Genomic DNA, 271,827 nt, shown 5'->3' on the forward strand with positions numbered 1-271,827 from the left:
AACGCTGTAAATGAATTGAATACAATGCGGTAAATGTGTTCAAACGCTGAGGATGATGAGTTACGGCTCTCTCTGCCGCGGCATTCAATAAGCTAATTTGAATTGAAACTAGACGTATGTGGACGTACACTTTCATTATATTTCTCTCTTTTGTTCTTTCCCTGAAGGTGGTGACATATCATCTTCACATTTGGCTACATATACACCTACATTTTAGGTAGAGATGGAGGGGGGATGTGGGTCAGTGCCACGTGGCATCAACCCAATGTGGGACGCATACAAATTGGGGTGGTGCTTTAAAGTTTTGGAGAGAGAAAAGGGTGGGAAAAAAAAGAAAGAGAGAAACCTCGAGCAGCTGGGAAGGGAAGAGAAATGAGAGGAGGGAAGAGAAAGTTTTAGAGAGAGAGAGAGAGAGTATTAATGGCAAAGTATATGGTGGCAGATAAACACAATGAAGGAGTGCGATAAAAGAGGGTTGGGCTGTTGAATGAATTGGGGTAGGTTTGAGTTTTTATAATGCCTCTTCTGATCTCTCTTGGAAACCCCAAAAAAGAACTTTCAACTCCCTCTATCAATTTTCTTTCTTTTGGGTCTTGGGGGTGCAACTCCATACCAAATGCACCCAAGAACACAGGTGATTGAGCACAACACACACATACTAAATATTGAATCAGGCACTGCAGCAGAGAGGCAATGATGGCCTTCTTTGGTTTAGCTGCATATCTTCATTTAATCTCAGCCACCACCTTTCCTTCTCACCATTTACTCTCTCTCTCTCTCTCTCTCTCTCTCTCTCTCACACACACATACACACACACAAAGTGTGTTGGGTTGGGGTCATTTTCTTGGTATATATCCTTTTTATGGGTCTGCATGGGTATTTGGAGTTGGTAGAAACAAAGGTGAATTTGGGTTTTTGCAGCAACCTGGTTTTGCTAGTAATGGCGGGATAGTTCTTGCGTTTCCTTTTCCCTTCATTGTCTCTCTCACTCTCGGTGTTGTTTTCTGCCTCTTGGCACTGAATGAGATAAACAAGGACAATGGATGTTTTTCAAAGAAGGAAGACACGTCTCCTTCCTCCTCGTCGTCTTCTTCTTCTTCTTCTTGCGGGCCTCTATTTTTCCGTCTTTCTCGAGAGATCTTCCGCTCTAAAATTACGCTGACTACGGACAAGTTAGTAGCTTGAGATTAAAGAGGATCCAGAGGCACTAGGACAAGATTAACAAGCCGCCTGTTATGACAATTGAGGTATGTACTTCCATTTTCCCTTCTTTTTTCTTCTTTTATGAGCTCATTTGCTGATCAGCATTTGCATTTGGCAATACACATCTGACTTGGTTTTTCTCTCTCCTTTTTTCATGCATTTATCTTTTGATGGTTGGCTAAATTTGTTGTAATTTGCAGAGCCTAGATGGAGATATCGTAGACTGTATCCACAAAAGAAGACAGCCAGCTTTGGATCACTCCCTTCTAAAGAATCACGAGATCCAGGTGCACCAGCAAAAAAAGTTATTTCCTCTCTTCTTCTTTTTTTGGTTTATTTATTTATTTTTACTTTTATGGATACACATTCTGCTTGAAACACTGGGCAAAAAGGGAGAGATATATAGAGAAATGCAAGCTCATATTATATTGCATCTTGCAGAGAAATGCAAGTATATATCATTTGGCATGTTTAATTTTTTCATTTGTTTTTAGCTCTTAATCCTACGTCAAGCTCCCGAAATGCAATTTGTTTTAGTGCAGCAAAATGTGAAAAACAATGAAAAATCTTGAGTAGTAAATCATCAGTAATTCGAAGCTGCATATGTCAATATATATAAAATACCCTTTGAAAAGAACAACGGAAAATCTTCTAACTTATAGTTTGATATGCAAAATGAACAAAGAGGTAAAAAGAAAGACCATATGATTCTTTTCCATGTCAGTTGTAGCATTTACGTGAAGAAGAATAGTGACTGAACAATAATTTTGGGGAACAGAAAGCGCCACCAGAAATGCCCCAGAGGAGATCAATCATGGGCAAACTGCACGCTGCTTTGGCCTCGAGCAACAGCAGCGAAGCGGCGAAGGGCATGTGGCAAACGTCGCACCGGAATGGCGTGCGATGCCGGAGGGGCACGGCCCAGTGCGGCGGAGCACAGTGCGCGATGTGCTGAAGGCCAACTCCTTGTTCGACTTCGGCAAGAAGCAGCGCCCGCAGCCCGACGCGCCGGACGTAGTCAGCAGGAACGGCCACGAGGTACACCACACCCCTCCCTCCCTCTCCCTCTCCCTCTCCCTCTCTCTCACTTTCTCTGTGCTCGATGTGCGGCGACTTTTCCTTTTCGCAACTTAGTATTAGGACATTAATTTATCCAATTCAATCGGAGATAGATTAACTCCATATGGGCATATCACATACAATTTCTGATTTTTCAAGGAATTTTTCCAACAGAATAGGATCTTGGTTGGGTTTGAGCTGTGAGAGCAACGTGACGACATGAACTTGTCTACCATATTTGAGCAAATGAGTCTTGTCCTAGTCCAAAGCTTGGTGGTAAAACTGATTTTTTTTTAAAACAAGAATATGTAATTAGAAATAGAAACATATCGTTGAATATTTGTAGTAATAATTACGTAAGTGGAAGTGACCATATCACGTTTATTTCAGTGTATCCCAATCGATTTAGGTGACCTTTCTTAACTCCAAATTTAAGACTACTGTGTCATAATACGACAACATGGTATCGTGTCCTTTTCATTTGTTTTTCTCAACACGCACCAAAGATATAATTTTCCTAGTTTTAAGTAAAATCTCGTGACATAATATCAACCGAGCCGAATCGATCGTCGCTATCGATAACCCGAACCTTACTCGCTATCTTAATCTGATTCGGAGCTGGTGTAATTGAAAGCTTATAAATTTAATTTCTTTCGCAGGATTCCATTGGGTTTAATTGCCTCCATTTTATTTATTTATATTTTCTTGATATGTGATGGGCTCGGTCAGGCCCTCGTAACGATCGAGCTGCTTGTCTGATTTGGTTTGGGTTGCACGACTGGGTAGCATGCAATCGCTTACACGGGATTGTCGCAGGAGGTGTATGGGGCGAGGGGGACGAGAAAATATTAGGTGGTCCCGGCGCTTCACATCAGCGTGGTCCCTGATCACTCATGAAGCGCCATGTGCATCCACGTGGTGCTGTGGGGCCGGCGAAATTTTTGCCACAAAAAATAATACTCTTTCTCTCTCATTAGCCCTGCACGCTAGGCTAGCGCTGCCCCTCTCTCTCTCTCTCTCCACATTTATCTCCTCTCTCTATCTCTTCTTTTACGTTCTTTCCTTTAAAGAAGAAAACCCAACGCACTTCCCTCTCTCGCTCTCAAATTATTTTGAGTCAATGATTGCGCTCAGTGTTCCTAGTTTCTCCTGCGCACGCTCCGTCACCATGTTGCTGCTTCCGCTTTCCTTGCTCCCCACTGTCGCCGATGAAGCACACCGCCCCGCTCTGACGAAGCAAAGCCCTTGTCATCGACTCTCTCCTCTTAGGAATGTGATTCAAATCACTAACGGCTAGTAGGAAGTGGTCTTGGTGATCTTTTTAGTAAATCCCATAATTGTAGGAACTGTCATTAGTGATCCTTATTTAGTGGGAACATGATCCCACATTATCACGTTTTGTTCTATTTTCTAGGAGTTGAGTTATTTGAATTTAGCTATTTACTAGCTTGTTCCTCTGTTATGTTTAAGGTGTGTGCTTTCGAATTCTTGAAAATAAAGAAGGATCCCTTTGTTCTTGCATTGTGTTATCTTTTTCATATCTTCTATAGCCTTTAAAGCTCTTTTACTTTAACATTTTGGTATCAGAGCCAGGTTCTTCTTTCTGACTTGAACAGCAATGGCATCATTAGGATCCAACTCAATGCAGTCAATGATTCCAGTCTTCAAGGGTGAGAATTTCGATTTCTAGAGGATCAAGATGAGGACACTTTTCAAGTCTCAGGAGCTTTGGGAGGTGGTTGAAGATGGGTATAGTGAGATTAATGATGAAGCAAAGTTGAGGGAGAATAGAAAGAAAGATGCAAAAGCACTTTTTTTCATTCAGCAAGGACTTCATGAAAGTGTTTTCTCAAGAATTTCAGCAGCAGAAAGTGCAAAGGAGGCGTGGGAGATTCTGAAAACTGAATTCCAGGGATCATCCAAAGTCATTACGGTCAAGCTCCAATCATTGAGAAGGGAGTTTGAGACACTGTCAATGCAATCCAACGAATCTGTTCAGGACTTTCTATCGAGAACAAAAGCAGTTGTCAATCACATGAAGTCGTATGGAGAGAATATCACGGATGGGACTGTTGTTGCAAAGATCTTAAGAAGTCTCACTCCAAGGTTTGATCACGTGGTTGCAGCAATTGAGGAGTCAAAGGATCTGTTAGTCTTCACTGTGGATGAACTCATGGGGTCACTGCAGGCACATGAGGATCGATTGAACAATCACAAGAGAAGAGTGAAGAAAAAGCCTTTGCCGTGAGAGATTCTACTCAAGATGAAGGGAGAAACAACAGTAGCAACAGAGGAAGAGGACGTGGCGGTTCAAGAGGAAGAGGCAGAGGCAGAGGTTGGGTGGAACAAAGGAAATGTTACACGTGCGGCAAACAAGGTCATCTTGCAAGAGACTGCAGAAGCAGTCAAGCTGAATTTGCTGCTGAGGATACTGAAGCAACAGAAGAAGACTTTCTGTTCATGGCATTAATGGAGCATGGAAAGGAAGAAAAAGCTGTATGGTTCATAGATAGTGGTTGCTCTAACCACATGACTGGGATGAAGGAGATGTTTAGAGAGCTTGATAAAACTCAAAGAAGGGTGATTCGTTTGGGGAACAACAAGCAAATCCAAGTAGAGGGAAAGGGTATAGTTGAGGTAAAGTCTATTTCTGGGAAAAGTAAACTCATTTCTAATGTTCTATATGCTCCAGAGTTGGCCCACAATCTCTTGAGTGTGGGACAGCTTTTACTCAGTGGTTTTACTATTTTATTTGATGAAACATGCTGCACTATTATTGAGAAAGCAACAGGTCATGTTTTGGCCAAAGTAAATATGGCTGAAAACCACATGTTCCCCTTAGTTTTCAGCAAACTGGAAAGTCACATAATGGTCACTATGTCTAAGAATGCCTCTCAACTTTGGCATCTTCGATATGGTCACCTAAACACAGCTGGATTGAGGTTGCTAACTCAAAAGGAGATGGTAAATGGTCTTCCACGAATTGAAACGGCTGAGGCAGTATGTGAGGGATGCATGTATGGGAAGCAAAGCAAGAGGCCGTTCCCTGTTGGTTAATCCTGGAGAGCAACTAAGCCATTGGAGCTTGTACATGTTGATTTGTGTGGCCCCATGAGGACAGAGTCATTAGGTGGCAGTAAATATTTTCTACTGTTTGTCGATGATTACAGTAGGATGAGCTAGGTGTATTTTCTCAAATTCAAGTCAAAAGCCTTTGAGCAATTCGTCAAGTTCAAGGCTCTTATGAAAAAGCAGAAGGGGAGCAACCTGAAGACATTGCGCATTGACAGAGGAGGAGAGTTCACTTCTGGAGAGTTCAATCAATACTGTGAGAAGCATGGAATACACAGAGAGCTTACTGCACCCTACACTCCAGAGCAAAACGGAGTAGCGGAGAGGAAGAACAGAACAATTGTTGAAATGGCAAGATGTAACAGCCTGAATTTCGATGTAATTCCGAGATCAATAAAACTGACAATATTTCGCTTTTCATTTTAGCAAGTCTCACGCAGAGCTGATCATTCTAGGGATACTAACCAAAAGGGTATGGCTAATTAGGAAAATGGTACGTGAACCAGGGACCCGATCACGAATCGGATACTGATCGCGGGAAATGAAGAGGGAATATTTTGGGTCAATGTGGGCCGATCTTAGGGAAAAGTGACGGATTTGGTTTGGCCAAGGCCAACGATGTACAATCGGATCGCGGGTGATTCCGCAAGTCCGAGAGTGCACGTGGCCAACCAGTCCCGAACTTGAGCCGAACGATCGCGACCTCCGAAACTAGCGATAATTCCTCTCTTTCTCATAGTGATCGAGGCCATTTCGACTCGAGTACTCCTAGGTCGATACGCATAAACCCTAAACAGCCGCCTGTTAGTCAGAGGCTTTAAAATTTGAAATTTGGCGAGTTTTGATCACGAAATTGGACCCGGATTTCGGCGTCGATTTTCGAAGGCTTAAAGGACCATTTTCACGATTCTGACGTCATATTATGCTGGCCACGCATGTTTGGGGATAGTACGGTCGAAAAATGAAATTTCGACCCGGAACTCAGAAATTACGGTTTTGCCCCTGTGGGCACCGAGGCTGGATACGGAGGCCGTTTGAGGTTATTTTTCCCTGCCAAGGTCATTTTGGGGTGGCCACGAGCATTTGGAGCGGTTATGGTAAAAAATTGGAATTTCGACAAAAATTGAAAAAATAATAATATTTTATTCCCGAAACTTCGCAGTCGATTTCCGAGAGCTTAAAAGGCTATTTTTGCGAATCCAACGCCATATTATGTTGGCCACGCACATATGGAACACGTATGTGCGAAAATTGGAATTTCGCCCCGGGACCGGAAAAATGACAGTTTTGCCCCTGGGCTATTTTCGGGTCCGAATTTTTGGAAAAATTTTGGGGTAATTAAATATGGATTATCAGCTGTATTATTGGACCAAAAGACCATTTTGCCCCTCAATTATTGGATAGGATTTGTTTAGAACCGTTAGATTAGAGGCATTTTGGTCCGAACCGTTGGATTGGCGACACGTGGCACTTGTGGGCTCACTTATTTGACCAGCTGACCACTCTTTCTCTCTCCTCTCCCCCTCATTCGGCAGAAACACCACAGATCAGCCCCCACCAGCAGCTTCTCCCTCTTTTTCTCTCATTTTTCTCTCTTGTTTGGCCTTGCCGGAGCAAGCCGCCGGCCACCGGAGCGCCGCCGCCGGCCACCGTGCCTTCCCGTCGACCACCACAGCCCCCAGCCTCAGTCTTGCCCCTGTCCGACCTCTTTCTCTCTCCCTTTCCCTCTCTTTTTCTCTCTTTTTCTCTCCCGGGTTAGCACCGCCGCCGCATCGGAGCCTCGCCGCCGCCGCGCCGGAGCTCGGATCGCCGTCCGTACGCCGTCGCCGGGAATTCCGCCGCTAGTTTCACTGTTCACCAGCGATCGGCCGTCGTTCCCTGTCGTCATGACCTTGGATTAGGTGAGTAAAATTCCTAAACCTGGATTAGGACTGATAGTGCATTTTTCTGGACTGGCTTAGGTATTATCGGTGTAAAATTCGGACTGGATTGAGGACTGATTGGTGGAAATAAAATCCGAGGAATTTAGTGGGATTATCATAGATAAGTATTGGGCCCGAATTGAGGAAATAGCGGCTGTCCATATTTTTGGAGGAATGTACCTGATTATATTGGACAGCAAGAGTTATTAGCTGAATGGCCGGGATTACTCAGAATGATTGACTGTTGATTGATTGGTGATCAATTGTGTTTAATTATGAAATGCCATGTTGCGTGCTTGTGTGACTGAATCGTGCGGAGTGTGATTGGCCAATTGATGGCTTGAATTGTGTATTTGGAATTGGGCCGCACGGTATTAATAGGCCAAGTAAGCACGTGGCTTGTGAATTAGGCACTGTGGAATGACTTTGATTGAACTGTGTGCCTGTGCCTATGTTATGTGGATGCTCATGTTGCATTTCATGGCACGCATTATGAATGCCGAGAATGAGGCTTGTGGTGAAATTGTGCGAGAATGCGTGCCTGCCATGAGTGTGTGATCACCTAAAATACCCTGAAGCGTTTTACGCTGGGTTTAGATAATAATGGGTTGTGTGATCACTTAAGGGCCTTCGGGTCGTGACCTTCGGGTCGATACCATCCTCATGCACTTTGAAGCAGGACGATGCCCGATATGTCCGAAAGACGACCATCCTCATGCACTTTGAAGCAGGCTCTGGTTCGTAAGGAGATCAGTGTTGCGTCTCATGCACTTTGAAGCAGGCTAGAGACACTGGGCCAGATCGGTTGCTACGCCTCATGCACTTTGAAGCAGGCTAGACGCACCGGGCCGTGAATGTTGTTGACTCGAGTCGTAATAAATAATAAATTGGGCAATTGCCAGTGTGCCAGTGTGGGCCAGTGGGCCGGGAAATGCACGTGACATGTCAACGACATTTGCATACATGGACTGGCATGCGAAAGTGTGAGAATCGGTGCATGAGCATGCGATTGGCATACGTGTCATTATGCATGCCACGTATGTCCCGTGACTATTATATGTTGATCTGTCTAACCTGCAGGGTCAGAGAATTGTTTGATTGTTATTGTATTACGGTTTGGAATGTTTGTTTCCGGTAAGGAGATTGCATGCTAGCCTAGCCTAGGTTTAGGGGTTGAACTTATTGAGATTCGTCTCACGGTTGTGTAAATCGAAACATTTCAGACCCCCAGCCGTAGAATGCCGAGGTCACCACTTCTTGTTGGGATACTGCATCGCATTCAGTGGTCGTTGAGCGTACACCCCTGTGGAGACGGAGCAGCAGATATGGAGTCAGAGGAGTAGTCGGATGAATCCTTGGAATCCTCAGATCCTGACTGGAATCCCTAAGAGCACCCTGAGCCATAGCTAGCAGTGGAGGGCATGTGACTTTTTGACTGTAGTCCTCCTTGAGTAGTTGACCTCACCCTAGCCACTTACCCTTTTGACCCAGTGGCTGTTGACTGTTTGTACTGCTCGCTTTTGTTGTTTGATGGGTATTGTAAAAAGGTTTTCTATAGTAATGTAAGTATGTACCTATTTTCTGCTGTGATCGTGTTTATTGCTTGGCTATCCTTGGCTCGTATTTTATAACTGTCAGGGTTTATTATTTATTCTTCCGCTTGTGCTTTACTCTCTGTTTGGGGCGTTGGGTCGGCGACGCTTCCTGGGACGTCGCAATCAAATTCGACCTCTTCGTGGGATGCTCGTGCTTCGCGGGGTACGGGGCGTGACATCCCCGTTTGATTTGGTATCAGAGCAAGGTCAGCTCGATTCCATTAGGTCGAAGTTGGAGTGATAAGGAGCGATGAGACCATGGGTAGCCAGTAGAGTGACCTCATGTGCTACATGCATCTCCTGACAGTTGTGTATTAATTGCATGTTTATCGGTGTGACCCTTACGGTGCAGGTGCGGCAGGACCCGAGGTGAGTATGCAAATTCCTTGGGTGATGTGTTGGATAATGGTTAGGCCACATGCCGATTGATGATTGTTGTTTGATACCTACCTAAGACCTTAGACCGGTTAGATTGGTTTAAGTCTCTAATCCCTTAAGGGGTGTTATAGCAGGTAGTGGGGTAGCTGAGTGGTGAGAATGAATAGAAGAAAGGGTAAGAAACCCCAGGGTCAGCCTAGTTCAGGAGGCCAGGAGGCCCAAGACCGTCGACTAGAGGACATTTTTCAAACCCCAAGTAGGAGAAGGGGGAAGGAGCCCCAACCCCAGACTAGCGAGGGAGCCCGTGAGGCTAGAAACCCAAGGTTTGACGATGTGATGAATACCCTACGGGAGATAGGGCGTGTTATGGGATTGCAAGCTCGGGAAAGGGGCCGCTGTTATTGCTCAGGTTGCTGAGGTTGCAGTGATTACTGCTATGAATGGGAATGATGCCAGTTAGGCCAAGTGCAAGTAGTAGCTAATAGACAAGTGCACCGATTGGTGGAATAATTTTTCGAGTTGAACTCTCTTAAGTTCAATGGTAAGGGTGACCCCGAGGCTACACCGAGATTAATAGCAGAATTTGAGAAAGCCTTTGAAACATCGGAGTGCACCGAGATTGAGAAAGTAAATTTGGCGGTGTATCAGTTAGAGAATTATGCCAGTTATAGATGGCCTTCCACCAGGGATAAGATATCCCCAATGAGTATAGCCCAAATTTGGGCCATGATTGTTAAGAGTTCATATGGGAAAATATTTCCCGGAGAGTGCCAAGAAAAGGGAACTGATGGAGTTTATGTGACTTCGCCGAGAGCAGATGACTTTGGAATGATATGAAATGGAGTCTGCTTGGCTGGTTGAGAATCCACATTACAAGATTCGGAAAATCAGGAATGATGGGGAAGTGTATGATTGAGCTCAAGTAATAGAGCGAGATCAGTTGGAAAGTGCAACTACTTCTGGATAGTGGTTTGCTCAAATTAAGGATAATCGCCGCTTCGGGAAGAGGCAGATGGCGGGGAAACAGGTGATTCGTCCCATTGATTAGGAAGGATATCATAAAGCCGAACCGTCAAACGAGCCGTTTTGAGGCTTGCATCGAAAGTAAGAGTCGGAACAACTAGTTAAACTGGATGGGATTGAGTCTGTTGTGCTTGAGTCACGTTTGGTGTGACGATTCCTCGAATGATAAGGTGATGGTGTCGTTGAGGTGTCTTAACTGTGAGACAGTAATTGATAGTAGAGAAAGGAGTGTCGACTTGGCAGTATTGGTCATTTACGATTTTGTCGTGGAAATTGATACAGAGTGATTTGTAAGGCAGAAAGCTGTAATGAATTCTGACAATAGGGTAATCCAGTTTTGTCTGAATGGGTGTCCTAGGTTTGGATTTCAGGAAAGTCGAGGAGGAATATCGATTCCTTGGATGCCTTTGCTTGAGGTGATTAGATGTCAGATGAAGGTTGTGAAGGACGCTTAGTGGGCATGGTTAACCCGATCGTGACGGAACTAAAGTCGGAAAAATTAACGAGGTGTGTAACCTTTCGAGGTCTTTCCTTAGAAATTTTGGAATTGCCACTAGAACGGGAAGTGGAATCGTGGCAGATTTGCCCAGGAGTTGAACTGATTTCGAGGGCGTTGTATTGAGTGTCCTTGCTGGAAATCAAAATAATTGAAAGTTCAGACGTAAGAACTCATGGACAAAAATTTTATTCGCCCTAGTATATTTCTATGGGGAGCTCCTGTATTTGGTATGAGGAAAAAGGACAGAACTTTGAGATGGTACGTAAATTACCGACAATTAAACCAGGTGACAAAAAGGAATGAGTACCCATTACCGAGGATCGATAGCCTGTTCGATCAATTGCAAGGAACTTTAGTGTCCTTTGAGGTTGAATTATGGACGGATGTCACCGGCAAAGAATTCATAACGAGAATGTTCCTCAGATTGTGTTACGGACCGGAAATTTTCCGTTAAGGATATGAAAAAGAGGATGTAATTACGACTGCTTAACAGACGAGGTATGGGCATTATGCATTCATAGTAACGCCCATTGGTCTAAGGGATGCCTCGCTGCTTTTATGGACCTAATGAACTGAGTGTTCCAAGAATTATGAGATTAGTTCGTAACGGTTTTCGTTGACGATGTATTGGGAGACTCGAGGAGCCTGAAAGCAAGAAGCAAGTCTGACTGAGGAGTTGCGAACCTTGAGAGAACACGCACTCCACGCCAAGTATGGCAAGTGCGAATTTTGGCTCAATAGAATAACGTTCCTTGGACACATAATGTAAGGGAAATGGAATTACAGTGAACCCAACTAAGGTCGAGGTGATGACTAAGTGGCCAAGACTGATGCCAATAACGGAGGTTAGCAGTGTCTTAGATTTGGCTGACGATTATCGACGTTTTGTGGAAGATTCTCATCGATAGCCGTGCTACGGGCACGACTAATTGGGGAGGAAATCCGTTTGAATGGAATGATTACTGTGAATGGGGTTCCCAAGAGCTGAAGCGTAGGCTGATAATTGCCCCGATATTGAATATTCAACCCGGATCAGGAGGATTCGAGGTCTATAGTGACGCTTCATTAAGAAGACTTGAGTGTGTGTTGATGCAACACGGTAGAGTTGTAGCATATGCGTCGCGTCATTTGAGGTCGTACGAGATGATTTATCTGATGCACGACGGAGAATTGATTGCGATGACTGGTGTCGCCATGGAAGGGCTAGACGAGTAATTGATGTGTTAAGTCGTGAGCCAGTGATGGCGTGTATGATGGTTAGAGAGTGAGCCTTGTCGGACAGGCTCAGAGACTTGGAAGTTAAATTTAAGGTGAACCGAATGTTGAATCTGTTGACCGCCTTGAGGATTAGTTTGGAAATCTAGGCCCAGAACAAGGAATGGCAATCTATGGATCACGAGATTCAAAAAAGTTGTTGAGATGGATACCGATAAGCGGAAGTCGGATTTCCCTATATTCGGGGATAGAAATCTTGAGGTTCTAGGAATGATTGTGTGTACCTGATGAGGCGAAACTCGAGGAGAAAAAAATTTGAATGGAAATTTCCGCAGTAAGTATAGTGTCCACCCGAGTAGCACTAAGGTGTGTCAGGACTTGCGGCAATATTACCGGTGAAATAGAATGAGGGTAAATGTGGCCAAATGTGTGGGCAGGTGTTTGACGTGCCTATAAGTGAGGACACAGCACGGTAAGCCTAGAGGGCTATTATGACCGTTTCTGAATGGAAATGTGACATGATCCCAAGGATGTTGTAACGGGATTAACGTGAAGCCAGAGAAGACCCGATTCCATCGGAATAATAGTTGATAAACTGACAAAGTCAGTGCACTTCTTGACAATACGAACGGACTTTGAGTCGGATAGATAAGTAGAGTCATCAGAAAAGTTATGCCAATCGAAGACGTCAACCTTTAGAGTTTCAGATTGGAGATCACGTGTTTCTTAAGGTGTCGCCTATGAAGGGATTATCTAGATTCAGCAAGAAGGGAAAACTGAGTCCTAGGTATGTCGGGCCATTTGAGATTTTGGAAAAGATTGGAGATATGGCTTACCGACTTGCCTTGCCGCCCAATTTGTCCCAAGTACATAGTGTTTTCCACGTGTCGATATTAAGAAAGTATGAACCAGACCAGACTCATGTCTTAAGGTATGAGGAGATAGAAGTGAACGATAAAGTGTCGTACGTGGAAAGACCAGTCAGGATTGAAAATAGAAAAGAGCGTGTGTTGAGAAACAAAACGATTCCGATGGTCAAAGTTGTCTGGGAGCACCACGGAACAGAAGGTGCCACGTGGGAAAGTGAAGAGGCCATGAGACGTCAGCACCCCCACCTGTTTGAGGAGTAAGTGTAAACTACAAATTTCGAGGACGAAATTTTTGTAAGGGGGGAAGAATTGTAACAGCCTGAATTTCGATGTAATTCCGGGATCAATAAAACTGACAATATTTCGCTTTTCATTTTAGCAAGTCTCACCCAGAGCTGATCATTCTAGGGATACTAACCAAAAGGGTATGGCTAATTAGGAAAATGGTACGTGGACCAGGGACCCGATCACGAATCGGATACCGATCGCGGGAAATGAAGAGGGAATATTTTGGGCCAATGTGGGCCGATCTTAGGGAAAAGTGACGGATTTGGTTTGGCCAAGGCCAACGATGTACAATCGGATCGCGGGTGATTCCGCAAGTCCGAGAGTGCACGTGGCCAACCAGTCCCGAACTTGAGCCGAATGATCGCGACCTCCGGAACTAGCAATAATTCCTCTCTTTCTCTTAGCGATCGAGGCCATTTCGACTAGAGTACTCCTAGGTCGATACGCGTAACCCTAAACAGCCGCCTGTTAGTCAGAGGCTTTAAAATTTGAAATTTGGCAAATTTTGATCACGAAATTAGACCCGGATTTCGGCGTCGATTTTCGAAGGCTTAAAGGACCATTTTCAAGATTCTGACGTCATATTATGCTGGCCACGCATGTTTGGGGATAGTACGGTCGAAAAATGAAATTTCGACCCGGAACTCAGAAATTACGGTTTTAACCCTGTGGGCACCGAGGCTGGATTCGGAGGCCGTTTGAGGTTATATTTCGCGGCCAAGGTCATTTTGGGGTGGCCATGCGCATTTGGAGCGGTTATGGCAAAAAATTGGAATTTCAACAAAAATTGAAAAAATAATATTATTTTATTCCCGAAACTTCGCAGTCGATTTCCGAGAGTTTAAAAGGCTATTTTTGCGAATCCGACACCATATTATGTTGGCCACGCAAATATGGAACACGTATGTGCGAAAATTGGAATTTCGCCCCGGAACCGGAAAAATGACGGTTTTGCCCCTGGGCTATTTTCGGGTCCGAATTTTTGGAAAAATTTTGGGGTAGTTAAATATGGATTATCAGCTGTATTATTGGACCAAAAGACCATTTTGCTCCTCAATTATTGGATAGGATTTGTTTAGAACCGTTAGATTATGGGCATTTTGGTTCGAACCGTTGGATTGGCGACACGTGGCACTTGTGGGCTGACTTATTTGACCAGCTGACCACTCTTTCTCTCTCCTTTCCCCCTCATTCGGCAGAAACACCACAGATCAGCCCCCACCAGCAGCTTCTCCCTCTTTTTCTCTCATTTTTCTCTCTTGTTTGGCCTTGCCAGAGCAAGCCGCCGGCCACCGGAGCACCGCCGCCGGCCACCGTGCCTTCCCATCGACCACCACAGCCCCCAGCCTCAGTCTTGCTCCTGTCCGACCTCTTTCTCTCTCCCTTTCCCTCTCTTTTTCTCTCTTTTTCTCTCCCGGGTTAGCACCGCCGCCGCGCCGGAGCTCGGATCGCCGTCCGTAAGCCGTCGCCGGGAATTCCGCCGCTGGTTTCACTATTCACCAGTGATCGGCCGCCGTTCCCTGTCGTCATGACCTTGGATTAGGTGAGTAAAATTCCTAAACCCGGATTAGGACTGATAGTGCATTTTTCTGGACTGGTTTAGGTATTATCGGTGTATAATTCGGACTGGATTGAGGACTGATTGGTGGAAATAAAATCCGAGGAATTTAGTGGGATTATCATAAATAAGTATTGGGCCCGAATTGAGGAAATAGCGGCTGTCCATATTTTTGGAGGAATGTACCTGATTATATTGGACAGCAAGAGTTATTAGCTGAATGGCCGGGATTACTCAGAATGATTGACTGTTGATTGATTGGTGATCAATTGTGTTTAATTATGAAATGCCATGTTGCGTGCTTGTGTGACTGAATCGTGCGGAGTGTGATTGGCCAATTGATGGCTTGAATTGTGTATTTGGAATTGGGCCGCACGGTATTAATAGGCCAAGTAAGCACGTGGCTTGTGAATTAGGCACTGTGGAATGACTTTGATTGAACTGTGTGCCTGTGCCTATGTTATGTGGATGCTCATGTTGCATTTCATGGCACGCATTATGAATGCCGAGAATGAGGCTTGTGGTGAAATTGTGCGAGAATGCGTGCTTGCCATGAGTGTATGATCACCTAAAATACCCTGAAGCGTTTTACGCTGGGTTTAGATAATAATGGGTTGTGTGATCACCTAACGGCCTTCGGGTCGATACCGTCCTCATGCACTTTGAAGCAGGACGATGCCCGGTACGTCCGGAAGACGACCATCCCCATGCACTTTGAAGCAGGCTCTGGTTCGTAAGGAGATCAGTGTTGCGTCTCATGCACTTTGAAGCAGGCTAGAGACACTGGGCCAGATCGGTTGCTACGCCTCATGCACTTTGAAGCAGGCTAGACGCACCGGGCCGTGAATGTTGTTGACTCGAGTCGTAATAAATAATAAATTGGGCAATTGCCAGTGTGCCAGTGTGGGCCAGTGGGCCGGGAAATGCACGTGACATGTCAACGACATTTGCATGCATGGACTGGCATGCGAAAGTGTGAGAATCGGTGCATGAGCATGCGATTGGCATACGTGTCATTATGCGTGCCACGTATGTCCCGTGACTATTATATGTTGATCTGTCTAACCTGCAGGGTCAGAGAATTGTTTGATTGTTATTGTATTACGGTTTGGAATGTTTGTTTCCGGTAAGGAGATTGCATGCTAGCCTAGCCTAGGTTTAGGGGTTGAACTTATTGAGATTCGTCTCACGGTTGTGTAAATCGAAACATTTCAGACCCCCAGCCGTAGAATGCCGAGGTCACCACTTCTTGTTGGGATACTGCATCGCATTCAGTGGTCGTTGAGCGTACACCCCTGTGGAGACGGAGCAGCAGATATGGAGTCAGAGGAGCAGTAGGATGAATCCTTGGAATCCTCAGATCCTGACTGGAATCCCTAAGAGCACCCTGAGCCATAGCTAGCAGTGGAGGGCATGTGACTTTTTGACTGTAGTGCTCCTTGAGTAGTTGACCTCACCCTAGCCACTTACCCTTTTGACCCAGTGGCTGTTGACTGTTTGTATTGCTCGCTTTTTTTGTTTGATGGGTATTGTAAAAAGGTTTTCTATAGTAATGTAAGTATGTACCTATTTTCTGCTGTGATCGTGTTTATTGCTTGGCTATCCTTGGTTCGTATTTTATAACTGTCAGGGTTTATTATTTATTCTTCCGCTTGTGCTTTACTCTCTGTTTGGGAAGTTGGGTCGGCGACGCTTCCTGGGACGTCGCAATCAAATTCGACCTCTTCGTGGGATGCTCGCGCTTCGCGGGGTACGGGGCGTGACACAAGAAGTATGCTAAAGAGTAAGGGGCTACCTGATAGATTTTGGGCGGAGGTAGTGACTATTGCCATCTATTTGATCAATATCTCACCAACAAAAGCTGTTCTTAACAAAACTCCCTATGAGGCCTGGTCAAGTAAAAAGCCTTCAATTGAGCATCTTAAAATTTTTGGGTGCATTGTGTATGTAATGATTAATGCACATGAAAGACATAAGCTAGAAGGAAAATCAATTAAGTGCATTTTAATTGATTATTGCTCACAAACTAAGGCTTATAGGGTCTATAATCCAGCAACTGGTAAAGTGATTATAAGCAGGAACACGGTGTTCAATGAGGAAGACTGTTGGCAATGGGAAGACAAAGGAAAAGCTCCTGTATTTCAGATCAAAGATGGTGTAGAAGTACATAGCAGGGAGACTAGAAGCATGACCACGTCAGAATCAAACTCAGTTGCGAGTCTAGATGGCTCGAACTCAGTGGGCAGATCAATTCGCACGACCTTAACTCATCAGGGCAGTAGCTCAAATACGTCTAACAATGGTGCAGGTTCCACAGATGGAGATATAGACAATGATGATGATGATAGTGAGACACCACCTATGAAGTTCAAGTCACTTAGAGAGATCAATGAGTCATGCACATTTGCTCTCTATGTAGCTGAACCCTCCTCATATGAAGAAGCAGCAGAAAAGTCAGAGTGGAGACTAGCAATAGAGGAGGAAATGTCAGCAATTGAGAAGAATGAAACCTGGAGTTTGGTTGATCTACCAAAGCATAAGAAAGCCATAGGTTTGAAATGGGTATTCAAAACCAAATATAATCTAGATGGAACTTTACTAAAGCATAAGGCAAGGCTAGTGGTGAAGGCTACTCACAAAGGAAATGGATAGATTTTGAAGAAACCTTTTCTCCTGTGGCAAGGTTTGAAACAATTCGAGTGGTACTATCAATAGCAACATTTCTCAAGCTTTGTGTTTATCAATTTGATGTCAAGTCTGCCTTTCTTAATGGAGAACTAAGTGAGGAAGTTTATGTAGCTCAGCCTAATGGGTTTGTTAATCAAGAGAGTCCAGATAAGGTCTATAAACTTAAGAAAGCCTTATATGGACTTAAGTAAGCTCGTAGGGCATGGTACATGAAAATAGATACATATTTTCTGCAATTTGGCTTTAAAAGAAGTGAAAATGAGCCAACGATGTACATTAAGAGCTATGGGGAGTATGATTTTTTATTAGTATGTTTGTATGTTGATGATATGATATATGTGGGGTCTAACAGCTCTTTAATTACAGAATTTAAAAGCCAAATTATGCAGAAGTTTAACATGACAGATCTGGGCAAGCTTCACTACTTCTTGGGAATGGACCTAAGGCAATGTAAGGAGGGGATTTTCGTAGCTCAAAAGAAGTATGCAATGGATCTTCTGAAGAAATTCAACCTGAACGGGTGCAAAGCAGTAGAGACACCCATGAATGTGAATAAGAAACTTCAGGAGGATGATGGGTCTGGAGCTGCTGATGTGCAAAAATTCAGAAGTTTAGTTGGCGGTTTACTTTATCTCACGCATACAAGACCGGATATCATGTTTGCAGTGAGTTTGGTATCAAAGTTTATGCACAAACCAACAAAACACCATTATGGAGCAGCTAAGAGAGTGTTAAAGTATGTTGCAGGAACTCTAGAATTGGGCATTTGGTATTGTCAAACTAAATCTCTGAAACTGGAGGGTTATTTGTGACAGTGATTGGGCGGGTTCATCAGTTGATAGAAAGAGTACAACAGGTTTTTGCTTTACACTTGGATCAGGAGTAATCACATGGAGATCAAAGAAACAATCTATGGTTGCCTTATCATCGTGCGAGGCAGAATATATAGCTGGAGGAGCAGCAGCGTGCGAAGCCGTTTGGATGAGAAAACTCTTGCTTGACCTGGGTATGAAGCAAGAGGGGGCAACTGAGATTCACAGTGACAGTAGTTCAGCTATAGCTATGACAAAAAACCCCGTCTTTTATGGTCGAGCTAAGCATATAGAAATAAAGCATCATTTTATAAGGGAGCTAGTAGCTAAGGAGGAAATCAGCTTGAAATTCTGTAATTCAGATGATTAAGTTGCTGACATCTTCACAAAGGCGCTATCACATTCCAAGTTTAGTTACTTAAGAAGCAAGCTTGGGATGGGGGAGTTTGAATCAAGAGGGGGTGTTAGGAATGTGATTCAAATCACTAACGGCTAGTAGGAAGTGGTCTTGGTGATCTTTTTAGTAAATCCCATGATTGTAGGAACTATCATTAGTGATCCTTATTTAGTGGGAACATGATCCCACGTTATCACGTTTTGTTCTGTTTTCTAGGAGTTCAGTTATTTGAATTTAGCTATTTGTTAGCTTGTTCCTCTGTTATGTTTAAGGTGTGTGTTTTCGAATTCTTGAAAATAAAGAAGGATCACTTTGTTCTTGCATTGTGTTATCTATTTCATATCTTCTATCGCCTTTAAAGCTCTTTTACTTTAACATCTCCCTCCAGCGCTCGCCCGCTCTATGCTCGGGCGCTTGCTCCGTCTCTGCTCTGGTGCAGCTTTCTTCACTGGGTCGCCGAGATCTGGGGATCCCATTTTGACTTCATTCAGGCAGTGATGACGAAACTTGAATTACTCTATTTGTTTTCTTGAATCTATATCTCTACCATGCCCAATCAAACACTGAGATATGTTTGGAGCCAAAACTCGCACTCTGCTTCGGCACACGTTCCGGCGCTCTCTCCGTTGTGCAGGGGTTCTTTCTAGTTACAAATGAAAAGAAGAAACAACTTTTAAGTCAACGCGAGGGAAGAACAACTCGGGACTCGACACCTCCTCCTCAGTTTCCGATCAACTCTAGTATAGTCTTCACGTAGGACTTGCAGTGAAACCACATAGAACTCGACACGTGGCAATCCGGGCCCACGTTTCGCAATAAAAGGTTTCGTCTCTCTCCTCCCTCTCTCTCTCTCACACGCGCTCTGCTCTCCGTCTCTACAAATCCACGCTCAACCCTCTCTCTCTCTCTCTCTCTCTCTCTCTAAAACCTTTGCTCATGTTCTGACAAGCCTCCTTCGAACTTGAGAGCTCGACCCCAGAGTTTGGTTTCGGCAAGGACAATGGATTTTACGTTGTGTGCAACAAGTTCGGCGGGCTGACCACAATTCCGGAGTCCCTGGAGGTTGAATATCTCGGGAAGTTGTCGCCAGAGATGGACCGGAGGCGATGGCGACTAGAAAGAGCAGAGCTACTCGTGAGTCGGGCATGAGCGAAGGTTAGAGAGAGAGGGGGGGTTGAGCGTGGGGTTGCAAAGAAGGAGAACAGAGCGCATGAGAGAGAGAGAGAGAGAGAGAGAGAGAGAGAGAGACAAAAAAATTTCTTTGACGTGTGGGGATGGATTGCTGCAAAAAATGCAAGGCAGCAGGAGGTTTGGTAGTCCAAGCAGTCGATGGGGTGTTTATGGCCGACGTTGCTTTGTGCTTTTCACTGTACCTCTCTTTCCTTCTCTTGGAAAACGATAAATATTTAAAACGTAGGATGCTAAGCCCTGTCTTCACTCCATCGTGTTGGTGTAACTTGCCAGCCAGACCTCTCTCTTTTCAAACGCATATATACGTGCGCGTAAAGCTTTTAGTTCTGAAGAGATGGCAGGAGGGAGATGGTTTGAGTCCCGGACTCCACATTTCTTCAAGATTGTTATGTCTAATGCCCTTCAAGATGGAAGACTCGTAATCTCTCTCTCTTAGAGTCTTTGCATAGAATGATCTTTCTTTATTCAACCATCATACATTTTTTAAGTATGCAACATGGCTTAGTCATCCAACTTTAGTAAAAGTGTTTGTCTTTCAAGACTAGCACTTATCACATAATTTTTGTGCTTCCATGTTCATCGTGCAACAGGGAATTCCAAAGAAATTCGTGAGAAAATATGGGAGCAACCAGCCGGTACAATGAGGTCTGGGGATATCTGAATTGAGGAGCTCGAATATGCAGATATCTCCCACTCGAAGAGCATTGTCCCTTGCGAAATTGAACAACCCTGCGGAGATTTTTCCCCTGAAGCTATCGGAGGTGGCTGGGGATAAACAAAAAACTTGATAGGCCATGTTTTGTGGCCAACTCTTAGAGTTCCTTTTATGTGGCTGTGTTCTAAGTATTTCCTGACGACGCTGGCCGGTACAATCTATGAGCAGACCATCTGTGTGTTAGATAAATTGAAATCCACGAACAGCTGTGAGATCGGCTTAGTTTGGTCTATTTAGAAAAAAAATATATACTGGAGTACATCCGTACAAGAGTTTCGGGGCAAATGACTATTCGATTTTCGGAAGGGTGGACAGTTGGTGCAAAACTTGCTTGCAGTTTCAAAATAGTTTGTTCTCCATATGCATGGCATATGTTTACTAATTGGAAACTTGTACTTGTATTGTCACTGACCGGAGTAGATCTACGCAAGTGTTTCGGGCAAATGACTACTCGGAAGGATGGTCGGTTCATGCGAAACTTGCTTGCAGCTTCCATAGATATCATACCGATTGGAGAAACTGTTCCATCGATGCTTTCCTCATCGCCATCACTGCATGCTTTGGGGAGCGTGAACATTTCCATGGCTGAATATTAGACCGAGGCATCATTGTGGAGATATTGTCTACATAATGTTTTCTTCTAATGTTAATCTTCTACATTTGGATCTCAAGCTTTTTTACCTTGTTCAACCTTAAAACTTTTGCCTGCAGATTCATCATGTTCACCCGAGCTTGTTTGGAGCTTGAGTTGAGAAGCTTCTTTTGTTCGAACCAATCTCGCCCATAGAGGCAAAAAGAAAAACAAGGGTTGCACATCAAGATCCAAAATCATAAAGACCACAATGGATCGTGCCCAATTGGAGCTGAAGAGTGTTTGATTAAAAAGTTATGCAAGCTCAAGGGTTGGACTAAACTAATAGTTCAACAACTTGGTTGGAAAAAAATGGTCAAAGTTTTATAATTATACATAGAACCAAGTCGTACCTAACTTAAACTTTTGAATAGCTTTACAAAATAATGACCTACCAACAAAAGTAAGATGGAATAAAAATCCAATACCAAATGCGTTGTATCCAAACAGAAGATACCGAGTGAAGTAGATAATCGCATAAACAACCTCTAAATCGTTAGACAACGAATAAAACAAATTTAATGTGCAAATTACTTGTCACCTACCGAGTTCGATTGCGTCTTGGTTGACTCTGAATATGACGACTTTGAATGAAACTTTGTCAACCCTCCTTGTCAGTTCAGAGACACAAACATCACCATCTTTAGATTATTGTCTTGCCCAAAAAGTTTCCAGCTACCGTTGATTTTGACTTGTAATTTTCGACTGTATATCCCAAACTTATACCTGGTTGACCAAAATCTCTCATTGGATACATATAGATCTATGTCTCCGCCACTTCTTTAACTGGGAATATACTCCATCAAAACTTAGCCGGTGCATTCTGCAACATGGCATGTAGATGAAATACTTCTATGAAGGATAAGGTAATGGAAAATTTTTGTACATTTTAAAGTAATGCTAGATATGTTAAGGCTAATTTAAAAAAAAAATTGGTATAAGAAATAGTATGAGTGTTTAAATAAGCGAGACCATTTTCAACACTCAATAGCAATATCATGTAGCAAACGGATGATCCATATAGACTTGATTGTTCTTAAGACCACTCAAGAATTTTAACCCCAGAGCATCTCACTGACAATTTTTGTACGGCGAGTAACATAATAGCAGTAGAGAAAGACTCTAGTTGCCTAAACTCATTTATGCCGGCAAGACCACATCGTATTGTTAACCAAACTAACCATGATTTTACTTTCCATCAGCATTTATCGAATCGTTTATTAGCTAATAAGTATTAGTAAAGAATCTCAATACCAATGTTGTTACCGATAAGATCAAATGGTGATCCAAATATCACTCCTGATTCTTTGGCATTAGCTGGAGCTTACTAATTTTATTCCCCTTACCAAAGAGTGGTGAATGAGGAACGGTTGCATTAAAGTCAACAAGAATGGATTTGGAGATTGGAAAGAAGCAGCTTTTTTTAAGGCCTCAGATTTTGCACTGCCTTTGAAAGGACAGTATCTTCCCCAGTAGCTAGATTTGAGGCCTGCATTGACCTCACATACAATATTGCTTGCACCACCTGCAATTTCAAATATATGAAACAACATATTAAAGATCGGGCAGATATGATTAAGACATAGCACCTTTTGGTTTGCGGGAAAAGCATTGTTGCTCCGACATCCTGTTATAACTAAAACTATGGTAGCTATGGCGTAGCTTTGTGTCAACATTTGCTACATTACCTACCTCCTAAAATGGGTCTAATCAACATTCGAAAAATGCTTGATTTATTGAAATTGTTTTGACAGACTTCTATAAGATAACATATGTGTATGGTCCACTTTTCTTAAACGCTCAATATAATCTAGCACATCATTAGTGAACTAATCTTGTGCATTGAGATATAACTAACGTTCCTCCAAAAATGTTTTAGTTGCTTCATAATGTTCCAATAAAGAGTGCAAATTCAAGAGTTACCTCCAACTCCTTGCTTATTCAAGTGCTCATTCGTCTTCTTCTTCTTCTTCTTCAAAGGTGGAGATAATAATGTTGATGAAGGCAGCTCTCGCCTTTGGTTTCGGCATGATTGATCGGACTGATCCTCAAATGCTTTAGCTAACATGTCCCCTTCATTTTCTTCCCTTTTTGGCAAATCAGAAATGACGGGGTATTCAATCTCCGAAGCACTCTTGTCGAATATGACCGCACGAAACGCAGAGCCTCCTTCATATCTGAACACTAGGAAGTGACCTAGTTCGATGGCTTAGTGCTTTGCGAAGTCTGGCCATCCTCTTCGGAGCCAAACCCCGCCGTCATTTCCCCTCACCAGCTCCACTTCCCTAGCGTCACCGCTGGCTACCTTGAGGAAGACCAAGTCCGGCAGTTTGCTCCCATATTTTCTCACGAATTTCTTTGGAATTCCTTGTTGCACGATGAACATGGAAGCACAAAAATTATGTGATAAGTGCTAGTCTCGAAAGACAAACACTTTTACTAAAGTTGGATGACTAACCCATGTTGCATACTTAAAAAATGCATGATTGTTGAATAAAGAAAGATCATTCAATGCAAAGACCCTAAGAGAAAGAGAGATTACAAGTCTTCCATCTTGAAGGGCATTAGACAAAATTACAATCTTGAAGAAATGTGGAGTCCAGGACTCAAACCATCTCCCTCCCGCCATCTCTTTAGAACTAGAAATTTTACGCGCGCGTGTGTATGCGTTTGAAAAGAGAGAGGGCTGGCGAGTTACACTAACATGATGGAGTGAAGATAGGGCTTTGCATCCTACGTTTTAAGTATTCGTCATTTTCCAAGAGAAGGAAAGAGAGGTATAGCGAAAAGCGCAAAACAACATCGGCCATAAACACCCTGTTGACCGCTTGGACTACCAAACCTCCTGTTGCCCTACATTTTTTGCAGCAATCCAACCCCATACATCAAAGAAAATTTTTGTCTCTCTCCTCTTTCTCTCTCTCATGTGCTCTGCTCTCCATCTTCGCAACCCCACGCTCAACCCCCCCTCTCTCTCTCTAACCTTCGCTCATGTCCAACTCACGAGTAGCTCTACTCTTTCTAGTCGCCATCACCTCCGGTCCATCTCTGGCGACAACTTCCCGAGATATTTAGCCTCCAGGGACTCTGAAATCGTGGTCAACCCGCCAGACTTGTCGCACACAACGTAAAATCCATTGTCCTCGCCGAAACCGAACGCCGGGGTCGAGCTCTCGAGTTCGAAGGAGGCTTGTCAAAACATGAGCGAAGGTTTTAGAGAGAGAGAGAGAGAGGGTTGAGCTTGGATTTGCAAAGACGAAGAGCAGAGCGCGCGCGTGAGAGAGAGAGAGAGAGAGAGAGAGAGAGAGAGAGAGAGAGAGAGAGAGAGAGAGAGAGAGAGAGGGAGGAGAGAGACGAAACCTTTTCCCGTGAAACGTGGGCTTGGATTGCCACGTGTCGAGTTCTGGATGGTTTCACTACAAATCCTACGTACTGGAAGACTGGACTAGAGTTGATCGGAAACTAAGGAGGAGGTGTCGAGTCCCGAGTTGTTCTTCCTCTTGCGTTGACTTAAAAGTTGTTTCTTCTTTTCATTGGTAACTAGAAAAAACCCCTGCGCGACAGAGCGAGCGCCGGAACGAGTGCTGGAGCAGAGTGCGAGTTTTGGCTCCAAACATATCTCAGTGTTTGATTGGGCATGGCAGAGATGTAGATTCAAGAAAACAAATAGAGTAATGCAAGTTTCATCATCCCCACCTGAATGAAGTCAAAATGGGATCCCCAGATCTCGGCAACCCAGTGAAGAAAGCTGCGCCAGAGTAGAGACGGAGCGAGCGCCGGAGGGAGAGAGTCAAGGACAAGGGCTTTGCTTCGTCGGAGCGGGGCGGTGTGCTTCGTCGGCGATGGCGGGGAGCAAGGAAAGCGGAAGCAGCAACATGGCGACGGAGCAATTAGGAACACCGAGCGAAATTTGAGAGAGAAATCACAGAATCAAAATAATTTGAAAGCGAGCGAGGGTAGTGTGTTGGGTTTTCTTCTTCAAAGGAAAGAATGTTGAAAAAGAGAGAGAAGAGATAAATGCAGAGAGCGAGAGCGAGGGACGTAGGAATAGCCTAGCGTGCAGAGCTAATGAGAGAGAAATAGTATTATTTTTTGTGGCAAAAAATTCGTCAGCCCCACAGCGCCACATGGATCCACGTGGCGCTTCATGAGTGATCGAGGATCATGCCGACGTGGAGAGTCAGGACCACCTAATATTTTCTCGGACGATAAACGTGTGGGTATCGTCGATCGAGGAGGTCAACGAGTTTCAGCCTCTCCCCGATCTGGATCCTCTCGGGAGCATTCGACGGCATTGATCTTAACAGCATCGAAGCCGGATGGCAGGTTCTCCTTCCATCTCCTGCATTCGCCCGCACCCAACCTCCCCTTCCCACTATTCGATTTTTTTATTTTATTAGTGTTTCCCCTCCATTTAATATTAATAGAAGGAAAAAAAAAAAAAAAAGAAGGAAGAGAAGAAGAATCTTATTCATTCCGAGAATATCATCTTCCAAAGTTGAAAAAAATATATTAACCCCCGTTTCCCTCACATACCTTGGATTTTTAATTAAAAAAATAAAATGAATTATTGCTTACTTAATTATGGTGGCGTTAATTTTTTCAAGGGTGCATTTGTTTTCGCAGGAAATGAATGAAATGATCGTTTATATCACTTGAAATAATTAGTCAATGAGCAATGTTTTGATTGTCGATCTCAATTGATGTCTGGATATTTTCGTGGACAACGAAAATATTTTTCGTTCATTCATTTTCTGTAAGCGATATATGCAATCATGTTTGGAAAAATATTTTCCAAATTATTCATTTTTTGCAAAACAAAAGGAGTTTAAGGCTCCGTTCGTTTCGCAAAAAACATTTTCCCGACGTTCGGTTTGCTTAGGAAAACGAGATAACGGAAAAGTTATGCCTAAATTTAGTAAAATGATTTCCTCTTTGAAAAAATTGGACAACATTTTCCAAAAAATGATTAAATATTGGCGCTTAAACCCAAAACTCTACGTTTGAATACGAAAACCCCAACGCTGGCTTCGGAGTCTCCAACGCCCGGGTCGGGTCAATCAAGGGCGCGCCCGGGTCCATCGGGGCCGGGACCAGGTCTTTGACGCCCTGGCACGAGTCCATCGAGTCTAGACCTGGGTCCATTGAGGCTGGGTTCGGGACCACAGTGCCCATACCCGAGCCCTCGGTGCTTATATCCGGGTCCATCGAGGCCGAGCCTGAACTCTTGGTGCTCGTGCCCTGTGCCTCGGCACTCGAGCCCTCATCCTTAAAGGCCGGGCTCTGGTCTACAACGCTCAAGCTCTAGTCCCTAACACTCAAGCTTGGATCCACAAAAGCCGTGCACGAGTCGTCAATGATTGGGTTTGAGTCATTGATTAATGAAATGTTCGTTCTTACAAAAAACATTTTTTTTACGTGGAATTTTTAATTATATATTTTTTTAATTATTTTTTTCTTTTTCTTCTTCCTTGGTCGGTTGCTAGCCACGGGGATGGCTGGGGACTGACCAAAGGTGAGGCTCGAGCCTCGCCGGCCGGCGATTGGCCAAAGAAGAAGAAGAAAAAAGAAAAAGAAAGAAAAGGAAAAAAAAAAAAATAAAAATTCGATTTTAAAAAAGTAAAAGAAAAAAGAAAAAAAAGAAAAAAATTTATTAAAAAGAGTGCACAAAGGAAAATCAACTTAGATTTTATATACCGAATGACGGAAAATATTTTCTAGCTCATTTTTCGGGTTTTAACTGAACAACGGAAAATATTGTCATTTTTTTTTTGGAAAATGGCTTCCAAAATTGTCATATTTTCCGCGAAACGAACGGAGTCTAAAACTTTGATTGTTTTACTAGTCAGGTCAGTCCGAAGCTCTACAGTGACAACCGGCCTAGATTATTCACGTACTGGACAGTCAGCTCTCTCTCTCTCTCTATTGTGGAGCGTGCATTTAATTCATTTTTTCAAAATGAGCTAGAATAACCACATTTTTTTAATAAAAATTTAAAATTCATATTGATTCCAAGGTAGTTGATCATATCCATACATTACACCTATAGTTCAGCCTACAAGTGCGCCCCACTGATGGGATCTCTTATAGTCGAAAGTCAAACTTCAACCCAGGTTTTCATTTCATTGGTCGATGAGATAATTTAAAAACTATGGTATTTTTAATTAATTTAAAATCTCCTGCCCTCATAAATTAGAAACAATCTATAAAGCAAAAATTAAATATGACGAGCAACGTGGCCATGTTAGGAATTAGGGCATAAGAGAACCCCACGTGCCACACACACTACTTCAATCCATTCCAAAAATCTCTTTCAAGTGCAAAGATTTTTGCGTGCCAAACACTGCGTGATTTTTCATTTACTACGTCATTAGCCCAAGAACCTTTTATTTATTTTTGTGGCGAAGCTAATTTATTTTCCATTATAAGGGTCCAACTCGGTTGACTTTTTTCTTAAAATCATTAAAATAGACAATATATATAGGTGGTGATGATTTGAGTTTCAGATTTCCGAAGAAAGTGACAGAATCACTACCATTTGCTTTCATGCATGACAAGATTTATGTCGTCTTTCATCTTTCTCATTTTTCAATTTCAATGATGATAAAAATAATGAAGAATGAATTATTGTAAGGGAGCGATTTTTAATTTATATTATATGATCGGATTTCATTTAACAGAGCGACTCATATCAAGTGATGAGGTGTTACAACTTGCTGTGCCCCCGGATTCATGCATACGAATAGCAGAATTGCGATCAGAGTGGCGATCTCTCCGGCAACCAATATGACATCACCATCCTCATTTGGAAGGTTCGATTTCATCTCATTTTCCCCATTTAGATCTTTATATTATATATTCGGCCTAATTTGTTTATTGTTGCGCTTGCTTAGGATCCGAAGTTGGGGAACTGGTGGATGGGCTTCGGGGACAACATGCTGGTGGGGTACTGGCCGGCAGAGCTGTTCACGCACCTGGCCGACCACGCGACGATGGTGGAGTTGGGCGGCGAGGTGGTGAACTCACAGCCCGACGGCGGGCACACCACCACCCAGATGGGGTCGGGCCGGTTCGCCAAGGACGGGTTCGGCACGGCCGGGTACTTCCGCAACCTCGAGGTCGTCAATGCTGACAACAGCCTCAGCTTGGTCCAGGGCATCTACACCCTGGCCGAGAACACCAACTGCTGCAACATCAAGGGCTGTTACAGCAACGAGTGGGGCACTACTTCGGTGGGCCCAGGAAAAACCCTAAATGCCCATGACTCGACCCATGTAAATATTTTGCGATCATCGTGATCCGTCGGGCTTGGATCGAAATTTTATCATGGGTCGGATTAATTAGTAGTAAAAGCGAAATGATTAGTCTCTCCCAGCTTCCTTGTCTGACATAATTCTTTGATTATGTAATTAATTAAGCAAATTCGTACTATAGCCCCTCTAAGGTTTTTCGGCTCGCCCCTAGTTTTACAACTTTACTCGAGTTATATGCTGTCCGAGCGATGGCGCAATGACAAAACATCAAGTAGGATTATTCGAGTGAAGATTAGGGTGGTTTTGGAGTGATAACTAGGGTAGTTTACTAGTTTATCTCAAGAATATGCTCAATTAACTTAATCTCGAAGTCTAATGGGCTTGTACTTGATTTTGTACGGCCCCGACCCACTTCCACTTGGTTTCAAATCATCCAATCAATTTTCATGGAATTCCTATTTATCTGTTCAAACGATTAAATGAATCTTCTAACCCCACTTGATTAATCAATTATGGGACAAATTCGTACCCAAACTTGTCAGCTTAATTAAAAGCATCATTTCCTTGATTTCGCTACGTCTACGTCGGCGATTCCCAGCGGCAACTGGCCGAAATGACTCAGTTAAAATTTCGAACAAAGATTTGAGGTTACATTAGCAAAATCAGAACGTTATGACTGGATTGGCTCTTCGTAACAATAGGTTTATGACCGAATTGGTAATTTTTTTGGGTACTAATATTTTCGTTTGGGGGTCGAGATTAATCCCTAATTTTTCTATGCAATACGACGACTGACATTATTTATCTTAAGAATTTAGTTGATTAACTTAATCTCGAATAGCTAATGGGCTTGTGCTCGTTCTAAACATTAAAGCAAATAAAATTAAAGTGCCATGCTCAAATTTTATTTTTGTCGCAAATATAAAGAAGCTTATGGTACAAGATTAGACCCTCTTTCCATATAGCTTCCAAGTCCTAACTCATACAAAGAGCACACTAACTATAAAAAAAAATAAAAAAAAATAAAATCCGACTAAATTCTGTGTTTCTTTAGGTCTTTATTCCTCCATCGTCACCTCACCGCCTTCATCTTCATTGCATTTGATTTCGCACCGATTTGATCTTTGCCTCCAACTTCTTCTCGGCATCGCCGTCCTCGACCTCCTTTGCTTCAGACCTTCGACATCGCCTCTGTGATTACATCGCCGTCATCGTCGATCTTCACTTTGAGCTTCGAAGCCGCCACTTTGATCTCGTCCGACGGCCTGACCTCCGCCTCATCTCCGATCTTGCATGTTGGGCGGTGGAATGGCCTCAGCAGCTCCATCATCTTCGCCACTGCCGCCACGTCGTCCACCTTCTTCATCACCACGATCGACAACGGATCCCCTCTGTAGCGATCCCTCTCGAAGTTGGCCTCCTTCACGGCCTTGGCCTTGAGCTTCTTGCGCTTCTCAAACGTGCGGTCGCTGACCCTCTCCAGCTTCCTTATCTGCCCCCGGGTCCTCTCCAGCAGCTGCTCCAGCCAGTCAATCGTCGTCCTCTTGTCGGCCTTCCGGAGCTTCCGCTGGCATTTCTTGGGATTGTCGATCGAGATCGTCCCGCACTTGCCTGAGCTTCTCCTTGATGCTCCGCCTCGACTCCTTCAGCGCCGCGACCTCCTTCGAGGCCTCGAGGCAGCCAGATTGGAGCTTGTTGATCTTGTTCATGCTGTTGAAGAATCGCGAAATGTTTCTCTTCAACTCCATTATTCTTTTCTCTTTTTGTGAATGAGTTCGTGACTTTTAACGATGAACAGTGAATGACTTCTGCATGCGGCATGCAAGCCGCTTTATGTAGAGAAGCATGAGGCGGCTAATCGGGTTGAGGCGGTCACGGAGAATCTCGTCACAGCCACTCACGAGATTACACATGGCGGGTATGTCGGTGGGCCTATGTGTAACTCGGGGCTGATTACGTGACGTAACAGTTACCACCTGGATTTTATCAATTTCTTCTTATTTTTCTCCGCTCCGAAAAAGGACCGTACCTATAAGCTGAATATTGTTCTCCAAGTAAATACCCATTCAGCCTCTTCGGAGGTTATTACGTGGAAATTTCGACAGTTTATATGGGCAAAAACAAATGATAATTCTATTTTTCTAAATTATGGAAGTTTTCGTGACTTGAAATACCTATATTGTATGTTTATATATTTCCAAAATTTTTGTGGTTGGTGTGTATGTTGAAATGGCAAACGTTCATTATTAATACTGACAGTGCAAAATAAAAGTTAAACAGCAAATTACCAAAATAGAAAAGGATTCCTTTCTGGTTATGAAAAGGCCAAAGGGACCTGTTTGATTTGCTCTTTTTTTTTTTCTAAGAAAAAAAGTTATTGATTTTCTTGCATAAATTATAAATATCATTGAAAGCCTAGAAATCTACGAAAAATAATAAATGAATTTCTATATAAATAAAATAAAAGTTATTTAAGGTATACCATGTCATTGTAAGTTCTGTCAACACAAAAGGAAAACAATGCGATTCCTTGTTTAATTACTCTTCTTAACACAAAGAAGATTCAGTCATGTTTGTCACACTAAGAAGATTCAATCAAGATCCATGGCCATGCGTTCCGTGGATGATCATCCGCGGGGGCAATTCATTAACGGTGCTGCGGCGATTTTTGGATTGGATCGCTTAGCAAAGCAAAGAAGATCGTCGTTCTTAAATGCTCAGATTTGGAAAGAGATCAATCCACGAACAAAGAAACAATTTCAGACTCCTTCACAAGAATGTATATATACACACTGTTTCGCCGGAAATCGTTCCCGCGGTGAAATATAATTCACCGAAAGTCGTTCTTCGATTTTTACTAGAGGAGACCGGGTTCTGGGACTAATTCCGGATAGGAGTTATCCAGGCGGGAGCAAGAAATCCGATTATCTTGACTGATAACTCAAAATTCGTACATGTGACGAAGTTCGGCTTGTGTTTATAAATAACTCGAGATGAAACCGTCCGGTGGTGGCGGCATCCGAAGTTCATTGATACAATATTACGAAGCTACGGGCTTGGAAAAGTAAACAACTACAGTTACGGAAAGATAAAGTGCGATACTGGAAAGTAAAGATAAAAAGACAGCATTTTGGTTTTTATGTCCGGGGAGGGGGAGGGGGGTTGTTGGCAGCCGAGTGCTATTTATAATGTGAGCCTGGTAACCGTCTTTTGCCTTGTGTTCAACATACACCATTGGTCTTATCTTCACCGTTCATCGAATGACACCTGTCCACCAACTGCTATTGATCTCATCCTTTATCTGAGTTGATAACTGTTGTTGGACTCTTCTCACATTGCCACCTGTCCTTTCCGAAGGAAATAACCGTCGTTGAGCTCTTCCCTACGTGACACCTGTCCTCTCTGGAGGAAATAACCGTCGTCGAGCTCTTCCCTACATGACACCTGTCCTCCTCCGGAGGAAATAACTGTCATTGATCTCCTCTTTTTCGTGACACCTGTCCTTCCCGGAGGAAATAACCGTCATCGATCCCCTCTTTGCGTGATGCCTGTCCTTGGGAAATAGGGACCTTCATCGAGCTCTTTGAGGCCTGCCACCTATCTTTCCATAATAGATACGCTTGTCGAGCTCTTCCTGGCTTGACACTTGTCTCTCTATATCAGAGACCTTCATCGAACTCTTCCTGGCTTGACACCTATCTCTTTGTAGCAGAGACCTTCGTTGAGCTCTTCCTGACTTGACACCTGTCTCTCTATACCAGAGACCTTCGTCGAGCTCTTCCTGGCTTGACACCTGTCTCTCTGTAGCAGAGACCTTCGTCGAGCTTTTCCTGGCTTGACACCTGTCTCTCCTTGTCGATGGACTCGATGAGAACTTTTCGGCACTTGTTTGCTTCTTCTGAATTTTAAATTTCCCTCGGTGACGCCAAGATTACTGCTCTGTTTTGCTTACGTGAGCCATCTCGTACAGGCTACGTCATCTTTTGACATATATTATTTTATTTATTCCATTTATCGACATCCTAATTAATTATGGGTGTCAACATATGCCCCCTTTTAAAAGAATTAAATCGAAAAGAATTAATTCTTTTAAAGAGATGTGTTTGGCTCGACTGATTTCAACTTTGACGCCTCGTAACTTGCGTCTGCTGAAACTTTCCGTGATTTCTCATTTTATTCTGATACGTCACCTCAATCATTTTATAACTTTGGTTTATAAGGCACTGGTGACACCTGAGTTATATGGATTTGGTTAACCTGTCTCTATAACTCATGCATCTTCTTTTTCCTCTGCAATCTCCTCTTTTGAGTCCTTGTCATATTGCCCCTGGACCTTGAATTTCTCTTGATTCAAACCATTCGTCCTCAGGTGGATCGATTGGTACTTTCAAAGTCCTTGTATGGCTAGGTGTCACAGATAACTCATCTTCTCCTTCGTGTAGGTCATCAAATTCTTCACCCCATCTAGTTGCAACTACCTCCTCCGAATATTTGAGGGGTGGACCATAGTCAACATAGTAATCAAATTTACCACTAGGTTCTCCTAATGTTCCTATTCTCGGGTCACCCTCCTCATACCTCTGCTTGAAAGATTTCCACTTTGTTGGGCGTTGCCTCGAATTATGGATAATTCGGGTGTTTCGACTCTGATCCCAATGTCTACAACATATCGAATATTTCGAGACCGATTCCGATATCCAATCACTCTATTATGACTTTGGTGTTCGAATCGATCCCAGAAAGGTTTCTCTTGTGGCAAAATCTGTGTCGAAGGAGATCCTCTTGAGTCATAATTGATCTCTTCTTTACATCGAGCATATAGATGTGACTGCGTCATTTTTGCTTTAGACTTTAAAGACACCATTCCAGTCATCACAGAAAATGGGTCGACATCAACGTCCATAGGAGTTCTTTCCTTATCATCTGCAAATCTAATTTTCCCTTGTCGAATTGCTTCTTGAATGTTTTTCGTTATCACAATGCAATCGACTGTAATATGACTTCATTAGTGATGTCATTTACAATATTTCTTTCCTATAAGATCTTCCTTGCTCGGTATCACTTGACCCTTAGTGAGTTTGATTTGCCCATTAGGCAAAAGCAAATCGAATACCTCATCAACTTTATTTATATTGAAAGAGTAGTATTGCACATCCTTCGATTTCACCATAAACTTCCTTTCTCTTTTGCGCTAGCCGGCTTTAACGCAGGGCACGTATATGGCTTCTCTATTATCATCTTTGCCACTGCTACCTCAGCATATTCCGATTCATCTTCGTCGACCAGTGTTTCGTCAACAAAATTCATCTCATGTCTAACATGCTTTCGAACCTTCTCTTTTAGAAAGTTTTCACGTTTCACAGCAATGGAATTTAATGAAAATAGATCATGATATGCATGTCCCACCATTCTTTCTCTAATGGCAAATTTTAAGCCGTTAAATGCAAACTCAGCAAACGTCTTCTCTGGTAATGGAACGAGACATCTATTCCTTGCCTTTCTAAATCGAAGCATGTACTGATCAACGGACTCATTATTATATTGTTTCATAGCCGACAAATCCGCAACAGACATATCCGGCACAGCTATTTGAAACTGACTATGAAACATCTTTTCCATTTGATCCCAAGTAAATACAGAGTGAGGTGGTAGAGATATGTACCAGGTAAAAACAGTCTTGGATAATGACAGTGGAAATAGTCACAATTTCCAATGGTCTCCATATGTAGCATCTCCACACAAAGCAGTGAATCGATTGATATGTTCCTATGTCGACTGATCATCGTCACCAGTAAACAGATTAAACTCTAGCATCTTAAATCCTCTTAGGTATGGAACTGCATCCATCAATTCCAGATATGGTTTTCTGTACACCTGCCTAAAACCTCCCGTATAAGCACCATATTGCCGTAACGTCTGATCAACCACGTATTGATTCTGCCCAGCTGGGATAACGACTTGTGGTGCAATTGCTTGAGCCGCCTGCATAACTTGAGGCATCACATGAGGCGCATTGGGTTGTAGAAATTGATGCATTTGGTATTGTGGCACTGGTGATTGTGGTATTAGCTGTGGTAATGGGTATTGTGGTGCTAGTTGTGGATATTGCGAAACAGGATTTTGTGCTAATGGTTGTGGCGGTTGTACAACTGGGTTTTGTGGCAATGGTTATGGCGGTGGAAATTGGTACTGCGGTAGTGGGTGCGGTGGTGTTAAAACTCTCCCTTAAACCTGTACATTAGTATTTGGCCTAAACAGAGTCTGGGGAAGACTAGATTGGGCAGCAAAATCACTTGACAGCACATTATCGATTGGTTGATACATGGCAGTATACTGAGGTATCAAATTTGTGTTAACTGCATTAGCTTGAACTTCATTTGTCGTCATTTGGCCATACGTTTGGCCTATCAACGCGTTCTCTCCCCTCGAAGAATTCTCACTAGTGTAAGAGGCATAGCTCGCCTTGTGATCCCAACACTAGGGAGTGTGGCAACGGACTGCCCGAGACTTGCCGCTACGCGGGAGGAAGCAGGGGTAGTTGATGGCTGGGTAGAATTTATCGATGGGCTTTGCCTGCAAGTAATTTCCTGAACCGTGTTGATAAACAATGACCTAACAATATCAGCTACCCTAGTGACCAAATTAGCTAGATCATTGCGCTGTTCTTCCATGATTCTTCTCATAGTGGCAAGTGTAACCAGATTCGGCTCCAATTGCCTTCTCTGTTCTTCAGTAATATTCCTGGGAATATCTATTTCCTCTGCTTGTCCTTGTTTTGCCACTGATCCGTCCATTTGATGATTCCGCATGTGTCATCCTCCTTACAACAGGATTCATGGGTGCACTGCTCCCTGCTACGTTGTCATTCTGGTCCAATTGGCTCTGACTTCTTGTCCATGCCATCGTGACTCCTCCAATTGACCACGTAGGTCCCACTGGGCGTGCCAAATTTATGTTTAACTGTAAATCGCTCCTGTGGCAAAATATAATTCATCGAAAGTCGTTCTTCAGTTTTTACTAAAAGAGATCAGGTTTTGGGTCTAATTCCGAATAGGAGTTATCCAGGCGGGAATAAGAAATCCGATTATCCTGACTGATAACTCAAAATTCGCACAGTGACAAAGTTTGGCTTATGTTTATAGATAAATCAGACGAATCTGTCTAGTGGTTGGCGGCGTCTGAAGTTCGTCGATACAATATTAAGAAGCTACTGGGCTTGGAAAAGTAAACAACTATAGCTAAGGAAAGATAAAGTGCGATACTGGAAAGTAAAGATAAAAAGACAGCATTTTGGTTTTTATGTGCAGGGGGGCTTGTTGGCAGTCGAGTACTATTTATAATGTGAGCCTAGTAACTGTCTTTTGCCTTGTGTTCAACATCCACCATTGGTCTCATCTTCGCCGTTCATCGAATGACACCTGTCCACCAATTGCTATTGATCTCATCCTTTATCTAAGTTGATAACCATTGTCGAACTCTTCTCACAGTGCCACCTGTCCTTTTCGAAGGAAATAACCGTCGTCGAGCTCTTCCCTACGTGACACCTGTCCTCTCCGGAGGAATAACCGTCGTTGAGCTCTTCCCTATGTGACACATGTCCTCCTCCGAAGGAAATAACTGTCATCGACCTCCTCTTTTTCGTGACACCTGTCCTTCCTAGAGGAAATAATCGTCATCGATCTCCTCTTTGCGTAATACCTATCCTTTCCGAAGGAAATAACCGTCATCGATCTCCTCTTTGCGTGACACCTGTTCTTTCCGGAGGAAATAACCGTCATCGATCCCCTCTTTGCGTGACGCCTGTCCTTGGGAAATAGGGACCTTTATCGAGCTCTTTGAGGCTTGCCACCTGTCTTTCCGTAACAGATACCCTTGTCGAGCTCTTCCAGGCTTGACACTTGTCTCTCTGTATCAGAGACCTTCATCAAACTCTTCCTAGCTTGACACCTGTCTCTTTGTAGCAGAGACCTTCGTCGAGCTCTTTCTAGCTTGACACCTGTCTCTTTGTAGCAGAGACCTTCGTCGAGCTCTTCCTGGCTTGACACCTGTCTCTCCTTGTCGATGGACTCGATGAGAACTTTCTGGCACTTGTTTGCTTCTTCTGAATTTTAAATTTCCCGCCGGTGACTGCCAGTACTTGCCAGCTGTTTTGCTTACGTGAGCCATCTCGTACAGGCTACGTCATCTTTTGACATTTATTATTTTATTTATTCCATTTGTCGATATCCTAAGTTATTATGGGTGTCAACACACACAGGCCACGAAGTAGGGAGATGAGAAAAAGAAGAGGGGAGAAGAGAAAAAAAGAACGAGACTTTCACTTTCATTTTTATTTTGCTGGAAAAAGTCTAATAAAGGTAGGCTTCTCTGCATCTTGATGTTCTTGAGGTAGGATAAGTGAGTCTTTGTTTCCGGCGGTTCAGGACTGGTTGAGTTTGAGAATGAGCATTCCAAGGACCTCTATTTCACTTCGCCGTGCTCATGCTTACCTTATTGTCAGTGTCTTTTTGGTGGGTTTGTTTACCCTCCAATAAACTGGAGAAATAACCTTTAGTTTTTATCTACGTGCGTTTAGTAGTTCTCGCGTTCATTTTTATGCCCCTAAATTCGTTGTTTACTGTTGTCTGTTCACCTGTTCGCTTCGAAGGCTTGCTGGTCATGATGTATTGGGCTTCAAATATGGAGATTCTAGCTTTATTACTATGTTACTTTGATCATCCATGGTGACGCATAACTTCTGTGTGAATTCCGCGACGATTTAATATCGTTTTGTCATGTCTATGTGACGCATGGTGACGTTGATCCTTGCTGTCCGTGCTCATTCCATGCTCAAACTATCAACGGTTGACTGCATTTACATTTTTTTATAACTTGACATGTCGATTCATGTAGAAGAATGTCGTAATGGTACCCGTGTTTGTTTCTAGTCAAATCGTCACATTTCAAGCCTGTAAACATGTTGAAAATGATAGACAGGCTTGCTGTCCAGATTTGACTGTTGATCTTAATGAGAAATATTCAGCTTGGTTTGTATGTCATCTAGGAACAAACTGCGTTTGATCCAGTTCTTGTATGTATGTGTCCTATATTTGCTGGGATATAGACAAGTAGCATGCTGTCTAGGTTTGATGTGAACTGAGTTGAAGGTTCTTTGGTGTCATCTACACGTCATTTGGGTTACATTAGTAGATACATTCATGCAGGAAAGCATCACATTGAATCCATGTTCACCTCTCGTTAAATTGATGAGTCTTCACGCCGTGGTATACATGGAACCCAATCTGTTACTTTCTGGTCATCCCTTTTTGAGTTCGAATTGTCATGATTCCAATCCTGTTCAAGCATTATTTTGATTGTTCATGATAAAGAATTAAGGCGTAAATGAGTCCATAGCCATAGCCCGCATGCTTTGTGTCACGTGAGTGCCTAATCATGTTCTCCTAGGATAGAAAGGAGGAAAAGCAAAAAAATTAGCATCCTAGTAATAGGGTTTTATTTAATGTGGTTCAAGTTCATGCTCAGTTTACCATATAGTTTGTATGCTTAGGTTAGCACTAATGTTGATCCATGTTATTTAAATTATGAATGGAAAATGACAAATAAATAAAAAAGGATTTACATTTAGCGTGAAACCATGCTCTTAAGCATGTACATTTCACAATTAGTGATATCTCCTGTTAGGATTGCATTTGATGTTAATTTAGAAAATACGAAAAAGATTAGTGGTCTTTTGTACTAGTGAGTTGCATGTGTATGGTTGGATTAGTCGACCGCTTTAGCATAACACACATGTCATGGTTGCCATTTATTTATTTTAAAAATATGCATAGTTAAATTTAAAAATAAGTTTAATTTTGAGCATTTCTTACGGGGTCCTGTCCCAGGGCGTAATAACAAGGCCATGTAATATTCTTTGCCCGACTAGTATCGGGTTTTCCTTTCCCGCGTTTACTTTCAAGACATTTCAATTTCTTGTTTGTTTACTTACCACACCACTTCTCAATAAATTGACACTACATTTGGTCGTCCGGATTTCTAGTCAGGATAGGACAGGATAGGATAGGATAAGAAATCCACGAATTTTGTTGTATCCTATTTACTGTTTGGTGAACTACGGATTTAAAGTCAAATATTTTTTGGCAAAATGACACATTAAGTGCCATAAGTTGTGTATGGAGATCACTTTGGTGCCATAACTTTTTTTCGGATCACTTTGGTGCCAACTTTTTTTAAAAACGATTGCTTTAGTGCCAATGCTGACATGGCCGTTGGAAATTTGATGTGGCTCTTTTTTTATTAATTTCCAATACTGACATGGCTCGTCGGAAATCTGACGTGGCTCTTTTTTTGGCCGGAATTTTCGCCGGAGTCACTAAAGTGATCTCTTTTCCTCCGACTTGGCACCAAAGTGATCCAAAAAAAAGTTATGGCACCAAAGTAATCTCCTTACATAACTTATGGTATTTATAGTGTCCTTTTGCCGATATTTTTATATCACATCCTATCTATTGTTTGGTAGAAATTGGATATCAATATAAAAATATCATGAACATAAATCCAGCAAATTTAAGTCACAAATAGCATATTAAAAACATACACAGCATTCTTAGCCAAGAATCCAGCATATTCTGACTTATACAACATTCATAACAAGAAATCAACATCTTTTTGAACATGTACAGCAAGAACAATAATGAATCCAGTAAATTTGAGCCATATACAGTCATATTCCGCGAGCATACAATGCAGCGGGTGCACAAATTGAACAAGTAGCACATCCTGAAATGAATATTTTGCAAGCTAATAGTGATAACTGAAATAAACCACCATGTACTTGCACGTACATTGTGAGCACAATACAAACGATACTCGAACATGTCCATCGCATGTGAAGTGGATTCTCAATCCGAATTAGAGCTGCAATTAGTATTCGAAAAAAAAAAGTTACAACTCCACATGTGAACAATTTGCGATTATAAAAGATTTCTCTACATCAACACCAAAACAATTGTGATACGGGCAATTTGAACACCTCAAGCTCAAAAATATATTCAGAGGCTCTCGGTTTAGACCACAATTCAGTCACATAACCAAATGAGTATTTAATTCACTGAGAACAAAGTAAACCGAAGCATTGAGGGAAAGAGAATTCTCATGAACATTTCATCAAATAGGTTATGTGACTATCTCAAATTCAATTCGCAACCTGAATCTATCTAGATTAGTACACAACGTTTGCAATCAAAGCAATGAACTCAAACATAACATCATCACCGAGTCACAGCAATCTCATTCAAAGCCTATATATTGATTGAATCTTTCCTTTGGATTGCTTAGATCGATACCTTACTTCCCTCGTTATAAATCCAATCGAATCCTTTGCCGATCATCGCGTGTCGCAGAGAGGAAGACTATGAGAACAGGAAAGTCCTTAAGTGGTGGAAGACTGCGGCAAAATTGGCATTGGCAAGAAGTGGAGGAGATCGGACTTCATAGATGATGGACACCTAGGAGGAAGAGGAAGACAATGAGGATGATGATTTCAGTGGCGGCGACCGGGGAAGAGGCAGCGTGCGAAGAGGAGATTGGGGCTAGAGTTCTTCGATCTTGAGCCTCAGGTTGACAACGATGAGGAAGAGGATGAGGACGATGTTGAGGTCGATATGTGAAAGAGCGTTTCTTCATGAGAAATTCTATCCGGGTCTAGCCCACCTCCCCCCTAGGATTTTTTTATTCGGGCTATATCCCCTTTATATCCCTCTTTATCCTATCCTGAACAGCCACCAAACACAGGATAAGATGAAACATATTCTATCCCGACTTCTATCCGGATGACCAAACGCAGCCTGAGTGTTGATTTCTTTCCTAGATTAGGTTAGGACTAGTCTAGATATTGGAGAAAACATCCCTTACAAAAACATTTGCATGATCACTCGGTGGCTTTGGATACCTTTTAGGTTTATAATTATGCATGATCACTTAGATAATCAATCTTCCAAGTTAGTGGTACCGAAAGGGCATTGTCGCGACCTCCCTGCGGCGCGGCCCCGCCTTTTCTAATGCCGGGCTGCCAAGGTTCAGGGGGTAAAAGGCTAATGGATTGCTAATTCTAAACTTAGGGACTTAACTCGGACTCTCCTAAGCCCCTACCAACTCGCGACTTACGGTTTGAGTTATTAACATGTAAATTGATTTTATCTAGGAGTCACTAGTAATCAGTTTGGGGTGGGTTGATTAGAAACCCAACTAAGGTGACGGGAGAATCATCTTACTCCTACGAACCAGAGATTAAATGAGTTCCGAAACTTGGTTATACTAGTCGAGTGACTAGTGCCTTTTCGGTACATTTCATCCTGTTCATTTTAGAAAATATTTATCAGTCAATTTGGATTGACCTTAAGACTTATCTCCTGACACGTGAGATGATCAAGTGAGCGCACAATCATTAATGATGAACAGTCAAGATAGATATGCAACTTAGATTTCTAATCCTAACTAGAGCGACAATATTCAACACATGACAATTTATGCAATTATATACTAACTAGAAATAAAATATGAAATCCTACAGTAGAGTCCTATAGGATTATCTGATTTAGACATAATTATTAATCAAATAATTCACATAATTTAGAAAATTATTGAAAATACTAATTTCTAAACTATCTCCTAATTAAAAAAAAGTAAGTTTTCTTTATTTTTTTATTTTTTTAAAAGTAATGTTATTAAATAAAAAAATATAATATTAATATAATATTAAATCGGGTCTATTTGGCTGATCCAGATCGGGTTAGAACTAACTCAGGTCAACGAACTTGACCCAAATTGGTTGACCTAGGTCTGATCTTTAGATCCGAATCGGGTCGGAGGTCAGCCTGAGTTTGGGACCAGGGTCTTAAATCAAATTGGGCTTGGTCTGGTAGTAAATGACAAAACAAGGCCGAAACTCATGTGCACAGCCACACGAGAATGCAGATTGAGCAAGATCTGGCTATTGGCCGGCCATCTCACCCGACCACTGGCCTTACTTGCCTTGGCACCTGGGGTCAAGGCGGCGTCCGTTTGGCTGGCCAAGGTGGTCGGCCACAATGGCCGTCGTCCAAGCTCCGGCCGGGGTTTTTTTAGCCCAAACGTCGGTTGGAGCTTGGCTGGCGGACCTAGGGTAATTTTTGGCCTTCCTTGGTCTCACCTAGCCACCACATGGCCAGGAACGGCTTCTCGACTCGTCGACCAACCTAGAGATCGCCGGCCGAGACTCAATCAAATGGGACTTCACTCAGGCATTTTGATAAAAAAGTTGGTGTGCACGACTAGAATAAGGGGTTTCAGGCCTCTCTCGAGGCTCAAACCTGCTCTGGCGACCATGACTCGCCTCCGACGGTGACGTATGGACTATGGGGAGAATCGGTATGCATAGATTCGCATGAAACGGCCGGCGCGAGTCTCGGCCAACTGATGAACCATAACAGGGAAAATAGGGGCTAAAGATAGCTTATTGGTTGGGGCTATTTATGGGGGATCGTTAGTCGGTCTACGGACAATGGCGAGGGTGGCTGCTTTCCTTTGCAACCTGCAAACGCTCAAAACTCGCTCTTTTCTCTCTAGAATTTGGCCGAACCTCTTGGGATAAAATGGCCGACCCCTTGGAATTTTTGGGTGACCTTTCTCCCTCTGTTATCATGGCTTTATAGCTAAGGCAGCTACTTGCTCCCTCCCCTCTCCACCACTCAATCTCTGCTCTCTCTAAACTTTCGTGGCGTGTCCTTGCTTGGGCACCACGGTCCGCCTCCTGTCCGGCCAAGACATGCAATGCATGGGGGGGGGGAAGTGTCGTGGAAGGCGGAGGAAGAGAGGAAAAGAGAGAGAGGGTTGGTGGGTTGGGTTGGCCTAGCTCACGGGGGGAAAAGAAGAAGGAAAAAAGAAAAATGGGCCGGGCCTGAGGCGAAAGAAAACCTGACCGTCGCTCGACCCGATTCGAGTTTTTTTTTTCTTTTTAATTTTCTTATATTAAAGAAAATGCATTCTAATAATGCAAAATGCAGTTAACATTTACATGTCATGCAATTTAATGAAAATATTTTTGTTTAGAGGTTAAAAATTTAATATCTAATTTTTGCATAATAAATTTTAATTGGGTGAGAAAAATTTAGGTGTCAAAAGGCGTTAATATAAATATTAGCGTAATCAAGTTCCCGAATCTAGAAATTCTGGTTGCGTAGAAATCAAGACAACACTCCCACGTCTTAATTGGGTTGTAGCCGACCCCCAACAATGACTAGTGTAACGCCCCCACCTCGGGGTCATAAACGTGACGTCCCGTTTAATATTATCTTTCGTTACATACAAACGGAAGCATATCTCGGGACAATCACAATCAATACACACAGCGGAAATAAGACACGAAGCATCATGAGCAAATCTTAGGCAAAAGGACACTATAAGTGCCATAACTTGTGTACGGCGCTCACTTTGGTGCCATAACTTTTTTTCGGATCACTTTGGTGCCAAGTCGGAGGAAAAACAATCACTTAAGTGTCATAACTTTTTTTTGGATCACTTCAGTGCTAAAATTTTTGAAAAATGATCACTTAAGTGCTAAAATTTTTGAAAAACGATCATTTAAGTGTTAAAATTTTTGAAAAACGATCACTTAAGTGCCAATCTCCGGCGAGCCACGTCAGCTTCAGAAATTAATAAAAAAAATGCCACGTCAGATTTCCGGCGAAAAATTATGTACGGTACCGGAGTTGGCACTTAAGTGATCGTTTTTCAAAAATTTTAGCACTTAAGTGATCGTTTTTCAAAAATTTTAGCACTAAAGTGATCCAAAAAAAAGTTATGGCACTAAAGTGAGCGCCGTACACAAGTTATGGCACTTGTAGTGTACTTTTGCCGCAAATCTTATGTTTACAGTGCATGCAAACATATTTTAACAAGCCCTTCGGGCCATGGCAAGCAACACATATTTTTATAGCCGACTATGAATAGCAAAACTTGACTTGGGTTATCCTATACCTACTACGACTTTTTGCTCCTCGCTTCTTCACCTCCACCCCGGTCCCATCTGCCTGGCCATCTCACATCCCACTCGTGGCTTTATCCCGGAGCTGGCCTGCCCACATCGCCAAAGCACCATTGAACCTACATAGGAATCCAACCCATTCTCCGTTCGCATAGCGATACCACGCCATAGACGGATGAGGCACCAAGTCCGTTAGGCACTCATTGAACATCACAAGCGTCGTGATTCTGCGATAGGCGTGGTCTTCTTTGACATCTATCACGGTGAGCACTTCGACTCTCTACTCCATGGGATTGCCAATGCGGGCTGAGGGAGATGCCATCCTATGGACTTGAAAAAGGGAAACAACGGGGAATGAGTCGGGGAGATTTAGCAAGTGAAAACACTAATATGAAGTGAGGATATATCGATTGTCGTTAACATAAGTTGGCCCTCACCGCACCCGCATTGATGACAGATCAATAGCAAAGTTCAAACAAGAGAACATCACGCATGGCCACATCATGTACACTTTACCAACCAAGGCTCGGTTCTATCTCAAAACAACATCAAACATGAAACATGATTAAACTCAGAAAATGAACCAACTACAACCAACCAAACGATCAAGAAACGGTCCAAGCAAACCACATCACAACGCATCTCAACATCCTTTCCCGATATTAGGGAATTCACTTACACAACAACTAACAAAATTAGAGAACGGGCTAGAAACGGGTGAGCTCGGGAAATTTCGAGCTTTCTCCTTGCTTTCTTCTTGCTTGGCTGAGCAAACCTAGGCCTACAAAGGCCTAACCGTGAGCTCTTGGGTGGAAACGAGGAGAAACATGGGCCGGTTTGGGACTTCTAGGGCGTGAGCTTCTCGTCCAAAATGTGAGAAAACTAGAAACAAAAGGAGAGGAAGATGGTGGATGGTGTTAGCGTGAGATGTTGGCGTGAGAATGAAGAGAAGGGGAGGGAGGGGGGGGGGGGGTTAAGGGTGTCTTGCTATTTATAGGACTCTTAGAACTTCCTAGAAACCCTAGACTAAACCAATAAGAGAGGTGCTATAAGTCAAGTTTCATGATGGCATACATTTAATGCCATTAAAAGCTATTAATGGACTAAAATGATGAAGAGACCAACCTTATCTTCACCTCATTGGCTCTCTCTCTCTCTCTCTCTCTCTCTCTCTCTCTCTCCCCTTGGCCGAATGGCCTTGGTTATCAAGATTCCATTATAGAATCATTCCAGAAGAAAACATTTCAGCTTCTGCCACTATATGTAAAGCCTCATTTTCCCTTTCATATGACCTCCAATAAAAGTGTAACATATCTCATTTGAAATATCATAACGTGTAAATTAAATCACCAGAAGACATCAAGTCGAAATTCTAACGTTCTCGGATAGAAAATGCTGAATCTTTGAAATTTGACAAAACCGGACAGCTTTGCACTATTCACGAAATCGGACTTGAAAATATAGTAAATGAACTCGGAAAATTCTCAAATTTGAATATGTCATAAACAAGGTCTTAACAAACATTTCTCGTGAGAACACAAAATCGGAATCTTTTTGTAAACACCATTTTTAGCAGCTCAAAGACAGACTAAAAATAGTTCACTAGAATAGAATTCTTATTTCTCAAAGTAAGCTCTGTCTAGAATCCAAATTATCTCAAAAAATTTCCAAATTTATATACGTTATAGAAAAGAAGTTCTCAACAACTTTTGTGAATGAAACTTTACCAAAATCGGCCCAGAAAAGCTTGTAGAAAATTAAGAAAGTGGGAACATCACTGAAATACCCATTCTGGGCAGTTTTACACGGTCCGAAAATCAGGCCATCGTACCACTCATATCAACTCCAAAAATTCTGAAATTAAAGTATGTAAAACTTCAAGATGTTTGGAGAAACTTTCAAGAAGGAAATGTTTGGAAATTCGGATCACAAAAGTTTCCATAAAAATAACAAAACGAAGGGGTACAAAGGATCCGAAATAGGATTTTCCAAAACAAGAGTAAAAATATTAGTTCCGATTAGAAAACCACCAAACTTAAACCATGGACATTTTTCAGGGACTAAAATTGAGGATGTTACAACTAGTGGCGATTCCTAGAAAATGATTAGATTGCTAAGAACTTAAAAACAAAACCCAATGTCCCACTGGGTATGATCTTGAGAGAGACTGCACCTAAATCGATGGGCCATTGGCCCGCATTTTGGGCAATATCCCCAAAAAAGTTCCTTGTTCCCCAAACGAAAAAAGAGGGTCGTGACAAAAGGGTCTTGAGAATTAGGAAATGTCAACGTATTCGTCCAATGAAGATCCCCTTGACGATGAGAACGTAATCCTATGTTTGGAATCTCTTCGACAGTCCCTATCGAGATTTGTGTGTCTGTGCACGGAGGTGCTGCTGATCTTTAATGGGCCGTAAGGTAGGGCGAAAATTTCAACCACGATGGTTGTTTTTGAAACATTTAAAGAAAAGCTGCTAGGAACACAAATCAAGTATACAAAGGAATATGGCCAAAAAGAGAAAGTCGACATCTCTCTTCTTCATACAATTTGAGCACAGCCCTTCTTTCACATCCACAAAATTCCAAGAAATAAAGTAAGATAAATCGCACAACAAGAATCATCGCATTCTACTCTTAATACTATTTCAACCCCCTTCCCCCCGAATAAAAATAAAAATAAAAATAAAGAGTAGACAGCACTTATTTTCGATATAATTTACCCATTAAAATTACAATCGAATTCGCATAAATAGCTTATCCTCCCCATTTTTTTTTATTTTATTGATTTGAGGATTAGTCCAAAGAAAAAGAAAAGGATAAGAGAGAGAGAGAGAGAGAGAGAGAGAGAGAGAGAGAGAGAGAGAGAGAGAGAGAGAGAGAGAGAGAGAGAGAGAGAGAGAGAGAGAGAGAGAGAGAGAGAGAGAGTACACAAGACCCCCTCGTTTGGACACACCCCGAGTATCTTGAAAGCGAATCACAGCCGTCCAAATCCTACACATGCGGGCCCCCACACAAGAAAGGATCAGATGGATCGCATGTCGTTCTGATCATCAACATTTGGGGCGGGGCTCCGATTTGTGGGCTCCACGCTCCTTATGCTGGGAAGGATGATCAGCTGGATGTCCTCATTGCGGTAAACGTAGGCGAGCCCACCGTGCCTTGTCAGATCCATGCCGTCTTTCTCATCATCGCCATATGCTCAGCAGCTTCAACTTATGGAGCCCATAAACAGCAGGCCCATCGTGGCCATGACTTGCCCCGTGATCACCAGGATCTCTACGATTTGGGCCACCACGATATGTCATAAAAAAAGGCCTTAAAAAACATTTCCTGTGAAGAACACAAAATCTAAATCTTTTTGTAAACATAACTTTTAGTAACTAAAAGACAGACTAAAAACAGTTCGTTGGAAAAAAAATCCTTGCTTCTCACAGTAAGCTCTTTTCGAACCCAAATCATCTCAAAAAATTCCCAAATTTATATATGTTATAGAGAAAAAAATTCTCAACAACTTTTGTCAGGAAGTTTGTTCAAACTCAGCGCAAAAAGTTTGTAGAAAATCGAGAAAGTATAAACATCACAGAAATATCCATTCTGGGCAGTTTTACACGGTCCGAAAATAAGGTGATCGTCCAACCCAAATCAAGTCCAAAATTTCCAAAATTAAAGTATGTAAAACTTTAAGATGTTTAGAAAATTTTTTAAGAAAGAAGTGTTCGGAAATTCGAATCATCAAAATCTCCAAAAAAATAACAAAACGAGGTAGCACCAGGGACCCGAAACTTGATTTTCCAGAACAAGAGTAAAAATTAGCTCCGAATGGGAAAACCACCAAATTTGATTCAATAAAACTCAATTCTAGCAAAATCAAGGGTGTAGGAAGATTGGAAGGCTTAGAAATGAGTCTTATCTCCTTGCTCACAGGTACAAGTAGAGTACGTGTCGCGTTCAAGATTGATCCCTGATCCCTTGGCAAACCGATCTACAACTATTTCCCGAGGACTGAATTTGAGGATGTAACAAAACAGGCCCAAGCGCCAGGATCTTGGCCCTACCTTGATGGACCCGGGCTTGCCCTTGGTGGACCTCGGTAAACCCGACCTCATTGCGAAGGGCCTGGGAACGAGCATTGGGATTCTCATGTCCAAGTACAGAGTTTCTGGTTCAAATGTCGATATCTAGTCATATTTTGAAAAATGATTTCCGATTCTTTAAAGAGGAAATCATTTTCTTGAATTTAACTATATGTTTTCCATTAACTCATTTTCCTAACCAATCCAAACACCGGAAAATGAAGAAAATCGTTTTCCAAAAAATATGTTCCGTGAAACAAACAGAGCCTAAGGTTTTGGATGAGCCGCCAAGATAGCAATTGATTTGCAATCTGTAGTATATCATGTCACGCCCCGAACCCCAACGGGCTTGCGACACCCCTTCCACGGTCGTATTGAACGCGACGTCCCAGGACGCGTCGCCGACCCAAACGAACTACGCAAGCGGAAGGGAAATAAAACAACCCAGACAACTAACAAGATGACAAAAGGATAGCACGAAACAATAATTTCATAAAGCAGTCATTAATACAAAACAGTAATCCAGGCTACCAATTTAAAAACCACAATTTTCAAAAGGGGGCGGTGGTTTACAAGCCTATCTCCTCTACAAAAATATACTCAAAAGACAGGGTAAATTGATCTATCCTTCAATCCCTGTAGTACTCTGGCGGCATCTTCAAGTCGATCACGGTCGCGGATCTGAAAGTGGTTATATAATAACCGTGAGAATATTTCTCAATAAGCAACCCCCTATACCCCACGTAGGCCAATGCGTACCCAGACAAGTCGTACATGCAATCTACCCCATAATATATAAAATTCGCATCATTGTACTTACCTCGTCATCAAGCCCATGCCAACTCTACACGTTAGTCACAACGTGATAATACAATAATAGTAATTAAATAGCACATCACAACCGCTCAAACACTAACCACACTTGCACTCAATCAATCCAACTAATTCAACCAGCCAATTCAATCACACGCTCAACCAGCCAATTCAATCACACTCAATTCGCATGCGTGGCCGAACATCTTTCTCACGACTCGCGCCACTGCGCCTCAGGTCCATTCTCACTGCCCGCGCCACTGCGCCTCAGGCCCACTTGGCACACCGGCCATTTATGCTTTCACACGGACCGCCGTCAACACGTCCCAAGTCCGTAGCCCTCCGATCAATCCGGGCTCAATTTCCAATGACCGACGTAAATACGTCCCGGTCCAACACACCTCTAACGGGCCACCGTCAACACGTCTCAAGCCCGCATCCATTTGGCACACCGGCCATTCATGCCTTCACACGGACCGCCGTCAACACGTCCCAAGTCCGTAGCCCTCCGATCAATCCGGGCTTATAATCGACAGGCATGCACACGCCATTCAATTCAATCAATTTCACGCCAATTGCATTAAACCATCCATATTCACAACTCACCACGTCAATCCACAAACCCGACGTTCAAGTCAGCCACGTACGATCACCCAAATCATGCACATCATTTTATCCAATCCAATTAGCACAATTATATCATAATATAATTAAATTAAATCACGCTCTAACCGTTCTAAACCCAAGACAAGTCATAAAATACCCAAAGTACTAGGTAGGGTTTAGGAAGTCACTTACTTCAATTTGGCTCGGGAAAAACCCGCACGAGCTCAAAAACGGGCCGGATGAACAAGGCCGAATGAACAAGGACGGCCCCGGATGAACAAGTGTTCGGAATGAACAAGACGGGCCCCGGATGAACAAGTACCCGGAATGAACAAGATAACGGGCCCGGATGAACAGCACCCGGAATGAACAAAGAACGGGCCCCGGATGAACAAAGTGACGCCCTCCCCCCCTCTTCGGCCGAACCGTACGAGCAAGGGCGCGGGCTCGGCCACGGCTCGGGGCACTCTCGGGCTGGCTGGGCAGGGTCGCCGGGGCTAGGTGGTGGTAGACGGGGCAGCGACGGCGGCCGGTACGGCGGCGCGCGGCTGCTGGTCGAGGCGGCGCCGGGGAGAGCCCAAAACAGGGGAGGCGTCGGGGAGGAAGAAAAACAGAGGAAGAAAGGTGGTGGCGGCCAAGGGGGGAAGCGGCAGGTCGGCGGAGGTGGCTGAGGGGAGAGACTGGGTGGCGGAGGCCGAGCGGCGGCGGCCGGAACGACGGCACGTGGCGGCGGCGAAGCTGGGAGCCGAAACTGGGGAAGGCGTCGGGGAAGAGAGAAACAGGGGGAGAGGGGGTCGCGCGGCGGCCGGAGGTGGCACGTCGGCGTCTCGGGTGGCCGGGCGACGGAGGACAGGCCGGCGGACGGCTGGGCAACGCCGGACCACGGCGGACGCAGCGGCAAGCTGCTGCTCGCGTGCAGCGTGGACAGGGCCGGCGACAGGCGGACAAGGCCGACGAGCGGCGGTCGCGGGCGACGAGCGGCGGCACAGCTCGGTCGGGCGACGGCAGCGACGGGCGACGGCGACGGGGCTGGAGGCAAGCTCGGTCGGCGTCGGCTGGTGCGAGTAGAAGCAAAAACGATCGAGCGACGAAGGAGGAGGAAGAAGAAGAAGAAAGAAGGAAGAAGAAAAAGAAAAAGGAAGAGAGAGAAGGAGAAGGGATGGGTCTGACACAGGGGAGAAGGGATAGACGTGCGCAGGGGGAGGTGACCGGGGAGAGAGAGAGAGAGAGAGAGAGAGAGAGAAAACAATAAAAAAATTTAACTTCAATCAAATATTAAATGCGATCCGATGACCCAAATTCAAAATCGAAAGCGATCTACCGGTCCAAAATAAGCCTCGCATATAAAAAGGGACAAAGGCCGAATTAATTAAATCAAACTATATCGAGGGAGGTCTACTAGTCCAAATTCGCACCCGGTCAAAAACTCCCCTTTTTTCCATTATTCCTGACAATCTCAACGCTGGCTACGATAATATTGACACCGTCCAATTTATTTCGTCTTGAAACTCCCGAAAATCGACTGTCAAGTTCGGGGTCTAAATAACGGCCAAATTCGATCGAGCGCGATTCTAGCGAAATCTCAATTTTAAAACAATAACCGAGAGTGATCAGTTCCCGGGCGAGATTTTACTATAAGCACACTGGCGAATTACACGTTTTATAAATCCCAACTATGGGCCAAAATTCGGAATGTCACAACTCTTCCCCCCTTATAAAAATTTCGTCCTCGAAATTTACAATCCAACCCAACTATTCAAACAAATGGGGGTACTGGTGTCGCATCAACTCTTCACTTTCCCACGTCGCACCTTCGGTTCCATGGTGTTCCCAAATCACTTTAACCATCGGAATTGTCTTGTTCCTCAACACTCGCTCCATTCTGTCCTCGATCCGAACTGGCTTTTCCACGTACGACACTCTGTCGTCCACGTCTATTTCCTCGTAGTTCAGCACGTGGGTCGGGTCCGGTTCATACTTTCTTAACATTGACACGTGGAAGACGTTATGAACTTGCGACAAATTCGGCGGCAAGGCGAGACGATATGCCAACATCCCAATCTTTTCCAAAATCTCGAATGGGCCTATATACCTTGGACTTAGTTTCCCTTTCTTGCCAAACCGAGATAGTCCTCTCATCGGCGAGACCTTAAGAAACACATGGTCGCCAACTCGAAACTCCAACGGTCTACGCCTTCGGTCTCGCGTAACTTTCTCGACGGCTCGAGCTGTTCTTAGCCTTTCCCGGATAATCTTTACTGTTTCTACCGACTGTTGAACCAACTCTGGACCCGTTATACTTCTTTCCCCCACTTCATCCCAACACAACGGTGTTCTACACGCTCTGCCATAAAGTGCTTCAAACGGCGCCATCCCAATACTCTGCTGAAAGCTGTTATTGTAGGCGAATTCGACCAAATGCAGCTGTTCCTCCCAACCACCTTTAAAATCCAAAACACATGCTCGCAGCATGTCTTCCAATGTCTGAATCGTCCTTTCAGACTGGCCGTCCGTCTGAGGATGATAGGCCGTACTGAATTGCAACTTAGTCCCCATGGCCAATTGCAGACTTTTCCAAAAATTCGCAGTAAACCGGGGATCACGGTCCGAAGTAATCGATACCGGTACTCCATGCAATCGGACTACCTGCCGTACATATAAATCTGCGTATTTTTCTAGCTCAAAATCCTTTCGCACTGCCAGGAAGTGCGCTGACTTGGTCAATCTGTCCACTATCACCCAAATAGAGTCGTGTCCCCTCTGGCTTCTTGGCAATCCCGTTACAAAATCCATCGTAATATGCTCCCATTTCCATTCTGGGATTTCCAACGGTTGCAACATCCCACCAGGTTTAAAATGCTGTGCCTTCACTTGTTGGCACGTCAAACACTTGGCCACATACTTGGCTACATCCACCTTCATTCTATTCCACCAATAATGCTGTCGAAGGTTCTGGTACATCTTCGTGCTGCCCGGATGAATGCTATAATTGCTCCTATGAGCTTCCGATAAAATCTCTTCCTTAAGCTCCAAATCATCTGGCACGCACAACCGTCCTCGAAACTTAAGAATTCCGTCCTCGGACGCTTGGAAGTCCGGTTTCCTCTTAGTGCCATCCATCTCCAGAATTTTCTGAATCTCAGGGTCCGTAGACTGTAACGCCTTAATCTTGGTTTGCACTTCCGGTTCAATCCTTAACGTTGCCACCAAACTGGAGAGGCGTCCTACCTCGAACTTAAACTCTGAGTCTCGCGCTTCTTCCAATAAAATCCACTCTTTGACTATTAATTGTGCGATGCTCGATTTCCGGCTTAAGGCATCCGCTACCCGATTGGCTTTTCCGGGATTATACAAAATATCACAGTCATAGTCCTTCAAAAGCTCCATCCAACGTCTTTGCCTCATATTCAATTCCTTCTGCGAAAACAAATACTTGAGGCTCTGATGGTCCGTATAAATTTGGAACCTTTCTCCATATAAATAGTGCCTCCAAATCTTAAGTGCGAAAACAATTGCTGCCAATTCCAAGTCGTGAGTTGGGTAGTTCATCTCATGAGGCCTTAACTGACGCGATGCATAAGCAACCACCCTTCCATGTTGCATTAGCACGCATCCCAATCCCTTGAGCGAAGCATCGCTATAAATCTCATATCCTCCCGGCCCTGAAGGGATCGTTAGACGCGAGCGTCAATCTCTCGCTTCAACTCCCGAAAGCTCACTTCGCACTTCTCCGTCCATTCAAACTTAGTCTCCTTCTTAAGCAACCTTGTCAATGGAGTGGCTATTCCGAGAATCTTTCCACAAATCGTCTATAGTAACTCCGCCGGTCCTAAGAAGCTTCGAACCTCAGTAACCGTCGTCGGTCTCGGCCAATCCATCACTGCTTCAATCTTTGCCGGATCCACGGAGATTCCTTCTCCGGAAATTACATGCCCAAGAAATGCTACTCGGTTCAGCCAAAACTCGCACTTGCTAAACTTAGCGTACAGTGCATGCTCTCTTAACGTTCGTAGAACCTTTTCCAAGTGTACCTCATGTTCCTCGGGGCTCTTTGAATACACCAAAATATCATCTATGAAGACGATGACGAACTGATCCAAAAACTCTTTGAATACCCGATTCATTAAGTCCATAAAAGCAGCAGGGGCATTAGTTAGTCCAAACGGCATTACCGTGAATTCATAGTGCCCATACCTCGTCCTGAATGCCGTCTTTGGGATATCCTCCTTTTTAATCCTCAGTTGATGGTACCCCGTCCTCAAGTCGATCTTTGAAAACATCGATGCTCCTTGCAACTGATCAAATAGGTCATCTATCCTTGGTAGTGGGTACTTATTCTTAATGGTCACCTGATTTAACTGTCTGTAGTCTATGCACAACCTCAAAGATCCATCTTTCTTTCTCACGAATAACACCGGTGCTCCCCATGGAGACGCACTCGGACGGATAAAGCCTCTATCTAGCAACTCCTGCATTTGGACCTTCAATTCCTTTAATTCAGACAGTGACATCCTATAGGGCGCTTTCGAGATTGGTTCCGTCCCTGGGGCTAACTCAATCACGAACTCCACTTCTCTATCAGGTGGCAGTCCCGGCAATTCCTGAGGAAAGACATCGGGAAAATTGCACACCACGGCTATATCTTCTAGCCTCGGCTCTCCAGCCGTCGAATCAACTACATTTGCCAGAAATCCTTGGCACCCTTCATTCAGAAGCTTGGCTACCTCGAGCGACGAAATCCAAGGGATCGAGGTTCCTCCTCGGTTTCCCACAAACTCAAATCTAGGATGTCCAACTGGATTAAATTGGATCACCCTGCTACTACAGTCCATAACAGCTCTCTGTTTGACTAGCCAGTCCATACCGACAATCACATCAAAGTCATGCATAGATAAAACCGCCAAATCTATCCTTTCTTCCCTATCACCGATCACTATCTTACAATCGGGACATCCAAACGCAATCAGCACTTTATCATTCAGTGGAGTAGTAACACACAGCATAACATCAAGCGATTTCGGCTCAATCCCAGATAATTTAACGAATCGCTCGAGATATAAATGAATGCGACGCCCGGATCAAACAAGGCATATGCGCAAGCATGATCACGAGAGAGAGACAGCACTGTGACCACGCCGGCGCGTCCGAGCCTCCCTCCTTGCCATTGCATACACCGGCCTTGGGCGGCGGCCTATTCTCGATTGGCACTGGATAGCTCTAGTTTGATTTCCATTCCGGGCGGCGGCGGCAGAGTGCGAGCGACCCACCGCCTATTGTTGGGCGTCCTTCATCTGATGGCCCCTTCCGCCACATACAAAACAGACTCCGCTCCTATTTGGGCACGGTCCATTCCAGTGCCTTCCTCCACATAGCCTACATGGGGCGTTCTGATAACGGTTTGGCTTCCCAATATTCCTCCGAACGGGAGGGACAAAGCGACTATTTCCTGCCATGGGCCTTTTCCCAAGTTGACGGTCATCCCTAGTCGGGGCATACCGCGATCCAGAAGCGGCGGCCCGATCCGTTTGATCTCGCTCAATTGCCTGGGCCCTTTCATATATCTCGTTATAGCCCCTCAAGTTCAATGAGATCATCTGACTGCGAAGGTCCGGTTTCAGCCCATCCCGGAACCTCCTAGCTTTGTCCATTGGGTCCTCCACCATTCTGGGGGCAAATTTGGACAGCCTTGCAAACTCGGCTTCATACTGATCTACTGACCTCTGACCTTGGCGGAGTCTCATGAATTCGGCCAATTTCTGTTCTCGGGCACTTTCCGAGAAATACTTGCCGTTGAAGGTCTCGGTAAAAACGGTCCAATTTGGGGCAGTACCAGCGGGGAACACTTGACCTCTCGGTGGCTCTCCACCAATCGCCGGCATTTTCCCGAAGCCGGTAGACCGCTAAGGTTACTTTCTCTTCCTCGCACACCCCAAAGACCTCAAAAGCTTTCTCTAGCTCTTCTACCCATCTCGGTGCAGCCTCGGGGTCACCTCTCCCATCAAACTTTGGGGGTTTCAACCTCAGAAACTGTTCGACCAGCTTGGACATTGGCCTGATCGCATTTACTCGCACTGAACCAGGATTTCCACCAATCACATTATTCCCCTGACCTCCATTATCCCCAATAATCTCACTAGCAGCTGCAGCGGCAACAGTAGCACTTCTTTCCCCCGTCTGTCTACCTGATAATATTCCCGCATCCTCTAGCGCCCTCCACATTTCATCTACCCTGGGGTCCCCCATAACTCCAGCTAACGGGGCTACGCGACCTCGACCTCTACCTCGACCTCTACCTCGACCTCGACCTCGACTGCTCATCTTACCGATTCTCACAAACGCTCACCTGCTAAGTTCCACGCAGGAATTAAAAACCTAGGCCAACTATACCAGTCTAAGCCCTAGGCAGTGAATCACAACACAATTCACTAAGCAGGCAGCCAATCACAACCGACAACCAATCACAACCAACATAGTTCGTGCACTTACCTCAAGTCCCGACGCCCGCACCTCACACATTATTGCATAAAAATCACTTATCAAATCATAATCACACGACCGGGGTACGCATGGCACACAAATCTCCCTAACTGGCTACCCCAAAGTCATCGCTCCTTATCACTCCAGGTTTCGACCACTGGGATCGAGCTGACCTTGCTCTGATACCAAATCAACGGGGATGTCACGCCCCGAACCCCAACGGGCTTGCGACACCCCTTCCACGGTCGTATTGAACGCGACGTCCCAGGACGCGTCGCCGACCCAAACGAACTACGCAAGCGGAAGGGAAATAAAACAACCCAGACAACTAACAAGATGACAAAAGGATAGCACGAAACAATAATTTCATAAAGCAGTCATTAATACAAAACAAGTAATCCAGGCTACCAATTTAAAAACCACAATTTTCAAAAGGGGCGGTGGTTTACAAGCCTATCTCCTCTACAAAAATATACTCAAAAGACAGGGTAAATTGATCTATCCTTCAATCCCCGTAGTACTGGCGGCATCTTCAAGTCGATCACGGTCGCGGATCCGAAAGTGGTTATATAATAACCGTGAGAATATTTCTCAATAAGCAACCCCCTATACCCCACGTAGGCCAATGCGTACCCAGACAAGTCGTACATGCAATCTACCCCATAATATATAAAATTCGCATCATTGTACTTACCTCGTCATCAAGCCCATGCCAACTCTACACGTTAGTCACAACGTGATAATACAATAATAGTAATTAAATAGCACATCACAACCGCTCAAACACTAACCACACTTGCACTCAATCAATCCAACTAATTCAACCAGCCAATTCAATCACACGCTCAACCAGCCAATTCAATCACACTCAATTCGCATGCGTGGCCGAACATCTTTCTCACGACTCGCGCCATCGCGCCTCGGTCCATTCTCACTTGCCGCGCCACTTGCGCCTCGGGCCCACTTGGCACACCGGCCATTTATGCTTTCACACGGACCGCCGTCAACACGTCCCAAGTCCGTAGCCCTCCGATCAATCCGGGCTCAATTTCCAATGACCGACGTAAATACGTCCCGGTCCAACACACCTCTAACGGGCCACCGTCAACACGTCTCAAGCCCGCATCCATTTGGCACACCGGCCATTCATGCCTTCACACGGACCGCCGTCAACACGTCCCAAGTCCGTAGCCCTCCGATCAATCCGGGCTTATAATCGACAGGCATGCACACGCCATTCAATTCAATCAATTTCACGCCAATTGCATTAAACCATCCATATTCACAACTCACCACGTCAATCCACAAACCCGACGTTCAAGTCGGCCACGTACGATCACCCAAATCATGCACATCATTTTATCCAATCCAATTAGCACAATTATATCATAATATAATTAAATTAAATCACGCTCTAACCGTTCTAAACCCAAGACAAGTCATAAAATACCCAAAGTACTAGGTAGGGTTTAGGAAGTCACTTACTTCAATTTGGCTCGGGAAAACCCGCACGAGCTCAAAAACGGGCCGGATGAACAAAGGCCGAATGAACAGTGACGGGCCCCTGATGAACAAAGGTTCGGAATGAACAAGAACGGGCCCTGATGAACAAGACTCGGAATGAAAAGAAACGGGCCCGGATGAACAAGTACATCGGAATGAACAAAGAACGGGCCCCGGATGAACAAGTGACGCCCTCCCCTCTTCTGGCCGAACCGCACGAGCAAGGGCGCGGGCTCGGCCACGGCTCGGGGCACTCTCGGGCTGGCTGGGCAGGGTCGCCGGGGCTAGGTGGTGGTAGACGGGGCAGCGACGGCGGCCGGTACGGCGGCGCGCGGCTGCTGGTCGAGGCGGCGCCGGGGAGAGCCCAAAACAGGGGAGGCGTCGGGGAGGAAGAAAAACAGAGGAAGAAAGGTGGTGGCGGCCAAGGGGGGAAGCGGCAGGTCGGCGGAGGTGGCTGAGGGGAGAGACTGGGTGGCGGAGGCCGAGCGGCGGCGGCCGGAACGACGGCACGTGGCGGCGGCGAAGCTGGGAGCCGAAACTGGGGAAGGCGTCGGGAAGAGAGAAACAGGGGGAGAGGGGGTCGCGCGGCGGCCGGAGGTGGCACGTCGGCGTCTCGGGTGGCGGGCGACGGAGGACAGGGCCGGCGGACGGGTGGGCAACGCCGGACCACGGCGGACGCGCGGCAAGCAGTTGCTCGCGTGCGGCGTGGACGGGGCCGGCGACAGGCGGACAAGGCCGACAGCGGCGGTCGCGGGCGACGAGCGGCGGCACGGCTCGGTCGGGCGGCGGCGGCGGCGACGGCGGCGGCAAGGCTTGGGAGGCAAGCTCGGTCGGCGTCGGGCTGGTGCGAGCGAAGCAAAAACGATCGAGCGACGAAGGAGGAGGAAGAAGAAGAAGAAAGAAGGAAGAAGAAAAAGAAAAAGGAAGAGAGAGAAGGAGAAGGGATGGGTCTGACACAGGGGAGAAGGGATAGACGTGCGCAGGGGGAGGTGACCGGGGAGAGAGAGAGAGAGAGAGAGAGAGAGAGAAAACAATAAAAAAATTTAACTTCAATCAAATATTAAATGCGATCCGATGACCCAAATTCAAAATCGAAAGCGATCTACCGGTCCAAAATAAGCCTCGCATATAAAAAGGGACAAAGGCCGAATTAATTAAATCAAACTATATCGAGGGAGGTCTACTAGTCCAAATTCGCACCCGGTCAAAAACTCCCCTTTTTTCCATTATTCCTGACAATCTCAACGCTGGCTACGATAATATTGACACCGTCCAATTTATTTCGTCTTGAAACTCCCGAAAATCGACTGTCAAGTTCGGGGTCTAAATAACGGCCAAATTCGATCGAGCGCGATTCTAGCGAAATCTCAATTTTAAAACAATAACCGAGAGTGATCAGTTCCCGGGCGAGATTTTACTATAAGCACACTGGCGAATTACACGTTTTATAAATCCCAACTATGGGCCAAAATTCGGAATGTCACATATCATGTCTATTTTACTGCGTGCTCTAACTGGATTGCTTCACTGGATTCAGTTGATTTTTGCACATACGTCTTCCAAGAGTAATGAAAAAAGCCATTACGTTCAACCCTACAAAAGAGCACAGGCCATTCTCACCACAAGTTGCTAGCTTATGTATGTTCTTGAATAACTTCAGAACATTTGCTAATCGATTTGATGGGCCCTATATGGTTTCAGTAAAGAGAGTTCTAATCATGTCCACGACCACTCTCTCCTGCTATAGATCTCGAATTACGGTAGGTATGCTGAGACTACTTAACAAAATTAGCCACGATGCGATGGACTCGAATATCGGGTGTTCAATATGGCACTTACGATTCGACACTCGACTTTGACACTCAATCTGAATCTTGGAATATCTATATATAATCACAATCCACAATTGTGATTGAAAGTCATTGTTGTTTCAGGTGATACAGTTAGAATTTGAAAGTGGGAAAGAAAAGAGAAGAGAAAGAAACCTGGGTAACAATATGTGGCTTGCGTGTTCTTAAGCATTTGTTCTACCTGTATCTATTTTTAATTCGAGTTATTAAAAAAAATTATGACGAAGACTAAATCACATCCCTTTTGTTATAGTTAATACAACTAATTAAAGCTCTATATTGTTGTTTGATTATCGAATTATTAATATTTGAAGTGGTAGACAACCTAGTGATGCTGCGAAAAGCTAGTGTTTTGGGGCAGCTGTCGGAGGACAGATGATGTATGTATCAACAAGAAGGGAAATGGTCTTATTCGATAGGGTTTACCCTTTTGTATTTAGCTTTGGTTCTTTCTTTTCTTGGCTTCTTGTCTCCTCACAGATATAACTTGCATAATTTGTCTGCCAGAAGAGAAAAGAGGGGGGAACAGGAAGAAAACAGGATCGCGAGGTAACAGACTAATACTGAACAGCCAAAAATGGACTAAACTCACATCGATGAAGAATTACCATCTTCTGAAACTCTACGACTAAAGCAGTGCGCGGTATTGATACATGTGATGGCTGATGGGAGTGTTCTTTATTTCCCACTCGCCGAGATAGATATTGAATTGCAATATGCAAACAAGAAGGAAAAGTGATTTCTTGCTTGCGGCATTTTAAGACAGTAAGACCAGTTCCAACCATGGTTTGCTTTGGAGACTCGGAATCATAGATCATTCATGAATCTTGAAGATGCAGCTGTCAGCAGAAAAATTCGACTGGCGGGGATTCTGAAACACCAAGCTTGCACCAAAACCTGAAACCACAAAACCTCGAGTTGGATGACCGCAAGAGGGCGAAAAGGCAACAGGACTAAATGGCCTGTGACAGTATAATGAACTTAGAAAACCCCAAAGAATCTTTGACCAGTTTATAGCATTGGTGGAATCTTGTAACCATTCATGAATTCCATTCTCATAAGTCAAAATGGTAGAGAAAACCAGCATTATATAACGTATGCACAGCTCACGCCAGATATTCCCAGTGTCTATGTCGAAGAAACATGGAGCGGAACAGAAACACAATCACTTCTTGAATGGAATCAGACAAGCAAAATGCAAGTACAAAGAGTCAGCAAAAGACCACAGAAAACTTTAGCCTAAAGAATTTTTCCAGATTAATATTGATGAGCTCATCATCGCACGTATCAGCCAAAAAGAAAGAAAGAAAAGGAAATTGGACTTGGGTTGCAGACAATGCATTTGTCAACTCTAATTTTTCAAGCCTACTTAATCAGGTAAGCAAAGACCATTTTATTAGTACGATAGCACAAAGGTCGGAAAAAAAAGAAAAAAACCGAAAGGGTGAATTCCCAAGGAAGCTGCAGTCGCTAATGCCAAATTTATATCATGGGTCTAGTGTTTGCTCCATTGAATATTATGCAAGAGGGCTAGAAACGACCACGATTTTGAGCAAAGAACACACCAAACACCTGCCCTATCAGATGGCAACAACATCCCTACTCGTAAACTTTATTCAATTGGAAGATTGATCATCAGGAAAATCCATTAAATTAAATCCCCTATCCAATGACAGCAACAAAGGTTTTAGCGAACGCGAAGCTTGTTGCTTCGAACTAAGTTGTGTGAGAGGAAATAGATTGCTAGGTGTTGGATGGTCTCAATTATAGCTGAACCTCGAAAATCATAGGCCGCATTTTAAGAGTGGAAGTTTTTGGATAATTTCAATTACCGAAGAGGAAATTTATCGCCATGTTCTGGAAAATGTGTTTCGTGATGCTAAGAGGTGCATTTGTATAAGCAATAGACTCATTTATTTGTTTTCTTGTGGAAAGTTTGAAATTATTAACTTCTATGTAATGAAATTCCGGTTTCCATTATCTGTTCATTAGTTACGAATTAGCAGAAGAGTGTACCGAGGATGACGAAGCAAACATTGCAATATCTAAACTAAGGAAGGATGTATTGGAGGAGCCGAGAGTATGCACGATTCATTTGCGCTGGTCAGTAAGGAGGAACTTTATGTGTTCCTTTGAACATGGTTGATACCAAATGGATGAGCACAAGAAAGGAGGAAATTAGTGTCCGTCATTGTCATTGATACAATGATAAGAAAATGGCCGTTAAGTTTAACATAACAGCCAAGAGTCCTTTGGTGTTACCTTATAGGAGTCTTTCTTTGAGCGCTTAATTACGAGAAAATAAGAAAAGGTACTTTCTTCATCTCTGACATGCTATTATCGACCACATGAGTCCGTACTTTTGGTGTCCACTGCCTTTCACCCACATCCTAGCTATGCTTAAGTCTGGCCAGGATGAAGCTGGCCAGAGAGATAATGCCAGGAAGATGTAGAAGGAAACCTATTAAGATTGAGCAACTGATTGAGAAACCAAAGGCCCTACTTCTTCTATTAGTGTTACAGAAGAATCAACTCATAAATCCTACTTGTAGATGAGAAACTTTAACTAACTTACGAATGGTTCAAAGCTTTATTCTTGATCTATTCATACTCTGGATCTATGTGAGAACAGTTCTATGTTGCAGTGATATAAAGGAGGCTAACATAACAATCTATCTAATGGATCTATTATAAGTATGCTTGTTACTAAAAGGATCGATGTATATACTTCTCCTATCCGTTGGCGAGACAGTATAAATAACTTTATTCATTGTGCCCACAGCCCAGGCACTGTTCTTCAGGTACTAGGGAGTCTGTCTTGTCCTTCCCATTCCTTTTTCAGCCAGGAGTTTATAGGCTGTCCCCTTGAAATGGATATAGTTGGGCCAAGGAGTTTCAAACCTAATCAGGCATCTTTTTGTTATTGCTACTTGATGCGGCAGCTCCTGGGTTTTGTTTTAACATGCTGCATGTCATGTTATATTGAGACATCGGATTTGGTAATTGAGCTTGATGGACCTCTATAAGGAACGGTAAAAATAGAAAGAAGCTTTTCACCTTTTTCTCGCGAGGACAGAGGATTTAGATTATTTGAGAGTAAAAGCACCTGCAAATGTAGAAAGTCATCAGGTTTGTCATTAGAATATCCTGTTGCATCAGCTGATCTTGTGAAGGTAGCATTTGTCTTAGACTTATATATAAATTATTTTCCATGTAAGGTAACTTATGGCATGAAAGTGAGTCACCTGTCGTGATTAGAAAATGTAAATTTTTTTTTGACAGTGAGAAAAGGACAGTACCAACATTCTCCCAAGATATTACTCAACTTCATGTAATGGCTGAGCTGATTATTGTGTTGAGTTAGTATGATTAACATTAACGGCTTGACTACTCTCTATTCGAAATCTTAACATTCATGCAAGTCCTTTCTTGGTCTAATTGTATGAGTTATGCAGGAGTGGGGATCGGAGGTTACCAAAGGAGAGCACTCCCAACTCTGCAACTGTTGAGTATACTGATTTTTTGTTGGCCACAGCCTCAGGGAAGGTTGAAGGAGTCAAGGATCCTGGAAAACTTGCTACTCTCTTTGAGAGAACAAAAGTGGCAGCTTACCCTATTGGTGCCATGACACCATGCATGAGATTATATGCGTTTCTGGGTAAAGAGTTCCAGACACTCTTAGATGCCAACCAAGACAGTCACCCATACAAAAAGTGGATCGACAGTTACTCGTCTGAGGGTTTCCAGGTTGGTCATACACTTCAGCTGTGACCTTTTCTCCTTTCTCGTACTTGGAAGATGATGTGGTTTTCAGTTTGCTATTTCAGCTCTGGTGTGAAATACATTACTGGAAGGTCCTCTTACTTCAATAGCTCAGAATTTTTATTCTCTTAATTTAGGCAGAAGCTCTGCAAATTGAAGACTTGCTGGATAAACTGTCTCTTTGACAGGCGAGAAGCTTGACGTCATTGAAAATCTTTATCACCAAGCCATGAAACTTGAAATAGAGTTCTTTCTTGCCCAACCACTTGCCCAGCCTACCATTGTCCCCATGATTAGAGAGCCCAGTTTGGCAGCGAATCGTCTTATGTTATTTTCTGATTTTGATCTGACTTGTACAGTCGTTGATTCTTCTGCCATTGTGGCTGAGATTGCCATAGTTACTGCTCCGAGAACTGATACAAGTCAGTCTGAAAGTCAACTTGCTAGGATGTCATCAGCTGAACTGAGGAAGACATGGGACATCCTTTCGAGACAGTACACAGAGGAGTATGAGCAATGCATAGAAAGAATTATGCCGGCCGAAAAAGGTATAGTTTGTGGCATTTATTGTTCAACACCTTGAAACATTCTCCTCCCGGCACTGTCTAGAATGTTCTTTACATTTTTTGTTTAATATTTGCAGCTGAGGCATTTGATTATAAAGCACTTGACCAGCTGTCCGATTTTGAGAAACAGGCAAATTCCAAAGTGAACGAGTCCGGGGTCCTAAAGGGTCTGAAACTTGAAGACATAAAGAAAGCAGGTGAGAGGATGATTCTTCAGGATGGTTGCACCAGTTTCTTCAAGAAACTCATCAAGGATGAGATGGTGGATGTCAATGTCCATGTACTATCGTACTGTTAGTGTGGTGATTTAATCAGATCAGCATTTTCTTCAGGTAAACTCCTTTCCTTTTGGGGGCTACCCATCTTTAGCATAAGACTTTCTACTTGCATGTATACCAAAATACATAGAAAGCACCTGGGAGTGCTACTACCATCTTTTGATTGCTCAAGTCCATCTACAGTCTGTGCATTTGAGAACTTAAGAGATCGATATCTGGCTAGGGCATGTAATTTACTCACGACATTCACGGCACAGGGGACTTACAGCTTCTGAATGTACGTACAAATGAGTTGACTTTTGACGAGTCTTTTTCTACTGGTGAAATTGTCAAGAAGATGGAATCTCTCATTGAAAGGCCAAAGCATTTGATGAAATTTTGAAGAACAGGGAGGACAATAAGAGGAACTTGACCATCTACATTGGAGATTCGATAGGAGACATACTTTGCCTCCTTAAGGCAGATATTGGAATTGTGATTGGGTCAAGTTCAAGCTTACGGCAGGTGGGAAGTCAGTTTGGAGTATCTTTCTTCGAACTTTACCCTGAGTTAGTCAAGAAGCAGAAAGAGTACAGCGAAGAGAGCTCTGCTGATTGGAAGGGATCATCTGGCATTCTTTATATCGTCTCTTATTGGGCCGAAATACATGCATTTATTTTGGGGTGGTAGCTGAAAATTTCCTTTCGCGTATCCTCATTCTCTCACTAAAAGGACAAACAAAACCTACCTCAATGAACTTTGTGCAATATCGAGGAAGACTGCGTTTGAACCACAAAAGAGAAATTACATCACCCGCACCAAGTCCCTGTTCAACAATGGAAGACATTGGTACACCAGCGTAGCACGGCTCTTCCCCTGCAAAAGACGAATGCATTAATTTAGTACAACAGAATTCTTCCACCATCAACATCTAAAAAACTTCTTTCAATTTTACATTTCTGCAAGATTACCTCTATCATCGGAGATGGTTGAAATAATGTGAGTTGGAGCCCGAACTTTCCCGCTCTTAATTGCCGTGTTAAGATCCTCAGGGATCTGTGGAGGCGCGACTTCCTTAACTGGTGAAATCTTTCCTTCTTCAACCTAAGAAAGGATCATAAAATATGCATCAAGACTCGATCTTTGGGTAGGGCCCAAGTGGGAGTAGAACCACGTGCCCTGCTCTTTGCACGTGTTAAAGAGTCAACAACATGCATTTGATGACACCGTCTCATGTTCTACCAGTGGCCTCATCCCTGCAAACTGAAAACAATGCTTGACGGTTTCTCAAAGGTTTCCTTGATTGCGGTCTCCAAAGCTTCATATGAAGTAGGAACAACCGCCCCTGCTTCCCTGAGTGCTTGATTCTTTGCTTGTGCCGATTCCATTTCATCACCGCTTTTTGCACCCTAAGATGGTATTAAGAAGGAAGAACCACTTAAATCTTTTATGATTTAGTTATTGGGCTTGAAAAATTATGAAAAGCAATGAAGGCAGTCACTTACAGCATGACCAAATTGCACTTCTGACTTGAAGAGTCGTGCACAAGTCCCACTAACCCAAGCCACCACTGGTTTGGTCACTTTCCCCTGCTTTAGAGCTTCGACTAGGGAGTACTCGTCTCGTCCACCAAGTTCTCCAAGTACAACTATCATTTTGACCTGAGACAGATTAAAGAGCAGATCAGAGAACACGCTCTTGAATGACAAGATTGCTTAACTAGTAATGGAACTTTAAATTGGCATCTTAAAGCCAAAGAACACTAGATGCCCTATCATCTGTTATAAGTATTTACGAAAAAAACAAAATGACTCAAACTGCTTTATGATTCAGACTACACAAACAGTTCACAGTAAGCAAGCAAAACAACTCTATATTGCTATACCTGAGGGATATTGTTAAACCTCAGTATATGGTCAGAGAGAGTAGAACCCGGGACGACATCACCTCCGATGGCAATACCTACAGAAAAGAAAAGAGATAAATCGACTGTAAACTTGGCACTCTTCCACATTGTTAAGTGCCACATAAATTAGAGGCATATCTGCATACCTTCGTAGATTCCATCAGTGACACGGGGCAACAGTGTTGTAAAGTTCATTAGACATGCCTCCCTGCAATAAAGAGTCAATAAATTACTGCAAATCGACAACAGTGTTCAAACTAGCTGCCCAGATGAACAATCAAGAAACAAATTTAATGTAGCTTTGTCTGTGCATCTCAAAATGTTCTTCAAGAGAGCAATCCAAACTTTTGTTTTAAAGCTCTTTTCCAGTTGTCGGGCCAAACGTCGCAACAACATGTGTCGAAGCATAGGAACTTCAAGAATACGTACAGACTTAGAGACAAAACCAACGGATCCAGTTGTCAATAGTCCCAGCAGTGTCACCGATCTTCAATGCACCAGCTTGAATGCCTCCAACAGTTGCTGCGCCAATTACAACTCGCAATACCAGCAGGGTAAGAAGCTAACTTGACCGACTATTTGCAAAATTATGGTGCATAGCAAAATAAAGTCTCGCAATGCTTTCGGATTCTACTTCATCTATAGCTAGAGTTCTTCTCACCTTATTGTTTGCACGAGCATATGCAATTAACTGTTTGGTGTCCGACTCTGGAACACCTTCAGCAATAATGGCTACAACTCTTATAGTTTGCTGTTTTAGAGCAGCCAGTGATGAAGCAGCAGCACTGGAAAAGAAAAAAAATTGAATTCCACGGCAAGTACTTTAGCAATCAAAGTTAATGTCAATTAGTACCTAGTACTTACCTTCTGAATGAAGCAAAGTTGATGGACCCATCAGCAGTAGGATGTACCGCACATGCTGCTTCAGTGCTGCAAGAGTAATAACATGCTTGTAAGATACAGACTCCACAATGTGCAATCGCCCCTTAAACTGCAGGTTGCTCCAAGAGTCCCAAACTGGGGAAAACATCGATAGAACTCGACCATACTAAACTGCTATAGTTGTGCTAGTGTACAATGAAACAGGAAGTTACTGTTGCACTATCTGCAGCATACTAAGCGTAGATGTAGAACTTCCACATCACCTGGCCACTAGGCTAATGAAAATCAACGATGCTGTCAATAGATCACAGGGCATGGGATTCCTTTATATTCCCTGTTTTCTTTTTTTTTGCGAGTAATCAAGTGGGCATTTCAAGTCTTAATAATAGTAGTTACTGCTGTTGTCTCCTATCCTTCTAAAAAATGTATTCATGGGTTAATTTTATCGCAAAAGCAAGCCACCGCAAGAGATTTAAAGAAAATAGAAGAAAAGAAAGGTAATTTCTCTCCATCATTTATGATGGGTATAATCAACAGAGCACTTTGTAGCAAGTTAGCCACCAATCAGAAGCAAAATTCAGCTCACTGTTTGGTTAGCTTTACAATCTAAGAATGATGGGGAAGAAAAAGTAAGATGTGAATGACGTACGTCGAATGAACTGGGATAGCAATTTCCTCCTGGCCAAAGGAGAGTTTCTGAAATCCCTCAGAACCAGGGTTGATAATACCTGCAACCGATGGTGTTTCCCCCGCCCTACACAAAACAGGAAAGTTCGAGTAACATTAATGACTTCCATTGAAAAGAAGATCCCAGCAAGCATATTAAGGAAAGAAACACATAGATTGCAGTGGCCCGACTTGTCCTACACACTACAAAGGAAGTCAAAATCAAGCATCCGCTGGATTGGGAGTTGCTTGTAGTTATAGAATAGAGCTTGCGTGGTGCGGGAGAATAGATGTCCAGTGGCCATGATGAAGAAGTACCAAAAACCTGCATGAATGAAGGAACAAGTCTCAATAATAAATCTAGATGCCGCATCGTAAGCTCCAGCGGCGTAACACTACTTGAAAGAACAAAGCACACGGAAGCCCAAAGATCTTGAAATCCCTCATTTGGAAAACCGAGTACGATGTGTTTACGTGGAAGCATGTAAACAGCCATTCACAACATCAGCTGTATGGTGTAACTCAGAATTTGCGCCATTTTGCAAACTTTTGTACAAAGATGAGCCTCGTATAGGCTGGCCTGACTTGGAAATTCAGCCCTGGGTCCCACCCCTCCCCCATATTTAATTTTATTTATTTATTGCGTTTTCATGATCGAGATCCGAAGCGTGAGATATGAAGATCAGCTTTCGAATTTGGAGATATGGAGACCATCAAACAACACACCGTTGCATCTTTTTTGTCCAATCTCCGACGCCCCTTTTCAAATTTCAGTGGCTTAACGCTTTCCTCCGAGGCTCTTCAGTGACAGGACATCACCATACTCCGATTCTTCCACGAACTCGCAATATGCATATTTTATATTTGTGCTGCTCCACTCAGCTTTCAACTCACCAGATTCCACCAATTCTTAGTGCAACTCCAAGCACTGTTGACCAGGTGACTCTCTTCAAAGCATTTGAGTCAGGGATGAAGGTGTGCGACAACGAAGAGGAGGAAGAAGAAATTGGAGGTAAGATAGCGAAATGAGGAGCGGCCATGGTTTTCTTTCGTCAGTTGAGCTAAAGATGCATTGTACAGTGATAGTACGAGTTTCCAGTTTCATTTCTCGGGAAAAGACGGGACTCCTTTTTTAGAGAAAAATGACAAGTTGGAAGGAAGCGTGGTTTTGTTTGGTTTCTCTGTTGAATAAGATAGTAGCTCCGAGTCATTAGGCTTGTTCTCATCACTGGGACTGATTGGTTCGAACTAAAACAGGGTTTGGTGATTTAGACTTTCATATAGAATGCCATAGGCAAGCCTGCACGATACGATCGGGTAGGGGACAGTTTGATCTTCTCGTTATTGAAAACCGGTCGTAGCAAAAAAACAAACAAATTATATAGGATCAGCGACAGGGTTGTAGTTGCGGATCACCGATGAGCCCTTTTTCCTTTTTGCAGGGAGGCTAAATGGATTGAGAAAACAAGCAGCTATCTTATCATGACAAAAAGGACCGCGCAAATTCGTTGGAGCGTTGGACCCCCTCCAACGTATGTATCGAGTACTGTCCATCCTATATCCCAATCAAGAGATTCAGGGAAAGCACAAACGATCTGAGATCGGAGTAAAACAATCATGAAAACAAAGTGCCACTGGGGTGAATGTCCAAGAACAAGGACTGAATGCAAGAACAGGGAGTTTTTGCAAGGACCCTAAGCAAGCAAGTTCAGAAATCCTGGGAATACTACCTTCTTACAATATTTCCGTATAGAGAGCCCTCAAATCAAAATGCTCTCCCACTTTCTCCGTGTAAACTGCCTAACTCTCATATCAACAGAAGGAAACTAAGCCTAACTCTCATATCAACAGAAGGAAACCAAGCTTAACTCTCATATACCAAGCCTAACTCTCATATCAACAGAACGAAACCAAGCCTAACTCTCATATCAACAGAAGGAAACAAGCAATAGCAATCTGACATTCCTGTCACGCAGCGCTTCCCTCCCTCGCCGCTGCTCGGTGGTTACTCGAACAACGCCGGCGGCGGCGGCGGCCCCACGACACCCGACCGGAAGACAGAGGACTCGATCAGCGGTGGAGCTCGTGAAAAATCCACAATAAAGGTCTACCAAACACAGCTTGTCTGTGTCACACATCTGTCTAAGGGAAAACGCCAAAAAAAGAGAGAGGATACATGAAAATTACCTCCACGAACCTCCGGTCTTCTCCATCAGGCAAAAATCGGAAGTCTCCGACGAAAACAACCGCATATCGTCCGCCAATGTATCCGAAAACGTTCATCGTGTCCACGCGATGAATGCAGGGATCCACCATCGCGTGTAACCCAGATATCTCCTCTAAGTCGTCGGCAGTAATGCTGTCGAAGTCGACATGGGAATTGGGGCCAAAGAATTGAACAATGAGATCGCGGCAGTGGTCGAACAGGGTATAGTATACCCCGCCGAAGAATGCTGCCGTTTGATTCGGATCCATGGAGGGATCGAGATCGAGATCGAGATCGAGAGGGAGAACAGGGAGAGGGAGAACAGGGAGAGGGAGAGCGGCGAGAGGAGCGAGAGGTCGGGCGTTTAGAGTGTTGCGCAGGAAGTTTAGGGTTTTATAACCCCGACCCGAAAAGAAAAACCCCGTTTTCTTCTTCTTTTTCTTTTTTTCTTTTCTTTTCTGTTTTCCGGTTCTTGTCGAAGCGTGGTCATCTTTAGCAACTTCGGAAACCATACCCGCGGATTATGTTGTGAATGTTGGGTCTGGTTCGACCGTGTATTTGTCTTCGTATCCTCTTGTGACCCCTATGCCTAGACCAAACCGTACGTTTTGATTAATGTCTTTTCCAGTTTTGTGTTTTCCCTTTTTGGTAATTTGTTGATATATATTGCGAAAGTCTTTTGTTTTTTGCTATTTTCTTTTGGGATCGCAGCTATACGAAGATTGATATGCGAATTTGGTATACTTAACAGTGCGACAGACAATAAGTAGTCAATCAAATTCAACACCCAATAAGAGTCTATACATCGCTTAATGTTCCAGCAATTTAGTATGTTTAACATTATCTTTTCCTTAATCAAATCCAGTTCAATTCTTGTGAAGTTGATTGAGCAATGTGATTCATTGCAATGTTCTCAAGAAGCATCAGTCTTGAGTACGAGGGACAGGGGACCAATATTCAATGTCGGGTAAATGTATGAGAAAAAAATAAATCAGCTATACACCGATTAAGTATTGCGATGACGTGGATAGAATTCTTGTGTCCCCCATCCTTTCGTCCTCTCACTGGATTAAACACTCATAAATTCGCGGAAGAGCGTCGTTTCAAGGTTCGCATTTTTTTTGTCTTTTAAAAATGGAAATCAAACGCCTATGAATTTCCCTTCATACCATTCCATCACTTTATTGAAACCGATTGACTCACTTCTCCACGCCGGCAGTAGAACGGATGCATGATATGCTTTCTCCTATGTTGCCGTAATAACCAGTCTTGTGCCAATTGGTCAATATAATCTTGTTCAACGAGTAATATTCAGCGCCTTCCCCTAGGCCCTCCAAAAAAATAAATAAATAAATAAAAAGACTAGGAGCTAGTTCTCGTTCTCCATGACTTCACAATAGCGGCAACATGATTAGAAGCCTGGGTACTTTGTGATTAACGACGTACAATCCAGCCTATGCAGTTGTACATGCGAAGGTCTTAACTTGTCGTGCTTCATTCGAGCCGGACTATGCAACGAATAGTTAGTTTTTGCTCGCATATCAGAGATTCACTTCAAATATGGGATTGAGTTTTCACTTAATTTAATGAGTGGCATGCCCTTGTGTTCTCTCCACGTTTCTTTGACAAAGACACTGGGAATATCTGGCGTGAGTTGTGCATACGTTATATAAGGCTGGGTTTATCTACCATTTTGACTTATGAGAATGGAATTCATAAATGGTTACAAGATTCCACCAATGCTATAAACTGGTCAAAGATTCTTTGGGGTTTTCTAAGTTCATTATACTATCACAGGCCATTTAGTCCTGTTGCCTTTTCGCCGCCCTCTTGCGGTCATCCAACTCGAGGTTTTGCGATTTCAGGTTTTGGTGGAAGCTTGCTGTTTCAAAATCCCCGCCAGTTGAATGTTTCTACTGCCAGCTGCATCTTCAAGATTCGTGAATGATCCATGATTCCGAGTCTCCCAAGCAAACCATGGTTGGAACTGGTCTTACGGTCTTAAAATGCCGCGAGCAAGAAATCGCTTTTCCTTCTTGTTTGCATATTGCAATTCAATATCTATCTCGGCGAGCGGGAAATAAAGAACACTCCCATCAGCCGTCGCATGTATAGATACCACGCACTACTTTAGTCGTAGAGTTTCAGAAGATGGTAATTCTTCATCGATGTGAGTTTAGTCCATTTTTGGCTGTTCAGGATTAGTCTGTTACCTCGCGATCGTGTTTTCTTCCTGTTTTCCCCCTCTTTGTTCTTCTAGCAGACAAATTATGCAAGTTATATCTGTGAGGAGACAAGAAGCCAAGAAAAGAAAGAACCAAAGCTAAATACAAAAGAGCAAACCCTGTCGAATAAGACCATTTCCCTTCTTGTTGCTACTTACATCATCTGTCCTCCGAGAGCTGCCCCAAAACACTAGCTTTTCGCAGCATCACAAGGTTGTCTACCACTTCAAATATTAATAATTCGATAATCAAACAATTATATAGAGCTTTTAATTAGCTGTATTAACTATAACAAAAGGGATGTGAATTAGTCTTCGTCATAATATTTTTTAATAACTCGAATTAAAAATAGATACAGGTAGAACAAATGCTTAAGAACACGCAAGCCACGGATTGCTACTCATGTTTCTTTCTCTTCTCTTTTCTTTCTCGCTTGCAAATTCTAACTGTGTCACCTGAAACAATAATGATTTTTCATCACAATTGTGGATTGTGATTATATATGGATATTCCAAGATTCGGGTTGAGTGTCAAAGTCGAGAGTCGGATCGTAAGTGCCATATTGAACACCCGATAGTCGAGTCTATCGCATCGCGGCTAATTTTGTTGACTAGTCTCCACATACCTACCGTAATTTGAGATCTATAGCCGGAGAGAGTGGCCGTGGATATGATTTGAACTCTCTTTACTGAAACCATGTAGGGCCATCAAATCGATTAGCAAATGTTCTGAAGTTATTCAAGAACATAAGCTAGCAACTTGTGGTGAGAATGGCCTGTGCTCTTTTGTAGGGTTGAATGTAATGGCTTTTCTCATTACTCTTGGAAGACGTACGTGCAAAAATCAACTGAATCCAGTGAAGCAATCCAGTTAGAGCAGTAAAATAGACATGATATACTACAGATTGCAAATCGATTGCTATCTTGGCGGCTCATCCAAAACCCTAGGCTCCGTTTGTTTCACGGAACATATTTTTCGGAAAAAAATTTTCTTCATTTTCCGGCGTTTGAATTGGTTAGGAAAATGAGTTAATGAAAAACATATAGTTAAATTCAGGAAAATGAGTTAATGAAAAACATATAGTTAAAGAATCGGAAATCATTTTCCAAAATATGACTAGATATTGACATTTAAACCTTAAACTTTGCACTTGGACATGAGAATCCCAATGCTCGTTCCCGGGCCCTTGGCAATGAGGCTAGGTCTACCGAGGTCCACCAAGGGCAAGCTCGGGTCCATCGAGGCTGGGCCAAGATCTCAGCGCCCGGGCCCATTCCCATCGAGGCCGGGCCTGGGACTCTTGTGCCCTAGTCCATTGAAGCCAGGCCTAAGACCCTAGTGCCCGAGATCGAGTCCTCAGGGCTAGTACCCAAGTCCTTGGCACCCTTACGCGGGTCCCCGGCGCCCATGTCCATCAAGGCTGGGCCCGGGTTCCTAGTGCCCACACCCAGGTTCATCGAGATTAGGCCCGGAACCCCGGTGCTTGTGCCCAATTTCCTAGCGCCCCAACTCGGGTACATCAAGGCTAGGCCCGAGTACATCAAGGCTAAGCTTGGGACCCTAGTGCTCGTGTCCGAGTCCCTAGTGCTTGTGCCCAGGTCCATCAAGACCGGGCTCGAGACTCCAACACCCGTGCCCGGGGCCATCAAGGCCGGGCCTGGGACCTTGGCACTCGAGCTCGGGACCCTAGTGCTCGTGCCCGAGTCCATTGAGACTAGTTCCGGAACCCTGACGCACTTGTGTCCCGATCCATTGAGGATTGAGGCGGGGCCCGAGACCTCAGGTCCTTGTCCATCGCAATCGCGACCATTGATGCTAGGTCAGGTCCATTGAGGCCAGGCCCGGGTCCATAGAGGCCAGGCCGAGGACCCCAGTGCCCAGGCATTATATTAGATCTTCAGTCACATAACAAGGACAAGAGAATTTCGACCACGATCCACAAGCAAAAGTATACAACATCATGCGTATATTCCGCATCATGATTTTTGTCCGGTTTATCCACGCCATCGGTACAAAACAAGAATGGGCAATGAAAAGTCTTCTCTCTCTGTCTTCAACACCACTCCGTCCTTGCCCTATATGACCAACACAACCACAACCAGATAGACTCTCTCTCTCTCTCTCTCTCTCTCTCTCAAACACCACCATCTTCATCTTCACTTCCAAAGTGCTCCATCATCAAAACCACCTTTACCCATGGAGATCAAATGCTCAGCCTCGGACCTAGCCTCGCTCACCAACTCCACCGCCTCCAACTCCAACAATGCCCTCATGTCCACCTTCCTCTGCAGCCGCCTCGACGCGCATCTCCAACAAGTTCGCCGACACTGCCCACGCGGTCGACAACACCTACCTCCTCTTCTCCGCCTACCTCGTCTTCTCCATGCAGCTCGGCTTTTCCATGCTCTACGCCGGCTCCGTCTGCGCCAAGAACACCATGAACATCATGCTCACCAACGTCCTCGATGCAGCCCGTGGCGTCTCCGCTACTACCTCTTCGGCTCCTCCAAGGGCTTCGTCGGCCTCCACTTCTTCGGCCTCAAGAAGATCCCCTCCGACCCCTTCGATTACAGCTTCTTCCTTTACCAATGGGCCTTTGCTATCGCCGCTGCCGGCATCACCAGCAGGTCCATCGCCGAGAGGACCCACTTCATGGCCTACCTCATATACTCCACCTTCTTGACGGGCTCTGTCTACACGATAACCTCTCATTGGTTTTCGTCCGCCGACGATTGGCCCAGCCCATTCCGGCCTGACGGCAAGCTCTTCTTCGGGTCTGGCGCCATCGACTTTGCCAGGTCGGGCGTGGTCCACATGGTGGGAGGGATAGATGGCTTGTGGAAAGCCTTCATTGAGGGCCCGCGCATCAGCCGGTTTGACCAGGCTGGGCGGGTCGTGGCCTTGCGGAGTCACAGCGCGTCCCTCGTTGTCCTTGGGTCATTCATGTTGTGGTTCGGGTGGTACAGGTTCAACCTGGGCTCGTTCCTCACCATCTTAAAGACGTACAACACCATCAGCGGGTTCTACAGCCGATGTAGGACCGTGGGGCGGACAGCCGTCATGACCACGCTGGCCGACTCCACCGCCGCCCTCACCATGCTGTTCAGCAAGCGATTGTTGGCGGGCCATAGGAACATCATCGACGTGTGCAACAGCCTACTTGGCGGGTTCGCAGCCATCACGTCCGGGTGCTCCGTGGTGGAGCCGTGGGCCGCGGTCGTGTGCGGGTTCGTGTCCGCGTGGGTCCTCATCGGTTTCAACAAGCTCGCGGAGCTGGCCAAGTTCAACGACCTGCTCGAGGCGGCCCAGCTTCACGGGGGCTAATCTTCACGAGCCTATTCGCAAAGCAGCGGTATGTGGACGAGGTGTACGGCGGGTCGGGCCGTAAGTACGGGTGGTTCACAGGCGGCGTGGGCAGCTGCTGGTGGCCCAAATCGTGGAGATCCTGGAGATCATGGGGCAGGTCACAGCCACAATGGGCCTGCTGTTTATGGGCTCCACAAGTTGAAGTGGCTGAGCGTCCGGCGATGATGAGAAGGACAGCATGGATCTAATGAGGCACGGCGGACTCGCCTACATTTACCGTGATTAGGACGACCAGCTGATCATCCCTCCCATCACGAGGAGGGTAGAGCCCACGAATCGGAGCCCCGCCCCAAACGTTGATGATCAGAATGACACACGATCCGTCTGATCCTTTCTTGCATGGGAGTGGGCCCGCATGCGTAGGATTTGGATGGCTGGGATTCTCTTTCAAGATACTCGGGGTGTGTCCAAACCAGGGGGTCCTGTGTATTTACAGCATTTTGTCGCCATCTCTCTCGTGTCCTTTTTTCTTTGGACTAATCCTTAAATCGAAAAAATAAAAGAAAAATGAAGAGGATAAGCTATTTATTCGAATTTTATTGTAATTTTAATGCGTAAATTATATCGAAAATAAGTGTTGTCTACTCTTTATTAAACCAGCAATAGCAATAGAAGGGAAAAAACTAGACTTGAATATCGAAACTCACTCGACAACGATTCATTTGCAATACCGATCCGCCTTCTTCTTCATTCAGTCATCGAGCGCGTCCTCAACGAGCGAGCAAAAGGTGGGAGGCTGACCTTCAAGGGCGAAGCCCTAGCGTCCCGCAGCAAGTCCATCGACAAGAAGCAAAAGAAGAAGCGCAAGCAGAAGCTCAAGGATGCCGCCGCCGCTGAGGACAGCGAGATCGAGCAGCAGCGGGTGGAGGACGGCGACGGCGACGCTGCGGCGGCGGCGGCGGGCCAGGACATTTACCCCATCGACGCGGCAAAGAAGATGAAGTACGAGGAGCTGTTCCCCGTGGAGGCGAGGTAGTTCCGCTACGACCCCAAGTTCAAGGCCAAGACCGTCGAGGACGCACTTGATGACCGAGTGAAGAAGAAGGCGGATCGGTACTGCAAATGAATCACTGTCGAGTGAGTTTCGAAAATAAGTGCTGTCTACTTAAATTAACTATCGAAAATAGAAGAATGGAATCGGCCTATTACCTCTCTGAGGTTAAGATGCTTGCTCTGCTTATCCTTGTCAATGTTATCATAACACAAATGCACAGCCAGTGACTAAATGGTGTGAACCTTCTGCATGTTAAATGTAACAATGGCATGATATTCCGAAAAATCGGAAGCAAATCACCAACAAGGCAAGTCCTTTAATGGTGAAGACGTGTTAGGAGCACCTATTACTGGATTTTATTTCTTTTTCCACACAATAATATCATGCTCGGTCAAGGCACGGGAACTTATTAAAAAATAAAAGAGAAAGCAAGGGAACTCTTTTTTTTTTTTGCTAGAAAAGAAAGCAAGGGAACTTGCACCGTCTCTTTTACGACAGTTTTGGTTGCACGCATCTGTTGACAGCAGTCTTGGTGTGTGTGTCCATGATGTCTTTTTGAGGTTTTCACAATGTTGTCCGTTCCGTGTCCTACTCACCGCATGCTTTATGTGAGGCACCGCTACAGGTTATCTAACTCATGCTAATATTAAGACTTACCTCAAGACTTACAAACAACTCTCGAGGTTTTACGATCAATAGAGCATTTGAAAGTACTGAAGCTCATTTTTGGCTCCAAGGATATTGAAATAAATATTATCGATGTGTTTCATCAGCTCCTGTTTTTTTTTTTAGCCAAAATATGTCAAATTTGATTAAGCAGCACGTCCCTACGGGTTCTAATGAGTGGATCTGCCGAATTAAGAGAACAGGCAGCGCTAGGTCTTGGAGAGCTGATTGAAGTGACAAGTGAGAAGGCTCTGAAGGAGTGTGTAATCCAAATAACACGGTATTGGTTTCTTGCATTTCTTGCTCTGAATGATCCCCAACATCTGAGATTTAGTTGAATGGACTTCATTTAAAAAAAAGAAGTTGACTGGAACTTGTAAATTGGGAGTCGGTACTTATTGAGAACTACATTCCTAGTACTTACAGTCTACATTTTTGCTTCTTGTTTTTAGAAACTATTAAGACATGCTGCTAAAACATCTGGAAAATTTGGAAAGTTGAATTGAAATTTGCTTTTGCGTAGTCATTTTGCGAAACTAGAGAATGCTCTTTAAGTCTGATAATCCTTTTAGTTTGTCATTCTTTAGTTCTTGATCGTGACTTTGGCAGCTCAAGTAACTCTTTTCCCCCCTTAAATCTTGTTGTCTTGTGCTTAGCTAACCAAACGTAGCTTGGACCCTATTTCTTCTTTGATCAGATTATTAATTCGGTGATTGATGCATTTCGTCTTTGTATGGTTAATGTCTTCATTTGCGTGTGCTACCAATGGTTCAACTTTTTCCTTCCCTAACATTTAGACTGCATGTGGATGCAGACCACTTATCCGGATAATAGGTGATCGGTTTCCTTGGCAAGTGACGAGTGCAATATTATCCACTCTAAGCATCATACGAAGAAAGGGAGGATTGGCTCTGAAGCCTTTTCTTCCTCAGCTGCAGACGACTTTTGTCAAATGTCTCCCCGACAATACAAGGAAGGGGCAATACATTGTACGTTATTCTTGCAGGGAATGCCTTTGTTTTGGAGGAACGTTCCTCTCCCTCTTGTTGTGGATCTTGCTTTTGCATTTTTTACTTGTCAATGCTCTCCATGTTGAGGCATGTTGACATCTAAATTTCGATCGACCATTTAATAATAATTTGCATAGAAAATTAGGGATTAAATTTTAACCCCTAAACAAAAATATTAAAATTGCATAGCGTATAGTTTAAGTTCATATAGGTTAGTTGCATTCCGCATCGGATTGACAGTGGCGAGAAAGTTGAAAATCCATTGCGTAAATCGAGCTCGGGCACCGAACAAAACTCGGCTCACTCAAGGGATAAGGGCCGAAAATTACAAGACATGACAGGCTCAATTGAACTTAATTTGATCATAATTCAGCCCATTAAAGTTTAATCGCAAGTTGACTTTAGGGTATTAGAGCCCATCACATTGAAAAAGGGGCCTAAATTAAGCCCGCAATAGCAAGATAAACCTAGGTCATACTATAAATACATGTTATGCCCTTCAATGAGAGGGAGACTCTTATAATTTTTGAAGAACACAATTTCGAAGAGCAGAGGAGGCCACACAATTTCATACACGGCCACCATTGAGAGAATAAGGAGAGCACGTCCGTGAGAAAGTTCTCTTTCCGCAATAGGCATTACTCACGAGGACCTCTTCATCACAACAGACCCAAGAGAGAGGAGTTTTTGGCTTTTTCCTGCAGGTGGGACACAAGACGCGTTCAACACATTGAAGAAGATGCCCAGAGGGGTCTCCACCAAACAGAGAAAGAGCTAAGCAGGAGGAAAAAACAAAAATTCTCTCTACTTGCTTGCATAGCAACGGTTCTGACATTGCTCCATCGTTGGAGAAGTTCCAACGAGCGACGATCCTTTTGCGACATTGCGTTCAGCCACATCAAGTCTTGGCTCCCCTGGCGTGACCTGCACTGGGACTCTTGCACCGCCTCAATTCCTGCTGAGTCTTCGTCGGACTCCCACCAAGCTGAGGCGTTGGGTTTTCTGTTTTACAGGCTGGTCGGAATATTCGAGTCATGATCTACGAGTTCCGCGAACCATTAGCCATAGATTCGAGCCTGAACCCATGGACCGCCTGCCGCCGTCGGTCACCGTCCCGATCCGCAAGCCCGAGTCCGATCCAAGTTCGAATTGGAAATATCCACAAATTAGGTAAGATTCTCATCTATAGTCTTAGAATATTCAGTTTCCTAATCTTTCAAGTGTTTGAATATTTCGTGAATAGTACGTGGATTGCTAGATACCTTAGGATGATGTGTGCTATATCCGCAATATTTGAAAATACCCAAAATTAGGAATCATTCCTAATTTGGCAACGTATCTGGACGACTATCCGACTTTATCTCTAAGGTACGATATGCGGTGATACGGAAAATCGTTATCTTATTCATAATCACTTGGATACGATAATAAATTTTATTTTCTTTCCAAATTTGAACAATCAGCTTTCCGTCGATATCTATAACCCTATAGATATGACCGTTAGTTTGATTTCTTTGCCTAATTTGAATTTAATATAACAAATCTTGCGGATCGCGTGGATTGGTTTTGATAGTTGTCACGCCCCGTACCCTACGAAGCGCGAGCATCCCACCTCCGGTCGTTTGTGATGCAATGCTCCCAGGATACATCGCCGGCCCAACGCCCAATCAGAGATAAGGCACATGCGAAAACAACGTGTATATATATATATATATATATATATACACACTCGTACAAAACAACACACGTGAGACCAAGGTAGAAAAGCCATCAAACAAGAATATACACTTGTACTAATATAGTAAAAACCTTTTTACACTATCCTTTTGTACAACTCCAAAAACCTCAACATCAGCAGTCAACTGTCACTATATCAAAAAGGGTAAGTGGCACCGGTGGTTAGGCTAACTAGGGTAGGAACGCCATTCAAAAGAGACAGTCTTCGCTTCCCAGGGTACCGGCCTGCTCTAGGGTTCCCAGTCAGGGTCCGAGGACTCTGATGAATCGCCCGACGGTTCCTCTGAAGACTCCTCCGAGGGCTCCGACTCCTCCGACTCCGTATCCTCGGCTACGATCCTCTCGTCCTCCGAATCTAGCTCTAGCTCTGGGTCCAGATAAAGACCTAACTCGTCATCTTCCTCAGCTCCTATCTCTGCATCGGACCCTACCTCGGCGACCTCTCCAATTTCTTCCTTGTCATCTATGTCCGTGTCTTCAAGTTCCTCTTCTTCATCATCGAGCTGATCAGGATCTTCGGCGACTACTTGAGGCTCCCCATGCATGGGCTCATCCATGCCGTCTACGTCATACACATCCCGAGGATTGATTATCTCACCATCAGCCATCCGTGGAATCATCAATCCATCTTGGTCGACCGGCACATCAAAAGTTCTAAGGGGTTGTCCGAGGTTTCCGTCCGCATCTCGTAAGCACCAGGCCACGTACTCCTGAGTCTGATGAAAATACTCTCCCACATTTACAAACACCACGGATCGATATCTCACATAAGATTCCCCATTTCCTGCGGGGTATGTACTGGTATAGTGGCGTATCTGTACAGGTATTCCAAAAAGCGGCGGATTCGACATCTTTACGGCTGGGGGTCTGAAAATGTGGGTTATTACAACCGTGAGACGAATCTCAGCGAGTATAACCCCTAGACCTAGGCTAAGCTAACATGCATTCTCCTGACAGGCAAAACAACATAATACACAGACAATGGTTTGGCCTTTGGCCCAAACATAACATAAGAATTACCCTGCAGGTTAGGCAGTTCATTAAATTCCTCAAGGCACGTGCATAAATACGCTGATCACACGTGCGCTACGCGCATGCTCATATTCACAATGTTCATCTCGCATGCCGGGTCGTGCATTTTATGCATACAATGTCAATGTCATGCGATGTTCCCATTTCGGTTTACCCAATACACTGTCTTAATTATTAATTACGACTCGAGCCCACACAATTCCCGGCCCGGTGCGTCTAGCCTGCTACAAAGTGCATGAGGCGCAACACTGATCTCCCTACGAACTAGAGCCCGCGTAAAACGCATCAGGTTGGTCGTCTTCCGGACATACCGGGCATCGTCCTGCTACAAAGTGCATGAGGACGGCATCGACCCGAAGGCCCTTAAGTGATCACACGGCACCTTGCCAATTTTATCTGGGCCCCGCGTAAAACGCATCAGGGCATAATTAGGTGATCACATGCTCATGTCAGACACGCATTCTCGCACAATTTCGTCACACGCTTCATTCTCGGCACACCCAATGCGTGTCCATGAAATGCAACATAATGCAACATGAGCATCAATAAACCACAGGTACTCAGTCAAATCGAAATCACCACACAGTGCCCAATTCATAAATAGCGTGCTCACTTGGCCAGTTAATACCGAGCGGCCCGATTTCAAATACACAATTTAAGCCATCAATTGGCCAATCACACGAGCACTCAACATATCATTTCACAATTAAGCACCAATCGGTCAACAACCAATCACCTCGGATAATCCCGGTCATTCAGCTAACAATTCTCGTTGCCCGCCATAATCCGGTATATTCCTCAAAAATACGAATAGCCACTATTTCCCCAATCTGGGTCCAATAATTATCCATAATAATCCCATTAATTTCCTCGGATTATATTTCAACCAAACCATCCTCAATCCAGTCCGAATTATACACTGATACTACCCAAGCCAGTCCAAAATACACCGATAATACCTAAGCCAGTCCAGAAAATCGCATTATCAGTCCTAATCCGGGTTTAGGAGGTATACTCACTTAATTTTGGACCACGACGACGAGGAACGGCGGCCGATCACCGATAAACAGTGGAACCGGCGGCGGCGTTCCCGGCGGACGGCATACGGTTCACGGCGGCCGGCGTACAGACGACTGTACGGATGTCGTACGAAACACCGTACGGACGGGCGGGGGACGGTGGCCGGCGAGGCGGCGGTGGCTGGCGCAGCGGCCGTACGGACACCGTACGGACTGTACGGACGTGGAGAGGGAGAGAGAGAGAGAGAGAGAGAGGATGGTGGGGATGAGGGTGAGGCTGAGGAGACGGCACAGCGGCGCGACTGGACAGGCGGTGGCGCGTGCGGCGGCGAGGAGCTCCGGCGGCCGGCGAGGAAAACCGGCGGAGGAGGAAAACGGAGGAGGAGGGGCTGTTCTGGGGTGTTCTGGCCGAAAATGAGGGAGGAGAGAGAGAGGCTGGTCAGATCTGGTCAAATATAGCAGCCCAATTGCGTCACGTGTTGCCGATCCGGGAGTTTTGACCAAAATACCTCTAATCCTACGGCCCTAATTCATCCTAATCTAATAATGGATGGGCAAAAAGGTCAATAGCCTCAATAATTCAGCTGATAAGCACTCTTAAATATCCCAAATAATTTCCCAAAAATTCGGACCCGAAAATAGCCTTGGGGCAAAATGGTCATTTTTCCGGTCCCCGGGGCGAAATTCCAATTTTTGCACGTATCAACCCCAGACGTGTGTGGCCAACATAATATGGCGTCGGAATCGTGAAAGCAGCCCTTTAGGCCCTCGAAAATCGACTGCGAAATCCTGAGAATAAAATAATATTATTTTTCACTTCAAAGCCAAAATTCCAATTTTTTACCGTAACACTTCCAAATGTGTGTGGCCACCATAAAATGACATCGGCCTCGAAAAATAACCTCATACGGGCACAAAAACCAACATCGGCCTCCAGAGGGACAAAATCGTAATTTTTGACTTCCGGGTCGAAATTCCATTTTTCGACCGGACTAACTCCAAACGTGTGTGGCTAGTATAATATGACGTCAGAGTCGTGAAAATAGTCGTATAAGTCCTCGAAAATCGACATCAAACTCCGGGTCTAATTTCGCGATCAAAACTCGCTAAACTTTCAATTTCAGGGTCTCTCACTAACAGGCGGCTGTTTAGAGGTTACGCGTATCAACCTAGGGCTATCCAAGTCATGACGGTCCCGATCATTGAGAGAATGAGAAATTATCACTAGTCCCAGAGGTCGCGATCGTTCGGTTTAGGTCTAGGACTAGTTGGCCATGTGCACTGTCGGACGGGCAGAATCACCTGCGGTCCAATTGTACATCATTGGCCTTGGCCAAACCAATTCCATCACCTTTCCTAAGATCGGCCCACATTGGCCCAAAATATTCTCTCATCGTTTCTCGTGATCGGTGTCCGATTCAAAATCGGGTCCCTGGTCCACGTACCATTTTCCCAGTTAGCCATACCCCATTGATTAGTATCCTGAGAGTGATCAGCTCTGGGTGAGACTTACTAAAATCAAATGCGAAATATTGTCAATTTTATTGATCCCGGAATTACATCGAAATTCGGGCTGTTACAACTCTTCCCCCCTTAAAAAATTTCGTTCTCGAAATTTGAAATCTATCCTTAACTACTCAAACAACTGGGGATGCTGACGTCTCATAGATTCTTCGCTTTCCCAAGTGGCACCTTTCGTTCCGTGGTGCTCCTAGACAACTTTGACCATCGGAATCGTCTTGTTCCTCAGCACACGATTTTTTCTGTCTTCGATCCTAACTGGCCTTTCCACGTACGACACTCTGTCGTCCACTTCTATTTCCTCATACTTCAGAATGTGGGTCGGGTCTGGCTCGTACTTCCTCAACATCGACACGTGGAAAACATTGTGTACTTGGGACAGATTAGGCGGCAAGGCAAGTCGGTAAGCCATATCACCAATCTTTTCCAATATCTCGAATGGCCCGACGTACCTGGGACTGAGCTTCCCTTTCTTGCCAAATCGAGATAACCCCTTCATAGGCGATACCTTGAGAAATATGTGATCTCCAACCTGAAATTCAAAGGGTCGTCGTCTCTGATCGGCGTAACTCTTTTGGTGACTCTGTGCTGTCCTCAGTCTATCTCGGATAATCTCAACAGCTTCCACTGACTGCTGTACTAACTCTGGGCCTGTGATATTCCGTTCACCTACTTCGTCCCAACATAAAGGCGTCCTACACGCCCTACCATATAAGGCCTCAAACGGTGCCATCTGAATACTTTGCTAATAGCTATTATTGTAGGCAAACTCTATTAAATGTAACTGTTCCTCCCATTTGCCTTGAAAATCCAATACGCAAGCCCTTAGCATGTCCTCTAAAGTCTGAATTGTCCTTTTAGATTGGCCATCTGTCTGCGGATGATAAGCTGTACTAAACTGTAACCTGGTTCCCATGGCCATTTGCAAACTTTTCCAAAAACTCGCTGTAAACCGCGGATCTCTATCCGATGTGATTGTCACTGGTACTCCATGAAGACGTACAATGTGCCGCACATATAACTCTGCATACCTTTCCAACTCAAAATCCTTCAGAACTGCTAGGAAATGGGCTGATTTAGTCAGTCGGTCTACTATTACCCAAATCGAATCATGACCTCTCTGACTTCGGGGTAAACATTATACGAAATCCATCGTGATATGTTTCCATTTCCACTCGGGAATCTCCAACGGTCTCAGTAGTCCTTCAGGCTTACAGTGCTGTGCCTTCACTTGTTGGCAGGTTAAGCAGTTGGCCACATGCTTGGCCACATCTTTCTTCAGTCCATTCCACCAATAATGTTGCCTCAAATTCTGGTACATCTTCGTACTACCTGGGTGGATACTGTAATTACTGCGATGTGCTTCACTTAAAATTTCTTCCTTAAGCTCAATCTCATCGGGCACACACAATCGTCCTTGAAACTTTAGAATTCCATCCTCACTCACTTGGAATTCCGGTTTCCTTAAAGTGGCATCCATTCCAATAATCTTTTGTATCTCTAGGTCCGTAGACTGAAGTGCCTTGATCCTTGCCTGAATTTCTGGTTCAATCCTCAAAGCAGCCATAAGGCTAGACATCTGACTCACCTCAAACTTAAACTCCGAGTCCCTAAACTTCTCCAGCAAAGTCCACTCTTTCACCAACATATGCGCCATACTTGACTTACGACTTAGTGCATCCGCTACTCGATTTGCTTTCCCTGGGTGGTACATGATATCGCAATCATAATCCTTTAAAAGTTCTATCCATCGACGTTGCCTCATATTCAATTCTTTCTGCGAAAACAAGTACTTGAGGCTTTGATGATCCGTATAAATCTGAAACTTCTCTCCACACAAGTAGTGCCTCCAGATCTTAAGGGCAAAAACAATTGCTGCCAGCTCCAAATCATGCGTCAGATAATTCATCTCATGTGACCTCAACTGGCGCGACGCATAAGCAACTACCTTTTCATGTTGCATTAGCACACAACCAAGTTCTCTTAATGAAGCATCACTATAGACTTCGAATCCTCCTGGCCCCGATGGAATGGTCAACATTGGGGTAGTTGTAAGCCTATGCTTCAACTCTTGAAAACTTTGCTCACATTTATCGTTCCACTCAAACTTAGATTCTTTCTTCAACAATCGCGTCAACGGCATGGCTATCGACGAGAATCCTTCTACAAAACGTCGATAATAGCCAGCCAATCCTAAGAAGCTTCGAATCTCTGTTACGGAAGTTGGTCTAGGCCATTTCATCACTGCCTCAATCTTCATCGGGTCCACAGAGATTCCGTCTCCCGAAACTATATGTCTAAGGAACGCCACTCTGCTTAACCAAAACTCACACTTACTGAACTTGGCAAAGAGTGCGTATTCTCTTAATGTCCGCAATACCTCGGTCAAATGTACCTCATGCTCCTCCGGGCTTTTCGAATACACCAAAATGTCATCGATAAACACTATGACGAATCTGTCTAGAAACTCCTTAAACACCCTATTCATTAAATCCATAAAAGCAGCCGGGGTATTGGTTAATCCGAAGGGCATCACTATAAACTCGTAGTGCCCATACCGCGTCCTAAAAGCGGTCTTAGGTATGTCCTCCTTTCGGATCCTTAGCTGGTGGTATCCGGTTCGCAAATCAATATTAGAAAACATTGATACTCCTTGCAACTGATCAAATAGATCATCGATCCTCGGCAAAGGGTACTTGTTCTTAATCGTCACCTGATGCAACTGCCGATAATCAATACACAACCTCAAGGTTCCGTCCTTCTTCCTTACAAACAGTACTGGTACTCCCCATGGAGATACACTAGGTGGAATGAAGCCTTTATCCAACAACTCTTGTATCTGCACCTTCAGTTCCTTCAATTTGGATAACGACATCTGATATGGTGCCTTAGAGATCAGTTCAGTTCCTAGTGCCAACTCTATCACAAATTCCACTTCTCGCTCGGGCGGTAAACCAGGTAATTCCTCAGGAAAGACTTCGGGGAAGTTACTTACCACTGGTAACTCTTCCAACTTGGTTTCCGCCATTGTTGGATCCATAACATTCACTAGATATCCTTCACACCCATCATCCAACAGTTTTGTTACTTTGAGCGAAGAAATCCAAGGGATCGAGGTTCCTCCTCGGTTCCCCTCAAACTCAAACCTTGGATGTCCTATCGGATTAAACAGGATCGTCCTACTACCGCAATCCATAACGGCCTTCTGGCTCACTAGCCAATCCATTCCGATTATCACATCGAAGTCGAACATAGCTAACACTGCCAAGTCAATACTTTCTTCACTACTCCCAATCACAATCTTACAGTTAGGACACCCAAAAGAAACTAACATTTTATCATTCACAGGCGTCGACACACTCAGCATAGTCTCAAGCAACACTGGTTCCAAACCCACTAACTTAACAAATTGCTCCGAAATAAAAGAGTGGGTTGCCCCCGGATCAAACAACGCGTAAGCAGGATGATCACAAAGAGAAATGGTACCTGTGACCACGTTCGGCGCATTCTCAGCTTCTCTGCGCGCCATGGCATAGACCCTTCCTTGCGCCGGTGGTCGTCCTTGATTGGCCGGTGGGGGAGGTCCGGCTTGGTTTCCAGTTCGCGACGGTGGCAACCTGGGTGGTCCTGAAGGTTGCATCTGCGGGCAATCGCGGATCTGATGTCCCATGCTCCTACATTTAAAACATGCCCCAAATCTACTCGGCTGGGGATTCGGCTTTCCTATTGTCCGTCTAGCGGGTGGAACAAACCGCCTATTTCCTGTCATAGGTCTCTTCCCCATACGACGGTTGTCTCTGATCTAAGCGAATCGCGATCTAGAAGCGGCTGCTCTTTCCTGCTGATCTCGCTTTATAATCTGTGCCCGCTCATAAATTTCTCCAAAGTCCTTAATATTGTGCGACAAAATCTGGCTCCGGAGATCCGGCTTCAAACCATCTCGGAATCTCTGAGCTTTGTCCCGTGGGTTCTCAACCATAGTCGGTGCGAACTTGGCCAATCTTGCAAATTCTCTTTCATACTGATCAACGGTCATCTGACCTTGGCGCAGTCGCATGAATTCCATCAACTTCCTCTCTTGGGTGACTTCCGAAAAGTACTTTTCATAAAAACTTTCAACAAACACTGCCCAATTTAATTCTGTACCTTCAAGGAATACTCTACCTCTGGTGGCTTTCCACCAATCATTCGCACTACTCTACAACTGATACGCCGCCAGCGTCACTTTCTCTGTATCGGTGCACCCCAATACCTCAAATGCTTTCTCTAATTCCTCTACCCAATCTGGGGCAGCTTCGGGGTCACCTTTGCCATTAAACTTTGGCGGCTTCATTTTCAGAAATTGCTCCACCAATTGGGGCATCTGTCTGGCTATCGCTGGCTGGGCCTGCCCTTGCTGGGCTTGATTACCTCCATTGCCAGCAATCGGTGCAGCCTCAGCAGCCTGCGCGTAAACTGCAACCCTTTCTTGCGCTTGCAATCCCATAACGCGTCCTATCTCTCGCAGGGTGTTCATCACATCGTCAAACCTTGGATCTCTAGCCTCACGGGCTCCCTCGCTAGTCTGGGCTTGGGGCTCCTTCCCCCTTCTCCTACTTGGAGTTTGAATAATGTCCTATAGTCGGCGGTCTCGGGCCTCTTGGCCTCCTGAACTTGACTTACCTTGGGGTTCATTTCCCTTTCTTCTATTCATCCTCACCACTCAGCTACTCCACTACCTGCTATAATTCCACGAAGGAATTAAAGACTTAAACCAATCTATCCCAGTCTAAGCCCTAAGCAGGTATAAAAACAATAATCAAGTAATCAGCATACGGCTTACTAGGAATTAATCAACTCATCACCCAAGGGTTTTGCATACTCACCTCAGGTCCTGCCGCACCTGCACTTTACGGGTCAAACAGCCAAACAATTCAAACACAATCACAAGCTGTCAAGAGAAACATGTAGCACACGAGGTTACCCTACTGGCTACCCATGGTCCCATCGCTCCTTATCACTCCAGACGTCGACCAGATTGGACCGAGCTGACGTTGCTCTGATACCAAATCAAACGGGGATGTCACGCCCCGTACCACACGAAGCGCGAGCATCCCACCTCCGGTCATTTGTGATGCAACGCTCCCAGGATGCGTCGCCGACCCAACGCCCAATCAGAGATAAGGCACATGCGGAAACAACGTATATAAATATATATATACACCCGTACAAAACAACACACGTGAGACCAAGGTAGAACAGCCATCAAACAAGAATATACAATTGTACTAATATAGTAAAAACCTTTTTACACTATCCTTTTGTACAACTCCAAAAACCTCAACATCAGCAGTCAACTGCCACTATATCAAAAAGGGTAAGTGGCACCGGTGGTTAGGCTAACTAGGGTAGGAACGCCATTCAAAAGAGACAGTCTTCGCTTCCCAGGGTACCGGCCTGCTCTAGGGTTCCCAGTCAGGGTTCGAGGACTCCGATGAATCGCCCGACGGTTCCTCTGAAGACTCCTCCGAGGGCTCCGACTCCTCTGACTCCGTATCCTCGGCTACGATCCTCTCGTCCTCTGAATCTAGCTCTAGCTCTGGGTCCAGATAAAGACCTAACTCGTCATCTTCCTCAGCTCCTATCTCTACATCGGACCCTACCTCGGCGACCTCTCCAATTTCTTCCTTATCATCTATGTCCGTGTCTTCGAATTCCTCTACTTCGTCATCGAGCTGATCAGGATCTTCGGCGACTACTTGAGGCTCCCCATGCATGGGCTCATCCATGCCGTCTATGTCATACACATCCTGAGGATTGATTATCTCACCATCAGCCATCCGTGGAATCATCAATCCATCTTGGTCGACCGGCACATCAAAAGTTCTAAGGGGTTGTCCGAGGTTTCCGTCCGCATCTCGCAAGCACCAGGCCACGTACTCCTGAGTCTGATGAAAATACTCTCCCACGTTTATAAACACCACGGATCGATATCTCACATAAGATTCCCCATTTCCTGCGAGGTATGTACTGTTATACTGGCGTATCTGTACAGGTATTCCAAAAAGCGGCAGATTCGGCATCTTTACGGCTGTGGGTCTGAAAATGTGGGTTATTACAACCGTGAGACGAATCTCAGCGAGTATAACCCCTAGACCTAGGCTAGACTAACATGCATTCTCCTGACAGGCAAAACAACATAATACACAGACAATGGTTTGGCCTTTGGCCCAAACAGAACATAAGAATTGCCCTGTAGGTTAGGCAGTTCATTAAATTCCGCAAGGTACGTGCACAAATATGCTGATCACACGTGCATTACGCGCATGCTCATATTCACAATGGCCATCTCGCATGCCGGGTCGTGCATTTTATGCATGCAATGTCAATGTCATGCGATGTTCCCATTTCGGTTTACCCAGTACACTGTCTCAATTATTAATTACGACTCGAGCCCACACAATTCCCGGCCCGGTGCGTCTAGCCTGCTACAAAGTGCATGAGGCGCAACACCGATCTGGCCCAGTGTCTCTAGCCTGCTACAAAGTGCATGAGGCGCAACACTGATCTCCCTACGAACTAGAGTCAGCGTAAAATGCATCAGGTTGGTCGTCTTCCGGACGTATCGGGCATCGTCCTGCTACAAAGTGCATGAGGACGGCATCGACCCGAAGGCCCTTAAGTGATCACACGGCACCTTGCCAATTTTATCTGGGCCCCGCGTAAAACGCATCAGGGCATAATTAGATGATCACATGCTCATGTCAGACACGCATTCTCGCATAATTTTGTCACACACCTCATTCTCGGCACACCCAATGCGTGTCCATGAAATGCAACATAATGCAACATGAGCATCAATAAACCACAGGCACTCAGTCAAATCGAAATCACCACACAGTGCCCAATTCATAAATAGCGTGCTCACTTGGCCAGTTAATACAGGACGGCCCAATTTCAAATACACAATTTAAGCCATCAATTGGCCAATCACACTTCGCACGATTCAGTCACACGAGCACACAACATATCATTTCACAATTAAGCACCAATCGATCAACAACCAATCACCTCGGGTAATCCCGGTCATTCAGCTAACAATTCTCGTTGCCCGACATAATCCGGTATATTCCTCAAAAATACGGACAGCCACTATTTCCCCAATCCGGGTCCAATAATTATCCATAATAATCCCACTAATTTCCTCGGATTTTATTTCCACCAAACCATCCCCAATCCAGTCCGAATTATACACTGATACTACCCAAGCTAGTCCAAAATACACCGATAATACCTAAGCTAGTCCAGAAAATCGCACTATCAGTCCTAATCCGGGTTTAGGAGGTATACTCACTTAATTTTGGACCACGACGACGAGGAACGGCGGCCGATCACCGACGAACAGTGGAACTGGCGGCGGCGTTCCTAGCGGACGGCGTATGGTTCACGGCGACCAGCGTACGGACGACTGTACGGACGTCGTACGGACACCGTACGGACGGCGCGGGGGACGGTGGCCAGCGAGGCGGCGGTGGCTGGCGCGGCGGCCGTACGGACTGTACGGATGTCGGAGAGGGAGAGAGAGAGAGAAAGGATGGTGGGGATGAGGGTGAGGCTGAGGCGACGGCACGGCGGCGCGTGCGGCGGCGACGAGCTCCGGCGACCGGCGAGGAAAACCGGCGGAGGAGGAAAACGGAGGAGGAGGGGCTGTTCTGGGGTGTTCTGGCCGAAAATGAGGGAGGAGAGAGAGAGGCTGGTCAGATCTGGTCAAATATAGCAGCCCAATTGCACCACATGTCGCCGATCCGGGAGTTTTGACCAAAATACCCCTAATCCTACGGCCCTAATTCATCCGAATCTAATAATGGATGGGCAAAAAGGTCAATAGCCCCAATAATTCAGCTGATAATCACTCTTAAATATCCCAAATAATTTTCCAAAAATTCGGACCCGAAAATAGCCCAGGGGCAAAATGGTCATTTTTCCGGTCCCGGGGCGAAATTCCAATTTTTGCACGTATCAACCCCAGATGTGTGTGGCCAACATAATATGGCGTCGAAATCGCGAAAACAGCCCTTTAAGCCCTCGAAAATCGACTGCGAAGTCCTGAGAATAAAATAATATTATTTTTCATTTCCAAGCCAAAATTCCAATTTTTGACCGTAACACTTCCAAATGTGTGTGGCCACCATAAAATAACATCGGCCTCGAAAAATAACCTCATACGGGCACAAAAACCAACCTCGGCCTCCAGAGGGACAAAATCGTAATTTTTGACTTCCGGGTCGAAATTCCATTCTTCGACTGGACTAACTCCAAACGTGTGTGGCCAGTATAATATGACGTCAGAGTCGTGAAAATAGTCGTATAAGTCCTCGAAAATCGACATCAAACTTCGGGTCTAATTTTGTGATCAAAACTCGCTAAACTTTCAATTTCAGGGTCTCTCACTAAGAGGCAGCTGTTTAGAGGTTACGCGTATCGACCTAGGGTTATCCAAGTCATGACGGTCCCGATCATTGAGAGAATGAGAAATTATCACTAGTCCTAGAGGTCCCGATCGTTCGATTTAGGTCCAGGACTGGTTGGCCATGTGCACTGTCGGACAGGCAGTATCACCTGCGATCCAATTGTACATTATTGGCCTTGGCCAAACCAATTCCGTCACCTTTCCTAAGATCGGCCCACATTGACCCAAAATATTCTCTCATCGTTTCTCGTGATCGGTGTCCGATTCAAAATCGAGTCCCTGGTCCACGTACCATTTTCCTAGTTAGCCATACCCCATTGGTTAGTATCCCGAGAGTGATCAGCTCTGGGCGAGACTTACTAAAATGAAATGTGAAATATTGTCAATTTTATTGATCCCGGAATTACATCGAAATTCGGGCTGTTACAATAGTGGTGGTTATCTGTCTGTTTGATTTATTTCCTTTAAAAAGAAAATTCCAAAAAAAGATTAGTTAGGACTTGAATTGATCATATTAGAAGATAATGATGCATGTTTAGGATAGGTTTAGAATAACTTTCTTTGAATAAGTTGATAGGATAACTTTTTAATTTAAATTAGGAATTAGAGTAATTTATTTCCTAGTTTAATTTAGATATTATCCTGATCTCGATGGTTCATTTTAGGGTAATTCTTAATTTCGAATTTTCATAAAAAATACCAAAAAGAAGTCACTTTAGGATAGATTAAATTATCATTTTCTCTAGGATAGATTGCATGTTAATTTGAGTAATTTTTAATTCCGAATTTCATTTGAAATTACCAAAAACAAATCATTTGTCCGTCATTAGAATTATGTCACGTCGTCGCATGACATATAGTTTGCATGTTAGGTTGCATTAATCGCATGTTAATTTTTGCACGTCATTACATATAGATTAGCTTTCATTTAAATAAGTGAAAATCAAAAAAATATTGAGTGAACTGCTTGTTAATTAGAAATCATATTAGGATTGTTGATGTGATTTTCTAGCTAACAATGCAGATGCTTACGTTGCTTCGAGCTAAGTAATTCTCCCAATCTTGCAATTTATTTAATGTTTTGATTATTGGGTGTTATTTTGGTGATTTGCGCACCCGTATGATCACCTCACGTGCTAGTGACTAAGTTAAAATGAATCCAAACTGTCTGCCAAAACATTTTAAAAAAAAAAAAGAAAAAGAAAAGGTACTGAAAGGGCGTTAGACTAGCTCTAGCGTAACCAAGTCCCCGAGCTTAGAATCTCTAGTTCGTAGTAATAAAACATATATCCCTATGTTTTATTTAGATTTCTAATCGACCTACCACAAATAGATTAGTGGCGACTCCAAGCATGAAAATATTTGCACGTTAAGAACTTAAGTCCTAAGTTGCGAATTGGTAGGGCTCGAGAGGGCTCGAGTTAAGCTTAGTCTTAATAATCCATTAACCTGAGAAAATTTAGATAGCGACAAGGCACATTCAAATTAATCAGGAGTGTCCGCTCAAGTGCTGCCCTTGCCCTTGGAAAGCTCAGTGCACTTAGTCCCAGGAGTGACCCCTTGGTAGGTGTCCTTTGTCCAACTTGCAGGTAATGCTTGTTATCTTTCTTGATGCACGATGTCCTGGAAAGACTGTTATGTAACAAAGTGAATCTGGACTGCCCTCAGGCTTCGGGTGCTGGAATTAGGGAGGCCAATTTGACTGCTTTAAAAGGTGTGGCGGGGTATGCTGGAATGAATGTGAGCAGTGCTGTCAAAACTCGGGTGTACATGCTCCTAAAAGATATGATTCATCACGATGATGATCAAGTTCGAATATCTGCTGCAGACGTATTGGGCGTCATATCTCAGGTCTGTCATAAGTACACCAGGCTCTCTGTTTTTGCTTTTATGTCCTCCATGCTGTGTCTTGTTATCTTTAAGAATGATACAAACTGCGAAACTTGCCCATGGAGTTGTTCTTGGGATATCTGTTCATATTTGGTTAATCACATTACTGCTTTTCAGAGTCAACATTTTTATAATGCATGGATGGACTTGCCTTGGTTTTATAGTCATATTTGGTGACAACCGCCCATTCATCCCTTTGATGTTGATAATGTAGTACATCGAAGATGCCCAGCTGAATGATCTTATTGAAGAACTCCTGACATTGGGTTCTTCTTCAAGCTGGTCCACAAGGCATGGATCGGTGCTTACGATAGCATCAATGCTCCGGCATAATCCTTCGACTGGCTGTGGATTGCCTCATTCCTGTCCACTGTTGACTTAAAGGCGGTTTAACTGATGAGAATGTGGTTTCATTCTGCAGAACCTAAACTTACCTTTCTGATAATTCACTTGTACAAGTCTCCAACATACTGTCTCTCTCTTAGTCTCCTATTCGTGAAACCTCAACCAAAGCCTTGGGAAGACTACTCCTCCATCAAAGTCAAACTGATCATAGTAACACCAGTGCGCATTCAGATATTATGTTGCTCATTGTATCTGCTCTGCACGATGATTCCAGTGAAGTTCGAAGAAGGGCATTATCCTCTCTAAATATGTTGCAAGGGTACGTACAGTTTTCCATTGAGTACCTATCTCTTGTTTACTGCAAAGTTATATGTGCTCTCAGGACTTATCTTTCTTGTAGGTAAATCCCACAATATTATTGGCCAATCTTTCAATCGTTGGCCCTGCGCTTGCGGAATGTTTAAAGGATGCCAGTACTCCAGTGAAAGTTGATGCAAAGAGATGTTGTCTGCACACCTTCCAATTGACGAAGAGTGCTTTCTGTTACCTCTCTTTACTGTTTGACATAATCTTTAATGATGCGCATTAGTTCAATTTGTCCTCCCTTTTTATTTTTGAAAAATTGAACTAGCACCACTTCTTCTAACGCGGCACTCTTCCATACAGGTGCTGAAAATATTCAAGCGGCACAAAAATACATCACTGGTCGAGATGCTCGAAGAATATCCGAGTAATCTTAACAGAAATATGTCTTTTTTTAAGAGTGGTACGTCATTGCTATCTCTTTTATCACTTCAACTGGATTAAAATATTTTGTTGCTATTGTTTCCTTCAGTGGTTTCGTAGAGATCTATGAAAATGGCCGCTCTTGAATGTGTACATTATCAATAGTCTATTCTAATTAACCATATTGCATTCGTCCCATGAGGTACGGCTTTTTGATGTAACAGGCACATCCAGAACTTGCTTCACTATGCTACAAGTGATCATGACAGTCATGTCTATGTGTTCCATTGACACCATTTGCATTTATGGCCTTTTCCTTCTCATCGAATTCCTCTTTTTATTGACTTTTGTATTAGTGGCAAAGGGAAGTAAACACTGCATCCATGTATTTTACAGATGAAATGTCGCAGGTTTTTCCTTTTCTTGGCAACTTACAAGTGTATCATCATTATGTTGCATTATTTAATCATAGCTTCGCTCGCTACTGCTCGAGTGAAACTCTTTATTACATAGGTACGCTTTCACAATTGTTTTGGTCTCTTGTTTAGTTCATATGAAGTACAATATGATTATCCATGTATCACGTTGTTTCTTTTTTACGACGATGTGACTCACCTAAGTTGGTTGCCTCAACTTTTTGATGGTTCTGAATATTTGATATGCAGCGATGATAGTGAAGGCAGCGATGATGAGGGGACGAGTGACTAAAATTTTGTTTGCTGCTCCTCTTTATTCTATGATCCTGTTTATACAAGGTTGGCAAGATTTATACAAGGGAGGGTATCGCAGCCAAATTCTGCAACACATTGACATCCCAAGGCTGTGGACTGACCGCGCGAGAGATGTCCTCCCAGTGTTTTGCTCTTATCAGGGTCAGTTTGCCTCAAAGACTCGATGGTCGATCAAATACTCGATCAACAAGTGGCGTGCATGCGATACCCATTTTTTGGTACCTTCTTGAATAGTTATTGCCAATTAAGGAGTACATTTTTTTCCTTGGATTATGTGCACCGATGTTTTCCGAGGTGTTCGGTTTTGATTCCACATCAAGAATTTTTCAGCCATTCTTCACGGCTATTACTGGTCATTGTACCAACACAGTTCTGATAGCAACAGTGTGTAAACGTGGAAACTACTGGCTAGCACCTTTTACAATTTCATAGTTTCTGCTTTGCCCGATGATTTTTATGCGGCACTCGAGGTTGCTTTCCCAGTCGTTGGGTAGCCGAAAGACTAAGACATTGCTTCATCGTGATGTTTTTTTTCCTTTTGGGTTGGTACCAACTGGGAGATCTATACACGTTCGCATCTTGCCTTTAAAGCGAGCTCCTTTTTGAGTGGCTGGTACGTGCTTTGTTTCATCACGAACGCTATCCAACGCTTTAATCTCGTTTGCCAATAGTTGGGTACGAAGCATGCTTCAACCAACATAACATCTCGCAGTCATGCTGGGTTGCCGAGTTGCAAGAGTAATTTCTCATGAATTTCGACGACGAAGCAATGGCGGTCAACTGTCGATTTTGATGCTCGACATTGTCGGGTCGAACTTTCAAAGTTCTAGGTGACAAAGTCTAAGCTGACGACCAAATTTCCCTTCAATGAGAGGAGAAGAATCGTTCGAGATTCGAGAATGGAAGCTCACCACATTTGCTATAACCCTCACACTCAGAATATTTTGTTCTTGATGGATCATTTTACTATTGCATGAATTTAATGACTCAAAGTTCCCTAAGATGGACACCCACATAGAGATGAGTGCATGGTTTCTCAGATCAAGGATTTTCACCCACAGAAAATACAAAAGTAATAATAATATTCAAAGTGAAAACAGCCAGCATAGAAGCCTCCCCAATACGTTGAAATTTCAATCACAAACAGCTGATTTCTCTTCCTTGGGTTTCGTCAACCTCAAAAGTCCAAACCCTAGATGCTTGTTTCACTCCTAATAGAAAAAAACACGTAGTTTAATAGCTACAAAACAAGGTCTCGTTCATTAGTAGGGTACGATACTAAATTGTTGTGCATCATGCATGGTCAAAGGGCTTAGGCTAGCGCATTTCCAGATAAGTGGAAAAATACGAGCAACTCTAATCGGATTATAACTAACTCGATGCGAGACCCTCAATACAAACGTATCGATGTTAATATTCACCTCTTGTCTTAAGTTCAAATCACAAGATGAGTACCTGGATTGCACTTGGACTAAAATCTTAAAAAGTTTCGACTTATGACTCGGTAAATATATAGTTCAATACCTGATAAATTTATTTTCGCTCATCTTTTGTTTTTACGTACTACTGTGTGTGCTTTCTTAATAGGACAAAAAATAAAAATACATGTTATGATCGTATTTATTACAAATCAGGTCACTTGTCAAATGACACTTATTCCAAGAAATATCTTATGATTATTTTGTCCTGTGTTTTTTCAATCTGTACCAACGCTGTAAATGAATTGAATACAATGCGGTAAATGTGTTCAAACGCTGAGGATGATGAGTTACGGCTCTCTCTGCCGCGGCATTCAATAAGCTAATTTGAACTGAAACTAGACGTATGTGGACGTACACTTTCATTATATTTCTCTCTTTTGTTCTTTCCCTGAAGGTGGTGACATATCATCTTCACATTTGGCTACATATACACCTACATTTTAGGTAGAGATGGAGGGGGGATGTGGGTAAGTGCCACGTGGCATCAACCCAATGTGGGACGCATACAAATTGGGGTGGTGCTTTAAAGTTTTGGAGAGAGAAAAGGGTGGGAAAAAAAAGAGAGGGAGAAACCTCGAGCAGCTGGGAAGGGAAGAGAAATGAGAGGAGGGAAGAGAAAGTTTTAGAGAGAGAGAGAGAGAGTATTAATGGCAAAGTATATGGTGGCAGATGAACACAATGAAGGAGTGCGATAAAAGAGGGTTGGGCTGTTGAATGAATTGGGGTAGGTTTGAGTTTTTATAATGCCTCTTCTGATCTCTCTTGGAAACCCCAAAAAAGAACTTTCAACTCCCTCTATCAATTTTCTTTCTTTTGGGTCTTGGGGGTGCAACTCCATACCAAATGCACCCAAGAACACAGGTGATTGAGCACAACACACACATACTAAATATTGAATCAGGCACTGCAGCAGAGAGGCAATGATGGCCTTCTTTGGTTTAGCTGCATATCTTCATTTAATCTCAGCCACCACCTTTCCTTCTCACCATTAACTCTCTCTCTCTCTCTCTCTCACACACACACACACACACACACACACACACACACACAAAAAGTGTGTTGGGTTGGGGTCATTTTCTTGGTATATATCCTTTTTATGGGTCTGCATGGGTATTTGGAGTTGGTAGAAACAAAGGTGAATTTGGGTTTCTGCAGCAACCTGGTTTTGCTAGTAATGGCGGGATAGTTCTTGCGTTTCCTTTTCCCTTCATTGTCTCTCTCACTCTCGGTGTTGTTTTCTGCCTCTTGGCACTGAATGAGATAAACAAGGACAATGGATGTTTTTCAAAGAAGGAAGACACGTCTCCTTCCTCCTCCTCGTCTTCTTCTTCTTCTTCTTGCGGGCCTCTATTTTTCCGTCTTTCTCGAGAGATCTTCCGCTCTAAAATTACGCTGACTACGGACAAGTTAGTAGCTTGAGATTAAAGAGGATCCAGAGGCACTAGGACAAGATTAACAAGCCGCCTGTTATGACAATTGAGGTATGTACTTCCATTTTCCCTTCTTTTTTCTTCTTTTATGAGCTCATTTGCTGATCAGCATTTGCATTTGGCAATACACATCTGACTTGGTTTTTCTCTCTCCTTTTTTCATGCATTTATCTTTTGATGGTTGGCTAAATTTGTTGTAATTTGCAGAGCCTAGATGGAGATATCGTAGACTGTATCCACAAAAGAAGACAGCCAGCTTTGGATCACTCCCTTCTAAAGAATCACGAGATCCAGGTGCACCAGCAAAAAAAGTTATTTCCTCTCTTCTTCTTTTTTTGGTTTATTTATTTATTTTTACTTTTATGGATACACATTCTGCTTGAAACACTGGGCAAAAAGGGAGAGATATATAGAGAAATGCAAGCTCATATTATATTGCATCTTGCAGAGAAATGCAAGTATATATCATTTGGCATGTTTAATTTTTTCATTTGTTTTTAGCTCTTAATCCTACGTCAAGCTCCCGAAATGCAATTTGTTTTAGTGCAGCAAAATGTGAAAAACAATGAAAAATCTTGAGTAGTAAATCATCAGTAATTCGAAGCTGCATATGTCAATATATATAAAATACCCTTTGAAAAGAACAACGGAAAATCTTCTAACTTATAGTTTGATATGCAAAATGAACAAAGAGGTAAAAAGAAAGGCCATATGATTCTTTTCCATGTCAGTTGTAGCATTTACGTGAAGAAGAATAGTGACTGAACAATAATTTTGGGGAACAGAAAGCGCCACCAGAAATGCCCCAGAGGAGATCAATCATGGGCAAACTGCACGCTGCTTTGGCCTCGACCAACAGCAGCGAAGCGGCGAAGGGCATGTGGCAAACGTCGCACCGGAATGGCGTGCGATGCCGGAGGGGCACGGCCCAGTGCGGCGGAGCACAGTGCGCGATGTGCTGAGGGCCAACTCCTTGTTCGACTTCGGCAAGAAGCAGCGCCCGCAGCCCGACGCGCCGGACGTAGTCAGCAGGAACGGCCACGAGGTACACCACACCCCTCCCTCCCTCTCCCTCTCCCTCTCTCTCACTTTCTCTGTGCTCGATGTGCGGCGACTTTTCCTTTTCGCAACTTAGTATTAGGACATTAATTTATCCAATTCAATCGGAGATAGATTAACTCCATATGGGCATATCACATACAATTTCTGATTTTTCAAGGAATTTTTCCAACAGAATAGGATCTTGGTTGGGTTTGAGCTGTGAGAGCAACGTGACGACATGAACTTGTCTACCATATTTGAGCAAATGAGTCTTGTCCTAGTCCAAAGCTTGGTGGTAAAACTGATTTTTTTTTAAAACAAGAATATGTACTTAGAAATAGAAACATATCGTTGAATATTTGTAGTAATAATTACGTAAGTGGAAGTGACCATATCACGTTTATTTCAGTGTATCCCTCGATTTAGGTGACCTTTCTTAACTCCAAATTTAAGACTACTGTGTCATAATACGACAACATGGTATCGTGTCCTTTTCATTTGTTTTTCTCAACACGCACCAAAGATATAATTTTCCTAGTTTTAAGTAAAATCTCGTGACATAATATCAACCGAGCCGAATCGATCGTCGCTATCAATAACCCGAACCTTACTCGCTATCTTAATCTGATTCGGAGCTGGTGTAATTGAAAGCTTATAAATTTAATTTCTTTCGCAGGATTCCATTGGGTTTAATTGCCTCCATTTTATTTATTTATATTTTCTTGATATGTGATGGGCTCGGTCAGGCCCTCGTAACGATCGAGCTGCTTGTCTGATTTGGTTTGGGTTGCACGACTGGGTAGCATGCGATCGCTTACACCGGATTGTCGCAGGAGGTGTATGGGGCGAGGGGGACGAGAAAATATTAGGTGGTCCCGGCGCTCCACATCAGCGTGGTCCCTGATCACTCATGAAGTGCCATGTGCATCCACGTGGTGCTGTGGGGCCGGCGAAATTTTTGCCACAAAAAATAATACTCTTTCTCTCTCATTAGCCCTGCACGCTAGGCTAGCGCTGCCCCTCTCTCTCTCTCTCTCTCTCCACATTTATCTCTTCTCTCTATCTCTTCTTTTACATTCTTTCCTTTAAAGAAGAAAACCCAACGCACTTCCCTCTCTCGCTCTCAAATTATTTTGAGTCAATGATTGCGCTCAGTGTTCCTAGTTTCTCCTGCGCACGCTCCGTCACCATGTTGCTGCTTCCGCTTTCCTTGCTCCCCACTGTCGCCGATGAAGCACACCGCCCCGCTCCGACGAAGCAAAGCCCTTGTCATCGACTCTCTCCTCTTAGGAATGTGATTCAAATCACTAACGGCTAGTAGGAAGTGGTCTTGGTGATCTTTTTAGTAAATCCCATAATTGTAGGAACTGTCATTAGTGATCCTTATTTAGTGGGAACATGATCCCACATTATCACGTTTTGTTCTATTTTCTAGGAGTTCAGTTATTTGAATTTAGCTATTTACTAGCTTGTTCCTCTATTATGTTTAAGTTGTGTGTTTTCGAATTCTTGAAAATAAAGAAGGATCCCTTTGTTCTTGCATTGTGTTATCTTTTTCATATCTTCTATCGCCTTTAAAGCTCTTTTACTTTAACATTTTGGTATCAGAGCCAGGTTCTTCTTTTTGACTTGAACAGCAATGGCGTCATTAGGATCCAACTCAATGCAGTCAATGATTCCAGTCTTCAAGGGTGAGAATTTCGATTTCTGGAGGATCAAGATGAGGACACTTTTCAAGTCTCAGGAGCTTTGGGAGGTGGTTGAAGATGGGTATAGTGAGATTAATGATGAAGCAAAGTTGAGGGAGAATAGAAAGAAAGATGCAAAAGCACTTTTTTTCATTCAGCAAGGACTTCATGAAAGTGTTTTATCAAGAATTTCAGCAGCAGAAAGTGCAAAGGAGGCGTGGGAGATTCTGAAAACTGAATTCCAGGGATCATCCAAAGTCATTACGGTCAAGCTCCAATCATTGAGAAGGGAGTTTGAGACACTGTCAATGCAATCCAACGAATCTATTCAGGATTTTCTATCGAGAACAAAAGCAGTTGTCAATCACATGAAGTCGTATGGAGAGAATATCACGGATGGGACTGTTGTTGCAAAGATCTTGAGAAGTCTCACTCCAAGATTTGATCACGTGGTTGCAGCAATTGAGGAGTCAAAGGATCTGTTAGTCTTCACTGTGGATGAACTCATGCGGTCACTGCAGGCACATGAGGATCGATTGAACAATCACAAGAGAAGAGTGAAGAAAATGCCTTTGCCGTGAGAGATTCTACTCAAGATGAAGGGAGAAACAACAATAGCAACAGAGGAAGAGGATGTGGCGGTTCAAGAGGAAGAGGCAGAGGCAGAGGTTGGGTGGAGCAAAGGAAATGTTACACGTGCGGCAAACAAGGTCATCTTGCAAGAGACTGCAGAAGCAGTCAAGCTGAATTTGTTGCTGAGGAAACTGAAGCAACAGAAGAAGATTTTCTGTTCATGGCGTTAATGGAGCATGGAAAGGAAGAAAAAGCTGTATGGTTCATAGATAGTGGTTGCTCTAACCACATGACTGGGATGAAGGAGATGTTTAGAGAGCTTGATAAAACTCAAAGAAGGGTGATTCGTTTGGGGAACAACAAGCAAATCCAAGTAGAGGGAAAGGGTATAGTTGAGGTAAAGTCTACTTCTGGGAAAAGTAAACTCATTTCTAATGTTCTATATGCTCCAGAGTTGGCCCACAATCTCTTGAGTGTGGGACAGCTTTTACTCAGTGGTTTTACTATTTTATTTGATGAAACATGCTGCACTATTACTGAGAAAGCAACAGGTCATGTTTTGGCCAAAGTAAATATGGCTGAAAACCACATGTTCCCCTTAGTTTTCAGCAAACTGGAAAGTCACATAATGGTCACTATGTCTAAGAATGCCTCTCAACTTTGGCATCTTCGATATGGTCACCTAAACGCAGCTGGATTGAGGTTGTTAACTCAAAAGGAGATGGTAAATGGTCTTCCACGAATTGAAACGGCTGAGGCAGTATGTGAGGGATGCATGTATGGGAAGCAAAGCAAGAGGCCGTTCCCTGTTGGTTAATCCTGGAGAGCAACTAAGCCATTGGAGCTTGTACATGTTGATTTGTGTGGCCCCATGAGGACAGAGTCATTAGGTGGCAGTAAATGTTTTCTACTATTTGTCGATGATTACAGTAGGATGAGCTGGGTGTATTTTCTCAAATTCAAGTCAAAAGCCTTTGAGCAATTCGTCAAGTTCAAGGCTCTTATGAAAAAGCAGAAGGGGAGCAACCTGAAGACATTGCGCATTGACAAAGGAGGAGAGTTCACTTCTGGAGAGTTCAATCAATACTGTGAGAAGCATGGAATACACGGAGAGCTTACTGCACCCTACACTCCAGAGCAAAACGGAGTAGCGGAGAGGAAAAACAGAACAATTGTTGAAATGGGAAGATGTAACAGCCTGAATTTCGATGTAATTCCGGGATCAATAAAACTGACAATATTTCGCTTTTCATTTTAGCAAGTCTCACCCAGAGCTGATCATTCTAGGGATACTAACCAAAAGGGCATGGCTAATTAGGAAAATGGTACATGGACCAGGGACCCGATCACGAATCGGATACCGATCGCGGGAAATGAAGAGGGAATATTTTGGGCCAATGTGGGCCGATCTTAGGGAAAAGTGACGGATTTGGTTTGGCCAAGGCCAACGATGTACAATCGGATCGCGGGTGATTCCGCAAGTCCGAGAGTGCACGTGGCCAACTAGTCCCGAACTTGAGCCGAACGATCGCGACCTCCGGAACTAGCGATAATTCCTCTCTTTCTCTTAGTGATCGAGGCCATTTCGACTCGAGTACTCCTAGGTCGATACGCGTAAACCCTAAACAGCCGCCTGTTAGTCAGAGGCTTTAAAATTTGAAATTTGGCGAATTTTGATCACGAAATTGGACCCGGATTTCGGCGTCGATTTTCGAAGGCTTAAAGGACCATTTTCACGATTCTGACGACATATTATGCTGGCCACGCATGTTTGGGGACAGTACGGTCGAAAAATGAAATTTCGACCCGGAACTCAGAAATTACGGTTTTGCCCCTGTGGGCACCGAGGCTGGATTCGGAGGCCGTTTGAGGTTATTTTTCGCGGCCAAGGTCATTTTGGGGTGTCCACGTGCATTTGGAGCGGTTATGGCAAAAAATTGGAATTTCGACAAAAATTGGAAAAATAATATTATTTTATTCCCGAAACTTCGCAGTCGATTTCCGAGGGCTTAAAAGGCTATTTTTGCGAATCCGACACCATATTATGTTGGCCACGCACATATGGAACACGTATGTGCGAAAATTGGAATTTCGCCCCGGGACCGGAAAAATGACGGTTTTGCCCCTGGGCTATTTTCGGGTCCGAATTTTTGGAAAAATTTTGGGGTAATTAAATATGGATTATCAGCTGTATTATTGGACCAAAAGACCATTTTGCCCCTCAATTATTGGATAGGATTTGTTTAGAACCGTTAGATTAGGGGCATTTTGGTCCGAACCGTTCGATTGGCGACACGTGGCACTTGTGAGCTGACTTATTTGACCAGCTGACCACTCTTTCTCTCTCCTCTCCCCCTCATTCGGCAGAAACACCACAGATCAGCCCCCATCAGCAGCTTCTCCCTCTTTTTCTCTCTTGTTTGGCCTTGCCGGAGCAAGCCGCCGGCCACCGGAGCGCCGCCGCCGGCCACCGTGCCTTCCCGTCGACCACCACAGCCCCCAGCCTCAGTCTTGCCCCTGTCCGACCTCTTTCTCTCTCCCTTTCCCTCTCTTTTTCTCTCTTTTTCTCTCCCGGGTTAGCACCGCCGCGTCGGAGCCTCGCCGCCGCCGCGTCGGAGCCTCGCCGCCGCCGCGCCGGAGCTCGGATCGCCGTCCGTACGCCGTCGCCGGGAATTCCGCCGCTGGTTTCACTGTTCACCAGTGATCGGCTGCCGTTCCCTGTCATCATGACCTTGGATTAGGTGAGTAAAATTCCTAAACCCGGATTAGGACTGATAGTGCGTTTTTCTGGACTGGTTTAGGTATTATCGGTGTATAATTCGGACTGGATTGAGGACTGATTGGTGGAAATAAAATCCGAGGAATTTAGTGGGATTATCATAGATAAGTATTGGGCCCGGATTGAGGAAATAGCGGCTGTCCATATTTTTGGAGGAATGTACCTGATTATATTGGACAGCAAGAGTTATTAGCTGAATGGCCGGGATTACTCAGAATGATTGACTGTTGATTGATTGGTGATCAATTGTGTTTAATTATGAAATGCCATGTTGCGTGCTTGTGTGACTGAATCATGCGGAGTGTGATTGGCCAATTGATGGCTTCAATTGTGCATTTGGAATTGGGCCGCATGGTATTAATAGGCTAAGTAAGCACGTGGCTTGTGAATTAGGCACTGTAGAATGACTTTGATTGAACTGTGTACCTGTGCCTATGTTATGTGGATGCTCATGTTGCATTTCATGGCACGCATTATGAATGTCGAGAATGAGGCTTGTAGTGAAATTGTGCGAGAATGCGTGCCTGCCATGAGTGTGTGATCACCTAAAATACCCTGAAGCGTTTTACGCTGGGTTTAGATAATAATGGATTGTGTGATCACTTAAGGGTCTTCGGGTCGTGACCTTCGGGTCGATACCGTCCTCATGCACTTTGAAGCAGGACGATGCCCGATACGTCTGGAAGACGACTATCCTCATGCACTTTGAAGCAGGCTCTGGTTCGTAAGGAGATCAGTGTTGTGCCTCATGCATTTTGAAGCAGGCTAGAGACACTGGGCCAGATCGGTTGCTGCGCCTCATGCACTTTGAAGCAGGCTAGATGCACCGGGCCGTGAATGTTGTTGACTCGAGTCGTAATAAATAATAAATTGGCAATTGCCAGTGTGCCAGTATGGGCCAGTGGGCCGGGAAATGCACGTGACATGTCAACGACATTTGCATGCATGAACATGCATAGACTGGCATGCGAAAGTGTGAGAATCGGTGCATGAGCATGCGATTGGCATACGTGTGATTATACGTGCCACGTATGTCCCGTGACTATTATATGTTGATCTGTCTAACCTGCAGGGTCAGAGAATTGTTTGATTATTATTGTATTACGGTTTGGAATGTTTGTTTCCGGTCAGGAGATTGCATGCTAGCCTAGCCTAAGTTTAGGGGTTGAACTTACTGAGATTCATCTCACGGTTGTATAAACCGAAACATTTCAGACCCCCAGCCGTAGAATGCCGAGGTCACCACTTCTTGTTGGGATACCGCATCGCATTCAGTGGTCGTTGAGCGTACACCCCTGTGGAGACGAAGCAGCAGATATGGAGTCAGAGGAGCAGTCGGATGAATCCTTGGAATCCTCAGATCCTGACTGGAATCCCTAAGAGCACCCTGAGCCATAGCTAGCAGTGGAGGGCATGTGACTTTTTGACTGTAGTCCTCCTTGAGTAGTTGACCTCACCCTAGCCACTTACCCTTTTGACCCAGTGGCTGTTGACTGTTTGTACTGCTCGCTTTTGTTGTTTGATGGGTATTGTAAAAAGGTTTTCTATAGTAATGTAAGTATGTACCTATTTTCTGCTGTGATCGTGTTTATTGTTTGGCTATCCTTGGCTTGTATTTTATAACTGTCAGGGTTTATTATTTATTCTTCCGCTTGTGCTTTACTCTCTGTTTGGGGCGTTGGGTCGGCGACGCTTCCTGGGACGTCGCAATCAAATTCGACCTCTTCGTGGGATGCTCGCGCTTCGCGGGGTACGGGGCGTGACATCCCCGTTTGATTTGGTATCAGAGTAAGGTCAGCTCGATTCCATTAGGTCGAAGTTGGAGTGATAAGGAGCGATGAGACCATGGGTAGCCAGTAGGGTGACCTCGTGTGCTACATGCATCTCCTGACAGTTGTGTATTGATTGCGTGTTTATCGGTGTGACCCTTACGGTGCAGGTGCGGCAGGACCCGAGGTGAGTATGCGAATTCCTTGGGTGATGTGTTGGATAATGGTTAGGCCGCATGCTGATTGATGATTGTTGTTTGATACCTGCCTAGGACCTTAGATCGGTTAGATTGGTTTAAGTCTCTAATCCCTTAAGGGGTGTTATAGCAGGTAGTGGGGTAGCTGAGTGGTGAGAATGAATAGAATAAAGGGTAAGAAACCCCAGGGTCAGCCTAGTTCAGGAGGCCAGGAGGCCCAAGACCGTCGACTAGAGGACATTATTCAAACCCCAAGTAGGAGAAGGGGGAAGGAGCCCCAAGCCCAGACTAGCGAGGGAGCCCGTGAGGCTAGAGACCCAAGGTTTGACTATGTGATGAATACCCTACGGGAGATAGGGCGTGTTATGGGATTACAAGCTCGGGAAAGGGGCCGCTGTTATTGCTCAGGTTGCTGAGGTTGCAGTGATTACTGCTATGAATGGGAATGATGCCAGTTAGGCCAAATGCAAGTAGTGGCCAATAGACAAGTGCACCGATTGGTGGAATAATTTTTCGAGTTGAACTCTCTTAAGTTCAATGGTAAGGGTGACCCCGAGGCTACACCGAGATTGATAGCAGAATTTGAGAAAGCCTTTGAAACATCGGAGTGCACCGAGATTGAGAAAGTAAATTTGGCGGTGTATCAGTTACATAATCATGCCAGTTATAGATGGCCTTCCACCAGGGATAAGATATCCCCAATGAGTATAGCCCAAATTTGGGCCATGATTGTTAAGAGTTCCTATGGGAAAATATTTCCCGGAGAGTGCCAAGAAAAGGGAACTGATGGAGTTTATGTGACTTCGCCGAGGGCAGATGACTGTGGAATGATATGAAATGGAGTTTGCTTGGCTGGTTGAGAATCCACAGGACAAGGTTCGGAAAATCAGGAATGATGGGGAAGTGTATGAATGAGCTCAAGTAATAGAGCGAGATCAGTTGGAAAGTGCAACTACTTCTGGATAGTGGTTTGCTCAAATTAAGGATAATCGCCGCTTCGGGAAGAGGCAGATGGCGGGGAAACAGGTGATTCGTCCCATTGATTAGGAAGGATATCATAAAGCCGAACCGTCAAACGAGCCGTTTTGAGGCTTGCATCGAAAGTGAGAGTCGGAACAACTAGTTAAACTGGATGGGATTGAGTCTGTTGTGCTTGAGTCACGTTTGGTGTGACGATTCCTCGAATGATAAGGTGATGGTGTCGTTGAGGTGTCTTAACTGTGAGACAGTAATTGATAGTAGAGAAAGGAGTGTCGACTTGGCAGTATTGGTCATTTACGATTTTGTCGTGGAAATTGATACGGAGTGATTTGTAAGGCAGAAAGCTGTAATGAATTCTGACAATAGGGTAATCCAGTTTTGTCTGAATGGACGTCCTAGGTTTGGATTTCAGGAAAGTCGAGGAGGAATATCGATTCCTTGGATGCCCTTGCTTGAGGTGATTAGATGTCAGATGAAGGTTGTGAAGGACGCTTAGTGGGCGTGGTTAACCCGATCGTGACGGAACTAAAGTCGGAAAAATTAACGAGGTGTGTAACCTTTCGAGGTCTTTCCTTAGAAATTTTGGGATTGCCACTAGAACGGGAAGTGGAATCGTGGCAGATTTGCCCAGGAGTTGAACTGATTTCGAGGGCGTTGTATTGAGTGTCCTTGCTGGAAATCAAAAGAATTGAAAGTTCAGATGTAAGAACTCATGGACAAAAATTTTATTCGCCCTAGTATATTTCTATGGGGAGTTCCTGTATTTGGTATGAGGAAAAAGGACAGAACATTGAGATGGTACGTAAATTACCGACAATTAAACCAGGTGACAAAAAGGAATGAGTACCCATTACCGAGGATCGATAGCCTGTTCGATCAATTGCAAGGAACTTTAGTGTCCTTTGAGGTGGAATTATGGACGGATGTCACCGGCAAAGAATTCATAACGAGAATGTTCCTCAGATTGTGTTACGGACCGGAAATTTTCCGTTAAGGATATGAAAAAGAGGATGTAATTACGACTGCTTAACAGACGAGGTATGGGCATTATGCATTCATAGTAACACCCATTGGTCTAAGGGATGCCTCGCTGCTTTTATGGACCTAATGAACTGAGTGTTCCAAGAATTATGGGATTAGTTCGTAACGGTTTTCGTTGACGATGTATTGGGAGACTCGAGGAGCCTGAAAGCAAGAAGCAAGTCTGACTGAGGAGTTGCGAACCTTGAGAGAACACGCACTCCACGCCAAGTATGGCAAGTGCGAATTTTGGCTCAATAGAATAACATTCCTTGGACACATAATGTAAGGGAAATGGAATTACAGTGAACCCAACTAAGGTCGAGGTGATGACTAAGTGGCCAAGACTGATGCCAATAACGGAGGTTAGCAGTGTCTTAGATTTGGCTGACGATTATCGACGTTTTGTGGAAGATTCTCGTCGATAGCCGTGCTACGGGCACGACTGATTGGGGAGGAAATCCGTTTGAATGGAATGATTACTGTGAATGGGGTTCCCAAGAGCTGAAGCGTAGGCTGATAATTGCCCCGGTATTGAATATTCAACCCGGATCAGGAGGATTCGAGGTCTATAGTGACGCTTCATTAAGAAAACTTGAGTGTGTGTTGATGCAACACGGTAGAGTTGTAGCATATGCGTCGCGCCATTTGAGGTCGTACGAGATAATTTATTTGATGCACGACGGAGAATTGATTGCGATGACTGGTGTCGCCATGGAAGGGCTAGACGAGTAATTGATGTGTTAAGACGTGAGCCAGTGATGGCGTGTATGATGGTTAGAGAGTGAGCCTTGTCGGACAGGCTCAGAGACTTGGAAGTTAAATTTAAGGTGAACCGAAAGTTGAATCTGTTGACCGCCTTGAGGATTAGTTTGGAAATCTAGGCCCAGAACAAGGAATGGCAATCTATGGATCACGAGATTCAAAAAAATCGTTGAGATGGATACCGATAAGCGGAAGTCGGATTTCCCTATATTCGGGGATAGAAATCTTGAGGTTCTAGGAATGATTGTGTGTACCTGATGAGGCGAAACTCGAGGAGGAAAAATTTGAATGGAAATTTCCGCAGTAAGTATAGTGTCCACCCGAGTAGCACTAAGGTGTGTCAGGACTTGCGGCAATATTACCGGTGAAATATAATGAGGGTAAATGTGCCCAAGTGTGTGGGCAGGTGTTTGACGTGCCTATAAGTGAGGACACAGCACGGTAAGCCTAGAGGGCTATTATGACCGTTTCTGAATGGAAATGTGACATGATCCCAAGGATGTTGTAACGGGATTAACGTGAAGCCAGAGAAGACCCGATTCCATCGGAATAATAGTTGATAGACTGACAAAGTCAGTGCACTTCTTGACAATACGAACGGACTTTGAGTCGGATAGATAAGTAGAGTCATCAGAAAAGTTATGCCGATCGAAGACGTCGACCTTTAGAGTTTCAGATTGGAGATCACGTGTTTCTTAAGGTGTCGCCTATGAAGGGATTATCTAGATTCGGCAAGAAGGGAAAACTGAGTCCTAGGTATGTCGGGCCATTTGAGATTTTGGAAAAGATTGGAGATATGGCTTACCGACTTGCCTTGCCGCCCAATTTGTCCCAAGTACACAGTGTTTTCCACGTGTCGATGTTAAGAAAGTATGAACCAGACCAGACTCATGTCTTAAGGTATGAGGAGATAGAAGTGGACGATAAAGTGTCGTACGTGGAAAGACCAGTCAGGATTGAAAATAGAAAAGAGCGTGTGTTGAGAAACAAAATGATTCCGATGGTCAAAGTTATCTGGGAGCACCATGGAACAGAAGGTGCCACATGGGAAAGTGAAGAGGCCATGAGACGTCAGTACCCCCACCTGTTTGAGGAGTAAGTGTAAACTACAAATTTCGAGGACGAAATTTTTGTAAGGGGGGAAGAATTGTAACAGCCTGAATTTCGATGTAATTCCGGGATCAATAAAACTGACAATATTTCGCTTTTCATTTTAGCAAGTCTCACCCAGAGCTGATCATTCTAGGGATACTAACCAAAAGGGCATGGCTAATTAGGAAAATGGTACGTGGACCAGGGACCCGATAACGAATCGGATACCAATCGCGGGAAATGAAGAGGGAATATTTTGGCCAATGTGGGCCGATCTTAGGGAAAAGTGACGGATTTGGTTTGGCCAAGACCAACGATGTACAATCGGATCGCGGGTGATTCCGCAAGTCCGAGAGTGCACGTGGCCAACCAGTCCCGAACTTGAGCCGAACGATCGCGACCTCCGGAACTAGCGATAATTCCTCTCTTTCTCTTAGTGATCGAGGTCATTTCGACTCGAGTACTCCTAGGTCGATACGCGTAAACCCTAAACAGCCGCCTGTTAGTCAGAGGCTTTAAAATTTGAAATTTGGCGAATTTTGATCACGAAATTGGACTCGGATTTCGGCATCGATTTTCGAAGGCTTAAAGGACCATTTTCACGATTCTGACGTCATATTATGCTGGCCACGCATGTTTGGGGATAGTACGGTCGAAAAATGAAATTTCGACCCGGAACTCAGAAATTACGGTTTTGCCCCTGTGGGCACCGAGGCTGGATTCGGAGGCCGTTTGAGGTTATTTTTCGCGGCCAAGGTCATTTTGGGGTGTCCACGTGCATTTGGAGCGGTTATGGCAAAAAATTGGAATTTCGACAAAAATTGGAAAAATAATATTATTTTATTCCCGAAACTTCGCAGTCGATTTCCGAGGGCTTAAAAGGCTATTTTTGCGAATCCGACGCCATATTATGTTGGCCACGCACATATGGAACACGTATGTGCGAAAATTGGAATTTCGCCCCGGGACCGGAAAAATGACGGTTTTGCCCCTGGGCTATTTTCGGGTCCGAATTTTTGGAAAAATTTTGGGGTAATTAAATATGGATTATCAGCTGTATTATTGGACCAAAAGACCATTTTGCCCCTCAATTATTGGATAGGATTTCTTTAGAACCGTTAGATTAGGGGCATTTTGGTCCGAACCGTTCGATTGGCGACACGTGGCACTTGTGGGCTGACTTATTTGACCAGCTGACCACTCTTTCTCTCTCCTCTCCCCCTCATTCGGCAGAAACACCGCAGATCAGCCCCCACCAGCAGCTTCTCCCTCTTTTTCTCTCTTGTTTGGCCTTGCCGGAGCAAGCCGCCGGCCACCGGAGCGCCGCCGCCGGCCACCGTGCCTTCCCGTCGACCACCACAGCCCCCAGCCTCAGTCTTGCCCCTGTCCGACCTCTTTCTCTCTCCCTTTCCCTCTCTTTTTCTCTCTTTTTCTCTCCCGGGTTAGCACCGCCGCCGCGTCGGAGCCTCGCCGCCGCCGCGCCGGAGCTCGGATCGCCGTCCGTACGCTGTCGCCGGGAATTCCGCCGCTGGTTTCACTGTTCACCAGTGATCGACCATCGTTCCCTGTCGTCATGGCCTTGGATTAGGTGAGTAAAATTCCTAAACCCGGATTAGGACTGATAGTGCATTTTTCTGGACTGGTTTAGGTATTATCGGTGTATAATTCGGACTGGATTGAGGACTGATTGGTGGAAATAAAATCCGAGGAATTTAGTGGGATTATCATAGATAAGTATTGGGCCCAGATTGAGGAAATAGCGGCTGTCCATATTTTTGGAGGAATGTACCTGATTATATTGGACAGCAAGAGTTATTAGCTGAATGGCCGGGATTACTCAGAATGATTGACTGTTGATTGATTGGTGATCAATTGTGTTTAATTATGAAATGCCATGATGCGTGCTTGTGTGACTGAATCGTGCGGAGTGTGATTGGCCAATTGATGGCTTCAATTGTATATTTGGAATTGGGCCGCACGGTATTAATAGGCCAAGTAAGCACGTGGCTTGTGAATTAGGCACTGTGGAATGACTTTGATTGAACTGTGTGCCTATGCCTATGTTATGTGGATGCTCATGTTGCATTTCATGGCACGCATTATGAATGCCGAGAATGAGGCTTGTGGTGAAATTGTGCGAGAATGCGTGCCTGCCATGAGTGGGTGATCACCTAAAATAACCTGAAGCGTTTTACGCGGGGTTTAGATAATAATGGGTTGTGTGATCACCTAACGGCCTTCGGGTCGTGACCTTCGGGTCGATACCGTCCTCATGCACTTTGAAGCAGGACGATGCCCGGTACGTCCGGAAGACGACCATCCTCATGCACTTTGAAGTAGGCTCTGGTTCGTAAGGAGATCAGTGTTGCGCCTCATGCACTTTGAAGCAGGCTAGAGACACTGGGCCAGATCGGTTGCTGCGCTTCATGCACTTTGAAGCAGGCTAGACGCACCGGGCCGTGAATGTTGTTGACTCGAGTCGTAATAAATAATAAATTGGGCAATTGCCAGTGTGCCAGTGTGGGCCAGTGGGCCTGAAAATGCACGTGACATGTCAACGACATTTGCATGCATGAACATGCATGGACTGGCATGCGAAAGTGTGAGAATCGGTGCATGAGCATGCGATTGGCATACGTGTGATTATGCGTGCCACGTATGTCCCGTGACTATTATATGTTGATCTGTTTAACCTGCAGGGTCAGAGAATTGTTTGATTGTTATTGTATTACGGTTTGGAATGTTTGTTTCCGGTCAGGAGATTGCATGCTAGCCTAGCCTAGGTTTAGGGGTTGAACTTACTGAGATTCGTCTCACGGTTGTGTAAACCGAAACATTTCAGAACCCCAGCCGTAGAATGCCGAGATCACCACTTTTTGTTGGGATACCGCATCGCATTCAGTGGTCGTTGAGCGTACACCCCTGTGGAGACGGAGCAGCAGATATGGAGTCAGAGGAGCAGTCGGATGAATCCTTGGAATCCTTAGATCCTGACTGGAATCCCTAAGAGCACCCTGAGCCATAGCTAGCAGTGGAGGGCATGTGACTTTTTGACTGTAGTCCTCCTTGAGTAGTTGACCTCACCCTAGCCACTTACCCTTTTGACCCAGTGGCTGTTGACTGTTTGTACTGCTCGCTTTTGTTGTTTGATGGGTATTGTAAAAAGGTTTTCTATAGTAATGTAAGTATGTACCTATTTTTTGCTGTGATCGTGTTTATTGCTTGGCCATCCTTGGCTCGTATTTTATAACCGTCAGGGTTTATTATTTATTCTTCCGCTTGTGCTTTACTCTCTGTTTGGGGCGTTGGGTCGGCGACGCTACCTGGGACGTCGCAATCAAATTCGACCTCTTCGTGGGATGCTCGCGCTTTGCGGGGTACGGGGCGTGACACAAGAAGTATGCTAAAGAGTAAGGGGCTACCTGATAGATTTTGGGCGGAGGTAGTGACTATTGCCATCTATTTGATCAATATCTCACCAACAAAAGCTGTTCTTAACAAAACTCCCTATGAGGCCTGGTCAAGTAAAAAGCCTTCAATTGAGCATCTTAAAATTTTTGGGTGCATTGTGTATGTAATGATTAATGCACATGAAAGACATAAGCTAGAAGGAAAATCAATTAAGTGCATTTTTATTGATTATTGCTCACAAACTAAGGCTTATAGGGTCTATAATCCAGCAACTGGTAAAGTGATTATAAGCAGGAACACAGTGTTCAATGAGGAAGACTGTTGGCAATGGGAAGACAAAGGAAAAGCTCCTGTATTTCAGATCAAAGATGGTGAAGAAGTACATAGCAGGGAGACTAGAAGCATGACCACGTCAGAATCAAACTCAGTTGCGAGTCTAGATGGCTCGAACTCAGTGGGTAGATCAATTCGCACGACCTCAACTCATCAGGGCAGTAGCTCAAATACGTCTAACAATGGTGCAGGTTCCACGGATGGAGATATAGACAATGATGATGATGATAGTGAGACACCACCTATGAAGTTCAAGTCACTTAGAGAGATCAATGAGTCATGCACATTTGCTCTCTATGTAGCTGAACCGTCTTCATATGAAGAAGCAGCAGAAAAGTCAGAGTGGAGACTAGCAATAGAGGAGGAAATGTCAGCAATTGAGAAGAATGAAACCTGGAGTTTGGTTGATCTACCAAAGCATAAGAAAGCCATAGGTTTGAAATGGGTATTCAAAACCAAATATAATCCAGATGGAACTTTACTAAAGCAAAAGGCAAGGCTAGTGGTGAAGGGCTACTCACAAAGGAAAGGGATAGATTTTGAAGAAACCTTTTCTCCTGTGGCAAGGTTTGAAATAATTCGAGTGGTACTATCAATAGCAACATTTCTCAAGCTTTGTGTTTATCAATTTGATGTCAAGTCTGCCTTTCTTAATGGAGAACTAAGTGAGGAAGTTTATGTAGCTCAGCCTAATGGGTTTGTTAATCAAGAGAGTCCATATAAGGTCTATAAACTTAAGAAAGCCTTATATGGACTTAAGTAAGCTCGTAGGGCATGGTACATGAAAATAGATACATATTTTCTGCAATTTGGCTTTAAAAGAAGTGAAAATGAGCCAACGATGTACATTAAGAGCTATGGGGAGTATGATTTTTTATTAGTATGTTTGTATGTTGATGATATGATATATGTGGGGTCTAACAGCTCTTTAATTACAGAATTTAAAAGCCAAATTATGCAGAAGTTTAACATGACAGATCTGGGCAAGCTTCACTACTTCTTGGGAATGGACGTAAAGCAATGTAAGGAGGGGATTTTCGTAGCTCAAAAGAAGTATGCAATGGATCTTCTGAAGAAATTCAACCTGAACTGGTGCAAAGCAGTAGAGACACCCATGAATGTGAATAAGAAACTTCAGGAGGATGATGGGTCTGGAGCTGCTGATGCGCAGAAATTCAGAAGTTTAGTTGGCGGTTTACTTTATCTCACGCATACAAGACCGGATATCATGTTTGCAGTGAGTTTGGTATCAAAGTTTATGCACAAACCAACAAAACACCATTATGGAGCAGCTAAGAGAGTGTTAAAGTATGTTGCAGGAACTCTAGAATTGGGCATTTGGTATTGTCAAACTAAATCTCTGAAACTGGAGGATTATTTGTGACAGTGATTGGGCGGGTTCATCAGTTGATAGAAAGAGTACAACATGTTTTTGCTTTACACTTGGATCAGGAGTAATCACATGGAGATCAAAGAAACAATCTATGGTTGCCTTATCATCATGCAAGGCAGAATATATAGCTGGAGGAGCAGCAGCGTGCGAAGCCGTTTGGATGAGAAAACTCTTGCTTGACCTGGGTATGAAGCAAGAGGGGGCAACTGAGATTCACAGTGACAGTAGTTCAGCTATAGCTATGACAAAAAACCCCGTCTTTCATGGTCGAGCTAAGCATATAAAAATAAAGCATCATTTTATAAGGGAGCTAGTAGCTAAGGAGGAAATCAGCTTGAAATTCAGTAATTCAGATGATCAAGTTGCTGACATCTTCACAAAGGCGCTATCACATTCCAAGTTTAGTTACTTAAGAAGCAAGCTTGGGATGGGGGAGTTTGAATCAAGAGGGGGTGTTAGGAATGTGATTCAAATCACTAACGGCTAGTAGGAAGTGGTCTTGGTGATCTTTTTAGTAAATCCCATGATTGTAGGAACTGTCATTAGTGATCCTTATTTAGTGGGAACATGATCCCACGTTATCACGTTTTGTTCTATTTTCTAGGAGTTCAGTTATTTGAATTTAGCTATTTGTTAGCTTGTTCCTCTGTTATGTTTAAGGTGTGTGTTTTCGAATTCTTGAAAATAAATAAGGATCACTTTGTTCTTGCATTGTGTTATCTATTTCATATCTTCTATCGCCTTTAAAGCTCTTTTACTTTAACATCTCCCTCCAGCGCTCGCCCGCTCTATGCTCGGGTGCTTGCTCCGTCTCTGCTCCGGCGCAGCTTTCTTCACTGGGTCGCCGAGATCTGGGGATCCCATTTTGACTTCATTCGGGCAGTGATGACGAAACTTGAATTACTCTATTTGTTTTCTTGAATCTATATCTCTACCATGCCCAATCAAACACTGAGATACGTTTGGAGCCAAAACTCGCACTCTGCTTCGGCACACGTTCCGGCGCTCTCTCCGTTGTGCAGGGGTTCTTTCTAGTTACCAATGAAAAGAAGAAACAACTTTTAAGTCAACGCGAGGGAAGAACAACTCGGGACTCGACACCTCCTCCTCAGTTTCCGATCAACTCTAGTATAGTCTTCACGTAGGACTTGCAGTGAAACCACATAGAACTCGACACGTGGCAATCCGGGCCCACGTTTCGCAATAAAAGGTTTCGTCTCTCTCCTCCCTCTCTCTCTCTCTCACACGCGCTCTGCTCTCCGTCTCTACAAATCCACGCTCAACCCTCTCTCTCTCTCTCTCTCTCTCTCTCTCTCTCTCTCTCTCTCTCTCTAAAACCTTTGCTCATGTTCTGACAAGCCTCCTTCGAACTTGAGAGCTCGACCCCAGAGTTTGGTTTCGGCAAGGACAATGGATTTTACGTTGTGTGCAACAAGTTCGGCGGGCTGACCACAATTCCGGAGTCCCTGGAGGTTGAATATCTCGGGAAGTTGTCGCCAGAGATGGACCGGAGGCGATGGCGACTAGAAAGAGCAGAGCTACTCGTGAGTCGGGCATGAGCGAAGGTTAGAGAGAGAGGGGGGGTTGAGCGTGGGGTTGCAAAGAAGGAGAACAGAGCGCATAAGAGAGAGAGAGAGAGAGAGAGAGAGACAAAAAAATTTCTTTGACGTGTGGGGATGGATTGCTGCAAAAAATGCAAGGCAGCAGGAGGTTTGGTAGTCCAAGCAGTCGATGGGGTGTTTATGGCCGACGTTGCTTTGTGCTTTTCACTGTACCTCTCTTTCCTTCTCTTGGAAAACGATAAATATTTAAAACGTAGGATGCTAAGCCCTGTCTTCACTCCATCGTGTTGGTGTAACTTGCCAGCCAGACCTCTCTCTTTTCAAACGCATACATACGTGCGCGTAAAGCTTTTAGTTCTGAAGAGATGGCAGGAGGGAGATGGTTTGAGTCCCGGACTCCACATTTCTTCAAGATTGTTATGTCTAATGCCCTTCAAGATGGAAGACTCGTAATCTCTCTCTCTTAGAGTCTTTGCATAGAATGATCTTTCTTTATTCAACCATCATACATTTTTTAAGTATGCAACATGGCTTAGTCATCCAACTTTAGTAAAAGTGTTTGTCTTTCAAGACTAGCACTTATCACATAATTTTTGTGCTTCCATGTTCATCGTGCAACAGGGAATTCCAAAGAAATTCGTGAGAAAATATGGGAGCAACCAGCCGGTACAATGAGGTCTGGGGATATCTGAATTGAGGAGCTCGAATATGCAGATATCTCCCACTCGAAGAGCATTGTCCCTTGCGAAATTGAACAACCCTGCGGAGATTTTTCCCCTGAAGCTATCGGAGGTGGCTGGGGATAAACAAAAAACTTGATAGGCCATGTTTTGTGGCCAACTCTTAGAGTTCCTTTTATGTGGCTGTGTTCTAAGTACCTCCTGATGAAGCTGGCCGGTACAATCTATGAGCAGACCATCTGTGTGTTAGATAAATTGAAATCCACGAACAGCTGTGAGATCGGCTTAGTTTGGTCTATTTAGGAAAAAAATATATACTGGAGTACATCCGTACAAGAGTTTCGGGGCAAATGACTATTCGATTTTCGGAAGGGTGGACAGTTGGTGCAAAACTTGCTTGCAGTTTCAAAATAGTTTGTTCTCCATATGCATGGCATATGTTTACTAATTGGAAACTTGTACTTGTATTGTCACTGACCGGAGTAGATCTACGCAAGTGTTTCGGGCAAATGACTACTCGGAAGGATGGTCGGTTCATGCGAAACTTGCTTGCAGCTTCCATAGATATCATACCGATTGGAGAAACTGTTCCATCGATGCTTTCCTCATCGCCATCACTGCATGCTTTGGGGAGCGTGAACATTTCCATGGCTGCATATTAGACCGAGGCATCATTGTGGAGATATTGTCTACATAATGTTTTCTTCTAATGTTAATCTTCTACATTTGAATCTCAAGCTTTTTTACATTGTTCAACCTTAAAACTTTTGCCTGCAGATTCATCATGTTCACCCGAGCTTGTTTGGAGCTTGAGTTGAGAAGCTTCTTTTGTTCGAACCAATCTCGCCCATAGAGGCAAAAAGAAAAACAAGGGTTGCACATCAAGATCCAAAATCATAAAGACCACAATGGATCGTGCCCAATTGGAGCTGAAGAGTGTTTGATTAAAAAGTTATGCAAGCTCAAGGGTTGGACTAAACTAATAGTTCAACAACTTGGTTGGAAAAAAATGGTCAAAGTTTTATAATTATACATAGAACCAAGTCGTACCTAACTTAAACTTTTGAATAGCTTTACAAAATAATGACCTACCAACAAAAGTAAGATGGAATAAAAATCCAATACCAAATGCGTTGTATCCAAACAGAAGATACCGAGTGAAGTAGATAATCGCATAAACAACCTCTAAATCGTTAGACAACGAATAAAACAAATTTAATGTGCAAATTACTTGTCACCTACCGAGTTCGATTGCGTCTTGGTTGACTCTGAATATGACGACTTTGAATGAAACTTTGTCAACCCTCCTTGTCAGTTCAGAGACACAAACATCACCATCTTTAGATTATTGTCTTGCCCAAAAAGTTTCCAGCTACCGTTGATTTTGACTTGTAATTTTCGACTGTATATCCCAAACTTATACCTGGTTGACCAAAATCTCTCATTGGATACATATAGATCTATGTCTCCGCCACTTCTTTAACTGGGAATATACTCCATCAAAACTTAGCCGGTGCATTCTGCAACATGGCATGTAGATGAAATACTTCTATGAAGGATAAGGTAATGGAAAATTTTTGTACATTTTAAAGTAATGCTAGATATGTTAAGGCTAATTTAAAAAAAAAATTGGTATAAGAAATAGTATGAGTGTTTAAATAAGCGAGACCATTTTCAACACTCAATAGCAATATCATGTAGCAAACGGATGATCCATATAGACTTGATTGTTCTTAAGACCACTCAAGAATTTTAACCCCAGAGCATCTCACTGACAATTTTTGTACGGCGAGTAACATAATAGCAGTAGAGAAAGACTCTAGTTGCCTAAACTCATTTATGCCGGCAAGACCACATCGTATTGTTAACCAAACTAACCATGATTTTACTTTCCATCAGCATTTATCGAATCGTTTATTAGCTAATAAGTATTAGTAAAGAATCTCAATACCAATGTTGTTACCGATAAGATCAAATGGTGATCCAAATATCACTCCTGATTCTTTGGCATTAGCTGGAGCTTACTAATTTTATTCCCCTTACCAAAGAGTGGTGAATGAGGAACGGTTGCATTAAAGTCAACAAGAATGGATTTGGAGATTGGAAAGAAGCAGCTTTTTTTAAGGCCTCAGATTTTGCACTGCCTTTGAAAGGACAGTATCTTCCCCAGTAGCTAGATTTGAGGCCTGCATTGACCTCACATACAATATTGCTTGCACCACCTGCAATTTCAAATATATGAAACAACATATTAAAGATCGGGCAGATATGATTAAGACATAGCACCTTTTGGTTTGCGGGAAAAGCATTGTTGCTCCGACATCCTGTTATAACTAAAACTATGGTAGCTATGGCGTAGCTTGTAGAAGAAACTCTTCTTTTTCTATTCAATGAATATGTTTTCTGTACATTTAAAATGCTCAATCCTATTATATATATAGGACATATGACAACCCTAATTAGGAGATATACAATAGGAAGGATTCTATACTAGGAAGAAATCTATACAATAAAAATGCCTAACAAATAGGCTAAAATAGCTCACGACCACACTCCCCCTCAAGTAGGTGCAAAGATGTCTTTGATACCCAACTTGATAAGTGAGCAATGAAATTCTCTACTTGACAGAGCCTTTGTCAATATATCAGCTAACTGGTCTTCAGACTTGACAAATGGTAACTGGATCACTTTTGCCTCCAAATTCTCTTTGATGAAATGTCTGTCAATCTCCACATGTTTGGTTCTATCATGCTGAACTGGATTATGAGCAATATTTATGGCTGCTTTATTATCACAAAACAATTTGATTTCCAAACCTGGTGGATACCCGAGCTCAGTTAGCAGCTTTCGAAGCCATAGAAGTTCGCATAACCCCTTTGCTACACCTCTGAATTCAGCTTCTGCACTAGACCGAGCTACAACCTTTTGTTTCTTGCTTCTCCATGTAACAAGGTTGCCTCCCACAAATGTAAGATACCCTGATGTAGACCTCCTGTCTGTCACACTTCCAGCCCAATCTGCATCTGTGTAACCTTCTATTTCAAGGTGGCCATTCTTTGCAAATAGCAACCCCTTTCCTGGGGCTGACTTCAAATATCGAATGATGCGCCACACAGCACTCATATGATCCTCACTAGGTGCATGCATGAACTGACTCACCACACTTACTGCATGAGCAATATCAGGACGTGTATGTGATAAGTAAATCAATCGACCTACTAACCTTTGGTATTTCTCTTTATTAGTAGGTGTCTGATCAGGGTACTCTCCAAGCTTACAGTTTTGTACCATAGGAGTGTCTGCAGGCTTGCAATCTAGCATGCCAACTTCGGTCAAAAGATCAAGAACATACTTCCGCTGAGACAAGTAAATCCCTTCCTTCGACCTAGCAACCTCGATTCCCAGGAAATATTTCAAACCTCCCAAGTTCTTCATCTCAAACTCCCTTGATAATAATTCCTGCAGTCTCATAATCTCTGCACTATCATTACCTGTAATAATCATGTCGTCTACATATATGATAAGAGCTGTCATTCTTCCTTGAGCACCTTTTAAGAACAAAGTATGATCTGAGTTACTTTGGGAGTATCCATACCCTTTCATAGCTGAGCTAAAGCGACCAAACCATGCACGAGGGGACTGCTTCAACCCATACAATGATCTTTCCAGCTTACAGACCATGTTCGGCTTATCTGCGCATCTGTATCCAGGTGGAAGCTCCATATAGATCTCCTCCTCTAAATCTCCATGAAGAAATGCATTCTTCACATCAAATTGATGCAAAGGCCAGTCCAAGTTTGCAGCCAGAGATAACAACACTCTTATAGTGTCTAACTTTGCAACTGGAGAGAATGTTTCCTGATAATCCACCCCATAAGTCTGTGTATACCCTTTAGCTACCAGTCGCGCCTTATACCTCTCAATAGTGCCGTCTGCCTTATGTTTGATTGTGAACACCCACCTACATCCAACCGGCTTTTTATCCTTTGGTAGTTCCACAAGTTTCCAAGTTCGATTTTTCTCCAACGCCTCCATCTCTGCCTCCATCGCTTGAAGCCATTTCGGATCCTTCATGGCTTCTTCAACCCTGTTTGGAACTTGAACTGAGGAAATCGTAAACACAAAGGCTTGTAGTGGTGTGGACAGCCTCTTGGCAGACACATAGTCTGCAATAGGGTATCGAGACCGGCGGTCCTCTACATCTGGAGAATATCGATTCGGTGGTTTACCTCTATTATGCCTATCGGGTAGCTTATAACCAGTAAGCATATCAGTATCTTCAAAAGAATCAAGTACAGTAGAAGTACTTACCTCAGGTACATTCTCAGGAGCTTGGAGTGGTACTAAAGAGGGCGAAGAGGGCGAAGACAAGGAGGGTTGTTGCAGTTGTGCATCTGTTGACAGTTGCAGCTGTGCATCTGTTGACACCTGTTCGGACCCATGCCGTAATTCAGTGTTGTCTAGTCGTGCATCCTCAGAATCATGCGGCAGTAGCTCAAAAACTTCAGCCTCAGCAACCTCAGAATCACGTGCAACCTCAAAATCACGTGGCCGTGCGCACCCATCCGTCGCTCCTGCAATTCCTACCTCCCACCAATGTCTGGTTCTACAACTAGTCTCCCCCTGAACAGGACACTGGGGGGAAGGAAAATAGGACTCCGTCTCAATAAATGTTACATCCATGGTGACATACATGCGCTTCTCGGCAAGATCATAACACCGATACCCTTTCTGAGAAGGGCCATAACCAAGAAACACACATTTGACTGCACAAGGGTCAAGTTTGGTCCGCTAATTTTTGTGAAGATGGACATAAGCGACACACCCAAACACCTTAGGAGACAATGTAAGAACCGAAGGAAGAGACACATGGGCAGCAAGTGCTTGCATTGGCGTGCGATAGCTCAGAATGCGGGAAGGCATGCGATTCAACAAATAAGCAGCTGTGACTACGGCAGAATCCCAAAAACGATTGGGAACATGGCTACCCTCCAAGAGTGCTCGAGTGGTTTCAAGAAGATGGCGATTCTTGCGCTCAGCAACACCATTCTGCTGAGGAGTCTGAGGGCAAGAAGTTTCATGTATCAAACCATGTTCTTGAAAATAAGCTGCAAGAGGTTTACTTAAGTATTCGCCACCATTATCAGACCTGAGAACCTGAAGTTTGGCCCCAAACTGAGTCTGAATCATACGGTGAAAAGTCCGAAAGATAGCTTCAGCCTCATTCTTATGTTTCATCAAATATAGCCAAGTCATACGTGTGCAATCATCAACAAAGATGATAAACCATCTAAACCCAGATACAGTAGTAATAGGAGACGCACCCCATACATCAGAATGAATTAAGGAAAAAGGAGCAGAACTTATATTCAAACTGGGAGGAAAACAAGTGCGATGGCTCTTTGCCAAAATACATGTATCACACTAAAAACTAGAGTTCGATAGACCATGAAATAACTTGGGAAACAAATGCCGTAAATACCCAAAAGATGGGTGACCTAACCGACGGTGCCATAACCAAAGTTCCTTCTCTTGAGCTAACTGTCCACGAGAATGATAGGTCCGTCCAGAAGTAATTTCATCCACGAAATACAGCCCCTCCCTCTTAGTACCACGCCCAATAATCTCCTTCGTGAGAATGTCCTGAAACAGGCAAAAATCAGGGTACATAAGCACAACACAGTTCAACTCACTAGCAAGCTGTCCAACTGATAACAGACGATTAGACAATGAAGGAACAAGCAAGGTATGAGATAGAGAGAGAGAAGGCGTGACAGACACACGCCCAGCAGCCGTCACAGGAAAGCTATATCCATTAGCATTGTAAATATGATCTCGACGTGGTGTAGTAGATGTAAGAAGATCACCAGATTCCGGAGTCATATGATCTGTAGCGCCAGAATCAATTATCCACCCATGATGACCATCACCATGTCCATTAGCAAAGACAAACCCACAATTACCTTCAAGAGATTCGGCATTAGCAGATTCAGGCTCCATGGGAATTAATGACAAGCCGCTAGTCACTAAGGAGGCTTGCCCTCCATTCCGCCCCTTTTGGGAGCCCTGTTTCTTCTTCTTGGTCTGAAAATCATCCCACCAATCCGGATAACCATGCAGTTTAAAACAAGATGCTGCTATATGTTTAGGATTCCCACAGTGAGAGCATCCCTCGGATTGAATTGGCATACCAGGTTTAGGGCGAGGTCCCCGGGCAGAAAGCACTAACTGATCACCCTTGCCCCGCTGTGCCACCATGGCGGAACCAGAGGTGACCTCGACAGGAGTGGAGAGCATGACAGATTGGCGCATATCCTCTCGCCTGACTCGGGCATAAGCTTGCTCGATAGTGGGAAATGGATCCATCTTCATAACATCAGCACGAACATTATCCAGGTGGTCATCGAGACCATCCAAAAAAGTATAAACTCGATCTTCATGAACAATGGCATTGTACCTCAGAATATCGGCCGGACATTGCATAGGATTAGGACGGCGGAAATCAATCTCACGCCAGAGCCCTTGAAGATCATTGTAATATTTCTCGATGGGTCCACCGCCTTGCTTCAATCGAGAAACCTGCCTCTTAATATCATAGATTTGGGAGGTGTCAGATCCATCAAAAAAGGTCGTTGCCACAGCATCCCATACGGCTCTGGCAATAGGAAACCGAATAAAGTTTGGTATCAAGGCTGGGTCTATAGAATTGATAAGCCAACCTTTCACCGTAGAATCGTCGGTCTTCCATTGTCTAAAAGATGGATCTGTAGGAGGGGGCTCAGGAGAATCACCATTCAAATAACCCAGTTTGTCCTTGCCCGAGACATACATCTCAACAACCTGGGACCATACGCCATAATTTTTGCCATCAAGCTTGACAGCAATCGGTGCAACAGGAGGTTCAACGCGCGGCGGCGCGGCTTTGTGCTGGGTCAAGAGCCGCTTCATCGCAGCGGTCGGGCCCGCTGAGAATGGCAGAGTGAGGCGCTAGCATCTCGCTTGGTCGGGCTTGTAACACTCGACTGTTCGTCGGCCATGAGATTAGATTCGCAAACTGAATTGCGCTGAAGAAGATCGGGAAAGACGCACGTCGGACGGCGCAATAGAGAGAAAGAGCGGGACCGCCGTAGTCGATGATTGACGTACAGTACCCCAAGGATCAAACCCTAGGGCTCTGATACCATGTAGAAGAAACTCTTCTTTTTCTATTCAATGAATATGTTTTCTGTACATTTAAAATGCTCAATCCTATTATATATATAGGACATATGACAACCCTAATTAGGAGATATACAATAGGAAGGATTCTATACTAGGAAGAAATCTATACAATAAAAATGCCTAACAAATAGGCTAAAATAGCTCACGACCACATATCTTTGTGTCAACATTTGCTACATTACCTACCTCCTAAAATGGGTCTAATCAACATTCGAAAAACGCTTGATTTATTGAAATTGTTTTGACAGACTTCTATAAGATAACATATGTGTATGGTCCACTTTTCTTAAACGCTCAATATAATCTAGCACATCATTAGTGAACTAATCTTGTGCATTGAGATATAACTAACGTTCCTCCAAAAATGTTTTAGTTGCTTCATAATGTTCCAATAAAGAGTGCAAATTCAAGAGTTACCTCCAACTCCTTGCTTATTCAAGTGCTCATTCGGCTTCTTCTTCTTCTTCTTCTTCAAAGGTGGAGATAATAATGTTGATGAAGGCAGCTCTCGCCTTTGGTTTCGGCATGATTGATCGGACTGATCCTCAAATGCTTTAGCTAACATGTCCCCTTCATTTTCTTCCCTTTTTGGCAAATCAGAAATGACGGGGTATTCAATCTCCGAAGCACTCTTGTCGAATATGACCGCACGAAACGCAGAGCCTCCTTCATATCTGAACACTAGGAAGTGACCTAGTTCGATGGCGTAGTGCTTTGCGAAGTCTGGCCATCCTCTTCGGAGCCAAACCCCGCCGTCATTTCCCCTCACCAGCTCCACTTCCCTAGCGTCACCGCTGGCTACCTTGAGGAAGACCAAGTCCGGCAGTTTGCTCCCATATTTTCTCACGAATTTCTTTGGAATTCCTTGTTGCACGATGAACATGGAAGCACAAAAATTATGTGATAAGTGCTAGTCTCGAAAGACAAACACTTTTACTAAAGTTGGATGACTAACCCATGTTGCATACTTAAAAAATGCATGATTGTTGAATAAAGAAAGATCATTCAATGCAAAGACCTAAGAGAAAGAGAGATTACAAGTCTTCCATCTTGAAGGGCATTAGACAAAATTACAATCTTGAAGAAATGTAGAGTCCAGGACTCAAACCATCTCCCTCCCGCCATCTCTTTAGAACTAGAAATTTTACGTGCGCGTATGTATGCGTTTGAAAAGAGAGAGGGCTGGCGAGTTACACTAACATGATGGAGTGAAGATAGGGCTTTGCATCCTACGTTTTAAGTATTCGTCATTTTCCAAGAGAAGGAAAGAGAGGTATAGCGAAAAGCGCAAAACAACGCAAAACAACATAGGCCATAAACACCCTGTTGACCGCTTGGACTACCAAACCTCCTGTTGCCCTACATTTTTTGCAGCAATCCAACCCCATACATCAAAGAAAATTTTTGTCTCTCTCCTCTTTCTCTCTCTCATGTGCTCTGCTCTCCATCTTCGCAACCCCACGCTCAACCCCCCCTCTCTCTCTCTAACCTTCGCTCATGTCCAACTCACGAGTAGCTCTACTCTTTCTAGTCGCCATCACCTCCGGTCCATCTCTGGCGACAACTTCCCGAGATATTTAGCCTCCAGGGACTCTGAAATCGTGGTCAACCCGCCAGACTTGTCGCACACAACGTAAAATCCATTGTCCTCGCCGAAACCGAACGCCGGGGTCGAGCTCTCGAGTTCGAAGGAGGCTTGTCAAAACATGAGCGAAGGTTTTAGAGAGAGAGAGAGAGAGGGTTGAGCTTGGATTTGCAAAGACGAAGAGCAGAGCGCGCGCGTGAGAGAGAGAGAGAGAGAGAGAGAGAGAGAGAGAGAGAGAGAGAGAGAGAGAGGGAGGAGAGAGACGAAACCTTTTCCCGTGAAACGTGGGCTTGGATTGCCACGTGTCGAGTTCTGGATGGTTTCACTACAAATCCTACGTACTGGAAGACTGGACTAGAGTTGATCGGAAACTAAGGAGGAGGTGTCGAGTCCCGAGTTGTTCTTCCTCTTGCGTTGACTTAAAAGTTGTTTCTTCTTTTCATTGGTAACTAGAAAAAACCCCTGCGCGACAGAGCGAGCGCCGGAACGAGTGCTGGAGCAGAGTGCGAGTTTTGGCTCCAAACATATCTCAGTGTTTGATTGGGCATGGCAGAGATGTAGATTCAAGAAAACAAATAGAGTAATGCAAGTTTCATCATCCCCACCTGAATGAAGTCAAAATGGGATCCCCAGATCTCGGCAATCCAGCGAAGAAAGCTGCGCCAGAGTAGAGACGGAGCGAGCGCCGGAGGGAGAGAGTCAAGGACAAGGGCTTTGCTTCGTCGGAGCGGGGCGGTGTGCTTCGTCGGCGATGGCGGGGAGCAAGGAAAGCGGAAGCAGCAACATGGCGACGGAGCAATTAGGAACACCGAGCGAAATTTGAGAGAGAAATCACAGAATCAAAATAATTTGAAAGCGAGCGAGGGTAGTGTGTTGGGTTTTCTTCTTCAAAGGAAAGAATGTTGAAAAAGAGAGAGAAGAGATAAATGCAGAGAGCGAGAGCGAGGGACGTAGGAATAGCCTAGCGTGCAGAGCTAATGAGAGAGAAATAGTATTATTTTTTGTGGCAAAAAATTCGTCAGCCCCACAGCGCCACATGGATCCACGTGGCGCTTCATGAGTGATCGAGGATCATGCCGACGTGGAGAGTCAGGACCACCTAATATTTTCTCGGACGATAAACGTGTGGGTATCGTCGATCGAGGAGGTCAACGAGTTTCAGCCTCTCCCCGATCTGGATCCTCTCGGGAGCATTCGACGGCATTGATCTTAACAGCATCGAAGCCGGATGGCAGGTTCTCCTTCCATCTCCTGCATTCGCCCGCACCCAACCTCCCCTTCCCACTATTCGATTTTTTTATTTTATTAGTGTTTCCCCTCCATTTAATATTAATAGAAGGAAAAAAAAAAAAAAAAAGAAGGAAGAGAAGAAGAATCTTATTCATTCCGAGAATATCATCTTCCAAAGTTGAAAAAAATATATTAACCCCCGTTTCCCTCACATACCTTGGATTTTTAATTAAAAAAATAAAATGAATTATTGCTTACTTAATTATGGTGGCGTTAATTTTTTCAAGGGTGCATTTGTTTTCGCAGGAAATGAATGAAATGATCGTTTATATCACTTGAAATAATTAGTCAATGAGCAATGTTTTGATTGTCGATCTCAATTGATGTCTAGATATTTTCGTGGACAACGAAAATATTTTTCGTTCATTCATTTTCTGTAAGCGATATATGCAATCATGTTTAGAAAAATATTTTCCAAATTATTCATTTTTTGCAAAACAAAAGGAGTTTAAGGCTCCGTTCGTTTCGCAAAAAACATTTTCCCGACGTTCGGTTTGCTTAGGAAAACGAGATAACGGAAAACTTATGTCTAAATTTAGTAAAATGATTTCCTCTTTGAAAAAATTGGACAACATTTTCCAAAAAATGATTAAATATTGGCGCTTAAACCCAAAACTCTACGTTTGAATACGAAAACCCCAACGCTGGCTTCGGAGTCTCCAACGCCCGGGTCGGGTCAATCAAGGGCACGCCCGGGTCCATCGGGGCCGGGACCAGGTCTTTGACGCCCTGGCACGAGTCCATCGAGTCTAGACCTGGGTCCATTGAGGCTGGGTTCGGGACCACAGTGCCCATACCCGAGCCCTCGGTGCTTATATCCGGGTCCATCGAGGTCGTGCCTAAACTCTTGGTGCTCGTGCCCTGTGCCTCGGCACTCGAGCCCTCATCCTTAAAGGCCCGGCTCTGGTCTACAACGCTCAAGCTCTAGTCCCTAACACTCAAGCTTGGATCCACAAAAGCCGTGCACGAGTCGTCAATGCTTGGGTTTGAGTCATTGATTAATGAAATGTTCGTTCTTACAAAAAACAGTTTTTTTACGTGGAATTTTTAATTATATATTTTTTTAAAATTTTTTTAATTATTTTTTCTTTTTTTCCTTTTTCTTTTTCTTCTTCCTTGGTCGGTTGCTAGCCACGGGGATGGCTGGGGACTGACCAAAGGTGAGGCTCGAGCCTCGCCGGCCGGCGATTGGCCAAAGAAGAAGAAGAAAAAAGAAAGAAAAGGAAAAAAAAGAAAATAAAAATTCGATTTTAAAAAAGTAAAAAAAAAAGAAAAAAAAGAAAAAATTTTATTAAAAAGAGTGCACAAAGGAAAATCAACTTAGATTTTATATACCGAATGACGGAAAATATTTTCTAGCTCATTTTTCGGGTTTTAACTGAACAACGGAAAATATTGTCATTTTTTTTTTGGAAAATGGTTTCCAAAATTGTCATATTTTCCGCGAAACGAACGGAGTCTAAAACTTTGATTGTTTTACTAGTCAGGTCAGTCCGAAGCTCTATGGTGACAACCGGTCTAGATTATTCACGTACTGGACAGTCAGCTCTCTCTCTCTCTCTATTGTGGAGCGTGCATTTAATTCATTTTTTCAAAATGAGCTAGAATAACCACATTTTTTTAATAAAAATTTAAAATTCATATTGATTCCAAGGTAGTTGATCATATCCATACATTACACCTATAGTTCAGCCTACAAGTGCGCCCCACTGATGGGATCTCTTATAGTCGAAAGTCAAACTTCAACCCAGGTTTTCATTTCATTGGTCGATGAGATAATTTAAAAACTATGGTATTTTTAATTAATTTAAAATCTCCTGCCCTCATAAATTAGAAACAATCTATAAAGCAAAAATTAAATATGACGAGCAACGTGGCCATGTTAGGAATTAGGGCATAAGAGAACCCCACGTGCCACACACACTACTTCAATCCATTCCAAAAATCTCTTTCAAGTGCAAAGATTTTTGCGTGCCAAACACTGCGTGATTTTTCATTTACTACGTCATTAGCCCAAGAACCTTTTATTTATTTTTGTGGCGAAGCTAATTTATTTTCCATTATAAGGGTCCAACTCGGTTGACTTTTTTCTTAAAATCATTAAAATAGACAATATATATAGGTGGTGATGATTTGAGTTTCAGATTTCCGAAGAAAGTGACAGAATCACTACCATTTGCTTTCATGCATGACAAGATTTATGTCGTCTTTCATCTTTCTCATTTTTCAATTTCAATGATGATAAAAATAATGAAGAATGAATTATTGTAAGGGAGCGATTTTTAATTTATATTATATGATCGGATTTCATTTAACAGAGCGACTCATATCAAGTGATGAGGTGTTACAACTTGCTGTGCCCCCGGATTCATGCATACGAATAGCAGAATTGCGATCAGAGTGGCGATCTCTCCGGCAACCAATATGACATCACCATCCTCATTTGGAAGGTTCGATTTCATCTCATTTTCCCCATTTAGATCTTTATATTATATATTCGGCCTAATTTGTTTATTGTTGCGCTTGCTTAGGATCCGAAGTTGGGGAACTGGTGGATGGGCTTCGGGGACAACATGCTGGTGGGGTACTGGCCGGCAGAGCTGTTCACGCACCTGGCCGACCACGCGACGATGGTGGAGTTGGGCGGCGAGGTGGTGAACTCACAGCCCGACGGCGGGCACACCACCACCCAGATGGGGTCGGGCCGGTTCGCCAAGGACGGGTTCGGCACGGCCGGGTACTTCCGCAACCTCGAGGTCGTCAATGCTGACAACAGCCTCAGCTTGGTCCAGGGCATCTACACCCTGGCCGAGAACACCAACTGCTGCAACATCAAGGGCTGTTACAGCAACGAGTGGGGCACTACTTCGGTGGGCCCAGGAAAAACCCTAAATGCCCATGACTCGACCCATGTAAATATTTTGCGATCATCGTGATCCGTCGGGCTTGGATCGAAATTTTATCATGGGTCGGATTAATTAGTAGTAAAAGCGAAATGATTAGTCTCTCCCAGCTTCCTTGTCTGACATAATTCTTTGATTATGTAATTAATTAAGCAAATTCGTACTATAGCCCCTCTAAGGTTTTTCGGCTCGCCCCTAGTTTTACAACTTTACTTGAGTTATATGCTGTCCGAGCGATGGCGCAATGACAAAACATCAAGTAGGATTATTCGAGTGAAGATTAGGGTGGTTTTGGAGTGATAACTAGGGTAGTTTACTAGTTTATCTCAAGAATATGCTCAATTAACTTAATCTCGAAGTCTAATGGGCTTGTACTTGATTTTGTACGGCCCCGACCCACTTCCACTTGGTTTCAAATCATCCAATCAATTTTCATGGAATTCCTATTTATCTGTTCAAACGATTAAATGAATCTTCTAACCCCACTTGATTAATCAATTATGGGACAAATTCGTACCCAAACTTGTCAGCTTAATTAAAAGCATCATTTCCTTGATTTCGCTACGTCTACGTCGGCGATTCCCAGCGGCAACTGGCCGAAATGACTCAGTTAAAATTTCGAACAAAGATTTGAGGTTACATTAGCAAAATCAGAACGTTATGACTGGATTGGCTCTTCGTAACAATAGGTTTATGACCGAATTGGTAATTTTTTTGGGTACTAATATTTTCGTTTGGGGGTCGAGATTAATCCCTAATTTTTCTATGCAATACGACGACTGACATTATTTATCTTAAGAATTTAGTTGATTAACTTAATCTCGAATAGCTAATGGGCTTGTGCTCGTTCTAAACATTAAAGCAAATAAAATTAAAGTGCCATGCTCAAATTTTATTTTTGTCGCAAATATAAAGAAGCTTATGGTACAAGATTAGACCCTCTTTCCATATAGCTTCCAAGTCCTAACTCATACAAAGAGCACACTAACTATAAAAAAAATAAAAAAAATAAAATCCGACTAAATTCTGTGTTTCTTTAGGTCTTTATTCCTCCATCGTCACCTCACCGCCTTCATCTTCATTGCATTTGATTTCGCACCGATTTGATCTTTGCCTCCAATTTCTTCTCGGCATCGCCGTCCTCGACCTCCTTTGCTTCAGACCTTCGACATCGCCTCTGTGATTACATCGCCGTCATCGTCGATCTTCACTTTGAGCTTCGAAGCCGCCACTTTGATCTCGTCCGACGGCCTGACCTCCGCCTCATCTCCGATCTTGCATGTTGGGCGGCGGAATGGCCTCAGCAGCTCCATCATCTTCGCCACCGCCGCCACGTCGTCCACCTTCTTCGTCACCACGATCGACAACGGATCCCCTCTGTAGCGATCCCTCTCGAAGTCGGCCTCCTTCACGGCCTTGGCCTTGAGCTTCTTGCGCTTCTCAAACGTGCGGTCGCTGACCCTCTCCAGCTTCCTTATCTGCCCCCGGGTCCTCTCCAGCAGCTGCTCCAGCCAGTCAATCGTCGTCCTCTTGTCGGCCTTCCGGAGCTTCCGCTGGCATTTCTTGGGATTGTCGATCGAGCTCGTCCCGCACTTGCCTGAGCTTCTCCTTGATGCTCCGCCTCGACTCCTTCAGCGCCGCGACCTCCTTCGAGGCCTCAAGGCAGCCAGATTGGAGCTTGTTGATCTTGTTCATGCTGTTGAAGAATCGCGAAATGTTTCTCTTCAACTCCATTATTCTTTTCTCTTTTTGTGAATGAGCTCGTGACTTTTAACGATGAACAGTGAATGACTTCTGCATGCGGCATGCAAGCCGCTTTATGTAGAGAAGCATGAGGCGGCTAATCGGGTTGAGGCGGTCACGGAGAATCTCGTCACAGCCACTCACGAGATTACACATGGCGGGTATGTCGGTGGGCCTATGTGTAACTCGGGGCTGATTACGTGACGTAACAGTTACCACCTGGATTTTATCAATTTCTTCTTATTTTTCTCCGCTCCGAAAAAGGACCGTACCTATAAGCTGAATATTGTTCTCCAAGTAAATACCCATTCAGCCTCTTCGGAGGTTATTACGTGGAAATTTCGACAGTTTATATGGGCAAAAACAAATGATAATTCTATTTTTCTAAATTATGGAAGTTTTCGTGACTTGAAATACCTATATTGTATGTTTATATATTTCCAAAATTTTTGTGGTTGGTGTGTATGGCAAACGTTCATAATTAATACTGACAGTGCAAAATAAAAGTTAAACAGCAAATTACCAAAATAGAAAAGGATTCCTTTCTGGTTATGAAAAGGCCAAAGGGACCTGTTTGATTTGCTCTTTTTTTTTTCTAAGAAAAAAAGTTATTGATTTTCTTGCATAAATTATGAATATCATTGAAAGCCTAGAAATCTACGAAAAATAATAAATGAATTTCTATATAAATAAAATAAAAGTTATTTAAGGTATACCATGTCATTGTAAGTTCTGTCAACACAAAAGGAAAACAATGCGATTCCTTGTTTAATTACTCTTCTTAACACAAAGAAGATTCAGTCATGTTTGTCACACTAAGAAGATTCAATCAAGATCCATGGCCATGCGTTCCGTGGATGATCATCCGCGCGGGCAATTCATTAACGGTGCTGCGGCGATTTTTGGATTGGATCGCTTAGCAAAGCAAAGAAGATCGTCGTTCTTAAATGCTCAGATTTGGAAAGAGATCCATCCACGAACAAAGAAACAATTTCAGACTCCTTCACAAGAATGTATATATACACACTGTTTCGCCGGAAATCGTTCCCGCGGTGAAATACAATTCACCAAAAGTCGTTCTTCGATTTTTACTAGAGGAGACCGGGTTCTGGGTCTAATTCCGGATAGGAGTTATCCAGGCGGGAGCAAGAAATCCGATTATCTTGACTGATAACTCAAAATTCGTACAGTGACGAAGTTCGGCTTGTGTTTATAAATAACTCAGATGAAACCGTCCAGTGGCTGGCGGCATCCGAAGTTCGTTGATACAATATTACGAAGCTACGGGCTTGGAAAAGTAAACAACTACAGCTACAGAAAGATAAAGTGCGATACTGGAAAGTAAAGATAAAAAGACAGCATTTTGGTTTTTATGTCCGGGGAGGGGGAGGGGGGTTGTTGGCAGCCGAGTGCTATTTATAATGTGAGCCTGGTAACCGTCTTTTGCCTTGTGTTCAACATCCACCATTGGTCTTATCTTCACCGTTCATCGAATGACACCTGTCCACCAACTGCTATTGATCTCATCCTTTATCTGAGTTGATAACTGTTGTTGGACTCTTCTCACATTGCCACCTGTCCTTTCCGAAGGAAATAACCGTCGTCGAGCTCTTCCCTACGTGACACCTGTCCTCTCCGGAGGAAATAACCGTCGTCGAGCTCTTCCCTACATGACACCTGTCCTCCTCCGGTGGAAATAACTGTCATTGATCTCCTCTTTTTCGTGACACCTGTCCTTCCCGGAGGAAATAACCGTCATCGATCTCCTCTTTGCGTGACACTTGTTCTTTCCGGAGGAAATAACCGTCATCGATCCCCTCTTTGCGTGATGCCTGTCCTTGGGAAATAGGGACCTTCATCGAGCTCTTTGAGGCTTGCCACCTGTCTTTCCATAACAGATACGCTTGTCGAGTTCTTCCTGGCTTGACACTTGTCTCTCTATATCAGAGACCTTCATCGGACTCTTCCTGGCTTGACACCTATCTCTTTGTAGCAGAGACCTTCGTTGAGCTCTTCCTGACTTGACACCTGTCTCTCTATACCAGAGACCTTCGTCGAGCTCTTCCTGGCTTGACACCTGTCTCTCTGTAGCAGAGACCTTCGTCGAGCTTTTCCTGGCTTGACACCTGTCTCTCCTTGTCGATGGACTTGATGAGAACTTTCTGGCACTTGTTTGCTTCTTCTGAATTTTAAATTTCCCGCCGGTGACTGCCAGTACTTGCCAGCTGTTTTGCTTACGTGAGCCATCTCGTACAGGCTACGTCATCTTTTGACATATATTATTTTATTTATTCCATTTATCGACATCCTAATTAATTATGGGTGTCAACATATGCCCCATTTTAAAAGAATTAAATCGAAAAGAATTAATTCTTTTAAAGAGATGTGTTTGGCTCGACTGATTTCAACTTTGACGCCTCGTAACTTGCGTCTGCTAAAACTTTCCGTGATTTCTCATTTTATTCTGATACGTCGCCTCAATCATTTTATAACTTTGGTTTATAAGGCACTGGTGACACCTGAGTTATATGGATTTGGTTAACCTGTCTCTATAACTCATGCATCTTCTTTTTCCTCTGCAATCTCCTCTTTTGAGTCCTTGTCATATTGCCCCTGGACCTTGAATTTCTCTTGATTCAAACCATTCGTCCTCAGGTGGATCGACTGGTACTTTCAAAGTCCTTGTATGGCTAGGTGTCACAGATAACTCATCTTCTCCTTCGTGTAGGTCATCAAATTCTTCACCCCATCTAGTTGCAACTACCTCCTCCGAATATTTGAGGGGTGGACCATAGTCAACATAGTAATCAAATTTACCACTAGGTTCTCCTAATGTTCCTATTCTCGGGTCACCCTCCTCATACCTCTGCTTGAAAGATTTTCACTTTGTTGGGCGTTGCCTCGAATTATGGATAATTCGGGTATTTCGACTCTGATCCCAATGTCTACAACATATCGAATATTTCGAGACCGATTCCGATATCCAATCACTCTATTATGACTTTGGTGTTCGAATCGATCCCAGAAAGGTTTCTATTGTGGCAAAATCTGTGTCGAAGGAGATCCTCTTGAGTCATAATTGATCTCTTCTTTACACCGAGCATATAGATGTGACTGCGTCATTTTTGCTTTAGACTTTAAAGACACCATTCCAGTCATCACAGAAAATGGGTCGACATCAACGTCTATAGGAGTTCTTTCCTTATCATCTGCAAATCTAATTTTCCCTTGTCGAATTGCTTCTTGAATGTTTTTCGTTATCACAATGCAATCGACTGTAATATGACTTCATTAGTGATGTCATTTACAATATTTCTTTCCTATAAGATCTTCCTTGCTCGGTATCACTTGACCCTTAGTGAGTTTGATTTGCCCATTAGGCAAAAGCAAATCGAATATCTCATCAACTTTATTTATATTGAAAGAGTAGTATTGCACATCCTTCGATTTCACCATAAACTTCCTTTCTCTTTTGCGCTAGCCGGCTTTAACGCAGGGCACGTATATGGCTTCTCTATTATCATCTTTGCCACTGCTACCTCAGCATATTCCGATTCATCTTCGTCGACCAGTGTTTCGTCAACAAAATTCATCTCATGTCTAACATGCTTTCCAACCTTCTCTTTTAGAAAGTTTTCACGTTTCACAGCAATGGAATTTAATGAAAATAGATCATGATATGCATGTCCCACCATTCTTTCTCTAATGGCAAATTTTAAGCCGTTAAATGCAAACTCAGCAAACGTCTTCTCTGGTAATGGAACGAGACATCTATTCCATGCCTTTCTAAATCGAAGCATGTACTGATCAACGGACTCATTATTATATTGTTTCATAGCCGACAAATCCGCAACAGACATATCCGGCACAGCTATTTGAAACTGACTATGAAACATCGTTTCCATTTGATCCCAAGTAAATACAGAGTGAGGTGGTAGAGATATGTACCAGGTAAAAACAGTCTTGGATAATGACAGTGGAAATAGTCACAATTTCCAATGGTCTCCATATGTAGCATCTCCACACAAAGCAGTGAATCGATTGATATGTTCCTATGTCGACTGATCATCTTCACCAGTAAACAGACTAAACTCTAGCATCTTAAATCCTCTTAGGTATGGAACTGCATCCATCAATTCCAGATATGGTTTTCTGTACACCTGCCTAAAACCTCCCGTATAAGCACCATATTACCGTAACGTCTGATCAACCGCGTATTGATTCTGCCCAGCTGGAATAACGACTTGTGGTGCAATTGCTTGAGCCGCCTGCATAACCTGAGGCATCACTTGAGGCGCATTGGGTTGTAGAAATTGATGCATTTGGTATTGTGGCACTGGTGATTATGGTATTAGCTGTGGTAATGGGTATTGTGGTGCTAGTTGTGGATATTGCGGAACAGGATTTTGTGCTAATGGTTGTGGCGGTTGTACAACTGGGTTTTGTGGCAATGGTTATGGTGGTGGAAATTGGTACTGCGGTAGTGGCTACGGTGGTGTTAAAACTCTCCCTTAAACCTTTACATTAGTATTTGGCCTAAACAGAGTCTGGGGAAGACTAGATTGGGTAGCAAAATCACTTGCCAGCACATTATCGATTGGTTGATACATGGCAGTATACTGAGGTATCAAATTTGTGTTAACTGCATTAGCTTGAACTTCATTTGTCGTCATTTGGCCATACATTTGGCCTATCAACGCGTTCTCTCCCCTCTGAAGAATTCTCACTAGTGTAAGAGGCATAGCCTGCCCTGTGATCCCAACACTAGGGAGTGTGGCAACGGACTGCCCGAGACTTGCCGCTACGCCGGGAGGAGCAGCAGGGGTAGTTGATGGCTGGGTAGAATTTATCGATGGGCTCTGCCTGCAAGTAATTTCCTGAACCGTGTTGATAAACAATGGCCTAACAATATCAGCCACACACCTAGTGACCAAATTAGCTAGATCATTGCGCTGTTCTTCCATGATTCTTCTCATAGTGGCAAGTGTAACCAGATTCGGCTCCAATTGCCTTCTCTGTTCTTCAGTAATATTCCTGGGAATATCTATTTCCTCTGCTTGTCCTTGTTTTGCCACGATCCGTCCATTTGATGATTCCGCACGTGTTATCCTCCTTACAACAGGATTCATGGGTGCACTGCTCCCTGCTACGTTGTCATTCTCGTCCAATTGGCTCTGACTTCTTGTCCATGCCATCGTGACTCCTCCAATTGACCACGTAGGTCCCACTGGGCGTGCCAAAATTATGTTTAACTGTAAATCGCTTCTGTGGCAAAATATAATTCATCGAAAGTTGTTCTTCAGTTTTTACTAAAAGAGATCAAGTTTTGGGTCTAATTCCGGATAGGAGTTATCCAGGCGGGAATAAGAAATCCGATTATCCTGACTGATAACTCAAAATTCGCATAGTGACAAAGTTTGGCTTATGTTTATAGATAAATCAGACGAATCTGTCCAGTGGTTGGCGGCGTTGAAGTTCGTCGATACAATATTACGAAGCTACTGGGCTTGGAAAAGTAAACAGCTATAGCTAAGGAAAGATAAAGTGCAATACTGGAAAGTAAAGATAAAAAGACAGCATTTTGGTTTTTATGTGCAGGGGGGCTTGTTGGCAGTCGAGTGCTATTTATAATGTGAGCCTGGTAACCGTCTTTTGCCTTGTGTTCAACATCCACCATTGGTCTCATCTTCACCGTTCATCGAATGACACCTGTCCACCAATTGCTATTGATCTCATCCTTTATCTGAGTTGATAACCATTGTCGAACTCTTCTCACAGTGCCACCTGTCCTTTTCGAAGGAAATAACCGTCGTCGAGCTCTTCCCTACGTGACACCTGTCCTCTCCGGAGGAATAACCGTCGTTGAGCTCTTCCCTATGTGACACCTGTCCTCCTCCGAAGGAAATAACTGTCATCGATCTCCTCTTTTTCGTGACACCTGTCCTTCCTAGAGGAAATAATCGTCATCGATCTCCTCTTTGCGTAACACCTATCCTTTTCGAAGGAAATAATCGTCATCGATCTCCTCTTTGCATGACATCTGTTCTTTCCGGAGGAAATAACCGTCATCGATCCCCTCTTTGCGTGACGCCTGTCCTTGGGAAATAGGGACCTTTATCGAGCTCTTTGAGGCTTGCCACTTGTCTTTCCGTAACAGATACCCTTGTCGAGCTCTTCCAGGCTTGACACTTGTCTCTCTGTATCAGAAACCTTCATCGAACTCTTCCTGGCTTGACACCTGTCTCTTTGTAGCAGAGACCTTCGTCGAGCTCTTTCTAGCTTGACACCTGTCTCTCTGTAGCAGAGATCTTCGTTGAGCTCTTCCTGGCTTGACACCTGTCTCTCCTTGTCGATGGACTCGATGAGAACTTTCTAGCGCTTGTTTCCTTCTTCTGAATTTTAAATTTCCCGCCGGTGACTGCCAGTACTTGCCAGCTATTTTGCTTACATGAGCCATCTCGTACAGGCTACGTCATCTTTTGACATTTATTATTTTATTTATTCCATTTGTCGATATCCTAAGTTATTATGGGTGTCAACACACACAGGCCACGAAGTAGGGAGATGAGAAAAAGAAGAGGGGAGAAGAGAAAAAAAGAACGAGACTTTCACTTTCATTTTTATTTTGCTGGAAAAAGTCTAATAAAGGTAGGCTTCTCTGCATCTTGATGTTCTTGAGGTAGGATAAGTGAGTCTTTGTTTCCGGCGGTTCAGGACTGGTTGAGTTTGAGAATGAGCATTCCAAGGACCTCTATTTCACTTCGCCGTGCTCATGCTTACCTTATTGTCAGTGTCTTTTTGGTGGGTTTGTTTACCCTCCAATAAACTGGAGAAATAACCTTTAGTTTTTATCTACGTGCGTTTAGTAGTTCTCGCGTTCATTTTTATGCCCCTAAATTCGTTGTTTACTGTTGTCTGTTCACCGGTTCGCTTCGAAGGCTTGCTGGTCATGATGTATTGGGCTTCAAATATGGAGATTCTAGCTTTATTACTATGTTACTTTGATCATCCATGGTGACGCATAACTTCTGTGTGAATTCCGCGACGATTTAATATCGTTTTGTCATGTCTATGTGACGCATGGTGACGTTGATCCTTGCTGTCCGTGCTCATTCCATGCTCAAACTATCAACGTTTGACTGCATTTACATTTTTTTATAACTTGACATGTAGATTCATGTAGAAGAATGTCGTAATGGTACCCGTGTTTGTTTCTAGTCAAATCGTCACATTTCAAGCCTGTAAACATGTTGAAAATGATAGACAGGCTTGCTGTCCAGATTTGACTGTTGATCTTAATGAGAAATATTCAGCTTGGTTTGTATGTCATCTAGGAACAAACTGCGTTTGATCCAGTTCTTGTATGTATGTGTCCTATATTTGCTGGGATATGGACAAGTAGCATGCTGTCTAGGTTTGATGTGAACTGAGTTGAAGGTTCTTTGGTGTCATCTACACGTCATTTGGGTTACATTAGTAGATACATTCATGCAGGAAAGCATCACATTGAATCCATGTTCACCTCTCGTTAAATTGATGAGTCTTCACGCCGTGGTATACATGGAACCCAATCTGTTACTTTCTGGTCATCCCTTTTTGAGTTCGAATTGTCATGATTCCAATCCTGTTCAAGCATTATTTTGATTGTTCATGATAAAGAATTAAGGCGTAAATGAGTCCATAGCCATAGCCCGCATGCTTTGTGTCACGTGAGTGCCTAATCATGTTCTCCTAGGATAGAAAGGAGGAAAAGCAAAAAAATTAGCATCCTAGTAATAGGGTCTTATTTAATGTGGTTCAAGTTCATGCTCAGTTTACCATATAGTTTGTATGCTTAGGTTAGCACTAATGTTGATCCATGTTATTTAAATTATGAATGGAAAATGACAAATAAATAAAAAAGGATTTACATTTAGCGTGAAACCATGCTCTTAAGCATGTACATTTCACAATTAGTGATATCTCCTGTTAGGATTGCATTTGATGTTAATTTAGAAAATACATAAAAGATTAGTGGTCTTTTGTACTAGTGAGTTGCATGTGTATGGTTGGATTAGTCGACCGCTTTAGCATAACACACATGTCATGGTTGCCATTTATTTATTTTAAAAATATGCATAGTTAAATTTAAAAATAAGTTTAATTTTGAGCATTTCTTACGGGGTCCTGTCCCAGGGCGTAATAACAAGGCCATGTAATATTCTTTGCCCGACTAGTATCGGGTTTTCGTTTCCCGCGTTTACTTTCAAGACATTTCAATTTCTTCTTTGTTTACTTACCACACCATTTCTCAACAAATTGAGACTACATTTGGTCGTCCGGATTTCTAGTCAGGATAGGACTGGATAGGATAGGAGAAGAAATCCATGGATTTTATTTTATCCTATTTACTGTTTGGTGAACTACGGATTTAAAGTCAGATATTTTTAGGCAAAATGACACATTAAGTGCCATAAGTTGTGTATGGAGATCACTTTGGTGCCATAACTTTTTTTCGGATCACTTTTTTTTTGGTAAGATTTTTCGGATCACTTTGGTGCCAACTTTTTTGAAAAACGATTGCTTTAGTGCCAATGCTGACATGGCAGTCGGAAATTTGACGTGGCTCTTTTTTTATTAATTTCCGATACTGACATGGCTCGTCGGAAATCTGACGTGGCTCTTTTTTTGGCCGGAATTTTCGCCGGAGTCACTAAAGTGATCTCTTTTCCTCCGATTTGGCACCAAAGTGATCCAAAAAAAAGTTATGGCACCAAAGTGATCTCCTTACATAACTTATGGTACTTATAGTGTCCTTTTGCCGATATTTTTATATCACATCCTATCTATTGTTTGGTAGAAACTGGATATCAATATAAAAATATCATGAACATAAATCCAGCAAATTTAAGTCACAAACAGCATATTAAAAACATACACAGCATTCTTAGCCAAGAATCCAGCATATTCTGACTTATACAACATTCATAACAAGAAATCAACATCTTTTTGAACATGTACAGCAAGAACAATAATGAATCCAGTAAATTTGAGCCATATACAGTCATATTCCGCGAGCATACAATGCAGCGGGTGCACAAATTGAACAAGTAGCACATCCTGAAATGAATATTTTGCAAGCTAATAGTGATAACTGAAATAAACCACCATGTACTTGCACGTACATTGTGAGCACAATACAAACGATACTCGAACATGTCCATCGCATGTGAAGTGGATTCTCAATCCGAATTAGAGCTGCAATTAGTATTCGAAAAAAAAAAGCTACAACTCCACATGTGAACAATTTGCGATTATAAAAGATTTCTCTACATCAACACCAAAACAATTGTGATACGGGCAATTTGAACACCTCAAGCTCAAAAATATATTCAGAGGCTCTCGGTTTAGACCACAATTCAGTCACATAACCAAATGAGTATTTAATTCATTGAGAACAAAGTAAACCGAAGCATTGAGGGAAAGAGAATTCTCATGAACATTTCATCAAATAGGTTATGTGACTATCTCAAATTCAATTTGCAACCTGAATCTATCTAGATTAGTACACAACGTTTGCAATCGAAGCAATGAACTCAAACATAACATCATCACCGAGTCGCAGCAATCTCATTCAAAGCCTATATATTGATTGAATCTTTCCTTTGGATTGCTTTGATCGATACCTTACTTCCTTCGTTATAAATCCAATCGAATCCTTCGCCGATCATCGCGTGTCGCAGAGAGGAAGACTATGAGAACAGGAAAGTCCTTAAGTGGAGGAAGACTGCGGCAAAATTGGCATTGGCAAGAAGTGGAGGAGATCGGACTTCATAGATGATGGACACCTAGGAGGAAGAGGAAGACAATGAGGATGATGATTTCAGTGGCGGCGACCGGGGAAGAGGCAGCGTGCGAAGAGGAGATTGGGGCTAGAGTTCTTCGATCTTGAGCCTCAGGTTGACAACGATGAGGAAGAGGATGAGGACGATGTTGAGGTCGATATGTAAAAGAGCGTTTCTTCATGAGAAATTCTATCCGGGTCTAGCCCACCTCCCCCCTAGGATTTTTTTATTCAGGCTATATCCCCTTTATATCCCTCTTCATCCTATCCTGAACAGCCACCAAACACAGGATAAGATAAAACATATTCTATCCCGACTTCTATCCGGATGACCAAACGCAGCCTGAGTGTTGATTTCTTTCCTAGATTAGGTTAGGACTAGTCTAGATATTGGAGAAAACATCCCTTACAAAAACATTTGCATGATCACTCGGTGGCATTGGATACCTTTTAGGTTTATAATTATGCATGATCACTTAGATAATCAATCTTCCAAGTTAGTGGTACCGAAAGGGCATTGTCGCGACCTCCCTGCGGCGCGGCCCCGCCTTTTCTAATGCCGGGCTGCCAAGGTTCAGGGGGTAAAAGGCTAATGGATTGCTAATTCTAAACTTAAGGACTTAACTCGGACTCTCCTAAGCCCCTACCAACTCGCGACTTACGGTTTGAGTTATTAACATGTAAATTGATTTTATCTAGGAGTCACTAGTAATCAGTTTGGGGTGGGTTGATTAGAAACCCAACTAAGGTGACGGGAGAATCATCTTACTCCTACGAACCAGAGATTAAATGAGTTCCAAAACTTGGTTACACTAGTCGAGTGACTAGTGCCTTTTCGGTACATTTCATCCTGTTCATTTTAGAAAATATTTATCAGCCAATTTGGATTGACCTTAAGACTTATCTCCTGACACGTGAGATGATCAAGTGAGCGCACAATCATTAATGATGAACAGTCAAGATAGATATGCAACTTAAATTTCTAATCCTAACTAGAGCGACAATATTCAACACATGACAATTTATGCAATTATATACTAACTAGAAATAAAATATGAAATCCTACAGTATAGTCCTATAGGATTATCTGATTTAGACATAATTATTAATCAAATAATTCACATAATTTAGAAAATTATTGAAAATGCTAATTTCTAAACTATCTCCTAATTAAAAAAATTAAGTTTTCTTTATTTTTTTATTTTTTTAAAAGTAATGTTATTAAATAAAAAAAATATAATATTAATATAATATTAAGTCGGGTCTATTTGGCTGATCCAGATCGGGTTAGAACTAACTCAGGTCAACGGACTTTACCCAAATTGGTTGACCTAGGTCTGATCTTTAGATCCGAATCGGGTCGGAGGTCAGCCTGAGTTTGGGACCAGGGTTTTAAATCAAATTGGGCTTGGTCTGGTAGTAAATGACAAAACAAGGCCGAAACTCATGTGCACAGCCACACGAGAATGCAGATTGAGCAAGATCTGGCTATTGGCCGGCCATCTCACCCGACCACTGGCCTTACTTGCCTTGGCACCTGGGGTCAAGGCGGCGTCCGTTTGGCTGGCCAAGGTGGTCGGCCACAATGGCCGTCGTCCAAGCTCCGGCCGGGGTTTTTTGAGCCCAAACGTCGGTTGGAGCTTGGCTGGCGGACCTAGGCTAATTTTTGGCCTTCCTTGGTCTCACCTAGCCACCACATGGCCAGGAACGGCTTCTCGACTCCTCGACCAACCTAGAGATCGCCGGCCGAGACTCAATCAAATGGGACTTCACTCAGGCATTTTGATAAAAAAGTTGGTGTGCGCGATTAGAATAAGGGGTTTCAGGCCTCTCTCGAGGCTCAAACCTGCTCTGGCGACCATGACTCGCCTCCGACGGTGACGTATGGACTATGGGGAGAATCGGTATGCATAGATTCGCATGAAACGGCCGGCGCGAGTCTCGGCCAACTGATGAACCATAACAGGGAAAACAGGGGCTAAAGATAGCTTATTGGTTCGGGCTATTTATGGGGGATCGTTAGTCGGTCTACGGACAATGGCGAGGGTGGCTGCTTTCCTTTGCAACCTGCAAACGCTCAAAACTCGCTCTTTTCTCTCTAGAATTTGGCCGAACCTCTTGGGATAAAATGGCCGACCCTTTGGAATTTTTGGGCGACCTTTCTCCCTCTGTTTTCATGGCTTTATAGCTAAGGCAGCTACTTGCTCCCTCCCCTCTCCACCACTCAATCTCTGCTCTCTCTAAACTTTCATGGCGTGTCCTTGCTTGGGCACCACGGTCCGCCTCCTGTCCGGCCAAGACATGCAATGCATGGGGGGGGGGGGGGGGGGAAGTGTCGTGGAAGGAGGAGGAAGAGAGGAAAAGAGAGAGAGGGTTGGTGGGTTGGGTTGGCCTAGCTCACGGGGGGAAAAGAAGAAGGAAAAAAGAAAAATGGGCCGGGCTCGAGGCGAAAGAAAACCCGACCGTCGCTCGGCCCGATTCGAGTTTTTTTTTTCTTTTTAATTTTCTTAAATTAAAGAAAATGCATTCTAATAATGCAAAATGCAGTTAACATTTACATGTCATGTAATTTAATGAAAATATTTTTGTTTAGAGGTTAAAAATTTAATATCTAATTTTTGCATAATAAATTTTAATTGGGTGAGAAAAATTTAGGTGTCAAAAGGCGTTAATATAAATATTAGCGTAATCAAGTTCCCGAATCTAGAAATTCTGGTTGCGTAGAAATCAAGACAACACTCCCACGTCTTAATTGGGTTGTAGCCGACCCCCAACAATGACTAGTGTAACGCCCCCACCTCGGGGTCATAAACGTGACGTCCCGTTTAATATTATCTTTCGTTACATACAAACGGAAGCATATCTCGGGACAATCACAATTAACACACACAGCGGAAATAAGACACGAAGCATCATGAGCAAATCTTAAGCAAAAGGAAACTATAAGTGCCATAACTTGTGTACGGCGCTCACTTTGGTGCCATAACTTTTTTTCGGATCACTTTGGTGCCAAGTCGGAGGAAAAACAATCACTTAAGTGTCATAACTTTTTTTTGGATCACTTCAGTGCTAAAATTTTTGAAAAACGATCACTTAAGTGCTAAAATTTTTGAAAAACGATCACTTAAGTGTTAAAATTTTTGAAAAACGATCACTTAAGTGCCAATCTCCGGCGAGACTCCGGCGAGCCACGTCAGCTTCAGAAATTAATAAAAAAAATGCCACGTCAGATTTCCGGCGAAAAATTGTGTACGGTACCGGAGTTGGCACTTAAGTGATCGTTTTTCAAAAATTTTAGCACTAAAGTGATCCAAAAAAAAGTTATGGCACTAAAGTGAGCGCCGTACACAAGTTAAGGCACTTGTAGTGTACTTTTGCCGCAAATCTTATGTTTACAGTGCATGCAAACATATTTTAACAAGCCCTTCGGGCCATGGCAAGCAACACATATTTTTATAGCCGACTATGAATAGCAAAACTTGACTTGGGTTATCCTATACCTACTATGGCTTTTTGCTCCTCGCTTCTTCACCTCCACCCCGATCCCGTCTGCCTGGCCATCTCACATCCCACTCGTGGCTTTATCCCGGAGCTGGCCTGCCCGTACCGCCAAAGCACCATTGAACCCACATAGGAATCCAACCCATTCTCCGTTCGCATAGCGATACCACGCCATAGACGGATGAGGCACCAAGTCCGTTAGGCACTCATTGAACATCACAAGCGTCGTGATTCTGCGATAGGCGCGGTCTTCTTTGACATCTATCACGGTGAGCACTTCGACTCTCTACTCCATGGGATTGCCAATGCGGGCTGAGGGAGATGCCATCCTATGGACTTGAAAAAGGGAAACAACGGGGAATGAGTCGGGGAGATTTAGCAAGTGAAAACACTAATATGAAGTGAGGATATATCGATTGTCGTTAACATAAGTTGGCCCTCACCGCACCCGCATTGATGACAGATCAATAGCAAAGTTCAAACAAGAGAACATCACGCATGGCCACATCATGTACACTTTACCAACCAAGGCTCGGTTCTATCTCAAAACAACATCAAACATGAAACATGATTAAACTCAGAAAATGAACCAACTACAACCAACCAAACGATCGAGAAACGGTCCAAGCAAACCACATCACAACGCATCTCAACATCCTTTCCCGATATTAGGGAATTCACTTACACAACAACTAACAAAATTAGAGAACGGGCTAGAAACGGGTGAGCTCGGGAAATTTCGAGCTTTCTCCTTGCTTTCTTCTTGCTTGGCTGAGCAAACCTAGGCCTACAAAGGCCTAACCGTGAGCTGTTGGGTGGAAACGAGGAGAAACATGGGCCGGTTTGGGACTTCTAGGGCGTGAGCTTCTCATCCAAAACGTGAGAAAACTAGAAACAAAAGGAGAGGAAGATGGTGGATGGTGTTAGCGTGAGATGTTGGCGTGAGAATGAAGAGAAGGGGAGGGGGGGTTAAGGGTGTCTTGCTATTTATAGGACTCTTAGAACTTCCTAGAAACCTAGACTAAACCAATAAGAGAGGTTCTATAAGTCAAGTTTCATGATGGCATACATTTAATGCCATTAAAAGCTATTAATGGACTAAAATGATGAAGAGACCAACCTTATCTTCACCTCATTGGCTCTCTCTCTCTCTCTCTCTCTCTCTCTCTCTCTCTCTCTCTCTCTCTCTCTCTCTCCGTTTCTCTCTCGCCTTGGCCGAATGGCCTTGGTTATCAAGATTCCATTATAGAATCATTCCAGAAGAAAACATTTCAGCTTCTGCCACTATATGTAAAGCCTCATTTTCCCTTTCATATGACCTCCAATAAAAGTGTAACATATCTCATTTGAAATATCATAACATGTAAATTAAATCACTAGAAGACATCAAGTCGAAATTCTAACGTTCTCGGATAGAAAATGCTGAATCTTTGAAATCTGACAAAACCGGATAGCTTTGCATTGTTCACGAAATCGAACTTGAAAATATAGTAAATGAACTCCGAAAATTCTCAAATTTGAATATGTCATAAACAAGGTCTTAACAAACATTTCTCGTGAGAACACAAAATCGGAATCTTTTTGTAAACACCATTTTTAGCAGCTCAAAGACAGACTAAAAATAGTTCACTAGAATAGAATTTTTATTTCTCAAAGTAAGCTCTGTCTAGAATCCAAATTATCTCAAAAAATTTCCAAATTTATATACGTTATAGAAAAGAAGTTCTCAACAACTTTTGTGAATGAAACTTTTCCAAAATCGGCCCAAAAAAGCTTGTAGAAAATTAAGAAAGTGGGAACATCATCGAAATACCCATTCTGGGCATTTTACACGGTCCGAAAATCAGGCCATCGTACCACTCATATTAACTCCAAAAATTCTAAAATTAAAGTATGTAAAACTTCAAGATGTTTGGAGAAACTTTCAAGAAGGAAATGTTTGGAAATTCGGATCACAAAAGTTTCCATAAAAATAACAAAACGAAGGGGTACAAAGGATCCGAAATAGGATTTTCCAAAACAAGAGTAAAAATATTAGTTCCGATTAGAAAACTACCAAACTTAAACCACAGCCATTTTTCAGGGACTAAAATTGAGGATGTTACAACTAGTGGCGATTCCTAGAAAATGATTAGATTGCTAAGAACTTAAAAACAAAACCCAATGTCCCGCTGGGTATGATCTTGAGAGAGACTGCACCTAAATCGATGGGCCATTGGCCCGCATTTTGGGCAATATCCCCAAAAAAGTTCCTTGTTCCCCAAACGAAAAAAGAGGGTCGTGACAAAAGGGTCTTGAGATTTAGGAAATGTCAACATATTCGTCCAATGAAGATCCCCTTGACGATGAGAACGTAATCCTATGTTTGGAATCTCTTCGACAGTCCCTATCGAGATTTGTGTGTCTGTGCACGGAGGTGCTGCTGATCTTTAATGGGCCGTAAGGTAGGGCGAAAATTTCAACCACGATGGTTGTTTTTGAAACATTTAAAGAAAAGCTGCTAGGAACACAAATAAAGTATACAAAGGAATATGGCCAAAAAGAGAAAGTCGACATCTCTCTTCTTCATACAATTTGAGCACAGCCCTTCTTTCACATCCACAAAATTCCAAGAAATAAAGTAAGATAAATCGCACAACAAGAATCATCGCATTCTACTCTTAATACTATTTCAACCCCCTTCCCCCCGAATAAAAATAAAAATAAAAATAAAGAGTAGACAGCACTTATTTTCGATATAATTTACCCATTAAAATTACAATCGAATTCGCATAAATAGCTTATCCTCCCCATTTTTATTTTATTTTATTGATTTGAGGATTAGTCCAAAGAAAAAGAAAAGGACGAGAGAGAGAGAGAGAGAGAGAGAGAGAGAGAGAGAGAGAGAGAGAGAGTACACAAGACCCCCTCGTTTGGACACACCCCGAGTATCTTGAAAGCGAATCACAGCCGTCCAAATCCTACACATGCGGGCCCCCACACAAGAAAGGATCAGATGGATCGCATGTCGTTCTGATCATCAACATTTGGGGCGGGGCTCCGATTCGTGGGCTCCACGCTCCTTGGAGACAATACACAAGACCCCCTCATTTGGACACAACCCGAGTATCTTGAAAACGAATCACAGCCGTCCAAATCCTACACATGCGGGCCCCCACACAAGAAAGGATTAGATGGATCGCATGTCGTTCTGATCATCAACATTTGGGGCGGGGCTCCGATTTGTGGGCTCCACGCTCCTTATGCTGGGAAGGATGATCAGCTGGATGTCCTCATTGCGGTAAACGTAGGCGAGCCCACCGTGCCTTGTCAGATCCATGCCGTCTTTCTCGTCATCGCCATATGCTCAGCAGCTTCAACTTATGGAGCCCATAAACAGCAGGCCCATCGTGGCCATGACTTGCCCCGTGATCACCAGGATCTCTACGATTTGGGCCACCACGATATGTCATAAAAAAAGGCCTTAAAAAACATTTCCTGTGAAGAACACAAAATCTAAATCTTTTTGTAAACATAACTTTTAGTAACTAAAAGACAGACTAAAAACAGTTCGTTGGAAAAAAATCCTTGCTTCTCACAATAAGCTCTTTTCGAACCCAAATCATCTCAAAAAATTCCCAAATTTATATATGTTATAGAGAAAAAAGTTCTCAACAACTTTTGTCAGGAAGTTTGTTCAAACTCAGCGCAAAAAGTTTGTAGAAAATCGAGAAAGTATAAACATCACAGAAATATCCATTCTGGGCAGTTTTACACGGTCCGAAAATAAGGTGATCGTCCAACCCAAATCAAGTCCAAAATTTCCAAAATTAAAGTATGTAAAACTTTAAGATGTTTAGAAAATTTTTTAAGAAAGAAGTGTTCGGAAATTCAAATCATCAAAATCTCCAAAAAAATAACAAAACGAGGTAGCACCAGGGACCCGAAACTTGATTTTCCAGAACAAGAGTAAAAATTAGCTCCGAATGGGAAAATCACCAAATTTGATTCAATAAAACTCAATTCTAGCAAAATCAAGGGTGTAGGAAGATTGGAAGGCTTAGAAATGAGTCTTATCTGCTTGCTCACAGGTACAAGTAGAGTACGTGTCGCGTTCAAGATTGATCCCTGATCCCTTGGCAAACCGATCTACAACTATTTCCTGAGGACTGAATTTGAGGATGTAACAAAACAGGCCCGAGCGCCGGGATCTTGGCCCTACCTTGATGGACCCGGGCTTGCCCTTGGTGGACCTCGGTAAACCCGACCTCACTGCGAAGGGCCCGGGAACGAGCATTGGGATTCTCATGTCCAAGTACAGAGTTTCTGGTTCAAATGTCGATATCTAGTCATATTTTGAAAAATGATTTCCGATTCTTTAAAGAGGAAATCATTTTCCTGAATTTAACTATATGTTTTCCATTAACTCATTTTCCTAACCAATCCAAACGCCGGAAAATGAAGAAAATCGTTTTAAAAAAAAAAATGTTCCGTGAAACAAACAGAGCCTAAGGTTTTGGATGAGCCGCCAAGATAGCAATTGATTTGCAATCTGTAGTATATCATGTCTATTTTACTGCGTGCTCTAACTGGATTGCTTCACTGGATTCAGTTGATTTTTGCACGTACGTCTTCCAAGAGTAATGAAAAAAGCCATTACATTCAACCCTACAAAAGAGCACAGGCCATTCTCACCACAAGTTGCTAGCTTATGTATGTTCTTGAATAACTTCATAACATTTGCTAATCGATTTGACGGGCCCTATATGGTTTCAGTAAAGAGAGTTCTAATCATGTCCACGACCACTCTCTCCTGCTATAGATCTCGAATTACGGTAGGTATGCTGAGACTAGTTAACAAAATTAGCCACGATGCGATGGACTCGAATATCGGGTGTTCAATATGGCACTTACGATTCGACACTCGACTTTGACACTCAATCTGAATCTTGGAATATCTATATATAATCACAATCCACAATTGTGATTGAAAATCATTGTTGTTTCAGGTGATACAGTTAGAATTTGAAAGTGGGAAAGAAAAGAGAAGAGAAAGAAACCTGGGTAACAATCTGTGGCTTGCGTGTTCTTAAGCATTTGTTCTACCTATATCTATTTTTAATTCGAGTTATTAAAAAAAATTATGACGAAGACTAAATCACATCCCTTTTGTTATAGTTAATACAACTAATTAAAGCTCTATATTGTTGTTTGATTATCGAATTATTAATATTTGAAGTGGTAGACAACCTAGTGATGCTGCGAAAAGCTAGTGTTTTGGGGCAGCTGTCGGAGGACAGATGATGTATGTATCAACAAGAAGGGAAATGGTCTTATTCGATAGGGTTTACCCTTTTGTATTTAGCTTTGGTTCTTTCTTTTCTTGGCTTCTTGTCTCATCACAGATATAACTTGCATAATTTGTCTGCCAGAAGAGAAAAGAGGGGGGAACAGGAAGAAAACAGGATCGTGAGGTAACAGACTAATATTGAACAGCCAAAAATGGACTAAACTCACATCGATGAAGAATTACCATCTTCTGAAACTCTACGACTAAAGCAGTGCGCGGTATTGATACATGTGATGGCTGATGGGAGTGTTCTTTATTTCCCACTCGCCGAGATAGATATTGAATTGCAATATGCAAACAAGAAGGAAAAGTGATTTCTTGCTTGCGGCATTTTAAGACAGTAAGACCAGTTCCAACCATGGTTTGCTTTGGAGACTCGGAATCATAGATCATTCATGAATCTTGAAGATGCAGCTGTCAGCAGAAAAATTCAACTGGCGGGGATTCTGAAACACCAAGCTTGCACCAAAACCTGAAACCACAAAACCTCGAGTTGGATGACCGCAAGAGGGCAAAAAGGCAACAGGACTAAATGGTCTGTGACAGTATAATGAACTTAGAAAACCCCAAAGAATCTTTGACCAGTTTATAGCATTGGTGGAATCTTGTAACCATTCATGAATTCCATTCTCATAAGTCAAAATGGTAGAGAAAACCAGCATTATATAACGTATGCACAGCTCACGCCAGATATTCCCAGTGTCTATGTCAAAGAAACATGGAGCGGAACAGAAACACAATCACTTCTTGAATGGAATCAGACAAGCAAAATGCAAGTACAAAGAGTCAGCAAAAGACCACAGAAAACTTTAGCCTAAAGAATTTTTCCAGATTAATATTGATGAGCTCATCATCGCACGTATCAGCCAAAAAGAAAGAAAGAAAAGGAAATTGGACTTGGGTTGCAGACAATGCATTTGTCAACTCTAATTTTTCAAGCCTACTTAATCAGGTAAGCAAAGACCATTTTATTAGTACGATAGCACAAAGGTCGGAAAAAAAAGAAAAAAACCGAAAGGGTGAATTCCCAAGGAAGCTGCAGTCGCTAATGCCAAATTTATATCATGGGTCTAGTGTTTGCTCCATTGAATATTATGCAAGAGGGCTAGAAACGACCACGATTTTGAGCAAATAACACACCAAACACCTGCCCTATCAGATGGCAACAACATCCCTACTCGTAAACTTTATTCAATTGGAAGATTGATCATCAGGAGAATCCATTAAATTAAATCCCCTATCCAATGACAGCAACAAAGGTTTTAGCGAACGCGAAGCTTGTTGCTTCGAACTAAGTTGTGTGAGAGGAAATAGATTGCTAGGTGTTGGATGGTCTCAATTATAGCTGAACCTCGAAAATCATAGGCCGCATTTTAAGAGTGGAAGTTTTTGGATAATTTCAATTACCGAAGAGGAAATTTATCGCCATGTTCTGGAAAATGTGTTTCGTGATGCTAAGAGGTGCATTTGTATAAGCAATAGACTCATTTATTTGTTTTCTTGTGGAAAGTTTGAAATTATTAACTTCTATGTAATGAAATTCCGGTTTCCATTATCTGTTCATTAGTTACGAATTAGCAGAAGAGTGTACCGAGGATGACGAAGCAAACATTGCAATATCTAAACTAAGGAAGGATGTATTGGAGGAGCCGAGAGTATGCACGATTCATTTGCGCTGGTCAGTAAGGAGGAACTTTATGTGTTCCTTTGAACATGGTTGATACCAAATGGATGAGCACAAGAAAGGAGGAAATTAGTGTCCGTCATTGTCATTGATACAATGATAAGAAAATGGCCGTCAAGTTTAACATAACAGCCAAGAGTCCTTTGGTGTTACCTTATAGGAGTCTTTCTTTGAGCGCTTAATTACGAGAAAATAAGAAAAGATACTTTCTTCATCTCTGACATGCTATTATCGACCACATGAGTCCGTACTTTTGGTGTCCACTGCCTTTCACCCACATCCTAGCTATGCTTAAGTCTGGCCAGGATGAAGCTGGCCAGAGAGATAATGCCAGGAAGATGTAGAAGGAAACCTATTAAGATTGAGCAACTGATTGAGAAACCAAAGGCCCTACTTCTTCTATTAGTGTTACAGAAGAATCAACTCATAAATCCTACTTGTAGATGAGAAACTTTAACTAACTTACGAATGGTTCAAAGCTTTATTCTTGATCTATTCATACTCTGGATCTATGTGAGAACAGTTCTATGTTGCAGTGATATAAAGGAGGCTAACATAACAATCTATCTAATGGATCTATTATAAGTATGCTTGTTACTAAAAGGATCGATGTATATACTTCTCGTATCCGTTGGCGAGACAGTATAAATAACTTTATTCATTGTGCCCACAGCCCAGGCACTGTTCTTCAGGTACTAGGGAGTCTGTCTTGTCCTTCCCATTCCTTTTTCAGCCAGGAGTTTATAGGCTGTCCCCCTTGAAATGGATATAGTTGGGCCAAGGAGTTTCAAACCTAATCAGGCATCTTTTTGTTATTGCTACTTGATGCGGCAGCTCCTGGGTTTTGTTTTAACATGCTGCATGTCATGTTATATTGAGACATCGGATTTGGTAATTGAGCTTGATGGACCTCTATGAGGAACGGTAAAAATAGAAAGAAGCTTTTCACCTTTTTCTCGCGAGGACAGAGGATTTAGATTATTTGAGAGTAAAAGCACCTGCAAATGTAGAAAGTCATCAGGTTTGTCATTAGAATATCCTGTTGCATCAGCTGATCTTGTGAAGGTAGCATTTGTCTTAGACTTATATATAAATTATTTTCCATGTAAGGTAACTTATGGCATGAAAGTGAGTCACCTGTCGTGATTAGAAAATGTAAATTTTTTTTTGACAGTGAGAAAAGGACAGTACCAACATTCTCCCAAGATATTACTCAACTTCATGTAATGGCTGAGCTGATTATTGTGTTGAGTTAGTATGATTAACATTAACGGCTTGACTACTCTCTATTCCAAATCTTCTAATATTCCTGTCAACATTCATGCAAGTCCTTTCTTGGTCTAATTGTATGAGTTATGCAGGAGTGGGGATCGGAGGTTACCAAAGGAGAGCACTCCCAACTCTGCAACTGTTGAGTATACTGATTTTTTGTTGGCCACAGCCTCAGGGAAGGTTGAAGGAGTCAAGGGTCCTGGAAAACTTGCTACTCTCTTTGAGAGAACAAAAGTGGCAGCTTACCCTATTGGTGCCATGACACCATGCATGAGATTATATGCGTTTCTGGGTAAAGAGTTCCAGACACTCTTAGATGCCAACCAAGACAGTCACCCATACAAAAAGTGGATCGACAGTTACTCGTCTGAGGGTTTCCAGGTTGGTCATACACTTCAGCTGTGACCTTTTCTCCTTTCTCGTACTTGGAAGATGATGTGGTTTTCAGTTTGCTATTTCAGCTCTGGTGTGAAATACATTACTGGAAGGTCCTCTTACTTCAATAGCTCAGAATTTTTATTCTCTTAATTTAGGCAGAAGCTCTGCAAATTGAAGACTTGCTGGATAAACTGTCTCTTTGACAGGCGAGAAGCTTGACGTCATTGAAAATCTTTATCACCAAGCCATGAAACTTGAAATAGAGTTCTTTCTTGCCCAACCACTTGCCCAGCCTACCATTGTCCCCATGATTAGAGAGCCCAGTTTGGCAGCGAATCGTCTTATGTTATTTTCTGATTTTGATCTGACTTGTACAGTCGTTGATTCTTCTGCCATTGTGGCTGAGATTGCCATAGTTACTGCTCCGAGAACTGATACAAGTCAGTCTGAAAGTCAACTTGCTAGGATGTCATCAGCTGAACTGAGGAAGACATGGGACATCCTTTCGAGACAGTACACAGAGGAGTATGAGCAATGCATAGAAAGAATTATGCCGGCCGAAAAAGGTATAGTTTGTGGCATTTATTGTTCAACACCTTGAAACATTCTCCTCCCAGCACTGTCTAGAATGTTCTTTACATTTTTTGTTTAATATTTGCAGCTGAGGCATTTGATTATAAAGCACTTGACCAGCTGTCCGATTTTGAGAAACAGGCAAATTCCAAAGTGAACGAGTCCGGGGTCCTAAAGGGTCTGAAACTTGAAGACATAAAGAAAGCAGGTGAGAGGATGATTCTTCAGGATGGTTGCACCAGTTTCTTCAAGAAACTCATCAAGGATGAGATGGTGGATGTCAATGTCCATGTACTCTCGTACTGTTAGTGTGGTGATTTAATCAGATCAGCATTTTCTTCAGGTAAACTCCTTTCCTTTTGGGGGCTACCCATCTTTAGCATAAGACTTTCTACTTGCATGTATACCAAAATACATAGAAAGCACCTGGGAGTGCTACTACCATCTTTTGATTGCTCAAGTCCATCTACAGTCTGTGCATTTGAGAACTTAAGAGATCGATATCTGGCTAGGGCATGTAATTTACTCACGACATTCACGGCACAGGGGACTTACAGCTTCTGAATGTACGTACAAATGAGTTGACTTTTGACGAGTCTTTTTCTACTGGTGAAATTGTCAAGAAGATGGAATCTCTCATTGAAAGGCCAAAGCATTTGATGAAATTTTGAAGAACAGGGAGGACAATAAGAGGAACTTGACCATCTACATTGGAGATTCGATAGGAGACATACTTTGCCTCCTTAAGGCAGATATTGGAATTGTGATTGGGTCAAGTTCAAGCTTACGGCAGGTGGGAAGTCAGTTTGGAGTATCTTTCTTCGAACTTTACCCTGAGTTAGTCAAGAAGCAGAAAGAGTACAGCGAAGAGAGCTCTGCTGATTGGAAGGGATCATCTGGCATTCTTTATATCGTCTCTTATTGGGCCGAAATACATGCATTTATTTTGGGGTGGTAGCTGAAAATTTCCTTTCGCGTATCCTCATTCTCTCACTAAAAGGACAAACAAAACCTACCTCAATGAACTTTGTGCAATATCGAGGAAGACTGCGTTTGAACCACAAAAGAGAAATTACATCACCCGCACCAAGTCCCTGTTCAACAATGGAAGACATTGGTACACCAGCGTAGCACGGCTCTTCCCCTGCAAAAGACGAATGCATTAATTTAGTACAACAGAATTCTTCCACCATCAACATCTAAAAAACTTCTTTCAATTTTACATTTCTGCAAGATTACCTCTATCATCGGAGATGGTTGAAATAATGTGAGTTGGAGCCCGAACTTTCCCGCTCTTAATTGCCGTGTTAAGATCCTCAGGGATCTGTGGAGGCGCGACTTCCTTAACTGGTGAAATCTTTCCTTCTTCAACCTAAGAAAGGATCATAAAATATGCATCAAGACTCGATCTTTGGGTAGGGCCCAAGTGGGAGTAGAACCACGTGCCCTGCTCTTTGCACGTGTTAAAGAGTCAACAACATGCATTTGATGACACCGTCTCATGTTCTACCAGTGGCCTCATCCCTGCAAACTGAAAACAATGCTTGCCGGTTTCTCAAAGGTTTCCTTGATTGCGGTCTCCAAAGCTTCATATGAAGTAGGAACAACCGCCCCTGCTTCCCTGAGTGCTTGATTCTTTGCTTGTGCCGATTCCATTTCACCACCGCTTTTTGCACCCTAAGATGGTATTAAGAAGGAAGAACCACTTAAATCTTTTATGATTTAGTTATTGGGCTTGAAAAATTATGAAAAGCAATGAAGGCAGTCACTTACAGCATGACCAAATTGCACTTCTGACTTGAAGAGTCGTGCACAAGTCCCACTAACCCAAGCCACCACTGGTTTGGTCACTTTCCCCTGCTTTAGAGCTTCGACTAGGGAGTACTCGTCTCGTCCACCAAGTTCTCCAAGTACAACTATCATTTTGACCTGAGACAGATTAAAGAGCAGATCAGAGAACACGCTCTTGAATGACAAGATTGCTTAACTAGTAATGGAACTTTAAATTGGCATCTTAAAGCCAAAGAACACTAGATGCCCTATCATCTGTTATAAGTATTTACGAAAAAAACAAAATGACTCAAACTGCTTTATGATTCAGACTACACAAACAGTTCACAGTAAGCAAGCAAAACAACTCTATATTGCTATACCTGAGGGATATTGTTAAACCTCAGTATATGGTCAGAGAGAGTAGAACCCGGGACGACATCACCTCCGATGGCAATACCTACAGAAAAGAAAAGAGATAAATCGACTGTAAACTTGGCACTCTTCCACATTGTTAAGTGCCACATAAATTAGAGGCATATCTGCATACCTTCGTAGATTCCATCAGTGACACGGGGCAACAGTGTTGTAAAGTTCATTAGACATGCCTCCCTGCAATAAAGAGTCAATAAATTACTGCAAATCGACAACAGTGTTCAAACTAGCTGCCCAGATGAACAATCAAGAAACAAATTTAATGTAGCTTTGTCTGTGCATCTCAAAATGTTCTTCAAGAGAGCAATCCAAACTTTTGTTTTAAAGCTCTTTTCCAGTTGTCGGGCCAAACGTCGCAACAACATGTGTCGAAGCATAGGAACTTCAAGAATACGTACAGACTCAGAGACAAAACCAACGGATCCAGTTGTCAATAGTCCCAGCAGTGTCACCGATCTTCAATGCACCAGCTTGAATGCCTCCAACAGTTGCTGCGCCAATTACAACCCGCAATACCAGCAGGGTAAGAAGCTAACTTGACCGACTATTTGCAAAATTATGGTGAATAGCAAAATAAAGTCTCGCAATGCTTTCGGATTCTACTTCATCTATAGCTAGCGTTCTTCTCACCTTATTGTTTGCACGAGCATATGCAATTAACTGTTTGGTGTCTTACTCTGGAACACCTTCAGCAATAATGGCTACAACTCTTATAGTTTGCTGTTTTAGAGCAGCCAGTGATGAAGCAGCAGCACTGGAAAGGAAAAAAAATTGAATTCCACGGCAAGTACTTTAGCAATCAAAGTTAATGTCAATTAGTACCTAGTACTTACCTTCTGAATGAAGCAAAGTTGATGGACCCATCAGCAGTAGGATGTACCGCACATGCTGCTTCAGTGCTGCAAGAGTAATAACATGCTTGTAAGATACAGACTCCACAATGTGCAATCGCCCCTTAAACTGCAGGTTGCTCCAAGAGTCCCAAACTGGGGAAAACATCGATAGAACTCGACCATACTAAACTGCTATAGTTGTGCTAGTGTACAATGAAACAGGAAGTTACTGTTGCACTATCTGCAGCATACTAAGCGTAGATGTAGAACTTCCACATCACCTGGCCACTAGGCTAATGAAAATCAACGATGCTGTCAATAGATCACAGGGCATGGGATTCCTTTATATTCCCTGTTTTCTTTTTTTTTGCGAGTAATCAAGTGGGCATTTCAAGTCTTAATAATAGTAGTTACTGCTGTTGTCTCCTATCCTTCTAAAAAATGTATTCATGGGTTAATTTTATCGCAAAAGCAAGCCACCGCAAGAGATTTAAAGAAAATAGAAGAAAAGAAAGGTAATTTCTCTCCATCATTTATGATGGGTATAATCAACAGAGCACTTTGTAGCAAGTTAGCCACCAATCAGAAGCAAAATTCAGCTCACTGTTTGGTTAGCTTTACAATCTAAGAATGATGGGGAAGAAAAAGTAAGACGTGAATGACGTACGTCGAATGAACTGGGATAGCAATTTCCTCCTGGCCAAAGGAGAGTTTCTGAAATCCCTCAGAACCAGGGTTGATAATACCTGCAACCGATGGTGTTTCCCCCGCCCTACACAAAACAGGAAAGTTCGAGTAACATTAATGACTTCCATTGAAAAGAAGATCCCAGCAAGCATATTAAGGAAAGAAACACATAGATTGCAGTGGCCCGACTTGTCCTACACACTACAAAGGAAGTCAAAATCAAGCATCCGCTGGATTGGGAGTTGCTTGTAGTTATAGAATAGAGCTTGCGTGGTGCGGGAGAATAGATGTCCAGTGGCCATGATGAAGAAGTACCAAAAACCTGCATGAATGAAGGAACAAGTCTCAATAATAAATCTAGATGCCGCATCGTAAGCTCCAGCGGCGTAACACTACTTGAAAGAACAAAGCACACGGAAGCCCAAAGATCTTGAAATCCCTCATTTGGAAAACCGAGTACGATGTGTTTACGTGGAAGCATGTAAACAGCCATTCACAACATCAGCTGTATGGTGTAACTCAGAATTTGCGCCATTTTGCAAACTTTTGTACAAAGATGAGCCTCGTATAGGCTGGCCTGACTTGGAAATTCAGCCCTGGGTCCCACCCCTCCCCCATATTTAATTTTATTTATTTATTGCGTTTTCATGATCGAGATCCGAAGCGTGAGATATGAAGATCAGCTTTCGAATTTGGAGATATGGAGACCATCAAACAACACACCGTTGCATCTTTTTTGTCCAATCTCCGACGCCCCTTTTCAAATTTCAGTGGCTTAACGCTTTCCTCCGAGGCTCTTCAGTGACAGGACATCACCATACTCCGATTCTTCCACGAACTCGCAATATGCATATTTTATATTTGTGCTGCTCCACTCAGCTTTCAACTCACCAGATTCCACCAATTCTTAGTGCAACTCCAAGCACTGTTGACCAGGTGACTCTCTTCAAAGCATTTGAGTCAGGGATGAAGGTGTGCGACAACGAAGAGGAGGAAGAAGAAATTGGAGGTAAGATAGCGAAATGAGGAGCGGCCATGGTTTTCTTTCGTCAGTTGAGCTAAAGATGCATTGTACAGTGATAGTACGAGTTTCCAGTTTCATTTCTCGGGAAAAGACGGGACTCCTTTTTTAGAGAAAAATGACAAGTTGGAAGGAAGCGTGGTTTTGTTTGGTTTCTCTGTTGAATAAGATAGTAGCTCCGAGTCATTAGGCTTGTTCTCATCACTGGGACTGATTGGTTCGAACTAAAACAGGGTTTGGTGATTTAGACTTTCATATAGAATGCCATAGGCAAGCCTGCACGATACGATCGGGTAGGGGACAGTTTGATCTTCTCGTTATTGAAAACCGGTCGTAGCAAAAAAACAAACAAATTATATAGGATCAGCGACAGGGTTGTAGTTGCGGATCACCGATGAGCCCTTTTTCCTTTTTGCAGGGAGGCTAAATGGATTGAGAAAACAAGCAGCTATCTTATCATGACAAAAAGGACCGCGCAAATTCGTTGGAGCGTTGGACCCCCTCCAACGTATGTATCGAGTACTGTCCATCCTATATCCCAATCAAGAGATTCAGGGAAAGCACAAACGATCTGAGATCGGAGTAAAACAATCATGAAAACAAAGTGCCACTGGGGTGAATGTCCAAGAACAAGGACTGAATGCAAGAACAGGGAGTTTTTGCAAGGACCCTAAGCAAGCAAGTTCAGAAATCCTGGGAATACTACCTTCTTACAATATTTCCGTATAGAGAGCCCTCAAATCAAAATGCTCTCCCACTTTCTCCGTGTAAACTGCCTAACTCTCATATCAACAGAAGGAAACTAAGCCTAACTCTCATATCAACAGAAGGAAACCAAGCTTAACTCTCATATACCAAGCCTAACTCTCATATCAACAGAACGAAACCAAGCCTAACTCTCATATCAACAGAAGGAAACAAGCAATAGCAATCTGACATTCCTGTCACGCAGCGCTTCCCTCCCTCGCCGCTGCTCGGTGGTTACTCGAACAACGCCGGCGGCGGCGGCGGCCCCACGACACCCGACCGGAAGACAGAGGACTCGATCAGCGGTGGAGCTCGTGAAAAATCCACAATAAAGGTCTACCAAACACAGCTTGTCTGTGTCACACATCTGTCTAAGGGAAAACGCCAAAAAAAGAGAGAGGATACATGAAAATTACCTCCACGAACCTCCGGTCTTCTCCATCAGGCAAAAATCGGAAGTCTCCGACGAAAACAACCGCATATCGTCCGCCAATGTATCCGAAAACGTTCATCGTGTCCACGCGATGAATGCAGGGATCCACCATCGCGTGTAACCCAGATATCTCCTCTAAGTCGTCGGCAGTAATGCTGTCGAAGTCGACATGGGAATTGGGGCCAAAGAATTGAACAATGAGATCGCGGCAGTGGTCGAACAGGGTATAGTATACCCCGCCGAAGAATGCTGCCGTTTGATTCGGATCCATGGAGGGATCGAGATCGAGATCGAGATCGAGAGGGAGAACAGGGAGAGGGAGAACAGGGAGAGGGAGAGCGGCGAGAGGAGCGAGAGGTCGGGCGTTTAGAGTGTTGCGCAGGAAGTTTAGGGTTTTATAACCCCGACCCGAAAAGAAAAACCCCGTTTTCTTCTTCTTTTTCTTTTTTTCTTTTCTTTTCTGTTTTCCGGTTCTTGTCGAAGCGTGGTCATCTTTAGCAACTTCGGAAACCATACCCGCGGATTATGTTGTGAATGTTGGGTCTGGTTCGACCGTGTATTTGTCTTCGTATCCTCTTGTGACCCCTATGCCTAGACCAAACCGTACGTTTTGATTAATGTCTTTTCCAGTTTTGTGTTTTCCCTTTTTGGTAATTTGTTGATATATATTGCGAAAGTCTTTTGTTTTTTGCTATTTTCTTTTGGGATCGCAGCTATACGAAGATTGATATGCGAATTTGGTATACTTAACAGTGCGACAGACAATAAGTAGTCAATCAAATTCAACACCCAATAAGAGTCTATACATCGCTTAATGTTCCAGCAATTTAGTATGTTTAACATTATCTTTTCCTTAATCAAATCCAGTTCAATTCTTGTGAAGTTGATTGAGCAATGTGATTCATTGCAATGTTCTCAAGAAGCATCAGTCTTGAGTACGAGGGACAGGGGACCAATATTCAATGTCGGGTAAATGTATGAGAAAAAAATAAATCAGCTATACACCGATTAAGTATTGCGATGACGTGGATAGAATTCTTGTGTCCCCCATCCTTTCGTCCTCTCACTGGATTAAACACTCATAAATTCGCGGAAGAGCGTCGTTTCAAGGTTCGCATTTTTTTTGTCTTTTAAAAATGGAAATCAAACGCCTATGAATTTCCCTTCATACCATTCCATCACTTTATTGAAACCGATTGACTCACTTCTCCACGCCGGCAGTAGAACGGATGCATGATATGCTTTCTCCTATGTTGCCGTAATAACCAGTCTTGTGCCAATTGGTCAATATAATCTTGTTCAACGAGTAATATTCAGCGCCTTCCCCTAGGCCCTCCAAAAAAAAAATTAAATAAATAAAAACACTAGGAGCTAGTTCTCGTTCTCCATGACTTCACAACAGCGGCAACATGATTAGAAGCCTAGGTACTTTGTGATTAACGACGTACAATCCAGCCTATGCAGTTGTACATGCGAAGGTCTTAACTTGTCGTGCTTCATTCGAGCCGGACTATGCAATGAATAGTTAGTTTTTGCTCGCATATCAGAGATTCACTTCAAATGTGGGATTGAGTTTTCACTTAATTTAATGGGTGGCATGCCCTTGTGTTCTCTCCACGTTTCTTTGACATAGACACTGGGAATATCTGGCGTGAGCTGTGCATACGTTATATAATGCTGGGTTTCTCTACCATTTTGACTTATGAGAATGGAATTCATAAATGGTTACAAGATTCCACCAATGCTATAAACTGGTCAAAGATTCTTTGGGGTTTTCTAAGTTCATTATACTGTCACAGGCCATTTAGTCCTGTTGCCTTTTCGCCGCCCTCTTGCGGTCATCCAACTCGAGGTTTTGCGGTTTCAGGTTTTGGCGGAAGCTTGCTGTTTCAGAATCCCCGTCGGTTGAATGTTTCTACTGCCAGCTGCATCTTCAAGATTCGTGAATGATCCATGATTCCGAGTCTCCCAAGCAAACCATGGTTGGAACTGGTCTTACGGTCTTAAAATGCCGCAAGCAAGAAATCGCTTTTCCTTCTTGTTTGCATATTGCAATTCAATATCTATCTCGGCGAGTGGGAAATAAAGAACACTCCCATCAGCCGTCGCATGTATAGATACCACGCACTACTTTAGTCGTAGAGTTTCAGAAGATGGTAATTCTTCATCGATGTGAGTTTAGTCCATTTTTGGCTGTTCAGGATTAGTCTGTTACCTCGCGATCGTGTTTTCTTCCTGTTTTCCCCCTCTTTGTTCTTCTAGCAGACAAATTATGCAAGTTATATCTGTGAGGAGACAAGAAGCCAAGAAAAGAAAGAACCAAAGCTAAATACAAAAGAGCAAACCCTGTCGAATAAGACCATTTCCCTTCTTGTTGCTACTTACATCATCTGTCCTCCGAGAGCTGCCCCAAAACACTAGCTTTTCGCAGCATCACAAGGTTGTCTACCACTTCAAATATTAATAATTCGATAATCAAACAATTATATAGAGCTTTTAATTAGCTGTATTAACTATAACAAAAGGGATGTGAATTAGTCTTCGTCATAATTTTTTTTAATAACTCGAATTAAAAATAGATACAGGTAGAACAAATGCTTAAGAACACGCAAGCCACGGATTGCTACTCATGTTTCTTTCTCTTCTCTTTTCTTTCTCGCTTGCAAATTCTAACTGTGTCACCTGAAACAATAATGATTTTTCATCACAATTGTGGATTGTGATTATATATGGATATTCCAAGATTCGGGTTGAGTTTCAAAGTCGAGAGTCGGATCGTAAGTGCCATATTGAACACCCGATAGTCGAGTCTATCGCATCGCGGCTAATTTTGTTAACTAGTCTCCACATACCTACCGTAATTTGAGATCTATAGCCGGAGAGAGTGGCCGTGGATATGATTTGAACTCTCTTTACTGAAACCATATAGGGCCATCAAATCGATTAGCAAATGTTCTGAAGTTATTCAAGAACATAAGCTAGCAACTTGTGGTGAGAATGGCCTGTGCTCTTTTGTAGGGTTGAATGTAATGGCTTTTCTCATTACTCTTGGAAGACGTACGTGCAAAAATCAACTGAATCCAGTGAAGCAATCCAGTTAGAGCAGTAAAATAGATATGATATACTACAGATTGCAAATCGATTGCTATCTTGGCGGCTCATCCAAAACCCTAGGCTCCGTTTGTTTCACGGAACATATTTTTCGGAAAAAAATTTTCTTCATTTTCCGGCGTTTGAATTGGTTAGGAAAATGAGTTAATGAAAAACATATAGTTAAATTCAGGAAAATGATTTCCTCTTTAAAGAATCGGAAATCATTTTCCAAAATATGACTAGATATTGACATTTAAATCGGCAAAAGAACACTACAAGTGCCATAACTTGTGTACGGCGCTCACTTTAGTGCCATAACTTTTTTTTAGATCACTTTAGTGCTAAAATTTTTGAAAAACGATAATTTAAGTGCTAAAATTTTTGAAAAACGATCACTTAAGTGCCAACTCCGGTGCCGTACACAATTTTTCGCCGGAAATCGACGTGGCATTTTTTTATTAATTTCGAAGGCGACGTGGCTCGCCGGAGTCTCGCCGGAGATTGGCACTTAAGTGATCGTTTTTCAAAAATTTTAGCACTTAAATGTTCGTTTTTCAAAAATTTTAGCACCTAAGTGATCGTTTTTCAAAAATTTTAGCACTAAAGTGATCCAAAAAAAAGTTATAACACTTAAGTGATCGTTTTTCCTCCGACTTGGCACCAAAGTGATCCGAAAAAAAGTTATGACACCAAAGTGAGCGCCGTACACAAGTTATGGCACTTATAGTGTCCTTTTGCCCATTTAAATCTTAAACTTTGCACTTGGACATGAGAATCCCAATGCTCGTTCCCGGGCCCTTGGCAATGAGGCCAGGTCTACCGAGGTCCACCAAGGGCAAGCTCGGGTCCATCGAGGCTGGGCCAAGATCTCAGAGCCCGGGCCCATTCCCATCGAGGCCGGGCCTGGGACTCTTGTGCCCTAGTCCATTGAAGCCAGGCCTAAGACCCTAGTGCCCGAGATCGAGTCCTCAGGGCTAGTACCCGAGTCCTTGGAACCCTTACGCGGGTCCCCGGCGCCCATGTCCATCAAGGCCGGGACCGGGTTCCTAGTGCCCACACCCAGGTCCATCGAGATTAGGCTCGGAACCCCGGTGCTTGTGCCCAATTTCCTAGTGCCCCAACTCGGGTACATCAAGGCTAGGCCCGAGTACATCAAGGCTAAGCTTGGGACCCTAGTGCTCGTGTCCGAGTCCCTAGTGCTTGTGCCTAGGTCCATCAAGACCGGGCTCGAGACTCCAACACCCGTGCCCGGGGCCATCAAGGCCGGGCCTGGGACCTTGGCACTCGAGCTCGGGACCCTAGTGCTCGGGCCCGAGTCCATTGAGACTAGTTCCGGAACCCTGACGCACTTGTGTCCCGATCCATTGAGGATTGAGGCGGGGCCCGAGACCTCAGGTCCCCGTCCATCGCAACCGCGACCATTGATGCCAGGTCGGGTCCATAGAGGCCAGGCCCGGGTCCATAGAGGCCAGGCCGAGGACCCAGTGCCCAGGCATTATATTAGATCTTCAGTCACATAACAAGGACAAGAGAATTTCGACCACGATCCACAAGCAAAAGTATACAACATCATGCGTATATTCCGCATCATGATTTTTGTCCGGTTTATCCACGCCATCGGTACAAAACAAGAATGGGCAATGAAAAGTCTTCTCTCTCTGTCTTCAACTTCACTCCGTCCTTGCCCTATATGACCAACACAACCACAACCAGATAGTCCTCTCTCTCTCTCTCTCTCTCTCTCTCTCTCTCTCAAACACCACCATCTTCATCTTCACTTCCAAAGTGCTCCATCATCAAAACCACCTTCACCCATGGAGATCAAATGCTCAGCCTCGGACCTAGCCTCGCTCACCAACTCCACCGCCTCCAACTCCAACAATGCCCTCATGTCCACCTTCCTCTGCAGCCGCCTCGACGCGCATCTCCAACAAGTTCGCCGACACTGCCCACGCGGTCGACAACACCTACCTCCTCTTCTCCGCCTACCTCGTCTTCTCCATGCAGCTCGGCTTTTCCATGCTCTACGCCGGCTCCGTCTGCGCCAAGAACACCATGAACATCATGCTCACCAACGTCCTCGATGCAGCCGCCGGCAGTCTCCGCTACTACCTCTTCGGCTCCCCCTCCAAGGGCTTCGTCGGCCTCCACTTCTTCGGCCTCAAGAAGATCCCCTCCGACCCCTTCGATTACAGCTTCTTCCTCTACCAATGGGCCTTTGCTATCGCCGCTGCCGGCATCACCAGCAGGTCCATCGCCGAGAGGACCCACTTCATGGCCTACCTCATATACTCCACCTTCTTGACGGGCTCTGTCTACACGATAACCTCTCATTGGTTTTCGTCCGCCGACGATTGGCCCAGCCCATTCCGGCCTGACGGCAAGCTCTTCTTCGGGTCTGGCGCCATCGACTTTGCCAGGTCGGGCGTGGTCCACATGGTGGGAGGGATAGATGGCTTGTGGAAAGCCTTCATTGAGGGCCCGCGCATCAGCCGGTTTGACCAGGCTGGGCGGGTCGTGGCCTTGCGGAGTCACAGCGCGTCCCTCGTTGTCCTTGGGTCATTCATGTTGTGGTTCGGGTGGTACGGGTTCAACCTGGGCTCGTTCCTCACCATCTTAAAGACGTACAACACCATCAGCGGGTTCTACAGCCGATGTAGGACCGTGGGGCGGACAGCCGTCATGACCACGCTGGCCGACTCCACCGCCGCCCTCACCATGCTGTTCAGCAAGCGATTGTTGGCGGGCCATAGGAACATCATCGACGTGTGCAACAGCCTACTTGGCGGGTTCGCAGCCATCACGTCCGGGTGGGTCCTCATCGGTTTCAACAAGCTCGCGGAGCTGGCCAAGTTCAACGACCTGCTCGAGGCGGCCCAGCTTCACGGGGGCTAATCTTCACGAGCCTATTCGCAAAGCAGCGGTATGTGGACGAGGTGTACGGCGGGTCGGGCCGTAAGTACGGGTGGTTCACAGGCGGCGTGGGCAGCTGCTGGTGGCCCAAATCGTGGAGATCCTGGAGATCATGGGGCAGGTCACAGCCACAATGGGCCTGCTGTTTATGGGCTCCACAAGTTGAAGTGGCTGAGCGTCCGGCGATGATGAGAAGGACAGCATGGATCTAATGAGGCACGGCGGACTCGCCTACATTTACCGTGATTAGGACGACCAGCTGATCATCCCTCCCATCACGAGGAGGGTAGAGCCCACGAATCGGAGCCCCGCCCCAAACGTTGATGATCAGAATGACACACGATCCGTCTGATCCTTTCTTGCATGGGAGTGGGCCCGCATGCGTAGGATTTGGATGGCTGGGATTCTCTTTCAAGATACCCGGGGTGTGTCCAAACCAGGGGGTCCTGTGTATTTACAGCATTTTGTCGCCATCTCTCTCGTGTCCTTTTTTCTTTGGACTAATCCTTAAATCGAAAAAATAAAAGAAAAATGAAGAGGATAAGCTATTTATTCGAATTTTATTGTAATTTTAATGCGTAAATTATATCGAAAATAAGTGTTGTCTACTCTTTATTAAACCAGCGATAGCAATAGAAGGGAAAAAACTAGACTTGAATATCGAAACTCACTCGACAACGATTCATTTGCAATACCGATCTGCCTTCTTCTTCACTCAGTCATCGAGCGCGTCCTCAACGAGCGAGCAAAAGGTGGGAGGCTGACCTTCAAGGGCGAAGCCCTAGCGTCCCGCAGCAAGTCCATCGACAAGAAGCAAAAGAAGAAGCGCAAGCAGAAGCTCAAGGATGCCGCCGCCGCTGAGGACAGCGAGATCGAGCAGCAGCGGGTGGAGGACGGCGACGGCGACGCTGCGGCGGCGGCGGCGGGCCAGGACATTTACCCCATCGACGCGGCAAAGAAGATGAAGTACGAGGAGCTGTTCCCCGTGGAGGCGAGGTAGTTCCGCTACGACCCCAAGTTCAAGGCCAAGACCGTCGAGGACGCACTTGATGACCGAGTGAAGAAGAAGGCGGATCGGTACTGCAAATGAATCACTGTCGAGTGAGTTTCGAAAATAAGTGCTGTCTACTTAAATTAACTATCGAAAATAGAAGAATGGAATCGGCCTATTACCTCTCTGAGGTTAAGATGCTTGCTCTGCTTATCCTTGTCAATGTTATTATAACACAAATGCACAGCCAGTGACTAAATGGTGTGAACCTTCTGCATGTTAAATGTAACAATGGCATGATATTCCGAAAAATCGGAAGCAAATCACCAACAAGGCAAGTCCTTTAATGGTGAAGACGTGTTAGGAGCACCTATTACTGGATTTTATTTCTTTTTCCACACAATAATATCATGCTCGGTCAAGGCACGGGAACTTATTAAAAAATAAATGAGAAAGCAAGGGAACTTTTTTTTTTTTGCTAGAAAAGAAAGCAAGGGAACTTGCACCGTCTCTTGTACGACAGTTTTGGTTGCACGCATCTGTTGACAGCAGTCTTGGTGTGTGTGTCCATGATGTCTTTTTGAGGTTTTCACAATGTTGTCCGTTCCGTGTCCTACTCACCGCATGCTTTATGTGAGGCACCGCTACAGGTTATCTAACTCATGCTAATATTAAGACTTACCTCAAGACTTACAAACAACTCTCGAGGTTTTACGATCAATAGAGCATTTGAAAGTACTGAAGCTCATTTTTGGCTCCAAGGATATTGAAATAAATATTATCGATGTGTTTCATCAGCTCCTGTTTTTTTTTTTATCCAAAATATGTCAAATTTGATTAAGCAGCACGTCCCTACGGGTTCTAATGAGTGGATCTGCCGAATTAAGAGAACAGGCAGCGCTAGGTCTTGGAGAGCTGATTGAAGTGACAAGTGAGAAGGCTATGAAGGAGTGTGTAATCCAAATAACACGGTATTGGTTTCTTGCATTTCTTGCTCTGAATGATCCCCAACATCTGAGATTTAGTTGAATGGACTTCATTTAAAAAAAAGAAGTTGACTGGAACTTGTAAATTGGGAGTCGGTACTTATTGAGAACTACATTCCTAGTACTTACAGTCTACATTTTTGCTTCTTGTTTTTAGAAACTATTAAGACATGCTGCTAAAACATCTGGAAAATTTGGAAAGTTGAATTGAAATTTGCTTTTGCGTAGTCATTTTGCGAAACTAGAGAATGCTCTTTAAGTCTGATAATCCTTTTAGTTTGTCATTCTTTAGTTCTTGATCGTGACTTTGACAGCTCAAGTAACTCTTTTCCCCCCTTAAATCTTGTTGTCTTGTGCTTAGCTAACCAAACGTAGCTTGCACCCTATTTCTTCTTTGATCAGATTATTAATTCGGTGATTGATGCATTTCGTCTTTGTATGGTTAATGTCTTCATTTGCGTGTGCTACCAATGGTTCAACTTTTTCCTTCCCTAACATTTAGACTGCATGTGGATGCAGACCACTTATCCGGATAATAGGTGATCGGTTTCCTTGGCAAGTGACGAGTGCAATATTATCCACTCTAAGCATCATACGAAGAAAGGGAGGATTGGCTCTGAAGCCTTTTCTTCCTCAGCTGCAGACGACTTTTGTCAAATGTCTCCCGGACAATACAAGGTAGGGGCAATACATTGTACGTTATTCTTGCAGGGAATGCCTTTGTTTTGGAGGAACGTTCCTCTCCCTCTTGTTGTGGATCTTGCTTTTGCATTTTTTACTTGTCAATGCTCTCCATGTTGAGGCATGTTGACATCTAAATTTCGACCGACCATTTAATAATAATTTGCATAGAAAATTAGGGATTAAATTTTAACCCCTAAAAAAAATATTAAAATTGCATAGCATATAGTTTAAGTTCATATAGGTTAGTTGCATTCCGCATCGGATCGACAGTGGCGAGAAAGTTGAAAATCCATTGCGTAAATCGAGCTCGGGCACCAAACAAAACTCGGCTCACTCAAGGGATAAGGGCCGAAAATTACAAGACATGACAGGCTCAATTGAACTTAATTTGATCATAATTCAGCCCATTAAAGTTTAATCGCAAGTTGACTTTAGGGTATTAGAGCCCATCACATTGAAAAAGTGGCCTAAATTAAGCCCGCAATAGCAAGACAAACCTAGGTCATACTATAAATACATGTTATACCCTTCAATGAGAGGGAGACTCTCATAATTTTTGAAGAACACAATTTCGGAGAGCAGAGGAGGCCACACAATTTCATACACGGCCACCATTGAGAGAATAAGGAGAGCACGTCCGTGAGAAAGTTCTCTTTCCGCAATAGGCATTACTCACGAGGACCTCTTCATCACAACAGACCCAAGAGAGAGGAGTTTTTGGCTTTTTCCTGCAGGTGGGACACAAGACGCGTTCAACACATTGAAGAAGATGCCCAGAGGGGTCTCCACCAAACAGAGAAAGAGCTAAGCAGGAGGAAAAAACAAAAATTCTCTCTACTTGCTTGCACAGCAACGGTTCTGACATTGCTCCATCGTTGGAGAAGTTCCAACGAGCGACGATCCTTTTGCGACATTGCGTTCAGCCACATCAAGTCTTGGCTCCCCTGGCGTGACCTGCACTGGGACTCTTGCACCGCCTCAATTCCTGCTGAGTCTTCGTCGGACTCCCACCAAGCCGAGGCGTTGGGTTTTCTGTTTTACAGGCTGTTCGGAATATTCGAGTCATGATCTACGAGTTCCGCGAACCATTAGCCATAGAATTGAGCCTGAACCCGTGGACCGCCTGCCGCCATCGGTCACCGTCCCGATCCGCAAGCCCGAGTCCGATCCAAGTTCGAATTGGAAATATCCACAAATTAGGTAAGATTCTCATCTATAGTCTTAGAATATTCAGTTTCCTAATCTTTCGGGTGTTTGAATATTTCGTGAATAGTGCGTGGATTGCTAGATACCTTAGGATGATGTGTGCTATATCCGTAATATTTGAAAATACCCAAAATTAGGAATCATTCCTAATTTGGCAACGTATCTGGACGACTATCCGACCTTATCCCTAAGGTACGATATGCGGTGATACGGAAAATCGTTATCTTATTCATAATCACTTGGATACGATAATAAATTTTATTTTCTTTCCAAATTTGAACAATCAGCTTTCCGTCGATATCTATAACCTTATAGATATGACCGTTAGTTTGATTTCTTTGCCTAATTTGAATTTAATAAAACAAATCTTGCGGATCGCGTGGATTGATTTTGATAGTTGTCACGCCCCGTACCCCACGAAGCGCGAGCATCCCACCTCCGGTCGTTTGTGATGCAACGCTCCCAGGATGCGTCGCCGACCCAACGCCCAATCAGAGATAAAGCACATGCGGAAACAACGTATATATATATACACCCGTACAAAACAACACACGTGAGACTAAGGTAGAACAACCATCAAACAAGAATATACACTTGTACTAATATAGTAAAAACCTTTTTACACTATCCTTTTGTAAAACTCCAAAAACCTCAACATCAGCAGTCAACTGCCACTATATCAAAAAGGGTAAGTGGCACCGGTGGTTAAGCTAACTAGGGTAGGAATGCCATTCAAAAGAGACGGTCTTCGCTTCCCAGGGTACCGGCCTGCTCTAGGGTTCCCAGTCAGGGTCCGAGGACTCCGATGAATCGCCCGACGGTTCCTCTGAAGACTCCTCCGAGGGCTCCGACTCCCGACTCCGTATCCTCGGCTACGATCCTCTCGTCCTCCGAATCTAGCTCTAGCTCTGGGTCCAGATAAAGACCTAACTCGTCATCTTCCTCAGCTCCTATCTCTACATCGGACCCTACCTCGGCGACCTCTCCAATTTCTTCCTTGTCATCTATGTCCGTGTCTTCGAGTTCCTCTTCTTCATCATCGAGCTGATCAGGATCTTCGGCGACTACTTGAGGCTCCCCATGCATGGGCTCATCCATGCCGTCTACGTCATACACATCCTGAGGATTGATTATCTCACCATCAGCTATCCGTGGAATCATCAATCCATCTTGGTCAACCGGCACATCAAAAGTTCTAAGGGGTTGTCCGAGGTTTCCGTCCGCATCTCGTAAGCACCAGGCCACGTACTCTTGAGTCTGATGAAAATACTCTCCCACATTTACAAACACCACGGATCGATATCTCACATAAGATTCCCCATTTCCTGCGGGGTATGTACTAGTATACTGGCGTATCTGTACAGGTATTCCAAAAAGCGGCGGATTCGGCATCTTTACGGCTGGGGGTCTGAAAATGTGGGTTATTACAACTGTGAGACGAATCTCAGCGAGTATAACCCCTAGACCTAGGCTAAGCTAACATGCATTCTCCTGACAGGCAAAACAACATAATACACAGACAATGGTTTGGCCTTTGGCCCAAACAGAACATAAGAATTATCCTGCAGGTTAGGCAGTTCATTAAATTCCTCAAGGCACGTGCACAAATACGCTGATCACACGTGCGCTACGCGCATGCTCATATTCACAATGTTCATCTCGCATGCCGGGTCGTGCATTTTATGCATACAATGTCAATGTCATGCGATGTTCCCATTTCGGTTTACCCAATACACCGTCTTAATTATTAATTACGACTCGAGCCCACACAATTCCCGGCCCGGTGCGTCTAGCCTGCTACAAAGTGCATAAGGCGCAACACCGATCTGGCCCAATGTCTCTAGCCTGCTACAAAGTGCATGAGGCGCAACACTGATCTCCCTACGAACTAGAGCCCGCGTAAAACGCATCAGGTTGGTCGTCTTCCGGACATACCGGGCATCGTCCTGCTACAAAGTGCATGAGGACGGCATCGACCCGAAGGCCCTTAAGTGATCACACGGCACCTTGCCAATTTTATCTGGGCCCCGCGTAAAACGCATCATGGCATAATTAGGTGATCACATGCTCATGTCAGACACGCATTCTCGCACAATTTCGTCACACGCCTCATTCTCGGCACACCCAATGCGTGTCCATGAAATGCAACATAATGCAACATGAGCATCAATAAACCACAGGTACTCAGTCAAATCGAAATCACCACACAGTGCCCAATTCATAAATAGCATGCTCACTTGGCCAGTTAATACCAAGCGGCCCAATTTCAAATACACAATTTAAGCCATCAATTGGCCAATCACACTCCGCACAATTTAGTCACACGAGCACACAACATATCATTTCACAATTAAGCACCAATCGGTCAACAACCAATCACCTCGGATAATCCCGGTCATTCAGCTAACAATTCTCGTTGCCCGCCATAATCCGATATATTCCTCAAAAATACGGACAGCCACTATTTCCCCAATCCGGGTCCAATAATTATCCATAATAATCCCACTAATTTCCTCGGATTTTATTTCCACCAAACCATCCTCAATCCAGTCCGAATTATACACTGATACTACCCAAGCCAGTCCAAAATACACCGATAATACCTAAGCCAGTCCAGAAAATCGCACTATCAGTCCTAACAGGCGGCTGTTTAGAGGTTACGCGTATCGACCTAGGGTTATCCAAGTCATGACGGTCCCGATCATTGAGAGAATGAGAAATTATCACTAGTCCCAGAGGTCCCGATCGTTCGGTTTAGGTCCAGGACTGGTTGGCCATGTGCACTGTCGGACGGGCAGAATCACCTGCGATCCAATTGTACATCATTGGCCTTGGTCAAACCAATTCCATCACCTTTCCTAAGATCGGCCCACATTGGCCCAAAATATTCTCTCATCGTTTCTCGTGATCGGTGTCCGATTCAAAATCGGGTCCCTGGTCCACGTACCATTTTCCCAGTTAGCCATACCCCATTGGTTAGTATCCCGAGAGTGATCAGCTCTGGGCGAGACTTACTAAAATGAAATGCAAAATATTGCCAATTTTATTGATCCCGGAATTTCATCGAAATTCGGGCTGTTACAACTCTTCCCCCCTTAAAAAATTTCGTTCTCGAAATTTGAAATCTATCCTTAACTACTCAAACAACTGGGGATGCTGACGTCTCATAGCTTCTTCGCTTTCCCAAGTGGCACCTTTCGTTCCGTGGTGCTCCTAGACAACTTTGACCATCGGAATCGTCTTGTTCCTCAGCACACGATCTTTTCTATCTTCGATCCTAACTGGCCTTTCCACGTACGACACTCTGTCGTCCACTTCTATTTCCTCATACTTCAGAATGTGGGTCGGGTCTGGCTCGTACTTCCTCAACATCGACACGTGGAAAACATTGTGTACTTGGGACAGATTAGGCGGCAAGGCAAGTCGGTAAGCCATATCACCAATCTTTTCCAATATCTCGAATGGCCCGACGTACCTGGGACTGAGCTTCCCTTTCTTGCCAAATCGAGATAACCCCTTCATAGGCGATACCTTGAGAAATACGTGATCTCCAATCTGAAATTCAAAGGGTCGTCGTCTCTGATCGGCGTAACTCTTTTGGTGACTCTGTGCTGATCTCGGATAATCTCAACAGCTTCCACTGACTGCTGTACTAACTCTGGGCCTGTGATACTCCGTTCACCTACTTCGTCCCAACATAAAGGCGTCCTACACGCCCTACCATATAAGGCCTCAAACGGTGCCATTTGAATACTTTGCTAATAGCTATTATTGTAGGCAAACTCTATTAAATGTAACTGTTCCTCCCATTTGCCTTGAAAATCCAATACGCAAGCCCTCAGCATGTCCTCTAAAGTCTGAATTGTCCTTTTAGACTGGCCATCTGTCTGCGGATGATAAGCTGTACTAAACTGTAACTTGGTTCCCATGGCCATTTGCAAACTTTTCCAAAAACTCGCTGTAAACCGCGGATCTCTATCCGATGTGATTGTCACTGGTACCCCATGAAGACGTACAATGTGCCGCACATATAACTCTGCATACCTTTCCAACTCAAAATCCTTCCGAACTGCTGGGAAATTGGCTGATTTAGTCAGTCGGTCTACTATTACCCAAATCGAATCATGACCTCTCTGACTTCGGGGTAAACCTGATATGAAATCCATCGTGATATGTTTCCATTTCCACTCGGGAATCTCCAACGGTCTCAGTAGTCCTCCAGGCTTACAGTGCTGTGCCTTCACTTGTTGGCAGGTTAAGCACTTGGCCACATGCTTGGCCACATCTTTCTTCAGTCCATTCCACCAATAATGTTGCCTCAAATTCTGATACATCTACTTGGGTGGATACTGTAATTACTGCGATGTGCCTCACTTAAAATTTCTTCCTTAAGCTCAATCTCATCGGGCACACACAATCGTCCTTGAAACTTTAGAATTCCATCCTCACTCACTTGGAATTCCGGTTTCCTTAAAGTGGCATCCATTTCAATAATCTTTTGTATCTCTAGGTCCGTAGACTGAAGTGCCTTGATCCTTGCCTGAATTTCCGGTTCAATCCTCAAAGCAGCCATCAGGCTAGACATCTAACTCACCTCAAACTTAAACTCCGAGTCCCTAAACTTCTCCAGCAAAGTCCACTCTTTCACCAACATATGCGCCATACTTGACTTACGACTTAGTGCATCCGCTATTCGATTTGCTTTCCCTGGGTGGTACATGATATCGCAATCATAATCCTTTAAAAGTTCCATCCATCGACGTTGCCTCATATTCAATTCTTTCTGCGAAAACAAGTACTTGAAGCTTTGATGATCCGTATAAATCTGAAACTTCTCTCCACACAAGTAGTGCCTCCAGATCTTAAGGGCAAAAACAATTGCTGCCAGCTCCAAATCATGCGTCAGATAATTCATCTCATGTGACCTCAACTGGCACGACGCATAAGCAACTACCTTTTCATGTTGCATTAGCACACAACTAAGTCCTCTTAATGAAGCATCACTATAGACTTCGAATCCTCCTGGCCTCGATGGAATGGTCAATATTGGGGTAGTTGTAAGCCTATGCTTCAACTCTTGAAAACTTTGCTAACATTTATCGTTCCACTCAAACTTAGATTCTTTCTTCAACAATCGCGTCAACGGCATGGCTATCGACGAGAATCCTTCTACAAAACGTCGATAAAAGCCAGCCAATCCTAAGAAGCTTCGAATCTCTGTTACGGAAGTTGGTCTAGGCCATTTCATCACTACCTCAATCTTCATCGGGTCCATAGAGATTCTGTCTCCCGAAACTATATGTCTAAGGAACGCCACTCTGCTTAACCAAAACTCACACTTACTGAACTTGGCAAAGAGTGTGTATTCTCTTAATGTCCGCAATACCTCGGTCAAATGTACCTCATGCTCCTCCGGGCTTTTCGAATACACCAAAATGTCATCGATAAACACTATGACGAATCTGTCTAGAAACTCCTTAAACACCCTATTCATTAAATCCATAAAAGCAACCGAGGCATTGGTTAATCCGAAGGGCATCACTATAAACTCGTAGTGCCCATACCGCGTCCTAAAAGCGGTCTTAGGTATGTCCTCCTTTCGGATCCTTAGCTGATGGTATCCGGTTCGCAAATCAATATTAGAAAACATTGATGCTCCTTGCAACTGATCAAATAGATCATCAATCCTCGGCAAAGGGTACTTGTTCTTAATCGTCACCTGATTCAACTGCCGATAATCAATACACAACCTCAAGGTTCTGTCCTTCTTCCTTACAAACAGTACTGGTACTCCCCATGGAGATACACTAGGTTGAATGAAGCCTTTATCCAACAACTCTTGTATCTGCACCTTTAGTTCCTTCAATTCGGATAACGACATCCGATATGGTGCCTTAGAGATCAGTTCAGTTCCTGGTGCCAACTCTATCACAAATTCCACTTCTCACTCGGGCGGTAAACCAGGTAATTCCTCAGGAAAGACTTCGGGGAAGTTACTTACCACTGGTAACTCTTCCAACTTGGTTTCCGCCATTGTTGGATCCATAACATTCACTAGATATCCTTCACACCCATCATCCAACAGTTTTGTTACTTTGAGCGAAGAAATCCAAGGGATCGAGGTTCCTCCTCGGTTCCCCTGAAACTCAAACCTTGGACGTCCTATCGGATTAAACAGGATCGTCCTACTACCGCAATCCATAACGGCCTTCTGGCTCACTAGCCAATCCATTCCGATTATCACATCGAAGTCGAACATAGCTAACACTGCCAAGTCAATACTTTCTTCACTACTCCCAATCACAATCTTACAGTTAGGACACCCAAAAGAAACTAACATTTTATCATTCACAGGCGTCGACACACTCAGCATAGTCTCAAGCAACACTGGTTCCAAACCCACTAACTTAACAAATTGCTCCAAAATAAAAGAGTGGGTTGCCCCCGGATCAAACAACGCGTAAGCAGGATGATCACAAAGAGAAATGGTACCTGTGACCATGTTCGCCGCATTCTCAGCTTCTCTGCGCGCCATGGCATAGACCCTTCCTTGCGCCGGTGGTCGTCCTTGATTGGCCGGTGGGGGAGGTCCGGCTTGGTTTCCAGTTCGTGACGGTGGCAACCTGGGTGGTCCTGAAGGTTGCATCTGCGGCCAATCGCGGATCTGATGTCCCATGCTCCTACATTTAAAACATGCCCCAAATCTACTCGGCTGGGGATTCGGCTTTCCTATTGTCCGTCTAGCGAGTGGAACAAACTGCCTGTTTCCTGTCATAGGTCTCTTCCCCATACGACGGTTGTCTCTGATCTAAGCGAATCGCGATCTAGAAGCGGCTGCTCTTTCCTGCTGATCTCGCTCTATAATCTGTGCCCGCTCATAAATTTCTCCAAAGTCCTTAATATTGTGCGACAAAATCTGGCTCCGGAGATCCGGCTTCAAACCATCTCGGAATCTCTGAGCTTTGTCCCGCGGGTTCTCAACCATAGTCGGTGCGAACTTGGCCAATCTTGCAAATTCTCTTTCATACTGATCAACGGTCATCTGACCTTGGCGCAGTCGCATGAATTCCATCAACTTCCTCTCTTGGGTGACTTCCGAAAAGTACTTTTCATAAAAACTTTCAACAAACACTGCCCAATGAATTATTGTAAGGGAGCGATTTTTAATTTATATTATATGATCGGATTTCATTTAACAGAGCGACTCATATCAAGTGATGAGGTGTTACAACTTGCTGTGCCCCTGGATTCATGCATACGAATAGCAGAATTGCGATCAGAGTGGCGATCTCTCCGGCAACCAATATGACATCACCATCCTCATTTGGAAGGTTCGATTTCATCTCATTTTCCCCATTTAGATCTTTATATTATATATTCGGCCTAATTTGTTTATTGTTGCGCTTGCTTAGGATCCGAAGTTGGGGAACTGGTGGATGGGCTTCGGGGACAACATGCTGGTGGGGTACTGGCCGGCAGAGCTGTTCACGCACCTGGCCGACCACGCGACGATGGTGGAGTTGGGCGGCGAGGTGGTGAACTCACAGCCCGACGGCGGGCACACCACCACCCAGATGGGGTCGGGCCGGTTCGCCAAGGACGGGTTCGGCACGGCCGGGTACTTCCGCAACCTCGAGGTCGTCAATGCTGACAACAGCCTCAGCTTGGTCCAGGGCATCTACACCCTGGCCGAGAACACCAACTGCTGCAACATCAAGGGCTGTTACAGCAACGAGTGGGGCACTACTTCGGTGGGCCCAGGAAAAACCCTAAATGCCCATGACTCGACCCATGTAAATATTTTGCGATCATCGTGATCCGTCGGGCTTGGATCGAAATTTTATCATGGGTCGGATTAATTAGTAGTAAAAGCGAAATGATTAGTCTCTCCCAGCTTCCTTGTCTGACATAATTCTTTGATTATGTAATTAATTAAGCAAATTCGTACTATAGCCCCTCTAAGGTTTTTCGGCTCGCCCCTAGTTTTACAACTTTACTTGAGTTATATGCTGTCCGAGCGATGGCGCAATGACAAAACATCAAGTAGGATTATTCGAGTGAAGATTAGGGTGGTTTTGGAGTGATAACTAGGGTAGTTTACTAGTTTATCTCAAGAATATGCTCAATTAACTTAATCTCGAAGTCTAATGGGCTTGTACTTGATTTTGTACGGCCCCGACCCACTACCACTTGGTTTCAAATCATCCAATCAATTTTCATGGAATTCCTATTTATCTGTTCAAACGATTAAATGAATCTTCTAACCCCACTTGATTAATCAATTATGGGACAAATTCGTACCCAAACTTGTCAGCTTAATTAAAAGCATCATTTCCTTGATTTCGCTACGTCTACGTTGGCGATTCCCAGCGGCAACTGGCCGAAATGACTCAGTTAAAATTTCGAACAAAGATTTGAGGTTACATTAGCAAAATCAGAACGTTATGACTGGATTGGCTCTTCGTAACAATAGGTTTATGACCGAATTGGTAATTTTTTTGGGTACTAATATTTTCGTTTGGGGGTCGAGATTAATCCCTAATTTTTCTATGCAATACGACGACTGACATTATTTATCTTAAGAATTTAGTTGATTAACTTAATCTCGAATAGCTAATGGGCTTGTGCTCGTTCTAAACATTAAAGCAAATAAAATTAAAGTGCCATGCTCAAATTTTATTTTTGTCGCAAATATAAAGAAGCTTATGGTACAAGATTAGACCCTCTTTCCATATAGCTTCCAAGTCCTAACTCATACAAAGAGCACACTAACTATAAAAAAAAATAAAAAAAATAAAATCCGACTAAATTCTGTGTTTCTTTAGGTCTTTATTCCTCCATCGTCACCTCACCGCCTTCATCTTCATTGCATTTGATTTCGCACCGATTTGATCTTTGCCTCCAACTTCTTCTCGGCATCGCCGTCCTCGACCTCCTTTGCTTCAGACCTTCGACATCGCCTCTGTGATTACATCGCCGTCATCGTCGATCTTCACTTTGAGCTTCGAAGCCGCCACTTTGATCTCGTCCGACGGCCTGACCTCCGCCTCATCTCCGATCTTGCATGTTGGGCGGCGGAATGGCCTCAGCAGCTCCATCATCTTCGCCACGTCGTCCACCTTCTTCGTCACCACGATCGACAACGGATCCCCTCTGTAGCGATCCCTCTCGAAGTTGGCCTCCTTCACGGCCTTGGCCTTGAGCTTCTTGCGCTTCTCAAACGTGCGGTCGCTGACCCTCTCCAGCTTCCTTATCTGCCCCCGGGTCCTCTCCAGCAGCTGCTCCAGCCAGTCAATCGTCGTCCTCTTGTCGGCCTTCCGGAGCTTCCGCTGGCATTTCTTGGGATTGTCGATCGAGCTCGTCCCGCACTTGCCTGAGCTTCTCCTTGATGCTCCGCCTCGACTCCTTCAGCGCCGCGACCTCCTTCGAGGCCTCGAGGCAGCCAGATTGGAGCTTGTTGATCTTGTTCATGCTGTTGAAGAATCGCGAAATGTTTCTCTTCAACTCCATTATTCTTTTCTCTTTTTGTGAATGAGTTCGTGACTTTTAACGATGAACAGTGAATGACTTCTGCATGCGGCATGCAAGCCGCTTTATGTAGAGAAGCATGAGGCGGCTAATCGGGTTGAGGCGGTCACGGAGAATCTCGTCACAGCCACTCACGAGATTACACATGGCGGGTATGTCGGTGGGCCTATGTGTAACTCGGGGCTGATTACGTGACGTAACAGTTACCACCTGGATTTTATCAATTTCTTCTTATTTTTCTCCGCTCCGAAAAAGGACCGTACCTATAAGCTGAATATTGTTCTCCAAGTAAATACCCATTCAGCCTCTTCGGAGGTTATTACGTGGAAATTTCGACAGTTTATATGGGCAAAAACAAATGATAATTCTATTTTTCTAAATTATGGAAGTTTTCGTGACTTGAAATACCTATATTGTATGTTTATATATTTCCAAAATTTTTGTGGTTGGTGTGTATGGCAAACGTTCATAATTAATACTGACAGTGCAAAATAAAAGTTAAACAGCAAATTACCAAAATAGAAAAGGATTCCTTTCTGGTTATGAAAAGGCCAAAGGGACCTGTTTGATTTGCTCTTTTTTTTTCTAAGAAAAAAAGTTATTGATTTTCTTGCATAAATTATGAATATCATTGAAAGCCTAGAAATCTACGAAAAATAATAAATGAATTTCTATATAAATAAAATAAAAGTTATTTAAGGTATACCATGTCATTGTAAGTTCTGTCAACACAAAAGGAAAACAATGCGATTCCTTGTTTAATTACTCTTCTTAACACAAAGAAGATTCAGTCATGTTTGTCACACTAAGAAGATTCAATCAAGATCCATGGCCATGCGTTCCGTGGATGATCATCCGCGCGGGCAATTCATTAACGGTGCTGCGGCGATTTTTGGATTGGATCGCTTAGCAAAGCAAAGAAGATCGTCGTTCTTAAATGCTCAGATTTGGAAAGAGATCCATCCACGAACAAAGAAACAATTTCAGACTCCTTCACAAGAATGTATATATACACACTGTTTCGCCGGAAATCGTTCCCGCGGTGAAATATAATTCACCGAAAGTCGTTCTTCGATTTTTACTAGAGGAGACCGGGTTCTGGGACTAATTCCGGATAGGAGTTATCCAGGCGGGAGCAAGAAATCCGATTATCTTGACTGATAACTCAAAATTCGTACAGTGACGAAGTTCGGCTTGTGTTTATAAATAACTCAGATGAAACCGTCTAGTGGCTGGCGGCATCCGAAGTTCGTTGATACAATATTACGAAGCTACGGGCTTGGAAAAGTAAACAACTACAGCTACGGAAAGATAAAGTGCAATACTGGAAAGTAAAGATAAAAAGACAGCATTTTGGTTTTTATGTCCGGGGAGGGGGAGGGGGGTTGTTGGCAGCCGAGTGCTATTTATAATGTGAGCCTGGTAACCGTCTTTTGCCTTGTGTTCAACATACACCATTGGTCTTATCTTCACCGTTCATCGAATGACACCTGTCCACCAACTGCTATTGATCTCATCCTTTATCTGAGTTGATAACTGTTGTTGGACTCTTCTCACATTGCCACCTGTCCTTTCCGAAGGAAATAACCGTCGTTGAGCTCTTCCCTACGTGACACCTGTCCTCTCCGGAGGAAATAACCGTCGTCGAGCTCTTCCCTACATGACACCTGTCCTCCTCCGGAGGAAATAATTGTCATTGATCTCCTCTTTTTCGTGACACCTGTCCTTCCCGGAGGAAATAACCGTCATCGATCCCCTCTTTGCGTGATGCCTGTCCTTGGGAAATAGGGACCTTCATCGAGCTCTTTGAGGCTTGCCACCTATCTTTCCATAACAGATACGCTTGTCGAGCTCTTCCTGGCTTGACACTTGTCTCTCTATATCAGAGACCTTCATCGAACTCTTCCTGGCTTGACACCTATCTCTTTGTAGCAGAGACCTTCGTTGAGCTCTTCCTGACTTGACACCTGTCTCTTTATACCAGAGACCTTCGTCGAGCTCTTCCTGGCTTGACACCTGTCTCTCTGTAGCAGAGACCTTCGTCGAGCTTTTCCTGGCTTGACACCTGTCTCTCCTTGTCGATGGACTCGATGAGAACTTTCTGGCACTTGTTTGCTTCTTCTGAATTTTAAATTTCCCGCCGGTGACTGCCAGTACTTGCCAGCTGTTTTGCTTACGTGAGCCATCTCGTACAGGCTACGTCATCTTTTGACATATATTATTTTATTTATTCCATTTATCGACATCCTAATTAATTATGGGTGTCAACATATGCCCCCTTTTAAAAGAATTAAATCGAAAAGAATTAATTCTTTTAAAGAGATGTGTTTGGCTCGACTGATTTCAACTTTGACGCCTCGTAACTTGCGTCTGCTGAAACTTTCCGTGATTTCTCATTTTATTCTGATACGTCGCCTCAATCATTTTATAACTTTGGTTTATAAGGCACTGGTGACACTTGAGTTATATGGATTTGGTTAACCTGTCTCTATAACTCATGCATCTTCTTTTTCCTCTGCAATCTCCTCTTTTGAGTCCTTGTCATATTGCCCCTGGACCTTGAATTTCTCTTGATTCAAACCATTCGTCCTCAGGTGGATCGACTGGTACTTTCAAAGTCCTTGTATGGCTAGGTGTCACAGATAACTCATCTTCTCCTTCGTGTAGGTCATCAAATTCTTCACCCCATCTAGTTGCAACTACCTCCTCCGAATATTTGAGGGGTGGACCATAGTCAACATAGTAATCAAATTTACCACTAGGTTCTCCTAATGTTCCTATTCTCGGGTCACCCTCCTCATACCTCTGCTTGAAAGATTTCCACTTTGTTGGGCGTTGCCTCGAATTATGGATAATTCGGGTATTTCGACTCTGATCCCAATGTCTACAACATATCGAATATTTCGAGACCGATTCCGATATCCAATCACTCTATTATGACTTTGGTGTTCGAATCGATCCCAGAAAGGTTTCTCTTGTGGCAAAATCTGTGTCGAAGGAGATCCTCTTGAGTCATAATTGATCTCTTCTTTACACCGAGCATATAGATGTGACTGCGTCATTTTTGCTTTAGACTTTAAAGACACCATTCCAGTCATCACAGAAAATGGGTCGACATCAACGTCCATAGGAGTTCTTTCCTTATCATCTGCAAATCTAATTTTCCCTTGTCGAATTGCTTCTTGAATGTTTTTCGTTATCACAATGCAATCGACTGTAATATGACTTCATTAGTGATGTCATTTACAATATTTCTTTCCTATAAGATCTTCCTTGCTCGGTATCACTTGACCCTTAGTGAGTTTGATTTGCCCATTAGGCAAAAGCAAATCGAATATCTCCTCAACTTTATTTATATTGAAAGAGTAGTATTGCACATCCTTCGATTTCACCATAAACTTCCTTTCTCTTTTGCGCTAGCCGGCTTTAACGCAGGGCACGTATATGGCTTCTCTATTATCATCTTTGCCACTGCTACCTCAGCATATTCCGATTCATCTTCGTCGACCAGTGTTTCGTCAACAAAATTCATCTCATGTCTAACATGCTTTCGAACCTTCTCTTTTAGAAAGTTTTCACGTTTCACAGCAATGGAATTTAATGAAAATAGATCATGATATGCATGTCCCACCATTCTTTCTCTAATGGCAAATTTTAAGCCGTTAAATGCAAACTCAGCAAACGTCTTCTCTGGTAATGGAACGAGACATCTATTCCTTGCCTTTCTAAATCGAAGCATGTACTGATCAACGGACTCATTATTATATTGTTTCATAGCCGACAAATCCGCAACAGACATATCCGGCACAGCTATTTGAAACTGACTATGAAACATCTTTTCCATTTGATCCCAAGTAAATACAGAGTGAGGTGGTAGAGATATGTACCAGGTAAAAACAGTCTTGGATAATGACAGTGGAAATAGTCACAATTTCCAATGGTCTCCATATGTAGCATCTCCACACAAAGCAGTGAATCGATTGATATGTTCCTATGTCGACTGATCATCGTCACCAGTAAACAGACTAAACTCTAGCATCTTAAATCCTCTTAGGTATGGAACTGCATCCATCAATTCCAGATATGGTTTTCTGTACACCTGCCTAAAACCTCCCGTATAAGCACCATATTGCCGTAACGTCTGATCAACCACGTATTGATTCTGCCCAGCTGGGATAACGACTTGTGGTGCAATTGCTTGAGCCGCCTGCATAACTTGAGGCATCACTTGAGGCGCATTGGGTTGTAGAAATTGATGCATTTGGTATTGTGGCACTGGTGATTGTGGTATTAGCTGTGGTAATGGGTATTGTGGTGCTAGTTGTGGATATTGCGGAACAGGATTTTGTGCTAATGGTTGTGGCGGTTGTACAACTGGGTTTTGTGGCAATGGTTATGGCGGTGGAAATTGGTACTGCGGTAGTGGGTGCGGTGGTGTTAAAACTCTCCCTTAAACCTCTACATTAGTATTTGGCCTAAACAGAGTCTGGGGAAGACTAGATTGGGCAGCAAAATCACTTGACAGCACATTATCGATTGGTTGATACATGGCAATATACTGAGGTATCAAATTTGTGTTAACTGCATTAGCTTGAACTTCATTTGTCGTCATTTGGCCATACGTTTGGCCTATCAACGCGTTCTCTCCCCTCTGAAGAATTCTCACTAGTGTAAGAGGCATAGCCTGCCTTGTGATCCCAACACTAGGGAGTGTGGCAACGGACTGCCCGAGACTTGCCGCTACGCCGGGAGGAGCAGCAGGGGTAGTTGATGGCTGGGTAGAATTTATCGATGGGCTTTGCTTGCAAGTAATTTCCTGAACCGTGTTGATAAACAATGACCTAACAATATCAGCCACCCTAGTGACCAAATTAGCTAGATCATTGCGCTGTTCTTCCATGATTCTTCTCATAGTGGCAAGTGTAACCAGATTCGGCTCCAATTGCCTTCTCTGTTCTTCAGTAATATTCCTGGGAATATCTATTTCCTCTGCTTGTCCTTGTTTTGCCACTGATCCGTCCATTTGATGATTCCGCATGTGTTATCCTCCTTACAACAGGATTCATGGGTGCACTGCTCCCTGCTACGTTGTCATTCTGGTCCAATTGGCTCTGACTTCTTGTCCATGCCATCGTGACTCCTCCAATTGACCACGTAGGTCCCACTGGGCGTGCCAAAATTATGTTTAACTGTAAATCGCTCCTGTGGCAAAATATAATTCATCGAAAGTCGTTCTTCAGTTTTTACTAAAAGAGATCAGGTTTTGGGTCTAATTCCGGATAGGAGTTATCCAGGCGGGAATAAGAAATCCGATTATCCTGACTGATAACTCAAAATTCGCACAGTGACAAAGTTTGGCTTATGTTTATAGATAAATCAGACGAATCTGTCTAGTGGTTGGCGGCGTCTGAAGTTCGTCGATACAATATTACGAAGCTACTGGGCTTGGAAAAGTAAACAACTATAGCTAAGGAAAGATAAAGTGCGATACTGGAAAGTAAAGATAAAAAGACAGCATTTTGGTTTTTATGTGCAGGGGGGCTTGTTGGCAGTCGAGTACTATTTATAATGTGAGCCTGGTAACCGTCTTTGCCTTGTGTTCAACATCCACCATTGGTCTCATCTTCACCGTTCATCGAATGACACCTGTCCACCAATTGCTATTGATCTCATCCTTTATCTAAGTTGATAACCATTGTCGAACTCTTCTCACAGTGCCACCTGTCCTTTTCGAAGGAAATAACCGTCGTCGAGCTCTTCCCTACGTGACACCTGTCCTCTCCGGAGGAATAACCGTCGTTGAGCTCTTCCCTATGTGACACATGTCCTCCTCCGAAGGAAATAACTGTCATCGACCTCCTCTTTTTCGTGACACCTGTCCTTCCTAGAGGAAATAATCGTCATCGATCTCCTCTTTGCGTAACACCTATCCTTTCCGAAGGAAATAACCGTCATCGATCTCCTCTTTGCGTGACACCTGTTCTTTCCGGAGGAAATAACCGTCATCGATCCCCTCTTTGCGTGACGCCTGTCCTTGGGAAATAGGGACCTTTATCGAGCTCTTTGAGGCTTGCCACCTGTCTTTCCGTAACAGATACCCTTGTCGAGCTCTTCCAGGCTTGACACTTGTCTCTCTGTATCAGAGACCTTCATCAAACTCTTCCTAGCTTGACACCTATCTCTTTGTAGCAGAGACCTTCGTCGAGCTCTTTCTAGCTTGACACCTGTCTCTCTGTAGCAGAGACCTTCGTCGAGCTCTTCCTGGCTTGACACCTGTCTCTCCTTGTCGATGGACTCGATGAGAACTTTCTAGCGCTTGTTTCCTTCTTCTGAATTTTAAATTTCCCGCCGGTGACTGCCAGTACTTGCCAGCTATTTTGCTTACATGAGCCATCTCGTACAGGCTACGTCATCTTTTGACATTTATTATTTTATTTATTCCATTTGTTGATATCCCAAGTTATTATGGGTGTCAACACACACAGGCCACGAAGTAGGGAGATGAGAAAAAGAAGAGGGGAGAAGAGAAAAAAAGAACGAGACTTTCACTTTCATTTTTATTTTGCTGGAAAAAGTCTAATAAAGGTAGGCTTCTCTGCATCTTGATGTTCTTGAGGTAGGATAAGTGAGTCTTTGTTTCCGGCGGTTCAGGACTGGTTGAGTTTGAGAATGAGCATTCCAAGGACCTCTATTTCACTTCGCCGTGCTCATGCTTACCTTATTGTCAGTGTCTTTTTGGTGGGTTTGTTTACCCTCCAATAAACTGGAGAAATAACCTTTAGTTTTTATCTACGTGCGTTTAGTAGTTCTCGCGTTCATTTTTATGCCCCTAAATTCGTTGTTTACTGTTGTCTGTTCACCTGTTCGCTTCGAAGGCTTGCTGGTCATGATGTATTGGGCTTCAAATATGGAGATTCTAGCTTTATTGCTATGTTACTTTGATCATCCATGGTGACGCATAACTTCTGTGTGAATTCCGCGACGATTTAATATCGTTTTGTCATGTCTATGTGACGCATGGTGACGTTGATCCTTGCTGTCCGTGCTCATTCCATGCTCAAACTATCAACGGTTGACTGCATTTACATTTTTTTATAACTTGACATGTCGATTCATGTAGAAGAATGTCGTAATGGTACCCGTGTTTGTTTCTAGTCAAATCGTCACATTTCAAGCCTGTAAACATGTTGAAAACGATAGACAGGCTTGCTGTCCAGATTTGACTGTTGATCTTAATGAGAAATATTCAGCTTGGTTTGTATGTCATCTAGGAACAAACTGCGTTTGATCCAGTTCTTGTATGTATGTGTCCTATATTTGCTGGGATATGGACAAGTAGCATGCTGTCTAGGTTTGATGTGAACTGAGTTGAAGGTTCTTTGGTGTCATCTACACGTCATTTGGGTTACATTAGTAGATACATTCATGCAGGAAAGCATCACATTGAATCCATGTTCACCTCTCGTTAAATTGATGAGTCTTCACGCCGTGGTATACATGGAACCCAATCTGTTACTTTCTGGTCATCCCTTTTTGAGTTCGAATTGTCATGATTCCAATCCTGTTCAAGCATTATTTTGATTGTTCATGATAAAGAATTAAGGCGTAAATGAGTCCATAGCCATAGCCCGCATGCTTTGTGTCACGTGAGTGCCTAATCATGTTCTCCTAGGATAGAAAGGAGGAAAAGCAAAAAAATTAGCATCCTAGTAATAGGGTTTTATTTAATGTGGTTCAAGTTCATGCTCAGTTTACCATATAGTTTGTATGCTTAGGTTAGCACTAATGTTGATCCATGTTATTTAAATTATGAATGGAAAATGACAAAAAAATAAAAAAAGGATTTACATTTAGCGTGAAACCATGCTCTTAAGCATGTACATTTCACAATTAGTGATATCTCCTGTTAGGATTGCATTTGATGTTAATTTAGAAAATACAAAAAAGATTAGTGGTCTTTTGTACTAGTGAGTTGCATGTGTATGGTTGGATTAGTCGACCGCTTTAGCATAACACACATGTCATGGTTGCCATTTATTTATTTTAAAAATATGCATAGTTAAATTTAAAAATAAGTTTAATTTTGAGCATTTCTTATGGGGTCCTGTCCCAGGGCGTAATAACAAGGCCATGTAATATTCTTTGCCCGACTAGTATCGGGTTTTCCTTTCCCGCGTTTACTTTCAAGACATTTCAATTTCTTGATTGTTTACTTACCACACCACTTCTCAATAAATTGACACTACATTTGGTCGTCCGGATTTCTAGTCAGGATAGGACTGGATAGGATAGGATAAGAAATCCACGAATTTTGTTGTATCCTATTTACTGTTTGGTGAACTACGGATTTAAAGTCAAATATTTTTAGGCAAAATGACACATTAAGTGCCATAAGTTGTGTATGGAGATCACTTTGGTGCCATAACTTTTTTTCGGATCACTTTGGTGCCAACTTTTTTAAAAACGATTGCTTTAGTGCCAATGCTGACATGGCCGTTGGAAATTTGATGTGGCTCTTTTTTTATTAATTTCCAATACTGACATGGCTCGTCGGAAATCTGACGTGGCTCTTTTTTTGGCCGGAATTTTCGCCGGAGTCACTAAAGTGATCTCTTTTCCTCCGACTTGGCACCAAAGTGATCCAAAAAAAAGTTATGGCACCAAAGTAATCTCCTTACATAACTTATGGTATTTATAGTGTCCTTTTGCCGATATTTTTATATCACATCCTATCTATTGTTTGGTAGAAATTGGATATCAATATAAAAATATCATGAACATAAATCCAGCAAATTTAAGTCACAAATAGCATATTAAAAACATACACAGCATTCTTAGCCAAGAATCCAGCATATTCTGACTTATACAACATTCATAACAAGAAATCAACATCTTTTTGAACATGTAGAGCAAGAACAATAATGAATCCAGTAAATTTGAGCCATATACAGTCATATTCCGCGAGCATACAATGCAGCGGGTGCACAAATTGAACAAGTAGCACATCCTGAAATGAATATTTTGCAAGCTAATAGTGATAACTGAAATAAACCACCATGTACTTGCACGTACATTGTGAGCACAATACAAACGATACTCGAACATGTCCATCGCATGTGAAGTGGATTCTCAATCCGAATTAGAGCTGCAATTAGTATTCGAAAAAAAAAAGCTACAACTCCACATGTGAACAATTTGCGATTATAAAAGATTTCTCTACATCAACACCAAAACAATTGTGATACGGGCAATTTGAACACCTCAAGCTCAAAAATATATTCAGAGGCTCTCGGTTTAGACCACAATTCAGTCACATAACCAAATGAGTATTTAATTCACTGAGAACAAAGTAAACCGAAGCATTGAGGGAAAGAGAATTCTCATGAACATTTCATCAAATAGGTTATGTGACTATCTCAAATTCAATTCGCAACCTGAATCTATCTAGATTAGTACACAACGTTTGCAATCGAAGCAATGAACTCAAACATAACATCATCACCGAGTCACAGCAATCTCATTCAAAGCCTATATATTGATTGAATCTTTCCTTTGGATTGCTTAGATCGATACCTTACTTCCCTCGTTATAAATCCAATCGAATCCTTCGCCGATCATCGCGTGTCGCAGAGAGGAAGACTATGAGAACAGGAAAGTCCTTAAGTGGTGGAAGACTGCGGCAAAATTGGCATTGGCAAGAAGTGGAGGAGATCGGACTTCATAGATGATGGACACCTAGGAGGAAGAGGAAGACAATGAGGATGATGATTTCAGTGGCGGCGACCGGGGAAGAGGCAGCGTGCGAAGAGGAGATTGGGGCTAGAGTTCTTCGATCTTGAGCCTCAGGTTGACAACGATGAGGAAGAGGATGAGGACGATGTTGAGGTCGATATGTGAAAGAGCGTTTTTTCATGAGAAATTCTATCCAGGTCTAGCCCACCTCCCCCCTAGGATTTTTTTATTCGGGCTATATCCCCTTTATATCCCTCTTTATCCTATCCTGAACAGCCACCAAACACAGGATAAGATAAAACATATTCTATCCCGACTTCTATCCGGATGACCAAACGCAGCCTGAGTGTTGATTTCTTTCCTAGATTAGGTTAGGACTAGTCTAGATATTGGAGAAAACATCCCTTACAAAAACATTTGCATGATCACTCGGTGGCTTTGGATACCTTTTAGGTTTATAATTATGCATGATCACTTAGATAATCAATCTTCCAAGTTAGTGGTACCGAAAGGGCATTGTCGCGACCTCCCTGCGGCGCGGCCCCGCCTTTTCTAATGCCGGGCTGCCAAGGTTCAGGGGGTAAAAGGCTAATGGATTGCTAATTCTAAACTTAGGGACTTAACTCGGACTCTCCTAAGCCCCTACCAACTCGCGACTTACGGTTTGAGTTATTAACATGTAAATTGATTTTATCTAGGAGTCACTAGTAATCAGTTTGGGGTGGGTTGATTAGAAACCCAACTAAGGTGACGGGGAGAATCATCTTACTCCTACGAACCAGAGATTAAATGAGTTCCGAAACTTGGTTATACTAGTCGAGTGACTAGTGCCTTTTCGGTACATTTCATCCTGTTCATTTTAGAAAATATTTATCAGCCAATTTGGATTGACCTTAAGACTTATCTCCTGACACGTGAGATGATCAAGTGAGCGCACAATCATTAATGATGAACAGTCAAGATAGATATGCAACTTAAATTTCTAATCCTAACTAGAGCGACAATATTCAACACATGACAATTTATGCAATTATATACTAACTAGAAATAAAATATGAAATCCTACAGTAGAGTCCTATAGGATTATCTGATTTAGACATAATTATTAATCAAATAATTCACATAATTTAGAAAATTATTGAAAATACTAATTTCTAAACTATCTCCTAATTAAAAAAAAAGTAAGTTTTCTTTATTTTTTTATTTTTTTAAAAGTAATGTTATTAAATAAAAAAAATATAATATTAATATAATATTAAGTCGGGTCTATTTGGCTGATCCAGATCGGGTTAGAACTAACTCAGGTCAACGGACTTTACCCAAATTGGTTGACCTAGGTCTGATCTTTAGATCCGAATCGGGTCGGAGGTCAGCCCGAGTTTGGGACCAGGGTCTTAAATCAAATTGGGCTTGGTCTGGTAGTAAATGACAAAACAAGGCCGAAACTCATGTGCACAGCCACACGAGAATGCAGATTGAGCAAGATCTGGCTATTGGCCGGCCATCTCACCCGACCACTGGCCTTACTTGCCTTGGCACCTGGGGTCAAGGCGGCGTCCGTTTGGCTGGCCAAGGTGGTCGGCCACAATGGCCGTCGTCCAAGCTCCGGCCGGGGTTTTTTGAGCCCAAACGTCGGTTGGAGCTTGGCTGGCGGACCTAGGCTAATTTTTGGCCTTCCTTGGTCTCACCTAGCCACCACATGGCCAGGAACGGCTTCTCGACTCGTCGACCAACCTAGAGATCGCCGGCCGAGACTCAATCAAATGGGACTTCACTCAGGCATTTTGATAAAAAAGTTGGTGTGCACGACTAGAATAAGGGGTTTCAGGCCTCTCTCGAGGCTCAAACCTGCTCTGGCGACCATGACTCGCCTCCGACGGTGACGTATGGACTATTGGGAGAATCGGTATGCATAGATTCGCATGAAACGGCCGGCGCGAGTCTCGGCCAACTGATGAACCATAACAGGGAAAATAGGGGCTAAAGATAGCTTATTGGTTGGGGCTATTTATGGGGGATCGTTAGTCGGTCTACGGACAATGGCGAGGGTGGCTGCTTTCCTTTGCAACCTGCAAACGCTCAAAACTCGCTCTTTTCTCTCTAGAATTTGGCCGAACCTCTTGGGATAAAATGGCCAACCCCTTGGAATTTTTGGGCGACCTTTCTCCCTCTGTTTTCATGGCTTTATAGCTAAGGCAGCTACTTGCTCCCTCCCCTCTCCACCACTCAATCTCTGCTCTCTCTAAACTTTCGTGGCGTGTCCTTGCTTGGGCACCACGGTCCGCCTCCTGTCCGGCCAAGACATGCAATGCATGGGGGGGGGGGGGGGGGGGAAGTGTCGTGGAAGGCAGAGGAAGAGAGGAAAAGAGAGAGAGGGTTGGTGGGTTGGGTTGGCCTAGCTCACGGGGGGAAAAGAAGAAGGAAAAAAGAAAAATGGGCCGGGCCTGAGGCGAAAGAAAACCTGACCGTCGCTCGACCCGATTCGAGTTTTTTTTTTCTTTTTAATTTTCTTATATTAAAGAAAATGCATTCTAATAATGCAAAATGCAGTTAACATTTACATGTCATGCAATTTAATGAAAATATTTTTGTTTAGAGGTTAAAAATTTAATATCTAATTTTTGCATAATAAATTTTAATTGGGTGAGAAAAATTTAGGTGTCAAAAGGCGTTAATATAAATATTAGCGTAATCAAGTTCCCGAATCTAGAAATTCTGGTTGCGTAGAAATCAAGACAACACTCCCACGTCTTAATTGGGTTGTAGCCGACCCCCAACAATGACTAGTGTAACGCCCCCACCTCGGGGTCATAAACGTGACGTCCCGTTTAATATTATCTTTCGTTACATACAAACGGAAGCATATCTCGGGACAATCACAATCAATACACACAGCGGAAATAAGGCACGAAGCATCATGAGCAAATCTTAGGCAAAAGGACACTATAAGTGCCATAACTTGTGTACGGCGCTCACTTTGGTGCCATAACTTTTTTTCGGATCACTTTGGTGCCAAGTCGGAGGAAAAACAATCACTTAAGTGTCATAACTTTTTTTTTGGATCACTTCAGTGCTAAAATTTTTGAAAAATGATCACTTAAGTGCTAAAATTTTTGAAAAACGATCATTTAAGTGTTAAAATTTTTGAAAAACGATCACTTAAGTGCCAATCTCCGGCGTGCCACGTCAGATTTCCGGCGAAAAATTATGTACGGTACCGGAGTTGGCACTTAAGTGATCGTTTTTCAAAAATTTTAGCACTTAAGTGATCGTTTTTCAAAAATTTTAGCACTAAAGTGATCCAAAAAAAAGTTATGGCACTAAAGTGAGCGCCGTACACAAGTTAAGGCACTTGTAGTGTACTTTTGCCGCAAATCTTATGTTTACAGTGCATGCAAACATATTTTAACAAGCCCTTCGGGCCATGGCAAGCAACACATATTTTTATAGCCGACTATGATAGCAAAACTTGACTTGGGTTATCCTATACCTACCAAGGCTTTTTGCTCCTCGCTTCTTCACCTCCACCCCGATCCCGTCTGCCTGGCCATCTCACATCCCACTCGTGGCTTTATCCCGGAGCTGGCCTGCCCGGACCGCCAAAGCACCATTGAACCCACATAGGAATCCAACCCATTCTCCGTTCGCATAGCGATACCACGCCATAGACGGATGAGGCACCAAGTCCGTTAGGCACTCATTGAACATCACAAGCGTCGTGATTCTGCGATAGGCGCGGTCTTCTTTGACATCTATCACGGTGAGCACTTCGACTCTCTACTCCATGGGATTGCCAATGCGGGCTGAGGGAGATGCCATCCTATGGACTTGAAAAAGGGAAACAACGGGGAATGAGTCGGGGAGATTTAGCAAGTGAAAACACTAATATGAAGTGAGGATATATCGATTGTCGTTAACATAAGTTGGCCCTCACCGCACCCGCATTGATGACAGATCAATAGCAAAGTTCAAACAAGAGAACATCACGCATGGCCACATCATGTACACTTTACCAACCAAGGCTCGGTTCTATCTCAAAACAACATCAAACATGAAACATGATTAAACTCAGAAAATGAACCAACTACAACCAACCAAACGATCGAGAAACGGTCCAAGCAAACCACATCACAACGCATCTCAACATCCTTTCCCGATATTAGGGAATTCACTTACACAACAACTAACAAAATTAGAGAACGGGCTAGAAACGGGTGAGCTCGGGAAATTTCGAGCTTTCTCCTTGCTTTCTTCTTGCTTGGCTGAGCAAACCTAGGCCTACAAAGGCCTAACCGTGAGCTGTTGGGTGGAAACGAGGAGAAACATGGGCCGGTTTGGGACTTCTAGGGCGTGAGCTTCTCATCCAAAACGTGAGAAAACTAGAAACAAAAGGAGAGGAAGATGGTGGATGGTGTTAGCGTGAGATGTTGGCGTGAGAATGAAGAGAAGGGGAGGGGGGGTTAAGGGTGTCTTGCTATTTATAGGACTCTTAGAACTTCCTAGAAACCTAGACTAAACCAATAAGAGAGGTTCTATAAGTCAAGTTTCATGATGGCATACATTTAATGCCATTAAAAGCTATTAATGGACTAAAATGATGAAGAGACCAACCTTATCTTCACCTCATTCTCTCTCTCTCTCTCTCTCTCTCTCTCTCTCTCTCTCTCCCCTTGGCCGAATGGCCTTGGTTATCAAGATTCCATTATAGAATCATTCCAGAAGAAAACATTTCAGCTTCTGCCACTATATGTAAAGCCTCATTTTCCCTTTCATATGACCTCCAATAAAAGTGTAACATATCTCATTTGAAATATCATAACGTGTAAATTAAATCACCAGAAGACATCAAGTCGAAATTCTAACGTTCTCGGATAGAAAATGCTGAATCTTTGAAATTTGACAAAACCGGACAGCTTTGCACTATTCACGAAATCGGACTTGAAAATATAGTAAATGAACTCGGAAAATTCTCAAATTTGAATATGTCATAAACAAGGTCTTAACAAACATTTCTCGTGAGAACACAAAATCGGAATCTTTTTGTAAACACCATTTTTAGCAGCTCAAAGACAGACTAAAAATAGTTCACTAGAATAGAATTCTTATTTCTCAAAGTAAGCTCTGTCTAGAATCCAAATTATCTCAAAAAATTTCCAAATTTATATACGTTATAGAAAAGAAGTTCTCAACAACTTTTGTGAATGAAACTTTACCAAAATCGGCCCAGAAAAGCTTGTAGAAAATTAAGAAAGTGGGAACATCACTGAAATACCCATTCTGGGCAGTTTTACACGGTCCGAAAATCAGGCCATCGTACCACTCATATCAACTCCAAAAATTCTGAAATTAAAGTATGTAAAACTTCAAGATGTTTGGAGAAACTTTCAAGAAGGAAATGTTTGGAAATTCGGATCACAAAAGTTTCCATAAAAATAACAAAACGAAGGGGTACAAAGGATCCGAAATAGGATTTTCCAAAACAAGAGTAAAAATATTAGTTCCGATTAGAAAACCACCAAACTTAAACCATGGACATTTTTCAGGGACTAAAATTGAGGATGTTACAACTAGTGGCGATTCCTAGAAAATGATTAGATTGCTAAGAACTTAAAAACAAAACCCAATGTCCCACTGGGTATGATCTTGAGAGAGACTGCACCTAAATCGATGGGCCATTGGCCCGCATTTTGGGCAATATCCCCAAAAAAGTTCCTTGTTCCCCAAACGAAAAAAGAGGGTCGTGACAAAAGGGTCTTGAGAATTAGGAAATGTCAACGTATTCGTCCAATGAAGATCCCCTTGACGATGAGAACGTAATCCTATGTTTGGAATCTCTTCGACAGTCCCTATCGAGATTTGTGTGTCTGTGCACGGAGGTGCTGCTAATCTTTAATGGGCCGTAAGGTAGGGCGAAAATTTCAACCACGATGGTTGTTTTTGAAACATTTAAAGAAAAGCTGCTAGGAACACAAATCAAGTATACAAAGGAATATGGCCAAAAAGAGAAAGTCGACATCTCTCTTCTTCATACAATTTGAGCACAGCCCTTCTTTCACATCCACAAAATTCCAAGAAATAAAGTAAGATAAATCGCACAACAAGAATCATCGCATTCTACTCTTAATACTATTTCAACCCCCTTCCCCCCGAATAAAAATAAAAATAAAAATAAAGAGTAGACAGCACTTATTTTCGATATAATTTACCCATTAAAATTACAATCGAATTCGCATAAATAGCTTATCCTCCCCATTTTTTTTATTTTATTGATTTGAGGATTAGTCCAAAGAAAAAGAAAAGGACGAGAGAGAGAGAGAGAGAGAGAGAGAGAGAGAGAGAGAGAATACACAAGACCCCCTCGTTTGGACACACCCCGAGTATCTTGAAAGCGAATCACAGCCGTCCAAATCCTACACATGCGGGCCCCCACACAAGAAAGGATCAGATGGATCGCATGTCGTTCTGATCATCAACATTTGGGGCGGGGCTCCGATTTGTGGGCTCCACGCTCCTTGTGCTGGGAGGGATGATCAGCTGGATGTCCTCATTGCGGTAAACGTAGGCGAGCCCACCGTGCCTTGTCAGATCCATGCCGTCTTTCTCATCATCGCCATATGCTCAGCAGCTTCAACTTATGGAGCCCATAAACAGCAGGCCCATCGTGGCCATGACTTGCCCCGTGATCACCAGGATCTCTACGATTTGGGCCACCACGATATGTCATAAAAAAAGGCCTTAAAAAACATTTCCTGTGAAGAACACAAAATCTAAATCTTTTTGTAAACATAACTTTTAGTAACTAAAAGACAGACTAAAAACAGTTCGTTGGAAAAAAATCCTTGCTTCTCACAGTAAGCTCTTTTCGAACCCAAATCATCTCAAAAAATTCCCAAATTTATATATGTTATAGAGAAAAAAGTTCTCAACAACTTTTGTCAGGAAGTTTGTTCAAACTCAGCGCAAAAAGTTTGTAGAAAATCGAGAAAGTATAAACATCACAGAAATATCCATTCTGGGCAGTTTTACACGGTCCGAAAATAAGGTGATCGTCCAACCCAAATCAAGTCCAAAATTTCCAAAATTAAAGTATGTAAAACTTTAAGATGTTTAGAAAATTTTTTAAGAAAGAAGTGTTCGGAAATTCGAATCATCAAAATCTCCAAAAAAATAACAAAACGAGGTAGCACCAGGGACCCGAAACTTGATTTTCCAGAACAAGAGTAAAAATTAGCTCCGAATGGGAAAACCACCAAATTTGATTCAATAAAACTCAATTCTAGCAAAATCAAGGGTGTAGGAAGATTGGAAGGCTTAGAAATGAGTCTTATCTCCTTGCTCACAGGTACAAGTAGAGTACGTGTCGCGTTCAAGATTGATCCCTGATCCCTTGGCAAACCGATCTACAACTATTTCCCGAGGACTGAATTTGAGGATGTAACAAAACAGGCCCAAGCGCCAGGATCTTGGCCCTACCTTGATGGACCCGGGCTTGTCCTTGGTGGACCTCGGTAAACCCGACCTCATTGCGAAGGGCCTGGGAACGAGCATTGGGATTCTCATGTCCAAGTACAGAGTTTCTGGTTCAAATGTCGATATCTAGTCATATTTTGAAAAATGATTTCCGATTCTTTAAAGAGGAAATCATTTTCTTGAATTTAACTATATGTTTTCCATTAACTCATTTTCCTAACCAATCCAAACACCGGAAAATGAAGAAAATCGTTTTCCAAAAAATATGTTCCGTGAAACAAACAGAGCCTAAGGTTTTGGATGAGCCGCCAAGATAGCAATTGATTTGCAATCTGTAGTATATCATGTCTATTTTACTGCGTGCTCTAACTGGATTGCTTCACTGGATTCAGTTGATTTTTGCACATACGTCTTCCAAGAGTAATGAAAAAAGCCATTACATTCAACCCTACAAAAGAGCACAGGCCATTCTCACCACAAGTTGCTAGCTTATGTATGTTCTTGAATAACTTCAGAACATTTGCTAATCGATTTGATGGGCCCTATATGGTTTCAGTAAAGAGAGTTCTAATCATGTCCACGACCACTCTCTCCTGCTATAGATCTCGAATTACGGTAGGTATGCTGAGACTACTTAACAAAATTAGCCACGATGCGATGGACTCGAATATCGGGTGTTCAATATGGCACTTACGATTCGACACTCGACTTTGACACTCAATCTGAATCTTGGAATATCTATATATAATCACAATCCACAATTGTGATTGAAAGTCATTGTTGTTTCAGGTGATACAGTTAGAATTTGAAAGTGGGAAAGAAAAGAGAAGAGAAAGAAACCTGGGTAACAATATGTGGCTTGCGTGTTCTTAAGCATTTGTTCTACCTGTATCTATTTTTAATTCGAGTTATTACAAAAAATTATGACGAAGACTAAATCACATCCCTTTTGTTATAGTTAATACAACTAATTAAAGCTCTATATTGTTGTTTGATTATCGAATTATTAATATTTGAAGTGGTAGACAACCTAGTGATGCTGCGAAAAGCTAGTGTTTTGGGGCAGCTGTCGGAGGACAGATGATGTATGTATCAACAAGAAGGGAAATGGTCTTATTCGATAGGGTTTACCCTTTTGTATTTAGCTTTGGTTCTTTCTTTTCTTGGCTTCTTGTCTCCTCACAGATATAACTTGCATAATTTGTCTGCCAGAAGAGAAAAGAGGGGGGAACAGGAAGAAAACAGGATCGCGAGGTAACAGACTAATACTGAACAGCCAAAAATGGACTAAACTCACATCGATGAAGAATTACCATCTTCTGAAACTCTACGACTAAAGCAGTGCGCGGTATTGATACATGTGATGGCTGATGGGAGTGTTCTTTATTTCCCACTCGCCGAGATAGATATTGAATTGCAATATGCAAACAAGAAGGAAAAGTGATTTCTTGCTTGCGGCATTTTAAGACAGTAAGACCAGTTCCAACCATGGTTTGCTTTGGAGACTCGGAATCATAGATCATTCATGAATCTTGAAGATGCAGCTGTCAGCAGAAAAATTCAACTGGCGGGGATTCTGAAACACCAAGCTTGCACCAAAACCTGAAACCACAAAACCTCGAGTTGGATGACCGCAAGAGGGCGAAAAGGCAACAGGACTAAATGGCCTGTGACAGTATAATGAACTTAGAAAACCCCAAAGAATCTTTGACCAGTTTATAGCATTGGTGGAATCTTGTAACCATTCATGAATTCCATTCTCATAAGTCAAAATGGTAGAGAAAACCAGCATTATATAACGTATGCACAGCTCACGCCAGATATTCCCAGTGTCTATGTCGAAGAAACATGGAGCGGAACAGAAACACAATCACTTCTTGAATGGAATCAGACAAGCAAAATGCAAGTACAAAGAGTCAGCAAAAGACCACAGAGAACTTTAGCCTAAAGAATTTTTCCAGATTAATATTGATGAGCTCATCATCGCACGTATCAGCCAAAAAGAAAGAAAGAAAAGGAAATTGGACTTGGGTTGCAGACAATGCATTTGTCAACTCTAATTTTTCAAGCCTACTTAATCAGGTAAGCAAAGACCATTTTATTAGTACGATAGCACAAAGGTCGGAAAAAAAAGAAAAAAACCGAAAGGGTGAATTCCCAAGGAAGCTGCAGTCGCTAATGCCAAATTTATATCATGGGTCTAGTGTTTGCTCCATTGAATATTATGCAAGAGGGCTAGAAACGACCACGATTTTGAGCAAAGAACACACCAAACACCTGCCCTATCAGATGGCAACAACATCCCTACTCGTAAACTTTATTCAATTGGAAGATTGATCATCAGGAAAATCCATTAAATTAAATCCCCTATCCAATGACAGCAACAAAGGTTTTAGCGAACGCGAAGCTTGTTGCTTCGAACTAAGTTGTGTGAGAGGAAATAGATTGCTAGGTGTTGGATGGTCTCAATTATAGCTGAACCTCGAAAATCATAGGCCGCATTTTAAGAGTGGAAGTTTTTGGATAATTTCAATTACCGAAGAGGAAATTTATCGCCATGTTCTGGAAAATGTGTTTCGTGATGCTAAGAGGTGCATTTGTATAAGCAATAGACTCATTTATTTGTTTTCTTGTGGAAAGTTTGAAATTATTAACTTCTATGTAATGAAATTCCGGTTTCCATTATCTGTTCATTAGTTACGAATTAGCAGAAGAGTGTACCGAGGATGACGAAGCAAACATTGCAATATCTAAACTAAGGAAGGATGTATTGGAGGAGCCGAGAGTATGCACGATTCATTTGCGCTGGTCAGTAAGGAGGAACTTTATGTGTTCCTTTGAACATGGTTGATACCAAATGGATGAGCACAAGAAAGGAGGAAATTAGTGTCCGTCATTGTCATTGATACAATGATAAGAAAATGGCCGTTAAGTTTAACATAACAGCCAAGAGTCCTTTGGTGTTACCTTATAGGAGTCTTTCTTTGAGCGCTTAATTACGAGAAAATAAGAAAAGGTACTTTCTTCATCTCTGACATGCTATTATCGACCACATGAGTCCGTACTTTTGGTGTCCACTGCCTTTCACCCACATCCTAGCTATGCTTAAGTCTGGCCAGGATGAAGCTGGCCAGAGAGATAATGCCAGGAAGATGTAGAAGGAAACCTATTAAGATTGAGCAACTGATTGAGAAACCAAAGGCCCTACTTCTTCTATTAGTGTTACAGAAGAATCAACTCATAAATCCTACTTGTAGATGAGAAACTTTAACTAACTTACGAATGGTTCAAAGCTTTATTCTTGATCTATTCATACTCTGGATCTATGTGAGAACAGTTCTATGTTGCAGTGATATAAAGGAGGCTAACATAACAATCTATCTAATGGATCTATTATAAGTATGCTTGTTACTAAAAGGATCGATGTATATACTTCTCCTATCCGTTGGCGAGACAGTATAAATAACTTTATTCATTGTGCCCACAGCCCAGGCACTGTTCTTCAGGTACTAGGGAGTCTGTCTTGTCCTTCCCATTCCTTTTTCAGCCAGGAGTTTATAGGCTGTCCCCTTGAAATGGATATAGTTGGGCCAAGGAGTTTCAAACCTAATCAGGCATCTTTTTGTTATTGCTACTTGATGCGGCAGCTCCTGGGTTTTGTTTTAACATGCTGCATGTCATGTTATATTGAGACATCGGATTTGGTAATTGAGCTTGATGGACCTCTATAAGGAACGGTAAAAATAGAAAGAAGCTTTTCACCTTTTTCTCGCGAGGACAGAGGATTTAGATTATTTGAGAGTAAAAGCACCTGCAAATGTAGAAAGTCATCAGGTTTGTCATTAGAATATCCTGTTGCATCAGCTGATCTTGTGAAGGTAGCATTTGTCTTAGACTTATATATAAATTATTTTCCATGTAAGGTAACTTATGGCATGAAAGTGAGTCACCTGTCGTGATTAGAAAATGTAAATTTTTTTTTGACAGTGAGAAAAGGACAGTACCAACATTCTCCCAAGATATTACTCAACTTCATGTAATGGCTGAGCTGATTATTGTGTTGAGTTAGTATGATTAACATTAACGGCTTGACTACTCTCTATTCGAAATCTTAACATTCATGCAAGTCCTTTCTTGGTCTAATTGTATGAGTTATGCAGGAGTGGGGATCGGAGGTTACCAAAGGAGAGCACTCCCAACTCTGCAACTGTTGAGTATACTGATTTTTTGTTGGCCACAGCCTCAGGGAAGGTTGAAGGAGTCAAGGGTCCTGGAAAACTTGCTACTCTCTTTGAGAGAACAAAAGTGGCAGCTTACCCTATTGGTGCCATGACACCATGCATGAGATTATATGCGTTTCTGGGTAAAGAGTTCCAGACACTCTTAGATGCCAACCAAGACAGTCACCCATACAAAAAGTGGATCGACAGTTACTCGTCTGAGGGTTTCCAGGTTGGTCATACACTTCAGCTGTGACCTTTTCTCCTTTCTCGTACTTGGAAGATGATGTGGTTTTCAGTTTGCTATTTCAGCTCTGGTGTGAAATACATTACTGGAAGGTCCTCTTACTTCAATAGCTCAGAATTTTTATTCTCTTAATTTAGGCAGAAGCTCTGCAAATTGAAGACTTGCTGGATAAACTGTCTCTTTGACAGGCGAGAAGCTTGACGTCATTGAAAATCTTTATCACCAAGCCATGAAACTTGAAATAGAGTTCTTTCTTGCCCAACCACTTGCCCAGCCTACCATTGTCCCCATGATTAGAGAGCCCAGTTTGGCAGCGAATCGTCTTATGTTATTTTCTGATTTTGATCTGACTTGTACAGTCGTTGATTCTTCTGCCATTGTGGCTGAGATTGCCATAGTTACTGCTCCGAGAACTGATACAAGTCAGTCTGAAAGTCAACTTGCTAGGATGTCATCAGCTGAACTGAGGAAGACATGGGACATCCTTTCGAGACAGTACACAGAGGAGTATGAGCAATGCATAGAAAGAATTATGCCGGCCGAAAAAGGTATAGTTTGTGGCATTTATTGTTCAACACCTTGAAACATTCTCCTCCCGGCACTGTCTAGAATGTTCTTTACATTTTTTTGTTTAATATTTGCAGCTGAGGCATTTGATTATAAAGCACTTGACCAGCTGTCCGATTTTGAGAAACAGGCAAATTCCAAAGTGAACGAGTCCGGGGTCCTAAAGGGTCTGAAACTTGAAGACATAAAGAAAGCAGGTGAGAGGATGATTCTTCAGGATGGTTGCACCAGTTTCTTCAAGAAACTCATCAAGGATGAGATGGTGGATGTCAATGTCCATGTACTCTCGTACTGTTAGTGTGGTGATTTAATCAGATCAGCATTTTCTTCAGGTAAACTCCTTTCCTTTTGGGGGCTACCCATCTTTAGCATAAGACTTTCTACTTGCATGTATACCAAAATACATAGAAAGCACCTGGGAGTGCTACTACCATCTTTTGATTGCTCAAGTCCATCTACAGTCTGTGCATTTGAGAACTTAAGAGATCGATATCTGGCTAGGGCATGTAATTTACTCACGACATTCACGGCACAGGGGACTTACAGCTTCTGAATGTACGTACAAATGAGTTGACTTTTGACGAGTCTTTTTCTACTGGTGAAATTGTCAAGAAGATGGAATCTCTCATTGAAAGGCCAAAGCATTTGATGAAATTTTGAAGAACAGGGAGGACAATAAGAGGAACTTGACCATCTACATTGGAGATTCGATAGGAGACATACTTTGCCTCCTTAAGGCAGATATTGGAATTGTGATTGGGTCAAGTTCAAGCTTACGGCAGGTGGGAAGTCAGTTTGGAGTATCTTTCTTCGAACTTTACCCTGAGTTAGTCAAGAAGCAGAAAGAGTACAGCGAAGAGAGCTCTGCTGATTGGAAGGGATCATCTGGCATTCTTTATATCGTCTCTTATTGGGCCGAAATACATGCATTTATTTTGGGGTGGTAGCTGAAAATTTCCTTTCGCGTATCCTCATTCTCTCACTAAAAGGACAAACAAAACCTACCTCAATGAACTTTGTGCAATATCGAGGAAGACTGCGTTTGAACCACAAAAGAGAAATTACATCACCCGCACCAAGTCCCTGTTCAACAATGGAAGACATTGGTACACCAGCGTAGCACGGCTCTTCCCCTGCAAAAGACGAATGCATTAATTTAGTACAACAGAATTCTTCCACCATCAACATCTAAAAAACTTCTTTCAATTTTACATTTCTGCAAGATTACCTCTATCATCGGAGATGGTTGAAATAATGTGAGTTGGAGCCCGAACTTTCCCGCTCTTAATTGCCGTGTTAAGATCCTCAGGGATCTGTGGAGGCGCGACTTCCTTAACTGGTGAAATCTTTCCTTCTTCAACCTAAGAAAGGATCATAAAATATGCATCAAGACTCGATCTTTGGGTAGGGCCCAAGTGGGAGTAGAACCACGTGCCCTGCTCTTTGCACGTGTTAAAGAGTCAACAACATGCATTTGATGACACCGTCTCATGTTCTACCAGTGGCCTCATCCCTGCAAACTGAAAACAATGCTTGCCGGTTTCTCAAAGGTTTCCTTGATTGCGGTCTCCAAAGCTTCATATGAAGTAGGAACAACCGCCCCTGCTTCCCTGAGTGCTTGATTCTTTGCTTGTGCCGATTCCATTTCACCACCGCTTTTTGCACCCTAAGATGGTATTAAGAAGGAAGAACCACTTAAATCTTTTATGATTTAGTTATTGGGCTTGAAAAATTATGAAAAGCAATGAAGGCAGTCACTTACAGCATGACCAAATTGCACTTCTGACTTGAAGAGTCGTGCACAAGTCCCACTAACCCAAGCCACCACTGGTTTGGTCACTTTCCCCTGCTTTAGAGCTTCGACTAGGGAGTACTCGTCTCGTCCACCAAGTTCTCCAAGTACAACTATCATTTTGACCTGAGACAGATTAAAGAGCAGATCAGAGAACACGCTCTTGAATGACAAGATTGCTTAACTAGTAATGGAACTTTAAATTGGCATCTTAAAGCCAAAGAACACTAGATGCCCTATCATCTGTTATAAGTATTTACGAAAAAAACAAAATGACTCAAACTGCTTTATGATTCAGACTACACAAACAGTTCACAGTAAGCAAGCAAAACAACTCTATATTGCTATACCTGAGGGATATTGTTAAACCTCAGTATATGGTCAGAGAGAGTAGAACCCGGGACGACATCACCTCCGATGGCAATACCTACAGAAAAGAAAAGAGATAAATCGACTGTAAACTTGGCACTCTTCCACATTGTTAAGTGCCACATAAATTAGAGGCATATCTGCATACCTTCGTAGATTCCATCAGTGACACGGGGCAACAGTGTTGTAAAGTTCATTAGACATGCCTCCCTGCAATAAAGAGTCAATAAATTACTGCAAATCGACAACAGTGTTCAAACTAGCTGCCCAGATGAACAATCAAGAAACAAATTTAATGTAGCTTTGTCTGTGCATCTCAAAATGTTCTTCAAGAGAGCAATCCAAACTTTTGTTTTAAAGCTCTTTTCCAGTTGTCGGGCCAAACGTCGCAACAACATGTGTCGAAGCATAGGAACTTCAAGAATACGTACAGACTCAGAGACAAAACCAACGGATCCAGTTGTCAATAGTCCCAGCAGTGTCACCGATCTTCAATGCACCAGCTTGAATGCCTCCAACAGTTGCTGCGCCAATTACAACCCGCAATACCAGCAGGGTAAGAAGCTAACTTGACCGACTATTTGCAAAATTATGGTGAATAGCAAAATAAAGTCTCGCAATGCTTTCGGATTCTACTTCATCTATAGCTAGCGTTCTTCTCACCTTATTGTTTGCACGAGCATATGCAATTAACTGTTTGGTGTCTTACTCTGGAACACCTTCAGCAATAATGGCTACAACTCTTATAGTTTGCTGTTTTAGAGCAGCCAGTGATGAAGCAGCAGCACTGGAAAGGAAAAAAAAAATTGAATTCCACGGCAAGTACTTTAGCAATCAAAGTTAATGTCAATTAGTACCTAGTACTTACCTTCTGAATGAAGCAAAGTTGATGGACCCATCAGCAGTAGGATGTACCGCACATGCTGCTTCAGTGCTGCAAGAGTAATAACATGCTTGTAAGATACAGACTCCACAATGTGCAATCGCCCCTTAAACTGCAGGTTGCTCCAAGAGTCCCAAACTGGGGAAAACATCGATAGAACTCGACCATACTAAACTGCTATAGTTGTGCTAGTGTACAATGAAACAGGAAGTTACTGTTGCACTATCTGCAGCATACTAAGCGTAGATGTAGAACTTCCACATCACCTGGCCACTAGGCTAATGAAAATCAACGATGCTGTCAATAGATCACAGGGCATGGGATTCCTTTATATTCCCTGTTTTCTTTTTTTTTGCGAGTAATCAAGTGGGCATTTCAAGTCTTAATAATAGTAGTTACTGCTGTTGTCTCCTATCCTTCTAAAAAATGTATTCATGGGTTAATTTTATCGCAAAAGCAAGCCACCGCAAGAGATTTAAAGAAAATAGAAGAAAAGAAAGGTAATTTCTCTCCATCATTTATGATGGGTATAATCAACAGAGCACTTTGTAGCAAGTTAGCCACCAATCAGAAGCAAAATTCAGCTCACTGTTTGGTTAGCTTTACAATCTAAGAATGATGGGGAAGAAAAAGTAAGATGTGAATGACGTACGTCGAATGAACTGGGATAGCAATTTCCTCCTGGCCAAAGAAGAGTTTCTGAAATCCCTCAGAACTAGGGTTGATAATACCTGCAACCGATGGTGTTTCCCCCGCCCTACACAAAACAGGAAAGTTCGAGTAACATTAATGACTTCCATTGAAAAGAAGATCCCAGCAAGCATATTAAGGAAAGAAACACATAGATTGCAGTGGCCCGACTTGTCCTACACACTACAAAGGAAGTCAAAATCAAGCATCTGCTGGATTGGGAGTTGCTTGTAGTTATAGAATAGAGCTTGCGTGGTGCGGGAGAATAGATGTCCAGTGGCCATGATGAAGAAGTACCAAAAACCTGCATGAATGAAGGAACAAGTCTCAATAATAAATCTAGATGCCGCATCGTAAGCTCCAGTGGCGTAACACTACTTGAAAGAACAAAGCACACGGAAGCCCAAAGATCTTGAAATCCCTCATTTGGAAAACCGAGTACGATGTGTTTACGTGGAAGCATGTAAACAGCCATTCACAACATCAGCTGTATGGTGTAACTCAGAATTTGCGCCATTTTGCAAACTTTTGTACAAAGATGAGCCTCGTATAGGCTGGCCTGACTTGGAAATTCAGCCCTGGGTCCCACCCCTCCCCCATATTTAATTTTATTTATTTATTGCGTTTTCATGATCGAGATCCGAAGCGTGAGATATGAAGATCAGCTTTCGAATTTGGAGATATGGAGACCATCAAACAACACACCGTTGCATCTTTTTTGTCCAATCTCCGACGCCCCTTTTCAAATTTCAGTGGCTTAACGCTTTCCTCCGAGGCTCTTCAGTGACAGGACATCACCATACTCCGATTCTTCCACGAACTCGCAATATGCATATTTTATATTTGTGCTGCTCCACTCAGCTTTCAACTCACCAGATTCCACCAATTCTTAGTGCAACTCCAAGCACTGTTGACCAGGTGACTCTCTTCAAAGCATTTGAGTCAGGGATGAAGGTGTGCGACAACGAAGAGGAGGAAGAAGAAATTGGAGGTAAGATAGCGAAATGAGGAGCGGCCATGGTTTTCTTTCGTCAGTTGAGCTAAAGATGCATTGTACAGTGATAGTACGAGTTTCCAGTTTCATTTCTCGGGAAAAGACGGGACTCCTTTTTTAGAGAAAAATGACAAGTTGGAAGGAAGCGTGGTTTTGTTTGGTTTCTCTGTTGAATAAGATAGTAGCTCCGAGTCATTAGGCTTGTTCTCATCACTGGGACTGATTGGTTCGAACTAAAACAGGGTTTGGTGATTTAGACTTTCATATAGAATGCCATAGGCAAGCCTGCACGATACGATCGGGTAGGGGACAGTTTGATCTTCTCGTTATTGAAAACCGGTCGTAGCAAAAAAACAAACAAATTATATAGGATCAGCGACAGGGTTGTAGTTGCGGATCACCGATGAGCCCTTTTTCCTTTTTGCAGGGAGGCTAAATGGATTGAGAAAACAAGCAGCTATCTTATCATGACAAAAAGGACCGCGCAAATTCGTTGGAGCGTTGGACCCCCTCCAACGTATGTATCGAGTACTGTCCATCCTATATCCCAATCAAGAGATTCAGGGAAAGCACAAACGATCTGAGATCGGAGTAAAACAATCATGAAAACAAAGTGCCACTGGGGTGAATGTCCAAGAACAAGGACTGAATGCAAGAACAGGGAGTTTTTGCAAGGACCCTAAGCAAGCAAGTTCAGAAATCCTGGGAATACTACCTTCTTACAATATTTCCGTATAGAGAGCCCTCAAATCAAAATGCTCTCCCACTTTCTCCGTGTAAACTGCCTAACTCTCATATCAACAGAAGGAAACTAAGCCTAACTCTCATATCAACAGAAGGAAACCAAGCTTAACTCTCATATACCAAGCCTAACTCTCATATCAACAGAACGAAACCAAGCCTAACTCTCATATCAACAGAAGGAAACAAGCAATAGCAATCTGACATTCCTGTCACGCAGCGCTTCCCTCCCTCGCCGCTGCTCGGTGGTTACTCGAACAACGCCGGCGGCGGCGGCGGCCCCACGACACCCGACCGGAAGACAGAGGACTCGATCAGCGGTGGAGCTCGTGAAAAATCCACAATAAAGGTCTACCAAACACAGCTTGTCTGTGTCACACATCTGTCTAAGGGAAAACGCCAAAAAAGAGAGAGGATACATGAAAATTACCTCCACGAACCTCCGGTCTTCTCCATCAGGCAAAAATCGGAAGTCTCCGACGAAAACAACCGCATATCGTCCGCCAATGTATCCGAAAACGTTCATCGTGTCCACGCGATGAATGCAGGGATCCACCATCGCGTGTAACCCAGATATCTCCTCTAAGTCGTCGGCAGTAATGCTGTCGAAGTCGACATGGGAATTGGGGCCAAAGAATTGAACAATGAGATCGCGGCAGTGGTCGAACAGGGTATAGTATACCCCGCCGAAGAATGCTGCCGTTTGATTCGGATCCATGGAGGGATCGAGATCGAGATCGAGATCGAGAGGGAGAACAGGGAGAGGGAGAACAGGGAGAGGGAGAGCGGCGAGAGGAGCGAGAGGTCGGGCGTTTAGAGTGTTGCGCAGGAAGTTTAGGGTTTTATAACCCCGACCCGAAAAGAAAAACCCCGTTTTCTTCTTCTTTTTCTTTTTTTTCTTTTCTTTTCTGTTTTCCGGTTCTTGTCGAAGCGTGGTCATCTTTAGCAACTTCGGAAACCATACCCGCGGATTATGTTGTGAATGTTGGGTCTGGTTCGACCGTGTATTTGTCTTCGTATCCTCTTGTGACCCCTATGCCTAGACCAAACCGTACGTTTTGATTAATGTCTTTTCCAGTTTTGTGTTTTCCCTTTTTGGTAATTTGTTGATATATATTGCGAAAGTCTTTTGTTTTTTGCTATTTTCTTTTGGGATCGCAGCTATACGAAGATTGATATGCGAATTTGGTATACTTAACAGTGCGACAGACAATAAGTAGTCAATCAAATTCAACACCCAATAAGAGTCTATACATCGCTTAATGTTCCAGCAATTTAGTATGTTTAACATTATCTTTTCCTTAATCAAATCCAGTTCAATTCTTGTGAAGTTGATTGAGCAATGTGATTCATTGCAATGTTCTCAAGAAGCATCAGTCTTGAGTACGAGGGACAGGGGACCAATATTCAATGTCGGGTAAATGTATGAGAAAAAAATAAATCAGCTATACACCGATTAAGTATTGCGATGACGTGGATAGAATTCTTGTGTCCCCCATCCTTTCGTCCTCTCACTGGATTAAACACTCATAAATTCGCGGAAGAGCGTCGTTTCAAGGTTCGCATTTTTTTTGTCTTTTAAAAATGGAAATCAAACGCCTATGAATTTCCCTTCATACCATTCCATCACTTTATTGAAACCGATTGACTCACTTCTCCACGCCGGCAGTAGAACGGATGCATGATATGCTTTCTCCTATGTTGCCGTAATAACCAGTCTTGTGCCAATTGGTCAATATAATCTTGTTCAACGAGTAATATTCAGCGCCTTCCCCTAGGCCCTCCAAAAAAAAAATTAAATAAATAAAAACACTAGGAGCTAGTTCTCGTTCTCCATGACTTCACAACAGCGGCAACATGATTAGAAGCCTAGGTACTTTGTGATTAACGACGTACAATCCAGCCTATGCAGTTGTACATGCGAAGGTCTTAACTTGTCGTGCTTCATTCGAGCCGGACTATGCAATGAATAGTTAGTTTTTGCTCGCATATCAGAGATTCACTTCAAATGTGGGATTGAGTTTTCACTTAATTTAATGGGTGGCATGCCCTTGTGTTCTCTCCACGTTTCTTTGACATAGACACTGGGAATATCTGGCGTGAGCTGTGCATACGTTATATAATGCTGGGTTTCTCTACCATTTTGACTTATGAGAATGGAATTCATAAATGGTTACAAGATTCCACCAATGCTATGAACTGGTCAAAGATTCTTTGGGGTTTTCTAAGTTCATTATACTGTCACAGGCCATTTAGTCCTGTTGCCTTTTCGCCGCCCTCTTGCGGTCATCCAACTCGAGGTTTTGCGGTTTCAGGTTTTGGCGGAAGCTTGCTGTTTCAGAATCCCCGTCGGTTGAATGTTTCTACTGCCAGCTGCATCTTCAAGATTCGTGAATGATCCATGATTCCGAGTCTCCCAAGCAAACCATGGTTGGAACTGGTCTTACGGTCTTAAAATGCCGCAAGCAAGAAATCGCTTTTCCTTCTTGTTTGCATATTGCAATTCAATATCTATCTCGGCGAGTGGGAAATAAAGAACACTCCCATCAGCCGTCGCATGTATAGATACCACGCACTACTTTAGTCGTAGAGTTTCAGAAGATGGTAATTCTTCATCGATGTGAGTTTAGTCCATTTTTGGCTGTTCAGGATTAGTCTGTTACCTCGCGATCGTGTTTTCTTCCTGTTTTCCCCCTCTTTGTTCTTCTAGCAGACAAATTATGCAAGTTATATCTGTGAGGAGACAAGAAGCCAAGAAAAGAAAGAACCAAAGCTAAATACAAAAGAGCAAACCCTGTCGAATAAGACCATTTCCCTTCTTGTTGCTACTTACATCATCTGTCCTCCGAGAGCTGCCCCAAAACACTAGCTTTTCGCAGCATCACAAGGTTGTCTACCACTTCAAATATTAATAATTCGATAATCAAACAATTATATAGAGCTTTTAATTAGCTGTATTAACTATAACAAAAGGGATGTGAATTAGTCTTCGTCATAATATTTTTTAATAACTCGAATTAAAAATAGATACAGGTAGAACAAATGCTTAAGAACACGCAAGCCACGAATTGCTACTCATGTTTCTTTCTCTTCTCTTTTCTTTCTCGCTTGCAAATTCTAACTGTGTCACCTGAAACAATAATGATTTTTCATCACAATTGTGGATTGTGATTATATATGGATATTCCAAGATTCGGGTTGAGTGTCAAAGTCGAGAGTCGGATCGTAAGTGCCATATTGAACACCTGATAGTCGAGTCTATCGCATCGCGGCTAATTTTGTTAACTAGTCTCCACATACCTACCGTAATTTGAGATCTATAGCCGGAGAGAGTGGCCGTGGATATGATTTGAACTCTCTTTACTGAAACCATATAGGGCCATCAAATCGATTAGCAAATGTTCTGAAGTTATTCAAGAACATAAGCTAGCAACTTGTGGTGAGAATGGCCTGTGCTCTTTTGTAGGGTTGAATGTAATGGCTTTTCTCATTACTCTTGGAAGACGTACGTGCAAAAATCAACTGAATCCAGTGAAGCAATCCAGTTAGAGCAGTAAAATAGACATGATATACTACAGATTGCAAATCGATTGCTATCTTGGCGGCTCATCCAAAACCCTAGGCTCCGTTTGTTTCACGGAACATATTTTTCGGAAAAACATTTTCTTCAATTTCTAGCGCTTGAATTGGTTAGGAAAATGAGTTAATGAAAAACATATAATTAAATTCAGGAAAATGATTTCCTCTTTAAAGAATCGGAAATCATTTTCCAAAATATGACTAAATATTGACATTTGAACCTTAAACTTTGCACTTGGACATGAGAATCCCAATGCTCGTTCCTGGGCCCTTGGCAATGAGGCTAGGTCTACCGAGGTCCACCAAGGGCAAGCTCGGGTCCATTGAGGCAGGGCCAAGATCTCGGCGTCCGGGCCCATTCCCATCGAGGCCGGGCCTGGGACTCTTGTGCCCTAGTCCATTGAAGCCAAGCCTAAGACCATAGCGCTTGGGATCGCGTCCTCAGGGCTACTCGGGTCCCCGGCGCCCATGTCCATCAAGGCCGGGCCCCGGTTTCTAGTGCCCACACCCAGGTCCATCGAGATTAGGCCCGAAACCCCGGTGCTTGTGCCCAAGTTCCTAGCGCCCCAACTCGGGTACATCAAGGCCGAGCCCAAGTACATAAAGGCTGAGCTTGGGACCCTAGTGCTCGTGTCCCAGTCCCTAGTGCCTATGCCCAGGTCCATCAAGACTGGGCTCGAGACTCCAACACCTGTGCCCGGGCCCATCAAGGCCAGGCCTGGGACCTTGGCACTCGAGCTCTGGACCCTAGTGCTTGGGCTCGAGTCCATTGAGACCAGGCCCGGAACCCTGCCGCACTTGCTTGAGACCTCAACATCTGTGCTTGTGTCCCGATCCATTGAGGCGGGGCCCGAGACCTCGCGTCCCCGTCCATCGCAACCGCGACCATTGATGCCGGGTCAGGTCCATTGAGGCCAAGCCCGGGTCCATAGAGGCCGGGCCGAGTACCCCAGTGCCCAGGCATTATATTAGATCTTCAGTCACATAACAAGGACAAGAGAATTTCGACCACGATCCACAAGCAAAAGTATACAACATCATGCGTATATTCCGCATCATGATTTTTGTCCGGTTTATCCATGCCAAGGGTACAAAACAAGAATGGGCAATGAAAAGTCTTCTCTCTCTGTCTTCAACACCACTCCGTCCTTGCCCTATATGACCAACACAACCACAACCAGATAGTCCTTCTCTCTCTCTCTCTCTCTCTCTCTCTCTCTCTCTCTCTCTCAAACACCACCATCTTCATCTTCACTTCCAAAGTGCCCCATCATCAAAACCACCTTCACCCATAAAGATCAAATGCTCAGCCTCGGACCTAGCCTCGCTCACCAACTCCACCGCCTCCAACTCCAACAATGCCCTCATGTCCACCTTCCTCTGCAGCCGCCTCGACGCGCATCTCCAACAAGTTCGCCGACACTGCCCACGCGGTCGACAACACCTACCTCCTCTTCTCCGCCTACCTCGTCTTCTCCATGCAGCTCGGCTTTTCCATGCTCTACGCCGGCTCCGTCTGCGCCAAGAACACCATGAACATCATGCTCACCAACGTCCTCGATGCAGCCGCCGGCAGTCTCCGCTACTACCTCTTCGGCTCCCCCTCCAAGGGCTTCGTCGGCCTCCACTTCTTCGGCCTCAAGAAGATCCCCTCCGACCCCTTCGATTACAGCTTCTTCCTCTACCAATGGGCCTTTGCTATCGCCACTGCCGGCATCACCAGCAGGTCCATCGCCGAGAGCACCCACTTCATGGCCTACCTCATATACTCCACCTTCTTGACGGGCTCTGTCTACACGATAACCTCTCATTGGTTTTCGTCCGCCGACGATTGGCCCAGCCCATTCCGGCCTGACGGCAAGCTCTTCTTCGGGTCTGGCGCCATCGACTTTGCCAGGTCGGGCGTGGTCCACATGGTGGGAGGGATAGATGGCTTGTGGAAAGCCTTCATTGAGGGCCCGCGCATCAGCCGGTTTGACCAGGCTGGGCGGGTCGTGGCCTTGCGGAGTCACAGCGCGTCCCTCGTTGTCCTTGGGTCATTCATGTTGTGGTTCGGGTGGTACAGGTTCAACCTGGGCTCGTTCCTCACCATCTTAAAGACGTACAACACCATCAGCGGGTTCTACAGCCGATGTAGCACCGTGGGGTGGACAGCCGTCATGACCACGCTGGCCGACTCCACCGCCGCCCTCACCATGCTGTTCAGCAAGCGATTGTTGGCGGGCCATAGGAACATCATCGACGTGTGCAACAGCCTACTTGGCGGGTTCGCAGCCATCACGTCCGGGTGGGTCCTCATCGGTTTCAACAAGCTCGCGGAGCTGGCCAAGTTCAACGACCTGCTCGAGGCGGCCCAGCTTCACGGGGGCTAATCTTCACGAGCCTATTCGCAAAGCAGCGGTATGTGGACGAGGTGTACGGCGGGTCGGGCCGTAAGTACGGGTGGTTCACAGGCGGCGTGGGCAGCTGCTGGTGGCCCAAATCGTGGAGATCCTGGAGATCATGGGGCAGGTCACAGCCACAATGGGCCTGCTGTTTATGGGCTCCACAAGTTGAAGTGGCTGAGCGTCCGGCGATGATGAGAAGGACAGCATGGATCTAATGAGGCACGGCGGACTCGCCTACATTTACCGTGATTAGGACGACCAGCTGATCATCCCTCCCATCACGAGGAGGGTAGAGCCCACGAATCGGAGCCCCGCCCCAAACGTTGATGATCAGAATGACACACGATCCGTCTGATCCTTTCTTGCATGGGAGTGGGCCCGCATGCGTAGGATTTGGATGGCTGGGATTCTCTTTCAAGATACCCGGGGTGTGTCCAAACCAGGGGGTCCTGTGTATTTACAGCATTTTGTCGCCATCTCTCTCGTGTCCTTTTTTCTTTGGACTAATCCTTAAATCGAAAAAATAAAAGAAAAATGAAGAGGATAAGCTATTTATTCGAATTTTATTGTAATTTTAATGCGTAAATTATATCGAAAATAAGTATTGTCTACTCTTTATTAAACCAGCGATAGCATTAGAAGGCAAAAAACCAGACCTGAATATTGAAACTCACTCGACAGCGATTCATTTGCAGTACCGATCCGCCTTCTTCTTCACTCGGTCATCGAGCGCGTCCTCAACGAGCGAGCAAAAGGTGGGAAGCTGACCTTCAAGGGCGGAGCCGTAGCATCCCGCAGAAAGTCCATCGACAAGAAGCAAAAGAAGAAGTGCAAGCAGAAGCTCAAGGACGCCCCCGCCGCTGAGGACGGTGAGATCGAGCAGCAACGGGTGGAGGACGGCAACGGCGACGCCGCGGCGGCGGCAGAGGGCCAGGACATTTACCCCATCGACGTGGCCAAGAAGATGAAGTACAAGGAGCTGCTCCCCGTGGAGGCGAGGTAGTTCCGCTACGACCCCAAGTTCAAGGCCAAGACCGTCGAGGACGCACTTGATGACCAAGTGAAGAAGAAGGCGGATCGGTACTGCAAATGAATCACCGTCGAGTGAGTTTCGAAAATAAGTGTTGTCTACTTAAATTGACTATCGAAAATAGAGGAATGGAATCGGCCTATTACCTCTCTGAGGTTAAGATGCTTGCTCTGCTTATCCTTGTCAATGTTATCATAGCACAAATGCACAGCCAGTGACTAAATGGTGTGAACCTTCTGCATGTTAAATGTAACAATGGCATGATATTCCGAAAAATCGGAAGCAAATCACCAACAAGGCAAGTCCTTTAATGGTGAAGACGTGTTAGGAGCACCTATTCTACATTTTCTCGTAAATGAGTTATTCAATTTTTTAAGGATATGATACTTTTTTCTGAAGAAATGGTTGCCCAATCCCATTGTAGAGTCGACCCTGGACAGCTGAAACAGTGAAGTACAAATAAAAAAGAAAGACATAGACATTATCGGAAAAATATCATTCCCACATCAGATTCATGCATTTCTAAGCTGGAACAGAGAAATTCAACGTGATCGAGGTGTCGTCAAAATAGTTGTGGAATGATTCATCACTTGATTAAGAAATTCTCATGCCCCCTGTATAGCAGACTAGTCAATTGGAGAAGAAGAGGAAGAGTTGTTGAAAGTGCACAAATAGTGGTTGATATCTTAAACCTTATCTCTGTTGCTCTAGTCAAAGGTCCATTGTTGACCTTCATAAACACTGAACCATTAAGAGAATAGTTTATCTTTATCCTCTAAAACTGTGTTTGGATTTCTAGTCAGAATAGAATTTGATAGAGTAGGATTTGAAATCCAAGGGATTTGTTATATTCTATTTACTGTTTGGTGAATCACGAAAATAAAGTCTGATATTTTCACATCTTGCCATGTTCATTATTTGCTATAAACGTCATATTAATGTAAATGAACCCAAGAATTGCATAAACGGAGATTATAAAAATCTCTCTCATAACACTCTTACCCATTTCATTTTTATTTGCTTATTTTTTATTATTTTTCCCTTTCTTTTTTTAATTATTTTGTTTTTTTTCTTTTTTCCCATTCCATCATTCTCTAATAATTTTTTATTAAATAGTAAGCTATACTAATATACCTAAAATATATAATATATATAAATACATTAGTATTGATTTATATATGGAATTTATATCACAAGATATAAATAAATTTTGAATATATAAATAAAAATAAGAATAAATAAAAAATGAAATTATTGTTATTTTTTGTTATTTTGAATTTTTTATATTAAAATTCATATATTATTTATAATCAAATATTATTTTAATTTTACTAATTTAACAAGTTTTTTATTGGACAAAATTAACTTTTATATTGTGAATATTAGAAATTATATCCACATTTATCTCACCTCCCCTATGGGATAATTTTATCCGGTTTACATCCCTTCTATATCCAATTGTATCCTATCTTGGGCAGACACCAAACACGAGATAGGATAAAATTTATCCTATCAGAAAATTTTATCCCGACTACCAAACGTAGCCTAAGAGTTTTCTAATGTGGGCCATATTAATTGATAGTGTAATTTACCGTTTTACAGAGTTAGTCTAATAAGCTAAGATATAAAATTTCTTAAATAGTCTAATATGGATTGGTTAGTGTGCGCCGAGTAAAGCCCGGCCCATGATGAGAGGGCCTGACTTAAAACTTTATAAATAGTACTCAAGTGTCTCCTCTAACTCTAATGTACAAATTAACTCACATAAGGAGCAAACGCTAACTGTGAGAGGTAGTCTCATTAAATCAGTGATACGGAGGGTAATAAAGGAGAAGACTTGCGCTTATGATTGTAGCTATTCCACATCAAGAACAATGATTACAAATTAGGTGCGCAAATTCCTTTTACTCGATTATTATGTTATAGATTCTACCTATGGAGATCTTGGGTGTCATTTTATTGCAATGAACATGTGGTATCTGAACAACCATAGACTAGATGTAGAATGTACGGTTTTGGCTCATTTTTGTGATTTTTTGTCAAATAAAAATTGATTTTGATTACATACACGAGAAGAGCTCGTTGAGACGAGAATTTCGCGCCACCAGGGGACGCCTCAAGCTCCCCCATGCACGACCACCCACCCCTGGGCGGCAGCATGCGGCGCCCATGCGCCGTCACGTGCCCCCACGAGCCCAGACGCGCGACGATAGCTAGCGCGTGGACGACATCATCATGATGTAAGCCGATGGGGACCAACCCCCAAATCCAACCAGGGATATGACCCAACCCGGGAAACTGACCCGGACCCGACCCGATTGATCGGAGCAGTACGTTGACCGGTCAACAATTTGGACCAGCAGTTTAGATCGGTTTGACCAGCTAAACGCGTGCACACACGCTGCACACTCCGACGGCGCATGAGAATGCGTCCAACGTCCGTTTGGGACGTTCTTGGTGCCTCTGCACTCGTATTGAGATACTCTACACTATGATGCATTTATTTTACATGTTGAGGCTTTGAAGGATGTGAAAATACGTATGGAACCCTATATACATGTATTTTTTGGGTATTTTTTGCTATTTTCTTGTATTTCTCTATAGTTTTGGAAATATAAATGGTAGCTCATTTGTATATCACCACATAAAGAGTGCAGAGTGTGATTCATTGTCTATCAATGAATGAAGCAATGTAATTGGCATGACATGTCATTTTAGTGACAAATTTGCCATGTCTTCAAGTCTAAAGTCACATGTATATGGTAAATGTGAAACATAAAGTTTATATCCCTGATATGAGAGATTTTCAACAATTCAATTGGGTTATGACCACCAAAGTGGTACGGTTGATTGAGTTTGAGAAATATCAGTCTTATATCGTGGTGGGATGTCTCCTATCCTAATACGTAGTCATACTCCCAAAAGAGATGATTGTGTATTAGTTTATGGAGGGACACATGTACAGCATATGCTTGAGGAGTGACTGATCATAGTGGTTCATACACCAAAGGTGGTGAATTCACGAAGGTTAGAGTATATTCTCATGACCGTTGTCATGTGAGGAGTATACAACTGCATGTCAAATATTCTGCCCAAAGATGTTTGTATGATGATGTATGTAACTCTCAGGATATGTATTTATATGGTTTTAAGTTACATAGTACTCACATGTAATGCTAATTATATACATTGCTTATCAAATTAGTCGCATTCTCTGAAAACGGCAACTCTATTAGTATTGAGGTTCTTTCTAGTTTAGACTTTAAGAAATAGTAAGAGGATTTTTTGTTTGGGATGGAGCTGGCAAATGTTTATATTGCTCTTACTAAGGAAAAGCCATCAAATTTTACTGCCACCGGTACGGATCCCGAGATAGCACACTTTGCTACTTAGGAAAAGAGCAATTGGATTTGTTTGTAATCAATGAAGCAATGCATTCAAGAACAATTGAAGAGTGTTATGCCAGCTGACTACACCGCTAAACAAATGATAGAAGCCTTGGTAGCTTGGAATCGTATCTCGTCAAATGCTGAGATTGGAACATATCTGCAAGGACTCTTCAACATGAAATTTGATAGTTTTGCTGAGGTTAGGAACAAGAAGAGTAAGCAGGGGTGATCGGTTCCAGGGTAGGTTGGGTCCAGACCTAAGACCTGAAACCAACCATGTTATAACCGATTCCCAATTTTTTGAACCTAAAACCTACCCTGTTTTCCTTTGACCCTGTTTTGGAACCGATCCTATTTTTTTGGTCTGATTTCAGGGTCTACCCGAGAACTTGTTTTTTTTTTTGTTCCTTTTTCTGGTTTCATTTTTTTCTAGCAAAATAATATAGGTAGCAATGAAATGATTCAAAGTAAAAGATGAATAATAAAAACTACCATCCACCAAAAATAACAATCTCTAAAATGGGCAATTGAAATTATAATACATCAAAATCAACAATCCAAAAGCACTATGTGGCAAGACATAGCCCAACCGCATAAATCTTTAAAAGTCACATTTTCAAGAATCTGTTTAACATGTTTAGCTCTTTATTTTGAGTCATGATGAGAAAACTCCTCACTTCTGTTTCCAAAAATCCAAAGGCTCCGATCCATACATTAGAATCTGATAAACAATTGTCCCATGCCATAAGAATTAAAAAGAAGTGGACAAAAAGCTCCAGCATCCTTCCCTACCTTACGAGAGGAAAACAATCCCTTCGTAGACGCCCTCCACCCCGCTCTTTCTGTGCTCGTTCCCTACCCACCCATTTCCTCATGTCACGTTTCTTGCTTTTTTGACACAGTCAAGGCCAAATAACTATTCTTCTGAGAGAGAGAGAGAGAGAGAGAGAGAGAGAGAGAGTTTCTGAGAAATTCTTCAACTTTCATGAGATGGTAGAAGATGGAGCATCAACTGAAAAGTAATGAATATACAGAGTAGTGATTAGGATTTGGGATCTTGGTGATTTCCACTTGAGGGAGAGTTATAGGTTTGCTGTCTTTATCTTTTTGACTAAAATGGGACTAACACCAGAACATATATCTAAATATATACACTGACCTTTTGGAGGTAGCTTGATTAAAAAGGTGAAGTAATTGTACTGTTTCCTTGAGTTCCAGACTAAGATCTAACAAGTAAATCAGTGTATATGCAGAATGAAAGCTAACTCCACACAAAACAACAGTCTCAATGCCCATTGAACCTGACAGTGTATTTGGCATGCTATTTTGGCACGGTGAAACATATAATCTTTAGTGCTTCATTGTAACCAAGGATCCTTCGCCAGGAGCCAGAAAATGCCACATAGAGGCAGATGGCAAGCAACTTTGTCATGCCCAAATCCAGCTGTGTTACCTTCAATAGGTTCAATTTCTAAGAAAAATCCTGAAATTCATACATAAAGAAAAATCAACAAGAAACCGTGCTCTAAAGACAAATGCAAATATGCCGATTAATGAAGTCTATTTACTCACCACAAAATTGGAGCTTCAACAAAAGGAAGTCTAGAAAGTGGATGCTAAACAAAACATCATCACATTCTGTGTAGAAGGTAGCATAGAAATAAATTACATGCCAAGCTAACCAAACATGAACTCGATACTTGTACCAACATGTTTGAAGCTTTTCATGCATTTTTAGCTACAGAAGTAATGCTGGAATCAAGAGCAATTACCCCAGTAAAGAAGCAGAGTCTTCTATGACCCTTAAGGGAGCGCCAGTGCCAATCAGTAAGCCTCTGATGCGTGGAACAACACCCACAATAAATCCGACAATCTACGACACAATGAGAAATTAAATCAGCATGACATCTCACTGACAATAAAATGAAATATTTAAGTGACAAATTGTCTTGAATCAGTAGTCACACTGAACGAAAACTATTAATCCTCCTCCTCAAACCAAACCAAACCAAACCCTAGCAATCGAAGCTCCTGCACCAACCCAAGCCTACGGCGAAAAACCCCCAAAACTTGAATGCAAAACCTCAAACTCGAACTCGAACACTTCCCCAACACGAGAACGGATTCGGAGCTCGAGGTCGAAACCATCTGACCTTGCAACAAAGCCGAAGAAGAGAGACTGAGGGAATGGAGGAGGACTCACGGATCGGCAAGAGCCGGACGGCTGAAGCGAACGAGGAGCCTCCTCGGTTGCGTTCTTGCGGCAAAGAGAGAAACCATGAAAGACACCGAGACAGGGGAGGTCGCGAAGAGAGGTACGGTAATGACGTAACGTGATCTAGGGTTTTTGTTTTTTTTTACATATCTTAAAACCGGTTCTAAAATCGGTCCGGGTCGATTTTCACTGGGAACTAAAAACCGAACCGGTTATGACCGGTTCCCAGACCTATTTTTCGGGTGGGCCGGTCCGGTTTCCGGGTATACCCTGTCCGGTTGCACACCCCTAAGAGTAAGAGATCCAAAAATCATACTTATAAAGGAACTCATGAAACCACTGATCATTCTGACTATCTGAGTCCTAAGAAAGCATCATTCAAAAAGGATAGTGACTGCCCTTCTTTTGTAAGAAGAGAGGTTACATAAAGAAAGAGTGCAATAAATATGAAACTTGGTTATCCAAGTGTAGGCATGTGGGTAATGATTCTTTGGCATTTGTTTGTGAATCCAACTTATCAAAATCCCCGTCCAATTCATGGTGGCTAGATAGCGGTGCAAAAAATCATGTTACATTTACCATACAAGGATTCATAAACCGTAGAACGCCAAATCATGATGAATCAAAACTCATCGTAGGAAACAACAATAGAGTTGACGTTGAGTTCATAGGAGATGTCATTTTAATCTTATATTATGGTTTTAATTTGATGTTAAGAAACACTTTTTATGTACATTCATTTAGAGGGAACTTAGTTTCTGTATCAAGTTTGGATATTTGTGTTTACTCTTTTGAAATAAAGAACAATACTATTTCTATGTTCTTTAATTCAAATAAGGTTGGGTGCTGCAATATGTCTAATGGATTGTACAAATTGTGTTTAACTCTCAATGATATATACGTCGCTTATACAGCTGAAAAGTTTTCCAAATACCTCTATCTAAGGAACAGTCTTATGCATTGTGGTATAAACAAACTTGGTCACATCCCTAGGGAAAGAGTGGAAAGGCTAATAAAAGCCGACATTTTGTTTGCTCTTAAAAGTGACCTATAGACTTGCGTAAACTGTTGTAAATGTAAGATGACTAGGATAAAGAAAAAAACTGCAATCTATAGTTCTGACCTATTTGAGGTTATTCACAATGTTATTAGTGGACCCTATACGGAAAACTTGTGTAGAAATTTTTATTTCATCATATTTATTGACGCCTATTCTCGATATGGTTATCTGTACTTGATTAATGAAAAGTTTGAATCTCTTAACAAGTTCAAGATTTTTTGGACTGAAGTTGAAAAATAATTTGGAAAAGTCATAAAAGTTGTCAGATCTGACCGTAGCGGTGAGTATTATAGAAAGCATGGCAATGCTGAATAGCTTAAAGGGCCATTTGCCAAATACTTGGAGGATTCTAGGATAGTAACTCAATTCATTATGCTCAGGAGTCTTAAACAAAATCGTGTGGCCAAAAGGCACAATCGCACCTTTATGGATATGATAAAGAGTATGATTAGTATGATCAACTTACCTGATTTTCTGAGGAGTGAAGCTTTGAAAGTAGCTCTCTACATACTAAATCGTGTTCCCACCAAAGCTGTTCCATTGACTCATTTTGAGTTATAGACTGGATGTAAATATAGGTTAAATCATCTTAAAGTCTGGGGATGTCCGGCAGAAATAAAGTTATATAATCCAACATCAAGTAAGTTGAACTCTAGAATCACTCGGTATTACTTCGTCTATTACCCAGATCAATTGAAGGGATATCGGTTTTATAATCCCAATGAAGGCACAAGAATTGTAGAATTACAAACAGAAAAGTTTTGGAATTCGATGTGGTCGAAGAGGGTAGCTACTTATAGCCTATTAAGAATAATAGTACTGTGGGGATCGCTATGCTTTTCTCTCTACCTATACAAACAATTGTTGAGCCTTCTACACCACAGACTGAATCTATTGAGGTTTAGGATCATGTTATTGAGGCAGCTCCTAACGAAGTTCTTCAAATCCCTCAGGTTTAGCATGAGGTTGTAGTAGCTCCACTCAGGAGATCAATTGGATAGAGATGATCAACTATATCACCAGACTATATAGTCTATCTAGAAGAACATGATTACGATATCAGCTAAGTAATTGATCCAGTGACTTATACAGATGTTGTTTCTTGTCCTCGGTCAAATCTGTGATTAGATGCGATGAAAGACAAGATGCAATCTATGAAACATAATGGTGTTTGGGAGTTCGTTAAATTGCTCGAAGGTCACAAGCTCATCGGCTCCAAATGAGTGTATAAGACCCAAAGAACTCCAAAGAAAAGATCGAGAAGTCTAAAGCCAGACCAGTAGCCAAGGGATTCACTCAAAGAGGAGTAGACTATGAAGCAATTTGTTTTCTCCAATCTCTTCTAAAGATTCTTTCAAAGTGATCATAGCACTAGTAGCTCGTTTTGATATGGAGTTACACCATATGGATATTAAAAAGGCTTTTCTAAATGGAGACTTTGATAAGGAGGTCTATATGGTACAACCCAAAGATTTTGCAACAGATAATTCAGGTAAGCTTGTGTGTAGATTGAAAAAAGTCAATTTATGGTCTCAAACAAGTTTTTAGACAATGGCACTTAAAGTTTCATAGCGTTGTCACTTTATTCGATTTCGTTGAGAACAAAGTAGATCAGTATATATATTGCAAGGTCAGTGGGAGGAAATTTATTCTTCTCACATGAAGGACCTAGGTGATGCGTCTTATGTTCTTGGCATTGAGATTCGTAGGAATCGTTCTCGCCAAGTATTGGGTTTATCTCAAAGGACATATATTAATCATATTTCATAAAGATTCAATAAGCAACATTGCAAGGAATTGCTCCTGTTATTAAGGGTGCTGAACTAAATCTGTTACATTGTCCTCGTTCGGATATTGAAAAAGCCTAAAATGAAAGATGTACCTTATGCTAGTGCATTTGGAAGTATCATGTGTGCTCAAGTTTGCACTAGACTAGATATTACTTTTGCAATAAGACTTCTAGACAAATATTAGTTAAATCCAGGACATGATCGTTAAGTTGTTGCCAAGAAGGTTTTGGGGTCCTTGAAGAGAACAATAGACTATATGCTGATTTACAGACATGTTCGAGACCTGCAATTAGTAGGGTATTTGGATACAGATTTTGCTGACTGTCAGGATGACAGAAAGTCAACAATATGTTACATCTTTAAGTTAGCAAGAAGTGCGGTATTATGGAAAAACGAGAAATAGAAATCTATATCATTATCTACCATGCAAGCGAAGTTTAAAGCATGCTTTTCGGCAGCTACTCAAGTAATTTGGCTGCGGAACCTCATTAGAGAGTTAACCGTATTTGATCTTGTGGACAGATTCATACAGTTGTATTGTAATAATAACTATGCAGTATTGTTTATCAACAACGGCAGATGTCTCAATGGATCTAAGCATATGATGGTCAAGTTTTTGACTATCAAGGAAACAATTCAGAATTGTGACATTAAAGTAGAGCATATTCTCAAAAATGATATTATTACAGATCCACTAACTAAAGGCCTTCGTCCTTGTGTAATTGAACGATATGTCATTAATATGGGCTTAGGAGTATCATGGGATGCTGTTGTTTAGTGGGAGCTGCTTTATCTTTGCTCCAATAAAGTTTACATCTGTGATATGTTACATTTAGTAACATTTTTGGATATATATATCGACTCATTTATATTTAATAAGGTGTTTGTGAATGCATTGTGTAAACCTTGAGTAAAGGCTTTAGTTATTAGCCTTAATGATATGTCTTATTACACATAAAGTAAAGTTAACTATAAAGATAAAACATATATAGGTTCGTCGGAACCATAAGGATATTCTCTAGTGACACATCCGGTTTTGTGATACTTAAGGAAAGAGAATATGGACTAACAAGGGGATGACACATAAGGTATTACTTTTTTTGAGGTGTTATCTAATTACCACACTACCATATTGAATTCATATCAATAAAGTTAAAAGCATTTGTAACCATGGAAGGCTCTATGTGTATACACACATTTACCGCCATGATTTGGTATTTGAGACTTTATGTGATCGGATTAACTATTAAGAATGATCTCTAGACCAACATAAAGGTGCGCACATATAGTATAATTTCAATTAATATAGCCCAAGTAGGAGAATGTAAGAGTTTTTCTGATGTGGGCTATATTAATTAATATTGTAATTTACCATTTTACGAAGCTGGTCTAATAAGCTAAGATATAAAGTTTCTTAAATAGTCTAATATGAAACTGATTAGTGTGCACCGAGTAAGGCATGGCCCATAATGAGAGGGCATGACTTAAAACTCTATAAATAGTGCTCATGTCCCTCTCCTAACTCAGATGTACAAATTATCTCACATAAGGAACAAACGCTAACTGTGAAGGACAGTTTCATTGAGCTACTGATACAAAGGATAATAGAGGAGAAGATTTGCGCTAAGAATCATCATTATTCCACATCAAGAACGATGAATTATAAATCATGTACGCAAATTCATTTTACTCAATTATTATGTTCTAGATTTTAGCTATGGAGATCTTGGGTGTTGTTTTATCTCAACGAAAGTATCCTTCCCTCATGATCATGTTTTTAACAACTCATGCACTCTCTATTCTCCACCTGCACCAATAAAAATATGTGTCAACATCATCCAGTTTTGATTTGTTGTGATTGTGACCATTAGGGTGCGCATGAAATGCATTCTAGAACAGAATTTCTGCTCCAGAATGCATTCCAGAATAGAAATGCGTTTGTTAAAAAATTTCCGGAACGCATTCTGAAGCAATTTATGCATTCTGAAACAAAAACACGTTTGGTAAAAATGCATTCTTTTTTTGGCTCCGAAATCACTTTTTGATTCCATAATGCATTTTGGCCCAAAAAACAGAAGCTAATTTTTCTAGCTTCTTTCTTTCAGAATGAGATTTCCTTCTTTTCTCCATAAATTCCTAAAAATTAGAAAATTTGGAAAATTCCTAAAAATCTAAAAAAAAATTCAGAAAATCCCTAAAAATTGAAAATTTTCAGAAAAATTCATAAAAATTTCCAGAAAATAAAAAAAAGTCAGATTTCGGGAAAATAGGAAATTTGTTGAATTTTTTCCAAATAATTTCAAGAAATTCAAAACTTCACAAAATGGCTTAGCATACCTGTGGCCACCCACTTTGAGTAAAATTTAAATTTTTTGAGATGCAAAAAAAAATAAAAAATTCAAAACTTTATAAAATGACTTAGAATACCTGTGGCGACTCATTTTGAGTGAAATTTAAATTTTTGAGGTGCCCAAAAAAATCAAAAATTTTAAAACTTCACAAAATGGCTTAGAATACATGTTGCCACCCACTTTGAGTGAAATTTAAATTTTTTGAAGTGCCCAAAAAAAATTAAAAATTTCAAAACTTCATAAAATGGCTTAGAATACCTGTGGCCACCCACTTTGAGTGAAATTTATATTTTTTGAATTTTGTTGGGAACCTCAAAAATTTTCAGAAATAGAAATTTCCTCCTGTTTTATCAAACAGATTTCTCCTCCAAAAATTAATTTCTAGAACAGAATTAGTCATGTTTTATTAAACAAATTTTTCCTCCATAAATCAATTTCTGGAGCAGAATGGTTATCATTCGCGCCCTTAGTCTTCTACTTTGCATATTTCATTGTCACGGCCATATCGACCTCTATATAATGTGCTAGATGAATTGGGTTATAAGGTGGGTGTTCACATCCACTGTGCATTAAGGAAGTGTGGAGAGATGGTGAATAGTCCCTCCTACGCCTTGCTCTCTAATTTCTTGTTCTTCGCATTTATACACTTCCTCTGTAATTAATCTGGTCAGCTTAGTATATGCATTTTTATTTAGAGAGTTTCAAGAAAGTATCCCTATATCAAGTACTAAGTAAGCAAGTACTAAGTTTTGCCGAATGAAGAATCGAATCTGACCACCGCCCTCAGCGGCTGCGCTGGCTTCGGGCTCCCCTCCCCCCACGAAGGGTAGGAGTTCGAATCCCAGCGCTGGCGTTAGGGATTCTTAAGTGTGACGTCGTGGTGGTGGGTCCTGCGCTAGCGTCACCCCGGGTTTACCTCCCCGGCTGTCGGCCTTGCGGGGGGTTCCCGAGTTACCAAAAAAAAAAAAAAAAGAATCGAATCTGAAAACGAAATTCTTGTATTTGGTGAAAATAGGATCTTCAACCGTACCTTTCTATCATAGGGGTTTATTATTTTTGACTCGACTGAACGGTTAGTACAAATGAACTGACCAGGAAATTTCGTCACCCCATGGCCCTGATGAATTCGGGTTTCCCCGAACTCAGGTCCAAGAAGAATTTCCCTGCTTGTTATTGGTACTTTGACTTGGTGAATTTTTTTTTTGTCGAAAATCATTTTTGTACGTTTGGATCGTTTAAAAAATTAACGAAAAATCTATTCTTAAGTTGAGGAGAATAACTTCATCATTTAAAATTTAGAATTTTTTTTTCAAAATACGACTGCACCTTAATGCTTATGTTTGAGGGACTCAGGCTGAGCCACGGATCTCGATGCCCGAGCCAGGCTTGAACCCCTAGCGGGAAGGCCAATAACCTCAGCGCTAGGGCCTGGGTCCTCCAAGGCCGAGATCAGGACCTCAACACTCGTGCCCGAGTCCCCAGCGGCCGGGCCAAAGACCCGATAGTTGGGGCTGGTCTCCAGTGGCCATGCCCAATTGCCGGGGTCCTAGCCATGGGTGTTAAGGTCCCGATTGAGATATCTAATACTTCTCTTTATGATATGTTGTTATTGATAAGAAACATCTATCAACTCTTACCAAAACAAAAAATAGACATTAAAACCAAAAAGAAAAAGGAAGAAATCGTAAAATAAAGAAAATGAAATCTATGGAATTGGAACGTGATCATGTAGAAGTCTCCTTTTAACTCTCTATGAATGGAGAGGAGCAAGTGGAGGAGAAAATGAAATCATTTTATTCTCAAGAAAATGCTATATAAATAGCTTGCTCGTCTTTTCCACACAAAATCAGTGGCACAAAAGGTGAAGTTTTGGATAAAATGGAGGAAAGCTACCGAGAGAAAGGGAGATTTACATTCCACATTCCACTTTATGCTCGCATGTTTGTTATTGATACATACTGTTTTATACGCTCTAAATATATTATCTGCTTACGTTATTACTCAATAAATATCGAAATCCTGGATTTTGTGTTTTTTCTTAAGGTACACCTGCATGACGGGGTGAATCCACTTTAAATAAAAATTCACGTAAGTTTTATATGCCATTTCATTCAATTTCAATTATGATTAAATGATTTAAGTCTTCAACTTTGCTTCTACACATGCTCCCAGCTAGACTAATGAAAAGGCACTGTCAAAGTCATTGCAGATTGACCAAAGTTTCTGTATGTTTTAAAGCACAAGTAAGGGCTCCAGTTACCCCTTGATAGTCCATTCATTGGGGTCAGGGACCGTTAAGAAGTGCAAATCGCGCAAGCAAAGCCGGAGAAAGGGGCCGCAGGGACTCTATGTTGGAGGAGTTTTGAGCGTGAGTTACCACCACTCATGCGTTGTTTAAGTTAATGCAGATTGACCAAAGTTTCTGTATGTTTTGCAGATTGGCCATGCGCAAACTTTGTTCAACACACATGCTCCGGCAATGCAAATTACTTCCATCGTCATGAACAAGACAACTCAGCCAACACATGTAACGAGAGTCTTCGGTACTTTCTGCACGACAGAAAACAAGAGAATACAAAGAGCTTCTGATTCAATTTCGCACTGCCTCTTCTCGTCTATTTTTGCATGTATACACAAACTAATCACTGTCTTGTGCAGCGCCTCAATTAAAACCATTGGTCAATCTTGGTTTCTGCAATATAATGAACTGACGATAGAACCTCCGGAAGAAGCGACCACACAATGAGCTTCGTTTGCCTTCTCAGAACGACCCAAAAACTGGCTAACTCAAATCATATTTCATCCATGTATAATGAATAAAACCGCATCAGAAAATTCTGCGATACAAAATAAATCTCACTGGCAAGCAGAGATAGCCCATATCGGTGCACTACAGAAGTAACCTCACTCGCCAGCCAGACAAACATCATGCAATTCCAATGCCATTTTTACTCCAAAGAAAAACATCTCATACAGCCACAAAATTACATCGCAATACTTCATAAGATGAATATTTCTGACAATTCTGTGTTATTTGGCATACTCAAGAAGCTTGGAAGTACAGAGCCTGTTGGAAAACAAAAAATCGAGAGGAAACAGCGGTAGACCCGTGGCTCCAAATAAAATTAGCCACCATCTTGTCTTTCTGTTCCATTATGTATAAAACTATTTTGCCTTTTTCTTGTCCTAACTAAAGAGAGAATATGGATACGCAAAAGGAAATTTTCAGCTACCATCCCAAAATAAATGCATGTATTTCAGCCCAACTAGAGACAGTATAAAGAATGCCAGATGATCCCTTCCAATCAGCAGAGCTCCCTTCACTGTACTCTTTCTGCTTCTCGACTAACCCAGGGTAAAGTTCGACGAAAGAAACTCCAAACTGACTTCCCACCTTCCGTAAGCTTGAACTTGACCCAATCACAATTCCAATATCAGCCTTAAGGAGGCAAAGTAAGTCTCCTATTGAATCTCCAATGTAGATGGTCAAGTTCCTCTTATCATCCTCCCTGTTCATCAAAATTTCATCAAATGCTTTGGCCTTGTCGATGGGAGATTCCATCTTCTTGACAATTTCACCGGTAGAAAAGGACTCATCAAAAGTCAACTCATTTGTATGTACATTCAGAAGCTGTAAATCCCCTGCGCCAGGAATGTCACAAGTAAATTACATACCCTAGGCAGATAGCAATCTCTTAAGTTCTCAAATGCACAGACTGTAGATGACTTGAGCAATCAAAAGATGGTAGTAGCACTCCCAGGTGCTTTCTATGTATTTTAGTGTACATGCAAGTAGAAAGTCTTATGCAAAAGATGGGTAGCCCCCAAAAGGAAAGGAGTTTACCTGAACAAAAAGCTGATCTGATTAAATCGCCACACCAACAGTAGGAGAGCACATAGACATTGACATCCACCATCTCATTCTTAATCAGTTTCTTAAAGAAACTGTTGCAACCATCCTGAAGAATCATCCTCTCACCAGCTTTCTTTATGTCTTCAAGATTCAGACCCTTAAGGACCCCGGACTCGATCACTCTAGAATTTGCCCGTTTCTCAAAATCGGACAGCTGCTCGAGTGCTTTAGCCAGAGGTTCATAATTAAATGCCTCAGCTGCAAGTAGTAAACCAAAAATGAAAAGAACATTCTAGACAGTGCTGGCAGGGGTATGGGTATGAGCATTGAAGAATAAATGCAGCAAACTGTACCTTTTTCAGCTGGCATAATGCTTTCTATGCATTGTTCATACTCCTCTGTATACTGTCTGGAAAGGATGTCCCATGTCTTCCTCAGTTCAGCTGATGACATCCTAACAAGTTGACTTTCAGACTGACTTGTATCAGTTCTCAGAGCAGTAACTATGGCAATCTCAGCCAAAATGGCAGAAGAATCAACGACTGTGCAAGTCAGATCAAAATCAGAAAATAACATAAGACGATTCGCTGCCAAACTGGGCTCTCTAATCAAGGGGACAATGGTAGGCTGGGCAAGTGGTTGGGCAAGAAAGAACTCTATTTCAAGTTTCATGGCTTGGTGATAAAGATTTTCAATGATGTCAAGCTCCTCGCCTGTCAAAGAGACACTTAGTTTATCCAGCAAGTCTTCAATTTGCAGAGCTGCTGCCTAAATTAAGAGAATAAAAATACTGAGCTATTGAAGTAAGAGGACCTTCCAGTAATGTATTTCACACCAAAGCTAAAATAGCAAACTGAAAAACCATATCATCTTCCAAGTACGAGAAAGGAGAAAAGGTCACAGCTGAAGTGTATGACCAACCTGGAAACCCTCAGACGAGTAACTGTCAATCCACTTTTTGTATGGGTGACTATCTTTGTTGGCATCTATGAGTGTCTGGAACTCCTTACCCAGAAACGCATATAATCTCATGCAGGGTGTCATGGCACCAATAGTGTAAGCTGCCACTTTTGTTCTCTCAAAGGGAGTAGCAAGTTTTCCAGGACCCTTGACTCCTTCAACCTTCCCTGAGGCTGTTGCCAACAAAAAATTAGTATACTTAACCGTTGCAGAGTTGGGAGTGCTCTCCTTGGTAACCTCCGATCCCCACTCCTGTATAACTCATACAATTAGACCAAGAAAGGACTTGCATAAATGTTGAAAGGAATATTGGATGATTTCGTATAGAGAGTAGTCAAGATGTTAATGTTAATCATACTAACTCAACACAATAATCTGCTCAGCCATTACTTGAAGTAGAGTAATTTCTTGGGAGAATGTTGACATACGGTCCTTTTCTCACTGTCAAAACAAAAAGATTTACATTTTCTAATCATGACAAGTGACTCACTATCATGACATGAGTTACATTTACATAGAAAAAAATTTACATACAAGTCTAAGACAAATGCTACCTTCGCAAGATCAGCTGATGCAACAGGATACACTCATGACAAACCCAATCACTTTCCACATTTACAAGTGCTTTTTACTCTCAAATAATCTAATTCCTCTGTCCCAATGTGAAAAAAGGTGAAAAGCATCTTTCTATTTGTACCGTTCCTGACAAAGGTCCATCAAGCTCATTTACCATATCTGACGTCTCAATATAACATGACATGCAGCACGTTAAAACAAAACCCAGGAGCTGCCTCATCCAGTACCAATAACAAAAAGAGGCCTGATTAGGTTTGAAATTTCTTGGCCCAACTATATCCATTTCAAGGGGACAGCCTGTAATCTCGCTGGCTAGAAAAGGATGGGAAGGATAAGACAGACTCCCTAGTCCCTGAAGAACAGTACATGGGCCGCGGGCAAGATAAAATAAAGTTATTTATACCTTCTCACCAGCAGATAGGAGAAGTATATACATCAATCTTTTTAGTAACAAGCATCCTTATGATAGATCCATTACATGAATTGTTATGTTAGCCTATTTTATATCAGTGCAACATAGACCTGTTCTCACATAGATCCAGAGTATGAATAGATTAAGGATAAGGCTTTGAACCACGGGTAAGTTAGTTAAACGTTTCTTATCTACAGGTAGGATTTATGTGTTGATCTATAACACTAACAGTAGAAGAAGGGTCCTTGGTTTCTCAATCAGTTGCTCAATCTTCAGAGATTTCCTATTCTACATCTTTCTGGCATTATCTCTCTTGGCAACTTCATCATGCCCAAACTTAACCATAGCTTGGATGTGGGTGAAAAGCAGTGGACACCGAAAGTAAGGATTCATGTGGTCGACAATATCATGTCAATATATGAAGAAAGTACCTTTTCTTAGTTTCTCGTAATCAAGCACTTAAAGAAAAACTCCTATAAGGTAACACCAAAAGACTCTTGGCTGTTAGGTTAAACTTAACAGCCATCAATGTATCGACAACAGACACTAATTTTCCTCCTTTCTTGTGCTCATCCATTTGGTATCAACCATATTCAAAGGAACACAAAATGTTCCTCCTTACTGACCTGCGCAAATGAATCGTGCATTCTCAGCTCCTCCAATACATCCTTCCTTAGTTTAGATATTGCAACGTTTGCTTCATCATCGTCGGTACACTCTTCTGCTAATTCGTAACTAATGAACAGATAAATGGAAACAGGAATTTCAGTACATGTAAGTTAATAATTTCAAACTTTCTGCAAGAAAACAAATAAACGACTCTATTGCTTATTCAAATGCACCTCTTCGCATCATGAAACACATTCTCAAGGACATGGAGAAAAATTTCCTCTTCGGTAATTGAAATCATCCGAAAAATTCCACTCTTAAAATGCAGCCCACAATTTTCAAGGTTCAGCTATAATTGAGACCATCCAACGCCAAGCAATCTATTTTCTATCACAAGACTTAGTTCAAAACAACAAGCTTCACGTTCGCTGAAAATCACATATTCACCAATAAACAAATCCCCACTTTCTCATAGATGCCTTCACACCACTTGGCAGGATGTCGCTTTCATATTCTCACACCCATATTCAACTGAAAGACGAACATCATGTAAAACTACAAAAACGCAGCTCATTCTAAGACCCCCAACCTCAAAATTTTGCTATTTGACTAAATTTGTGCATCTAAATCAATATTTCCAAGTTTGAATGCCTTATACTGTAGATGGAGACATAATAACGTGGGTTGAAAATGATTCATTCTGCCAAAATTCGCTTACAACGTTCTACAAGGTAGCTAAGCAATGCGAAAATAGCGCCGAAACTCGTACCATTCCTTAGTAACTCCATCATTCGTCGAAACAAACAGATGGACCGAAATCGCAGCGCAGATAAGAAAGAACTCACGCTCGAGCGAAGGCGTTGAGGAAGTAGACGTCCTGCGCGATGTAATGCCTGAAGCTGTCGATCTTCAGGTTCCCGGAGGCCAGGCAGAGAGCGAAGGGAGCGTACATGGCGAAGAGCGACTCCCTGCGGCACTTGATCCAGAACTTCCCGGCGAGCCCGACCTCGTTGTCGACGGCCATGGACGACATCGGGGCCGCCCTCGGGATGGCCATTGGCGGCGGAGGGGACGGGGATCGCCGGGCGATCGGGGGCGGCTGCGGTTGCGGGCGGGGGCGGGGGAGGCGAGATCGGAGGGGAAGGGAGAGGCGGGAGAGGAAATCGGCGAGCGGCGACGCGATTGGCCTGGAAGCGATGACGAGGGAGCGCATCAAAGAGAGAGAGAGACAGAGGCGGCGGCGGCGGCTGCGGGTGGCGGTGGGCCGGGGGCTGGGGGGTGTTTCTGGTGGTGGTGTGGCGTTTTGTCAAGAAAGGGAAAAAGGGAAAGGGGGAGAGAGACATGGGTTTTGCTCTGTTTTTTCCTTAATTAATTATTTTCTTAATCAGTAATTAATTAAATGGTAATTTGATTCTCTGTTCCGATGTTGTTTAGCAATTTGTGGGGCAAACCCTTGCCCTTTGTAGCGTAAGTATTATTATGTGGTTTTTTTTTTTTATTTCTTTCCTTTTTTATTTTCATTTTTTTATTTTGCAAAATATGAAGCACGTCTTTTTCTTGCTTTTAGGGGAGAAAGGGTTGCAATACTTTTCTCTCTTCTTCCTAAAATATAAATTGTGTTTTAGCGTTTAGTTTTTTCTATAGCCAAAGAAACACAAAAGCTATATGTAATAACTCGCTTTTGTATTTCCTTTAAAAATTTTCGAAACCCTAATCTAATTTTAAAAGAAATTAAAGGAAGATTATGGTGGGTACGAAGCCGAAAATCAAAAGAAGACATACCAAAAAACCTGGTTTTCTTTTTTTTGTATGAAATCACGAACATACCTGGTGATCGATAAGCAATCGAAAACTCAATGATGTTGCTTATATTTTCTTTTTGAATATTTTGAAACTCACTTGGATGTCTAACTCGTTTCGCAAAATATTACTTTTTTTTTCAAGGATCCTCTCTTTACATTTCAGCAACATGCCCGCTTCTTTAAGTATATAAATAATCGAGCACGTAAATATAAGCATTTAATATAAAAATGTTTTTCGGACCAATTTTCTTCTACAATTTGCTAGATGCTGGTTTTCGTTGATTAAGCGAGAAAGATAAATGTGATATTAATATTAAAGGGGCATTCGAATCCAAATAGGAATTTGCCACCCTCTCTTCCCAACGTTGACCCCAAGACTTCTCTACATATTAGCCCCTAGGACTATTGAAAGCAACAAGGAGCCAAGATGTACTCAAACAACGAGCGTGCGTTGCCGATGAATAATTTTTTTTTTATTCATATGGAAATAAATTAAAGCCAAAAAAGATAATATATTTAGCATTTACGTCTGGATGACTAATGCAGACTTTCCCAATTTATTTATTATCAGACAGGTTCAATATATCACTAACATTTGGGTTCCGTTTCTTCGAATAGATCGTCGCATGATTAGTCAAGGATCTAACGGAGCCGATGCATATTCGGTCGAAGGGATGAAAAATACTTTCATAGTCCACAAAATATTTATACATAAATTATTATCGATAATTAAAATATTTTCTACTAATGTATAAAAAACCAGCTCGAAAGGAGAGCATTGATTTTCTTCCTATGATAATGAAAATATTATGGTTTACTCATTTCAATAATTTTCAAGGGATAAAAACACCAGCACGAAAAAAGAAAACTGATTTTCTTTTCTATGGTAAATTCGCAATATTCTATTTAAAAAAAAACTAACTCCTCAAATCTCTGAATATCATTATTTTCTTGCCTTATTTTTCTTCCTTTTTTCTTTTTCTTTTTGTCTTGAACCCGAGCTCTATTGGGCCGGGCCGAGCCCAGTAATTTCTGCTTTGTTTCCCCAAATCAAACAAGCCCAGCCCAGTTCGCAAAAAAAAAAAAATCTCAGAGCAGAGCTCACGCAGAGCGTGAAAATGGCGACGGCGACGGCGACGGCGACGGCGACGGCGGCGAGGACTGAGAGGAGCGTGCCGTTGTTCAGGTGACGACGCATCGCGCCCAATTCGTTCGGCTTGATGTTTTCCGGGAGAAACGCTATCTCTCTCTGCTCCGTCTCCGTTGACTTGCTCCACGAGAATGGCGGCGAACTCGGTGCTGGCTCGAGCAGGGCTCGTTCCGTCGGTTCCGACCAGTCGACGGGCCGCGGGAGCGGCGGATTTGGAGCCGCCGGTGGTGGTGGTGGTGGTGGTTTCGGGAGGCTCCGCGACGCCGTGTCCCGCTTCGACGCGATCATCAGGACGCAGCCTTTGCCTCCCACGAAGGAATTTGGCCGGGTGTTGTCCGTCGTGGTCAGGATGAGGCATTACTCTGCCGCCATTGCCTTGATCGAGGAAATGCAGGCTCGCGGGGTTGGGTTGAATGTCTACATTTGGGGGATTCTGATGAACTGTCTCTGCCGTCTGAGGAGGGTGGAGCTGGGTTTCGCTGTTCTGGGAAGGGTCCTGAAGCTCGGGTTCGGGGTCAACCTGGTGACGTTGAACACGCTGGTCAACGGGCTGTGCGAGGGTGGAGAGATCGATCGAGCGCTGAGGTTGGTCGATGAAATGGGAAATCATCAAGGGTTGAAGCCCAGTGAGTACACGTATGGAGCCATTCTGAAAGGCGCGTTGGGGAAGGGGAAGGAGGACAGAAGCCTGGCCATGGAGTTGCTGAGAAAGTGGGAGAGACAGAATTGCAGGATGAATGTGGTTGCGTACAATACGGTGATCGACGTTCTGTGTAAGGACGGGTTAGTATCGGATGCGGTAAACCTCTGTAAAGATATGGTCGGTAGAGGCGTCGAACCGGATATCATCACCTACAATTCCTTAATTTGGGGTCTATGCTATTTAGGCCGGTGGAAACAAGCTCTTGCTCTGTCAATCAAGATGGTCGGGAAAGGCGTCCAATCCGATTTATTGACTTATAGCTACTTGATTCACGGTGCCACTGGTCATGGTCGGTGGAGAGAAGCTCTAGTTTTGTTGGAGCAGATGGTGCGTGAAGGCTTTGTCGCAGATGCTCTTACTTATACCTCGTTGGTTCAGTGTCTATGCAGTTTCGGTAAATGCGTAGAGGCTAGAAGGCTGTTAATTGATATGGTGCAAAGGAGGGTTGTCGCAGATGTTCGAACCTTCTCCCCTGAGGTCAGGGCACTTTGTATGGAAGGGATGAAAACCGAAGCAAAATGTGTCATTGAGGAGCCTGAAATAGTTACGTCAAAATATTGATGGATGGTTATTGCCTTACACATTGAATCAATTATGCTAAGATGCTCAAACTGATGGTGAACAAAACTGCTCACCTGATGTTTTTTTTTTTTTGGTAAGGTACTGCTCACCTGATGTTTATACTTGCAACACTGAAATAGATACCTACTGTAATGCTAAAAAGTTCGATGAGTCAATAGAGCTCTTCACAGAAATGCCTGATGAGGGTTCGACTGCAAATGCTGATTGGTAGCTTATTCCATGCTGGCAGACCTGAAGTTGCAGAGAAGCTAATTGACGAGATGCAAGCTGCCGGCCAACTTCCAGACGTTTTCGCCTATGATGTTCTGCTAGATGGCTTTCGCAAAACTCAGAACCTTGATAAAATGTATGGTACACGGTTGCAACCTAATGTTTGCACATTTAATATCCATGCTGCCACTTTCAAAACTTCAAGTGGAGGATATCTGATAAACCATGATTTACTTAAGGGCAGTGCAACTTCTTCGTGGGATGGTCTAGAAGGGTTTATCTGCTGATGCATTGACAAGGGAGTTACTTTTTAATTTGTTATCAGACAATGAAATTGATCCTGATCTCTTACTACTAATACAAAAGTTCTTTTGAACTTTGCTGGTCTAAAGTCTGAGACTCTTTTAAGTTCAAGCGACCCGGTCAAATTTTTGTATACATGTGGTTGTGTTTATATGGTCCAATAACATTTAAGGGATGCTCCGGTTACATATGATATGATATTCTCATTACAGTTCATAGGCAAACAACAATAAATGGTATAAGGTGGAGAAGACAGCATGTAAAATGTACAATATCATGTTATCAGACTTGCGGAAAATCAGCGAAAAATCACCATGATTTGTCAGTGATCTAGACAACGGAATTTGTTCTAGATTTAATTTACTTTCACAAAAAGGGAGAGAATGATAGGTATATTAAGATTGATTTGTAAAACTCAATTTATTAAATGATGTGGCGGATTTCATTGCTTGTTGAATGCAGTTCACTTATTTTTTAATTTCTAGCTTCGCTTTGTCATGTCATTTAGTATGCCGGTTTTGCAGTTAGTAGTAATATATTTAGCATTGGCATTACTTGATATGTGTTCATTTGATTAATGGCAATTCTAATAAGCTTGATTATCATTTACGTAAGTATGGTAAAAAAAAAAGGGGAAAATACCACAAAAAACCTCAAACTATGCCACTTGTGACAAATTTACCCTGAACTTTTTTTTGTGACACGAAAAATCCAAAATTATGCCATTTGTGACACATTTACCCCACAATACTTTGGCCAAAGGGCATTTTCGTCTTTTTCCTTTTTTTTTCTTTCTTCTCTCTTCCCTCCGCCGGCTGCCCTAGCCCAACCCCAACGCCGGCGAGGGCCGCCCTCGCCGGCTTCCCTCCGCCATGGCCGGCGGAGGAACTAGAGAAGAAAGAAAAAAAAAGGAAAAAAAAACAGAAAAAGGAAAAAGACGGGGCCAAAATATTGTGGGGTAAATGTGCCACAAGTGACATAGTTTGGGGTATATCGTATCACAAAAAAAAGTTCAGGGTAAATTTGTCACGAGTGGCATAGTTTAGAGTTTTTGGTGGTGTTTTCCCAAAAAAAAAAATCAGCTTTCAATGTTCTTTGTTCAAAATCGTGTTCGTTCTAGCCCTCTTGCATAATATTTAATTGAGCAAACACTAGACCCATGGAATAAATTTTGCTTTGTTGACTTCAGAATTTAGCCTCTTGTTTTTTTTTTTCCTGACCTTTGTGCTATTGTACTAATTTAGCATTGGCATTACTTGATATGTGTTCATTTGATTGATGGTAATTCTAATAAGCTTGATTATCATTTTCGTAAGTATGGTAAAAAAAAAAATCATCTGCTTATCTCACGGGTTGAAGGTTTGGGATCAGACTTGCAGAGAGAAAGTCTAGAGAAGGAAGCTCTGGGAGAGAAGTGATTTATATTGCTTTCAATTGTTGTATGCATACAAACGAGGGAGAGGGCATCCCTTTCTATACTAGAGGCCTTTCGATTATATCCGTTGATTGACATTCGATCGAGTGGCCGATATTGCACCTCCCAATCTATCAATTACCGGCATTTATGTCGAGAATTCTCTAGAATATGGCACAATTACCGCAACGCATGTCCTAGAAATGTTTCGAAAGTTCATTTAGGGTTTGGACAAGTATTCTTCGATTCTTGGTGCATGAAAATCTCGAGACCTTCACACTTAGCTGTATGAATTGAAGTTTGCTAAATCACACTACTCACCAACCTTTTACTCTCAAAAGCCGCACTAAATTTCGAATTGAAGTTTTTTTTTATTGGCTAATTATTTCAAGTAATACAAGCAATTATTTTTATGATATACTTTCCAAATCATTCATTTTCTGCGAAACAAACGGAGCCCTGAAAATAGCAATAAATTTTCCCCTACTAACTTTCGTATTGAAGTCATCGATATTGAAAAATTTCGCCAAGAAAAAAAAATCCAGTATTTTCTTCCTCGTTGCTCGAAGTTTATTTGTTTCTCTAATGTAATTTGTGAAAGAAAGCACTTACTAATGAATATCCAAAAATGAATAAAACAAACCGGATATTTTCTTTTCTTTTCTTTTTTGTGTCAAAAGATATTTTATTTTTCACGGGAGAGAGAGACCAACGTCCGCAACTGCCAAACCGAGCGACTTTGGCTTGCACTTGGAGCTTCACCTTCGGCTCTAGCCTCTAACAATGGCAACCACCATCCTCCTCCCTCAGCCCCTCGCCGATCTCTCCTCCTCTCCTCGCTTCCTCCCTCGCCGGAGCCCTAGCCGTCTCCTCCTCCCTCTCGCCGGCCTCGCCGCCGGCCGGTCTCGCCGAGGGCCTCGCTCGTCCAAGCCTCTCACCGCGCGATTCGCTCTGACGGAGTCGGATCCCCGGCAATCGCTCGAGTCCAGCTCCGGCCCGCTCCTCCGAGACCTCGCCGTAAGGATTTCCGGTCGTGATGCGTTATCGTTCGCCTGTTGTTCCGTCTCGACGGGCGTAATCACGTTGGGTGCCATTTGAATTCGCAGGAGAGCTTCGACCTTCCTTCGGATTACTTTGCTCAGCTCCCGCGCGACCTTCGCTTGGATGTAAGTACTAGTGATAGATGGCGAAAATTGCCTTATGCGGAGGGCCTCTGCTTTTCGGAACCGTGCATGAGATTTGTCGCTTCGTGATCAGGGCATTCTGGTCGAATTATGGAGGGGGCGTGCATGGATATTGATTACTGTTACAAGGGGGTGTCACTGCGGCCGTGGGCTTTAGTTATAATTGCAGGTTACAACCAGCTTTGTCAAAGCTGTGCAATCATCCTGTTTCGCCCCCCCAAAGTTTAAGCATTTTCGTATAACTGAAGCAGATGCCCGTTCCTTTTGATCATTATTTTGGTGATTAGGAAATGCGGCCGATTACTTTGAGTGGCCATGTGAATTGTAGGAGGCGTCACTATAATATGCCCTTGTTTTAATATTTGGATTGGTTTGAGTTTTTCATGTTGGATTTTTTTTTTTTTTGGTGCATGTTGAAGCTGAATGATGCGGCTTTTGACCTTTCGAACGGGCCGGTTGTTGATGAGGTTAGTTGTTAAGCTCCAATTCCTGCCTTTTGTGATTCATTTGTTTTGGGCATGTGGTTTCACTGATTGAGTGGAGTTCAGATTTTCTTAATTCTCCTTGGGAACTTGAAGAAGCTCGAAGAGAGATGGATTATATCAGACGTCTGTATGCTGATTGCTTTATTACAGACGTTAGCAAGTTTTATGTTTTTTCCCTTTTTCCAATGGCCAGTGTGGTGAAGAACTTGGAGAGATATTGTTAAATTTGTCGAAATCATGGGAGCAGGCTGACACTTCGACATCTAGGACTTTGGCAAGCAAACTCCCTCTGCTAGAGAGCTCTTTGACTGATAATGCTAAATCAGGCATGAAGAAAACCCTGGCTTATTGATGCTTAATACATGCTTAAGGGTCTGTCATGAGGCTCATGATCATGCATTTGGTGATTTAGCATTGGGGAAGCGCTTATTATCTGCTGGAAGGAGGTTCCAGTCCATGGGACAGTATGGTCAAGGCGAACTTGACAAGGTATTTCGCTGAACTTGTGAACTCTCAGCTTAGTAAAATTCGTTATACTCTTGCTATGTGAGCTTGAACGATAACAAAAGGTACTGTGGGTTAAAAAGAGCAATTTTACTCTGCCAAAGAAGCAGAAACTGCACACTCAAAATTCAGATTGCCCTACACCATTTTAATCTGTGAATTAACTTTGTTGCATGTCAGAGTTAAACACTTTTAAAGCTAATTAGTTAGCAAGAAGAATTTCCTGATCAAATCATTAGAATTAGCCCCCTACACTTTGAATGAGTATCTGAACCCAGTCATTGCATGAACTCTTTTTCCTTGTTTTCTGAAACTACATTTTTTTTTTGTCATTGGCTCCTTCTGTGAAAGAACTGGCTGCACTTAAGATTAAACCATGAGTGATCATGCATAAAGACCCCTAATGATGTGAGCTTAGTTGTTTAGAGATATCTTTTCCACTTTGAATGTGGCATAACTACTGGATTCATATGAGGTGTGTAAACTGTTTTGAATTGTTGTTAGATTGCAAGGATAATGATTGCAACTGGAAAGCGTTTGGCTGCAACCCAAGTATCTGCTGCAACAGTTGAAGAACCTAAGAAGGAAGCCCGAACTTTTAAGGTTGGTTTTAGCTCTCTCCTTGTTGTGGTCTCAAGGACAAGCTTATTAACATAATGCGATCTGTAACTGGTTCTTCGCATTTTTTCAAATGCAGTATGGAGAACTTCAGGTAGAAGTAACATCTGATAAAGCCAACATTGGGGCTGCTATTGGTTTTGCATTTGGGTAACTAATTCTTTTTATCACTAGTGATATTTTTGCCTAATTATATTAGATTGAAGAGGATTAAATTGAAAACTACCATTTGAAATGCAGAATTCTTTCATGGCAACTAGCTCAAGGTGTTCAAAACATCCCAGAGAGCTCTCTGCAGTATGCAAATGATAATGCTTTGCTGCTGGCCAAGGTTTCTGAGAACACCATCTTCAACCTTGTGTGGATGTCCTTTTGTGCTACATTGACTGAATGCTGATACATGGAATTCTTTCAATGCAGTCTCTTAGGGGTGCTCTACTTGCGATGGGCTATTCATCAGCTATCTTGTCTGCATTTGCATCCTTTGGTCTTCTTGTACTTGCAAGACGGCTTAAATCTGAGGATAAGTGAGATTGTCCTAGTTTTGTCTAAGTTTTACTTGTGGATGACCATTGACTTGTGGAAGAGCGGAACTTGACTGAAAATGTATTACTATTGCGGGCATGAATACATTGGTAATTGATATGTACTGATAGAATATATCATTATGTACATAAACTTTTCTGGCATGGAGAATGCTTCTTGGCATGTTCCCTGTTGCCCCATAATTGGAAAGGCTGATTTGATTTATTGCATCTTGAAGCAGTTGTTGCTTTGTTCTCCCATCTCTTCCCTCCTACTGTTCCACTGGTATTATAAACTTTCAAAATTTGCATCTTATGAATTTTTTAATGAAAAAAAAAGCAGCAGCAAAATATGCATAATTTCTTATTTGCTTTCAGCTTCAAAGAAAATGCAATGAGAGAAGGCATTAAGTTACAAATTCCTCATTTTAAGAGGAGCCGATGTTACACCGAGAATGAAGAGGGAGGGAGAGATGTTTTGGCTACCAAGTGTGATAATCTTGACCTTTACCTCTTGATAGTTTAATAGTGATGTGTAATAACCTGGCCGAAACTATGCAAGTGAAGGTCCAAAAAAGTACCAATTGTTGGCTAGTGACGAAGGGTTCCAAATTACATATCACCTCTGATTCTTTTACCAGTCAATGTGGGGTTGATTCATATCAATTAACCACCAATCATCTACTCCTTTTGCTTTTGGGCTGGGCCATTACAATGGTAAATCTCTATTATAGGAATGCCTTTGGTACCTTACCGCTTAAAAGTCCGAAACAACTTGAGCACTGAAAGTTAGGATGCACCACCATAACTTCTATTTGATGCAATATCCTTGGACAAGAGGTTCGTTCTTGGGGAGTGTGCTTTTTGCCTTTTACATTGAATTCGAAATTGTTGATCCAACTTTATTGTTGTTGATTTTTATCTCATTTTCGTGATTATTTTAGTGCTATTGCCTTTTACATTTGAGACACTTGAGTACCCTAGCAGTACATTTTGCAGTTGAAGGATCCAGCAGTAGGTCAGCTGAATCATTGTATTCAAATTTTATCATATATAAAAGTACATTGATAACGAAGCCATTTGCTTATTGTGGATATTCTTGCCAATACCATTATGATGGGACAATATGAGAGATGGTTTCAATTCATGTCTCTTCTGTGAGTTTTTGTGAATAGAATGTCGGAAGCAATTTGTAAGTATGGCATCTATCTATAGAAACTTTTTTAGGCTAGGCTTGCTATTCTCCATGTTATTTCAGTCACATACTAATGTTCTGGATACATGGTATATAATCTTCAAGTGCAGGCTAATAGTACATTGTAGAATCCATTAAATTGTCACTCTTTTCTGTTTGCTGATATAGTATGTGGACGTACTTGTTTTCTGGTTGACCTTATGGAGATTACGTCAAAAACTCATCCAAGATCAGAATCTGACGAGGTCTACCTCCTGTTTCGTTGTGGTTAATGGTTTGGGTAATCAAGTTTACGGTTTTCTCTCCTTTGTTGCTGTCATTGGATAGGGGATTTAATTAAATGGACTCTCCTCATGATCAATCTTCAAATTGAAGAAAGTTTACAAGTAGGGATGTTGTCACCATCTGATAGGGCAGATGTTTGGTATGTTCTTTATTCAAAATTGTGGTTGTTCTAGCCCTCTTGCATAATATTTAATGGAGCAAACATTAGACCCATGGAATAAATTTGGCATTAGCGACTGCAGCTTCCTTGAAAATTCACCCTTCTTGGTTTTATTTCTGACCTCTGTGCTAACGTAGTAATTAAATGGTCTTTGCTTACCTGATTAAGTAGGCGTTGAAAAATTAGAGTTGATATGCATTGTCTGCAAGCCACATCCAATTTCATTTTCTTTCTTTCTTTTTGGCTGATACGTGAGACGATGAGCTCATCAATATAAATCTGGAAACATTCTATAAGCTAAAGTTTTCTGTGGTCTTTTGCTGACTCTTTGTACTTGTATTTTGTTTGTCTGATTCCTTTCAAGAAGCGATTCTGTTTCGGCTCCGCTACATGTTTCTTTGACATAGACAACGGGAATATCTGGCACGAGCTGTGCATACAATATATGATGCTGGGTTTCTCTACCATTGTGACTTATGAGATTCATAAATGGTTACAAGATTCCACCAATGCTATAAACTAAACTGGTCAATGATTCTTTGGAGTTTTTTAAGTTCGTTATACTGTCACAGGCCACCATTTACCCCTTTTGCCTTTTCACCCTCTTGCCGTCATCCAACTCGAGGTTTTGTGGTTTCAGGTTTTGGTGCAAGCTCACTGTTTCAAAATCCCTGCCAGTTTGATTTTTTCTGCTGACATCTGCATCTTCAAGATTCGTGAATGATCCAAGGTTCCCGAGTCTTGCAAGCAAACTATCGTCGGAACTGGTCTCACTGTCTTAAAAATCTTTTTTCCTAGTTTGAATACGTTAATTCGATATTTATGTCGGCAAGTAGGAAATAAGGAAACTCCCATCAGCCATCCCCTGTATCGATACCATCTACCGCTTTAGTCCTGGAGCTTCGTAAGATGTTACTTCATCATCAATGTGAGTTTAGCCCATTTTCGACTGTCTAGGGTGAGTCTGTTACCTCGCGATCTTGTGTTTCTTCCTGTTTCCCCTGTTTTTTTCCTCTTCTAGCAGACAAATTATACAATAAAAGAAAGAAACCAAGCTAAAAACAAAGAGCAAACTCTGTAGAATAGACCATTTCCCTTCTTGTTCATACGTACATCATCTGTCCTTAGAGAGCTGCCGCAAAACGCTAGCTTTTCGCAGCATCACAAGGTTGTCCACCACTTCGAAAGTTAATAATTCGACGATCAAACATTAATATAGAGCTTTTATTAGTTGTATCAACTATAACGAAAGGGATGTGATTTAGTCGTCGTCATATATTTTTTAATAACTCGAATTAAATATGCGGCATCTTGAAGTTGACTTTAAAATAAATAAGGTAGAACAAATGCGTAAGAACACGCAAGCCACGGATTGCTACTCTTGTTTCTTTCTCTTCTCTGTTTTTTTCCCCACTAGCAAATTCTAACTGTATCACCTGAAACAACAATGATTTTTAATCACAACTAGATTCCGGGTGGATTGTGATTTTATATGGATATTCCAAGATTCGGGTCGAGTATCAAAGTCGGGTGTCGGATCGCAATTGCCGTGTCGAACACCCGAAGTTTGAGTCCATCACATCGTGCCTATTTTGGCTGACGATTCCCGGGGCACCTACCGTAATTTGAGATCTATAGCGGGAGAGAGCGGCCGTCGATATGATTTGAACTCTTTTTACTGAAACCATACAGGGTCCAACAAATCAAATCGATTAGCATTTGTTCTGAAGTCATTCAAGAACACATGCTAGCAACTTGTGGAGGTGAGAATGGCCTGTGCTCTTCTTTTGTAGGGTTGAATGTAAAGATGGCTTTTCTTATGACTCTTGGAGGAGGACGACGTGCAAAAATCAAACTGAGTCGAGTGAAGCAATAATCGTTTTCATTTTCCAGTTAGAGCATCAATTTTAATGAATTGTGTGTGTGTGTACATGACAACATTGCAAGAATGAATTCAATACCCCCAAGGACTTCACAGACGTCTCAAAAGCTGAATAAAGCTAACGATTGCTATCATCATTCGTCATCTCGCCGGTGGCCGTTTTCCATTTTTCTGAGCACTGACAAGAAGGAACAAAAAAACGAAAGAGGAACGGCGACGGGCTTTTCCGTCCCTATAAAGGCCCAGAAGTACCGTCCCTGATGAGCATCGACGCCGACGGGGCGCGAGAGAGCACTTTCTAGGACAGGTTTCGCTCGCCCGGAGGTTGTCTTGCCGCCAGCAGACTAGCGTAGAAATTAGCTGTAAAAGAGACATGATATGGTACGTAATGTGAATCAATTACTATCTTTGCGGCTCATCCTAAATCGGGTCGTAACTTAAACTTTATGTGAAGGAAAGCATTTTTTCGAGGAAATTATTTTCGAGAAAAATAGTTTAGTTTTAATTTGTTTGGTAGTTTAGGGAAAATGATCTCTTTCTTGCAATAAGAAAAAAAATCGTTTTCCCCCAATCTAAGCTCGTTATTTTTAGTTTGGGAGAATTATCCAAAATATCATAAACCTTTTTCGTGTTTTCCAATTGAATTCATCCAGTCAATTTTAGCCGGAAATTGCTCACGTGTGCATCTACCCTCCTACGTGGCACGACTGGCGCTGACGTAAACATTTTTTGATATGTTTCTTATTTTGATATTTTCTTTTTTCTTTATTTTATTTTATTTTTATCTCTAGCCGGCAAGGTCAGCTCCCTTGCCTGGTCTGGGCGAGGGCGTACCCTCACTGGCCATGGGCAAAGGCCTCTACGCCCTTGCCTGGATCTAGCTAGGGCGTCAGCTCTCGACTCTTCGTCTTAGATGCCATTGCAGACGAACTCATTGTCTTCCCGAGTGCGTAGAGAGAGAAGACAGGGGGGGGTGTGGACGGGGCTGTGGGTGGTTGATTTTCAGAGAGCTGTCCCTTGCCTAGACCAGGAGGTGAGTGCATCACGGGCCTTGCCGAGACCAAGCTTGAGCTCGCCAGTCAGAGGTATAAAAAAAAAGAAGAAAATTTAATAAAATTAAAAAAAAAATTTTTATTAAAATTTATCTACATCAGCGTTGATGATATCTCGTAGGACCGAGAATTTCCACGAAGATCCCACGAGCAAAAGTATACAACATCATGTGTATATTCCGCATCATGATTCTTCTTGTCCGGTTTATCCACGTCATCGGTACAAACACAAACAAGAATGGGCAACGAAAAATTGAAAAAAGTCTTCTCCCTCCATGCCCTATATAAACCAACACAACCATAACCAGACAGTCCTTAAATCTTATCTCCATCTCTCTTTATCTCTGAAACACCACATCTTCATTTTCACTTCGAAACACAGCTCCATCGTTCGAAACCCCAAACCCTTCAACCATGGCGTTCAAATGCTCCGCCTCGGACCTCGCCTCGCTCACCAACTCCACGGCCGTCAACCCCAGCGATGCCCTCATGGCCACCTTCCTCTGCGGCCGCCTCGACGCCATCTCCAACCAGTTCGTCGACACTGCCCACGCGGTCGACACCACCTACCTCCTCTTCTCCGCCTACCTCGTCTTCTCCATGCAGCTCGGCTTCGCCATGCTCTGTGCCGGCTCTGTCCGTGCCAAGAACACCATGAACATCATGCTCACCAACGTCCTCGACGCTGCCGCCGGTGGCCTCTCCTACTACCTCTTCGGCTTCGCCTTCGCCTTCGGCTCCCCCTCCAATGGCTTCATCGGCCGCCACTTCTTCGGCCTCAAGGAGATCCCCTCCGACACCTTCGACTACAGCTTCTTCCTCTACCAATGGGCCTTCGCCATCGCCGCCGCCGGCGTCACCAGTGGGTCCATCGCCGAGAGGACCCAGTTCGTGGCCTACCTCATATACTCCACCTTCTTGACGGGCTTCGTCTACCCGATAGCCTCTCATTGGCTATGGTCCGTCGATGGTTGGGCCAGCCCATCCCGGACGGACGGCAACCTGTTATTCGGGTCCGGCGCCATCGACTTTGCCGGGTCGGGCGTGGTCCACTTGGTGGGGGGGATAGCTGGTTTGTGGGGAGCCCTCATCGAGGGCCCGCGCATCGGCCGGTTCGACCACGCCGGGCGGGTCGTGGCCTTGCGGGGTCACAGCGCGTCCCTCGTGGTCCTCGGCTCCTTCTTGCTGTGGTTCGGGTGGTACGGGTTCAACCCGGGCTCGTTCATCACCATCCTGAAGGCTTACAACACCAGCGGCGGATACTACGGCCAGTGGAGCGCGGTGGGGCGGACGGCCGTCACGACCACGCTGGCCGGCTCCACCGCCGCCCTCACCACGCTGTTCGGCAAGCGGCTGCTGGTGGGCCACTGGAACGTCATCGACGTGTGCAACGGCCTGCTCGGCGGGTTTGCCGCCATCACGTCGGGGTGCTCCGTGGTGGAGCCGTGGGCCGCGATCGTGTGCGGGTTCGTGTCCGCGTGGGTGCTCATCGGCTTCAACAAGCTGGCGGAGCTGGCCAAGTACGACGACCCGCTCGAGGCGGCCCAGCTCCACGGGGGCTGCGGCGCCTGGGGGCTGATCTTCACTGGCCTCTTCGCGAAGCAGCGGTACGTGGACGAGGTGTACGGCGGGACGGAGCGGAAGCACGGGTGGCTCGTGGGCGGCGACGGCCGGCTGCTGGCGGCGCAGGTCGTGGAGGTCCTGGTGATCGTGGGGTGGGTGACGGCGACGATGGGACCGCTCTTCTACGGGCTCCACCGGCTGAGGCTGCTGAGGGTGTCCGGCGAGGACGAGAAAGAGGGCATGGATCTGACGAGGCACGGCGGGCTCGCCTACGTCTACCACGACGGGGACGACCAGCTGATCGACGCCGCCGCCCCCAGCGTGAAGAGGGCGGGGCCAAAGAATCAGAGCCCCGCCCCGAACGTCGCTGATCAGGCCAGCACGCCAGCCGTCTGATGATCATCCTTCTCGCGTGGGGAGTGGGCTCACGTGCTGCGCAGGATTTGGACGGCTGCGATTCGCTTCCATAAATATTAGGGGTGTGCTCCAGAACACGAGGGGGGTTCGCATGTATTTACACCATTTTGTCGTCATCCCTCTCTCTCTCTCTCTCGTGTCCTTTTCTTATCTTAGAAAGATAATCCTCAAATCGAGAAGAAATAATAATATAAAAAAATGGATGAGCATAAGCTATTTATTCGAGCTAGGTTGTAATTTTAATGTGTAAGATATATCGAAAATCAGTGTTGTCTAATGTCTTTTTCTTTGGCGGGGGCGGGTGTGAAATTTTTATGCTGTGATTCTTGTTGTGCATTCTTCTTGCTTTTTGCTTTATTTCTTGGAATTTTGTGGATGTGAAAGAAGAGGGGTTTGCGCTCAAATTGGATGGAGAAGAGAGATGTCGATGACCTTCCTCTTCTTTGGCCATGTCCCTTCTCCATACTTCGATTTTGGTGTCCCTAGCAGCTCCTTTTTGAGATGTTTCCAAAATGACCATCGTGGTCGAAATCAGCGGAATACGAGCGCGCGGGCACACACAAATCTCGACAAGGACCGTTCGAAGAGATTCATAACATGGGAGCGCGTTCGCGTCGAGGGGGAGGGGGGTCTTCACAGGACGAATATGTCGGCATGTCTCGAATCTTAAGACCCTTTCGATGTCGAACATCGAAAAGATCACATCACATATGAATGATCGATTCCTCAGATGTTCTTGCGATAGACACCCCCTCTTGACTAACACGATGCGGAAGTAGTTTCTTGCTGTGATGAGTTGCCAGGCCAATGAAGTGAAGTCTCGACATGAACGATATGGTTGGTTTAACTCGAGCTACCTGTTTATCTTATAGCGCCGCTTGATCCCTTTTATTGCGTATCTAGCATTTTTCTCATTCGAACGTGCCCCGTGCGTGCAAAGTGCGCGCGCGATGCAAGTACACTGCGAAAGCGCTACACGAAATCGAGAGGCAGGTTTCATCATGTAATTCGGAGATAAGGATCTTCAAATGTGTTGGATCAATCGTGATTTAAGTTTCTAACTATTGTCGAACTTACAATGACATGGTATGCCTTAAATGACTTCTTATTGTATTTACATATAAATTTATTTATTATTTTTCGTAAATTTCCAGACTTTCAATGCCATTCATAATTTAAGCAAGAAAATCAATAACTTATTTTCTTGGAAAAAAGAAGAGAAAATCAAAACAGGTCCACTCTTGCTTTTGCCTTTTCTTATCCATAAAGGAATTCTTTTTTATTTTGGTAATTTTCTGTTTAACTTTTATTTTGTACTGCCAGTATTAATAATAAACGTGTGCCATTTCTACATATACACCAACCACAAAAAATTAGGAAAATATATAAACATACAATATAAGTATTTCAAGTCACGAAAACTCCCATAATTTAAAAAATATATATAATTATCATTTTTTTTGCCCATATAAACTGTCGAAATTTCCACGTAATAACCTCCGAAGAGGCCGGGCATCTGTCCGCCACGTGTAGTCTCGTGAGTGGCTGTGACGAGATTCTACGTGACCGCCTCGACCCAATCAACCGCCTCATGCTTCCTTCTGTATGGAGCGCTTGCATGCTGCATGCAGAAGGTCATTTCATCTCGCTTATTCACTGTTTCATTTTTCAAAATCACGAACGAAATTCGCGAAAAGAAGAAGAAAGAATTAATGGAGCTGAAGAGAAGCGTTTCGCGATTCTTCTTCGACAGCATGAACAAGATCAACAGGCTCCAATCCGGCGTACCTCGAGGCCTTGGAGGAGATCATGGCGCTGAAGGAGTCGAGGCGGAGCATCAACGAGATGCTCGGGTAGGTGCCAGAAGAGCTCGAGATGGTCGACAAGATCGGCGACCTCAGGAAGTGCGAGCGGAAGCTCCTGGAGGCCGACGAGAGGACAACGATCGATGGGCTGGAGCAGCTGCTTGAGAGGACCCGGGCGCAGATGAGGAAGCTGGAGAGGGTCAGCGACCGCACGTTTGAGAAGCGCAAGAAGCTCAAGGCCAGGGCCGTGAAGGAGGCCGACTTCGAGAGCGATTGCCACAAGGGGGATTCGTCATCGTTGATCGTGGTGATGAATAAAAGGTGGACGACGTGGTGGCGGTGGACGAAGAAGATGGAGCTGCTTAGGCCATTTCGCTGCCTGACATGCAAGATCGGCGACGAGGTGGAGGTTGGATTGTCGGAGGCGATCAAAGAGGCGACTGCGAAGCTCAAAGTGAAGATCGACAACGACGGCGGCGATGTAATCGCAGAGGCGATGTCGAGGTCCAAGGCGAAGGCGTTCGAGGATGGCGGCGTGGAGAAGAAGTCGGGGGCAAAGATTAAAGTGGGTGCAAAGTAAAATGCAATGAAGATGAAGGCGGTGAGGTGATGATGGGTAGGGGTGATTGGTTCCCGGTCCGGTTCCATTCCAGTCCAATGGAAGCGGTCATTCAGGATTTAGTTCACATTTTACTAATTTTTTTGAAAAAATAAAAAATAAAAATATATATGTAGTCGGTCTGGTCTAATCGGTCCAGTTTTTCCTTGGAACCAGGAACTGGACCAACTGGTTGGTTCGATCCGATTCAGGCAGTTCTTGGTTTGGGCGATCCGTTTTGCACACCCCAACGATGGAGGGAGTAAAGACTTGAAGAAACACGAATTTAGTCGGATTTTATTTTTTTAATTTCTTTATGGTCAATGTGCTCATTGCATGAATTGGACTTGGAAGATATTATGTAAAGAGGGTCTAATCTGATATTGCAATTGCGACATAAATAAAATTTGAGCTAGGCACTATAATTTTGGCTCGTTTGTTTCGTGGAAAATGACAATATTTTCCGGTATTTTGCTTAAACTTGAAAATGAAATATAAAATATTGTTCTCCGTTTAGTATTATTAATCTAATTTGATTTTCCTAGAGAAAATTACCAAAATTTGAATTTTTAAAATTTTTAAAATTTTTTTTCTTTCCTTTTCTTTTTACTTCTTCCTTGGCAAATCATCGGCCACAAGTGAGGGAAAAGCTCACCCAAGGCTGGCGAGGCCGAGGAAGAAGCAAAAAGAATGGTGTCGAAATCGACATGAGAATAAGGGTCGAAGTATTAAAGAATGAGCTAGCGGTTGTGGTCGAAAATGGTATAGTACACCCCGCCAAAGAAAGCTCCTATTTCGTTTAGATCAACAGAGGGCGAGAGATCGAGAACAGCGAAAACAGGGAGAGGAAGAGGGGAGAGGAAGAGCAAGGAGAGGGAGAGCAGGGAGAGGGGCTTTCGGGCATTTATGGTTTTATGGTTTTTCGGAGGAATTTTTGGGTTTATAACCCCGGCTCGAAAGAAAAACCCGGTTCCTAGTTTGGGCAGTCCGTTTTGTACACTCTAATAATGAAGGGAGTAAAGACTTGAAGAAACACGAATTTAGTCAGATTTTATCTTTTTAATTTCTTTATGATCAGTGTGTTCTTTGTATGAATTGAACTTAGAAGATATTATGGAAAGAGGGTTTAATCTAGTATTGCAAGCTTCTTTTTTTATTTACGACATAACTAAAATTTGAGCTACGCACTATAATTTTGGCTCATTTATTTTGTGGAAAATGACAATATTTTCCAGTATTTTGCTTAAACTTGAAAATGAAATAGATTATATTTTCCTCCGTTTGGTATTATTAATCTAATTGGATTATCCTAGAGAAAATTACCAAAATTCGAATTTTTTTCATTTTTTTCTTTCCTTTTCCTTTTGCTTCATCCTTGGCCGATCACCGGCCACAGGCGAGGGACACGCTCGCCCAAGGCCGGTGAGGCCAAGGAATAAGCAAAAAGAATGGTGTCGAAATCGAAATGAGAATTAGGGTCGAAGTATTTAAGAATGAGCTGACGGTTGTGGTCGAAAAAGGTATAGTACACCCCGCTAAAGAAAGCTCCTATTTGGTTCGGATCCATAAATGGCGAGAGATCGAGAACAGCAAGTATAGGGAGAGAGAGAGGGCGAGGGAGAGGGAGAGGGAGAGGGAGAGCGGGGAGAGGGCATTTCGGGCATTTAGGGTTTTAGGGTTTTGCGGAAGAATTTTTGGGTTTATAACTTCACCCGAAAGAAAAACCCGGTTCCTGATTTGGGCAGTCTGTTTTACATACCCTAACAATGCACGGAGTAAAGACTTGAAAAAACACATATTTAGTCGGATTTTATTTTTTTAGTTTCTTTATGATTAGTGTGTTCTTTGTATGAATTGGACTTGGAAGATATTATGGAAAGAGGGTCTAATATGGTATTGCAAGCTTCTTTTTTTATTTGGGACATAAATAAAATTTGAGCTAGGCACTATAATTTTGGCTCGTTTATTTCTTGAAAAATGATAATATTTTCTAGTGTTTGGCTTAAACTTGAAAATGAAATAGAAAATATTTTCCGCCGTTTGGTTTTATTAATCTAATTTGATTTTCCTAGAAAAAATTACCAAAATTGGATTTTTTTCATTTTTTTTTCCTTTTCTTTTTGCTTCTCCCTTGGCCGATCACCGGCCACAGGCGAGGGACACGCTCGCCCAAGGCCGGTGAGGCCAAGGAACAAGCAAAAAGAATAGTGGCGAAATCGAAATGAGAATTAGGGTCGAAGTATTGAACAATGAGAAGACGGTTATGGTCGAAAAAGGTATAGTACACCCCGCTGAAGAAAGCTCCTATTTGGTTCAGATCCATAAAGGGCGAGAGATCGAGAACAACGAGTATAGGGAGAGAGATAGAGGGGGAGGGCGAGGGCGAGGGCGAGGACGAGGGCGAGGGCGAGGGCGAGTAGGGAGAGGGGGTTTCGGCCATTTAAGATTTTAGGGTTTTGCGAAAGAATTTTTGGGTTTATAACTTCGACCCGAAAGAAAAACCCGGTTCCTGATTTTGGCGGTCCATTTTGCACACCCTAACGATGGGGGGAGTAAAGACTTGATGAAACACGTATTTAGTCGGATTTTATTTTTTTAGTTTCTTTATGATTAGTGTGTTCTTTGTATGAATTGGACTTGGAAGATATTATGGAAAGAGGGTCTAATATGGTATTGCAAGTTTCTTTTTTTATTTGGGACATAAATAAAATTTGAGCTAGGCACTATAATTTTGGCTCGTTTATTTCATGAAAAATGATAATATTTTCTAGTGTTTTGCTTAAACTTGAAAATGAAATAGAAAATATTTTCCGCCGTTTGGTTTTATTAATCTAATTTGATTTTCCTAGAAAAAATTACCAAAATTCGATTTTTTCATTTTTTTTTCTTTCTTTTTCTTTTTGCTTCTTCCTTGGCCGATCACCGGCCACAAGTGAGGGACAAGCTCGCCCTAGGCCAGTGAGGCCGAGGAAGAAGCAAAAAGAATGGTGTCGAAATCGACATGAGAATTGGGTCGAAGTATTGAAGAATGAGCTGACGGTTGTGGTCGAAAAAGGTATAGTACACCCCGCTGAAGAAAGCTCTCGGATCCATAAAGGGCGAGAGATCCAGAACAACGAGTATAGGGAGAAAGATAGAGGGCGAGGGCGAGGGCGAGGGCGAGTACGGAGAGGGGGTTTCGGCCATTTAAGGTTTTAGGGTTTTGCGAAAGAATTTTTGGGTTTATAACTTCGATCCGAAAGAAAAACCCGGTTCCTGATTTTGGCGGTCTATTTTGCATACCCTAACGATGGGGGGAGTAAAGACTTGAAGAAATACGTATTTAGTCGGATTTTTTTTATAATTTCTTTTATGAATAGCGTGTTCTTTGTATGAATTGGACTTGGAAGATATTATGGAAAGAGGGTCTAATATGGTATTGCAAGCTTCTTTTTTTATTTGGGACATAAATAAAATTTGAGCTAGGCACTATAATTTTGGCTCGTTTATTTCGTAAAAAATGATAATATTTTCTAGTGTTTTGCTTAAACTTGAAAATGAATTAGAAAATATTTTCCGCCGTTTGATTTTACTAATCTAATTTGATTTTCCTAGAACAAATTACCAAAATTCGAATTTTTTCATTTTTTTTCTTTCTTTTTCTTTTTGCTTCTTCCTTGGCCGATCACCGGCCACAGGCGAGGGACAAGCTCGCCCTAGGCAAGTGAGGCCGAGGAAGAAGTAAAAAGAATGGTGTCGAAATCGACATGAGAATTAGGGTCGAAGTATTGAAGAATGAGCTGACGGTTGTGGTCGAACAAGGTATAGTACACCCCGCTGAAGAAAGCTCCTATTTGGTTCAGATCCATAAAGGGCGAGAGATCGAGAACAACGAGTATAGGGAGAGAGATAGAGGGCGAGCGCGAGGGCGAGGGCGAGGGAGAGAGAGAGTAGGGAGAGGGGGTTTCGGCCATTTAAGGTTTTAAGGTTTTGCGAAAGAATTTTTGGGTTTATAACTTCGACCCGAAAGAAAAACCCGGTTCCTGATTTTGGCGATCCATTTTGCACACCCTAACGATGGGGGGAGTAAAGACTTGAAGAAACACGTATTTAGTCGGATTTTATTTTTTTAATTTCTTTTATGATTAGTGTGTTCTTTGTATGAATTGGACTTGGAAGATATTATGGAAAGAGGGTCTAATATGGTATTGCAAGCTTCTTTTTTTATTTGGGACATAAATAAAATTTGAGGTAGGCACTATAATTTTGGCTCGTTTATTTCTTGAAAAATGATAATATTTTCTAGTGTTTTGCTTAAACTTGAAAATGAAATAGAAAATATTTTCCGCCGTTTGGTTTTATTAATCTAATTTGATTTTCCTAGAAAAATTACCAAAATTGGATTTTTTTCATTTTTTTTTCTTTCATTTTCTTTTTGCTTCTTCCTTGGCCGATCACCGGCCACAGGCGAGGGACAAGCTCGCCCTAGGCTAGTGAGGACGAGGAAGAAGCAAAAAGAATGGTGTCGAAATCGACATGAGAATTAGGGTCGAAGTATTGAAGAATGAGCTGACGGTTGTGGTCGAAAAAGGTATAATACACCCCGCTGAAGAAAGCTCCTATTTGGTTCGGATCCATAAAGGGCGAGCGATCCAGAACAACGAGTATAGGGAGAGAGATAGAGGGCGAGGGCGAGGGCGAGTAGGGAGAGGGGGTTTCGGCCATTTAAGGTTTTAGGGTTTTGCGAAAGAATTTTTGGGTTTATAACTTCGACCCGAAAGAAAAACCCGGTTCCTGATTTTGGCGATCCATTTTGCACACCCTAACGATGGGGGGAGTAAAGACTTGAAGAAGCACGTATTTAGTCGGATTTTATTTTTTTCATTTCTTTTATGATTAGTGTGTTCTTTGTATGAATTGGACTTGGAAGATATTATGGAAAGATGGTCTAATATGGTATTGCAAGCTTCTTTTTTTATTTGGGACATAAATAAAATTTGAGCTAGGCACTATAATTTTCGCTCGTTTATTTCTTGAAAAATGATAATATTTTCTAGTGTTTTGCTTAAACTTGAAAATGAAATAGAAAATATTTTCCGACGTTTGGTTTTATTAATCTAATTTGCTTTTCCTAGAAAAAATTACCAAAATTGGATTTTTTTCATTTTTTTTCTTTCATTTTCTTTTTGCTTCTTCCTTGGCCGATCACCGGCCACAGGCGAGGGACAAGCTCGCCCTAGGCTAGTGAGGACGAGGAAGAAGCAAAAAGAATGGTGTCGAAATCGACATGAGAATTAGGGTCGAAGTATTGAAGAATGAGCTGACGGTTGTGGTCGAAAAAGGTATAGTACACCCCGCTGAAGAAAGCTCCTATTTGGTTCAGATCCATAAAGGGCGAGAGATCGAGAACAACGAGTATAGGGAGAGAGATAGAGGGGGAGGGCGAGGGCGAGGGCGAGGACGAGGGCGAGGGCGAGGGCGAGTAGGGAGAGGGGGTTTCGGCCATTTAAGATTTTAGGGTTTTGCGAAAGAATTTTTGGGTTTATAACTTCGACCCGAAAGAAAAACCCGGTTCCTGATTTTGGCGGTCCATTTTGCACACCCTAACGATGGGGGGAGTAAAGACTTGATGAAACACGTATTTAGTCGGATTTTATTTTTTTAGTTTCTTTATGATTAGTGTGTTCTTTGTATGAATTGGACTTGGAAGATATTATGGAAAGAGGGTCTAATATGGTATTGCAAGTTTCTTTTTTTATTTGGGACATAAATAAAATTTGAGCTAGGCACTATAATTTTGGCTCGTTTATTTCATGAAAAATGATAATATTTTCTAGTGTTTTGCTTAAACTTGAAAATGAAATAGAAAATATTTTCCGCCGTTTGGTTTTATTAATCTAATTTTATTTTCCTAGAAAAAATTACCAAAATTCGATTTTTTTCATTTTTTTTTCTTTCTTTTTCTTTTTGCTTCTTCCTTGGCCGATCACCGGCCACAAGTGAGGGACAAGCTCGCCCTAGGCCAGTGAGGCCGAGGAAGAAGCAAAAAGAATGGTGTCGAAATCGACATGAGAATTGGGTCGAAGTATTGAAGAATGAGCTGACGGTTGTGGTCGAAAAAGGTATAGTACACCCCGCTGAAGAAAGCTCTCGGATCCATAGAGGGCGAGAGATCCAGAACAACGAGTATAGGGAGAAAGATAGAGGGCGAGGGCGAGGGCGAGGGCGAGTACGGAGAGGGGGTTTCGGCCATTTAAGGTTTTAGGGTTTTGCGAAAGAATTTTTGGGTTTATAACTTCGATCCGAAAGAAAAACCCGGTTCCTGATTTTGGCGGTCTATTTTGCATACCCTAACGATGGGGGGAGTAAAGACTTGAAGAAACACGTATTTAGTCGGATTTTTTTTATAATTTCTTTTATGAATAGCGTGTTCTTTGTATGAATTGGACTTGGAAGATATTATGGAAAGAGGGTCTAATATGGTATTGCAAGCTTCTTTTTTTATTTGGGACATAAATAAAATTTGAGCTAGGCACTATAATTTTGGCTCGTTTATTTCGTAAAAAATGATAATATTTTCTAGTGTTTTGCTTAAACTTGAAAATGAATTAGAAAATATTTTCCGCCGTTTGATTTTACTAATCTAATTTGATTTTCCTAGAACAAATTACCAAAATTCGAATTTTTTCATTTTTTTTTCTTTCTTTTTCTTTTTGCTTCTTCCTTGGCCGATCACCGGCCACAGGCGAGGGAAAAGCTCGACCTAGGCAAGTGAGGCCGAGGAAGAAGTAAAAAGAATGGTGTCGAAATCGACATGAGAATTATGGTCGAAGTATTGAAGAATGAGCTGACGGTTGTGGTCGAACAAGGTATAGTACACCCCGCTGAAGAAAGCTCCTATTTGGTTCAGATCCATAAAGGGCGAGAGATCGAGAACAACGAGTATAGGGAGAGAGATAGAGGGCGAGCGCGAGGGCGAGGGCGAGGGAGAGAGAGAGTAGGGAGAGGGGGTTTCGGCCATTTAAGGTTTTAGGGTTTTGCGAAAGAATTTTTGGGTTTATAACTTCGACCCGAAAGAAAAACCCGGTTCCTGATTTTGGCGATCCATTTTGCACACCCTAACGATGGGGGGAGTAAAGACTTGAAGAAACACGTATTTAGTCGGATTTTATTTTTTTAATTTCTTTTATGATTAGTGTGTTCTTTGTATGAATTGGACTTGGAAGATATTATGGAAAGAGGGTCTGATATGGTATTGCAAGCTTCTTTTTTTATTTGGGACATAAATAAAATTTGAGCTAGGCACTATAATTTTGGCTCGTTTATTTCTTGAAAAATGATAATATTTTCTAGTGTTTTGCTTAAACTTGAAAATGAAATAGAAAATATTTTCCGCCGTTTGGTTTTATTAATCTAATTTGATTTTCCTAGAAAAATTACCAAAATTGGATTTTTTTCATTTTTTTTTCTTTCATTTTTTTTTGCTTATTCCTTGGCCGATCACCGGCCACAGGCGAGGGACAAGCTCGCCCTAGGCTAGTGAGGACGAGGAAGAAGCAAAAAGAATGGTGTCGAAATCGACATGAGAATTAGGGTCGAAGTATTGAAGAATGAGCTGACGGTTGTGGTCGAAAAAGGTATAGTACACCCCGCTGAAGAAAGCTCCTATTTGGTTCGGATCCATAAAGGGCGAGAGATCCAGAACAACGAGTATAGGGAGAGAGATAGAGGGCGAGGGTGAGGGCGAGTAGGGAGAGGGGGTTTCGGCCATTTAAGGTTTTAGGGTTTTGCGAAATAATTTTTGGGTTTATAACTTCGACCCGAAAGAAAAACCCGGTTCCTGATTTTGGCGGTCCATTTTGCACACCCTAACGATGGGGGGAGTAAAGACTTGAAGAAGCACGTATTTAGTCGGATTTTTTTTTTTCATTTCTTTTATGATTAGTGTGTTTTTTGTATGAATTGGACTTGAAAGATATTATGGAAAGAGGCTCTAATATGGTATTGCAAGCTTCTTTTTTTACTTGGGACATAAATAAAATTTGAGCTAGGCACTATAATTTTGGCTCGTTTATTTCGTGAAAAATGATAATATTTTCTAGTGTTTTGCTTAAACTTGAAAGTGAAATAGAAAATATTTTCCGCCGTTTGGTTTTATTAATCTAATTTGATTTTCCTTGAAAAAATTACCAAAATTGGATTTTTTTCATTTTTTTTTTCTTTCATTTTCTTTTTGCTTCTTCCTTGGCCGATCACCGGCCACAGGCGAGGGACAAGCTCGCCCTAGGCCAGTGAGGCCGAGGAAGAAGCAAAAAGAATGGTGTCGAAATCGACATGAGAATTAGGGTCGAAGTATTGAAGAATGAGCTGACGGTTGTGGTCGAAAAAGGTATAGTACACCCCGCTGAAGAAAGCTCCTATTTGGTTCGGATCCATAAAGGGCGAGAGATCGAGAACAACGAGTATAGGGAGAGAGATAGAGGGCGAGGGCGAGGGAGACAGAGAGTAGGGAGAGGGGGTTTCGGCCATTTAAGGTTTTAGGGTTTTGCGAAAGAATTTTTGGGTTTATAACTTCGACCCGAAAGAAAAACTCGGTTCCTGATTTTGGCGGTCCATTTTACACACCCTAACGATGGGGGGAGTAAAGACCTGAAGAAACACGTATTTAGTCGGATTTTATTTTTTTAATTTCTTTTATGACTAGTGTGTTCTTTGTATGAATTGGACTTGGAAGATATTATGGAAAGAGGGTCTAATATGGTATTGCAAGCCTCTTTTTTTTATTTGGGACATAAATAAAATTTGAGCTAGGCACTATAATTTTGGCTCGTTTATTTCGTGAAAAATGATAATATTTTCTAGTGTTTTGCTTAAACTTGAAAATGAAATAGAAAATATTTTCCGCCGTTTGGTTTTATTATTCTAATTTGATTTTCCTAGAAAAAATTACCAAAATTGGATTTTTTTCATTTTTTTTTCTTTCTTTTTCTTTTTGCTTCTTCCTTGGCCGATCACCGGCCACAGGCGAGGGACAAGCTCGCCCTAGGCCAGTGAGGCCGAGGAAGAAGCAAAAAGAATGATGTCGAAATCGACATGAGAATTAGGGTAGAAGTATTGAAGAATGAGCCGACGGTTGTGGTCGAAAAAGGTATAGTACACCCCACTGAAGAAAGCTCCTATTCGGTTCGGATCCATGAAGGGCGAGAGATCCAGAACAACGAGTATAGGGAGAGAGATAGAGGGCGAGGGCGAGTAGGGAGAGGGGGTTTCGGCCATTTAAGGTTTTAGGGTTTTGCGAAAGAATTTTTGGGTTTATAACTTCGACCCGAAAGAAAAACCCGGCTCCTGATTTTGGCGGTCCATTTTGCACACCCTAACGATGGGGGAGTAAAGACTTGAAGAAACACGTATTTAGTCGGATTTTATTTTTTTGATTTCTTTTATGATTAGTGTGTTCTTTGTATGAATTGGACTTGGAAGATATTATGGAAAGAGGGTCTAATATGGTATTGCAAGCTTCTTTTTTTATTTGGGACATAAATAAAATTTGAGCTAGGCACTATAATTTTGGCTCGTTTATTTCGTGAAAAATGATAATATTTTCTAGTGTTTTGCTTAAACTTGAAAATGAAATAGAAAATATTTTCCGCCGTTTGGTTTTATTAATCCAATTTGATTTTCCTAGAAAAAATTACCAAAATTCGTTTTTTTTTCATTTTTTTTATTTCCTTTTCTTTTTGCTTCTTCCTTGGCTGATCACCGGCCACAGGTGAGGGACAAGCTCACCCAAGGCCAGTGAGGCCGAGGAAGAACCAAAAAGAATGGTGTTGAAATCGACATGAGAATTAGGGCTGAAGTATTGAAGAATGAGCTTATGGTTGTGGTCGAAAATGGTATATTACACCTCGCCGAAGGAAGCTCCTATTTGGTTCGGATCCGTAGAGGGTGAGAGATCGAGAACAGCGAGAAGAATAAGAACAGGGAGAGGGAGAGTGAGAGTAAGGAGAGGGAGAGGCTTTCGGGCATTTAGGGCTTTAGGGTTTTGTAGAGGAATTTTTGGGTTTATAACCCGACCTGAAAGAAAAAACCCGGTTCCTGGTTTGGATTGTTCGTTTTACACACCCTAACGATGGAGGGAGTAAAGACTTGTAGAAATACGAATTTAGTCTGATTTTATTTTTAATTTCTTTATGGGCAGTTCTTTGTATGAATTGGACTTTGAAGATATTATGGAAAGAGGGTCTAATATGATATTGCAAGCTTCTTTTTTTTTATTTGGGTCATAAGTATAATTTGAGCTAGGCACTATAATTTTGGCTCATTTGGTTCGTGGAAAATGACAATATTTTCCAGTATTTTGCTTAAACTTGAAAATGAAATAGAAAATATTTTGCTAACTAATGTGTGTATTGTTTGAGTAGTACTAAGCGATATATGCACAAGCCAAAATGCATATGTTTGTCATAAACAGCACCAAAATATTCGAATATGAGGAATGTTCTGCCACTGTCTAGAAAGCATTGTTGATATATAAGGTGAACAAGACATTTGGTAGTTGAAGATGTCTACAAGCTGGAAGGATCTTCAGATAAGGTGAACATGTGGAAGGACCTTGATCGAGGGTGAACAAGCCGAGAAGAACGGCGATGGTCGTGATGGCTTAGAGGTACAAAGATCGGGTGAACAGTTAGATGGACCTAGTGATAGTGAACAAGTCTAGAATGAGGATGTTTGGTAAAACTTGGAGGGACCATGAAAATGAACAACTTGATAGAGTCGAAATTACCGATAAGCTTGAATGGACCAGGAAGATCAGTATCGATATCGGGTGAAAGTAGCTGTCTCATATAGATGAGGTGAAGATTGTGATGATTTTTAAGGACTAGGTGATATCCATGGTGTGATTCATTGGGAGAAAATCGCAAGATGTCCATGTACGTTTACTAGCGAACAGCACTAACGGACCTAAAGATCAGCTGATTGATGATGTTTATATCGAGGTTGAGACATCGTGTCATTGGTGATGTTTGAATATCCATGTGAGGATGTTCGAGATTATAGCTGTTACAAAGGCTTGGAATTCAGAGAAAGATCACCAAAGTTGATCAGGAGTAGTTGTGACATTTATGAGCAAGTTTGACTAAAGTACATTGATACTGCTTTGGAACAACCACTGTTAGAGAGCCGTTCTGACGATCTTTAGCAACGGTTTGCTGTTGGCAACGGTCTATTGCTGGCAACGGCTAGAACCAATAGATACTTGAGGATTTCGATGGGCAACGTTCATATGAAGATGGTTGGCTATATATTGAGTCCAAGAGAAGTAATTAGGTGGGGTGGAACCGAACAGGATGAGTCTTGTGCTTTAAGTCTTCTTCTTTGTTCTGTTTTTGTTGTTAGTTGTTGTTTCCTGATCTCAATGTCTGTGTGATGCTACTATTTGTAATCAGTGATAAGAGGAAGTGTACCAGATGTAATAGCAATACATGAATTTTGATAGTGTGATCTATTGGAAAGACGGTACTTACTGATTGTAACTTCTCTTGAAGATTACTAGTGGATTTCAGCCTTGTTGTGGATGTTAGTCTCGAGAGTGGATGTAGACTTGGGGATAAAGCCAAACCACTATATATCTATTTACAAATCTTCTATTTCTTCAGTATTAGCATTACTTGTATTGATACCTAAATTTTGACTAACCATTTAGTGATTAATTGCATAGAAAATTAGGGATTAAATTTTAACCTCTAAACAAAAATATCAAAATCGCATAGCATATAGTTTAGGATCATATAGTTTAATTGCATACAACATCGGACCGGCGGCAGTGAGTAAATTGAAAATCCATTGCATAAATCAAGCTCGAGTACCGAACAAAGCTCGTCTCGCTCGGAAGACAGGGGCTGAAAATCACAAGTCTAAAAGGCCTTGGTTGTCTTAATTTGAGCTTAAATCAGCCCATCAAGCTTAATTAGAGAAAATCCCAAATTAATTCTGCCTATTTGGAATTAAATAAAAATTAAAGGATAAAAGCCTAAGCCTAAGCCCATTAGGACTAGGAAGCCCGGTCAATTAACTTAGGATTGCGATATAAATATGTGATTATACCCCTCAATCAAGGGGGTTCTCATAATTTCCAGAATACAATTCCTGATAGCACGAGAGACACGTGAGCAAGAGCAAGAGTAAGATAGAGAGTCGTTCGCCCGCGCCCGCCTCACCGTCGCGTTGCCTCGCGACCACATCGCCTTCACTGCGCCACCTCGCTGCCACCACCTCTGCACCCAACGCCGCTGCCTGTGGCCTCTCCGATCTGCTGCCGTCCCTGAGTTCGACACCCACCTCTCGCCGCTACGTCCAGTCCGATCGCTCGTGTCTCCAACCAGCAAGCATCATCGGAAAACTGATTTATCCAAGCTGAAGGTTGAAGGCCGTGAGTCCAAGGAGTGGATTTTGTTCCGTTATCACCACCTGTCGGCCAAGGTCAGGAGCATGAAGTCAAAGAAATTCATGGCCACGTGATCTGAAGCAAGGAATTCCAAAGAAGAAAAGGCAACAAAAAAGGTAGCAATTGGAGATTTCGGTTTGAGCGAGCAACGTGACAAGTGCAAATCAAGAACGCATCCGTCGCTCTCCATCATCAAGTTCCATTCGCAAGTCCAAGGAACCGTGACAACGCTGAGACCAGCAACTCCCGCGAACGGTCCTTGCTTTACCACCTGACGCCATCCCCGATCAATCCCGGTGTTCCCTGTCGCTTTCATGGCTGTGGCGTCCCTACACCGTCCCGGCCTGTATTTCTGTTTTGCAGATTGAATTACGTGATTGACTAGATACCTTAGGATAATGCTTGCTTTGTCCGCAACGTTCTAAAATACTCAAAATTAGGAATTTTTCCTAATTTAGCAACGTATCTGGACGACTATCCGACCTTATCCCTAAGGTACGATACGCGGCGATACGGAAAATCGTTATCTTATCCATAATCACTTGGATACAATAATAGATTTTATTCGCTTTCCAAATTCAAATAATCAACTCTCCGTTGATATCTATAACCCTATAAATATGACCATTAGTTTGATATCTTTTCCTAATCCAAATTTGATAAGAATAATCTTGCAGATTGAGTGGATTGTTTGAGTGCGGTTGTTATCTTTATTTGAATGCTTTCTTTTTTTAAATAAAGAAAATCCAAAAATATGTTAGTTAGAATTTAAATTAAAAGTTTGCATGCTTAAAGAATCCTAAATATATCCAAGAGAGCAAGATAATTATTTGATTTAAATTGGGATTTAGAGTAGCATATTTCCTAGTTTAAATTAGAAATTGTTTTAATCTTTGTGGATTATTTAGGATATTTAGATTTCGAATTTCCATGAAAATCCCAAAAAAATGAGTCGCTTTATGACAGATTAAGATAGATTGCAAGTTAATTTAGACATTTTTGTATTCCGAATTTTATGAGAAAATTACAAAAAAATAAATCATTTGTCCGTCATTAAAATTAGGTCACGTCGTCGCATGACATATAGTTCGCATGCTAGGTTGCATTAATCGCATGTCATTTTTTGCACGTCATTGCATATAGATTAGTTTGGATTTTAATAAAGCGCAGACCCTAAAGAACACCTCGAGTGCTTTGTTTTGTTAATTAGAAATCATGGTGGGATTGTCTATATGATTTTCTACTAACAATGTAGATGCTTGCGTTGTATTAAGGTACGTCATTCTCCTAATCTTGCAATCTATTTATTGCTTTCTTGGGTGTTAAATTGGTGGTTTGCGCACCCGCATGAATACCTCACATGTTAGTGACTAGGTAATAAAATGGATCCAGACTACCTGCATAAATATTTTTTGAAAAGAAAAGGTACCGAAAGAGCGTTAGATTAGATCTAGCGTAATCAAGTCCTCGAGCTTAGAATCTCTGGTTCGTAGGAATAAAACATATCTCCCTATGTTTTATTTAGGTTTCTAATCGACCTACCACAAATAAATTAGTGGCGACTCCAAGCATGAAAACTTTTGTATGTTAAAAACTTAAACCCTGAGTTGCGAATTGGTAGGGCTTGGGAGGGCCCGAGTTAGGCTTAGTCTTAATAATCTATTAGCCTGAGAAATTTAGGTCGTGACAGCTTGATCATTATTATTACGATTTATTAAACAATAGCATGCACTTGATTTCTACAAACTGTTTCTACTAATGTTTTAAGTTGAACTTGTTATATTCAGCAAATGTGTTTCATAGTTCTTAAACAACCTATTCACCCCCCTTCTAAGTTGTATTGTTAGCTCCAACACACCCAAGGCCGGTGAGGCCAAGGAAGAAGCAAAAAGAATGGTGTCGAAATCGACATGAGAATTAGGGCCGAAGTATTGAAGAATGAGCAGATGGTTGTGGTCAAAAAGGGTATAGTACGCCCCGCCGAAGATAGCTCCTATTTGGTTCGGGTCCATAGAAGGCGAGAGATTGAGAACAGAGAGAACAACAAGAACAGGGAGAGGGAGAGGGAGAGAGAGAGCAAAAAGAGGGAGAGGGAGAGGGAGAGCAGGGAGAGGGGCTTTCGGGCATTTAGGGTTTTAAGGTTTTGCGGAGGAATTTTTGGGTTTATAACCCCAACTCGAAAGAAAAACCTGGTTCTTAATTTGAGCGGTCCGTTTTGCATACCCTAACAATGGAGGGAGTAAAGACTTGAAGAAACACAAATTTAGCCGGGGACTAGAGCTCGAGCATCAAGGATCCAAGCATGGCCTTTATGCACCTGGGCTCAGGTGCGAGCATCAGGCATAGGCACCAGGGCTTTGAGCTTGGCCTCGATGTACCCGGGCCCAGGCTCTGGAGACCTGTCCCAAAACACTAAGGACCCAAGAACCGATGCTGGGGTTTTCATGTCCAAGCATAGAGTTTCGGGTCTAAGCGCCGATATCCTGTCACGTTTTGAAAAATGTTTTTCGATTTTTCAAAGAGGAAATTATTTTCTAGAATTTAAACATAGGTTTTCCATTAACTCATTTTTCTAAGCGAACCAAATGCCGGAAAATGAAAAAAAAATATTTTCCGCAAAACAAATGGAGCATTTATTTGCTATAGTGTACAGAACAAGCACAAGCCCATTAGCTATTCAAGATTAAGTTAAATCAACTATATTCTCGAGATAAACAACACCAATTGTTGCTCCAAACGTACACGAGAAAATTACCAATTCGGTTCTAAACATGTTACGGATGTCAATTCTATTATAACTTTCTAATTTTTGCTATTGTTGCCTCAAACCTTTACGCGAAATTCTAATTAGTCATTTCGGCCAATTGCCATTAGGAATCACCACCGTGGATGTGGCGAAATTGAGGGAACGATGCTTTCAATTAAGCTAAAAAGAAGGTTCGCTATGGATTTGTCCCGTAATTGATTAATCAAGTGGGGTTAATAGATTCATTTCGTCGTCTTGAACAAACCCATTAGGAGTTGGAGATTAAGTTAACTGAAGTATAATCTTGAGCTTAGGGAAATGCTTAATATGTGAGAGATTGCTTTATAGTTTATACTTAGCTCTAATTAATCAGACTTAACCAAACTTCAAGTAGTCTTCTCGATGTTTTGTCATCGTGCCGTTGCTCGGGCCAAACATAACTCGATTAAAGTAGCAAAAACGAAGGTGGGGGCGAGCGGAAAAAAATCTTTGAGGGGCTGGGAAATTTAGCGGAAAATAGCGCGAAATTGCTTAATTAATTACATAATCAAAGAATTACATTAGACAAGGAAGCTGGGAGAGACTAATCGATTTCGCTTTCACTACTAATTAATACGACCAGTGATCAAATTTTTTATCTAAGCCCGATTAATCACGATGATCACAAAAATATTTTACACGGGTCGGGTCATGGGCATTGCGGGTTTTTCCCGGGCCCGCCGAAGTAGAAATACGTGCCCCACTCGTTGCTGTAGGAGCTCTTAATGTTGTAGCAGTTGGTGTTCTCGGCCAGGGTGGAGATGCCCTGGGCCGAGCTGAGGCTGTTGTCAGCGTCGACGACCTCGAGGTTGCGGAAGTACCCGGCCTTGCCGAACCCGTCCTCGGCGAACCGGCCCGACCCCATTTGGGTGGCGGTGTGGCCACCGTCGGGCCGCGAGTTCACCACCTCGCCGCCCCACTCCACCATCGTCGCGCGGTCAGCCAGGTGCGTGAACAGCTCCGTCGGCCAGTACCCCACCAGCGTGTTGTCCCCGAAGCCCATCCACCAGTTCCCCAGCTTTGGATCCTAAAAATCAATACTTCACAATGTTGGTCGACCATATAATGTAAAAAGATCGAAATGGGAAAAAAAACACGAGACGAAAATCGAACCTTCCAAATGAGGATGGTGATGTCGAACTGGCTGCCGGAGAACGTCGAGACCGGCGAGATCGCCGCCCCGATCGCGATCCTGCTGTTCGTCTGCACGAACCCCGCGCACAGCAGGTTGTAGCACCCCGTCGCCTGGTACGAGTCGCTCTGTCGAATCGAGATTCCATAAAAACCACCACCTCTCGATAATTCGTCCGATTATTTTTAATTTATTTTTTTGGAATTGCAAAAGATCTCGCCATGCATGCATGCAAAATGAAAGTTGATGATATGGCGGCGAATCCGTCACTTTCTTGTGAAAACTGAAACTTGAACCATCATCACCTATAAATTATTTCCTAATTTTAATGAGTATTTTAAAAATAAAAAAAGAAGTCAAATCAACTTGGACCCTTTTAATGGAAAAATAAATTAGCGTTGGTCCAAAAATAACACGAACTATTCTTCGGATGATGACGTCATAAATAGGGGGAAAATCATGCAGTGTTCGGCACGCAACGATCTGTGCACGTGACAAAGAGATTTTTGGGAATGGATCTGAAGTAATGTTTGGCACGTGGGGGTTTATTGCCCTAATTCCAAACAGTGCCACGTGGCCGTCTCTTTCATGGTTGTTGTTTATGCTTAGATTTTCCGTCTTATTTAATTTGTTTTATTTATGGATTGATTATAATGTATAAATTATTTTAAAATAGTATAGTTTTTTTTTTTAGAAATTGTCTCATCGACCAATGAAGGTTGAAGTTTGAAGTTTGACTTTTGACTCTATATGGCGCCTCCCCCATTTGTGCGCGCAATTGTCGGCTGAACTATAGGTGTAATGCATGCATATATAAATTTTAATATTCTTTCATTAAAAAAATGTGGATTAACTGGCTATTCTCATATAATAAAAAAAAACCGAATTGAATGCAAAGCTCGACAGTAGAGAGAGAGAGAGAGCTGACCGTCCAATACGTGAATAGTCTAGGCCGGTTGTCACCGTAGAGCTCTGGACTGACCTGACTAGTAGAACAATCAAAGCTTTAGAAAAATTAACTCTAAGCATAATTAAAAAAAGCAAAGCAATAATTTATTTTATTTTATTTTATTTAATTCCCTTTTTTAAAATTCAAGATATGTGAGGAAATTGGGGTTTAATATATACAATTTTTTTCTAACTTTGGAAGACGATATTCTCGGAATGAATGAAGATTCTTCTTCTCCTCCTCCTCCTCTTCCTTTTCTCTTTTCTCTATATATACATATTTTTTTTGGGGTCAAACTTTCTCTAAATATTAAATGGGTGGGAAAAAACAAATAAAATATAAAAAAAAAGTGGGGAGGTGGGGAGGTGGGGGTGGGGATTGGGTGCGGGGGAGCGCAGGGAGAAGGAAGGAGGAACCTGCCATCCGGCCTCGATGCTGTTGAGATCAGAGCCGTCGAATGATCCGGAGAGTACCCAGATCTGTGATAGGCTGAACTCGTTGACCTCCTCGATCGACGGGTCCCACACGTTTATCGTCGCCCTCGCCCCGTACACCTCCTGCGTCGATCCCGTGTACGCGATCGCATGCTGCCCGTTCGTGCAACCCCAAACCAAAACCCCCAAAAACCAAAAGATCAATCACGATGCCCGGATCAAGCCAATCACGTATCAAGAAAAGCCGATGAAATCCCGCGGAAAAAGAGATCACATTACAAGCTTTCGATCACGCCGGCTCGGGATCGGATTAAGATCTGTTGATTCGGCTCGAGTCGACTCGATAGGGCCGGTTGATATTTACGTGTCGATATATTTAATTAAACTTAGGAAAACGATAAATATCTTTTTGGAGGTGTGTGTTGAGAAAAACAAATGAAAAGGACATGATACCATGTTGTCGTATTATGAGCATAGGAGCCTTAAATTGGGAGTTAAGAAACATCACCCGAATCGATTGGGATCCCACTGAAATAAATGTGACATGATCCGCTTCCTCCCACTTACCTAATTATTACTACAAAATTCAAGGCATATATTTTTTTAATTAAAATTCTAATTTTTACTAAGCCCTTTTTTTTTTTTTGGGATTCGATTTTACTAAGCTTTTCGACTGGGACAAGATGGTGAACAAGTTCTTGTGGTCACGTCACTCTCACGCTCAACCCTGACCAAGATCCTATTGAATGCCTGGAGAAGTCAGAAATTATGTGTGATATGCACATTGTGGTATTGATCTATCTCCAATTGAATTGTATGGCAGGAACAAAATTGTGTTTACCAATTTGTATGAATCGATGTTCTAATAGTAAGTTGCGAAAAGGAAAAGTCGGTGCACTTTGAACAGAGAGAGAGAGCGAGGGCGAGAGAGAGGGCGGGGTGTGGTGCGGTGTACCTCGTGGCCATTCCCGCTGACTACATCCGGGGCGTCGGGCTGCCGCCGCGCGAGGGCCAGTGCGCGCTGCTTCTTGCCGAAGTCGAACAGGGACTTGGCCCTCAGCACGTCGTGCGCCGTGCTGCGCCGCACCGGGACTGTGCCCCTTGGGCACCGCGTGCCGTTCCGGTGCCACGTCTGCCATGCGCCCTTTGCTGCGGCTTCGCCGCCGTTGCTCGGGGCCGAGGTAGCGTCGTCCGGTTTGCCCATGGTGGATCTCCTCTGGGGCATTTCTGGTGGCACTTTCTGTTGCCCCAAGATCATATTTATTCAGTCACTATTCTTCTTCACGTAAAAGCTACAACTGATATGAAAAAAGAATCAAAAGGAGTCTTTCTTTTTCCCTCTTTTCTCATTTTGCATATCAAACTATATGTTTAAAATATTTTTCAAAGACTCTATATATATATTTATTTATTTATTTTGACATATGCAGCTTCAAATTATTGATGATTTTGATATACTACTCTAGATTTTCCATTTTTTTTTCACATTTTGCTGCACTAAACCAAACTGCATTTTGGTAGCTTGACGTAGGATGAACAGCTAGAAACGCATGAAGAAGTCCAACTTGCTATGAAATATATACTAATATTCCCCCAAAAGAGCAATATATAAAAGCTTGCATTTCTCTCCATTTGCCCAGTGTTTCGAGCAGATGTGTAGTAAAAATAAGTAAATGAACAGAAAGAAAGGAAGGAAATATTGTTTTTGCTGGTGCACCTGGATCTTGTGATTCTTTAGAAGGGGGTGATCCAAAGCTGGCTGTCTTCTCTTGTGGATACAGTCTATGACATCTCCATCTGGGCTCTGCAAATTGCAACAAGTTTAACCAACCAACAAAAGAAAAATAAGTCAAATATGTACTGCAAAAATGCAAGTGCTGATCAGCAAATAATAAGCTCATCATCAAAGAAAGAAAAAGGAAGGAAAATGGAAGTACATACCTCAATGGTCATGACGGGTGGCTTGTTAATCTTGTCCAGGTGCCTCTGGATCCTCTGTAATCTCAAGCTACTAACTTGTCTATAGTCGGTGTAATTTAGAGCGGAAGATGTCTGGAGGAAGATGGAGAAATAGAGGCCCACAAGAAGAAGAGGAAGAAGAAGATGAGGAGGAGGAGGAGGAGGAAGGAGACGTGTGTTCCTTCTTTGAAAGACGCCCATTATCCTTGTGTATCTCATTCAGTGCCAAGAGGAAGAAAACAACACTGAGAGCGAGAGAGACAACAAAGGAAAAGGAAACGCAAGAACTATACCGCCATTACTAGCAAGACCAGGTTGCTGCAGAAACCCAAATTCACCTTTGTCTCTACCAACTCCAAACACCTATACAGACCCATTAAAAGGATATATACCAAGAAAATGACCCCAACCCAACCCACTTCGTGTGTGTGTGTGTGTGTGTTGTGAGGGAGAGAGAGAGAGAGAGAGAGTTAATGGTGAGAAGGAAAGGTGGGGGCTGAGATTAAATGAAGATATGCAGCTAAACCAAAGAAGACCATCACTGCCTCCCTGCTGCAGTATCTGATTCAATATTAAGTACGTGTGTGTTGTGTTCAATCACTTTGTGTTCCTGGGGTGCATTTGCTTTGGAGTTGCACCCCAAAAGACCCATGAGAAAAGAAAATTGAAAGAGAGACGGAGAGTTCAAAGCTCTTCCCTTTTGGGGTTTCCGAGAGAGATCAGAAGAGAGGAGGCATTATAAAAACTCAAACCTACCCACAACTCATTCAAGTTTCAACAGCCCAACCCTTTTATTGCACTCCTTCAATGTGTGCATCTGCCACCATACACTTTGCCATTAATACTCCCTCTCCCTCTCTCTCTCTCTCTCTCTCTCAAACTTTCTCCTCCCTCTCATTTTTCTTCCCTTCCCAGTCTTTCCATTCACTGCTGCTCAAGCTTTCTCCCACCCTATTTCTCTCTCCAAAGCTCCATAGCACCACCCAATTTGTATGCCCTCCCTCATTGGGTCGACGCCACGTGGCACTGACCCCACATCTCTCCTCCTTCTCTACCTAAAATGTAGGTGTATTTGTAGCCAAATGTGAATATGATGTGTCAACACCTTCAGGGAACGAACAGAAGACCAAAAAATAAGAAGAGTGTACCTCCACATGCATTTAGTCCTAATTCAAACACCATATTGAATGCTGTGGAAGAAGAGAGCCGTAACTCGCCATCATCATCGGCGTTTGAACACATTTACCGCATTGGATTCAATTCATTTACAGTGCTGGTACAGATTGAAAGGACACACGAGGAAATAATCATAAGATATTTCTTGAAACAGGTGTCGTTTGACAAGTGGTCTGATTTGTAATAAATACGATCAAAACATATGTTTTTATTTTATCTGTCCTTTTAAAAAGCACGCAACTTTTTAAGATTTTAGTCCTTGTGCATTCCGGAGACTTATGCTAGTGATTCGAACTTGTGACAAGAGACACGAATATTAACATTGACACCTTTATTTCAAAGGATCGAATGAGTTATAAACTTATGATCCGACTAGAGTTCGACATTTTTTCCGCTCATCTCGAAACGCGCTGGCCTAATCCCTTTGACCATGCATGCACAAACAATTTAGCATCGTACTCTACTAATTAACGAACAGAGTTAGTTAATAAACAAAAAGGAGAGCTAGGAAGTCATACGAGACCTTGTTTTGTAGCTATTATATGATGTGTTCTTTTTTCTATTGGGAGAGAAACAAGCATCTAGGGTTTGGACTTTGTGAGGTTTGATGAAACCCAAGGAAGGGAAAATTAGCTGTTCGTGATTGGAAATTTCAATGTATCGGGGATGCTTCTATGCTGGGCTGTTTTCAACTTTGAATATTATTATTTTTTTGTAATTTTTGTGGGAGGAAGTCCTTGATCTGAGATACCATGCACTCATCTCCATGTGGGTGTGCATCTTAGGGAACGTTGAATCATTAAATTCATGCATAAAAAATTCCAAGTGTGAGAGTTATAATAAATGCTGTGAGCTTCTATTCTCGAACGCTTCTTCTTCTTCTTCTCTCATTGAAGAGAAATTTGGTCGTCAGCCTAGACTTCGTCGCCCTTAACTTTGACTCGACAATGTCGAGCATCGATAGACTGAATCGAACACTGCTTCGTTGTCGAGATCCATGAGGAATTACTCTTGCGACCCGGGGCGACCGCGAGATTTTCGTTTATCGAATCATGCTTCATACCCTCCTCCCATTAGGCAAATGGGGATAAAGCGTTAGATATTGTCACCTTTATGATTA

The 271,827-nt window shown here is 42.9% G+C and overlaps 9 protein-coding genes, 4 long non-coding RNA genes and 10 pseudogenes across 14 annotated transcripts; 13 read left to right on the forward strand and 10 right to left on the reverse strand.

Annotated features, from left to right (window-relative positions):
• The first annotated feature begins 1,022 nt into the window (after nucleotides 1-1,022).
• LOC130138473 (uncharacterized) lies at nucleotides 1,023-28,380 on the forward strand (annotated as a pseudogene).
• Nucleotides 28,381-34,446: 6,066 nt separating this feature from the next.
• Nucleotides 34,447-63,911, forward strand: LOC130138504 (bifunctional TH2 protein, mitochondrial-like; annotated as a pseudogene).
• Nucleotides 63,912-64,043: 132 nt separating this feature from the next.
• On the reverse strand, nucleotides 64,044-67,792 carry LOC130138505 (ATP-citrate synthase beta chain protein 1-like; annotated as a pseudogene).
• Nucleotides 67,793-68,093: 301 nt separating this feature from the next.
• Nucleotides 68,094-69,315, reverse strand: LOC130138468 (uncharacterized). The gene is made up of 2 exons (XM_056312669.1): nucleotides 68,940-69,315; nucleotides 68,094-68,859 (listed from the first exon to the last, which is right to left on the reverse strand). The coding sequence occupies exons 1-2, from the start codon at nucleotides 69,225-69,227 to the stop codon at nucleotides 68,758-68,760; spliced, it is 390 nt and encodes a 129-aa protein (XP_056168644.1). The 5' UTR covers nucleotides 69,228-69,315; the 3' UTR covers nucleotides 68,094-68,757.
• A 4,064-nt stretch (nucleotides 69,316-73,379) lies between these two features.
• On the forward strand, nucleotides 73,380-74,985 carry LOC130138472 (ammonium transporter 1 member 2-like; annotated as a pseudogene).
• LOC130138506 (uncharacterized) lies at nucleotides 74,905-75,878 on the forward strand. The gene is made up of 2 exons (XM_056312726.1): nucleotides 74,905-74,975; nucleotides 75,150-75,878. The coding sequence occupies exons 1-2, from the start codon at nucleotides 74,905-74,907 to the stop codon at nucleotides 75,523-75,525; spliced, it is 447 nt and encodes a 148-aa protein (XP_056168701.1). The 3' UTR covers nucleotides 75,526-75,878.
• Nucleotides 75,879-92,457: 16,579 nt separating this feature from the next.
• On the forward strand, nucleotides 92,458-93,513 carry LOC130138547 (uncharacterized). Its single transcript, XR_008816900.1, has 3 exons — nucleotides 92,458-92,566; nucleotides 92,646-92,828; nucleotides 93,082-93,513. It is a non-coding gene; the product is annotated as an uncharacterized LOC130138547 (long non-coding RNA).
• Nucleotides 93,514-97,405: 3,892 nt separating this feature from the next.
• On the forward strand, nucleotides 97,406-177,748 carry LOC130138553 (uncharacterized; annotated as a pseudogene).
• Nucleotides 152,527-154,277, forward strand: LOC130138557 (uncharacterized). The gene is made up of 3 exons (XR_008816908.1): nucleotides 152,527-153,596; nucleotides 153,800-154,159; nucleotides 154,255-154,277. It is a non-coding gene; the product is annotated as an uncharacterized LOC130138557 (long non-coding RNA).
• On the reverse strand, nucleotides 155,074-156,731 carry LOC130138554 (ATP-citrate synthase beta chain protein 1-like). Of its 2 annotated transcripts, none has more exons than XM_056312842.1 (4): nucleotides 155,940-156,078; nucleotides 155,715-155,832; nucleotides 155,406-155,538; nucleotides 155,074-155,310 (listed from the first exon to the last, which is right to left on the reverse strand). In XM_056312842.1, exons 1-4 carry the CDS (start codon nucleotides 155,942-155,944, stop codon nucleotides 155,108-155,110), a joined length of 459 nt encoding a protein of 152 aa, XP_056168817.1. In that variant the 5' UTR covers nucleotides 155,945-156,078; the 3' UTR covers nucleotides 155,074-155,107. The 2 variants fall into 2 exon arrangements, with proteins under 2 accessions (XP_056168817.1, XP_056168818.1); XM_056312843.1 differs by lacking the exons at nucleotides 155,074-155,310; nucleotides 155,406-155,538 and adding exons at nucleotides 156,320-156,396; nucleotides 156,487-156,731 and having other exon boundaries at nucleotides 155,800-155,832; nucleotides 155,940-156,095.
• On the reverse strand, nucleotides 156,982-158,306 carry LOC130138556 (uncharacterized). The gene is made up of 3 exons (XR_008816907.1): nucleotides 157,872-158,306; nucleotides 157,205-157,270; nucleotides 156,982-157,125 (listed from the first exon to the last, which is right to left on the reverse strand). It is a non-coding gene; the product is annotated as an uncharacterized LOC130138556 (long non-coding RNA).
• LOC130138555 (uncharacterized) lies at nucleotides 159,230-160,451 on the reverse strand. The gene is made up of 2 exons (XM_056312844.1): nucleotides 160,076-160,451; nucleotides 159,230-159,995 (listed from the first exon to the last, which is right to left on the reverse strand). Exons 1-2 carry the CDS (start codon nucleotides 160,361-160,363, stop codon nucleotides 159,894-159,896), a joined length of 390 nt encoding a protein of 129 aa, XP_056168819.1. The 5' UTR covers nucleotides 160,364-160,451; the 3' UTR covers nucleotides 159,230-159,893.
• Nucleotides 164,969-166,527, forward strand: LOC130138552 (ammonium transporter 1 member 2-like; annotated as a pseudogene).
• An 18,954-nt stretch (nucleotides 177,749-196,702) lies between the features above and the next one.
• LOC115668287 (bifunctional TH2 protein, mitochondrial-like) lies at nucleotides 196,703-202,347 on the forward strand (annotated as a pseudogene).
• A 286-nt stretch (nucleotides 202,348-202,633) lies between these two features.
• Nucleotides 202,634-204,109, reverse strand: LOC130138352 (ATP-citrate synthase beta chain protein 2-like; annotated as a pseudogene).
• A 424-nt stretch (nucleotides 204,110-204,533) lies between these two features.
• Nucleotides 204,534-205,517, reverse strand: LOC130138353 (uncharacterized). The gene is made up of 3 exons (XR_008816758.1): nucleotides 205,426-205,517; nucleotides 204,759-204,824; nucleotides 204,534-204,677 (listed from the first exon to the last, which is right to left on the reverse strand). It is a non-coding gene; the product is annotated as an uncharacterized LOC130138353 (long non-coding RNA).
• A 1,266-nt stretch (nucleotides 205,518-206,783) lies between these two features.
• Nucleotides 206,784-208,022, reverse strand: LOC115663181 (uncharacterized). The gene is made up of 2 exons (XM_030585209.2): nucleotides 207,629-208,022; nucleotides 206,784-207,549 (listed from the first exon to the last, which is right to left on the reverse strand). The coding sequence occupies exons 1-2, from the start codon at nucleotides 207,914-207,916 to the stop codon at nucleotides 207,448-207,450; spliced, it is 390 nt and encodes a 129-aa protein (XP_030441069.1). The 5' UTR covers nucleotides 207,917-208,022; the 3' UTR covers nucleotides 206,784-207,447.
• A 4,121-nt stretch (nucleotides 208,023-212,143) lies between these two features.
• LOC130138391 (ammonium transporter 1 member 2-like) lies at nucleotides 212,144-213,596 on the forward strand (annotated as a pseudogene).
• Nucleotides 213,597-213,831: 235 nt separating this feature from the next.
• On the forward strand, nucleotides 213,832-214,890 carry LOC115694376 (uncharacterized; annotated as a pseudogene).
• Nucleotides 214,891-227,967: 13,077 nt separating this feature from the next.
• On the reverse strand, nucleotides 227,968-232,681 carry LOC115694378 (bifunctional TH2 protein, mitochondrial). The gene is made up of 6 exons (XM_030621506.2): nucleotides 232,255-232,681; nucleotides 231,427-231,535; nucleotides 229,774-230,064; nucleotides 229,206-229,620; nucleotides 228,844-229,110; nucleotides 227,968-228,641 (listed from the first exon to the last, which is right to left on the reverse strand). Exons 1-6 carry the CDS (start codon nucleotides 232,620-232,622, stop codon nucleotides 228,229-228,231), a joined length of 1,863 nt encoding a protein of 620 aa, XP_030477366.1. The 5' UTR covers nucleotides 232,623-232,681; the 3' UTR covers nucleotides 227,968-228,228.
• Nucleotides 232,682-234,412: 1,731 nt separating this feature from the next.
• Nucleotides 234,413-235,643, forward strand: LOC115694375 (pentatricopeptide repeat-containing protein At1g12620-like). Its single transcript, XM_030621504.2, has one exon. The coding sequence runs from the start codon at nucleotides 234,432-234,434 to the stop codon at nucleotides 235,623-235,625; it is 1,194 nt and encodes a 397-aa protein (XP_030477364.2). The 5' UTR covers nucleotides 234,413-234,431; the 3' UTR covers nucleotides 235,626-235,643.
• A 2,622-nt stretch (nucleotides 235,644-238,265) lies between these two features.
• Nucleotides 238,266-247,713, forward strand: LOC115694380 (ammonium transporter 1 member 1-like). The gene is made up of 10 exons (XM_030621507.2): nucleotides 238,266-238,590; nucleotides 238,680-238,739; nucleotides 239,177-239,224; nucleotides 239,436-239,568; nucleotides 239,655-239,731; nucleotides 240,251-240,349; nucleotides 240,444-240,514; nucleotides 240,605-240,695; nucleotides 240,785-240,885; nucleotides 245,876-247,713. Exons 1-10 carry the CDS (start codon nucleotides 238,357-238,359, stop codon nucleotides 247,419-247,421), a joined length of 2,460 nt encoding a protein of 819 aa, XP_030477367.1. The 5' UTR covers nucleotides 238,266-238,356; the 3' UTR covers nucleotides 247,422-247,713.
• Nucleotides 247,714-265,523: 17,810 nt separating this feature from the next.
• LOC115694381 (uncharacterized) lies at nucleotides 265,524-270,426 on the reverse strand. Its single transcript, XM_030621508.2, has 7 exons — nucleotides 269,514-270,426; nucleotides 269,290-269,376; nucleotides 268,528-268,812; nucleotides 267,555-267,725; nucleotides 267,118-267,171; nucleotides 266,171-266,317; nucleotides 265,524-266,084 (listed from the first exon to the last, which is right to left on the reverse strand). The coding sequence occupies exons 1-7, from the start codon at nucleotides 269,748-269,750 to the stop codon at nucleotides 265,707-265,709; spliced, it is 1,359 nt and encodes a 452-aa protein (XP_030477368.1). The 5' UTR covers nucleotides 269,751-270,426; the 3' UTR covers nucleotides 265,524-265,706.
• Between the last annotated feature and the right edge of the window lie 1,401 nt (nucleotides 270,427-271,827).

The sequence above is a fragment of the Syzygium oleosum genome, unplaced genomic scaffold, assembly GCF_021117445.2.
Source record: "Syzygium oleosum isolate NSW1041296 unplaced genomic scaffold, Sole_v2.1 Sole_v2.06, whole genome shotgun sequence".
Lineage (NCBI taxonomy): Eukaryota > Viridiplantae > Streptophyta > Magnoliopsida > Myrtales > Myrtaceae > Syzygium > Syzygium oleosum.

What these genes read in the sequence shown, in the direction of transcription:
- LOC130138468 (XM_056312669.1), bottom strand. Translation starts at nt 69,227, where the DNA reads ATGGATCCGAATCAAACGGCAGCATTCTTCGGCGGGGTATACTATACC. An exon ending in AAGACCGGAGGTTCGTGGAG is followed by an intron (nt 68,860 to 68,939) that starts GTAATTTTCATG and finishes TGTGTTTGGTAG; the next exon opens with ACCTTTATTGTGGATTTTTC.
- LOC130138506 (XM_056312726.1), top strand. Translation starts at nt 74,905, where the DNA reads ATGCGTAGGATTTGGATGGCTGGGATTCTCTTTCAAGATACTCGGGGT. An exon ending in TCCAAACCAGGGGGTCCTGT is followed by an intron (nt 74,976 to 75,149) that starts GTATTTACAGCA and finishes TTATTAAACCAG; the next exon opens with CAATAGCAATAGAAGGGAAA.
- LOC130138554 (XM_056312842.1), bottom strand. An exon ending in AGGAAACCTTTGAGAAACCG is followed by an intron (nt 155,539 to 155,714) that starts GCAAGCATTGTT and finishes ATCCTTTCTTAG; the next exon opens with GTTGAAGAAGGAAAGATTTC. An exon ending in AACCATCTCCGATGATAGAG is followed by an intron (nt 155,311 to 155,405) that starts GTAATCTTGCAG and finishes CGTCTTTTGCAG; the next exon opens with GGGAAGAGCCGTGCTACGCT.
- LOC130138555 (XM_056312844.1), bottom strand. Translation starts at nt 160,363, where the DNA reads ATGGATCCGAATCAAACGGCAGCATTCTTCGGCGGGGTATACTATACC. An exon ending in AAGACCGGAGGTTCGTGGAG is followed by an intron (nt 159,996 to 160,075) that starts GTAATTTTCATG and finishes TGTGTTTGGTAG; the next exon opens with ACCTTTATTGTGGATTTTTC.
- LOC115663181 (XM_030585209.2), bottom strand. Translation starts at nt 207,916, where the DNA reads ATGGATCCGAATCAAACGGCAGCATTCTTCGGCGGGGTATACTATACC. An exon ending in AAGACCGGAGGTTCGTGGAG is followed by an intron (nt 207,550 to 207,628) that starts GTAATTTTCATG and finishes TGTGTTTGGTAG; the next exon opens with ACCTTTATTGTGGATTTTTC.
- LOC115694378 (XM_030621506.2), bottom strand. Translation starts at nt 232,622, where the DNA reads ATGCGCTCCCTCGTCATCGCTTCCAGGCCAATCGCGTCGCCGCTCGCC. An exon ending in CTCAACGCCTTCGCTCGAGC is followed by an intron (nt 231,536 to 232,254) that starts GTGAGTTCTTTC and finishes TCTGTTCATTAG; the next exon opens with TTACGAATTAGCAGAAGAGT. An exon ending in CATTATGCCAGCTGAAAAAG is followed by an intron (nt 229,111 to 229,205) that starts GTACAGTTTGCT and finishes TACTACTTGCAG; the next exon opens with CTGAGGCATTTAATTATGAA.
- LOC115694375 (XM_030621504.2), top strand. Translation starts at nt 234,432, where the DNA reads ATGTTTTCCGGGAGAAACGCTATCTCTCTCTGCTCCGTCTCCGTTGAC.
- LOC115694380 (XM_030621507.2), top strand. Translation starts at nt 238,357, where the DNA reads ATGGCAACCACCATCCTCCTCCCTCAGCCCCTCGCCGATCTCTCCTCC. An exon ending in GTCAAGGCGAACTTGACAAG is followed by an intron (nt 239,732 to 240,250) that starts GTATTTCGCTGA and finishes AATTGTTGTTAG; the next exon opens with ATTGCAAGGATAATGATTGC. An exon ending in GCAAGACGGCTTAAATCTGA is followed by an intron (nt 240,886 to 245,875) that starts GGATAAGTGAGA and finishes AAACCCTTCAAC; the next exon opens with CATGGCGTTCAAATGCTCCG.
- LOC115694381 (XM_030621508.2), bottom strand. Translation starts at nt 269,750, where the DNA reads ATGAGATACACAAGGATAATGGGCGTCTTTCAAAGAAGGAACACACGT. An exon ending in TAAAGAATCACAAGATCCAG is followed by an intron (nt 268,813 to 269,289) that starts GTGCACCAGCAA and finishes TTGGGGCAACAG; the next exon opens with AAAGTGCCACCAGAAATGCC. An exon ending in GCATCGAGGCCGGATGGCAG is followed by an intron (nt 267,172 to 267,554) that starts GTTCCTCCTTCC and finishes TCTACTAGTCAG; the next exon opens with GTCAGTCCAGAGCTCTACGG.